Here is a 246,747-nt window from a genome sequence, read left to right as displayed (position 1 = left end):
TTATGGAACCCTTCTCAATGCGCGAGACAAACTCGCACTTGCCCAGTTTTTTTATGCCTCATTTACTATCACCCTAAGTACTTTGACCCCAGCCTAACTCCACCTAATTAAAACGAATTTCCCCAATTGACCAAATAAAAAGTAAATTTAACCCCACCCCTGTTGTTATCAAATTAGTGAAATGTTACTACTAACAATAAATCTTGTCCCCCGAAAAACAGTCAAGCGTGAAACGTTAATGAATAGTCCATTTAGTAATCGATAGCAGATGTTTGTGTAACCCTTCTGGTGGTCTTAATGGTGTAATAATTATAGTTCACTAATAGTTTGTAGTATCTAAGAGTGTGTTTTGGCTTAGTTGCCTGCAAACAGTAATGACCAATTTCATTTTGGAGCTGAAAAAAATGAGGCCATACCAGACCTATTTATCTATTTGCTAAGAATAAATTGTTGGTACAGAAATGTGATCGTGCCAAAAATAACATGATATAAGACAGTAACCCCTAGGGTTATTTTTTTAACACCAATAATGAACGATATAAATTGTATAATTTGCATTAAATCATACTCTTTATAAATTTTATATATTTACATATTATGTATATATTTACAAAAAAAATCTGTATTTGAACTTATGTAAATTTAATTTTCATCTTATAGAAAGTCCCCCATCTACACATAGTTGCACGAGACACATAAAAATGGAGACCCTTGAAAATTACAACTTAAACAACTTTTACTTAAAACTAGAAATAATTACGATAAGCTAATTAGAAAATCCTTTCACAGTATCATACCGCCTTTGGTTATTGTCAATTAAGTGGCTTCCCATTATTACTTTCTAAAATGAGGACTGAGAAATAGCATGCCATAATGTTATTTTATTAATAAAATAAATATTTGATTATTGAGCATTTCACCTACGCTATATATGGTGATACTAAAGCAGTGGTGGTGTAATGGTTAAGACGCCTGTGGACTGAAAGGTCCCAGTTTCGAATCCTACTGGTGCGGTGCCACGTGAGTTTGTATCCCAATCTGACTCCGTTTTCATCGACCAAGAAATTCGTTATGTCTGCTTCATTCTACTTAATGACCGACCCTCAGACATGAGGAGTACGACTAAAGGAGGGACATATACGCATAATTTGATAGTAGGTAGTTAGATCAAATTTAGCTAACAAAATTGGACCCAGAATAAAAAATTTTAAAAATATCACCGACGCTAATAAAACATAAGGCTAGCATCATGTCGGCTGTATACTATCACCGACGCGAATGAATAAACATTGCGTAGTTTGTACGAGAGATGTCTTATTTACCGCGACACAGTTTGCCGAACTTTCGGTATACATTGCTAGTGTTTTATTGTGGTAAATAAAAGAGAATTCGGCGATAGTAGCCATCATTAGACATTTGGTAATGTTGCTCGGGCACAGCAATCGACTGGCACCCTTAGTTATAGCCTGCAGCTTCTAATGTGAAATCGAACGATTAAATAACTAAAATCACTTACAAAGGAACAACTAACTTTATGACTCTCAATTATAGTGATAAAACGGAATTGCTATCTCTCTAGCTAGGTAATAAAATTGAGCTAGATTGGACCGATACAGAAAATATTGGGAATTATTTTTATTAACACTTACACCTGTTAAAAATGTTATGTAACGGCGAAATTACATTCAGTGTCTAGCAAAAATAAATACAAATAAAGTTGAAGTGAGAATATTTATCATCCAAAGCTGCTTATTTTCACCATAGATATGACAGGACAGACAGACACACAGACAGCCAGAACGACTTTGTTTTAAACTATGTATGTAATTATAATGATATATGTTAAGGCAATACTATGTAATGATACTATATAGTTAATACTTTTTACTGCCTCTAAAATTCTATAACTAGTGTGACATAATTAATCTATTAAATTATTTAATTTATTTTTGCTAAGAAATAAAATAAATTACGATACAAATTCTTGAGGCATGTTCTTTACTTGCCCTAGATAGAATATGATTTTGTTCAGTTCCAATTTAGTTCCGTGGATATCGTAGAAGACGAATGAAGAATTAAAAACCTCAGTTATCAACTGATAGGTATAACAGTATTCCCAAAAAGAATTGACGTCGATCAGCCACGGCCAAAAGGTAAACGACAGCCTATTCTTATTTATATAGACTTCGGATATCGGGGTACCACAGGCGAAATGCAATCTGGGACACTCGAGGATGACAGAATGAACGAAAGAACAAGTAGGAACTCTCTGTTGTAAGTAGTAACAAACAAAACGTTCCTTTACCATGCTCCCGTGTATCCTCACGATTAAACATTCACGGGCGCACCTTAACGGGAAATGGTATAGGACTACGCCAGCCAGTAAATCAGCGGATGTCGGCGACAACAAATGCAGTGTAACTCGTAAACTAGGTGTCGTGGGCTACGGCCAGCAGTCGTGTACACTCGCCTGAGGGCCTCGGATTCGTTGTTCAAAATAATTTTTTTTTATATGAATGAGGAGGATTCATAAAAAGTAAAATCATACTAAGCTTATGTATGTTTTGTGTCGTACTGACAATTACAAATATTGTAAAGTACCACAGTGACATATCATGCTTTAATTTCTTTACGAATTAGAGGGATAGAATTTTGATCTTCATTTGCACTTTACAAGTTATTAGAATAAGTATATATTTTTAATTGCAGACTAATTTAACAAAACACTATGAATACTGAGAAGAAAGAAGTTCTCTTTATTTCAACATTTCATGAGAAATTATAACACAAGCTTATTATCAGCCATTTCATACACTATTCAGTAATTCCGAAATCTGTATACTTTTCTACAACACAAACAAAAAATGTCTTCACCTTTTCCCATTTGTCGTCGATTTAAATGCAACATGACATTTTGTTTTGTTTTAATTCTATGAGAACTGTACTCAAACAAGTATCATATAAGTTGGTATCTAGTAGATAAATCGCAATTGCAACGATGCAGTGGGCGAGACACAGACCTTTGCATCCGACCCAGTCAGTTGGGCCCACACTTCAAGGCTAACCTCAAATATTCACTTCGTTCACGAATTTTAAACAATACTAAGTATATTCAGTCGGTAGGTAGGTGCTATAGATGGTATATAATTCGTAGTAAACTTAAAAACTGCAGTTTTTCTTTTCATTGTTTAATGGGGTTAATCATGTAATGAGGAGAGTTTTGGTGATAAATCTTTTTGGCGAGCCATTTCTCCATATTCTTTTCTTTTTCAGCCAATTTGGGGCCGAAAACTATTATGCTGGTGATAAAGTTAGGTATACGAGCAATGTCGCAATCAAAAGTAAATAAATAAAACTTATGAACTCTATTAGTCATTCTTATTCCAATACATACCATACCATTATACCTGGGTATAAAGAAAAAAGAAAGATTATTTTTACGTGATTTTTTTGTTGTGACCTGTTAAATGGTCCTAAAGAGCGATTGAAATAGTTCCATATAGGGTAAGAAATTTACCTACATTTTACTGATATTATTGAATCTTAACCTTTCTACTGTCGAATATTTAAGTATAATACCTAAAAGCATGCGATTTTCCAATCGAATGCAAATTCGATCGAACATACAGGTCATACAGGTCAACGGCCCACTAACCATAACCATGCCAGTTTAAAGTAGTAATTAGAAAATTGCAATATAACATTTGAATCATACGATCTGCGTCTACGTCACAGATATGAGCTTTTTTGAGTTGTACATTCGTATCGCATGTTTAAATTTAATCGCAATTTTAGTCGCAATTTTAGCACGTCATATTTTGTTTCTTATCTGATCCCGATGATATATGGATGATATCTGGGCTCCGGCGTTCTATGACTGAGGAAGAAATTAGGAAGTCGCTCAAATGAAAAAGAAATCATTTTCTATAATGCTGGCTACACACTATCGTCGAACTCAAATGCCGACGCGAACGCATAAGCATTGCGTAGTTTGTTTGTTTACCGCAAGTAAAAAACAGCAATAAGCGTCGAACAGCGAAAATGTTTGCTGATAGTGTGGAGCCGGCATAAAAATAGAAGGTTCAGATTTATTTTAAAAGTAACAGTTTTAAAAAATTAGAAACAGAGACTGTTTCTAATTTTTAAAAACTGTATTTTTGTACAATCAAGAGTTAGTAATAACTGGACATATTAAAAATATATTTTTCCAATGGAAAGTAACCGGTTTGATTCTCATTTTTCTTTATAATATATTTAAATAATATATGCAATTGACATGAAAGTGGTGACATTACAGAAAGTACTAAAGCCGGTGCCATACAGCTGCTAATTGGCACCGCTTTCTCTGAACCTCTATGGGAATAATTATTTTCAATTTAAAATGGTATATGCAAGTGTCGGATTGCTGGAATTTTATTACGCCTAAATGATTAAGAGAAGGTATAATAAATGTAAAATGACTGTCTATTGCCTGCAGCTTCACCCGCGTCAAATAGTTGCCTATAGAACTCCCCAGCTTTTCCATTTTTCTACACCAAAAATCATCCCAATCCAATGCTCCAGTTTGACGCGAAAGAAGAACAAATAAACACACATTAATATGTTACTTTGGATGGACGTTAAGAACTTAAACAAAAAATATTATTGAATATCTATTATTTATATTACAAATTGAATTAGTTAACAGGATAATAAATAAGCGAAAAAAACCTTATTATTTTACAATGATGACTCTATTTGATTACCTTGATCTCATTTCCGAGCAGGTAAATATTTTTGCTCACTAAAAACTGACATTAGAACTGAACTGACTCGACAAGAAGAAGTGATCATATATATAGATCATACCTTACCTACACCAATTGCAAGTAAATAAAATAATATAATTACCTTACTTAAATATGGAAGGAGTTAACATACTGCCGACACCATGCACATGATTGGGAAAAAGGTCAAGAAGAAGAATTGCTTTACTTTATCCCACAACATAATACTATTCTGAGGTTTTATGTCACATTGTGAGTAATTTATAGTTGCTCATCCTTTGTCCGTTCTCCTGAGGAAACCTCCACAGGAACGAAGGTGGAATAAGGACGTCCTGACCTGGCTTCTTGCAGTGCATCGGTTGACTTGTTTGTACAAAATAAAAGGGTGGCCGTGATCAATCTTCATACTCATACCGAAATAAACGGACGTCGGCAGCTGTACCGTCAGAACAAACAGATTGGTCAAAGCAACTTTCGTAATATATCTATAGGATAGTTCGTTAAGCAACTTTCACAATGTATAGTGAATAATCTTCATCTACTTATTTTCAGACTTCCAAATAATTACGTTTTATTCGTAACTACGTAACCAAGTAGAGTATTAGGAAAAAAACCTATTCCTACGTAACTGGTATCGTACAAAGATAATTTATGTTCTGTTCGTAACTGGTTGTGAACCGTCGGTTACCTACGCGGCCGAAGGGGTTTTTGGCACTAACGCCAAGTTAGAATCATATTGCTGCCCTTTTTGACCATCGAATTTGTAATCTTTTCATTTTCTTCTGGACGTTTTTTGCCCCATGCCCACTTCAATGCAGATAGGTGAACAAAAATGTATTATTGCAAGGTTATACTTAACGTAACTTAAGCCATTGTTCAAAGCTGAATTTGCAGTCATCAAACTACTCTATGTGGAGCTCTACTTAATATACATATTGCCTCAGCTGGAGAGATATGATCGTTGATAACGTCAAAAATATTTTTTTCTTTTGCGTCTCCGAAAACATACCGTACCAACACTAAAACTGTGCCGTTAGTGTTCCAAGACTCAAACAGTAGTCTAAATAGAAGTGAAATCGGTTCCAAATAAACAAAAAATAAAATTGTGTTCTTTTCTGCGAACGCTCGTGCGCTTCCACGACAATCTTCGCATTGATACAGTTAGCGACGACCTTGTACCAGGACTCCAGGACTCAATTAGAAGTGTTCCGCCACTGGCGGCGCAGGAACACGTGCGCAATGACATGACATGTCATATCCTCAGTAGGATCTACGCATCTACAGTCTACGCCACAATTTGTACATATTATACATCATCATTTGGCCACTTGATATCCTCTCCTATAGATATATTATTTACTAGTCTATCACCTTCTTCCCCATTATCAAAACGCTCCTTAAATCGATATACCTAATTTGTTTTTATGTTATTAGTCATTAATCAAACATTTGATTTAATTGCCATTAACAGTATTAAAACATATCCAAGCTAAATTCTTATTACTAATTCACTTGAAGTTTTTCAATTTTGAGAAATTTTTTTAGGAGAAGTCTGTATTCAGCAGTGAAAGTATTATGATTGAGATAATGATGACGATATTAAACCTACTACAGGACTTTTAATGTATATCATTAGATACCTTTAATAAATATAAGTATGCCTTACATCTGCTCTACTGCACTAATATTTAAATGTCGTCAATCATTTTAAAAAGGTTAATCAAAGTGAAAGTCCAACCACTTAAGATTAAGGGTATCCGATAACGCACTCACCATTTTGATAAACATTTACAAATTTCACATAACACTAGCCAGCCAAACCTGTTGGCTCGTTGATTAAACAAAAGAATGTTAAATATAGTCAGAGAGACACACCTGAAAAAGAAATCGAAGCCACATATTGTACAAATTAATTGATTTTATCTACTCAATTTTTTGTATTCATCATGGCTGAAGCACTGAGGGTCGTGGTCATTATGTACATGTACAAGTATCATGTATTTAACACGTCCATTCATTTGTCATTCTTGGCATATTAATGAAGTGGTTTGCCATTACCTTCTCCATTTCACACAATAACTGAAAAGTATAAACTACTACTCATGTGGAACGCTCGAGTAATATTGGAACCTTTCGATCACAGAACCAGTATGGCTTCGACATCTACACATTGAAATAACAAGCTCGTCTCACCGATTTTTTACAAGTAAAACATTTCAAAAATAAATGTCACAGCTCTTTTGTTTAGTTAACTTCTTGCTGCGCCTCGGGCTTCGCTGCCGTGGGAATTTTAGGTTAAAAAGTACCCTATGTGTCATTCCAGATTATATTCAACCCTTGTACCAAATTTCATAACGATCCGTCTAGTAGATTTTGCGTGAAAAGTAACAAACATATATACACACATACATTCTCATAAACTTTCACATTCATAATATAAGTAGGATTGTCATCTAGTAACCGAGGTGATAACCTGGTGCGGTTGACATCTAGGATAAGATGCACCTAGTTGGTAGAACGAGTTGATAAGACAAGTTTCTGTATCAGTTATAAGTAAATATATAGACATAGATAAAGTACCCGTAAATTACAAGTTTTAATAGAAACGCGTCTTGTAATAGGAAATTGCATCGTAAATATCATTATAAGGCAAATTGACTCACGTTGGCTTGAGTCCTGCTACATAATCCGGTAATTTGAGGAGTTGGGAAAAATTTGCTTAGCCTGATTAGCGGTTTAGACTTACGCAGTGCCGTGGTCGCTAATTTGTGAATTAAGGTTTCTGGCGATCACATAGTGGCGGTTAAAAGAATACCTGCTACTTAGGATTTGATAACATCAAAATAATACATTTTATTTGACATCCCACCATAAATAAAAATCTTTTGTGTGTATTTCTTACTTCCCATTGAGCTACTTAAGAACTTCGCATGTTATGCGCCTACTAGTTCGATGAGATACGAACATGACAGAAGTAAAAAAAATGAGAAGTTTCAAGAACAAATTATCAAAAACAAACTGATTTTAAATTATTTCAGTATTTACCTGCTTAAAGACCCAGACGAATTGGTCAAGGCGACAGATTTGACGTCTGTGTCCAATCTGTGCTGTGACCAATGGTAATCTTGTATTAGTCATGAAATAATTAATTACTCAAGAGTTGCTGAACCCAACTAACTGAGGAGCTTGAGTGATCAGTGACTCCTGCGCAGTTAAGATCAATATGATTACGAAATTTAATGCCAGTGAGATGTGTATTGAGTATTGCAGTAACTATTTCTAAATGGCTATAACGTGCCTTTCATGACTTAATTAAAGAAATTATCTAAATTTTATAGTTCCATTAAGTAGATGAGAGATAATTATAAAGATACAATATTTGTGATCGAAACGGTGCGGTTACAATTTTTAATCGCAGATATATAAATCACTCTAAAAAAACTGTCGGAACTTAAGACCACACATCAACAAAATTAGAGCACGATTTTAGAATATAATTAACCTACAGCGGAAATAATGACAGTGTCTATTCCATAACAATAGCTAAGGCGGTTATAGAACAAATGAAAAAAAATCTCAGTGTGATTGACTGAGAAAGTGGGCCTGAGACACCGACTAGACCGCCGCCAGACAGACTTTTTACATCATACAATTAATCTACAGCACACCATACTATTGCTTCAATATCCAATTCACTTTTACAATTGAAATCTACAACGGTTACCACCATTCCCGCAGCATTGGACTTTGTACAACGCGAACTAATTGACTAAGACAAAATTATGCAACCTCATGATAGACGTGGTACACTTTTGTGGTAACAAAAAGCAAATGGTATGTTACGATTTACAAGGCATGAAGCGTAACTATTAATTACAATGATTATTTCGATTGAAGTTTGTAAAACAATAATTTGAAATTGTTCGTAGATTCAGCTTAATTATAAATTATAATTGAGTTTACGGAGTCGCACTCACAAGATTGACAAGAAAAATTAAATGTAATATCTCCCTAAGCATTGCGCAAAATAAAATATTTTAATAACACATCGATGGAGTAGCAGTGGAACTAAGAATACTAATAAACGGATATATGAGTATTTACTACAACTGTGGGAATTGTAAAATAATCAGGACTCGTTAACTATTTGCTTAATATTATTGCTCGTAATAACGGCAACTTTGTAAAGTACTTCTTCATAATTCAGTTAAACTAAAATTATGTTGTATTTATACATAACTTCCGTTCTCGATTGTGAAATAAAAGTTGCATATGATCAGGCGCTTGCAATTGAAATAATGAAGAACAAAATGTTGAAAAATAAAGATTTGTATTTTGATTTGACAGACCAAAATATTTGTAGCAATTTATTATCTAAGGTCAAACAACAGAGCCTGAAGAAGAGGTCTCACAGGTTGTTACAAAAAATAAGGAAATTACGGTTGCAATTGCTACTGAGACTGAACCAATGAACAAATCGATTAACCGTGAAAGTCATGTCATAATCGATTATAACATAAAATAATTATTTGACACTCAGATACTAGATATTTAAATAGTTTCAAGTACCTTGATAGGTAGAATGAAGATAAAAGATAGAAAGGTAATTTGAAAGATTTGAGGCCAAGACTTTGGCTCGCATCACCTACATCTAATTTAAAAGTGATTCTCTTATCCGTGAAGTTCCTTCCATTGCTCTTTCTTCATAGCTGATTGTTTCACTTCTTGAAACGACACGACGCTCTTGGCTCAAATAGAACTTATAAGTACGTTTTAAGTGTTTTTTATTTCATAATAATACCAAAGGATACTAACCATCTAAGATATTCATCCCAGCATATTGAATTCTTCATGAATATCTATCTATATGACATCTACTATCACTCTAATGATGTAACCGGTAATTCTAGGAACAGTAATGACGCACTTGACAATTGTTTCGTTTAAGTAAACTCAGGTTTCTAGCGTCCGACTCTCTATTTCCAATTGTATGTTCCTTATAGAGCACAACTTTGTAGATTGTCATTTGTTTGCAACAGCGATCTTACAATCGTTGTTATAAGGTTATGAATCGATTCGAAATAGTTTATCGAACGGCAAATCGTAAATTTATACGACAAGTGACAAATTGACTCTGGTAATAAGAGCGTGGGTGGTCTCTTGGACGTTATTCATCAAAGTTTCACTCTATCCCGATAGAAACTTTGTAATAGTTCCACTTCGACCATGGATAAATGAATTTCTCCAATCGTTTTAAACCATAATATGGAAGAACAAAGCGCAATCATATAAAATTTAGTGAAGGAGCATTTTTTAAATTAATATCAAAAGTATTTGACATTTTAAACCACTAGAGACAAAGTATTTCTTGATTAAACCACAGACTATATAATACATCAAATATAAACGAACATGACGTGCTAAGATTATATATGAGCAAATTTACCCCAAGCAAAAATCAGCAACGTACGTTGAAATTGCAAAATTTAACGGTATTGATTGCCACGAAAGTCTATTTTTTGGATCTAGACAGATGCACCAAAATCATGATAAATATAGGCTATTCTAGAACCTCTTTTTAATAATGCTATAACAATTTCCAACATGCGAATTCGTGACTGTAAATATGTAAAGTCTGTAAGCAATTGTTAGAAAGGTCTCAGTACATTAACCTTTTCTGAGAATTTTCATGAGGCTCCAAATGTCGAGCTGGTATGAACATCGAGTGTGCTTTCACTCACGAAAATGCATATAACATTACATACTTACAGCTGAACGATCTTACAATGAGTATCCTTTCTACAATACACTGGTCTTTATTATTTTAGCTCAATATTGGACAAATCCAAGTTCATTTCTTATATCGTTTGACTTTGACATCCCTTGATAAGATATGGATATAGATCTTGCTGATCTATCTAAGGTCTCAAATGGTGTGCAGCAGTGACAAATTTATATTCAAAACTAATCTAGTTACGTTGCAATCAGAAGGTTCGACTTGTCTGCGAAGCAGCCAGACTTACGTAAAATGAGACTTATCGATATGAGTGGATGTTTGATCAATGGTCTCTCCAGTGTATTTCCCAAAATCTAATTAATCTCATGTCTACTTTTACTACGTAACAGAATATATAGTATGTTAAAGTAAATGTAAGTAAGTACCTATAGGTACTTCTACCTATTAATTATAGGAAATCTCTACTCTCCATTTTTCAAAGACGTTAAATAACAATAAATCATGATCGTTTAAAAATCAACAACAAAAAATTAATCATCGTCATAATGCTTTAAAAAACCTACACACTTTTAGTTTTTGTAGTTTGTGTTAAGTAGACAATTTTTAAAATAGAAAAGGTATAACTATTTTTTTTATTTAGCAAACAAAACCTACAAGAAATGAGTAAAGGTTATTGTAATTTTTTTCTCCTGTTGCTATATTTAACCGAAATTTGTCGCTAGAATACATCTTTCAAATTATTAAACGCATTTCCACTGCGTCCTATAAGAACCTATTACATTTTCTCCGCTCTAGCCGCTACAAGGTAACATCAAAGGTACTCTTAGCACTAAAAGATTCAATGTTATTTTATTGTCAGTTATCGACTATTCGGTCAGATAATCTAGGCAAAATAGTTCTGGCGAGACGCCAGACGTGATCTTACAAATCTGCTACGTTAACTCTGCCAATGTCTTTATCTTCAACAACTCCTAAGTCACAGTGATAAGATTTGAATTTGTTTGTATTATTATTTTCGAGATGTAATTATATGTTTGTATGTATGTAACCTGATGATGGCGCGATCGACACCGTATCGAGTGTCGTTCCGCTTCGACGACCCACTCCGCGACCTGGCTATGCCTGTGGTGTGAATGCAACTAAGTCCTGGTTACTACTGGACAAAAACCATTGGCCAACACTAAGCACAAAGCTTGTATCGTGGATATGGACAGAAGCGGGAACAACACACTCGGAACCGTAGACAAATATTTGATATTTGCACGCGCTGGGAGTCAAACCTCCAAATAGTTGACGGATATGGTGAACACTACGCAACGAAGTTACTGTTAGTTACTGTCTTGTATTCGAAATTTTATTTCGTCCATTAAATCAGAAAAAAGATTCCAAAATTATTAATATACATAGAATTTAAAAAGTCCTTGAAAACCTTTAGACAACTATAGAGTTCAATGTTAAGGCATTGCGTGATTTGTGAAATTATAATTTTAGAGGTCAATCATCAGCATAACACCAATGTAGTACCGATGTAGTGTTCATCAATGGTCCTGAAAATTCTGAGTTTATAAGCAGGTACTTAAGTACAAGTATTACACATTCAAAATCAGAATCTATAAAATAAAACTCTTGCGTTACCGAGTGACTAACTGACAGACAAGGCACAACCGAAACTATTAGGCGTAGGACAGTGTAGGAAAGCACTAAGAAAGGATTTCCTGAAATTCTTATGGGAAACGCATTTTTACTCACATATGAAGTTGTGGGCAAAAGCTAGTTAAGTATACATAAATTAACAAATTTAAATTTATTTAAATTTAATATGCATACTAACGCATAATGTATTGATCAAAAATTCATAAAATTTATATGTCATCTCATGATCATACAATGTTATTGATTTACCCGAAGCTCTCGATGTTTAAGCATCTTTATTTCAAGTAGCGTATCACGCAATGCAAAATATGACAAAGACAGCATCATAATTCATCGGACCTTCAAGCACAAAATGTAAAGACACAGAAAGTCTCCTTATTTCATAGCAGGTACTGGTTGTATTTCTATCTATGAATGCGTCAGTGGGGTCAACTACTACAGAAAACCCAGCAATACCAAGGGTTCATGAAATCTGACAAATAATCTTAACACTGAATCTTTCTTCAAAGCTAACAGAAAAAGATCCTGCAAACAATTTTGTTGTCGACTGTCCTAAAAATGTGTTAACAAGTCAAGGGGGCCGAACGGAATATAAAATAATAAATAACGAAATAATAAGATATTAAAAAAATATATCCTTATGGAACAGACCGAATAACTCGTAGAATCTACTCAAAATGCAAGCCATGTCTACTGTGTAAGCACAATTTATCAATAGCACTGCGGATGCAACAGTCAAAGTGTGTAATCTTAGGATGAGTTGCACCTTCAAATCTGTCGTCGATTTTAAATTTTAGACAAAATGGCGTACTTTTCATTCTTTTGCGCACGTTACAGTTAATGTCAAAGTTGACGGTGACGGACCCACCCACTCTAAAGTAGGTTGGAACATGGCAACTTTGATGATGAAACTTTAACCTGAAAGAAAAACGCAAAGTACGCCATTTTGGACATTTTGTACATGGAGCAACCTTAGATTACAGAATTACTATATTTTATATTCTGTGTTTTTGCGATGTGTCCAATAATCCACTATTAAATTTAAACAATGTTTCCTAGACTTCATCAGTAGGTATATCTCTCTCATCTGAGCGTTATCCCAGTTGTTACTTCCGTCATGCTTCCACAGCCATTGAGCGTCGGGGTCACCGCTTCGCACGGTCGTCGGCATCCGTAGTTGTCAGACCATTGGCACGCATGTCATCATTGACGACATCAAGCCAGTATTTCTTGGGTTTGCCCCTTCTGTCAAGGCCAGGCGGGTCATCAGTAGATATATCGAAGATGGAAAAACATATCTCCGAATCTTCATATCAATCTAGACGAAGAAGGATTTCTTCAGAGGTAGAAGGATTTTTTCTATACTCTGTCTTTTTGCACTTTGCTTCTGTCTTTACATGTCGACATTCAGAATATTCAGTCCTTTATCAATGACATGATGACTCACAAGATTGACTATTCATGCTTGCCTTATAGGTTGTGACATGCAGCCGAAAACAAGATGATTCTGAGACGACCACAAGGTGACGACCTCACAGTTCATGCTCATTTCATCCGGAGCATTTTTTCATGGTCATTCCTCCATTCCAAATAACCTTTTCCTCGTCACAGAATATTCTTCTGTAGGTACCCTTTTACATTCTTCATCGCAATGTTATCACTCATACGCACATTATTCCATTTGAATATAATTGTATTACAAGAAATGCGCATGACTGCTAAGTGATCAACTGATAATAAATCAGTTAAACTTAGCTATTTAATTAAAAATAACCCAAAATGTGTTCAGATAACGTATCGTTTAATAATAAAAGGTTAAAAGGTGACCGGATTTTTTAATCAAAGCAATAATAATAAAAACTCTTTATGTATATCTTGTTGATAAGTGTTTAAAATAATTTGGTATTTGAAATTATTGCAAAATTTTATATTCATGCAACTCAAAATCGTAAGTTCACCAAATAGGTTGTATTTGGTTCCAAATAAACTTCGACACAAAATAATTTCCATTGTTAATTCTCATATCCTAATACATAACGACAATGATACCCGGCACAGTCAAATTTGGAATTATTTGGAAAAGTAATTATCTATTTAAATTTATTCAACAGTAGCGACACCCTCAATGTTATAAGTACGTTCCTTTAAAGATCAAAAATGGAACAACGGAGACATACCACATGTGCAAATGCAGCCAGTTTGCGACATGTGCGTCCAACATGCGACAAATGCACAAACAAAAGACAAACAGTTCAATATACAATAGGAAACTATTTAAACAATCAGATGTAAATACAAAAACTTGGAAACCGGATATAACATATCTTCAGTGATAAAAATATCTGACTACGCCGCTCCCGCTTGGTCCAAGCAGAAAGTGCAAACTCAATAAATGCTGGCTTGATGTCATCATGGATGATATACGTGTCAATGGTCAGACAACTAGGGATGAACTAGTCGAATCTGCGAAGTGGAGATGCAAAAGTAGGAAAGCGAACCCTGGGCTCCGACACTCACGGCTGCAACCAGAAAAAGCTAAGATTAGAGAGAGAGATAGTGATACATTCGTATGTGCAAATCTAAGCTATCAATAAAAAAATATATTTCGTATTGTTAATTTCAGCTTTGTATTTACTTATATCGATCATAATAATAATAAAATTGCGGCTCCTCTTCTAGCTCTTCTGGAAAACCTGTTTGTGAGATTAAAATTCCAATATCCAATGCGCAAAAAAAGAATTCTTTTAAAAACGTTATATGTTACATAATTTTGAACCTCTTGACAGATACCAATTTTAATAATCTTCTTATTAAAATTAAGAAGCTGTGAATAAGGCGTCAAAAGGGTATCAGTGCTGAGCCTGCTATTTAACTTTTCTGATTATAATAACTCTTCATATGAATCATTTGTAGATACTGTCATTTTTTTTAAAGCACTAATCACTGGTTGCATCTGTGTAGCTACATATACTTGAAATAAAAATTGATATAAATATTTATTTAAAAGATTTACTTGTTGATCGTAATGATTGTATAGGTACCACCAAAAGTGAATCAAGCTAACTGTGGTCCTCAACCTTTCTATTTTCTTAATTCACTTTCCATGCCTTTCGCTCACCAGGCCAGTCTAGGAGGCCATCAATCATGCTTTATTTATGAAAAAGCAGTCAGCAGCTTGTAAACGGACGACTTTCGCGGTTAATACTTGGCTAATAAAGGCTTTGGGATAAAAAAAATACCGCTTTAGGCCTCGTATGTGTACCGTTCACAAAAAACCTACGAAGGGAATTTCAAATAGTAAGTGACATTCGTAGTTCTGCCCGCCCAGGGATTACACTACAATATGACGCGATATGAAAATCATCGCGTTATAAAACTATATACAAGTGTGACCAAATACAAAAAGAAGGATATATGTGATAAGTTCCATTGTAACAATTTTAATCGCGCGTTAAATAAGCGCTTGTTCGGACGAGGCCTTAGAGGTCAATCGTTAAAGATAAGCCTATACGTCTCTCCTATAATTAATGATTAACATAAACTTTTTACTTTGTTAATTGCAAATATGTGGCTTTGTTTGAAATTATAATTTCGAATAAAAGGAAATCACATAATAATAATAAATTTAAAATAACGAATAGGTAAGTAATATTTCACAATAAAAAGTAAGATCCATTAATTTCAAGCCAGAATAAATCAAGTGGGTACATACTCGTATAAAATGAGAGTAAAACATTCGGGACAACGTTGTGCTAAGCTAACATTAAAAAGACAATGTTTATGGCCAGTACCATAACATTTTAAGTTATATTTTTTTATTAGATTTACGACCCTATTCCGAAGGAAGAAAAATATAAAATGCCTCTCTAACTTGTCGTTAAAAACTTTTAAAAATGAATATTTATCTGGAGGTAAGGGTTCCGCTTCGTGTGTCGGTGAAATCAATCTAACAAAGTAATGTAATAAATTATATTATTAATTAAAATAATTTGAAATCAATATTATTTCATATATTTTAATTTAGTTGCCAAAGCAGAGAAAATGAAATTTTAAATTAAATCTTACACGGGATGATGTGATGTTCTATCTTATCATATATTTACTTTAGGTACTTATATTACCTATACCTATGTAAGAATGTTTATATGATACATAGGGACAGATAGCATTGTACACTTAGTTAGCAAATAATATATTAATATGAACATATATAATCTGGAATACAACATTTGTACTTTTTTCCTGATCGTCACTTATATAAATGCGAAACTTTGAATGGGTGTTTATGTTTACAACTCAGTCTCACAAAATCTACTGGACAGATTTTGATGAAATTTAGTACAAGGGTAGGGTAAAATCGGGAATATCTGACGGATCGTGGCTGCTCCATATTATGAGACTTTTCATCCATGACTTGATCTTTTATAGTTTTCTAAGTTTACATTTTTAGGTCTAGGTAAACAATTTTAAATAAATTGCGCCCCGAGGCTTTACATTATTTAAGGAAACGGGAATAATGTAACGGGAATAACAAAATTCTTTCACCAGTTGGACCAGCTACCCCACTGGTGAAAGAATTTTGGAAATCGGTTGTGTAGTTCCGAAGTTACCCCTGATACAAACTTCTAAACACTACCTACTTATAATATTAGTGATATATTTTAATTGTTGTGTGGTGGCACCTTTTACCCCCATCCATAAAATAAAAAACTTTATTGAAATCCTCTTATAACAAATTTAGGGACTCTAATCCTAATAAAGAAGACAGATAGCCGTCGTCTACTAAACTACTAACACGTGGAATGTTAATGGTACGTCTACAAATAAAATAATACACGCATTTTTCATCCTGATTGTCTAAAAACATTAGAAATAAGGTTCAATATAAATGAATCAATTTTTAGACAAGACAATCGAACCTTTTTGGAGAATCGTACAACTTTTATGATAGTGAAATTAATTTTAATTTATGGTTTTATTTTGGAATTTTATTAAAAACTATCTATTTATCCTTGAAAACAAAACAAAACATGAAAGTCTATATGGGTACTTTTGGGACAACCATTTTATAAGTGAATCTATTAGATGTCGAAGCAATAATGTATCAAGAATAAGTACCATATTGTCTTAAGCAATATTAGATTTTGAAATATATATGTAGTTAAATTACACATATCAGTACTTATATAAATTATCTGGCTTCAAAATGCTAAATAATGATTAATAATTAATACAATATTCCTATATTGTTAAGGTGGTATTTCCAAAAGATATTAGTAATTTGTTATTTCCCAAGAGTCTAGAACTTCAATGTTCTTTAGAATGACATAAACTTTAAAAAATATTCCGCCTTCGTATTCTTTGTCATAAAATTACCTACCTTATGACGTACGCTCCTGAATTCTTGGGATGTTCCAGACTACGGAAAAGCCTGATTTCATTTCACGCTAAGAAAGACACGCATCATGTACAACTCATTCTGTGTGAATTCACCACTATTACCACCACATAGTTCAATGCAGGGTTACTTGTGGATGTGACTCACAATCGACTGTATATAAAGGTATATCCCGGGTCCTCGTTACTAATTACAATGTACTAAATTGTACGGTGATTTACTAAAAGTACTGAAAGTATTATATAATTTGTTATAGAAGTAAGCAACTGTGAAGTGTCCTATGCTTACCGTCCGCCTGTGATCTAAAGTTTGAATTGGAACCTACTCATACTGTCTCATACTATATGAGTTTGTATCAGTCTGACTGATGTACATAAATACTTATAGTAGTATTAATATATAATAGGTTTCATATTACCTCTTGCTTCCGGTGACAAAAAAAAATGTGAGGAATGTTCACTTGTGTTTATGTGAATACTTGCCACTTTATAGCAGTAGGTAGACAGAAAACTCTTGTCAAATGTCTTTAAGCGACATGAATAAAATCTGACACAGCGTTGACAACAATAAATATTGGTTATACTTCTAACCTTTTTCACGTTAAGAACAAGACTAGAATTAAAACCAGTAAAGGGGAGCTTGGGTTTTGCAAATGAGGAAGGAATTGATAAAGTGCTCAGGCGAGAGGTAGTGTAAGTAAAACCTAAACTTGACAAACAACTGTTAATTATTATCAAAAACACGTGGCCTACGCTAATGAAGGGACAATACAATATGAACAAAATAAATCAGTAAGTTGATATGTTCCTGTGTTTAGTCTTTGTCGGAATAAGTAGCCATTAAAAGGTATTATCGCCACGCTAATGTCTTATTGAAAAGTAGACACTATGGAACATGGTTCAAGTCATAGACGACTAACGTGTTTACCCTTTTTTATACTACCAGCAGGCATACAGGCACGCAGCTCACTTAATGGTAAGCAGTCACCACAGCCTATCAGTGCCTGCAACACTCGGGGCGCGCGCGCTTTGTACTTTGTGGCCTAGTATCTTTGCCACAGTACCCTGTTAATATTACACTGCCTCTCCTCTCTCACCCTTCAAACCGGAACACAACAATGTGAGCACTGCTGTTGGCAGCAGAAATAGATAGGTAAGAAATAGGTAGGACTTCATTGTCCGACTGTGAAGATTTCCGGATATATAGTATAATTAATAGATCCAATAAATTCTAGTTTCATTAAAAATTATCTTTTTCTTTTCACGCGCCTTTGATTTGGATTATTGGACATTTTTTAGAAACAAATTCAAGTTATTAAAATGTAATTAACAAACAACGGTTAAAAATAAATGCTTAGCTAGTAGCTAAGTATCTATATAATAATATTTATTTGAGGAACAATTTCTACAATAAAAACATTCAAATATAGTCTACTATTTTATGAATTGGGCCATATCCCATTCATCGTGTGAGTTGTGGTCATTGCACTTGAACCGTAGCAATTAGTATCAAAAGCTATTAAATAAATTGACCTCGATTCCTGGGCCTACTTACGTAGGTATAACAACCGTTTTCAGTTTTTGTTACGTCACAGTATGAATTTTCCTAAAGAAAACAATAAATGGTACCTTTAGTTTTTTACTCCTACTTGTCGTGTCGATTCTGACTAGTAATATAAATATATATGTATATATATATATATATATATATATATGTATATATATATATGTATTAAATAGTAATATATATATATTAATACATAGGTATATGTAAAAATATAAAACCCAAATTTGCTAATTGACGTCCTTGGTGAGAAGGCTGCGATGAATTTGATGCTCCGCCGCGCTGCTTATCTTCTTCACCTACGCTTTGGAAACCGGCGATAGACTCTAAGTTAATTTTTGACGTCTTTAATATAAATTAAATTATCTTATAAAATAACTTATAAATTCAAAATATTTATATGTAAAAAATAGCCACTAAATTGCAAAGTGAATATCATACGAAGTTAAATAAGTAATTTAAAAATTAGATTTTTTTTTTTAATTCGATTTGTCGCACACGAGCTTATATGCTTTCATCGACATTAAAAATATTTATATCTATACTTTAAATACATCCACATAACTACCTACTTATACGTGTGAAAGTTTTCTCAGGAAATCAATAAAAAAATATAATTTGCACGATATTTCTCGATGCAATTAATCGAATGAAAGCAAATTGCTGCACTGTTCAGAAGTTATAAGCAATAACCATTCATTTTTAAAGCTTCTCGGTCAATTAAACCTATAAAATATTTTAATCATCACAGATATACTATTTCCGTAAAAAAATCATTTCATTTGCAATTCAAAATATTTTTGTAATTTTTAAATTTAATTTTTTTATTAGAGCGGGATCAAAGTAACAACGAATGAATGTTTTTTTTTTAAATAGCGCGAACCTGGAGGAGCTTAATGGCGCAGTGGTTAGCTCGCTCGGGCTGTAATAGTGGCGGTTAAGACACTCTCATAATGGTCGGTCATTGGATGGGTGATCAAAATTATCTTGAGCTCCTCCGTGCTTCGCAAGGCACGTAAAACCGCTAGTCTCGGTTGTATATGCAGTCGTTAAAACCTGCCAATGCGCAATGGGCCGGGTCATGGCCCAAACTCCTTATCCACCCGTAAAGAAGGCCAATGCCCCAATAGTGGGGACGTTTAAATGGCTGTTTATGACCGTCAACTGGTCCCGTAGGATCAGTCGGGAATACTCACTATATTCGTACTACCTACCATGAGAATGCATCGTTATCGATACACTTACATACAAATGATCTCATTTGCATATTCAAGAGATTGTAACATCATAAACGGTCGTAAAATTGATAGTAAAAAAATAATTTGAACATTTATCACTTCATCGTCGCTTTGCGACGACAGTTAAAATTTGGGGAGTGTTTGAGAAGACACTCCCCAAATTTTAATTTTTACATTCACATTATTCAACAATTTAGTACTTACCTAATTGTACGCTGTATCGGTGGAGTCATGGATTCACTAATTTGATTTGACGACACGCTAATAAAAATTGATATATAGGTACATATAGATATATTACTTACTCAAAAGTCTGTGGATTCAATAAAGATATGATTTTAATCGCATGAAGTCCCAGCCGCCTTGCGTTTGCAGTTGCAGTTTTTTATATTTCCTACAGATAATGTAATCACTGACAATGACAGTGAGTCACGTGACATAGGACACGTCACATTCCAGTCTGATAAAGGGTCATTCTCCCCAAATTTTGAGAGTTGTAGATCCTGATAAAATTATTAATAGGTCTAAGGCATAATTGCTTCAAATAGCCGCCGTGTGGTTTGGTTTGGTTATCGAAAGCTCATAATCAACAGAAAGACTTCGAAAGAAAGAGTTATGTAAACACCATTATTCAACAAAAATATAAGAAAACGATATGAATTTGATTTTTAAATCGTAATAATTAGTGACTGTTTTTGAATTAATTTATTAAATGCATCATTTTCCTCATAGTAATGTACTACACTAACATAACACAGAATTCCCAGTGAATTCATCTAGAGCAAGGTTAGTTTGCGATACGGAATGTTTGGCTGCACATTTCCAGAGAAACTGTATGTAAACTTTCCATTCGTAAACTTCATACGTAAACTACAAATCATTATATTTCCTTGAAATAATTCCTATTGTTTATTGAAAAAAACACTCGAAATATTTCTATTCGCTAAGTACTATAGAGTAGGTTAACTTAGTAGGTATGTACAATGTTAGCTTCTCAAAAAAAATCGTTTAATAAAAAGTTCATTTGTTTACTAAATACTTTTCCTTTTAGATATAAACTAGCGGTCCGTCCCGGCTTCGCTCGGTTAAAATCATAATACATCATACATATAAACCTTCTTCAGCAATCACACTTTCTATAAAAAACCCCTTTCAAAATCCGTTGCGTAGTTTTCAAGATTTAAGCATAAATAGGGACGGATAGACAGCGGGAAGCGACTTGGTTTTAGACTATGTAAGGTAAATATATTATCCACAGGTAAATAAATGCATATAGAACATTTTAAAGAAATCCGAAAATCAATGCGATTCATTAAAAAATATATATATCTTGTTAGTGTCAAAACTCGATATCCCATTATAAATATCGTCTCGTCTATTCATAACCATAGAATTTCACAGTCATCCTACGCCTCACATGACATGCATTACCGCTGAATATATACGTATATGGTTCTAATTCAATCTATATTTGTGTGTTCTATTCCCCAAGAAGGACTCGGTAGTCCAAAAATTAAATGGTTAATTATCATACAAAAATGAGTCAACATTTCGTACAGAGACACGCTATCACACGGGAACAATAACTCCTATACACCACAGGAAAGGATGTTACTCACTGATACTGGAACTGTTATCAAACCATACGTTTAGGGGTTCGTTTATTGGCAAAGCAAGATACCAGCGCAAGATATAAACACTTCAGAAAATTGTTCGTATGTTTTGTAATTCCAAGAAGTAATGTATAAACTAAACAAAATCGAATCGTATATTCGTATCTGAATTCCTAAAATGTTAGCATAATAGGTATTACAAGAAAAAAATGGTTGGGATTTTTATTTGTAAAAAAATTGTTTCTATATTTACCTAAGCTAGCTAGTCTATTCTAAGCTAATAGTTTCTTACTTCTTAGTAATTTCAATTTTCTTAATTTATTCGCCTAAATTTCAATCAAAATCACTTTTACGTTTATTATTAAATAAACGTTAACCTAACTAATATTATGAATGTCATACCAAATCTTTGAAATCAGAATTACACACATTCTTTTTATTCTGAATTTCTCACATTTATTTTTATAGATTCGTATGACCGACAGCAAAATTACTCCACCGACAAGAGTTCCTAAATAAGAAATAGAAGAAGACAGCAAAATCACAAAATATCCCATATCTTTGGTTACACGACACTAAAAACAATCTCGATTAATTTCTTTGGGCAAACTATTATGTAATAGATGGATCGAAATGCATACCACTATGCGCGCACGCGCAGCACCGAGCAGATGTAAATCGAGCATCGCGTTTCCAGCGAATTGGAATGGAGACGAAACAGTACACAGTCTATGCAGTCGGGTATTGTACAGAGCTCATTTTACCAGCTCTGATCCGACACCGATTGACATTACTGCAAAGTACTAATTACGAGAATTCATAGCTAAAATAATTCGTGATTTTTTTCCGATATATTCTGCTGAATTTTCTCCAACCGATCCGTAGTCACACAACCTTGTGTGTGATAGTCTCAAATACCAATGTGATTTCATAAACAAAATTATAATAATAAGAAAAAAAACTTCATATGTTTGTTACCTCTTCACGTTTTGTATACTCAACCAATTTTCTTGAAATTTTGCATACATGTGGTTTGAAGAACGGTGACATAGGGTACCTTTCATTCTGATAATATACCTGACTGTTTCCATGGGAAACTCACGCGGGCGAGGCCGCGGGTAAAAACTAGTATTTAATAAATAAACATATTCTCTTATAAGGCTATATATAAAATTCACTTTTATACTCTATAAAATATGAAGAACGACAAACGCGGGTGGTCGACCCATGTTACGTATGACAGGAGTGACAAACAAACAGATAATCAGATTAACAATAAATACAAAGGCGTTCCTGGTAATTATCATAAAAGCTTTTATGGTCCTTGTCAGCCATTGTTCTTTATTTATCCATTTTTCGATAGCCAAAGGGATTTTAATTATCCATATTTGAATGGGTGACTGTGATTCAATACCTATGCCATATTAGCCCTTCTGCGACTTTGTTATTTTTATGTGTTTCGAGAAATTACTAAAAGTAATATTACAAACTACCATACTACAAAAACTACCATACTGATTTTTTGAAGAATAGTGTTTTTCCTGAGGAAGGTTTACATGTATAATTTATTATAGTTTTACTCGAGGGAAGCCGGGATTAATGGTGCTTATTATTCTTATCCCAAAATTCGACGGAAACGGATATATGTTTAATACTGGACGCAACTTTCTTTTCACAAACTGCCTACGTTTGTGAAAAAAAAGTTGGGGCAGGTTAAGTCACTTGCACATTTACTAGAACTAGACTGTCACTAGACATTATGATTCACTAGTTTTTGCCCACGTCTTCGTCCGCATTTATTTCTTCCCGAGAACCCATCTCGGGTTCATTGACATACTTATTATTGTCAATATCTCGGGTTCTAAACAACGTATCGCGATGAAACTTACATCAGATTTTAAATTACACCATCCGCTATACAACTGAGAATCGCATCAAATGCCATCCAGTAGCGTTTACGTGATGCGCGAACAAACATACAGACAGGTTAAAATTCTAAAAACAAATTGTTTTGGCCTCTATTCGTCCAGTAAAGATCCCTATAATTATTGTTCTTTAATATCTTCTATGTACAGACATAGCCCATTTACAGTTTATGTAGTTATATACATATAGAATATTATGTGTATAGTAATTTAGATGTATATAACTATTATGACTGGACACGTGGTGCGGGGTCGTGGGTTCAAGCGATATTTACTAAACTATCAATGGCAGGATGCGCGTGCGTCTAGTAATACTTGAATCGACTGTTTGTATGAGATGTTACGAGCTAGCGGGAAATAACAGCGAGAAGGAATACAAAAGTTAAAACATTTGTGAAAAATTAAACTTAAAATAGACACATACGCATAAGTCTCATTTTACATGCTTATATTTAACTTGCAATGTGTGTAAATATGCATGTTCGGGCAGAATCTTGTAATTGTAACTGAGTATTGGTTTTATATTTTTTTTTCAGACCTTTTACTAATTGGTGAATATCATATTTATTAAAATTAGAAGGTACTCGCACACGTCAATTTTAAAGCAGAAATTTTCAACCGATTGAGCTTGGTACACACGTTTACTTTGGATGAAAATGCATTATTATGCTCAATATGACCTGATGGTGCACCCAGGAGCAACTCACGATGAGGACTTCCCTCGTCATTTCATTATCGTTGGCTATACGACATTTCTATTTAACATTTTCATTTTTCACTACCACGGGCTTCATTCCTAGTTCTTAACGGGTTTCTGCGAATTCTTAATTGTAAATATATTCGCCTAAGTTGCATTGCTTAGCATATTTTAATTCTAGGCCTAAGGCATTTGTTAGATACTTTTTAAACTTAAGGAGCAAAAGTAAAATAATGCCTAAAACTACTTTTATGCCTTCCTCTATTTTTTATGCGTTCAAAGAGAAGCCAAGAATAAAATCAGACGCTCGCTATGGGTTCCGTACTTTCATCAATGTGTCTATATTATTATGTATTTTGAAAATATAACTAGCAGATACCAATCAGTGAAATTTAAAAGCTCTTCAACAAACACCTTAACTAAATATCTATATATAAACTACTGTGGACTGACAATTTCCTGGATTCCTCAACAAGTTGCTCAATAACTTTTGGCACTATAAGCGTGAGTTGCACCGTCAAATTTGACGTTTATTTTAATGTGCGCGCCGCTGACGTTTAGACAAAATAGTTGCTCATAGTTGACGATGCAGCTCAACCTAAAATCGAGGTAGATAAATAAGGTTTCTTCGTTTTAATAAGAGGCCCTAATTAATCCTATAGAAAACAATAGGTCGTTACAACCGGTGACACAGGAACGAGAGGCATCGCTGCAGACAGTGACAAAGACAGTTTTACTGTCGTAATTATATTCCAATATGTATCCAATGATAGGGCCATTTCCTGCCATTGCAAGACTTACATTGTTCACGTGATAAGTCACAGACATAAAGACAAGAACTTTTCTTATGTAAAGAGACACAGGTAGCATAGGCTATCTTTACTTACACTATTGTTTAAGTAGTACTTATAAAATCACCTCTACCAACACATCTCTCCCAATCCAAACCGGTCGACATCTATCAGTTTTTTTGGATCCTAAGCGCCTGAGGCGCACTATAAGTGCTTTTGTTGTTAGATATAAAAATATACCCACATATTGATTTTAAAAAATCATCTTAATCAACAATCTGATGCAATATTGATCTTGGAACTAGACCACGATTCATTAAAAACTATAAATAAATATACTGGGTTTTTCTAAACCATCAACATTCTTTTCGCAAACAGCGAATCCTGCCGCTATTTATCTTTTAAACGGATGTACTAAAATAACCTGATCAAATACCTAATGATCAGCTATTTAACTTTCTAGCCTCCAAATTCCATCTGGAGATGTTTACACAGCGTAATTATGATTCAAAAGTGAACACATTAAAATGCAATATTTATTACTTTAATTCTATAATAGACTCCATATATGATCCATATATGATATAATAGACTATAGAATAGTTCTCATCTAAAAAGGTGGGGAAATTCTAAAGCACTGGTAAAATGTGCTTTGTTAACAATATAATAAAGCCGATGTGTTCGTTTATTTAACATCACCTCGGAATATCTCTTTTAGTAAGTATAATAATATCCATAGACATGACAAAAAACACTTTTTTTTTAAATATATGATTTGTGAATTTAATAGTTGGTGGAAAAGGAAAGGACCGAGTAGAAAGTTTAGACAAATAAAGAAGTGTGTAAGTCACTTTTTATACGTATATAACTAGATGTTGCCCGAGGCTTCGCTCCCGTGGGATAATGATATTTCGAGATAAAATATAGCCTATAGCAAACTTGGATAATGTACCTTTCAAATGGTGAAAGAACTTTTGAAATCGGTTCGGTAGTTTCGGAGATTACCTGCCTCAAACATACAAACTCACAAAGTCACAAACTCACAAACGCTTACCTCTTTATAATAATAGTATAGAAGTATAGGTTTAAAAAGATTTTTACATCGATCAAATTTTTTTGCATCAATCAACAGTAGGTAATTTGCAAACATAATTCGTCCCATAAGTACTAGGTTAGAATACTCCACCAATTTCACAATCAGCTGCAAACGAGTCTTGAGACCATCTATGTCCTATCGAATAGTAATTTGGTCGTAGACTCAAATAGAAAAGGATTGAAAGGGTTTAGGATTAGATTCTATTTGTTTTTTTTAACAAAAATGTTTTACTCTTATACCGAAAATATTATTATTTGATTCTCTTCACGATCGCTAAATTCCGTTTTAAAATAAGTAGAACTAACAATAATTATCAGTATAATTCTATATTTGAATTAATTAAGTGTAATTAATTTTAATATGTGTTAATACGTTTCTTTGTGATAATATTTAATGGAATTAGTAGTAATTCCATGTAAAATTTTGTTTTTACATTAGAAAAAGGAATCTGATTTGACTAGTTAGAGAATAGCCAAATTTACTGTGTCCGTCCATGCGTATTGCGTAGTCTACTTAGCCAGTTGTCTATGAATTTGGCGAAAACTTTCGCGAGCATAGCGGTACATAATTAGACAGTCATGTAAATAAGTGAACATGTAATAGTCATTTGGAAGATTAATATTCAGTACATCGAGGCTAATCGATGCTAACGGATCAACAACGATAGGTAATAACAAAATACATGTCCAAATATCGTTTGGCAATATTCGCATTATCCGGAACTTTCTCTTTTCTAATATTATTATTATCTTGTCTATATTTTTAGAAGCGGTGGTGGTGTAATGGTAAAGACTCCCGCCTGTGGATCGAAAGGTCCCAGGTTCGAATCCTACTCGTGCCACATGAGTTTGTATACCAATCTGACTCATAGTTTTCATCGACCACCACTTGCTACCGGTGAAGAAAAACATCGTGAGGAAACCTACACACTCGTTGATTATAACCTTGTGTGTGAAATGGAGAAGGCAATGGCAAACCACTCCATTAATAATGCCAAGAAAGTTGTTACGCGTGTTTCATTCCATGTAATGACCACGACCCTTAGCCATGAAGAAGAATACGACTATGAAGAAGAATATTTTTAGAATAGTCTTTATTATATAATTGATTCATTTTTAATAACATTTTTTCTTTTTGTTTGATGACTCCTACTGATTCTATGTGGAGCAACAATGTTGGCATACCAGATTCAGATTTTTCGAATATTGTATTTGATTGATTATACTGTACTAATCACTGTACTAATTCCATGCATTATGTACTAAGCTAGATGAATATTAATTTATTAGCTTTTGCTCGCGACTTCGCCCGCGTTAATTACCCACGGGAAAAGTTAATTTTCCGGGATGAAAGGATGTCCTTATCCACACTTCAAACTAAAGGTATGCAAAATTTAAAGATGATTGGTTGAGTAGATATATAACGTGAAAAGGTAACAAACAGACTTACTTTCGCATTTATAATATTAGTTAGGATTAGGATGAATAACTATCAAATATATATTATCGTATGTAGATAAAAAAAAGCTACGATAAAAATCTTCAGAATCTCCTAAAATGTTACAAAGACAGTGAAAGTATCACTGTTTTTATAACATTTTAGGAGATTATAATTATAGGAATTATAATGTAATTCTAACGTAGCCGATGACAATCGTGTAAGCTCACTGTGAAGGTAAAAGCTTCGGCGAGCTTTGAAGATGTCATAGAGTTAAACCATTAAGAGTCGGCTTATTATCTTGTGTATCTTATTATTTTTTATGTGCGACAGACAGACTGTCGAAGTTTGTCTGTGTGTTTGAAATTATTTTATCATAATACATACAAAAAAGTACAGAAATTAAACAGTAATTACAACGACGAACTTATCCTATGCAGGGTGGATCTCTTCCAGGCAACCGGTAAACGAAAAATAAAACATAAAATAGGGGGGCAGCTGTCCAAACAGTAAAAATAACAAAAATATATGCATATATAAAAATACTAATTTCCATTAAAAATAACTAAATGAAAAGAAATAAAATTGGTTTTTACAGTAATTAAATAAATTACGATGTTCTATCCTGAATAATTATGTTTCTTTTAGCTTATTTAAGTATATTCCTTTTTTCGCCCCACATTTTATTCTGTTTATCCTAATGGTTATCTTGGAACAATTAAGTTTAATAAATTAATAAATATGGATTTTAAAAAATCCAAAATGCCGCCTCTATCCAATTCATTGCACCCGTTTGTTGGATAAGTTAATATTTCACAGCTGATTACAGTATGGCACGGCGGGCTACGTTGATGTATGGAATTGCCAGTTTCATACCAATTTATTGCCCCTTAAACTAATAGTACAACTTCTGTAAATTCGAAAGTAGCCGAAGAGTTAATAAGCTAGAGCGGACAAACGATTGATTACCGTAGTGACATTTCTAAACACTTAATTAGTGGACTTCAGAGCGAACAGTATAAAGTAGAGGTACCTGACTAAACACCTCTCCCTCATTCGAGAGTTTTCCCAGTTTTTTCCTCAGCCGTTGGGCATCGGAGCCCAAGTTCCGCTTTCATACTTTTTCGTCGTTGGCATCCCTAGTTGTCAGACCATTAACATGCATATCATCCTTCGCGACTGATTCACCCTTGCACTGTTACTAGTTTAGTAAATCAATTAATACGGGCATTTAAATTATGGATATTATAGTTTTTTAATAGAGGTGGACGTGCATTCCATAAGAACGAAAGCCCGCAAAATGGTTTCATATGATGATGAATGTTGGGAATATTTATTATTAAGATATATATATAAGGGAATTTCACCAAGCTATGGCGGATTCAGCCTATGCTGTTTTTCATTATGTCCGCTCCACACTGTGATCGAACAATTTGCCAAACTTTGGCGGATATTCGGTATACGTTGCTGGTTTTTCATTGTGATAAATAAATGCACTCATACTAACACGCAATGTTCACGCATTCGCGTCAGCATATGCCTGAGTTCGGCGATAGCTTGTAGCCAGCATTATACAAAGAAAAAGTAAATATAATTGCGTTTTTGTGCGACTTGGCCATCCTGAGTACCCCACTTCAACATTGCTAGCTTTGGACAAAAATGTCTGATTATGATGCCTGCGCCATCTATCTACAACAAACCAAAGCATTTACGTAATGTTAGTGCTTTTCAGAAGCAAAATAGTATTAGCACTTTTGGAAGCAAGGCCTTAACTATAACTAACTAAAATACATCAACTCTACCAGATGACTCTAGTGTTGTTAGTTTCCTGAACATTTTATTTTTAAGAGAAATTTCTAGTACTTAGTATTTTTTATTTGTTTTCAAATTTGGTTTAGTTCAACAAATTTTAGTAATGATTTCTTATTATATTCAAAAAAAACTTCAGAGTTTTTGATTCATGAGTCAATAAAAAATTAAATCAATTCAAACTCAAAAATTCGTATTATATAGAAAGAGTCATGCACGTAAGTAGAGGTGGGTAGAGCATTGTCATGTCATAATACTTCATGCTCTATGCAAAATCATGTAGAATATATTTGCCAGATGACATCATTGTTCGTAACTTGTAACCATATTGTATGTACCTATCGACGACCTGGCTTCAACCTACTTATTTATTATATGCGTACGATCGAATAGTATGCTGCATTTCTTTTAAGAGATGAAAAACTGTGAAAAACATGTCATGTGACTTGTTAGGTAGGTAGGTACCTATTCAGATTAGCTTCACTGCTTGTACAATATAAAATATTTTTTCGTGATTCATTTTCTTTACAGTCACATATTACCAAAAATAATAGTTATAATAACAATTTTGCATATTTTTTTTTGTAACGCAAGCAAATGAGACGTGACGACATTGTTCAACGCACCGGTGTGTAGATTGTAGGTTGCTTGCTGCACCACAGCACGGTACAGGTATAGTATATCTATAGAGTAGTTGAAATATGGTTGTTTCTGTCTCGCTAACGAGCGATTGTGCGACGTAGACAAGGACGAAAGAGTGGAGCCTCGCGTCACTGAGCAAACAAGCCTCGAGACAGGCAGCGAGCGACGAGTCGGACTGAACAAACCAGCGGGCGCCATTACTCTCCAAGTGTCTGTGAACGTGACTGTGTCTGCTATTCGCTCGTTTTTCCCTTCGTCGATCGTATTAGGACGTCGGTACTGCGCAGTGTGAGGTAAGAAACTTACTTTTTAAGTTGTTTGGAAGCAGTGATTTCCCGCGGAGTGAGTGTTAAAAAAGAAGATTCGTGCGATAAAGCTTTCTAGTTTATTTATGCAAGGAATTTATCGAGGGCGGTGTGACGGAGGCTCGCAGCGAGCGGCGCTGCCTCCGCCGCCTGCGCACCCTCCACATCTATACAAACTAACATCTTATATATCTAAAGTGTGATTTTTGGTAAAATCGTGCAGTGTGCTCTGTGAAACGTGATTGTGCTCTTTGTTTGTGAATTGTGTTGTTTATGTGACAACTACGACTTCTCGAAAACAAAGTTTCTGTTTCTTTGTGTTCTGGATGGCTCTGTTTGTCTTGTAATAGCGCACGATAAAACGGCTTAGGTAATACCTTCATTCGAGGCTCAGTGCCTTATCTCTCGCGACTGAATTCATATTTCATTACTTTACGTGTATTATCATACTCAACTAGGTACCTACTTACCTACCTACTCGTGTTTTATTGTCTCACATTGTATTCACTCAAACGCATCATCTCCTTAGTTGGCCTATTTATATTACACTCTTAAATGGTTGTGCTTTCATAATACCTAACCGTTTATGTTTTATAACGCAACCTTGAATGTTGTTTAAGGAATCCTTAACTGTTACAAAAATCTAAATATTTTATTAGACATTAATAAAATAGTAACAAATATTTTTGGTATTGTAATAAAGTACCTACCTAATAAAATCGTAAACGTATTGACACCAATAAGTCAGTTGATGATTTAGCTAATAATTATGCAGTTGTGAACAACGATGTCATTAAAATATCTGGTCCCTCGATTACGTAAGTTATAGGAATTACCCAAGCTTTCACAGTTGCCTGTATTCTACAGGCCCTTCTAGTTTAGTTGCAATCTCCGTCGGTGTGAAATTCAAATATGTTAGTTGTCCAGGTGTCATACAAACTTTTCTAACAAAAAGACTTGACATCATAACATCAATGCATTAATAAGATATTCTCCTGAAATTGAATGTCATCAAATACACATGTACAGAAAATACAGGGTTTTAAACCTTTCAAATATAAATGCTGAAATTATGTGGCTACAAATAGCGATCCATTCAAGAAGATATTTTGAATAAAATATATAAGGTTCATTTTACCAGTCACATAACTGTTCGATGCAAGCTGACCATGACATGATGACACATCATTACAATAGATGATGAAGAGTAAATTACACTTTCTATTAGTCCTGATATCCTGGTTAATTATGCTGAAATTAACTTAAACATATTTTTTCTACGTGGCCTGTATGTGGGTTTCTGTCAAATAATATTGCATGTATTTTTTCTCATTTTCTTCGTTATTTCTATAATTTCCTGTTACATATTTGACCATGTTGATCCGATAATCTTCTTAGATCATAATTGTATTAAGATTACATATTATTCTATAAAATAAAGTAAATAACTTATCCGTACCTCTAACTATAAACATTGATGATTGTATAACGCACACGTGTTCAGTAGCAGAAAATAAACACACCAGTTATTACACGAAGAACTATCTACAATCCTAACGTACCAGTTTTTGAGTAAGAATTTTAATTACATTTTATATAAGTTTTATTTAATATGACTTTTATCATCAATCATAAATATTTTGTCATTATGTCAATGTGATACAACCAGTAGAGCAGAAACATATGATAATAAAGATTTTTGTGGTCTGATTTAACATAAATTAAACAACTATTGTATTCTTTCCGGCAATGCATAAATACTCCTGTCAATAGCTTTGTCTGTTTGTTTGAATATCAATACAATATCAATCGCATAACGGCACATAGACATTCAGAACTAGGAGATTTAAATATTAAAAGGATTTGGATCCTTTACTTGCAAATATTAATAGAAATGAGGAAAAACTGCGTCAAGCTGAAATTTAAGGATGCTTCAGATAAATACTAAATATAAACTATGTAAGTAGGTACCTATTTGATTGACGGATCGTGAAGTATTGATCTAATTGCATGAAAGCTTGATAAATAAATCAATAGCTAAAATCGGACGGCTAGACGTGCGTGATTACATATATACATAAAGTTAAGTCTACTGTATAGAAAGCTATGGGGATAGTAAGTTCACGTTCATTTTTGTAAACACATAGTTACTTATTTGAAACTAAATAAATGGACAATACTTAACGGCCCATACTAAGCACTTAGCTTGTACACAACACACCCAGAACCGCAGACAAATATTTGTGAGCACAGGTATAAATATTTTCCCGCGCTGGGATTCGAACCCAGGAATTCCAGATAGGTGTGGTGTCCACTACTTACATATTATACTTTAGTTTTTAAGTTAACATCTATGTTTTTCATACTCATAAATCACACTATTGTAAAAATGTGAACTGTAATTAACGATCTCCACAAAATATTCCCTATTTCTTCGGTCTGAGGCTACCTGACCTTAATTGAATTTCCAAGAATACTTTTGTGAGAAAGTAATTTATGAATCATCTATTGTGAATCGTTTTCAACGGGAAAAGATTCCGCTTATTTATTGTTTTCACGAATCTTTATGAAAATAAAGAAATTATTTAATTAAATTTTTCAGATTAACTTTATTTGACTAAACTAAAAATTTCACCTCATTATAATAATTCAAAACCTTCAGAACGATTATTAAATTGCTGAATATGTCATGTAACCACATGGCATCTTCATAAATTCAAAGGCAACTACAGAAATGACGCAGCTCACCAAGAATATGTTTGTTATCACCGAGATACTAATTGCTTACTTCAAGCTAGGAAAAATATTAAATGCGCCGCAAAATTTGCAGATTCCTCAAAAATATGTGTTCCAAACCACATAACCCTAAATGTAACTCTAGTTAGAACCCATTTTTTGGCTCAAGTCTCCCAAGTCTAAAACTGATCTTCCATGATGGAGACACAGTAAATACCAAAATCTCATATCTATATAACGAAGTAAATGATACATTTAGAAGAAAAGCAATTTAAAGAAGTACGAGCTGTTGAAAATTTTTGAAATGTCGCTGAAACTGAAACAATGGCACATACAATAGGAGAAAAAGGTAACAAAGAAGAATTGCTGACTAAAATTAAAATCGCAGGAATGGACGTGCATCCCTTCCGAGAAACGCAATGTGCATTCCGAGGTAAAAGGAATGCAGCCTTGCAGATCTTTACACCGCGCCGCTCCATGTGAAGTCTTTCTTATAAGGAAGTTATTTGGAAAATTGTTGCCATGTGAAGCTAAAAGGAAATTCTTAGACGATTAATTAATTTAAAAGCTATTAACAATATTAGTTCAACTTTTTCTATGCTAATTGGCATTAGAAACTATTTTTTTCCAATGTTTAATTAAGGAGTTTGTAATGTGATCCTTCTAATTTTCAATCAAATCCACTTTAAGTCGTAATAGATCTTTGAAAGCTTGCACATCAATTTAGGTTATATAAACCGAAGATCTTATAATCCCCATCATACTGTTACGGGTTCTACAAACAATTCATATATTTAGCAAACATATTATTATGGTCATACTCTAGATATTAACCCCACTAGACAACCCTCACGAGAGATAAACAATCAGAGCTAACAGGCTGAAAATGTAATGCTGACACAGTATCCTGGTTTCTTTCATGCTTTCGCTTTATTTGTCTTTACGATTCATCTGATATAGATATCATTAACAACGATGATTCAAGTCCATTCCAAATTCGCCGCTATGACCGCTGTACCATGTCCATGTCGAGTAACATCATGTGCAGTTGACTGTACATGTTACTCATTGGAATCGCCTGCATCTTAGTGCATCGAAATCACTTTCATTTACCTTGCTTTGCCTTACATTGCCTTGGATTTTTACATCTGACTGTGACGTCAATGAAAGAAGCAGTTCCGGCCGTCTTACTCACAGTTCCGTTTCCGCTTGTCATTTCAATGCTATTGATCGGTACAAAAAATCTAGATGATATAACTCCCAGAATGGTTTACCTAAAATTTTTTCCTTGTTCATATTCTATATATATTTATTACAATGTGTTCAGAAAATTTATATGACACATTGTTAAACAGTCTTGGGTAAAGTACGTTGTAGCGTTGTAGTTAATCTATTGCAAAGTCGCTTATTCAAATAATAACTACTTGATGTAATCGTTGGAAAAACACATGCTAACATTCTAATATTGGGTATTCATATGCGGGTTCAGAGCGTTTTAAAAACCACATAGCACACACGTTTTAAAAATAAGTTTTAATCGTATACATATCGAAACGTTTAACACTAATAGTCAGATACTAAATAAATATACATATAAATAAAACATTGCAAGAAATATATAATATAAATATAAAATAAACTAATACGCAAGTACATAAGTATGTAGAGAAATTACTGAATTGTAAAACAAAGCAATTGACTTAGTTTAGTAATAGATATACGGGTGTATTTAACATAAATAAATAAATATATTAGGACAAATCACACAGATTGAGCTAGCCCCAAAGTAAGTTCGAGACTTGTGTTATGGGATACTAACTCAACGATACTATATTTTAAAACAAATGCATATATAGATAAACATCAAAGACCCGGATCAATCAGAAAGATCGAACCCAGTTCAACTTTACCACTGCGCCACCGAGGTCGTCAAAACCGTCCAAACATAATTCCCGCAGACCACATATTCAAAATACAAAATTATTAAAAATGAAATATAAGTACGAGTACTGTGTGAGACGCGGCACGTCTATCAGTTATTGAGTTCAGACAAACTGGTTATTAGCTGTCTATTTATGACCGAATATTCAAGTTTGAAATGTGTGACCGCGAAGCCAATGTTGATGACTAAATAATCAAGTGTCACGTGCCTCGACATCCAAATTTTAATAATAATGATACACACGTCTGCATTAAAAAAAAAATAACCTGCATTGAGCTTCGACGTTAGATCTGATAATAGATGTTGTCAAAATATAATCTCGAACTAAATATCTTGTTGAAAAACCTAACCTAACCTTCACGATGTTTTCCTTCACCGGAGAGATAAACTTTCCTGCTGTATAAATCTGCTTGATGTAATTGGCCAGTTAGCCAACACCTTCATCAACACCTTATCAAATACATTTTTAATACTATATGTTACATATGGACTATCAGATCAGATACTTTATCAGCAGCTTTACTTTTCCCAACTGATCAGCAGATCAGTTGGGTTTTCCGATCGCTTCGGTTTTTCATTTCGCCCATCGAAATTTTCTCCTTAAATTCTCTATATTTTTCTCTCCTGGTCAAATCTAGGTGCTGTATGCAGAAACTACAATTTAGACTAAGTATAACACTCAAGAATATAGACCGAACATATTTGTACGAGTTATACCTACATAATGTAAACCAATCCTCATCTAGCTGGACATCATATCCTCACAACTTATTTATTATTAAATATTGACTTATTATTTATTAATTTATGTACACAACATAACAATGTTGTACTTCTGTTGTTAAAATTATTAATGTATATTTGCATAGTTCTTATAAATATACTTATATCTAGCAGTATAAAGTACCTATTATTGTTTTTCTATGTTTGACTGATTGTGAACAAAAAATGCACTTAAGTGATTTCTAGTAATAGGTTATGCTAATGTTGGCAAGATTTTCCAGTTTTACAAGTAGACGTACTATCTTGATGGCTGATAACCTCAATTGCTTGTTTTCGTGGGATATTCATATATATAGAACCAACTACATTCACCTAATACCTACTCTGGTAGTAAGATTGGCAGTGACAAGGACAATAAAGAACAAGATAAAAATACTTCAGTAAAATCATATTTTACTCCGTTTTAGTTTTACTATCGACTAACAAAAGCCATTCCTACAGTCGATGTACAATAATGACAAACTGGAGAAACTTTTGTTAAGTTGAAGATCCGTTTAGAAAATTATTTGTGAAGTGTGAAGGTGCGACTATAAGCATCGCAAGTCCACATTCCTTATCTCGGAATATTCGGTTCAAACACTGAGGCTATACAAACAAGGTGTTTTGATCCTTAAGTACCTACTCTGCGATGATAAGGTGCAGACTAAAACAAACAGAAGGATTCAACAACCCCAAATTTCTTGGACGAAAAATAAGTATCATCCAAAATCCTCGTGAATTCGTGAAGTTATCAGACATATGAATAAAATTACTGCAAACATGCGTCATATCATTAGTGGCTATAAGTACATATATGTTTCGACAGACAGTAAATTTAGAATTATCTTGATTTAGAAGCTTCACTACAAAAAATTATAATTCTCAACTCTTAAATGGTCCATAATTTCAAACATTTACCTGCGTCGCTTCACACTGAGCCACCAAGTTTCCCAAGTTATTCGATCCAAAACAAAATCGTATTTAGACTACAATATTCGAAGGAAGTGTGCTGTATTATTTTTTGTGGCAGGTAAGTATAATACCGTGTCATACTTGGAACTTCACTGGCATCCCCTCGTCCCGGAAACCACAAAAAAGCAGCCATCTTTTCATTGCGTTGATTGATCTTACGTAAGATGATACCGCATTGATTTGCGATGAGCCGTTTCAAAGAATCGGCGAGACAATGGCGTGGTCATGCTTGATTTTCTTTAAAAAAACCTCATCCCAACAATCATTTGTATTGCCGAGATGCTAGTTGAAAAACAGGTGACATCTCATTAGACGGGCTATATCATTATATAGCCCGACATATTGAAGAATAACCATAATAATATGAAAAAGGTAACCAACTATGTCAACTAATTTTCTAAAGTACAGGACCTACATACACATTAGATACAGTTGTAGCTCTTATGGAAATTGCAGCGATAGAAACGCCTGCATGCATTGCATACACATTTCAATATAAAATGAAACCTACTACCTCTTACATGCCTGGAGGAAGGGAGGAAACAAAAGAAAGTTTAAATACAGTACGGCTCTTTGTACAGCATTGCTCGCAGCCTCTCTGTGAAATGTTAACGTTGATATCGTCTCGCTCTAAAGTAAAGATTGTGAAGAAGACGGCAAAACCACCATTCATAGTCAGCACGGATTAACCAAACCGCTTGCGGTCACACCAGTTGCACTTAGTAACACCACTGAATCGAATAACCATTGAAAGCTCGGTAACTAATGAAAATTGGGTATTCCTAACGTGGCTGTGTTATTGTGGGCGTATGTTTTTATTTCTGTACGCGTCGGCGGCAATAAGTAATAATGTAAACATTAAGCAAGTGATGGAGGCCACTCGACTCGTCTAAGCAAGATTCTTGAACTGCGGCAAATGAAATCTTCACTTCACGTCTAAATCATCGTATTTAATTTCATAGATGTAATGTAATGAGGAAGAATTCAGATAGCAAATTACAATTCCTTTATTATTTTCTTTCAAGCGCACATTGTTAATGTAATTTCAGAAAACGCAAATTTTCACAAAAGTCCCAATTTGAAACACAACAAAACTGTATAGATAATCAAATTCTACTTAAAACCAGAGATAATATAGATCGAATAAAATTGAGATAAGCATTAAAAATATCTGGAATGTATCTATTTCAATTCTATGATGCTATACAATAAATAAAATATCAATCACGTATTGGTATGCATGCCTGATTGGAGAGAAATCGACGTTGGGAATATTTTAAACGTCGTTCAATGAAGCCAAGAAGTATGTTAGCTTTCCGGTGTAGGTACGAAGGTTTTATCTTTTTTTTAAATGAATTATACTTAAAGATGTTCATTATTATTTAATATGAAGTTGAATATAATCATATAAAAACACTATTATTTGAATGTCATTAATTATATATTCAATCAATTTATGGAGTACTTCAGTATTTTGTTGGCTTTCATACATAGTACTAAAAAAAAAATATAATGCTATTACAGAGCAAATTACAATTCCCAATATAGAACACAAATGAACAGACGCAAATTCTAATCAGTCAAATCAATTAGAATACACAGCTGCAGAATTAATTGGTTTCATTTGATTAATGCCAGTTGGAGCATTCGTAGCGTCCCCAATACAGTGCATGCGCATGCGGTAAGATTTAATACTTAGCTCGTGACTTTAATGCTTGAGTACTTGGCCATAAATTTATTTTAATCGATGACGTTGTTGCCGTTTCTACCATGTCAACTCTGACAACTTGGCCGGACTATGACTCTACTAATGACAATTGTAAAGAAGGCTCACCGTATATCAGTTCTATTGTTTTATACTTATAAGTATGGGTATCTAACTAATATTATGAATGCGAAAGTAAGTTTGTTTGTTAACTTCGCATTATCAACTCAATCTTCTTGAAATTTTGCATACATGTAGTTTGAAGTATGGAGAAGGGACATAGGGTACCACCTACTTTTTATTCCGGAAATTAAGGCGGGCGAAGCCACGAGTAAAAGCTAGTTTCTTTTAATAAATAATGATTTGTAGCATTAGGTAAATCATATTTCAATTCGTTAAAATTTATGTTGATAAATATTTCTCGATTAGTTAAAATTACACAAGTTCCATTTTAGTAATAGCCTGTAGTATGTTTAAGCTTTTTCCTGGATAAAAAAGTGTGTTTATATTCTTTCCTATATTCCAAAAAAAATTCAATACTGATAATCAATAAACAAACTTTCCTATATTTTACTTAGCTTAGATCTCAAGAATATTATATAGAACGGCTTTTTTTTCCTTATTGCAATGAGACCACTTTGATTATCTAAATTATGTTTAGGTAGGTAGCCTAGCCAGGTAGTTAGACTTAGAACTAGTTTGGTCGCACCAAATAACAATAATAGAAGGTGTTTAGTTTCTGCTCGTTCGTCTCACACTCATGCGCACCATGACATTGAGTTAGTAGCGTGAACTGGCATGCATGAAACAATTTGAAAATCGTAACCTTTAATTAAATTGAAGTTTTGATAAACAGATGGTAAACACACAAGAACATTGTTCTAGTTCTGGGTAAATTTTTATCAAACATTTGAAAATTTAATCAAATCTATTCAAAATAAACGATAAATAAAGGGAAAATAAATGGAGAATTTATTTATAATAAGGTCTTCATAATTATTAATAAAGCATTATAATGTGGAACGTATTTAAAAACAGCAAAGTTCGAGACAAATTCCTTTATAATATTGAGACCATATTGTGACAAAATCAACACAATTTTCTTATAAGTATAGAAACTTTGTCACATACATATTATCGATCAGTTAAATTGATATAAGAAACCTCCAACACATAATATTGTACCGGGTTTAAAAGAAAAAAAAGGAAGAAGTGTTGCAAACAAAAGTACCTTCATTTTCTCAATCAGAATGGATTAATTTAATATTCTGTCATTGGTGCTAAGTGTTAATAGGTGGTTAGTACATTATAAACAGGAATAAATACATAATATTATAGAATCATTATATTTCCAGTAACCACTAATATTATTCTAAACATGTGCGAGGTCCCGAAACTCGTTTGCGGCGTTCAAATTAGTGGATATCATTTTGGCGCCTTCTGATTTACAGCCGTCTACCTGACGTCATCCCTAAAATGCTTTATTATTTCGACCTTGGAAGCTTTGAATTGGTTATCTCCTTTAATTAATCCAAACACTGAAATCTATCCGATGTTTAATAAAATTATGTCTATCTATGTTCATTTGAGACTGTGGAAGGACAGGCTCTCCTTTCAACTTTTTTTTTCTTTCTTCACTTCGTACTTACTTCGGCAACCTTAGTTTTTAGACTATAGGTTTATAATTATGTTTGCTATTCTATTTTTTAATTCAACCAGCAGTATCTATAGGTATATTAATAAAACCGAAGACTTCACGGTCAGTTGATTATATATATATATATAAATATATATAATCAACTGATATATATATATATATATATATATATATATATATATATATATATATATATATATATATATATATATATATATATATATATATATATATATATAACTATGTGTCCAGTCCAACCATTTTATACATATCGTAATTTAAAATTTTTATTAAATCACTTTTACAGTTTATTGTTAAAACACCAGTAAAAGGAATCCCGGCTGCTTTATAATTATTACACAAGTCATAATCACAAATGATATATCATGTCGGTGATGTCGGTCATGATATATCAATATTAAAATTAATACGCGCACTAATTTAAATATTATTATATTATGAACTGTCCATTACGTATTTACGAGTCTAATGCGACTACACTATATTTTTTGGATATTCGCCAAATTAAAACTTTTCACATAATGTATTTCTGAATTGTTTGCTTTTAGATTTTTTGTAAAGTTAGCAGCCACAATGTTGGTAAGAGTCATTGACAAAATACCCTTGAAAATCGTTGTCATGGTGATAAGCAAACGCATTTGTTTATAATAAAACAAAAACGGTTATTTTTTTATAGATGGAGATAATGACGATCATGATCATTTTTTAAGTCTGCTGCTTATTTAATGTTTTGTAAAATCACAAAAAGAAAATTTAAATTTAGACATTATGAGATAACAAAACGTTCCTGCCGAGATATTATCGTATTACGATAATATAGATAATATTAACAACAAAAAATAAAGTGAAGTAATTATATTTCATACATACATAGGTATTTATTACACCAAACAATATGTACTTAGCAATAATTATACAATCTCAAGTTTCAATTTCAATTGTTCAGTTTCAACCTAGGATTTGAATGTGTCCAAATTCAGCATTCTTTTTACATGTATCGCCTGCAAAACTACTTAAGACCTCACACTTCGCACCTCTTACACTAAACATGGTGACCGCGTCATCTTTCGTCTAATCAATAGGCATCCTTCACACCTCATCTCGTGGTGTCTCATGTACTGTATTCGTATATATGACTATTGCATACTTAAAAGGCATTACTATAATAGGATAGTTATTTTTCTACTTATTGGCATCTCTATGTTTGAGTTGAAGTTATGCCAAAATACCATCCCAAAACCAAAATGTTCCGCGAACCACAGCTACGGTTTACTTGTATTATTTGACGCAAATTTTATTTTTAAACAAACGTTTGCTTTAGGACATATAGGTACCTACATAACAGATATATTGTTGCAAACACTTCTAAATAGATAAGGAAACATTGAGTGTTGTGTTGAGCCAAAAGTAAGATGTTTTATCACTGCTGCAACAGGTTTAAAAAACGAATGGTGTGGATACATCGCCGGAAACTCTGATCAAACGCAATGAAGTTTGGCAAACAAATTTGTTATTGCCGCAGTTAATCTACGGCCTGACACACTCTGACCTACATTCACGAGTATAAAACACCAAAATTGTTTCTTTATACACCTATAACTTTGATGTTCACAACTATTCAAAAAATTGCGCAACATTGCTGAATACATTTAAAATTTCCTTATTTAGACTAGATTTACTTTTTGTATAGCTTAGTTATTGTATATCTTAATATTTTATATTTACACATCTCATCATCATCATCAGAATTTTTCGATTTCCCCTTCAATGTAAAGTTTTTATATCTGTGGATTTCCCTTACCAGTTGAAATATTTTCTATTCGAATATATGCATTTTACGGTTATGCTTCAAAACTTACGTATTGCACAATATTTGTTATCAAAATCCATGTAAAATTTGCGTGGATTTTTCATTTTGATTACGCGTATGTGACTCATTTTTTATCGCAACTTTTCTCATCATTTCGTGAGTTTTAGAACTGAAGAGAAAGTTGGTATAGTGGCTGTAACCTATCAGAATTAGGTCATTACTCTGATGCCTTTAGGGCTATAGATGCCTTAATAGTATCGGAACGTAACAATGTTGCTTCATGGGACACGATTTATGGTGTCATGGCATTTACAGGCATTAGACACAATGCCAGCGAGGCTCGCGCCAGTGAGGCCATCGTAAAATTCCAATTTGTGGGAAAAGATAAAACTTGGACTTTATCGTTCCATTTTGAGGTTCCTTGTAATGGTTGACTTGAAGAAGAATCTATTCCTGCGGCTGCACCTAATGATATAGTATTTTCATCTCGATAAGAAGAAAATTTGCCAAGTAATACATGTAATTGAAGTATTGTAGATTGTAGTGGATCACGGAATCGAAAAGCTGTAAACATTGTGTCTGTAGTTATCTTCTAAAATTAACGGTTTTATATCTCTCTCAACTTTTAGTTGTTAGAGCATTCGCACGCGTTCGCTTTAATATTAACCGTAAGTAAATTACATAATTTAAAAAATCTTTAGCCCACACCACAATGATCATACATTGAACCTAATTAATCTCAAAAAGCCTAATTAAACGTACTGTAGCTGCTATCATTCAATTCGATTGCACAGGAAATAATAAAAGGGATTGAATAGCAGACGCCTGACGACCTCAATACGCAACCGCCACGTTTCACCAAACAATGCCTGGAACAACTCAAAATTAGCACAAACAACTGGGTTTTGGGTTTTAACGTCGAAACAGGCTTTTGTTTGACGCAGTTAAAACAAACCAACATCCATAATAGTTAAACGCAGCGGCTGGCGACCGCTATGAGTCTATTTTTGTCACAGATAAATTATATACAGTACAACAAGAAATTTAAAAAGCAATAGATAAAAAAATAGAAATGAATATAAACTAGCATACAATTTTAAAGATAAAACAACATTTTTGGTCCTTCAAATAACCACAACAATAATGCTTCATCTAGCCTCATCTAACGTAGATAACAGGCTGATACATAAAATACTTAAGTTAAGTTTTTTATTAAGTAAATAGTAGGCAGAATAGTCGATCAATGATACATAGGCAGTTTGTGTTACTGTTTGTGCAAATTATATGTATGCAGTTGAAATTTGAGGTCAGACTGCAAGGTAACTTTTCAATTCAAATTATTGAACGTGATACAATATTAGATGTTGTTCATGTTATATGATACAAGGCATTAAAATAACTTCAATAAAGTCGACTAACTCAATGCTTAGTTCTTGTAAAGTATGGATTTAGATACATTATTCCAACATATATGAAATAATCTAGTACTTCTTGTAACTTTGCAAGTGATATAACGAGTTTGTGTGTGGATATATTAACAATACAACCCTGTCATTTAACAATAAAGATGTTAAAAATTGCCTCATCAATTAGGACAATGACTGGAAGGATTTTAATATGTTTAACTATTTTAATGGTTTTCGTCATTAGACCGCTATATTTAACTCAGAGTTTATCACATGCTGTGTAAACTGCACCTAATGTTGAATTGTTTACGAAAACCTTGAACCTTAAACACTAATCAATTCAACTCTTCGTTGAAAGACAAATCAATTCCAACCTTATTTTGTCCTCTACGCAATCTAATTTTGTTATTGACATTACAATAAATAACATGTGATCCGATATTCCTATAGTGTATTATAATGGGAAATAATGTAATCCTGATGGCAGAGCCATAACTTCCCTAAGGTCCTAAATAAATATTAAATACACACATACATCATTAAATTAGTAACGTATACGAAAAAATGCATATGGACAATATTCCTCATGATGACATGCTGCAGGAATAAGATCTTCAAACTTCTATATATTTTATTACTGATGGCAAAGAAAAACTACGTGAACATTGTCACGTCTGTTATATCTCTTAATCATAAATCTCCAGTCTCCAGTGAATAGACTTGATATATCAGGTAAATAATATGACATGATAAAATAATACCTATAACAAATTAATATGACGATGATCAACTAGATGATGATAAAGAAGAAGTTTATTATTCTGATGGTCTTCAAACAGCTAACGATTCTAGACAAAGACACAGAAACTCACTTATGGAACATATTTGAACCTTCAACCCTTTTAATTGGGTTATAAAGTTTACATAGAACAGCTGGTGATCGTGATCCGCGACACAACTGTCTCCGCAAATATTGTCCAAACTGGTTCCAGTTCCTTAGGCATTAAAACCACCTGCTTCGTTTTTATGCTAAACATCTCGCTATTCTTAAATTAAGTACAAGGACAACGATGTAGGTCATACAGTGGCTAAACCGCTAAAGTAAACTTCAGTATCATGTGTGTTTAAGATAATTTTCTATAAAATTTATCACTCGTTTGTCGCTGGATGGTAGTTTGATAGGAAGGAATTCACTTTACCATGGCTGTCCGGCGCATACATAAGAACAATTTACAGTTCGTCGATGTCGAAATCCATTACATTCGTTTTTAGCAAGACTGCTTCGTATCTTCGTTCTCGAGTAAATCTTCAATATTCACTGATCGAGGTGGTATTCCCAAGGCAACTATGACAGTGACATTAGATGACGCGTATAATTCAATCGACAAAAACCCAAGAGACGTTTCAATCAGATAACGAGACCTTTATTCATTTTGTGCTTTTGAGCACTTTGCTGTCTGATTCAATTATTTTGTTACTAGGTGTAAATTTTAACCGTTTTGATCATCAGAACTGGTGCTATACCACATTACAAGCTACCTTATAAAAGACCACAATTAAAAACGAGGTCTGCATAATCAGAGGAAATAAAAATACCAACTAAATTTTGCACATTTGGCTTGGTAGTAACTGCTGTGCTGTGGTCCACGAATCTAGAGTAGAATAGATTTAGAAACAAGAACATAGAAGAGTTTCAGGCAAACAAAGATATTTTGTAATTTTTTAACTGACTTCTTTAGCAATCAAGTGAGTTTCGCCATCCAAATCTGCTCGCATAAAATTTGTGCAGAAAAGAAATTTCTTGTAGGTATAGATAATACATATGTGGGTATACCTAGATAGAAAAAAATAAATTAAAATTAGCTCGTCTGTGTAACTACACAGACGAGCTATTTTTCTGTACTGTGTTTTTTCTTAATCTGACCAGGTGGTCGCCAGCGTAATTTAATATACTCCAAACGCGAATGTTTTGGGCTGCGCAAAAAATACGGCCATAACCGAAGCACTGGTATAATTGGCGATATAATTAGAACTGATGCGATGAATAAAGTTGACATCGGATATAGCAATCGTGTCCATTATAAATGGTGCCTTCAGAGAAATTAAAATAATTAATGAATATTTTTCGTAAATAGTGTCTTCTTTGTGATGCTACGATCAATTACAATAAATAGTGCAAATAAGTTTTTATTTTGACATTATAACTTTATGGGCAAACATTGACAAATACACTTATACCAACAGTTATTCATTGGCATAGTAATTCGTTACACCCAGTTCCGTGTTTCACAAAAACCCACCCTCATTGAGTTTTACAAAGTACTTGACAAAAGACAGACATAACAATACTTTCATTGTGAATGTTTAGAATCAGATAACATTTATTTTGGCGAGTAATTGTTCGGCTCGGATGCCCTTGATGTTTTTCAATGTGGAGGTAACATTTCTTTTGCTCTTGAGAATTGGTGCCTAACACCACAAAAAGTACTACTTTCCTACCAATTTTATACTTATCACAAAAAATCGAAATACACGATCATAGTTGAGATGACAACTTTATTCGCGTTGTCGAGTTTTTTATTTTTTCAGTGTAGTCAACTTTATAAGCTAAGTAGAGGCTAGTTTACAACGGTATCACAATGTGTAGTTACACTCTGTGAAATACAGACAATGATAAATGTATACCTATTTCATTTCAATGTAAGGTTGTTGCTCTACGTAAAGATATTTGTGTTCCAAGAATAATATAATGGAGAGAAATTGCTCTCTGTTTAATATCTTATCTACTTTGTTATCCTATTGTTTCAAACTATCATCTTGATATCTCATTTATCGGGCGTCTCGTTTGAATGTCATATGATTTATGATAAGTTGCAATTTCTAGATTGTTAACACCAGGTCTTTGTAGGAAAGTTGTTCAAAGTGCTAAAAGTCTGGTAAACGTGTGAAATGAAACCTAAATTTCACACGTCTGTTACGTCTTTCAACGCATTTGTTAGACGATGCATTTTACCGACCTCTTAAACCCCACCGAATTAATAATTGTGATCGTTTTATTCTAGTCATTAGTAGTCAGACAAAGGCATAATATTTACGAGTCTTTTATACATTCAAGGTCTTCCTTAGACGATAGAACAAGTTTACCAATGACACCTGGCGGCATCAGTGATTTACTTACGTCATTATAGGACCATTAATTAATTTTATTAAATTATTATCTGGAATTTATGTGTCTGTCTATTTGTAAATTATGGCTGATTTAAACCTTTAAGAAAATACATAAGTAGATGTCCTAATTTCAAATGGAGTACATAGAAGAGTTGTTAATTTGATTGATTGGACATTAATAATGGCGACGCACGATCGAGGTTATTTATATATTATGCTTTCAGCTTTATTTATTATGCGACTTTTTTCATTATAAAAATAACAGTATACAGAAAAGCCTACAAGGTAAGCATTGATATACATTTCTTAATGGAATACTGGTATTATATAATCTTGGAAAAGATTCTAACACTATACATTATAAGTACACTGTCATATCAATCACAGTTTTCATTCTGGAATTAGATTTAATACAGTATTTGATAAAACTTTATAGATAGGTCTTCATAAAGTAGGTAGTTAAGATTTAAAGTTTTTACAAAAATATTCATTTACCTTAGCTGCGAAAGGAAGTCAATAAAAACAAATACTTATACATTTTGTTGACCAAATATAGAAAGTAGCTATACGTATGCCATATAACGTAGACAAAGGAATCTAGAAACTACCACAGAGAGCCTAGTCTGAACAACCACGGATAGTTAAATGTGTGACTCACGGCTTCCTGCTACTTTTGGGTTTCTGGGCCGTGATTTTATAGCACATTGCATGTCTGCCCGGCTCCAACTCGTTTAGATTTGGGTAGAAAGCGTAATTGTAAAATAACTATGGCATTACCATTATTGTCATGTTGTCTTTTAGAAGTAATTCACGGGCCCATAGTCCTTTGAGAAGTTTATTTTAAAATGGCATGGAGCACGATCCAAAGCATAACCATAACAATATCATATTTATGATTAGGGACGCCAGCACAAGATTATCATTCCTCCCATTCTGGGACCATCCTCCAAAATCTCCGAATGTCTGAAATAATATTACCCTTACGAACGAAAACATGACTTTGTCAAAACTACGTATCGAGAAACAGGTCCCCCTTGCACTCTCGACCTCTTATTGCAAAATCTTGCGTCTCTTTTTATTTTCGGCTACCAATATCTATCTGTCCCTTTTGTCGTAGATGTATTTATTGATGTATAATCAGATTTCTCTCGAGGGTGCGGGAACAGTATACCAACATACTGTACTATGTTTTTCGTCTGTCTACCTATCTAATGTAGGTAGACATTTTTACCTATTCCATAAGGAATAGGATTAGGATAACCTAATTTGAATCCATTATCCTAATCTGAACACATTAAAAATGCTAAAGTAAGTTTATTTGTTCATTTGTCACCTCTTGACGCTCTATCTACTCAACTAGTCTTCTTGAAATTTTACATACACGTAGTTTGAACTATGGAAAAGGACATAGGTACCTTTTATCTCGAAAAAGCAACTGTTGCCGTGGAAAACATACGCGTGCGAAGCCGCGGGTAATAGCTAGTTGTTTCATAACTGTTGTAGACAATTTATTTCAATGTGAGTTAGATAATATTTTTTAAAACAGGTAGGTATAGTACAAATTTAAATTATATAAGTACATGTATTTATCTATAGATATATTATGTTACATACGACACGTAAATACAGACTTATCATTAATGAAAATACCTCTATTAGAAAGCTAAAGTAAGTATATTTACTTTAACTTATTTAAAGTCTTATACTAAAAGGTTATTTTCTCTTTGCCTGTAATAAAGTACGCATTAAAATTGAAAACTTTATTAAGCCTTAAAAGCAGCTGCAATCTTGTATGGTTGTAACATTATCTCTTACAGCAAAGGTTTAGATAACTTTACTGTTATAGCCAGTTTGTTTATGATCAACACGCTGCGCCCCGAGGCTCCGCTTCCACATGAATTTTGGGATAAAAAGTACTCTGATCCAGATTTAATTCTGCCCGTGTTCCAAATTTAATACAAATCCGTCCAGAAATTTTCGCGGGAAATAGTAACAAAACAAACTTTCATTTTCAGAATGTAATCTGAGTGAAAAGAAATTTAAATAAACTAATACCCTTCGATCCTGGAGATCATTAAACAATTGAATCGAGCCGTGCGCTAACTAAGAGGCAACAATTTATGTCAGAAATGAAACACCTTTAAATAAACAATAGTTAATGCTATAATTCTAGCGCAATTAGAAATTAGCACTGCTATACAAACTAATTGACCTGTGTGCAGTTAGTTTGGACTAGATCATGAAATTAACGTGAATTTGTGTCAATGGAAATCATTGATGGAATGCAATTAATGTTGGTTTTGTTTATTTTTTATTTCGTTATTCTTTATATTTCATTTAGACTATATAGTAGCAAAATTGATTTTATTTCTTTTCATAATGTACTACTGTTGGGTTGAAAAAAATATGATAGAACCAGTTAACCAGTTTACTAAATTCCTTAACCTATAGGATACAGGGGGACTATAATGAAACATAAAACACGTAGCATATCATTGCATCCACACGAATTCTCTTATTTTTACCCAATGCGTACTCGATATGGGAAAAAGAGACACCGTGTAAAGTACGTGTTTGTATGTTTCGTAGTAGATAGGCTTTCAGGAACTAGTGAGCACTTTCTGCAACAGGAACATCAATTCAATCTGCAAACATGTTCCATTTTATCGATACCATCGATTGTATCGATAATCGGATCGAGAACAAGAAACGTTTGTCAATTGGCTATTGACCCGTGCAATATGTTCCATTGAGGGTTTGCTGTTGAGAAACTACCGATTCCAGTGTATTTATAGATCAAATTGCCTTCTATTTCCCAGCCATCGCTCATGTTTTATTGTAACTGTATATTGAACATATTTTTGTTATTGAGATATTTTTGAAAAAAATGACTTCTAAATGTTCACATATTTATATCTGAAATAAACAGTTATCTTAAGACTAGTAGTTTGTTAATGAAATGCAATTTCATTCGGAGGCTTCTAATAATCAAATTACAAAAGTGACGATTTTTTTTCTTCTTTTATAAATTTTACAATCCCAGTTAAAATCAAAGTCTCAAAAAATTTTAACCTAAATGTATCGTGAGTTTTCTAAAAACTGGACAACTACAACACAGGACCGGACCAAATGAAAAGAATGGAGGGAGGCCTTTGTCCAGCAGTGGGAAACCTGATGGCTCTGAAAATTAAAATAAATTAAATGCTGGTTTACTTTTCGTCAATAGTTTAATTTTCATTTTACTTGTTTCAGGTTTCTATCAACAAGGAAATTAGTGACTGGAGCTGAACGAGTTCTTTGGTAAATACTATATATTTATCCTTTAATATCATACATTTATTTGTGAATAGATTAGTATTATTTCTAGTTTAGCATAGGCAGATATCAGTCTCACTCCAAGCAAGGATGAAGACTGCTTATTTTAGGTAGATTCAATTCATCATCTATTTTTTTCCGTTATGTCATGATTTTCCTCAAATCATAGGACGTAATAATTCAATTTTATTTGCTAGATTTTATTAAATATTCAGAGTATGAATTTGCATGGACAAATGTAGATATATTACCGGTATTATTCTAAAGCATATCCTCAACTAAACGTCAGGTTTACTGGCATCTGCCTGTAAGTATTCATAAATTACATATCTATCTAATATATTATGTTTTTGGCTTATACAGCCATTTAGCTTTTAATATCTACAACTTTAATAACATTCAATCATAAACCCATGGAGCATTAGAATTAACGGCCGACTTCACATTATTATCATCTATTGAACGTGTTACGATTAAAATTTTAATTGGCCATTTGATTCACGGTAAAAATAAAATCGCAATAATATATCGATCGTTCTAGTTTGATGTGCATTTTTGCACGCGCTCGGCGAAATTGCTTGCAGAAACAAATCGAGTTTTATATAACTGTTGGGTTGCTGCTTTACATGTACTTATATAGGAAATTTATTTATCATTATAAATTATAATCGAAATAAGTAATTGATAATACCTACCTAATTATTACTACAGCCAACAGCAAGGTATACTTATTACCTAAATTAAAAATATTACATTGTAATTTTAAAATTTAAATATGTAAAGACAGGAAATTTTGTCATACCAGGAAACCAGTGTAATAGTTAATTAGTGACAAACGACAATGTTGGTGCAGCTATGACTATGCCACGGCTGCGTTGTTTTTATCATCGTTCAACTTTATCATGTCTATCAAAATATACATAAGATAGGAATACCTAGAATACGTATATTTTAAGTAGGTACAACGAAAAATTGTGGATATTTACTTTTTTTTGGCATACTTTCGATAAATGTGATAATTTTACTCATTATGTCAACTTAGGAAACCATCATGTTAGGAAATTGTTTAAAAGCGGGTTAGTAGAAGCACGCAAGATATCTTTGGTCAGAAATAGGAAAAAGTAGACGACTCAAAATAGTAAAACAATTTCAAACTAGCTCTGAATCAAACTAAATATAAGGACCGTTAGACATTTAGTAACATTCTGAATTAAACAGATTTAACTGCACTTCAGATACTTAAGTAAAATTTAAATTTGTAAATTCGGAATTTTTGGATTTTATTTATTCATGTTTGTTGAGCTTTTTTAACGAAGCTTGTTGTGGATGTATTGCATAAGAAAGTTAAATTCATTTTGTGAACACATTGTAACACATTTATGTAAAAAAATCGGAAAATACGTGGGAACAAATTGTTTCCAAATCGTCACAACTCATTTATTTCTTTCTCCGACGCTACAACCTTATATGAGTCTTATGGCTTCTGCCACGAGCATTTTCCACTCAGTTCTGTCTTAAGTACATCCCCGGCCCCATCTTGTACTAATGCTTCTTGTTGTTTTTCGTGTTCTTGTGCTTTCTCGGTCGCGAAGAGTGTCTCCTGTGCTCCACTACTACAGGAGTAGGGAGTCAGAAGTAATCTGTGGCCCTACAAAAGAAACTTACTAAGTAGTTTGTTCGCTTTTACAATTTGCGCGTGAGGAAACGCAGCTGAGACATTCCATGTTTTGGTAAAGCGTAGTGAGCGAAGGCATATTTGTAAAATGGTATTTAATGAGTTTTAGTAGTAGTTGCGCTTCAATCTACTCAAATTCATTAAAAATTCACTTTTAAGCGCTACAAATAAGAATTATATATCCCTTCCGCATATATTTTTTAGTCAATTATGTATACCCTAACCTAATTGTGGACTCGCTCTATGGATCTCGTCATTCTCAGCCAGTCAACCGTAACCTAATCAGGAAGTCATTATGGAGATATCCGCTACCATGGAATCTATATAGGTACTCCACAGGGTATAGTATCCAAGTTTTATATACATAGATAAATCTGTAATTCTAAATGAGAAAGAAGAAATTAATTATTGGGGTAAAAATAAGTAATTTCCAAAGAAGGAAATCAAGGACTATCTTTTTTCATTAATGTTCAACGTTGCCTATATTTTTTTAGCTAGAACGTACAAAATATTACAATTTACAATTATTTTTAAAATAAACTTATTTTATTTTTAGTCATGGCAACCCAATAAATACAGCCAATTTTTTATCCGCTTGAGTTGACGAATGATGTAAACTTGTATGAAATTTTTATTGTAAAATTTTACACGATACAGTACAATCTATACCGAATTTACCTAGGTACATTCTATTAATCACACAACTAAATAGTAACAGTAACAACTATATACCTACTTCATTTCTTGATTGAAATCGATACCACGAATACAAAATCCAAACGATTTTACATCTCTGACATCGATGCACAGACTATACTTACATACCTATAGCAAAGTGATAAATTACCTATCACAAATATTTGCATTTATGAAGTAATCGAACATAACAAAATAACAAAAGGTCGTGTAATAAAATTATTTTGGTTCCATCATAAATACCTGTCTTCAAAATATTTGTGTTTATACACGACCTTTTCAATTTACCTACACAGGATATTTCGATATAAAGTTGGGTGAGTCCACATGGAATTGATGATTTTTCTAATATGCAATCTCCTAGATTTTCGTTTCCATTCGACTAATGTTATCATTTCCATATGTTTGCGTTAAATCCCTGCCTCTATTAGTAGAACGCAGTGTATATGCTGCGAACTATTTTGAAAATATATTTTCAAAATAGTTCCACAAATATGCCTTTGCTTACCAAACATGGAATGTGCCAGATGCTTCTCCTGCGCAGATTGTAACGCCGGCTCCACGCTGTCGTCGAACAGTTTGCCAAAATTTGGCGGACTCAGTGTACCTACATTGCAAATTTTCCATTGCGGTAAATAAAAACACTCGTACATACTACTCAATGTTCACGCATTCGTGTCGGCGTGTGTCTGAGTTCGGCGACAGTGTGGAGCTGCCATAGAAGTCAATTACCAATGTGAAATATATAGGAGGTAAATATAAATAGAAGATTCTTCTCATGACCAATGGGTCAGCCACTTACCACAGAAACTTTTTCCACCCGCTATCCAACTGAACGAGGCCTTCGTGTCTTTGGTTCTGACTACCCCGTAAAGGATGAAAACGTATTTTAACAAAAATACAGCGAAGTAGAAACTAGCTTCTTGAACTACAATTTTCCGCGTGTGACTCACAATACTTATCAAAGGCCACCGTTAGGATTAAATTCTTGTGACGTGACCGAGAATACATTAAATTCTGTTTAGTAGTATACTTGCTCAAGAAAATTGTATCTTAACAACTTTAAATTTTAGTAATATGTTTCTATTTAATTCAATATAATATATCAAGGTATTATATTATATTGAATTAAATAGAAACATATTACTAAAATTATAAACATATTACTAATATATATGTTCTACCTATTTGCGATTTCAACTAAAATTTAACTGAGTAAGTATCTATGCTATAATTAAGCTAGGCTAAATAACAAGACTGGCGTAGTATTTTTCGCTTGTAGACAGAAAAAACCGACAATTACTTTTTTTGTTGAGCGAAACAATACAGACCGGAATTAATGCGTGGCATTATAGTCTGAAATCTTCTGTCTGAAATCGTCTGAAAATGTTTTTCTGCATTTATAATAATTTCATTTTGATACACGTAAAACTTACAATTTATATATTATTTCTATGTCGACGTATTCCTCAACAGATATATGTTCGAGATATAATGTATTAATAATACAAACCTAAGTAATATACCAAATAGTCCAATGGCCACGCTCCAAAAATACTAAAATTGACTGTAAACATTTGTCTAAATACAAAAGCTGATACCTATTGCGTACCTCACCTTGACTAGGTGAGTGAGTGTCTATCTTATCGCCTGTCCCTTGATATGAAAGTATCACTGGTATCACCCCTCTCACTCTCACAATTCAAGTACATTAAGTACCGCTATATAGATGGCAATGCAATAAGCATATACAAACGGTCACCATAAGTAACTGAAGTGCAGTTTTGGACGAAATAAAGTAAGTAGGTTCAGTGTGTTTAGAGCTTAAAGTCTGTGATATACCTATTTAAAGTCCCGTAAGGTTAATTTCTCAGATAGGACAAAACAATTAACAATTTCAACTCCTGCGACGCTACATCTTGGTTAACATCTTTCTCCATAAATTATCAACTAAAGTTTCCTAACGATTTTTCTTTTAACGGTAGCAAGTGGTAGTCTATAAAAACTACTAAACATTAGTCAGAATGGTATACAAAGTCACGTGGCACGAGTACCTAGGATTCGAATCTGGGACCTTTCAATTGTAGACGGACCTTCTTAAAAGTGGACCACCACTGTTCCGTCCTTGCGCTCCTTTGTATTTGAATACCTAGTTATAACTAAAAAGATTTCATCTATCCACTAGATCTATCCAGACTGAATGAGAGTTTGATTGGCTATTTCTATAATGACAAACTATACATACATAAAATATACTTACCTACATATGAACATTAAAATTTAATAAATTCATGGTTTATTATAGAACCGATATGGCTTTTTAAAACAAAAACCATCAAATCGATTTATTTATCTTCTTGCATGGTTCGAGTCTAAGAAAAATAAAATGCTACAAGTATGTACTTAAAAACTTAGTAACAAATATGAATTTATAATAATATAAATATTTCATTTTAATACGAAATACTTTCTATGCAAAGCGAAAAAACAAGTTGAAAATTTCTCAAAGTTGTATAGAACCCAGATTTTGCAATCACTCGTTTCTTATAATGATTTAATAGATATAGAATACAAAAAAAGATTTAAGATCTATTGTTTTCCATTTCAATACACTTAAGTACATAGTACATACAGAATTATTTTAAATCCTAAGATTCTTATACAACACATAAACCTAAAGTTCCATGTAATGGACTTAAAAATGCGAAAGTCAGTCTGTTACAGATTGAGACTTGTCCGATTTTGATAAAATTTGGTATAAATATATCTAATGACCAGAGGTCAAACAAGCTATTGTTTATACCGCGGTCGGAGCCGCAGCCCACAGATAATATTACTAAATCCTTATAATATGGAGTCAAATATAAAACATCACTAACAATATAATATGATTACCTACATACTTATAAGTAGCTAATGTTAATTTTATCAATGTGTCCATGTTCCAATTCAGCTAGTCCAATGCCCTGCAATTACCAATTGGTTAGGTGACGTAGCTATGCCCTTCATGACCAACAAACATTTAATCGCCCAACAGCCCTTTGTGTGTTGTAGCCGGCGAAAGTTCCACTTTCTATCTAAATCTCCCAGTGGTTCCCAACCTTTTTTGCGTCTAAGCAGTGCAGTTCAATTTAGGAATCTGAAATGAATCCCATTAGTATTAAAAATTAATTTGATGGTACGAGTATGCGATGCAGATCAGTTTAAAATCTTAAATTTTATTTTTTGAGCTGACTACGGGCTTCGCAAAAATAATTCAATAATATAAAACTATAAAAAAATATTTAAATTTTATTTTTGCGCTGACTACGGTCTTCGCAAAGATTGTTACGTTACTATTAAACTAAGTAAGCTCTATCTTATTTTGCTTCTCCCAATAGATTAAAGCTACGAGCTTGAAATAATAAAAACTAACCATAGCTGCGCTGCTACTACTATACGACTGTTGCAATTTGGGAACCACTGGTCTAACAATGTCTAATCAGACGTGAATAAACTCGATATATTGTCACTTTGTAATGCGGCCTGCCTTTCGAGGAGACGAGTCATGGGAAATAGTAAATACATTCAAAAATATCTAATTGAATTTCGATGTTTACATCGATATTAAATAGTAGCGATAAACATATTTTGACTAAATTTCCACAATAATGTATCAAGTAAATAATATATTAAGTTATTGGATCTAATGGAGCAATAACAAATATTTACCGTCTGGTGTGCAAAATAAGATATTTAATAAATATGTCTACATAGCAAAATGTTTATTTGAAATAAAAAGGAACTCTTTGACTTCCGTCCCGAGCATGTTATTTAGATCAATATCTGTCATAGGATAAAATACATATGCGGTGGCTTCTTTACCTTATCCTATAAATTATCATGAGACATGTTTCCAAGTCTGACTCTACGCGACGAAGTTGTTTTTCAATAAAATTGCTAACGGTAAACACGTGATTGTTTGCTTGCAATACCAGTTGGGTGCAACATTTTCTGTTATTACCTATTGTAAGGGGCCGAGTTCATACAACGGAGTTTTGGAAATGTTTTTTTAGTTTTCCATTGTTTTTCCATTGACCTCGAAATTTCTGTATTCTATGCTCTATTGTATTTTTCTTCTATGTCAAAATATAGTCGATAAAACTATATTTGTTTGTAATTTCAGAGTTCGCCACGACATGGGGGCGAGGTCCCGGGAGTTGGTACTGCTGCTAGCAGTATGCGCGCTTGCACTCGGTGCCACTACAAAGTCTACGAAAAAAGTTAACGAGACTGATGAATTCCTTGACCAGTATTTAGACTACGATGCTGACCAAGAGGTACTCTTCAACGAAGACACACCCTGCCCAAGAGACTGCATTTGCACTTTATCCCAAGGATACAGAATGGCCAGATGCAACCGCTTGGAAATAGGAACTCAGAAGTTCGGCGCCGACATCACAGATCTGGTGGTCGAAAACTCTGACCCAGAGTTCCCTATTCAGCTCACCGAGAACATATTCATCACTCTCGGCCTCCACAAGGTCTCCACGATCAAAATCGTGAACAGTCCTATCGACTACATCGACCGCACTGCTTTCCATGGACTTAAGGACTTGTACTCTTTGACGTTAACCAACAATCAGCTGAAAGGAATACACCCGGAGACTTTCATTCATAACAGCAAACTCTTGATCCTCACTCTTTCTGAAAATCCGATAAAACTCCCCGCAGCGGGTTCTGAAGATATCTTCTTAAACGCGTCCTCTGTACAGGAGCTCAGCCTGTCCAACTGCAACCTGCAATATCTTGGCACCAACACCTTCAGACGCATGCCCACGCTGATGTACCTCGACCTATCCAAGAACGAAATAGTTGGATTGCATCCGGATATCTTCAAGAACCTCTTAGATCTAGAGGAGCTGGATCTCAGTGACAACAAGATCAAGAGTCTCCCAAGCGACATATTCGCTGAGAACACAGAACTGGCTACTCTTCATATTGACAGAAACCCTATCGACACAGTCTATGGATTGAACATGTCTTCGCTGTTGACGCTAACTGCAGCTAAAACTAATATAAGATTAGTTGGTCCATCCATATTCAACGGAGTCACCTTCATGGCTAATCTTAACCTCAGCGGAAACAATATTGAGAAAATCCATAACCAAGCCTTCCATAAACTGAATGACCTTAACTACTTAGACCTTTCTTATAACAACCTCACTTTCATATCCAATGAACTTATCAAAGAAAACATTGAGTTGGACGTTTTTAAAATCTCTAACAACCCTGAACTAAAACATTTGCCAGTAGAAGGATTCAACAGCTCTGTTGAAGTATTCAACATTTACACCTTCGACGCCTCTAACTGCGGACTTGAAGAAATTTTCGACAATTCGCTAAAAACATTCACTGCTTTGACATCAGTATATTTGTCTGGAAATAAAATTAAGTACATAAGTAACAAAGCTTTTGCAGAGTGCCCTAGACTAGTAGAAATCGACCTATCATACAATTTGATAACAGAATTGAACGGTAAAGTGTTCCGTAACAATGTTTTACTAAGCAAACTCTACCTGCAAGGCAACCCACTGAAAGTGCTGTCCGCTGAAATATTCACACACACACCAGACTTGACTTTCCTGGACATCAGCAACGGTGCGTTGACAACGCTGTGGAAAGAACAAAACAGCTTGCCAAAGACCTTATTGAATAATTTGACGTTCCTTAATGTATCCAGAAACCGCATTAGTGAAATTAAAGAAAAAGAAATCGCTACATTCAACAAACTGCGTACTTTCGATGTCAGATACAATCCCTTGACTTGCAGTCATGAGTTTGAAAACTTTATGATTTGGTTGAATAAGAAAAATGTATCACCTAACTCAGACACTGCGAGCATCGCCAATTTGGCGAAAGATAGCAAAGACGACTCTACAACATACAGCTGGGAATTCCTATCAAAGAAGGTGTGTGGAAACGTTAACTTTTTGCACCCTGTTGAACCATTGCCTGAAGTTTCCGATGAAGAAATTTGGGAAAGAATCGACAAAACTGCGGAGGGTGACTTCGATTTGAAAAACACTTTGGGTGACGCTTCAAATGCAAATGATGACGTGAATGACAATAAATTATCTTCAGGAAAGGTCTGGAAATCTGATGTTGATAAATTCGAAGATGATAATGATGCTGATGATGAAGCAGATGATGACGAGGATGAGGACGAAGACGATGAAGATGATGACATCGACGGAGAGGAAGAATACGATGACGACGATGCTGATGATGACGTCGACCTCAAGATCAAGGTAATCGAGAAATCTACAGTGAAACCAGAAGTACCGAAATTAGTATCAAAGATAGAAAAGGAAAAGATCCAGATCGGCGTCAAACTGTTAGAAAATGATAGTTTGTATGACGATATGGAGCCTGAAGTGTACATGAAGGCATCTGTAATGGAGGAAGAGGAGCACGGTCACTACGACTACTTGTGGCCGCTTTTGATCTCCATCCTGGGCGCGCTGCTGTTGCTCATCGTGATCGCCAAGGTCGTCATGGTGGTGTGCAGCAAGAGGAACCAGCAGATAAGATACAATAGTGCCATAATCGCTGCTATGAGCCAAAGCCAGGGCCGCACAAAGAAGGACTGCGGTCTGGTGTACCAGCAGCTGTCCGAAGACTTAACGGGCCCGGCGACCCCGAAGCTCAACCGCTACCAGCCGCTGCACACCGTCACCGTCAAGGCCGCCAACGTCCAGTCGTACGAAAGCAGTCCCTTCCATCACAGCAATATTGTGCCCGAAGCGGTGTGAACCACCACGGACAGTATTGTAAGTTAGAATTTACACGGAACTAACAACTGCCTTAACTTTTACATAAGCAGTAAGGTGATTGAAACGAGCGCTAGTCATAGAACAATACAAATCGAAAATAATAACAAGATCGATCAATTGAGTCTCATGTTGTTTCACCATAAGGGACCCGATTGCTGCGTCTTGTCATAGTACAGTGCCTTTATCAGCTTCTCTCGAACAATACGTTGACGTTTGCATCTAGCGCTTTTTGATTAAAAGTAACAAAAGTCAGATTACAACAAATTAATTTAAGATATACATATTATATATTATACAAATTAGTTGATAGGTTATTTTATGTACTTAAAATTATTAAAAATTAAACACTATTATCATTTGTTTTCCTTGAACTCATTACCCATACTTGTAGCTAAAGAAAAAGGAAACAACATATTGTAACAAAAAATATATTTATTAAAATCCCTGTAGTATATAACATAATTAACAAAATAACAAATATATAAATCTATGTATATAAAACAATAAGTCTTACTCTGTATGTTTAAACTTAAAATCTACGAAAAACAAAATGGCACAATGATATTCAAAATATTCAAATAAAATTTTAATATTTTTATATATATTTTCAGCACTTTACATATTTTTTTACAAGTTTGTTAGATTAAAGGGCCAGTCACCACTTCCTGATAAAGTATATTGTAATCTGACAAATAAGCTAACTAGATAAATCTACCTGAAGTCATTTGCCAGTTATGTTACTGATAGGCTATCTGCAGAGGTAAAACAAGCCCTAATATATATAAAGTAGCCAGTAATAAATTAGTAATTTTTAATCGAATTTTCTAAAATTTTGGATAGATCTTCTTCAGTCTGGGGTAGAGGCGAAATTTGCAGTAGACGTTGCTGGAACAAAAATTGTATGTATATTTGTCACTCTTTCTAAATAAATCTACTGGACCGATTGTTATGAAATTTGCTACACGAGTAAAATATAACCTGGAATAACACAATACTTTTTATCTAAAATTTCCCACAGGAGCGAAGAAGCGAAGTTAAATTATAAATACACAAATGCTTCTGAAATACATACAAATGAGTTTGTCACATAATATTAATTACTCAACCGAATGTTATGAAAATTATACATACAAATTGCTAAGTTGTACTATAAAACATTACACAGCATACTTGTAGCGTGTGCTTCCGCCCTAGAATATGACCACTCCATATCGTCTTGTGGATAATGCGACCGAGGGGCACGTAGCCTAGGTAGCTGATACGCAACAATAACATTCCCAAGGAGGTTAAACGTCATTCGGCCGATTGTAAAATGAGCGAACCGGCGTTCGCGGCGTCACAGCCCCGTACGAAGCCGTGAATGTTCACGGCTTCGTACGGGGCTGTGACGCCGTCGCGGAGATGACAGAGAGAGAAAAAGGGACACAGCATACCTGCGGCAATGCACCTTTCACCAAAACCGGAATATCGTCCCCGGAATAACCGAGCGCGCCCAACCCGCTTTCAATCTTCATAACATCCATATACTTCAGTATTGTGTCCGATAGTACTTTCCCGGCGTCCGCCTGCTTCTTCCCCGTGATGTCAGTGCCCAGAAGGCTGGCTGCCTCTAGATGCTTATCAGGGTCGCTGGGGGCGGTGAAACGGAACACTGCAGGCGCTGTCACCACCACGGAGAGACCATGGGGGATTATTGGATCGCTCCTGAAAATAAAACTCGAAATATAGATCCCCTAAAAAGTAAATGTGATATTTTAACTTACTTCTAAAATATCATATTATACATAATAAGACTTAACTGCTGGATGTTGCTGCTGCGGAAGGATGCTGAAGTTATTTGTCAGTTACATACATTCGTATGCTAGTCAGAATCAACACAAAGACAGACTTTTTGTTGATACAGTAGTTGACATTGCTTTACAAGGGAAAAATCAATAGAATAAAATATACATAAGGAAAACGTTTAAAAAAATGGGAATGCAAATTGTTTCAGTACGAGGAAAGTAAACCGCTTCCAGACGAATATACCTACTTTAGTAGGAAGTTCATCGTTCTTCTCAAGTTCTAGTGTATTTTTAACATACAAATGAAAAATAACTTATGAGTTGATGTGCTCTCTAGTAGCTATACAGGGTCACTGGGATCAAACGCGAAACCTCCTAAAGACTACTTGGGTACATCAAAACAAGCAACTTTTATTGTACAACTTTTCATGATTCGTAGTTTTTTTTTCATATAAATGAAAATACAGTCTAATTTGCGATTCTATACATCTTAACTGCATGTAATAAACCAATTAACACGAGACAGTACAGTAGCGTTATGTAGCGGAATCGAATATAGTATACCGAATGTAGTATCGAATTAACGTTTTATTGAAACGACATAAAATTAAGAAAGGACATTTTTTTTGTATTTATTACGTTTAGACAAAACTCGTAGAACAGAAGTTGTTAATCTCTATGTACCTTATGTATAAGGTTATGCGTTAGATACCAGTAACCCTGTATAATATTCTAACCCTAATTAGCTCGCGCATTCGCGGCAGTCTTCATGTCCGTGACATAACATATTCCAGGAGTGCCGCCTGCGCTGGTACGGCCACGTCTTGCGTAGACCGGCAAATAACGTAAGAAATTTAGCGTTCTTCCACTTTCTTACTCAGCCATTGAGCGTTGGAGTCCAAGATCCGCGTTCCTACATTTTAGTCTCCACTTCGCACGTTCGTTGGTATCTCTAGTTGTCGGACCATCCCTTCAGATCAGATTCTTGGATATGCAGCTTTTGGCAGTCCAATCCTTAAACATAAACCTTAGAAACGAAGTTCCTAGTTCCAGCGATGGTGAGAAAAATCTTCTTCAGGCCTTCAAAAGAGTACCAGAATGTAATGAAAAATGAAAAATGTTTATTACTAGCTACTTAGTGTCTGTGACCTTCTAGTAAGTGAAGAATCATTACAGCTTACATTCTGGTACAGTTTTGAAGGCCTGTCACTCACCCATAGTCCTTGGGGACGAATGTCTTGACGTTCCCAGCGATGGGGTAGGCGAGCCCGTGGCAGAGATGCACGCCAGCGTTCCCGATGCCGACCCCCGCCATAGTCCCGGCCAGGTGCATACTCGACCGCGCATCTAAATCGTCTGCGTTGTACACTGCACGCGCGAAGTGCTTTTGGATTATCTGTGTGATAAATTGACATAATTATAACCTCGTTCGCACTATAAATTTGTATGGTTAGTGGTCAGTAGATTTTAGACTAAATAGTTAGAGATAACCACTTAGCGACTAGCACCGATAAGTAGGAGGAATAAGATAAATAACCCTACCTCTTGTCTAAGCGTTATCCCGGTAACGTCCGCCGTCCGTTGCTCAGCCGTCAAAACCCAAGGTCTGCTTTCCTAATCTTCCTTAGAAGTCGTAGTCGTCCTGAGTTTTTAACCTTACTATCGTATTCTAATTCCAACATTATACATATAATATGAGAATTCGTTTGCCACGCCACAGATTACATATTACTTCCTCAGTAGCCACGCTTTCGCGTAAAAATTGCTAGAAGGATTTCGATGAAATTAAAATATTTATTTTAATTATTATTTTATTCCTCCAAATTCCCGTAGAAACCTAGGACTAAAAATATACGGATTTCCAATTGCCATGATCCTGACCAATCACACCCGCTTAATAACAAAAATACATATAACAAGATAGATACATTATAACCAAAACACACAGATACTGATATCAGTGTTTTTGTTTTTTGTTATATAACCAATATAAGTAAGTAGATAAAGATTCTGAAATGTTACTTGTAAACAAAATCTGGCCCACACGTCGGATATCGGGTTGCTGCCTTGGTAGGTGGGCCTCAGGGCCGGGTTTGCCGGCGCGGGGCCCCTCTCCGTGTACGGAATGGCCGTGAAACTCTCCAGCGCATGGCAGAAGATGTCCCAGCCAGAATAATTTGATACCTAATGATGATAGAATCCTTACTACGCATCAATAAATCTAAACTGAGTTTACTCTCATCTCCCAGCAATCTGGCGGTGACACAGACTCAAAAGCCAGCCGCAGTGAAGAAGTAACACGTAAAATACTAGTATTCAGGCATTTTATTACATATCCACATATCTATATGTTTTCACAAGGTTTCCAGTAATAATCGAGGAATAATAAGGAATAGCTGTGGTAAAATAAATAAAGGCGACTTTGGACAAAGACCAACTGTATAAGAATACAGTTGGTCTTTGTAGGATAAGAATCTATCCTAACTAATATTATAAATGCGAAAGTAAAATCTCAACCAATCTTCTTGAAAATGTAGTTTATAGTATGGAAAATGGGGTACTTTTCATCCCGGAAAAATAGCTATTCCCGTTGAAAATTTACGCGGGCGAAGCCGCGGGCAACAACTAGTTTATTATATCATTATAATGAAATAACTAACCTTCTCTGGTAAACTGAGGGTGTGAAGAGGGTCTATGATGGCAAGGATGGGCCGCAACGCAGCGTGGGAGATGCCAGTCTTGGCGTGAATCTCTTCGAAGTCGAATATACTAGCGCCAGTCGTCTCGCTGCCTGTCCCACTTGTAGTCGGTACTAAGAACAGGGTAAAAACACATGAAGTTGAAGTTGCATGAAAAAACAAAACCACTAAAGCAACTTCTTTCTAACATCCCTCAAGGACATTTTTCTGCAGGCTCCGATGCTCAACGGTACTGTGAAAGTAATCGGGAAAATGCTCAAATGAGAAAGGCATCTTGTCGATCGGATGTACCATTTAATCGGCCCAGAGGTTAACTATGCCGTGAAAGAATGACAGACAGATATTCGCACTTATAATAATGGTAAAAATTATAATTGTCATATTACATACCTACTTACTTCCACAACTGCCTTGACGTAGTAACATCTACTACCATTCAGATTTTTTTTATTCAATTATTATTAAAACAATACAAGAACATAAGAGTATACTATAGTTAAAGATAGTTTCGTTGTTAATTGTAATGCACATACTTGCAATCATAGGTTTAAGCTGCACTGTGACTGGTTTCCCTTTACCAACAGGTGCATTTACGTAGTCCAGGAAATCTGCCTTTGGGTCGCTGTAATACAGATTGGCAGCTTTACATGTGTCCATGACAGAGCCTCCGCCAACCGCCACAAAACTGTCAAAGTTCCCTTCTTGTGCGAATTTCACAGCATCTTTGAAACTGTAATCAAAAACAAAAGTCATAAGTAGAAATTGTGGACGATTGTATACAATACAAAAAAAAATAATATATTCATGAATAAAGGACAGAGCGATTGATGTCGATGTCGTACAGGGAGATCAAAACAATGGCTAAGGATAGAGAGATATAATATATAGATAGGAAGGAACTCCACAGACAAGAGCGACGTTATTAAACGATGAATGTAAATGAATAATGGTTGAAGCAGGTTTCAAAATCTACATGAATTTTATAGCTACTAACCTTGTTAAGTATGTCAACAAATTTTAATTTTTACTGTGAATAACAGGACAGCTCTTTAAAACAAATGCCATCTTTTATAAAGGTTAGTTAGTTAGAGTTAATAGGGATACTTATGTATAAACCATCAAAAGTCTGTCTGTTCCGGTTTCACGGCTAAACCGTTGGAACGATTTTGATGAGAATCCGTATGCATATAGTTTAAGGCCCCATAGGTTTTCTTTTATCAACCCACAATTGTCTATTATGAGGATGGAAAGTTTGTGTTCTGCTTTCGCAAAATGTGGGTGAAGTCGTGGACAAAAGCAAGTAAAAAAGATATTTAAATAAGCATACCTGGTATCAGTAGGTTCCACCTTGACTTTGTCATAGACCTTATAATGTATACCATTCTTTGTAAGTGAATCCAGCACTGCTTTCACTGGACTAAGGCTGACCAAGTTTGGATCTGTCATGACACAGACATTCTTAGCCCCAAGATTCACAAGATCTAAACCTACTTCTCTTGTCACCCCTATCCCATACCGCACAGTGGAACATTTTATCTGTGAATGAATAACTTTTTCTTTTCATAATTTATAATGGCATAGAATGATTTCTTGCCAGTTTGAGCCTTTATGCTGGCTCGGACTCTTTACTTTATGTGAACTTAATCAACAAGAAAAAAATACTGTATTTTACTCACTTCAGAAAAATTATTACATATATATTATTATATAGAATAGACAAATATATGTAGTTATAAATCAAAGGTGACTCATATTATGGAATTTTCCCAATGCGTAAAATGCTGTGTTAAGGAATGTAAAATCCATACTAATTATTATTACTATTATTTATTATATCCATACTGCCTGTCTGTTGCACTTTCAAAGCTAAATTGCTGAACAGATTAAGATGAAATTTGGCAATATTTTTTTTTATTTCTACCTCTAGCGATCACAAATAAAATGGTGCAATTTTGCTAGAGCAAGCAGAGCTGCACTAGCAAAATTGCAATTTGAAACCGCTAGTTATATCCTTTATACATCATCTTATATGTCAAGTACAGGGAAGTATCCACAAAGGCTAGAAGAGCTAATAAAAATGTTACTTACCTCAAATGCATAATCCTTAGTGGGTGTAGAGTTGGACACATGAATTTTGCCTCTATGACCATGAGCCGGACATTGACAACTGAAAATATTATGTATATGTGTAATGTATCTTTTCCGGTTTTCTTCTCATGACATGCATGTATATTTTCACAGAATGAATATTTTATACCTACTACTTTCACATAAGTATAGCAGTCTTTGAACGATGATTTTATGAACAAAATTGCTAGGTACTATTAATATTTAAGTTTAAATGAAGGGTTATTATTAATTCAGTATATTTATATATTCAAGAATGACATACCTAGCAACATCGATTGTTCTTAGTAGATCAAAAATCCTTTTACGTGAAGCCATTTCTGAAAACTTTAAATTAAACTATTTTGTTTGTATGACCCTTTCGACAGATGAAACTTATTATTTTTAGTTCCAGCGTTGAGAAAAGCTTATCTCGTGTTATTGTGATAGTAGAGTTATCAGGGGAAATTATCTGCTTTTTATCTTTGTACTTTGGCTTCAAATAAAAGATAAGAAAATTATAACTATGTGGCTTCTAAAAACCATACACACAAAATAAAAACACAACAAACACTATCTACTTAATACCTACGTCTGTCTGACACATTGAGTCTGACATGACGACTGTGTCAGCAATGACATTAACCTGTCATTTTTTTTTTCAAGAAGAGCTCGAGAAAAACACACGCAGCCATGTAATAATAAAAATAAAAAAGTGCTCTGATCCATGAGGCCTACTGAACCAATGACAGAGATAACAAAATACACCTTGTACCAAATTTATTGGGAGCACTGGCTCTAATTTTACCTTTAGCTTCACGGGCTAACTCCTTTAGCTATCGACTCATATTCTTTTTAAAGTATTTGAAACAAAAATATTCAACAGTTCTATTCTACAAGGGTACCTAGTTTTCACACATCGGGTGGAATACAAAAGGATAACCATGGGGCACTGCCTGTCATTGAATTTGAATAGTGCTTCATTACGTTCATGGATATAACCAATGTTTTTTATTCGTGGGTATAAGATCTAAATAAAATACGAAAGTAGACATCGAAGTGATGTATTAATAAATTCATACAGATTTCGTTCACATACATTACACATTAGAAAAAACTATATCAACTACAACTTCATAGAATAAAACATCTTACACTCTATTAGCATCATTTGGTTACATAACTGTTATATAAGTAACATACTGATAAGCTAAAATGGCATTAAAATACTTCATCACAATTAGATTTTCACAATATATTAAATAAATATGATCTATGTATATAGCTCCGACAAAGTATAAAACAAGTGAATTAATACTTGCTAGAATACTCAATTAATATATCCAAATTATAATAAATTAAGAAATCCTATGCAAATGCACTATGCTAATCTATTTACAGGTTTTTCTACAAGAATACAAACATAATACAAGCATGGCAATGGAATAATCACATTTTACAAAATATAAAATGATTACGCAACGAGAAGTGATCGTATTCTCCACCACGTGGGAATCAAATTATCTATTGATGCATTCGTAAATACCAAACAGTTTTTCAAACCAATATTTACATGATTTGTTGAAAGTTGAGTAAAATAAAAAAGAACAACACTTTTCTATACATATTCACTGCAAATTAATTACATTGCTATTTTTAATTGAATAATGAAATATAAAAAATATTGTGTGACAAAACACCGGCACAATATTCTGCTACTACTAAACATTATGGCAACGCGCTCAAATACGTAGGTAACTTTATGATATTCATTACGTTTTATTTAATTATAAAAACTAGGAATGGGATATGAATCATTGGTACAGCTCACGGCACGCCAATTTGGATGGACAGTTTGTAATAACTACATACTCGTACCAGCCAAAATATGACACTACTGCAGCATAGCAAAAGAAGATTGAGGAATTGTAACTATAAAAAATACCGAGAAAATATGTTTTTCTGGAGCAGCTGCATACTCATGCTCAAAATTATACTTGATCACTTTTGCGCTTTTTCGCTTGGTGTGCAAAGCCGAATTTATATGACGAAACATTATGCATTGTACAAATTTATTGTAGGTTTAAACGGCCCAGCTAATAAAACTACATGAGGCTATGAAGTCTGGAATGTGTTACTAAAGTTGAAGAACAATATACATACATTAGTTATTTTACATCTTGCTATACAAACACGTATGCTATACAACTACAAGTACTGACTGGTTAATCCATTGAATGTTAAACTTTAACATGTAATAACAACAAGTATCAAAGATCTGAATTTGAGAAATTCCATAGGGTGATTGGTTCATTTGTCTGAGTGAGAATTAACAATTCTGTGGTAAACTTCATAAGAAGTCATGTCAAATGCTATTACGCGACTGGAATAAAATCTGACATCAGTATTAGCAACCAACTCACTTGATAAGAAAAATAATCTAAATCCTTTAAATAAATACCTAATAGTAGGACCGTATTTAGTTAATGGTTTAGAACAATAATAAATATATTAAACATATTTTTTAAATTTCTTAAGTCCAGGATTCCACAGAGTGCCGTTTATCAGCTAAAAAGATCAACACTTTTGCTAGGAAACTTTAAGTTAGACGATCATTATTTGGCTATCAGACCCGTTGAATACAATCCACCTATGGCCTCTCACATAGAACATAACCTCTAGACAGCATGCACCAACAATCTAAGACACGTCAATATCTACGAGAACAAACTACAACAATCAAACAGTCACTGGTCCGATAGTTTGTTGATATATTTTTCACTACAGATCACATAGGTTTTTGGCAAATTGCTCTTACTGTACAAACATTTTGTGGGATATATTTCCTTAGCAACTATTTGTGAACAATTTACTTATATCTGGATTAACTTTTTGCCATCGATTCTTTTATTTTGCCACTTGAAAACCTTTTTAGCCACGAAGTACGAATAATATAAAACTTCTGCGTTACAATACAACATCAAAGTAAAGGTTGTATTAGCAAAGTATGTACTACAGACGGGACCAAAATACTGTAATAGTTATCTTTGAAAAACTATTAGGTCATGACCCAACGATGAGTGAAGTAGACAATGGTTTAGCAAATTTTCTCAAGAAACTATGAAAATACAGGGCGTGAGTAAACCCAACACTTCGCTTACATTTGGCTAATTCTACTTACACTGTGTAACACAGAAATTTATTCAATCATGACAATTAATATTAAAAATACGTATCTATGAAGCAAAATACATCTTAAATATATTACAAACGTATCAACTCATACAATAATAATACGTTACATTAAGTAGGTATAAAAAAAAACTTCAAGTCGAGTATAATCACTTTTCAAATTGGCGTTTTACGTAATTCCTACTATACTACATACTTCCAAAATTTACATTAAATTTTGTGAATTACATGTTTTTGAATTGAGCTGTATTTGTACAAACGCTTTTAAAGGCATACGCGAAGAACTAAGAGAAAATATCCATAATATTTAATTGGAGCAATCGTTTCAAACAAGTTTTGTCTTGAGCAATATCATTGAAATAAAGACGAAAATACTAAAAACCACTTCTTATTAGTTTAATAATACATTAATATTTTAGAGAACTCCAAAATAGAACATTTACTTACGCCAAAAGATTAAACATGTCAAAAAATTGTAATGCGTAAAATATTGATCAAAATAGAAATCAAACCCGCAACGGGACGGACTATCTACGTTGGTAGACATTATGTTGGTGTTATAAATTCCTATTCTCACTTCACTAACGATCAAATTGGAAAAGGAATAAAAGTGTAATATTTACAGCTAATTGAAAAATTGCAATGTAAAATTTACTTCCAAAATTGGAATGGTTTAAATGTGTGAGTATTAAAATTTTTATTCTAAAACAGATTCAACGTGAGTTAGTAGTTATATCACACTATTTAGTAATTATTGTAAATACATGATAACGATACCTTGTGAATAACATTGAAAATTGTTGCAAACCCATAAGATTTTATAATTCGGCTGCTTCAAAATGGACACCAGTGTAGACTGTCATGTCAACTGATTTTTCAGTGGCATTATACTGGCAACTGGTGGAGTAACAGCTGTGCATAACAAGTGAAGTCTTTTATAAATAAGCTCAAAATTCTCACAAGATTTTAGGCCAACGTAAATTGATACTGCTTGAACGAGAAATATAATAATGAACGCTCAAGGAATTCAGGACATGCGCTGTGTTAAGCAGTCTCATTCACAAATCTGGCGTGTGACAGAAATAGACAATCTGCCATGTATTCGTTCCCTCTTTGCGCACGAAAATTTGTTATTGAACGGGCAGAAACCTTTGCAAAATGTGCAATTTTATAATTTTTGCTGTCACGAAGCCACGTTTTTGGCCAGACGAATCGCCTCAGCTCCGAATCTTATTACGAAACTTATCACGTAATACCTTTTATCTTACATCCCGCGTGCAGTATTATCTTACACAAATAGATTTTAAAGAGATCGTTACTAATTCAGCTAAGCCGGTGGCTGGCGCTTGGCTTTTACAAAGATGAGCTGACTTGTATGAACACTGGACGATACTGACCTACATTCCTCACAGCCACTATCGCTGTCCTAGTCTGGCAGCATGTGTACGAAAGAGACTGGGAACATTCCTCTGCGGACGGTCCCTTCGACTTGTCCTTCCATCCAGTTGTCATCTTCGGTGCGTTCGTTGATGACAACGATGACTTCGCCTTCGCGGAAGGATAGCTCGTCTTCATTGTCCGCTGAACAATCGTATAGCGCCCGACACCTCCTTAACCCACCCATCTGAAAGACAAAAAAGGCTTTAGGACCACTTGTACCTAAACACAGAGATAAAATAGCAAATTAAATAAAAATATAAACATACCATAGTGATAGAAGCTGATGGCGATCGCGAATGCACGCTGGACGTATCGGAGACATCTAGCGAGCGACTGTCGCTGCGCCGCGAACGTTCGCGCGACACCGAACTTTCGCACGACAACGCTGAGTGGACGCGGCTGTCGTCCAGACAGGGGTCCGACATATCGCACAGTTCCAATGACGAGTCCTGACTAGAGCATTCCTGGAAAAGTGTATACGTTTTAGTCAGATTTAGTGTTTGCTACGGGTTTCTAGATTAGACACTAAGCTGTAAGGCAGGTACACAGCTATTGTGTAGAGCAGCGTTCGTTTTTTGCGTGAAATTGTACGCAGCTACCTACAAGTCCGTTAAAAAAGCGCACGCATTATGCATGCGCAGTCGGTGTGGACCAGCCTTTAGTTGTAGATTTAGCTAAATGATAAACAAAATAAACTAGTTTCTACTCTAGTACATTTACTTATATTTTAAAAACAGAAGTCGTGTTTTTGTTACATGGACATAATGATGATAATGACTTCCAAAACTATGGTAACATAATGTTTTAATTTGGTCAGATATAAGTCCTCTTAGAGACTTAGTCTACATTTTGCAAATAGTTGATTTGTGTTTTAAAATACATAATTCAGCATGCAATGTTATTTTCTCACAAAACTGTGCTATATCACAAAAAAATTACAATGGTGAATGAAGCTTTATTTAACAGCAAAGGGAGTATCAATCAACTTGTGATTATTAAAAAAAAACATTTGAACTTTGAATACTTTCTTAAGAAATCAACTTCCTATGCATTTTCTAATTGATAAATTGATTTCATTAATAATGATAAAAAACGACAAAGCCGAAAGCTGTTAAGACATGCATTTGAAAATAGCTTGTTTCTAGGACAGGTGGAAAATCAGGCCCTTATAGGACCTTGATATTACTCGTATGAAAATAAAATAGACAATAAATAGATACGAAAAAAGTAATACAAATGTCAAAATATTTCCTTACGAGTGGCAGAGAAAATTTACAATGAAAATGACAAATTTTACCATGAGCTATGTAACAAAGGACCGACATACCTTATGATATACGAGAGCGCAGAAACTGATTGTCAAGAGGTAAAAATAAAACAAAAACTTGCCAATTTGTAAAAGCAAATTTTAGTGATTAGTGAGCCGACGGAAAGAATAATTCGTATCGATTTAATGCGATAGCACTGATTTTGCGAGAAGGTGGGTAAACTAAAGTTGCCAGATTAAACATAAACTGAGTCAAATGCTTTTACTATACATAATATGTTCTTGCCATAGGAATTTATCCAAAGTATTGGATATGGCGTCTATAATTTCTAAAGTTATGATCATAGATTAAGAGTATCGGTCTCACTTATTAATATTTTTTTATACTCTAATACGGACTTATTGTTTTATTTTGTCCCTATCTCTTTTCAGTATTTGATATTGAAAGAAGAGAGACAAAACAATGAATAACTATGGCTTAATTAGAGTATATGTTTTATTATTAAGAGATGCGTCTTTGTGTTTACGAATTTTCTAGCAACTTCGATCCCACCTTATGTTTCAAGCATTATATGCCAACTTAATAGCGCTTTTTAGAATTTTGTCTGCAGTCTCTTGACAATAAAGTCGATATATTAAAACAAAGATTAAATCCAGGGCGTAACTCAAACAAGGGTAAAGCTAGTAGTACACTAATCTCTCGCAACGTTTACCCTTCTCAGTTTCGTTTTCACAGCCTTATCCAGGTGCAATCTATTTTTCTTCTGAAGCAAAAACAAATACAATCTGTACTATTTCTGTTAGTTGCTTTATATTTACATTTATTTAGGGTGTAATATGAACCCTTTATAGTTTGTTAATGTCACCTCTTGCAATTTTAATTTTTAAATTACTATATTTTGTATATAGTTCCGAAATTATGAAATTTCATAAATAGTCTGTAGGCTAGCAAATCGTCATTTAACTTTAATGAAAGAATATAAATATTATAAAACTCTCTACATATTTCATTTTTTCAATTTTAAAACATAAAGCGTTCCGAATCGAAAACGAGTATTTCTATTTCGGCAAAGAAAGAATCAAATAACAGATAAAATAAGAGGTTCATTTATTCACTGACTGTAAAAATATCATTTGTTCCATCTAGTTACATTGTAGATACACGTATAATATTTAGCTCGAATTCAAAGTCGAAGAAAGTCTCAGATTTTTACGTAAAATTTTTAATTACATAGTATTTATCAAAAAGCTACAAACTACTGGCGACGACCACGGCTGAGAAGAAATGTAAAAAGAAACTCATTAATAATTGTTCGCTCTCGAGCGCTCCACGCTAATGCAGGGGGCGAAATGTGGGTTTGAACTCCTTCTACTTCTCACTATCGAGTCGATTCGCAGTGAGACGCAGTTAACCAATCATATTGCGGTGTGTTTGTCGCCGCGTCACAATGGTCTCGTTGCGAATCGACTTCAAATTGAGGAGTGAAATGCAAACCACTTCACCATCTGATGCCGACTTCACAATATCCGCGAATAGTTCGCTGTCTTTGGTGTATTCTGCATACTTTGCTTGTTTTTAATTGTTGTAAATAATAGCACTCATACAAACTACGCAATGTTCATGTACTCGCATCGGCATCTGTCAGAGTTCGGCGACAGTGTGGAGCCGACATGAAAACACGTCGCGCGTTTTTATGGCGTTAGTATATGTATACTATTATTATAAAGAGAAAAGATTTGTATTTTCATTTATAATGAATAAACTCAAAAACTACTGGACAGATATTGATGAAATTTGGCAGAGATAGAAGAAACGTTCAGCAGTAACGTGGGCGACATTTTTTTTTCTGATTTTACTCGTGCGAAGCCGAGATTGGCCGCAAGTTATGTATGTATGGTGTGGTATTTACCTTCCGGGGCGGCGGCGTGGGCTCCTCGTGGTGGGCGCCGTTGTGCAGCGGCGGCGTCGGCGGCGGCGCCCCCGGCCGCTGCTTGCCCAGACCTGCAGCGGAATATGTTATTATCATATATACAGTGATATGAAGAGGAGATGACATTGTTAGAAAGCAGACCATTTTCGGCACTATGAATTGGATAAGAATATGTAGGAATGCGGACTTTGGGCTCCGACGCTGTAGACTGGGCTCGGCTGAGAGCTGAGAAAGTAAATCCATACTTCCAAACTATCCTTGCTAATAAATGTAAAAATGTATTTGTTTGTTCTTTCACATCAAAAAAAACTTTGCATTGAGATGATTAATAAGAACCAAAAATTGTAAATTACGTAATTAATAAAAGCGATCAAATAAAATACCAAGAAATTACATGTCAATATATTTATTTGGTTATTTAAATACCATTTTTATACAGCCTAAGATATCCTATGATATTGATATAATATTTCTATCTATTGCGAACTCTCGCCACCTATACCTATATGAATGTTATTTCCCACTTTGACCCTGTCAAAAGCCAGTATATTTAGTATATTGTTACCGTGTAGCGGATGTGGCGGTGGATGCGGCGCATGCGGCAGCGTGTGCATTGCGGCGGGCGGCAGCGGCGCCACTCGCTTCTTCAGGCTGCCGATGTTATCTACAATACCAATTACATAAGATTAGAGAAGAAAAAGCTGACTCTGGGCTCCGACACTCAACGGTTGGGGAAGTAACCGAGATCAGGCTAAGATGAGAGCGATGTATATATCTACACATACGATTAAATAAATAAATATTTATATTCATACAGTCAGGGTTGTCACCAAATATGAATGACGTGTATTTGTATTATGTTTTTCAAAGGTTAGACTTTATAGATAATAAACTCATAATAAAAAATATAATTTTCAACTGCAATTGTAATATAAAAACAAACCAGGCAGGTACTCACAAACATTCGGCTTCCTGATTTGCGCAGACGGCGCATGGTGTAAAGAATCACAGGTCGACGACCTCGAACGAAGCACAGGGGAATCCCCTCCACTATTAGTGGCGCTGGTAATCGTCCGGTCGCTGGCGGCGAGGATCCGGTCACTGGTTGTGATGGTGCCGGTCGCTCCGCCGGCATACGATGGCGGCCGCGACCGGGGACATTTCTTTTCCGGTGTCACGCTGCCATTTTGCTGAAAAAATTTAGATTAATCTAAAAAAAACAGCTTTCGCTAGTAGGATCGCATGGCCTGATTGTATCCTTAGTACATTTATAGGACAAATCAATTGGCAAAAATGTTAGTCAAGCAAATAATTCGCGTCATTAATATTGTACATGAGCGAATGGATGTATTCCAGTGCTCATTGAGTGAGTTCACAGAGGTCACCTTATTTGTAATTAGTTTTAGATTTAAGTCTAAACTGTCGCATATGTACCTGTAATGGTAGTTGTAAGTAATAAAATAAATAAATAAGTTTTAGACATTACATTCGGGCGGGATTGTTAATAAATCCGAGTAAATGTGTTATTTATTTATACAACAAAACAGCGCGGTCTCTATCTACAACTACCTGCATACTTTGATCCGTGGTACTTCAATAGAAAACTCTTTATATCTATTATTCTATAGTTTCATATTCTATAGTTTTTCAGGATTGCTTACCCTTTCATCAATAACGGTGTCATCATCAGAAAAGTCCGTAGAGCCATCGTCGTGAGACAGATTCCAGTCAATATTTATGTTCTCGAATATACTCTTCTCCCTCTTATCTACACTCTCCAACTGAAAACAAAAACAAAATTATGAGTTATAAGCTATTTAGACGCATCAGTCTGTTCACAATTAACTCAGTAACTAAGTGATGATTATAATTCGGTTTGTATGTAGTAATGAAGTTTTGATTGTATGTAGACAAACATTAAATTCTTCAAAACCGGAATACCAACAGAGTACTTACTTGGTTTTTTCACCTTAAAAATACTTAATAGGCGTTTTACGATACATATCGCACATTTCCCCATATATCTAAGTTTATTATCAAACTCACCAATTCCTGACACGCGTGGTGACCCATCTGCTTGGCGATCAGCAACGCGGTCCTTCCACTCCCATCTTTCAACGACCAATCAGCGCCGGCCTTCAACAGCAACTTCATAGGCTCTGTCCTGTCCGTAGCCGCGCAGAGATGTAAGGCAGTCATGCCCGACGAGGTGGTCTTGTCGAGAAGCTGGGAGCCACCGTTCTGGACTAGAAAATCGACAATGTGGAGGCAGGAGCCGTCGCCTAGTTCGCGGGATATGGCTAGGTGGAGCGCTGTTTCGCCGCAATCCTGAAAAATAAGCAACTTATAAAGACCTATATTTATTAATTCAAATTTCTTAAATTCTTCGAAGACGTCATCTTTGAAGAAAAGGCTGCGGTGAAGTTTGTTATGCCGTTTAAATTCTTCTGAATTGTGTGAAGAATCACTTGCATCTTGGAAGAAGACAGTAAATTTTGTCGTCAATGAGTGATGTATATTATGATAAGATTAACAAAGAATTTAAATGGAAGGAAATTATTTAAAAATCGAATGAAATGTTGAATTCTATTGCTCGGCATTGATGTTATTTCCTACTTATATTGTAAATATGAAAGCTTAGATGTTTATGAGGATATTTTTTACTCAATCTCGCAATCTTTTTGTGCGTTTTTTATTACACAGGTAGAATAAACTCTAGAATAACATAGGGTACTGTAAAAAAAAGCGAGATTTAATGAAAACCGAAAATCTTAAATCATATAAATAATAAAACTGATCAATTGAAATTACATTTAATTATTATAATTAGATATTTAAATACCTATCTATACTTTTTTTTGCGGTACCTAGTGTTAATTTATTAGCGATAAAATAGCTTTTTCTTTTTCAGCATTTATCTTTATTTCCAACACATTGTATAGGAGTAGTGGGCGAGCGGCCTCACCGAGCAGGGCAGCGGCGCCGCCAAGTCTGCGCCCTCGGCGTAGGCCTGCAGCAGGTTCTGCAGGTGGCCGTTGTTGACCGCGTGCTCCACCTCCGACTGCCGCTCCGCCGCGTCGCGGCACGTCTGTGCTGCGTACGCGCGGTACACGTACTTCTCTCTTATGAACCGCAGCCGTTCCTCCCTGAACATACATGTTCGATTGTAGAAGCTACCTTGATCGAACGCCGGCATGGAATTAATTTTATAGCTCGTGCATATTGAATATGAAAATTTGTATGAAATTTTAACGCACGAGCACACGGTACGATTTCATAAAACCGTGCAAAGTTTTGGACAGAAATTTGGTGTGCACTGGGGCAACAGTGTCATTAAAATTTGACAATTGACTAAAGTAATATCACACAATGTATACATTATATTTGGGCTAAATCTTTGAGAGCAGTTGAATTAATAGAATAATTATATATTAGAATAACTGAAACACATACACGCTCATAAGTACACAAATATATATGAATAAGCCGTTTCAACAATAAATAAGTTCCTCACATTGTACTCTCCGGCGTAAGCTTCTCCCTGTCATCGAGGGTATTCTCCATGATCTCGTTGAACATGTGGTTGCCCATGTGGCGGGCGACGAGCAGCTGCGAGGTGCTGAGGCGGTCCAGCGTCAGCGACTGGATGCGCGAGATGTGAACGCCCAGTTCGCGGTGACTGCCCGAGCACTCTATGCAGACTATGATGCCGAAGTTTGTCGACAGCCAAGTGGGGTCTGAAATAAAGATTTAAAATCCTTAGGTACCTGTTGACTGCGTGTAACAAATCGTTTTAGCGATTGGACCGCCGTCGCAATTCAACCTTTTTATGTATAAGATGCAATAATGATTTATTATTGTTAAATTACAATAAATAGAATCATAATCATAAACATTTATCGTAATTATGTGGAGGCATTAAATAGATTTATAGAGTTCTACATGTTTTTCCAAAAGCATATTTTTTGGCATGGATTTGTGATTAAAATCACTCAATCACTCATTATGTTCTTATCCAAGAACCTAATATAATCAAGCTTTGTTTTTTACTTGGAAAGTCTTTAACTGATTTGTCTATAGGCGTGTAATGATTATAATATTAATTTGGTGATAAGAACATTTTTACAGGCTTAGATCAGTCAAATACTCAAAACATATTCATGTATTTTTAAAATACTGCTTAAACATTATCTCTATAATATATACAGAGATATATTAGCACCACCTATTTAAACTACTTTATCAGCTCTGGAAAGGAAGTGGCATTCCTATGTTAGCCGAGGCTCGGAGTAGTGACCAATCAGGTGGTCAAGGTTAAACCGTCTATAGTAACTACGCTTTTAACATGAAGGTAAGTCAATGTAAACAATACCTACCGCTAGATTGGTTTATAATACATGAAATGAAATAAATATAATCAATTTTGTTGGAATTCGAAAAACAGTCGGCTTGCCTTTTGCAAGTAAAATAAACATGCTGATAGACAAAGCGCGAGAGGTTGGGCGTAAATAAGTATTCAAGGTTCACAAAGGAACGAATATTTTTGCAGCTACGCCGCGAGCACTATTAGGCCAAAGTCGTGGACAATAATTTTTAAAATTTAGAAGACCGCCTTCATTATAATGATACCTAAACTAAATAAAAACAAACGACTAACTTACCATTAGTCGAACTGAAATTGGCGCATACTTAGAATATAATATTTACGCGAAGAAAAATTTCCAGCACTTATTTTCAGCCGTTACCTAGTGGTGGTTACCGGTGGCGCCACGATAAATACACTTGGTTACCGGGCATGGCTCTCACTGCTCTAATGGCCAAAGTCGTTGCTTTCCCCCGCTTGGTGGCGAAACACCCACAAAAACAAAAACTATAATTCTACATCACTAACTCACCATTGGTCGAGCCGCAATCGGCGCACACTTGGTTGCCGGGCATGGCCCTCACTGCTCTAATGATAGACCGCTGAAGATCTAAAAGCGAATGGCCAGAGTCGTTGCTTTCGCCGGCTTGTTGGTGAAACGCCCTCATCAGAGCCCCTTCTTTACAGTTTATGAGGACTGAAGTCCACGCCCGCTGTTCATTTTCATCGTCAGCTTGGAAGTGATAAGTACGGTTATCTGAAATCACAAAATTTAAAGAATCAGAAGAAAATAGTTTTGGGCTGATTTAGAAATAGGTGAAGATCTAGTCGAGTCTAGCGGCTACCTAGATACATTGATCCACCAATGCCTAATATGATAACGAATGTATGAAATATGTTGAATAGGTATATATATTGACTAGCTTGTGTTCGCGGCTCATGTTAAATTTCACATATAGAGCAGTACAGGAGTACTGCTCTATATGTGAAATTTAACGTGAGGTACATTTTAGGAAAAATGTATGGGAAGATTGCTTGAATAGGTAGAAAGTGAAGACATAACAAACAACCGCGCACTTTCATTTATAATGAATTAGACTATTATGAGGCCAATAAATTGATACAGTTAACAATAAGAACATATGAAGTATTAAAACTCCGTCCATGTTACATAATAATATAAAGGTTATTATGCCCATATGCGAGTGTAATAAATACTTATATTCTCGAGAGAGTTGTCTCGAACTTCGCCAATTTATTTGTCGGGGCTCCGACACAATATCAATAATAAATGAAATGTCTAATAGGAAAACTTCCATATGCTGAACAGCATTTCAGATTTATTGTTTGTACATTATATATATTTTAGGCAATTCTTTACATACTTTTAACTTCCATACATTGCATGTGATTTTGATAACCTACCCTTGGATAAATTTTTTAAAATCATTTTTTCTTAAATAATGTGCGATGCTCTATAGAGAATCTTGCGGATATTCAAAAAGTGATAATGTAGACTTATCTGTACTTACATGAGACTAGATCGAACGCCCTCTTATCATCAGTCGCTACTTTAATCTGGCACGTGAGCAGGTTAACTCGCGCCGGTGGTTTATTCTCGTCTGCGTGGAAGATATCCAGGAACCCTTCAGCAGTGACCCTACACCGTCGCTTCTGCCACACCCTACGGACCTTCCCTTCGGATTTCTTTAAGAGGTAACCGCTTCGAGTGACACCATGCTGCTTGTCCCCTTGGAGCTGGTGGAGCGAGTACCCGCCTACTGACGATGCCACCTGAAATGTTAACATTTATTGTGATGTACAAATCAAAACAAAAGGCCGAGGCCGAGACATTTTATTTATCCAGTGTATATTAAGAAACATCCACACCACATCCACACTTCTTTCGATAATTATAAATACGAAAGTATTTATGTTACGCGTTCGTAATTCAACCGCTGAACATCATATTTATGAAATTAAATGAAGATAAAATGAAAGATCCGGGCTTTAAAAAAACTCTCAAGTCTGCCAGGTCTGCTAAAGTTTGTATAAAACATACAAAATACTGCAGATGACAGGTAATACATTTATCTATTTATTACTCTTTCAAAAGACGAATAAATATTTAAACATATTCAAGTAAATAAACGCAGTAGTATTACCTCCCTGTCTTGCGGTGCGGCTGCTCTCAACATGTTCCTCAGTTCGAGCAGCCGCCTTCTTTCGTCGTCCTGTTGCTGTCTTATCTTCTGCAGCTGCACACTCAAATCAGCCACATAAACACCAAAGTGTTCAATCGTCTTCAGTCCATCTTGGAAATAATTCGTCTGCGCGTGGTAATATTCCACCAAATGCTGCAGCAACTCAATCCCTTTCTTCGTTTTGATCTCATTAAACTTTATCAGGTACTAGAACAAAAAATATTCACTTGTAATCATAGACGAACACTCGAAAAATTGAATGGAGCAGGTCACGTGTAGGTAGCAATCAGACAGGGCGACGCCGAAAACGGCGCGTGGGCACGCCTCTTATTACTTCATCAGAACCAATGGAACGCCGGGCAGAAGCGTCCAGTTACGACTGAAGACGTACTGAATTATCGGTGCCCTTCCGCGAGTTAAAATTACGCTTCATGACGCACGAATACACTTCCACAACATAGTGGATCCAGATTTGTCTCAGTTGTGCAATAATAAGCCGGGATGCGCGACCTTGCTCAACTTTCTTGGCGTCCCGCCGGCGAAGCATCTGTTTAATCAGCTCATTTTGTTATTGTTTCAAAAATTATGGATACTCTTGTCTCAGGAGTGTGAATAAGGAAAAGTTTATTTATATCAATGTTTTATTATTGGATCGGTGCGATGCGTCGTGCAAACAAGTTGGGTGTGCGTGGGTTGTGGGTCTGAGGTGATTTGGGTTCGTGTTAGCACGGAGCCAGACTTGGAACAAAGCGAGGAGGGTCACAGCCGCTGCGGCCCTGCGCGGCGCAAGGCCGGTCGTCGACCTGACGCGCGCCACCGTGGTACCGCACTGGCCATAGGGCTTCTAGCTTTCCTTTTTATTTTTGTACCAATGGACAATGACCTCGGGAGATTTTTGCAGCTGACGACTGCTAGTATTATTTTGCAATTATTTTGAAACAGAACATGGATTTAATACCGAAATAGATGAAGACATTACTAAGGCGTATGGATGGAACTAACTCCGAGCCTTGTGTGATGATAGATCCACCATTAGTCAAGTCGGGTCAGCTTTCGAAACAATAGCACTAACATACATCAGAATTTTACTTAGCAAATAGCGATCGACTGAATAGAGCATTGTTAAGAAATATAGATATTTATCAACAGCTTTATAAAAAGACTTACTAATAATGTAAACATGTAGAACAAGTTATATCCGTCTATCTAGTCATTTTGTTATACTAATGAGTACCTGCCTACCACAATTAGGTACCTACCTAATCTACATAGATATTGTGTCAAGAGGACATGTAATAAAAAGAACAGATATAGGAGACGTTGAACTTTATGCCAGAATTTCACAAGTTTATACCTAATAGAACCCAAATAGGTTTCTGTTTGATGGAGCCGGTCGGGAACATTTCATTTTGGCCATCTGTACAGAGAAGAATTGAGTAATACGACCGTGAACCGATTGCCATTTGGCTAGTCACACCACATTACGTCCATAAAATATATAATAGCAAGTATTATTTGGCACCGTTTAGCTTGGATTGGACCATACTTGGATCCAAATGCGCAACTCTTGTAGCTGACTAAATTACTGAGAGTGGGGGATTTCTTTTTTTCTACCAATAATAGTAGTAGAGCCCTGGGCTTTTTCGAGAAAACAACTTTCACGTTAATCCAATTATCCAATACATATTTTACTGGAATCGATAGCGCAGATAGAAGAACGTTTTTCTGTGTTTAGTCATTCGTATAGAATATCCGCCAGCAAAAAAATATGCCCGATGATATTTCATTTATTTTCAAGCGTGTCCAAAAATAAATAGGTACGCATTGATTGAAGTATGAATATTTGTTTTTGATGAAATGAATACGAGTTCCACTTAGTATTGGATCTTTTGTCGAACAATAATATACATATGTCAATAATAAATGAAATTTTAGAATTTGTCGTATTGCGGTATTGTCTCGTCTATCTAGCACATGGAGCTCATTATCAAAAATAGCTAACAGTAAACCAGTGTCACTGCCAACGTACTTGCGACCTTTCGCATTGTTTAGTAGCGTGGATTGTGTGTAGTGCAAATAACGGCCTGTCGACCACATTACTGAAAAAGAGAATACGGAAGAACAATCTAGGTATGAAAAAGCTAAAATTGTATTTTTATTTAATTAATTCGAAATTCAAAAGTTCGGTCCATAATGTAATTTTATCGTAGTTTCCATCAATCCATTTTATATAGATAAAAGGCAAACCGGCGCTGCAACAATCTAATCAGGTACCTTCATGACAACCTCAAAAAAGCGTATTTTTAAAATCAAAAGTTGGTACTTTTTAAAATCACCATATTTTAGGAGTATTATCCTCTTTTGATTAGGTATTTGTCTACAGCTATCATATATAAAGTATCATATGTAAAGCTGTAGTAAAGCATATTTTCTCATTTTACGCATTTCTTCTGCACTGTCAGTATTTTGCGCCATCTGCCACAATGTCACTTGTGTGGACTGTTGCAACACAATGGATGTCACAGGAGAATATATTGTTATGTTGTTAATTGCATTTCACCACAGAAATGATCGCGAAGCCGACAACCGGCAAATTAGTTTGCACTTGTTTTTATCACGTGTTTGTGTTAACTTATCGTAAATGTCAAATTAAGATAAGGCACGAAAGTTATGGAGTGTTATCGTATCGATAATAGTGTGAAAATGCCAGTGAGCTATAACAATGAGAAAATATTTATTTATTACATAATACAGAGGACATGACCAGCGGATTAGTTCGCTGAAGTGACAGTGGGCGGGCATGTCTTACCTATACCACAGATTAATAAAGAGTACTACATGGTAGATACCCGAAAACGATTGGGCAGAAAGGTTCCTGGAATGGTAATCACGTCCAACAAAGAAACCAGGTGGTCTGACGACATGAATATATAGGGCGGTCCTGAGTGCTCGGCTCTGTATTCTTGCGATGGTGATAAAATAACAGTTTATACTGTAAGGATAGGTAATGAAAGTAAATCGTGTATTGATTTGCAACAAACATTTACAACTTGAACAAATAAATCCGATAATATGTAATGTTTGCATGGGGCAAATAATGCGACATGACAAATGCTGTACTTACAATACAGTCATACACACACATTGTATGAGGTGATGGTCATTCACACTGCGCACGCGACGTCACATGCAGTGAAGATAATCAGGTATGTGGTAATCACCTCTTTAACAATGCATGCATCAGCAGGAAGAGCTGGCTTGGCTTTTTGACAACGTAGATAATAAAGTAACTTGACACGATACCAAAATCACATCCTAAATTTTCTCTAAACAATCAAATTACGATATATCACCGCCGCAAAACAGCTGTAGCAACTTCCCATATGATGATGGCATATTATCCAAATTTATAAAGCGTCTTGGAATTTTATTATTTTTGGTTTAATACACCATGTACCATCATTTCTAGACTAGTCGATTTGCAATAATGCCAACAGGTCTTGCCCACGACCCGTGTAGACACAGCCGCAAAGTGCCCAAATCTGAATTAATAAACCTTTGGGCGCACTAAGAATCTCGGCATCGAGCCAAATGTGCAAAATTTTACATTTCCGAGTGTAAAGCGCTAAAGTCGCTTTAAAATAACAAGTAATATGTAATTGGGAAAATACTTAGGTCATTAGTATCGTTAACGTAGCAGCGGAATTACGCTGCGGAATTAATTTAGGTGATGATATCTGACAAGCTGGAGCACGATATAAATAATTTAGCTAAGAGTAAAGCCGCGGGCATCACATTACATATACAAGCATTTAATCATATTAATAACTGTTAATTGGGAACGGAACCTAAAAAGAAAGTAGTAAAGTATCAATTTTAATCTATGTCATGATGATATTCACATTCCAAGTCGTAGACCTCACGTTAGACTTAACATCTGATAATAATCATAAAATCGCAGTAGATTAACATCGCGGAACACTAAACCAGTTTACGACAGTCCACGTTACGACAAAATATCTATATATTGACTTGGCAATAAAATACCCTGATAGCTATAGTTTATTAAATAGCAAAATAAATCATGCTCAACATACTGGAATAGAATGTAAAACTATCAGTTTTCTGAGGAAATCCTTTAAAACTTTTCCATTGCATACAGACGCAGGAATTATGACAAGGCGCACTCGTGTTGTTGAAAGGTGAGTAAAATGGAAATCACTGAACGCGATAATAGTGTATCGGAATCAAAAGGTGTTCCTGTTTAGATTTCAGATAGACGAATTGCAATAAAATCATATAGATACATGTGTCTTTTGATGACCTTAGACTGCGGTATACTCCAAACATTACAACTTTCTCTAATACTCAAACTTCTGCTAATACCCATTACAAGTATAAATATAGTATTTATCAGCAAACACTGGCGCAATCTAAATCCACTTTATAAACTAGCTTTTTTATATCTCACTTAGCAACTGCACCGATATGAACACAGCTTGCATATGAACAATGGATAGCCGCAGGTACAACTTGAACGTTCCATTTCAATTTCCGCCTGTGACCCGGTTTTACACCAGCACCAGATTAAAGCTATTCTGTTCCAAGCCTTATTTGCACAAGTTATAACAAGTGACGTTTTGGCAACGTTCTCTACAACGCGATTCGCAGCTGGGACGCGGTGTGAATTGAATTTGAGAATTTCAGCGTTGTAATGCGGTAGAAAATAAGCGGCATCATACGATTATTTTATTAATTTAATCTAAATATATTGTCAGAATAGCGAAATTGTGATATCAAAAGACACACGTTGTTTTATAGCTGAAATTGGATCAGCAGCTTTTAATACGACGCGGTCAACCGTGTGCTTGCAAGAGATATCCACCACATTATACATTTACGTGTATGCAAAACAATTTACTTTCTACACTACATAGTACTTACCTCACACATTTGCAACTGAAATAATCTTCTCTCCTTTTCCATTTCGTCTGCTATCTCAGCTGACGTGACTTCACTGCGAATGAGGCCAGCCTCTTTGGCCTGGGATTTCTTCTCCTTCTCAATTTTCAGGTACTTGGACTCATAGTCTTTGGACGCTTTATCAAAAGGCCTTTTGAGATCGCCTTTCACTCCTCTAAGATCACCTTTGAGGAGGCTGTCTACAGGGAACATGACTATGTTGTTTATATTCTGCATCTGAGGACAAAATAAAAAATCTCATTTGTTATCTCGTTAAGGCGATAATACTGGTTTTATAATATTATTTTATACTAATCTAAATTATTTGTGGGTATATATTCATCGTAATGTTCCTCATCCAGAACTGCTGTTATTGAAAATTTTTATTTTCTATTTCAACATATGTAACTTTAATAAGAAAAGCTCTCCCACATACAAACAAATTGATGCTCATGGTTCAAAAGGTTCTCACTTCGTGTTGTCGATAAACTTTCGCTTTATGAGACATTTAATGTGTTCATAGATTTATTGAACAGGAATTTATGAGAACCATAGGTGGGTCCGGATTTCTATCTAGGCTTTAAAGACTTCCACATAGAGCATTCTTTGTAGGTTTGTGTTGAAGGGTATATCCGAATGAACAAACAATATAAATTGTTTGTTAATTCGGATATAAGTGTGGATATAAGTATGGAGAAACACGTTACAATCCCGTTATTAAATTTCATATTGCATTTAAGCTATCGATATCATTCTATAGCCTTCGTTAAGATTGCAAAAGTGCATTCCTAAACCGGCACGTTTGGCTGATCTCAAAATTGCTTCACATCTATTACTGATACTTGTTTGTATTACAAATGCACCTGTATAGGCGCCAAGCTTTATCGAATAATACCTTGAGCAATGTACTGACATGTTGTTTATTGGCTAAAGACTATAAATTGCCGACCATGACCTGAAACGAAAATGAACCACAGGAATAGTCTATACATGAATAACGTTCTTTCTTTCTTATTGGCTGTATAAAGCAGAGCTCGGATTTCATTTTTACTGACACTAGGCATCTAATCAGAGTTCAAGACAAATCTTGGCGGTTATTACGATGTTTTTTAAGCAGGTAATGGTCAAATTCGAATTCAAATCATTTATTCAGAAATTAGACCTTCACAGGCACTTTTTCTCGTCAATTTTTATATTTATAGTTATTTCTCACAAGCTACAAACTACCTTCTGATCTAAAAAATCAAGAAACATGAACTATCTTCTGATCTAAAAAAATATGAAGTACACATGTCGTGTATGGGATTAGAACAATCGAACCAAGTCACCCCTATCAACAAAGTTTTATTTCCAAACCACTTCAGAGTAACCATTATCATTTGGAATAAATAAATCAGAGTTAATGTTCGAAACAGATGCTTTCACGGTACTCTTTTGTTAAGTGGCTAATGGTACTGTAATTAAAAACTTCAAACCCTTTAAGTAAATGGAAGCTCCATTCACTGGCGTCGATTGTGAAATCAATGGAGCGGACGCGTCGGAGAGGTAGACAGTCTTGTAGGGCCGTCATCTACGGTACAAAGGGTTGGGGTAAACAATACAACCCTTCCTGAATATTATTGCCAACCACTGAACAAGAGCTAATTAAGCTATAATGAAACAAGAGACTATTATTAAGCTAATTGGATTAATATGTCCAAGCCATACATTGTTCGCATTTATAAATAGAGATACGTAATATCAATGAAGCTATAAATAAAGATAAGGTTTTCGACGCGTGTGCAAATGCACTTTATATTCCTTATCCTGAGACTCATTAGTCTTATAGATAAAGAAATATACAAAAAATAAAAGTAATAATTAAAATAAATTAATGCCTCTCAACCTTCACTAGTTGGAGAGGCACCCATAGAAGAAGAAGAATGCCTCTCAAAGTTATTGAGACTTTTTCTTTTATAGAAAGCCATACAAAGGAAAAGCAAGGAAGTCGTTAAATGAATGAACGAAGTCAATAATGCTCTGTCGTTTGTGTCTACTGATAGATATTGTCGAAGTACTTTAGATCAAGGAAATGGGCCTACAGAATATGTTCATAAAACCTGTAGCAATGAAATCGACATTATCAATTCGATAAATCGTAAATCGATTTGTCTGCATGGCCCACATGCGGGCGAGTTAAGTAATACAGCTATCTCGATGATACCGGGAGCTATACATACATACACAATGGTTTTCACGCGATATTCTCATAGTTATGTATAACCACGGTCGATTGACTGCAAATAGCGCATCCGAGGCAGAAAATTTAATTTCTGAATTTTCGCTTTCCGCATACTGGACGAGTGAATCGATTGTACTTATCTATAGATTGTAAATTCTGATACAGTAATATACTGTGGTAATACGCCACTCTCTTAGACACGAAATTGTTTTTCTCTACAAAGTTAACTTACGAATTATGAAGAGCTACGCTTCGTGTGCGATTGTTTTTGTGTGGGACTAAATCAATTTGACACGGTTCCTCCCATTCCCTGTTCGTCTAGTCGGTTGTAAACAATTTGTGAATTTCTGATGGAGTAATTGTTCTAACATCGTACTCAAAAGTACTTTAACTAAAGGGATAGGTTGGGATCAAGGAGTTTATTCTGCTGACCTTAATAACTGCTTGATTAAACTACACAGTAATCTAACTAAAGACATGATGACAAATCGTTCCAAGCCAAAATGTATAATATTATCTCAAGTACAACGAAAATGAATAATAAATGAACAATAGCAAATAAAAGCTAAAGAGGTACTAATAATATAATTGGGACTTTTTGCAGTGCATTAATGCAAGCTGTGAAATGTTAAGTAACAATGATCATTGTTGAACGCACGCGCGAGCTTTATGCTGGCTATACACGATCGGCAAACATTTCGCTAAACTTTGGCAGATTCGGCAGACATTGCTGGTGTTTTCTTGCAGTAAATAACGGCTCTCATACAAACTATGCAATCTTCGTGCATTCGCATCAGCATTTGTCTGAGTTCGGCGATGGTGTGTAGCCGGCGTTAAGCATCAGCCATTGTGTGTAAATTACTTGTCGCACGATAAAAACTCAAGTTGTATGGGCAAGTACGTGACGTATGCAGTGAAGCAAGTGCAAGTTACAGCGAGCTTATCTTGATCTCTTTGTATATATACTGTCTAATAAAAGAAAATGACGAAGGTATTTGAAAAATGTATTTCCTTTTTCCTGATGATGGCAACAGAAAATATAGTAAAATAACAAATATATCTTTTATCTCGCTTACAAAAATTGTTTCAAATCCTTAAGGTGCGAAAACACTCTCTTTTTATCAATTATAATTTTGTCAAATCGTAATTAACAACTTCACAAGTAGCCGAGTTAGAGTGACTTAATAATTCAGTAACAAGGTAAAGAGATAAAGGTCTCGGCCGGGACAGAGTTATGAATGAAAATTTAATGACGATTCCGACAGTCCATGCATTAAATATAAGAGACCTTTTACAGCAAAGCTGATGGTAAGTGATGAAGCCTTTTAATTCAAATTAACAAATTAATGATGATTTTAGACTTTACAAAAAAAAACAAATACTTCCACGCAAGTTTCAGGTATTTCATTATGCAATTGACATGACCCACACAATTATTTAAGTTGTACAAGCATAAATTCTTCAACAATTATTACATAAGTACGGCACGTATTTGATGAATATATGTACTCGTATTTTCATGCCAAAAGTGTTTATGATTACAAACAGTAACAATTTAGTGAGGGAAGCAGAGCGAGAAAGCCGGGTATTTCTCGCATTCATTATGCGAGACGGGACAACTCGTCGAGGTAGCAATCTTTACAGTGAACTCATTAAATAACGCGATAGCTTAGCCCTCATTTTATAGCCACAACCAGACAGACAAAGAGATAATAATATAAAAAAATTCAGTCAGATAAAATGAAAAAGTTCAGTTTGCGAAAATACGAGTAAGATTCACCAACATACTTCTTCTATATGTCAGGCCTTTATTCCATTTTTAATTGGGATCGGCTTTCCTAATCCTCTTTTTCCAGAGCATTCGGTTCTGGGTCGTGGTCTGGGTGATAGTATTACCAACATATGTCGATAAAATATTAAGTGCCACCAAGTAAACCACATTTCTAATTAAATTACAGAACAACCAATGGAAGACTGCAACAACCTTCAAAATGAATCATAAATTTGAACATGCTAAACAAATATTACCTTGCACTCGAGCTTTAGGCAAGGACAAAGGATTGCAGGCGTGTCAAGGGCAGGCCGGGGATTCTGCGCAGTAAAGGAACATGTTCTTAGTCCAAGGATGCCGGAAATGGAGCGAGGCTGGACAGGTGGTCCCGGGTAGGAATCAATGAATGGAACTTCCGTATCTTTGAGGATCAGTCATGCAAGTAATCAATAAGGCGAGCAAGATTAATATCTTGTTATCTTTCTTACTAACTAATATTACAAATGCGAAAGTTTGGATGAATGTATTTTTGACACTCTTAAACTATCTCAAATTCTACTGTACTGCCGAATTTTGAATAAATTCGGCAGACTGATAGAATATAATTCTACAGTAAATAAATTTATACAGAAGTGCAACCCAAGTTAAAAAGGCGAGCGCAAAGGTTTAAAGTCAATCAAAATGTCCTGTACATACAATTTTTATAATTATATAATTTCGGTCAAAATTATAAACTGAAGGATGTAGTATTCTTACTTGCTATCCTTAATGTATAACTCAGTGATAATCCTGGTAAATCTCGAGCAGATAACCCGATAGCAGGTACTGATATTACATTTGGTATTACTTGGTAACGTTATAACGCACGCCTCATCACCCTGACCCATATAGCGAATCTGTGGCTGCGCCCACGCAAGATTTCTACGTCAATCCATTTGCTGAGGCCGTTTTATACCTTCGCTTTTCTGAGAAGGACGATGATAATATGATACTCGAAGATCTATTTACAACTAAAACAATAATCGCTTGGGTACCGTTATTTAGTACCGTTCATTACTTAGACCTGTGGAGTGATCGAATTTATCATTATTCCATTTTCTGCATTGTTCTTACACTACACGCAAGAACGATACTAAATTTATGTCATTATCGTATATTTTACAACAAGCCTAATTAAAACTATTTGTTTTTGAAATGTGTCAAGTTGTCAATTGAGTAATCAGTCCGTGGTTAAATTAGACATTGTTTGGTTTGGACAAACAGTAGCGTCCGATTACATTGGAACCAAAGTGGTAATTAGTTAATCCATCAACAATGCGTACTATGATTGATGTAAGCACCAATAATTTCACAATAGCTAATGTATTGTATAGCTACAAAAACGGAATGTTATGACTGCTTTGTACCATAGAAAAGGAGTTGCAATGATATTGATCATGTTTATGATGTGACAAATGATCTAATGTAATGCTTCACTATTAGCAAACAATATAATTTAAACACAATAGGAAGTGAAGTGAACATACAACATAGTTTAAAAATCTCGACGAAAATAACAATGTACGAATACGGAACACTGGCAGGAAGATAAAAAGTAACAACTAAACTTTTCCATTTAAACAAAGAATATGGTTGGTCCAAGTCAAGTTTCTAACAAATAAGAAAGAAAGAGACGTTTATTAGATCGCAGACGAGACAAGACCGTATAATTCGGCTTATATTTCATGTGAGGTCGTTTGCTTCGTCTCGAGATATGGATGGAGCGTTCCCTGAGCGCTCCATGGCTTAATTTCCGCTTGCTATTTGCTACCGACGCCGATACCGGGGAGTGAAGCAAAATAAAGATCTTGCAGATTGAAGGTATCATAAACGCATGTCGCATTACACTAGCTTGTTAGTATTAAACTATGAATTTTGCTGCAATTGCGGGTGAGAATCTATGTGGAAATTGTTCAAAATTACAAGTGAATAGTTTTTTTACTTGTAATTTTGAATGATGACTTTTTTTTGATTGCGGCGTATGATACGTTGTTTCATTTCACACTTCGCAAACTCTGGGACTCGTTACTCAAGACATAAAATTAAGCATGGCAAAAGGATCCTCTGAATCAATTCATTTGTTTTGAAATTTGAAATATAATCTTGAGAAAATCTGGAGTTTTACTATCTATATAATCTTTTGTAATTTATTTTTGCAAGAATATTATCAGCAGCAACTATTGCTTATTTAGTAGTAGCAATATTGTGTGTCAGCTACAGCCTAAAGCCAAATTACATCTGCTATACAGCGGAACGTACGGTTGTTTATCATACAGGTTCGTATGTCGGCCAATGTCCGTATTAGTCGTTACCGTTTCGTGCAAACATACGCAAGCGACGCAAGTGGGACGCATTCTCGTTTTTTGGTCATAATAGCCTTTCATTCAGAAGTGGGCTCATTATACTATCCATTAAAGTTTATAGTCATATATATTCATTTGCACTATTAATACCAATATATATTTTTTCGAAAAGTCTTTCATCGGGACTAGTTTTATTTATTTGTATTGCACCACTTTAAAAGATTGCAATAGGTGGACCATTCTCTGCTAGTAAAACCATCGGAGTAGATAAGAAAAAGACAAAAAAGTTTATAAAGCTATTGAGGCATTTTTGACAAAAAAGATTGAGACGATGAAACTTCTCATCTGAGCGAATTTCCCGTTTCGCCCGTAGCCATAAAGTATCGCTTCGCAGCCAAAGGCCCATTCAGTTAGTTTTTCTTCTACCTAAACAATAATCTGCTACTCACCAGTGTCTTCATGAGAGCTGACAGTTCTTTGGTGACGACGGCAAACTTGAGGAACGCTGCAGCGATGTCGGGCTCCGAATCCTTGTTGAGAGCGTTCCCGCCGAGCCGCTCCAGTGCTCGGGCAAGGTACATCTCGTTGTCCACGTGAGCTGGAAGAAAAATACTTGAAAAACATGTCTATTGAAAGGAAAAGATTGAAAAGTTCTGAAATGATAAAAATAAAAAAATGCTGGCTAGATGTTCTCGTTTCGCCGAGAATGAATCCTGTTCACGCTAGTCTGAACTAAACGCAAATTTCTACAAATGCAACATTGCGGGGGCGTTTCCTAATATATTTGTGACTAATTCTTACTTACAGTCCAACAAGATCGCATATTAGAATATTACAATAATAACAATAACATATACAATAATAACGGCTTTCACTAAATTTGTAATTTTCTTTGTCTTTTGCTACATTATACCAATTACTTCTCTATAGTTTATTTTATTTACTTCCCGTAACAGCCCAGATAGGAAAGTCTCTTTGCTTTTATTTAGTGCATTTGATTTTAAGGTTATAGGTATTAGAAATATTGAGGTCGGTTTAATTTTTCTGAAAAATCACTTATTACAGTCGATAGGAAATCCTATTATATCTCCGGTTCTATGTTCGACCTAATAAATTGCTCGGAAAATGTTCATCCAAAACTCTAAAGAATGAAACTTCCCGCGTTCTATTAATTGATACGGGATGTTTGCCGGTTGCAGGCGGCCATTTAGTTAGTTACTGAGGATTAACTCTGATCGTTCTTGTAGAAAGGCGGATTAGAGTTGGAGCGTTAAACTTAATCTGCCGTAGATGCCTATTCTACGAAAGAATCTACCGCTGATAGAAAATATAATCTTCTTATCTTTGATTCATATATTTTTCAAGAAAATACGTGGAGCGCGAATAGATTCAAAACAGACAAAAAATACACAATACCATAACATTTTGACTTTGCCAAAATTGGTAAAAGTGACCTTCAATATGTAAATTAAACTTATATTTAAAGAAATCAAACTAAACTTGACCAAAAGCGTTAAAACGCCAGTCGCGTTGAAAGTGAAATTCTCAAACTGGTTATCCCAAGTCTCCAACTACCACGTCTAGAGAGAAATCGATAGGGCTTTGATTGTATACTTGAGAACCTCAGCAAACATCAAATCAAACTTCAATTCTCAGAAGCAAACGTGCATATTCATTTCAGTACGTGCATATTAATATTGTTTGTGTTCTAGGAAAAGTAATCAGTGATTCTCACAACTAAATAAAATATTAAAACTTGGAAACAAAATACAATAAAGGATATACAGTCACTAATATTATAAATACGAAAGTTTGTGATGAACATGTGTTGAAATTTGGTACAGGTATAGATTATAACCTGGAATAACACATAGGGTACTTAGTACTCCGAAATTTCCACGGGAGCGAAGCCCCGGCGCAGCTAGTCAATAATAAACAGTAAAAATATGTCTTTGTGTGTGTTCTGATTTTGTTCAAGTCGCATAAAGGCACCAAATACGTGACACAAAATCAATCGTATCTTTTGATAAAGATAGAAGACGAAGTCGCATAAAGAACTATATGCGACTTGAACAAAATCAGACACCAGTTTTAGCAACAACACACTCAAAAAGATTAAGATACAGGTGAGAATAACATTATTAGAGCTTCTACCCGAAGAATTAATACACGACACAGCCACTACGAGAACGACAAGATGATGCATACGGCCACCAACCTGCTTGATCAGAATGATAGGTAAATATTTAAAAAAAATCTTTAAACTTTTAGACAGTCTAATAACAAATAGTAGAAAATTTAAAGTGCTTTAAAATCCCGCTTTCAATTTAGGACTAGGCGATGAAAGACACAAAGATCCGTGACCGCGGCCTCATTTGCCTAGCTCAATCCCGCCGACGCACTTGGAATATTAAATGGCCAGCAATGCCTTTCAATTTCTCCGCGAGAACTGCTGTTTGAGCCCACTTTGTATGTGCTGAGCGAGCCCTGGGCCTTTCATCAAAACTGGATGCCGGATACCTAATAATAGAAAGAGGAAACAAGAAATTCGAAACACCCATGCTACTGAATATTTTATGCACCACATCAAATGCCAATGATGCTTAGCAAAATATTTTTGAGATGAGATATCTAGTGAATAATGTGCTAGCTGTCATTGATACGATACTTAAATTAGATATTATGTAGAAAGCTCATTATACTGATGGAAAGTATGTAAAGCATAGTGGGCTATTCAAACCCTGTCAAAGCGTTTCTCGAAATGCTGCCTCACAGATCAATCAATACCTTAGATGAATGCAATAATATATAACGGCTAAGCCGTAGGAATTAAGATATACGTCCAACTCATTATGTCATATGAATGGTGTATGTGAGGTTACATATTTATTTGCAAATAACTTTCGAGCTCATATACAACGCGACACGAGCTTTGGTGGACATGTGCCGGCATAATTTAAATTCTCGTGCCGTGTTAAAGTTGAAAAGCGTGTTTATGACGCTCGTGCGTGATGATAAAATGTTTGGTCATAATGAAGGAATAAATTAAAATGATCTATTCAAAATGCCTGAACTAAATTAATAATTTCATAAATTGTAATTATGTCAAAAAAATAAAATATTTGTAGGTGTACTCTTACTTGATCCAATAAATACAAAATTGACACCTGAATCAGTTATTTCTAAAACATGATATAGTAACTAATTATATTTTTTATGGTCGTAGTCAAAGCGCAAGAATAGTCAAAGAAATTGTATGGTTCACAGGCGCAAGTAAATCGGATTACGATCAGATTTTGAACAATTTTTTTATTCAAACCTAAATACAGACTAAAAATGACAACGTACACATCGCGCAGAAATAAATAATCAGAATCCTGAATACATCAACGTTACGATACCAACGGAGATATCTGATTGGTTGTTTGTCCACACGGCCTTGCCAAGGCGGGCTATGCAACTTGCAGAACCAGTATGGTTGCAATAAAGAATAACAAACTATGGCACGCGATGGAATTGCATTGCTAACTTGTCACCAATGTCTGTTCCTTTTGCTTGGAACTAAGTGATCGTTTATCAATATCCTCGCTTCATTTGGACTTGTCTACAATCTACAAGGTAATGTCTGTATCACAATCGTTGTTTTTATCGCATTATTTGTACAAGATTTGACGCATTGTTCTCTAAATCATTACCCAATTTCATTTGAATTTGAGAATATACATATTGGCGATATTACAATAATCTGATTTGCTATACCTATAGAATGGGCGAGTAAGTAGAGTGACAAGCAAGTTTACTCGACGAGCTTTGTCATATGAAAATAATTTTTTGCTCCTATGGGCTTCGGCATTATTGACATACGAAATTACGAAAACAGCGCAAAATTCTACAAAAGAATCATTCATTATTGGGGAAAATTTTAGTGAGAAGATGCAAAAACCAAGGGCAATGGATAAAATACTAGTAAAATACTAAAGTTTTTAATGACAATTAGACAGCGTTCCATGAAATCCAAGAACACATCTTTCATGCAAATGGGAGATAGAAATCTGCTGAGGGATATGAGTACTGGGCTAATTTACGCGACCAATGCACGTGCACTATACTGCATGAGCAGACATTTGACCCACTTTCCACGACAACGTACGACTTGAAGGGAAATCCATTTGCGACCGACAAGTATTCACTCGTAGCTCACAACTCTTCTCCAACAAACTTTATATTTAGAGAATTTTACACCGTTTTCATTATGTCCCCGCATTTCATGCATGTGACGGAACGATCTATAAAATAGACCCTTGGCTATTGTATTCAAATCGCACAATTCTGTATGGGTTTAGATCAGAATTGGTTTTACACTCGAACATAAGTCTTTTCTTTGGACAAGAGTTTCTCAATATGTATTTGTTATAAAATATAGTATCGTTGAGTTAGTATCCCATGACACAAGTCTCGAACTTACTTTGGGGCTAGCTCAACATGTATGATTCGTCCTAATATATTTATTTATAATATTTCCTCTACGTGGTACCCTCTACTCTAATTATTGGATTATTTATTTTATGTATACTGTTCTAATTTATTTTCATCGGTCAATGATTAGCCATTAGCTCCTCATTAGGATACCCTAATAGTCCGAAACACTTAAGAGTATTTAATAAATCATTCAACGTACTGTAATGAATGGATAGTGTAGTAAATAATGCATCAACGTCTGTTACAGGCAGTTTTGTTGCGATATTTAGGTCATTCTAGTTCAGTGGGTTTAACGACCTCTCGTCCTAGGAGCCCGTTCCTAACCACGAGTCTAATATGTATACTACAATTATCTATACTATACATATATTCATCTTAAACGTCCTTGAGGTTTATGATTACAGAACCTTCCATCCAGAAATTATAGTATATTGCAGAAACAACGTGAAAATAGTACGCGTGTAGAGAAAGTGCGTGGAACGTTTATGACTGAATTGAATATGGTTTTCAAAACCGAGATATAAATTATCTTCTTCTTTGCCCACCTCTTCTTCCTATTTGATTCCAAATAAATTGGGAGATGTCGAAAGAAGGGTCACCTCGTACACTTGCACCTGATGTGTCTACTCCGAGTTGTCTGGGGATTGAGATTGCCTTTCTGGATCTTTATTTCCATATGGAAATAAAGATAACTGAAAAGCAGAAGGGCAGACCACCAGTAACCAGTACATGGCTAAGTAACATTACTTAGCCATGTCGCTGGTGGTCTGCCCTTATGTTTTTAGGGAGATTAAGGACTTGCTTTATTAGCTGATTTTCATTGCGCTTCAAAACGTGCGAAACAAAAAAGTTTATCCTAAAATATTACAGGAGCAAATCATTTTGTGCTAACATTACAAAAGTACAACAGCTTTTCAACCTTCCCAAAATTAGTTGAGAATAAAAAATGTAGAACAATGGCATCGCATGCAAGCTGCCGCCTGAGGCACGTGGCAACTATGCACCGGCATGCAACAAAGGGAATCGATCGAGCTGAATAAAATATGTCAACCCTTACATTGCACTGCATTTTATCAACTGGTTGCTACTATAGTGCTTAGTCTGTTTCATTTAAATCTGTATATCATCGCGGAGGAACATGTTTCCTGCATTTTGAATTAGAAAAAGTGAAAAAAAAAATTGCAGACATTGAACCATGATCACTCTCACCACAGATTCTAGGCTCTACTACGATTCTAAGATCTAGTTTGTATTGATAATCTATCTAAGGATATTATATCAAATGCTATTTGTGTTAACCGGTGAAAGCCGAAATCTTTTTCTATGACAATCAAAGTAAATTAAAATCATATAATGTTTGCTTTAGTTACTTATTTTCCTACAAATAAAGGACGCAAACAACAACGCCTGCTCAGAAATGCTTCCTCATTTCAACTTCTTCATAACTATTTTCATCTTGCATACCTTTACTGCAGTGCTCGACAACGATGCACCGGGTATTTGGTCTATTCTAGTCTAATCTGTTCATACTACTTCCTCTCTCTCTATTTTTAGTACGGTCTCGTATTTCGTGTCGCCTGCATAACTAGAGACGAACTGTGAATACAAATACAATATCGATCAATATTTATAACGTAGAACGAGATGCTTCAGTAAATATTCACAGAAATTATATGTGTATACTCATGGTATTTCATTTCAAGCAAAGCTGTGAAAGATGTAATTATTGTGCAGTTGGCATACATGATCACATCATCACATCATGATCCCTTAGATCATTTGATTGGTGGGCACGTTGCATGAGACCACGATGAGACAACACTTGCGTACGGCAAGAAATAATTTGCATGAACTACACAAGTACAGCCTACAAAAATCTATACTGCTGCGTCAGATAATTTTTTACGGATATTATCACGAAAAGCCGGGCCGCTGTGCATTTACTGCGCGAAATTTCACACACGCCTTATCATCAACACGTGATATTTTCTCAAGTGTCAATTTCCACTACGTACCATTTCCAGAATTGTGTATCGCCTTGATCGCTTTCTTGAGTTTCGTGAGGCCATCTCGGTCGAAATCCAACGTCTGAAACAAGATACGGAGATGTTGAAACTTCCAATACGCTAACGGTTTTCGAATTTGTGAGAGCGCAAGTCAGCTTTTGTAAATATTGCGACAGACCCAATCCAACTTTTTTATCTATGGGCTTCAATACAGTGCAGTCATGAGTCTTTGAAAGTCGGGAGCGAACATCTGCCACCCCAGGCGATTTATCAATGACCCCTCGGAAACGACTAAGGCCGAAATAACCGGCATAATCGTATACGGCAGTTTCAAAACGCTAGTGAGCTTGATCATCTCAAGTAGCAATCTAATTTTAATTGTGATCGGTATTGGTACCCTTTTAGCCCTTTAAAAATTATGTTATATTCAATAGGATTACAATTCAACCATATAGTTGACCAAACTGAAGTGATCTTGAGAAACTGTTATTTGCAGTCAATTTGCATCAATAAACATTAAAATATTAACTGTAACATAAACTAGAATTAAGCAAGCTATTTCTCTAGTTAATTAGATGTATCGATTTTTTAATTAAGTAATTAAATATTAAATAATTAGAATGATCGCTACAGATTTTCCATTTGTTTTCATTGTGAATATTATATTTAAGAACGTTACGCAAATTAATACAATCATGGTTGATGTCATTGTGATACGATAAACAAAAAGAAACTAAATGTAATCGCTTCTAATGGATCGATATGCCACTTGCTCTAATTACTTACAAATCGCGTGACAAATCGAATGTCTACAGTAAAGACAACAAAACAACCAACTTGTTGAGAACAAAAGCTAATTTATGCGGTTAGCACAATTATGAATACGTATAGAAACAAAATGGGGACATAAGAACTCAAGTATCTATCAGCTATCCGGCCGATGTGATGTCGGAACATCGTTCCTGGTGTTCTCATACGATATTGGAAAAACTTTACATTCATTATGAAGATCGCACTTTATGCTTATGATCACTGAAATACCCGAACAGTTGATACTATTTCATATTAGTTTTAAGATTAGTGGTTTAATTCCAGCATCTGCGTGCCAAAATTGCAAATCTAAAGTTCACTTTCAGTGCATATTCCTAGTATATCCTTAGCAATTTCAACAGCAATGAATAACCCCAGCTTCAACACATGCACCCTAATTTAAACTGCAAACTAAACTTATTACGTAGATCTTATTTCAGTTCTCCGGAGGCAAATCTCGACTTTAATTTACGAAGATGCACGATTTTGTTAATAGAAAAAATATCGTTTAAATTTCAGCGGAAATTACATAACGATGTTGCAGCAATTAAGATGAAGATGAGCAATGTTAAATAGCTATTTCGCTTTCTTCGCCGTGACCAACGACGCATAACCAGTTTGCGTAAATCACGTCATCATGATGCAATTATGTCATATCACATAGCATTTGACGACCTCGGTGGCGCAGTGGTAAAGTTCTTGCCACTGGACCGAGAGGTCCCGGGTTCGATCCCCGGTCGGGTCATGATGGAAAATGATCTTTTTCTCATTGGCCCGGGTCTTGGATGTTTATCTATATATGTATTTGTTATAAAAGTATCGTAGAGTTAGTATCCCATAACACAAGTCTCGAACTTACTATGGGGCTAGCTCGATCTGTGTGATTTGTCCTAATATATTTATTTATTTATTATCTCCATTGCACACTGATGACAATCGCACATTGTCTTGTTTCCACGACGAAGCGATCTCCACTTTTTTAAATTAGGAATTTCCTAATGCGCGCGTTTTATCGATACATTTGACGGTTTTATGTTTCCTGCTTGACACAACTTTGTGTTTGTAAATTTGACCTGATAATATGTAGCTCAAAACCACCACGAGGATTGATTTGGATTATCGCACAGTCATGATGATATTAAAAAGAAATTGGATTATTAGGACAATGCAACACGAAAACAAATAAACAGAACCAACTCCAGCATAACCTCAACCTTCAATTTGAAGTAAGTTTGGCTGTGTGTTGTATACAGTGTGTATATGATGTAGATAATTGGATTACAGAATAGATTGACTGACCAATTATTGATACATTATAGCTATTATGACGTTTGCAGTGACTGTGAAGCTTTTTTAACTGGTTTTTATGTTAACCCTGCGGAAAAACAATGAAGTTGACCGCTCCTACCACGTACTCCAGGTTTGGAGGTTTTCTGACACACCGGCGAATTCTGGCATTTTCTTTAAACATTTTAACTTCAAATATTATCAATGCGCTAATTGGCGCCTAGGCACTTCCTAGGTTCTATTGAAAAATTATTTTCTGATTTCTGAAACAACATACCTAACATATAATCTAGATAAAGCGTGTAAAATGCAATGTAATTGTAAACTTTTATTTTTAAGGCTATACTGCAATTTTCCCAAATACAATAAATAACAACGCAAACAGAGCAGTGAATTAACCAAGTGTCGGATCGGTCTCAGTGCACGTAAACGCGAGCAAAAACATCGCAATTTATCGCAACCCATTATCGTACTGCATAGCATTGTTCCACTATTTATACATGGGCTATGACTATGATATTACAAAACTGTTTAACGTGGTTGCATAAAATTACGAGCTTTGATTTACTATTTTTATTTACTATTTACAGTGATCGCTCAGAGGCCTAGTAAAGTTAATAGTGATTTTTACTAGTTTTTAACAAGCTAATATAATTTTTTTGAAATATTTTGGGAACCTGGAGGTTGTAGTTTATTTCCCTAGTTTGGAAGCCGACGTAAACTGGCTGTGTAATATACATATAAACGCATTTTTATTTTATTTTTTTAATAAGCTATATTAAACAGGCTACTCTGATTTACTATTCCAAACATTACAAGGCAACAAATTAATTACAGTATTATTTTCATTTTATAGTCAACCCAATGACATAAAAGGCAAGTTGGTGCGCGTTTTACTATGACATAATTTATGTTCATTGAAGAAACAGCTGTTGAAAGCTGGGTTGTGGAGATACTGAATGTATTTAACACATTTTTGTGTCTTAAGGAGAATGGAGACACGTTCGCTAACAATAGGAGTAAATAAAAAAAGCAAATTAGGTAGTTGGGACATATTTTATTATTACACGTAATAATGTTATTCTAATGTAATGATATTGCTTCGAAACACGATATTGTGAATGAGTGTTTTTCTTCCATGGTATAATGGATTCTTGTTTTTCCTAGACAAAATAATGCTTAGTAAGCAGTGACTCAACTTAAATAATATAGCCTAACTTAACTTCCTCATGAATGACTATGCGTCACGTATGTATCATGGAGGAAGATACTTGATTTTGAGATTAATTATATATAGAGAATAATATTGTGATACCTGCAGGGCAGTAGCAAATGATTTATCATTTTTTTACAAGTCATAGCAAAGCTTAACTCTCTGATACAAAATTTGGAATCATTAACATAGGACACAATTCCGCGACGCTAAAATGGGCGAACTGGGCGGGACATGTTTGCCGCATGCAGCCGAAACGTTGGGCCCTTTGGTTGGGACATTTTAGCTAATAATATTGGACACCTAGGTGTCCATACCTACCTCGTACCGTTTCCGTATCTAGGTACGGAAAGAAAAAAATATGGCAAACCGAGGAAGCGTTGGAGTGATCATTTAAGAAAAGGTTGCCAAATGGCAACGGATAGAACGGCTTTGCCCAGAATGTTTAATATTCCCTATTAAGCTTGTTTTTAAACCTCTTTTTAGTCTCTTTCATTCTAATTGACACTTTTATATACAATTTGATATTTACTAGTTATAATCAGGAATGTAGAAGTCTAATTAAATAGTTATTAAATTATAAAACGTTGTTTTGTTAAATGTTGAAACGACGAGTTTAGTATGTAAACCAATGAATTGAGGTTCGAGGAAACCTGCTTGAGGGCAGCTTCGCAAAAACCTGTCCTAAAGTACCAGTCAGGGAAAGCGGTTGACCTTGCGGTCAGGCACATCGAAAGTTCCAACTTGTTCAATTGAAGAACCACAACACATGTGTTTACAGGATTAATTTTATTAAGTAGGCACTTTGACACTTTCATATTTAGGAGATTAATTACATTTTATGCTACTGATTACACCTTACATGGTGGCCAGAGTTTCTCTCTTTGTTTTCCGACCGAGCGCCTGCCTGACGTCAAACGATTTTGGTGGCCAAACATTAGCTAGTTTTGCGAAAAATTAAGAAATAAAACAATATTTACCCAAATGAAAAACTACAAATGCAAGCTAAAGAGTGAAAAGAGAACTGAGGATGGACGAGCGACGCGACGCGGCTTCACAAACAAGTCCCGTTTTTTGAACGAGCCTTTGCAAAGAACTTTCTCTCTAAAAACATGTCCGAGGGATTTGAAGCAAATCTCGCAGACTTTGCTGAACACCACTATTGTGAAAAGTAAAAGAAAAACAATGCGGTTTCGTTTTGACAATATTTTGAATGCACAATCTCCTTTTGCCCATGGTACAGGTATGCACATGATTCTTGGTTCATGTGAAATTATCAAAGTCAAAATGACTATTGACGGCTAGATGGTACCTATGTACCTATACATGTGAAGATTTGCCAGAAATATTTGACATAATTTCTGTAATTACACATGGTAAAGAAAATGACACTCCACAACCAATGTTTGACTCATTGTTCGGTTCGTTGAATAATAACTTAATTATAAACGTTGACCGTAAACATTTCAATGCAATGGTGCACCCAGAAATGAAAAGAGAAAGTAAGCATCGATATACGACTTCTTAATTTACTTAAAAGCTGTAACTGTTTTGTGCTGTACTTTCGCTTAACGATACATTTTCATTTATAATAGGAAATCCGTTATGTCCATTTAATAACTCAAAGTATTATCGTAAGTTATTTGTTATGAGTAAATGAAGAGAGTAAAGTCATTCAACATTTCTTTTTGTTGATTCTCACGCAACTCAATTAATTTTACCAATTTTCTCCAAACAATAGTCGTAAACATAATAAGGTAACTACTTGATCAATTACAAAATGTTTTAAACATGCTGGACGTTGTACAGCTACATCTGTTGACTGATAAGCTGCAATGCGTTCAGCTTTTTTATCTCGTTCATTACCTATCTACTTGTAATCGAATGTCCTTTGTAAAACGACTGTAAATCAACAGTACTCTATCTAGCAATGTTTATTTTTTCAGGTAGTCAAGCACCTAACGAAAGGTAATTAACGGTTTTAAAGAGTAGCAATAAACAAGACCTGTGACAAATCTTTTTTTAATGACTATTAGTCGCGCAAGAATACCAAACCGACAGACTGTGGAAATTTGTTCAAGCCTAACTAATATAATAATATAATATAATATAATATCTTTATTCATCTCACACAATTTTTACAAGAGGTATTATCCTTAAAACTAAGAACAGTTTCCTTAATGCTAGAAATTGTGAGAGAATGGTGTCCGAGATAAGTTTCAAAGAAACTTGTAATACAGATCACCAAGAAACACACAAAGTTCGAGTAGAAAACTAAAGTATGCTAGTTTGGATAATGATTGACTTGTTGATGTGCCAGAACATATGAGAATCAAAACTTACTTAAACAAAGAAAAATATTTTAAGTTACTTTGTTACAAACTCGGTTATATAAGAACGAGGAGTAGTGTTGTGTGTGTGTGTGTGTGTGAGTGTGAGTGTGCGGACGGGGTGTATTTCGTGGATGTAGTGGTAAAAATAATAATAATAATGTTGAGTGTAGTAAATAGCTGAATAAATAGATGAAATAAATGAATAAAATAAATTAATGTATAACTATATGTTCAAACTTTAGATCTTTGCAGTACAGAAAAACGAAAACATTGAGTTACAATTTGGAATTAAATTGAAGATCAGTCAGTATATTATTTTAATGGAGTAAGAAGCTTTTCAGTGTCATCATAATTAAGGGTTTTTAAATAGTTGGATACAGTACCCTTACAACTGTATTTTGGCAATGGGTAGATGGTTAGAGTTTTATTAAGATGGTTATATAGAAATGGGCCAAGAAAAGGAAAGAAGTTATGCATACGAATGGTACGGAAAGCTTGGTTTTGACACACAATGTCTGCTCTACGGCGGTTCAAAAGGTCTCGATTAAACACTAGTTGGGAGTGTTGCAGAAGAATAATTTGGAGAATGAAAGTTTGTCTAACGGTCAAAACATCCCACTTCCTGTAAAGTTCTACAGTAGGATACAGGTAGGGTAGACCGAGTCCAACCTTAAGAAGCAACCGTTGTGTTCTCTCTAATTCAAGGATATGACATTTAGCGGCACCACCCCATGATTTAATACAATATTCTATTATAGACTGGCAAAGAGCATAATAAACCATTCGAACTGTTTTGAAGGCAGCTACGCGTCGCAGATTCCTAAATATATAAACCAGTTTACGCAGCCTGCCAACAAGGATGTCTATATGCGGTTTAAAATTAAGTGTCCGATCAACGATAACGCCTAAGTATTTGATGCCACAAGCTCTCTCTATCGCCGGACAGCAACACGAAGGTGATATACCAGCACACGCATGGGCTTTGATGGTGTATGAATCGTGGGGGAGGAAATCAGTTCTAAGTGCATGGGTTAAGAGTTTGGTTTTACTGACGTTAATAGTCAACGAATTAGCCTGTAGCCACGAACATACAGCATCAAATCCATTTTGGGCTTTAGTAAAAACATCCTGCCACGAAGAACCACTAAAAAAGAGAGCTGTATCATCGGCGTACGTTAAAATTTGACAGCCAGGTAATTGCAAATCGCACAGACCATTAATATAAACTAGAAACAGCGTGGGGCCAAGGACGCTGCCCTGGGGGACCCCATAAGTTACAGGTAGTTCATCACTGATCCACTGGCCTATCTTAACACGCTGCTTTCTGTTTGTTAGGTAGCTAGAGAATAGTTTTAACGCTAGACCTCTAACTCCCATCTGTTCTAGTTTGGTCAACAGGAGGGGAATAGAAACTGTGTCGAAAGCTTTAGCTAGATCAATAAACATTGTAAGTGACTTTAAATTACTGTCAAGACTTTTTATTATTAAATTAACAAGGTCATGTACAGCGTTATCAGTAGATAACCCCGCTTGGAAGCCGTATTGCGATTTTGAAATTAGATTATGTTTTCGTAGGAAATGTAAAAGGCGTTTATTCATGACTTTTTCGAGTATTTTTGATAAAACGGTTAAAATAGAGATAGGTCTATAATTATCAACACAGTCTCTTTCCCCAGCCTTATGAATTGGTTTTATTAGTGCCACCTTGAATGCCTCAGGGAATGTCCCAGTTGAGAGTGCCAGATTACAGATATGGGTTATCAGGCTTGCAAAAACATCAATATACCTTTTGAGTATGTATCCAGAAATCTGGTCAATTCCTACAGCGCATGTGTCTTTTAGGTTTCTTATTATTTGTGTAACTTCATCCACGTCTGTAGGGAAAAAAACACATGAGTGAATGGGAGGTGGTGAAAAGGACATGTTATTTGCTCTGCTATTAGTGTTATGTAGTAATGGCACCTTCTCAGCTAGTTTCTTGCCAACGTTAGCGAAATGTTCATTAACTTGATTAAAATTACTTGACTTTAACCTTAAAAATTAACTTGACTAACTAATTATAGAAAAGGCGACTTTTTATGCTTTCGTCAAGTATATTGTAGCCTTTTATATTTCTGCGTCAAAGCGGCGTGTCTTTAGAACAAAGTCACTTTTTTCTGTACAAAACCCGAATTTAAAATGAAGTTTTCAATTACATAAAATAACGAATTTTGTTAGTCAACTATAATACCTTTTAGACTGCGTATTAACGGTCGAGTATATAATAAGAATCCTATTCGTGCCACATTTGTTTATTTTTTACCTATCAATCTGACTCATGTCTAATGGTTTTCATAGTCTAACTACCTCTTGCTTCCTTCTTCTTGAATGGCACTAGATGGCGTTTGTAATCCTTGTCAGATGCTCCTAACAAAATCTAACACCACTACTTATGTGTTTGAAACTGAATTTAATGGAGCAAAAACTATTTTAACGAAGAACGTCCTCTAGATAACAACCACTTTATAAATAAAACGTGTCTTATAATGATAAAAGATAATGAGATGAATCACAACCACCACAGCGGACGGAAAGAACTATCGTGTTGCGTTGTATGCAGTTGCTGTAAAGACCGCTTCATAACAAGAGGAAATATATTGAGCTATAACAATATGACTACATAAACAATGAAATAATTTGTCGAAAGCTTTTTCTAGACGAAAATCGTGGAAATGAGATACCATTTCCACGATTTTTGTATAGAAAAAGCTTGTATTAATTAAGCGTGTATTAAAATATAATTCTTTTAATACACGGGGCGATAATCCCGTGTATTGAAAGAATTACATTGTTGAATGAAGATAAGCGCCATTTGATCTTTTATACATAACTACCCTGAATAAAATTTACAATGGTTGTCGTAAAAAATAATAATTTCACTTGTGAATATCTTTACCAAATTATAAGAAAACGTATTATAATTGTCATTCTGTTGTAACGCGTTATCGCTTAGTTCTAATTGCTGAACGACCTTTAGGTGGGCCAAACTTCACTAGGCAACATGGTTGCATTCACAGAGATGAGTCACCGGTTGCCGACCTTTATGCCCAAACAGACAAATAGGCCTCAACCTACTATAGAAACATTTAAGCAGTGTAAGCTATTTCGGGCCCAAATAAAGCTTGAAGCGGGTTACACCAACTTTTTTCTTGCGCAAGTTTTAGTTACCTGCGTAGGTAGGTATACGAGAAATGACTGTCTTTTTCTTCACTATTGGATCTGTTGAATCAATATTTTTGAATTATAATAAGCATAGAGCAGAAGTGTCTATCATGCCGGAAAAAGTACTATTCCTGTGCTATTATTAAACGGGCGATAATGCACTGCGCATAGTTATTACGATGCTAAAAAGCGTAGGTTATCTTTACATAATATCAAATAAAACTGTTATTTCCTCTAGAATTTGAGGCATGAGTTCATTGCGAACATCAATGGTTCCATTTATCAGAAAATTAATAGGATGTTTATTTTGAGAAGTATCAGAATTTTTAGCATACCCATACGAAACTGGGCTTCTTTCCTAGTAGGTACCTAAGCTAAATGACAATCGCAAAGCGCTAACTATTCGTTTCATTTTGCAACCTCTATGGTTGGACCATTGCCAGATGTAATGGCAATTTCCAATTGCTAAGCAGTTCTAATGAAACTGTGTTTCCATTCCACTGGTACTATTTTCGCTTGATAATTTTTTGCAAGTTTATTATTTTGTGAGTTTTCTATTTCCGATATATTTGTCTAGATTGTACAATTCTCCTGCTATTATTATCGTCTGAATTCCGACATAATAGGTACCTATCTACTTATCGGTTTTGAAATATAAGATTTCACAGTTTATCGAACAAGCTAGGTAGGTATAATGTTAGTAGCCCAGTACCGAACGTACCTAACTGCCATTCAGTTTGTTCATTATCTGTGAGGCTAACACGAGTTCTTGCGAGTACAAAATCGGATCATCAATATATTTGGTGGCCATGATGAATTCCCTGATTTTTAATTATAATCAAAGAAAATGAACAGGTCCTAATTATTAATTTATAATTTTAAAAATTACGCTGTCGATACGATGTTCTCGCCAACAAACTATTATGGTACTCGCAAAAATAAACCCGTATAAATGCCCGCAAATATGTAATGTACATGAACATACCTATTGACCCAGTGACCGCCTCCACTTTGGCTTTCTATATTAGTTACAACGTATGTTTACTTTTTAGATGGTACAGTCAGGCAAAGGAATGAAATAAAATCCCATTTGACTGGCGACATGACGTTATATGATAAAGATATGATACAATAAAGATAGCTACGCTATGAGAATGAAGTATGACGACATAGAAAGAAAGAAAATAAATAAGGAAAACATCGGTTTTTTAGGCATATGTGCACTCTCGACCACAACTTCATCTAACAGGCCGAAAATAAACGTTTCATAAATAATATTTTTGCAGAGCAATAAAACATGTTATGTATACGTGACTGTACTCAGCCCCAATGCTGTATCAGTAATGCTTACAATTTTCCAAATTGCACCAACACCCATGTCATTTAATTTTCAGGGTCGAATTTAGCGGCGACCGTGACCGTCAGGTCAGGTTACATTGCGTGTTAGCACGAACACCTTTTTGATTGATTGGTCTGTAAATATGTAAGTCGGTTGGCATGTGGTCCCGCCCTATATGTCCATCCCATATCCTCCTTCATAACATGGTGACTATGACTATACATACAGCCTTAAGCAACAAAATCCCCAAGAATTAGACAACACAAGACTACGACGGCAGAATAAGTTTTTTGACTTATACCTACTGTTACGATCGATTGACCAAGACCGAATAATTTCAGAATAGTTAATAAACCTATTGTGAGTAAAAAAGGTTACAGATTCTAGAGTGATTCTGGACAAAATGGGATGATGTCTTCACTATTATTGTACAAATATAATTAAATAGGTATGTTTGTGTTTGGATTGATTACTGGGCGCTAGGGGCGTTGCCAAGGTCGTCCCACGCTTATCCTGCCTAACCAAACCTACACGAAAATGCTTTGGATGTATACAGATACAGGTATTTTACACACATTAGGAGGATTTATTCGAGCATCTCTACTTGACTAGAGATTCAGGAATTCCAGGTAAGAGATATCAGGACCTGTACTTTATTATAATTTGGGGTAGATCACTCAAAGATATAATAAATATCTATACAAAGTTAATAGACTAAGAAACAATAAAGAGAAAAGATTTGTATTTTTGTTTGTAATGAATAAACTCAAAAATTACTGGACCGATTTTGATGAAATTTGGCACAAAGACAAACCTTCTGGTGTAATATCAATTTCAGACCTTAATCCATTGATTTACTTAGCACCAAGCTTTTTATATCAGCGACTGAAACCGCTATTATAAAGTTACAATAATTTTCTGTAACATCCATATTATCAACATTATTTTATAGTACCACTCACACCTTTTAACCAAGTCCTACAGGAATCACATAGTCATTTTTGGGATAAAAATTACCCTATGTGTTAATCCATGATACCTATCGGTTACATCAATACCAACATTCATAAAAATAGGCCCAGTCATTTGAGTGTGAAGACAAACATATTCACAAACTTTCACCTTTATAACATTAGTTGATGTTATAAAGGTGATGAGATTTCATGCATCTGTACTAACATGCAAGCCTGCCAGCTAATTTAATTTATATAGTAGGTAATTCATTTGTAATGGTATTAAATTATGTTATAACAAAAAAGTTGAGAAAAAGACATCAAGTGAGCCTTATGTTTGCATAGAAGGGTGGACCTTCTATTTGTTTATTATTGTCCCCAGGAATTAATTATTTCCTTTCAGTGTGTTTTGATTATGAGGAAAATGGAACAGAATCAATTCAAAAATAAGAAATTATATCAATAGCAACTAGGTACCTATACTATGTAAGCTTAAATTAAATTAATAAAGACAAAGCTAAAATAAATTTAGCCAGTGTATGTACTTCATAATAACTTTTTATGAATGTTTATTGACATTGGCAAGGTTTATTTCCAAAAGATAACAAGCCAAAATTTGACAAAATGATAGCAAATATTAATCTGGAAATAGCGATGTATAAGCATATTGTAAGGAAATAATTTGCAAAACATTGTTTTTCATAGGACATTGAAACCAATGTCAGACATCCATTGAAGTAAAACAAAGACAATTTTACCTCTTCCAAAGCGTTGATTGTTTGCCGGCATTGTGGCATACGCGAAACAAACGTAGACGTAGTTGGTGAACTGTAGTCATCTCGAGTTTCGTCAATGAATTCGCCGATACCAATTAGACCCGGCATTGTGAACACAATCACTCACGTATCACTTCAGTAAAAAATCTTACTCATTCGTTTATAATATCACACAATACAGTAAACGAACGATAAAATAGAAACCGGGCACATTGTCACCTTAAACACTTCTGCGCAAATAAAAACAATATCGCATCTAAACGCTGAGCTCAAATCAAAACCCACCCATTTCTCTTGTGGCAAATGAAGGTACTGAATTGATTGAATGAAATTATTTTGAATGACTGATTCGGCACCAGACGAACGATATGGAATGAGTTGACGAATGAGACGAATAAAATTGAACTCATTCAGCTCACCGGAAATGGCCCCATGAAACTGAAAAGAAAGTGAGCCAAACATTTTTTGTTCTTGGGAAATCTCTACTGTATTAAAATTTAATTTAAATATTATTAATAGGTTATTTTTAATTCATCATAATTAATGAATGATTTATTTAAATTTTACATAAATAATAAATTTTGCAAGTACATTTACTAGTTTCTGTTATTTGTAAAATGGCAACAAAATAGTGACAATGACGGAGCTGTCACGAGGTATGACCTATTTTTTTATTTTTTTAAGATTATATTTTTTGTCATTTTATTGATACTTATAAATGGTAATAATTACTAAATATCATTATTTATTGTGTTATTTATTAAGGTAGTATATGTTTGTTAATTCAGTCATTGTCAAACATAGTAGTAGGTACAATATTTATATATTTACTTGTCAACAAACCTTTTAAACACCCTCAGAAGATTTTTTTCTTTAAATATAATATAAATTGAAACATCAAATCACATGGAAATTTTAAATAAAGAACATAACATGTGATAAAATAAACAGTGTTAAAATTATTGGCCATAACTTTAGACCATTTACATCTAATTATGTCAATAATCTTTGCTTTACTATTCGCTTTACTTTCGTATTACACAAATACCTAGTTCTTCCATTTGCTTATTCTTGTTTTTGTCTGTCAAATGCGATGCTCAAAAATGTAATAAAAAATTTGATACAAAATACTACAACCATTACAACTAGTACTTTTATTGTTGTATTTCCTTTTAATGGCATAATTTAATACAATTTGAACACTATTTGTTCGATATGTTACATATAGGTAATCAGATATTTAACAGCAAGCAGTGATAGTTAGAAACATGAGAAATAATCACAAGTTACATTCTAATAAGATTTCCACATAATTTCAGAAATTGGAGAAGTTTGGTCAAGACTGTTTGACCATCGCCCATTTCTAAATGGTGAAATTAAGTTTATCCTAAAGGAATTTGAGGTAAGTTTTGTCAGATATTAAAGTGATCAAAATATTGATTTACAAAAATCCATTCACTTGGTTTTATTGTATCTTTAATATGGGTGAAATGGTCCCTGAATGGGAGGACCAATCACTCATTTGTTGCTTGCACTGGTGTCCCCAACCAGGAAATAATCTTTAATATTCTTTTATGTAATGAATGATATGAAATGATAGCATACAAAATAAAATGTTTTTTTTTAAGGAAAAGAGAGGTGATCGTGAGGTAGAGAATCTATTCTCTATTCTTGAGACGCTAACAGAAACTAAAGATAATCAAGCAGACAAAATAAAGAAAAGTGGTGAACCAGCCCTGCCATTATTGAGTGAAAAATTAGAACAGGCGTTGCATCTTTGTGAAGAAGTCGAAAAGGAATATATTGATATTCAGAAGGTAATAAACAAAATTACAAATATTTTATTTGTAACTTTGGTTGAGTGGTTTGAAATTTAAAATATGATTGCACAATGAAACAGTTGTATTTTTTATTATGTGTATTTATTATACTGTGATATGAAGGGCATTGCCATTTTCTTTCCATTACTGTACCATAGTTAACAGTAAAGCCCATTTTGAATGACTTTTTCTTGATAATTGGAAATTTATTATTTGCAGCGAAGTGAGCAAAAGAGATTGGAAAATCAAGAAAAGAGACAAAAAGAATGGGATCAGTTCATTGATGATATGAACTTTAAATGTAAAAGAATTGACAACGCTTTTGAAGAAAAAGAAGAAGAACTCAGAGATTTATATGCAGACTTGAACCACAAATTGAACATTGCAAATAAGTAGCAATGGATTTAAAAGGATCTCTCATTGATACCAATGTCCGAATCTACCCATCCAAGAAACTAAGGGACTTCATAAAAACTATTGCAGTTAATAGAGCAACACCTTATAACATTGCAAAAATAGCTAAAAGTGAAGAATTTACTGCACAAAACATAACTGAATCTGTCTTACAACCATCAGAATATGAATTGAACAATAAAGACATTGTCAAAATTAATAAAATCAAAAATATTGTGAAAAGTGATGAATCTTCTAACATTGAAGAGACAGAAGTTGAGCCGATGAAGGAAAATAATGTAAATCACAATAATAATCAAAACGAAAAAAGCAAAAACATAAGGGATGATCAAAATGTAAATATTGATTCTGATGGAGGAAAAGATAACAAGAAACCTGATGATGGAAATTCTCTTAATAGTAAAGAGAGTTTGGGTTCTGATAAATCGGATAGTTCAGAAAATTCAGAAATTTATAGAGATGAGCAATATTTAGTAACCAATGATATTGACTGGCTTTACAAATACCTTAAAGAGAAAAGAGGAAAGGGTGATAAAAATGTCCCATTCCTACATGTTTTACTTGAAGGTGTAGATGTTGTAATGCCTGGCAACACATTTATAAAGAGGAACCCAGTACTTGAAGAGAGATGTGTAAAATTACGAGCTCAGCAAGAAGCAAGGGAATATAGAAAGATGACTAAGAGTGTAGATAATGTCAGGATCAGGTTCCCTGAAGATACCATATCTTATCAAAGTAAGTAGTGTCATCAAGTGATTAATTACCTGTTTTGTTTAAAACTTTTTATACATTGGAACATTTTATTCTTGCATACTTATTTATTTTGGACATACAATTCACATATTTGATTTATCATAAGATTTAGATTTGTCATATTGTAGAAAATAATGATGAAATTCCTTGTATTCACAAAGAGTTTTACCATCTTTTAATAACCTTTCCCAAACTAGTTGAACAATGAATCATTTTCAATGAATTAATCAGTTGCCTTATTTTCAGTGAAACAACTAAACCGCCAACTCATTGCAATTGGTCAATTTGTGTTGTCAATTTTTGCTGGTTTTCTTTTTGGATTCAAAGGAGTGGAATGGATGATTGGTCCCATGGAATTTGGATTCCGTTTGCTTCTTGGAGTAATGTGTGCTTTAATAATTGCTCTTGCTGAAATTTACTTCCTTGCCAAAAAGTTGAATGAAGAATTAAATGTACCAGAAACAGTTCAGCTTGGAGGCCCAACAAAGTTTGCTGAAGAACCAACTTGTCATGGACATAAAATAAGTAAATTTGACAAAGAGCATATGGATTAATTAACTAATATGAAAGTTTCTAAGAGTTCTTTATTTTCTTTTTGTTATAATGTATTAAGTACTTAGTTTTTATAGTTATACATAAATATAATTATATAGCCTTGTATAATTTAGAAATTTAATTTGTATATGGCGCAGTCAGTAGAGGCTTTACGGTGATAATTTGATATGCAGCGCAAGCAGGCACACATACTTTTAATAATATTCTCAGTTCTGCTGACTGTACCCCAATATTATAATTATGTGTATATGGGAATAAAATTATCGCACATAACAACCACTTTTTATTACTCCCTATGGCGCAGGGCTCCGATCACGGCTGAAAATATAATTATGTTTTTCATACAAACTTTCACCTATCATTTTAGGGGACGAATTTTTAAAACAACATAGATATTTGACCTCAGTTCTTAGAGCATATTTATTTCAGTTTTCGTTAAATATTTTTCCTAATAAATAAAAATCAATCATCCTGGCTTATTGAGGGTTATTTATTACTAACAAAGAGAATACTATGACTGCTAACCAGGGATATTATGTACTCTGTGCTGCTAACAAACACTGGGACTTTCAACCACCCACCGCCATCTAGTAACAAGTAGTCTTATAGGTATACGACTACTTGCTACTACTAGCTTACTACCAGTCAGACACCTAATCGTAAACCGGTTTTTCACCAGTTAGGAAAAATAGTATACGAACGTCATAATGTGGCTGGAACCATTGGGATTCGAACCTGGGACCTTTCACTTGACAGGCAGGTGTCTAACAACTGGACCACCATCCCCGCATTGAATAAAATAATTATCGTATGTATCCGTATGGGTAGACCTACGTATATATGTATGGCCCGCCCCGCCATCTTCAGTAGAGTACCTAACTATTTCTCTTCCGTATTTTCTTTATTGAGAGCATTTAAATTCTACAAAATTAATCACATTTCTTTCATAGAATGAGTCTTTGCTGGTGGGCTGATTTTGATGAAATTTGGAATGTAAAATAGTCAAACATGTCTTGTTGTATATATTGTTACAAGGTAAGGCTACCACGGATGCAAGGAACAATATATACAACAAGCTATACTCTTTGACTACCTAGGTATATAGGTCTTTGACTACATAGGTAGTCAAAGAGTATAGCTAATATGATGTATAGCTAAGTGCAGTAGTAAAATATATGTAAAGGGAATTATTATTTTATATTTCTTTGCCATTTTCACATTTTTTAATAAGGATGCGTTATACCAACACATAATTTTCAGATGGGATTTTTTTATCAAGGTACATTTTCACTTCTACTATAATTAGAAAAAAAATATAAATTAACTAGTGAGTTATCAAGAATATATAGATAATAGTATTTTATTGTACCCAAATAAGTAAATTAGATACGTAGACAAGTAAATAATTGGGAGTGAACTGAACGCATACAAAACTGGAATGAACTTTTGATTTCGACTTTGACGTTTGAAGAGTCATTCATTCTTGTTTTGATTTGTCAACTCTTGAATTGATTGCACAATCTCTGCGATGTTTGTTTTCTTCTCCAAAGTTCTCTGTCGATGATTCATAATGTTTTGAAGCCATATTTATACTGTAGCTCTGCCGCGTAATAACATCATTTCGTGTTTACATCGGTGTGAACAAGACGAGTTGCATTTCTTTTTGTGTTTATAATAAGTGATTGATTATTTCCAATCTTCTAATAGTAAGTATTTTTTATGGAATATATAGAAATATTTGTGATTTTGTGTTGTGACATACTCAAACATAGGTACCTAATTCATATCATTTCATTAATCAAAATGAAATAGCATAGCAGCGAAATGGCTTCCCTTTGGATTCTGCCGACGAATCATTATTTACAAGGCTATTACTTTTACTAAATCCTATTTGCTAATTTCTAATAAAGGAAGTACCTAATATACTTGTACCATATGGTCAGATTGACTCTTTCGAAACAACACCCAATTTGTAATTTAGACCTCTGTAAATATACCAATATGGTTGACTTGTAGTTTTTGGTTATTGTGTAAAATTGTTGCACAATGTATTTCATATTGACATAAGCATTAATAGGTAACTTTGTTTTGAGAATACCTTCTAGATATAAGCCATGCTTAGCTCTAATTGAAAAAGCCAATCTTTACCAATTTAGTGCCAATACATAAAAATTGTAGGATTATAAACAAAGAAACATTTGAAAATCACTTTTCAGTGGTTTAGAAACCAGTTTTATTTTATGGGTCTTGTATCAGAGTAATAATATTTATCTAATCACACAATATAGATAAAATCTCACTATATCCGTTATAGGGTAGACATAGACAGAGCCTAGAGTCATGAAACTCAAAGACCATCATATGTCAGTGGGCTTATCTATAGAATCTCAATAACTTTTTGTATTAATAATGTTTTTTACAGCCATGGATGATCTAGTAGCATACAAGGTTTATACATTCTGGACAGAGGGTGAGAAGCCCGAAGTCCGGAGGTTCGGTATTGAGAAGAGTGTGGTCACCAGTTTCCAATACCTAAATGCTAAGCTGCAGGATGTATTCCCTGGACTAAAGACGAGGAGTTACACTGTGACTTGGAAAGGTATGTACCATTTTCTGTGCAGGAATCCAAAACAGAAGATATAATAAATAAATCTTAAAACCAAATGTTTTATGCCTTAGTAGATAGGTAAATAGCTATCTGTATTTTTACCAGGGAAATTGAGCACTGAATTATCTTTCAAACCCTTAAATTGTATAAAACTGCTGTTAAATCATGTGTCAAGTATTATTCATATACTCATATATTTGAAATATACTGACTAATAAATACTGTCTATGGCCATACTTACCAATGGTTGCTAAATGACTTGCCATTTTGCACAAAACACATCCATTTTATTTTATGTAGTTAATTAATTCACATTATCATTTTCAACACATATGTTAATGTGTTGTTTGAATAATTTATTAATAAACTATCTTAGGTTATTGTTATGATTAATTCATTAAATTATCTTGTAAAATTACTCTGTCTTGAGACTATTCTGATACCTAGACTAAATAAATATACCAATTCCAAGCCATCTGATAGGTATTATAATTATATTGTTGACCCTATTTGTACCATATTTTATGTAAATTAATCATTATACAATAAAATCCTATTCTGTTCTAAAGTTATATATTCATGTTTTATCCTATTTTCTTGAAATTTGGTATACATATAGTTAAGACTGGAGGAAGCCATACCCTATGCTCATCACATTTAATCTCAGAATTCCTATAGAGCAAAAGCTATATAAAGTAGATTGGAAAAGAAGTTCAGTTTTCTTTTTATTCACTAGATGAGGAGGACGATGAGATCACCATTTCATCTGATGAAGAAGTAATTGCAGCTCTGACTGCAATAACTCCAGTCTCGAACATCATCAAGCTGTTTGTCTACTGCAAGGATGATAAAAAAGATGATGATGATGTTGAAGTTTTGATTACCGCTCACACTGATGGATTAAATGGTAAGTTATTTTATTAGTTTTGTTATATACTGAAACTGGGTGAAATGGTCCAAGATTGGGAGATCCGATCACTTAACCAGGAATAATAATAAAATTGTGTTTTTATTATTTGCTATTTGTTGACACCAGTCCAGGCAATTTACAGGTGCCTTTCTCTCTTCAGAAATGCTGAGGGCCTTTTACACAACGTCATCAGACGAAAGATAAAAGTATTTTACATGTCATTTACCATGTCAGTGGTAGTGGTGACCCACTGAATCTACCTTTACCTGTGATTTTGCAGAATTTCAACACTTCCAATGTCATTTTATTAGTGTCAGTGTGATGCGTTTGTGTGTGCGGATGACGTGTTCGTATAATATCTGCATTATATTCCTAATTTGAATTCAGAACTTTCACAGCGTCTATGTTCAGTGTGTGTACACATTTATGTCGCTTACTTTTTTAAATATTAATTGATATAAGATGAATTATTTATTGCATCATTTACGGAATAAATATAAGTTTTAACTATATAGACATTTTAACATAAATGAGCGCAAAGTAACTAACTTCTTTTAGTTTCTTATAATTTACTGTAGACGATTTTTTTGTAGTAATTATGAGTATAAATATATCAGCGTCATATATAATTACATCGCATCATGCACTGGTAACTTTGCTACAACCAAGGTCGAATAGCTACTTTACCACTTTGCTGTTTTGAAGTGTACTTGTTTACCAACCACAGACCATGGACCATTGGTAGGTACCAACCAGTTTAATATTACTACGTTTAAACTTTCGCGTTGCATTATTGTATATTAAATGACAGGTATTAAACGCGCATACCTTTTTCATTAATATTACTTGTGTGTGTCTCTTTCTATTTTCATGTAGAAATGCGTGATATTTTAGCCTATGATGACTAACCAATAGAATCTTATCAAGATTGGGGCTTTCCCTAAATATTTAGTGAACCTCCTCCACACTATCGGCGATAGGCTCAGATGCATACTCGAATGAACTACATTGCGTAGTTTGTCTGTGAGATTATCTTTACCGCAAGGAAAAAACAACAACGCACGTCGAAACCGTTAAAGTTCGGCAAACTTTGCTGACAGTGTGGAACTGGCTGTAAAGATAAAGATTCCTATGACGTTTCTGAACATAGTCACAAGTGAAAACATTGGAAAACACCTGTGGCTGTGGCAAACACTACCGAATTTTATTCGGCATCGGCGCGTATGCGCGTTCGAGAGCGTGAAGTGGCAAATTTCAGATCCGCCATCTTATGTGATTTATTATTTACTAACTGCGCCCTTAGGTTTTGTCCCCCGTAGAAAATGCGAGACAAAAAGCATCCTATATTATGCCAAGTTATATTCTATTTTGAATTCGTGTCAGGTCACATGCCTATATGACTCTCATTCTTTTTCAGCTGCAATGGGGCCCGAGAACTTGGTCCATTATGGAGTGACATGTGACGGCTGCGATCATGAAGTGGTCGGGTTCCGATACAAGTGCATCTCGTGTGACGATTACGACTTGTGTGCTGCGTGCGAGTCAAATGGCTTGCACAAAGAGCACTGCATGCTGCGTATGCCCATGCCTACTCTCCCGGTGAGTGATTTATATCTTCAACTCCTCCTCCTGCTTTAGTGGTGTTCGTCATGACTGAGGGTCATTATGTGGAATTAAACACACATAACAACTTTCGTAAAACACCCAGTGTTGCCAGCCAACAGGAGACAGCACCTTCATTTATTTACTTCACTTTCTTGACAGACTAAGTACTTATGGTTTACCTTCGACCTTAGTTTCTGAATAAATAGTTTTAACGGCTATTCATCTTTCTATTTACGTATGTTGACAGCGCACCGTGATCAAAGCGGCTATCAAACGTTCGCGCCACTTCCTGAAGTCTGTGGTGGGGCCGGTCGGAGATGACTGCGGGTACAAGAGGCACCGCCGCGAGAGGAGCGGGGAGAGGAGGTTCCGCGGAAAGGGAGATGGGGGTCACGGAGGCCATGGGGGCCATGGGGAACACCGCGAACACAGGTACATTACTAATGCTGTCAAACTCAAAATCATTCAAACTCATATTCATTTATTCAGAAATTAGACCTTCATAGGAACATTTTCACGTCATAATTTTATTTATAAATTAAATTATATTTATCAAAGCTACAAAAGTTTCTGAACGACCACAGCTGAGAAGAAATGCCGTGAGAAATGCATTTAAAAAGTGTTGGTTTCTTTCCTTTCAGAACTTATCATGATTAATTATTTTTTATTATAATTATTTCCCAGTAAAATAAAGTAAGTACACAAACGTTTACGTATATAAAGTACATAGTCAGAAGGGTGCATGGCAGTAGTATGTATTTTTTTTTAGTTTATAATTTTATATTATTAAAATTTGACGTGAAAATGTTCCTATGAAGGTCTCATTTCTTGATACTTCGACTTAACGGGATATGAAAAAAAAATCAGAAAATATATAATGACACTTTCTTTCAGGGATCACCACCACCGACGCCCGCGCACCAGCTGGTTGGACACCTTCGCTACTTACATGAACGAGTTCGCCAATTTAGCTGGCGATGTGCCAATCGACCTGACCGGGGAACCCAAGAAGGACCAAGCTCAGGCTTCCAAAGAAGCAAGCACATCAACTGCTCCTCAGCCAGAAAATGCCCAAGCGGGAAATGCCCAGGCTGGAAATGCCCAGGCCGGAAATGCCCAGGCTGGAAATGCCCAGGCCGGAAATGCCCAAGAAAAAGCCCAACGTTCCACTACCAACCAAGGCCAGGCTCCAAACACTTGTCCGTTCTTCCTTCCCAATGTCAACATACAGAACATCCAGAAACTAGTGGATACGTTTATCAGCGGCGGATTCAATATCAACGATGTGAATGCCTTCTTGCGCGAGCAAGCCAAAGCTAATAATGCAGCTACCAATGCGAGTGCTTCAGCGAATGCTACCAATGAAGACGTGGAGATGGGTCAGGCCACTCGGAGCGTGCCTGAACCCGACAATGTGCCGGCGTCGGCTGAACCCCGCGCGACTGGTGAAGCTCACAATAGAGATGCCTCGCCTGATAAAGTCGAAGGCTGGACTGTGATTTCTAAGGAAAAAGGTAATGCATAGTTATTTTTCTTTTAAAATACATACATACAGCATCAGTCTTTATTCGGTGAGTAGACACATGCAAGTTGCGATAGTCTGAGGCTAGAGTTAGCTGTAGGATGGCTTGTAGATAGAATTGAGATTCTATGAGTGATAGTTGGATTTAGCCTATCAAAACTTTTGTTCAGTTTATAGCCCCTTTCCCTCGATTTTATAATGTTTTTTTAAATGTCTTGATTATTTTTCTGGGTTATTCTATTCCTAAGCAATATCAAGGGGCAGTCGTGTTTTAAAATAGATATCTAATCTACAAATATATGAGAGAAAATATTTTACACTCACCTGACCGTTTTCCTGTTGTTCCTTCCAGCCGTTGAGCGTCTGAGCCCAGGGTCCGCTTTTTTACTTTCTCAAATGTTTTTTACTATCATACAGTTTTTGAGCAGGATTTGGGAGATTAATAAGAAATTTTGTATTAGATTTAGAGGAAGCCTGTGCGCCCGCGCCGATCGGCTTCAACTTGCCGGAAGAGTTCCAGGAACGCGTGCAGATCTCACAGCGTCAGAGTTTGTACCCTCCGCTCAACACCGCCACTGCTGGTAATTATATCTTTCTTATCCTCAAGTGTTCTTAGTTACATTCGTGGCTGAGGCGCCCGGAATCTCATATTGCGCTAAAATTATTTAGATTTTTAAAATTTGTGAGTTTACGACCGGCCGCTTGTCTATCCTCCTTGAGAACATTGTTGTTGGCTTTATCTCGGCCATTTGTCAGTGTCCAAAATAAAAAATTGTTACAAAGATAACATGATTAGATAGTCTGATTTGTATGTAGACGTTGATAATTAAATAATACTTTATTTTTAATTATTATCCCATGATAATTATATTTGCTGGTAAAAGTAATATGTAATATCACTACAGACTATATTTTGAATATTCATACTCAGAAATGTTAATTGACTTCATATTTATACAGCTCAAAGTTTAGCCTGTATACTTAATCACCGCGGGTAATAGCTTCTCATTAATATGTATGTGCCGTACCATAAAATCATTCACACAGTCATATTAACGTTTAGTGTTGAATCCCAAAGAGCCAGAGCTCTCGAACGTCGCGCCTTCCGCCCCGCCAGCGCAGACCCCGCCGGCCCCGCAGCGGGTCCCACTGGTCCCGCAGCAGGCCCCACTGGTCCCGCAGCAGGTCCCATTGACCCCGCAGCAGGTCCCACAGGCCCAGAAAGTCCAGGCTGCGCCCCAATCGCAGCCGCAGCCACGTCAACGTCACCCTAGTAAGTAATCGACTCCCGAGTTTCTATTTTGCTTGGTTTATTGATCTCTTACTTTTAATAGACTAAAGAATAAGTATAAAATATTAATTGCCAGTTCTTATTTAACCCTAAAGTAGGCCAGAGACTCAGTTGTGATCATTATAAATAAATAAAAAACAACAAAAAAAACAACAACTAGCCTATTGTCATATAATATTCATTATATTATATGATAATAGGCTAGTTGTCAAAATTTGTTTTGATGATCATTTTGTTTTGCTCTTATTTAAAAAAATTACTATGATAATGACAATGCTTTCAAATATATTTTGTGACAAAAAAATCACACATTTTTAGACTCGTCCAAACGCTCAATATTAAATTACCCTGCACAGTACCCTGTGAATAAATCACAGGGTTCATTATTTTAAAGGACATGTAGTAAAAACAAATTATCTGACTGGACATTTTTTTAAGAACCTACTGCACACTAGAATAGCGTCTACATCACATTTTTGTCACAATTTCTTTTACTATGTGGTGCGTGTGTGCGTATGTATTTAGCCTCTTATATAGTGAATTAAAATGAAAATTAATATTTATATTTCAGAACCGCACATCGACGCCGCAATTCAGCAAATGCTGGCCATGGGCTTCACTAACGAAGGGGGTTGGTTGACCCACGTGGTGGAAAGCAAGGACGGGAACATATCCGCTGTTCTTGACCTTTTGACCCCGGTCCAGAAGATGTAAGTGGACATTTTGGCACATCCTCAATATTATAAACTACACACGTATATTTGTAACCTTTTAACATGTTTGTAGATAGTCGTGTTTCTCAACACTGGTTGATTCGAACTAGTAGTTATCACAGTTGCCTGTCAATAAAGAGAATGGACTTTGAATGAACTAAAATGTTTTTGCCATTGCAATATATGCCCAATTTCTAAGTTTGTTACCGTATTCATAACCCTAGATAGGTTAATAGTACTACTAGATAGGTTAATAGATAGGTTAATAGTACTAGCGACACTAACGAGGGTCAGTACATTCAGTGGTACTACTGATTTACGGGGATATAGAAATTATACATTGTGAGTGTTAAGTGTATTACCGCCCTAAATTGTTATGACTAGACTATCTACGAAGGTGTTGAAGATATTCTTTAATAATTTTAAAATAGAGGATGTGATATTTCGAAATACTGTATTTTATTTACGAATTTATTCTCCTATAGGATTACCTAAACTTACTCTATAATGGTTGTAGGTTTCATAGTACTTATAACAATAACTATATTAATCGCATTCTAACTACTAATAATGTTGAGAATTAGACATAGCTTTACGAATATAATTTTGCCTTCGGCATTTAAAAATATAATGTGCATGTATACATGTGTCTGTTATACTGTTTTTCTAAATATGTTTAATATTTTTTTATTTGTTAATTAATAACGATTGCGCAAATTGAACATAATTCAGAGATGTTATAAGAATTTTCCTATTACATAAATATTTGAAATATATCTTAATCTATTATTTTATGTTACATTGAAATTAAAATATTATACATTCCTTCGTCATTTATATGAACGATGCGAGTTGCTTTTTTTCTATTATTTGAATCACTGCAATCTGTATTTTTATTCACTTCTGATTGCTTTTATCTAAAATATTTATTCTCTTCTAGTATTCAGAGAATGAATGAATATGTGATATTGAAATGACTGAATGATTTTAGTTATAATGTAGAATTAGATGGTATATAAATAAAGGTTTTATTGGGATATTAGTCTTTTATTTGTAATTTATTTTAAGAAACCATATGAATGTTTCTTGAATTCTACTTGCTCTTGTCTTTCCCGTAATAGAGCGTGACCGAGGGATTCGTCTAGAGTTTTGGCGGCTATTCTGAAAACAAAAACAAGGCATAAAAATAACAACGCATTGGCGCGTACATATGAAACGCAATGAAGGTGATGGGTGAAAATACCGCACACACTATTGGTTTTTTTTTGTTTTCTATTGTAATGTGTTAGCAACATCTATATTGTGTGTGTGTATTCAATGCATCGAATTCTATTCTATGCACTGCATACCAATGCGTTTTACGAAAACGCAGAAACTTATCTTTCTATTCTGGGGCAGTAATCTTATCAGATACATCTGAGCTATCTCAAGAAATCGTGAAATTACACACGTAACAAACAGATAAAAATATTTTGGTTATTTCGTCAAAATAGAGAAGTGATTTAACGTGATTTTTTGTGTATGTACATAGAGATAGTCAGAAGGATAGTGTGGTTCCGCCAACGGGACCTCTTAATATTCTCCCGTGGGTGTCGTACGAAGCGACTAAGGAACACAGCCTAGGCTGTTAGGCAACAATAGACTGTAAAATCAAGGCCGAATCTTGAAATTAATTTCATACTAGTTTATGCCTTTTTACCTGCCTAGCTTTGTCTAGTAACTTGTTTTAACAAAAAGATAAAAAGATACTCACAATCCTTGGTTTATAGCATCTTTAAGAGTCTTAGGGGCCACACTTCCACACCCATTCATTCCAATTGTACTGCATTTACTGTCTATGTTTGGGAGTGTACTGGCTTCGTCTCCACTGCAGAAGAACTTGGGATTTCCTGTTACACCCACAACTAGGGATATGACGCTGCAACTTTCTTCCTCTGCTGACGGGTCGACGACGCATTTATCACCAATTTTACATAATGTTATCTATAATTATATATGTTCTACGTTATCTTATAATCTTATAAAGATTAAGTCGTAGGAGTTGGCCAAGGGTTCAAAAACATATTTAAACCATGGAACAGCTAAGTGCACTTTGGTGTTCCACGGGTCAGAAAGGAAATGATTTTAGAGAGGCTTGTACTCTTTTTTTTTTTTCTTTCACTGTAAAGTTATTTTGTATATTTGATAGATATTTCGATCTTGCCAATTTTTAAAAAATAACATTCCCAGAATCTTCAGAACATTTAATTTTTTACACTGACTTCGCGATCTTACAACCTCAACTGGGGAACATGAGGATGGGATAGTGTAAGATTTGATGTATTTTAAGACCCCTTTAAGTAGAACCATACTTCTCTTGTTTTATAACAAAAATAAGCATAAACAATAAATATTTACCAATAGAGGTGCAGATCCAACATCAAGCAGTTTACAATCATAAGGATCATCAGATAGCTGCAGGTCTACATTGCCACCATCCATGAGTGCCGCTTTGACAAATGGGATCCTTGTATTGAACAATGCTGCCTTGACGGCCAGTGACACTGCATCACATAGGTTTCCTCCACATTCTAAAATCTGAAGATTAAAAAAGTAACGATTAATTACTAATGAAGGTCTATACTTACAGATTATTAAAACATAAATTCCTCAATCAACTAGAATCAAAATTTTACTTTTTTTTTACATTATTGCAGACAATTTGGCTCAATAGAAAGGTTGTGGAAGATCGTGTGGAGTGGAGGAAAATAAATTAGGAAAGTGGACCTTATGTTAAGAAAGTAATGATTTGATACTCAAAAGACAAAAATAACTTTAAAATAATTAATTGTTTTTACTGCTATAGCAGTTATGTTACACAAAAATGTTTATAATCCAATATTTGTATGTCATTTAAATGGATTTGTTATACTTGTCACATATGCTTTTTAACTTATTTTTGAAAATAATAATGAGATGAAACAATTCTGAATTCTTTCATCTTATTATTATTTAATATAAAAATGTGTATGTCATATATTTATATACTTACCAAAATATCCACATAGAGCTTCCAGCACTGTTTCCCTTTGAATATACAAAGTTGTTTCAAATTAAAGGCTTGTGATGAGTGATATGCTTTTTGCATTGTATTTGATATACTGTTAGCGAGCTGCTCCCCTCCTCGACCCTCAAACTCTGGGGTAGCATTGGCTGAGCTGCAATGTATTAAAAAATATAAAATTCAAAAATGGATATAACATAGTTGGAACATACTTTTTACAAGAAGTGCGATTTCATGTATCATTTTTCTATTCATACTTCCTTTGTTTTAATCAATCTACCTTTTGAATGAAGTTAAAAAAGATGTGCTCTGTGACAGAGCCACCATTTTTAAAACATATACTGTATAAAAAATGTTTAAATGTAGGTATTCCCAAAAGATAGTTCATAGGTATACATACCAATCTACAAAGAACTCTATCTTCCCCAAACCAGGTTTATCAGGATTTGGTACATCTATTTCAGTCTTGACTCCAACAAGTATGTCTGTATTCGCTAGTCTGAGCCTCGCTGAGCCACTGGCATGGCTGACAACATCTGTTTCCAGCTCCATTGGCCTATAGTCAATGTTAGATCTTCCATCAGAGCGATAGTCATCCTGCAAAATTGCAAAGATTAAAAAATACGAACTATTGTTATTCATTTCTTTATAGTATTATTATAAATAGACACATATGATTAATTAATTGTTCTAGTATTCCAGACAGTTATAAGTTACAAAAGTAAATTTATAAACTGTTTACATGTTTATCATTTTTGTACCTGTACGCCATGAAGTATGTAAACCTTTTCTGATGGGCTTAGTAACAGCCCCGCCATAATGGAAAATAAAACCTTAGGCTAGTTGTTTGAATTAAACAATTGAAACGTTTTAATACGATTTCAAATTTCAATTTATAACCACAACTTCACAAATTAACAACCAAACACCAGTAGAACAAACAACATGAGAGGTGTTATTATATTTACGTTTTGACAGTTTCGACATAGCCACATGACATTGACAGCTACAAGCAAAGATATAAAGACATTGTAACGTCATGTAACGTTAAAGGTACTATAATTATATTTTAGCCTTTTTAATTTTTTTTACAGCTTTCCGTAAAAAATGCATCAAATTTGCACATATTTCGCTGTTCTTGATTGCTGTGTTTGAATTGCATAAACACAAATAAATTAACACTACGTAGTCACATATGGTTGTGCTTAATTATCTCGATCCTACTACTTACAAACCTACTTGTTTTTCATCCACAAAGTCAGTAGGTACTAGTCCTAATGACTTCTTTGAAAAGTAAGTTATGCACAGGTTATACGTTACAAATAGGTAGGAAACTAAAGTTCTCAACAATAAAACTACTTTAACTATAAGTAAACAATAAAACTACTTTAACTATAAGTTAAAGTAGTTATATTGCAGATACTGCAATAGATGCGTCAATAAATAAAATGTGCATAGATTGATTAGATGTAGTGTGTAGGTATGATCCTTGGAGGACAAAGGGAACGACAAAAACTTGAGTAGTACATAATAATTTCGTTTGAGAATAAGTACATCGTTTTATCTCGGACATAAGTTAAAGCGGAATTAGATTAATTAGCTCGTAGTTAAATGTAGTTATTAATTGTTAAAAGTAGTAGTTGTTACTATAAGCTTAGAACCACAATCAAGACATCTCGTAAAGCTGCCGCGCCGCCGCTTGAAACGCTGAGTAGTCTTCTGAACTGAAAGGTACCTGAATATCCCAGTAAAGGTCAGGAGGACAGTATGGAAATATGCACCAATTTCCAAGTGCTCAAGTATTAGTCAGTTCCCGATTTGTAACCATTGAGGGGGATCTCGCAACATCCTCTTTTAAATTGCGAGTTATCGTAATTGTTTCATTGTAAAATTGAGTTCACATTGGTCGAAGTCACATGTTCTGCTACAAGGCGATTTACAGTCACAGATAAATAAAATAACATGAGACCAAGTGTAAATATTGCCTAAATGGGAAGGCAATGGCCGGCCACTCCATTAATATTGCAAAGAATATAATTACGACGATATTACCTACCAAGAGAAATACAATGAGAGGAAGGTAGTACATTTCAGCATGGTTACAGGGATACTACCAGCATGAACAAAATCTTTCTTTTAGTTAGGACATCGCATTTAGCTTTTAACAAGGCCGTAAAAAATAAAATATCTACCTGCAAGTGAATGTATACTTCGTTCTATCCTGCTTTGATCAACCTTCACCACCACCGTGTTTGTGAGAGAAGTGAAGAAAGGCTTTTAATTATAGAATTATTGTAAAGAAGCATTGTTATGTAACTGAGAATAGCGTAGTACCTTGGAACCGAAATGCAATAATAGCACTAGTGCCTTTTACCAATATGAACATAGCTCGAGAGATTGTGCCAGTAAGTCATGACCATGTGCCATTCAAGTGGGTGCCTTGGGAGACTCTAGTTATGATATCGTATCAGTACTAAGACGACATGGAGATCGCGGAGGTCAACAGTATGGTGCATCAGATGCAGAAGTTTACCTGGGTGGACTATCTGGTGTTCGTGTTTATGTTGGCGATTAGTGCAGTGGTGGGCGTTTACTGGGGTTTCTTCAAGAAACAAAGCACGCAGAATGATTATCTCCTCGGAGGGAGGAATATGAAGGTGGTTCCAGTTGCTATGTCACTTGTAGCGAGGTATAAGCCATAGAATAATTATAATATAGAACAGAATGAGATCTTTCAAGAAGGTTGTCTTTCCAAATTGTTTTGGATTAGACGTGATGTGATTTTAAGACCTTATTTTAGCGAAATGAGCTAAACTAATTGAGATTTCAAGACAGATACCGTCTTCGTTGCTAGCTACTAAGGACATTCGTATCTAGTTACTATTAATTTATACAGGGGAACGGACTGCTCTTTGCCCAACGAAACGATATTATTTAGGTAATTACGGTTTTTTTTTAAGAATCAGGTCACTCTGTTTTTCTATTTATGGTCAAAATTTCGTTCTAGTTTCGTGTCTGGAATAACATTGCTGGGATCGCCCACGGAAGTTTACATGCACGGGACGCAATACGCGTTCATCATAGCAGGAATTTTCCTGATGTCAATTTTCATGACTCAAGTTTATCTACCAGTTTTCCATGAGCTCAAGATTACTTCTAATTATGAGGTAATTATTAATAATTCATTATACGTTCAGAACACGACAAAAGTTATGAAATAGAAAATGCAATAGCATGTCTACAAATACATCGATAGCCAAGATCCAGAAGATGTGATCATTCTTTCCATGAATACCTGACACTTAGTAGATGTGGACAGTGGTAGATCCCACACTTTAGTTACTATGTCCTTTATTTTGATGTATGTCTCTGAAATACTTCCCTCATCAGGACGTTTTTGATAATTTCAGTACTTATCACTAAGATTCGACAACAGGGTGCGACTATTCGGTTCAATTTTGTTCGCCTTTACTTTGGTAAGTTCCATAAATTCCATTGAACACAAATTATTTTTTATTCGATAAAAGATTTTTAATATTGATATGATAATAACTTACGTAATAACTTAAGACAGAGGTCCCTTAAGTATGTCACAACTTTTTACGGTAGAAAAACTAAGCTGCGAGTCTTCTTTTACAGCATGTTTTTGATGGTATTTTTTATTCGAAAATAATTTCCTAAACATTTGTGAAATGTCAAATTAAACTTTTCAGATAGGTTGGCTGCCAATTGTTATTTATGTTCCAGCCCTGGCTTTCAATCAAGGTAAATATTAGAGTCAGATGATGGTTGTTCATAATTATTATCAAATAATTTCAGAAATTTTAGTTAACTTATTATGGTTTTTGAATAGGTTTCCGAATTAACCATTCTTTCTATTTTCATATTGTGATATTATTAAAATTCGTTCAAGGTATATACTATTATTATTTTTAACATTTACCAACTTTCGTCGTTTCAGTTACTGGTGTCGATATACATGTCATTACTCCCATTGTTTGTGTGGTCTGCATTTTCTACACTTGTGCTGTAAGTATTTAGTTTGGTCAAAAATATTTTCTGTATGTATGGATGTAAAAAAGAAAGAATCTAGTTACATAGGTAATACTTTTTATTATTTTAATTAGTATTTCAATTATAGTTATTGGTGGACTTGAATTTGGTGTCTTCGACGTCTTTTTTTCATAAGTGCAATAATATTATATTATTAAGTAGGTCCTTACATATGAAATTGGCGTTTGGTATAGGAGGAATAAAAAGTCGAATATTTTTAAGTATAATATATGTATTTAATCAAAGTAAGAACTATTATTATCTATGCACTTTTGCCATCTCATAGGTAGTTCATTGATCCCTTTACTAAAAAAACCATTCGGACGGGAATCAATAAAATTTTTGAAGGCGGTTTGGACTGCCCTATCGGAGTTGAATTTTTTCCCTTAGAAGAAGTTATCCAAATTTCGAAAAAAGTGGTAATCTGTTGGAGCAAGGTCCGGAAAGTACGGTGGATGTCTTAGACATTCCAATTAAAGCTCTTCTCATTTGGTAGCCGTCTGTTGTGCAGTGTGTGGTCTAGCGTTGTCGTGAAGCAGCAGTGGCGTGGAGCGATTGACCAGCCTCGGTTGTTTAGCAGCTCCATCATAGTTTGCAATTGCTGATAATAGACGTATGCCGTAATCGTCTGACCAGATTTGAGAAAACTGTAATGAACGACACCGGCACTAGTCCACCAAACGCTTACAAGTAACTTTTTGGGCCAATTTTCGCCTTGGGGCAGGATTGGGCTGGCTGGCCAGGGTCCAGCCATTGCGATGAGCGTTTCCGATTATCGTAGAGAATCCAATTTTCATCATAGGTAATGATTTGATTTAAAAACCCTTCATTATTGTGCCGGTTAAGTAATGTAACGCAGCAGTCGACACGCGTTTGCCGGTTTGCTTCACTCCATTCGTGAGGTACCCACCATTCAAGTTTCTTAATCTTCCCAATTTGCTTCAATTGGATTAAAATAGTTTTATCACTACCACCGTAGCCTGAAGCTAACTCGGACGTGGTTTGCGATAGATCCGCTTCCCTTCAATTCTTCATTATCAACTAGGGTCTCCGGCCGTCCACGGGGCCTGTTCTACAGGTCGAAATTTTCAGAACGAAAACACACTGTTTTCTTTTGCGACACGACCGCCATACACTTCATTAACCCTTCGAGCCGTTTCCGCAGCACTGGTGACACGGTGGATTTCGTACTTGTAAATAACGCGATATTTCAAGTTTTCCATTTTGAGTGAAGCAAATAGAAAAATCAGAAGAAAAAAAAAACGAATGACGGTTAACGAAACACAAATACACGTGTAAATAGCTGTATAAATTTGAATTCCTGACCAAAGTGGAGAAATTTGTGATTAAAGTGGCCAGTACAATAAAACGCCAATTTCATATGTAAGGACCTATACTTAAAACATATCTTATGTTTCTGATCGTTTTATAGGGAGGCCTTCAAGCTGTAGTCTGGACAGACGTAATTCAAATAACTGCCATGTTTGGTGCTATGGCCCTGGTTGCTGTCAAGGGAACTATGGATGTAGGTGGTTTCGGTATTGTATGGCAACGCAACATGGACAGTGGCCGTATTGAATTACCTAAGTAAGAAGTATTTAATGGCACATTACTAAAATTACGAATCACGATCATTCCACACTCGAAATTACTTTTACTACAGGTATTCATAACAAAATACATATCTTATATATATTGGCTAGATTACAGACTACTATTATCCATTTAACCCCTATACATGCGTCGTTGACTAGACCTGCATTGCACCAATCACGTTGAAATGATTTTGTTGTCGAGGCCCATGGTCGAGGCTATTTCTACAGCAAGAGACTCTTAACTATATACATACTTTATGTTTGTAGTTGATAGCTTTTTGAGAATGAAGTAGGTATATATTTGACGCAAAAAAACGTATGTAAATGCCTAATTTCAAAAAACATGCTTCGAATTTGACTTTACTTTAAGGATCTCGTTTCTAACATGGACCACGTGACGTGGCACACGTTCAATCCTAAAAGTAAGGAACTTTTAACAGAAATATTTAACAGATTAAACATGTTTCTTTCTTGTTGAAGAATATTCTAAATGATCGAACTTGTTTCATATAGTTGGGATCCCAATCCCTTATCGCGGCATACTATTTGGTCTCTGGTGGTTGGTGGAGTGGTGTACTGGTTACAAGCGAATGCAGTCAACCAGACTATGGTACAGCGATATTTGGCCTTACCGACATTACGAGGAGCAAAATGGTCTGTATCTATTATCATTAGTGATGAATTTGCCTCAAGTTATACTGTTTGGGTTTTGTCTGCTGAGGTCATTGTTTTATTGTTTTTAATTCAACTTTCTTTAAATTTCCAGGGCAGTCTTCCTATTTTGTATTGGATTATCAATTCTTTATTGTTTCTGCATTTACTGCGGACTATTGATTTATGCTCGATTCTATAATTGTGATCCGTTGCAAACTAAGGTTGGTAAAGACGTAGAGATGTTATAAACTATTGCACCATTTACGGAAGATTCATAATTTATAACTAGGTATTCCAACATAAGTGTAGTAGTTAATTACATAATCTCGGACACCAGTAAGTCTTTGGTGCTTTAGTTTTTTAAAATAATTCCACCAAAGTAAAAAATAAATTCAACCAAAGATTCTCGATTTAAGTTCATTTAGGTAACTGCTTTCATGATTTAACAGTTTAAATCTTTGGAGTAGGCGAATTTTTATTTTACATATTGAATGAGAATACAACATCTAAACACGTGGTTGTGTTCCCAGCTAGCAAAAGCGAAGGACCAACTGTTACCGCTACTAGTAATGGACATTCTAAGCGATATCCCAGGATTGCCTGGAGTTTTTGTAGCTGGAATATTTAGTGCTGCACTGAGGTAAGAAAGAAAATATCTATCCTACTAATATTATAAATGCGAAAGTTTGTGAGGATGTATGCGTGTATGTTTGTTACTCTTTCACGCAAAATCTACTGGACGGATTGTTATGAAATTACAAATTTACAATACCAACACGGGTAGAATAAAACCTGGAATAATGTATATATACTATAATATATAAATAATGTATTTTATCCCGAAATTCCCACGGGAGCGAAGTGACGATTAGTGTATTAGTTTATTTCGTTGAGACGTTACAACACTCAGCACTAATCTATAGTGCTTACCTTAAAATAGTTAAAAATGTGTTGACACTATGTCAAATATTATATTAATTTGCAGTTCCTTGTCAACGAGTTTAAATTCAATGTCTGCCGTGGTTCTAGAAGACTTCTACAAGCCATTCAATAGAAAACCCCTGACTGATCGACAATCCAATTGGTTGATGAAAGGAGTTGTGGTGCTATTGGGCGTTTTATGTGTAGGTAAATAATATTCGTTGTAGTTCGATTTATCTGTCTACAAAAAGAGATCTGCCTTCAACTTCTAGATTCACATGAAGTTGTAGATTTATGTATATTGCTGCATTATAATCATTTTCTATAATTTTAGCCCTAGTGTTTATTGTCGAGAAAATGGGGACGATTCTGCAGTTGACTATGACTTTAGAAGCCATGACGATGGGGCCTCAATTTGGAGTATTTACCATGGGAATTCTCATGCCATGGGTGGATGCTACGGTAAGACACTTTAACACTTCAAAAGCCGCTTTTACATTAAAAAATTCAGGAAGTTTTTATCCTTTTATCTCCTGAATCTTGTTTGGCTTTATTTGAGTGGAATTTAGCATTAACACGTTAGCGCTAAATTCCACGTATTAACTGATGATCCGCCATGCGTACAGCATGGTGGTCATTGTAATCTCAAACCCACTAAAACACCTCGTCGTGCAAGGACACGAACAAGGACCCAAAAGCCTTATCATGTTCTTCTGCAGGATTCTTCTTCATTGCGTGACAACGATTTCAGAATTAAGTCGATTTTGTGGCCTCCATTAAATTTTCTCTAATGCCTGTGCACAGGGCGCAAGATAGTAGGTAGGACACTACTTGGCCTGGTCTAGCTCTATGCCAATTTCGGATTGTACCAACTGGTATACACTGGATGCGGTGTTTAGTTACCGTCAGGCAACCTGCATGTTCGTTTACCTATATAAAAAATATTGCTAAATCAACTTTCTGATTTCAGGGTGCGTTAGTAGGTGGTGCGACGGGGTTAGCAGCAATGACGTGGTGGTGCCTCAGCGCACAGATGGCGATCGCGCGCGGAGAGATCGTGCATACGCATAAGCCCCTCAGTACTGATGGCTGCACGTACAACTACACCTTGGAGGAGACTAGCAAAGCTACTGTTGATATTAGGTTAGTATATCTATGCTAACAACTTTGGATTCGCGTATGATAAACGCTCATAAACCTATCTAGAAATTGCCAATCCATAAGTGGAAGCCGCATCGGGAGAAATTAAAAGACAAATAATGATAGAAGTAAATATAAATAAATAAATATAAATATATTAGGACAAATCACAATGATAGAAGTGAAGAGTGACTTATTACTAATTAAATGATTTCAGATCAGAAAGGTGATGATCAATATAGCTAGTATTATAAATTACAATGAAATTACATGAATGAAAAGCAATTTCGTTCATTAAGGTACTTGACGTACGACAACTTGCAAATGACAATAATTTATGTTCCTGTCCACAGTGACGTAAACCCAATGTTGAGGGTGTCCTATATGTGGTACACATTAGCCGGGGCGTTGGTGACAATCTGTGTGGGGGCCATCGTGTCCCGCGTCAACCGGGCCAGGGGCAAGGCTCATGTGCCCTCAGCCCCTAAATTGCTGGCCCCGCAACTACGAAGGCTCTATAGAGAGCCCCCACATCCTACCGACGAGACGTATATACGAGCTTATGGGAATAACAAGGTATATTGCACAAGTTATGCACAGAGTTATTGTATGTTTTTGAAATAATGTAATTTATCTTGTATAATATAATTATGCGTAAATATCTAAATGCTTGTATCAGTCATCAGTCAAGCCACTATCAGTATTTCATGCGCGGATTTTTTTTCTTAGTATTTTCAAAGCAATGTTATGTAATTATAATTAAGACTTTACATTATGTTTATCACTTTTTATTGAAACTACATCTTTTTTTTTCTACACAGGAAGCCTGTCAAACAAATTCTACCTCAATAAACATGAAGCCAATCAACGAATGTGAAGAAGTTAGTTGAGGAGGTCGAAGCCAAAAATATTATCAGTTCTGTTCATGCCAAAGAGAATTTTAATAAATAAAAACCTTTGCAATAATACACTTTTTTATTTACTAACGCCATGGCCAAGTATTTTATTTACAAGCTTTTATTTAACTTGCAATGTATGTTGCTGTATGTACCTATGTCTCGGGTGGATACTTGCAACTCAAGTTTGAAGTAGATATCTACAACCTATTGAGTTCAATTTTTTTACACACGTTTAGTCTGGATGACAATGCATTATTATGATAAGTATGATCTAATGGGGCATCCAGGAAAGGCTCCAGACGTGGGAACTCCTCAACGGTTTACTGCATGGACATGATGTTCTTCATTTTTGTAAAAATCTTATTTAACTTGCAGTGTCAAAAAAATATCTATGGATATATTTTTAGAACTGCCGACGATTTAAGAAATCCATGTTACTACTAGTCCATGGAGAAAGGTGGTGACGCATTAGTCCAAACTAAATACACTCCAGAACTTCTGCAAAAATAATATAAGTTATGTATAAGAAGAATAATCCAATTGAAATATAATAAAATGTTGGAAAATCATAAACTTACCCAAACTTAGGCCTCAAGCCACCCATCTGAAGAGTGCCAGGTAGGACGTTACAAGTCTGAAGGACTGCAGCTAAGTAATTGACGCATTGTCTTCCAGTAAATCCTCCAGAAGTGATGGATTCAGCAAAGTAGAAGTAGCTCCTCGAATGGTCGCACGCGTGGGAGTCACATCCGGGCATGGATTCACCACCGTTAGGATAGAAGTCCACTTGGGCTAGATCTGCGATGTAACCATTGACTCCGCAATTAGTATGGATCACTTCAGTGTAGGAACCATCGTCTGGGCCAAAACGGTCGCTGTGGTTGATCCATCCGACAAGAGAGGGGTCCAGGCCTGTAAAATTAATACATTTAATAATACTAGTTTATAGATTGACGAAAGTAGTATCAAAAATAATATTAACCTGATTTAGTGGAGGGTGGACGCTTGCGTAGTTCTTAGTGTGGTTATTTTGATTATACGTATACGTAGACCTTTGTGATTAATACAAATTTCAAATTCGTCCAATAGATTTTGCGTAAAAGATAACAAACATACACACATACACACACATATATACATCTTCACAAGCTTTCGCATTTATAATATTAGCTAGTAGGATTATTAGGATAGAGTATGTAGAGTCCTAAAAATTTATGATAGAAGTATATTATGATGAAAGTATATGATTATGATAGAAGTATAGTAACTAAGTTTACAGTTGCCAAGTTATTACATAATTTTAAATTCAATAAATTTTAGAATTGCAACAGTTTCCAAAGTATTAGGTAATTAACTAACCAGTAACGTAAGCGACTTCTCCATTGACATTCCTAGCAGCAATACCAGCTTGGTGCCCTCCAAGGCCATGTCCGACGATGTGGTACTGCACAGCATTGCTGCCAGTGACCTGATTGACCCAGTTGATGAATTGGCCGACGGCTAGACCGGATGTAATGGTGTTGGAGAGTACCGCAGGGTAGTTGATTGAGTTAGATGCAGCAGTCCAGTCCACGACGAAGACATTGAGGTCCTCAGCAGCCAGGAATGCTTAAAGTAAAATAAGAAGACGACAGTATATATAATGGTTATCTTTACTAAATGATAAAGAAATGAATAGAAAAATCGTACTTTCATAATTGTTACAAACTGCAGAATGATCAGTGATAGATTGGTATTTTATAAAGCGACTTATATATTGCTTGATCTTAGATTACGTCAAGGTTGTGACAACAACGATGTTTATCAAAATAGATATTAACACGACAGATCAACATGGATTAATAAAGTTATCAATCGAAATGAAATTGCAACCACAAGAAATCTAATGGAACATCTGGAAACCAAAAATATCGATGAATGCCTCTCGTAGCAGTAGGTTGGTAAGTATGACATTTACCTGGGATTAAAGCGACCACAGAGTCTGAGATGGGCCCATCTCTCCAGCCGTGGATGATGACGATTGTCCGTCTTCCGTTGCTATAGTTACTGCCTTGGAGGAGACCGGCGCTGTTCACGTACATGGGCTGGCTTACGGTGGGGTTCTCCCTGAAGTAAGAAAAACGGTTATGACATAATATTTATTGTGCTGTGTAAGTTTTGTAGCCATGCCAGCCTATACCGAGTTTTTAAACCATTCATAGCGTCCAAGAAAACTGGAATACGTTTTTCTTACTATTGAGACAATAAGATAAAAGATTTGCCAGTAAGTGTTGCTACACTTACTGTGGTGTTACAAGCAAAACGAATTTCTATGAATTTGATGTTTAAGCAAGTAAAGCCGATAAATAGTTACAAGTGACACTTTTTAATCTTGTAATTTTCACTGGGCACCGCTTCGTGGGAACCCGTTTTGCTAGAGAAACAAATATATATTTCAGTGATGAATCCAAAATAAGTAAGAAATCATATGCATTGGATATTTAATCGCATGTTAATAATATTGGACTAGTTATTAATCTCGATGTACAAATAAAAAAAAAACCTGGTAAAAAGATGGTAAACATTGTCGGTGACAGGGTTGTATCTGGCTACTTCGGCGAGATCACTCAAGGTCATCCATGTGTCCACCAAGTGGTATTGCCCAATGGAGTCCCGTTCATGTTGATAACGAAGTGCAGGATCCAACTTGCGAAGGATCAGGTTGGCAGGCACTGCTAGAAATAATGACAACACAACAAGAATAAGAGATCTTTCGGAGTAGCCTGTATTCAACATACCTATTTGGATTTGACATTATATGAAAAATCTGATATTTGTTTGTATGTATGATTTTTTTTGTAACCGTTTCCTTTTCATCGTTTGATTACTAGATCAAGATTACTCGTTTAATGTACACTAGCGCCACCTCACAATTCCTTTTATTTCTAACCGAATTAAAAAAATATATATTTACCAGATTATGCAAGACTAGTAAAAGAATTTTAGTAGAAAATATTATAGTTTCCACTGCATAATGTAGTCACAGTTGTCTAAATAGAAAACGGTGGCCACTAAATTCCATTTTGGTAAAAATGTCAGTTGTGTGCGAGTGTACTAGGAAGTTTAAGCAACTGATGAAAATCATAATACTTAGTTGGCTCAATTTAAAAGGTTCATTTAGACTCAAAATAACTTCATTGTTTTGACGGTTGCAGCGTATGAGAATAAAATACATCTCTAAGGAACGATCATATCAAGTTTAGGACAAGATAATATTTATTATTGGCCAATTTTTTAAATTTTATTGTTGTATTGTTGTTTTAAATTTAAGTCATTTTGAAAGCAACTATCAAAAGGATTAATTTTATTTTCTAGATAAAAAAAGTGGGAAAACTGGGTGTGATTCAGGAGATCCACATACCTGAAGCAGCTGCAAACAGACAAACACAAAATACTGATATTATTCTAAGCATCTTTACCATACTAATGTAAGCGTTAGATTGGACTTGAAATCTTTTTGTATTATTTATTTTTACATAATCCATCCAATTTAGATAAGTAAATCCCAATTTATCATATAATTATCTCGATATTTTTTTGACGCTTTAAGTACATCGCTTAAACAATATTCATTAAATTAAACAACATTTATGAAGAAGATTATTATTTGGAATAATCCTACTAGGATTCCAATACCAATTTCCATATTATAAATGTGAAAGTTTTTGAGAATGTTTGTATTGTTACTCTTTCATGTAAAATCTTCAAATATGATTTTTATGATTAAGACTCAGTTTAGTGATGTTTGATGAATTTCTTCTGAGAAATCTTTGTATATAAATTATCAATATATTTTTAGATTTAATTGACTATTATTGTACCTATATCGACTATTATTAGATATTTTATAATTTATTGATAATACGTTAGAATTATAAAGTTGTCATGTGTTCATTCAATAAGCATATAATATTATAAAGAGAAAAGATCTGTATTTTTGTTTGTAATGAATAATCTCAAAAACTACTGCGCCGATTTTCATGAAATTCGGCACAGACATAGACGAAATCTTCATGAGTGACTTTGACTATTTTATATTACGATTTACTCGAGCGAAGGCGGGGCGGGCAGCTAATATATTATAATATCCATCGATGGTATAATATACCTATTACACGTACATACGATATGCTCCATAGGTTATCTATTTTATCTTTACAACTTTTTGAAATGGAAAATATTAGCTCAATATGGCTTCGTCGATATTTGACCGGCAAAAATTATTTGAATAAAAATGCAAATGGTAAATTTTTATAGTAGGTACCTAACGGTGTTACCCTTACATATTTCATCACATCTTTTTGTGATTGTACATTTTTCGACAATGTCTTCCGCCGCGTCTGTCGCGTCGTGTGTGTGAATTTTCATACTGTTTTCAACAATATATAGTGTATTACCTGACGAAGGTTTAGGTGTGTAATTTATTATGTTTTTACCCGAGCGAAGCAGGGACGGATCGCTAGTAAAATATAAAATAAAATACAAAATAATTTATTTATTTATTAAACTTGATTGTTCCAAGTAAAAACAAATGGCGAACTTACTGCTAAAAGTGTTCTCTCAGCTAACCATTAGGACAAACAGAAAAAAATGCGAGGCACAAAAAAGTAACACAAATTTAGGTACTTAATCATCAACTGATTAACATTGATATGTACTATCAGTTATTATTTAGTAGTTTCCGGTTTACCGTGCTATTTTCACATGTTATCCGTTTAATATACATTAACTACAACTTGATCGATAATAAAATAATAATAGAAATTTAAAATAACATTTTTATGGGGGTCTATTTTTTATCTCTATTGTATCAGAGCTGTTGCTATGTCCACAAAATTATTACAAGTCGTCACGGCCGAGTGATGATAATATAACTGTACTTTTCTGATAAGTAGCTAGGTATTTTAATGTTTTTTTTTTAATATTTACAAACAAAATTTAAAAATGTTTTATAATTTTAAACACAATACTATAATTAACCCTGGGGTATGTTTATAAGTTATAATGAGTATACATCTGTCCCGAATCTATACCTAATTAAGTACTATATGTTTTGGCACAATGATGAAGAGTATTTACTACTTTAGGAACAAAATAATTAATTTATTGGAAAAGTATTCTGTTAATGTATTTTGTATATTTTTAGATTATTGTTAGATTATTATGATAGGTGCTATTTTGTTTACCAATAATTACTGAAAGTAGACATAATTTGTGTGGTATTCCAAGACTTTATAATTTCACAAACCATTTGCTCATTTCCAAATCTCATTTTAATTAGGGTCAGCGCATAATGTCTTTTCCACTACCTGGAACTTTATAATTATAGAAACACAGTTGAGTATTGCAACTTCCATGTAATTAAAATTGATAATATTTTTCCATATGTTTTCGTATCATACAAACGGATATATAATTATCAAATTAATTTATGACATTTAACTACTGTGTCGTACTATCGGGCTGATTAAAGGTTTCTAAGAAGGAAGTATCAAATTGACGATAAATAAAGTTTATATAAATCACCTGGATTATAGTATGTATGGTTATTGAGGGAAAAATGAATGCTTTACTGAGTGTATTGGTTGTGTGCTCCCTAGGATGGGGTAAGTTATTGTGCAGATTAGTATTTACTAATCTGTGTATAAATGTGTGTAAATGTATTTACATTTGAAAACATCGTGACTCGACGTGAAGTGTTGGTTACTTGTAACAAAAAGTTTGCGAACCAAATAAATAAAAAAAAAGTGCCAAAATATTAAATGACAATGGTTTTAAACACCCCGAAACCTTTACGAAAAAAGGTATTAAAATATTATTTGGATATTCCTGTAGATTTGATTGAAAATCAACATTACACATAAAACTTGATTAGATTACAATTGAAAACTAATTTACTTTACTGTTCAAGAGATGTAATAGTTTTCGGAGCTGTGACGACGCGAAGCCCAGGGTAAGCAAAAATTACCTTCAAAATTTTGAAGATACGGCTATGATTTTACAATCGGCCGTCTACCTGACGTCAACCCACCTTGAGTTGGGAATGCTATTGTTGCCTACTAATGGTTAAGGCGATGTGTCCCTTGAATGTAATTTGAAATTTAATAAAGAGGACGTTTATCACAAAATTCTTCAAATTTTGAGCATATACAAAAATTTAGAAACAAATCAAAAATCATATTATGACAGATTATGATTGGGTTGTTTAATTGATTTATTATTATTTTCAGCCTCCGGGTACAACTTGGGTCCTACTGATGTAGTTTTCCACTTCTACAGCCAGTGAGTGCTTGTAATTCATATTTTTTTTTACTTTTTTTTAGTAGCCTGTTGATGTGTCCTATTGTTGGGCAAAGGCCACTGTCTTTTTCCATAATTATATTATGAAAATGTTTTCATTTGTTTTTTGTTTTTCTTTTACGTCAAAATTAATTTTGGATTGAGGTGATTTTTTTCGTGCGGAGAAACAGATACACAGGCACAGGCTATTTTTGCCAACAATAGCTAGTATAATGTATTTTTATTTCCTTTAACTGTCTATATTTGTTTTAGAATTAACCACTTTAGTAGGATTATGCATTAAAATTATCAATTTTGCATTGAAATTTTAATGCAAAATTGTACTAAATCATGCTAATACCTGTCTAATAAAGTGAAATTCTAAATCGTGCACGTGTATTTTAAACTGCTATGAATATATCTGATTAGTAGTTATTAAGATTAAAAATTGATATACTTACGACCATGTGTGATACACGACAAGTCGCGTCTATCATAAGACACTAATATCGCTTATCCCTACATCATGTCACGTAATATTTTATCTGTTTAGGTATAAATTTTTTTTAACATAACTTTGACTTTGTGTTTATCTCTAACCTCTCCGAAATTGCAGCCGACTATAAATTTGTAGCTGCAATTTCCAAAAATTTTGAGAGAATCGTAAACATTTATATAAAAAAAACTCCGAAGTTTTAAGTTGATATAAACACTTACAAAAATTAGTCATCAGTGTGTCCACTGAATACGAAAACCGACCTACAAGCACCTTTTATAAGTGTTAATAACTTCGCATAAAATATCTACCAGTGGGCGAAGTGCGGGTTTGCATTTCACTTTTCACCATCGAATCGATTCGAAGTGGGACGCAGCGAACCAATGACATTGCGCCATTTTGACGAACGACAACCACACTGCAATGTGATTGGTTCGTTGCGTCTCACCTCGAATCGATTCGATGGTAAGAAGTGAAATGCACATGTGCGTGTGGTCTGAGGGCCCACTAAACCCGCATTAACCCCTCTGAGGTACCGCATGTTACCACTTCGTTTATTTTTTGTTACAAGCTGTATAGATCCACAACAAAACTGTCATTTGGTATTTTTTGTTCAGTCTAGACATTCTTCATAATATTTTTAGGAGCAATCCAACCACGAGTCAGGTTCTCCTGCCGTCAGTGAGCTCCATCAGCGCGTCGTCCTTCTCCAACAACCGCCGTACCGTCTTCACCATCCATAACCATGGCGAGAGCGTCGCGGGCAACTTCAATGCCTTTGTCGTCCCTGGTACTGTATTAGAACGAAATTTTTATATTAGTTACTGTATGGCATCTACTGGGGTGATTCTCGTGCAATTAATGTTCATTTCACCAATTTTCTCCAATTTTTTTTTATAATTTAACACAGTTTCTGCTTTCACTGAAAAACAGTAACGAAAAAGTACAATCGTACATAAATGTTTCGATTGTGATCTTGCTTAAACCTTCAAGAAAATTGGTGACGTGATAACATGATTCGATTGCGTGAGATTCGGTGAAATAAAATATTAGCGTAATGTGCTATTATAACCTAAAATGCCAATATATAGTCCGAACAGATAATTTGGAACTGAAATAGATGACCAAGAGGCTGAAGAGGTTCAGCCTCTTGGTCGTTCAGTCTAACTGGGAACCAAGAATATCAATGGGAAAAGACTCAAGATATTTAGATTAACGACTTCCACGCTACACTGTTGGAATAGTAGACTCTGTAGCAAGACAGTGTGATGAATTTTGTTGCGTAATTAGGAACATGCGTTGGAAGTCCTATTTTTTGTAGGCGCGAATTGTAGTACCTATCTCTTAAGAATATTTCATCATGTTTCAGCCCATTTGTCCGTGGAAGACGTCAACTTGATTGCTGTGGACTGGAGTGTCGGCGCGTCCGCCTACGTCGAAGGTCTTGCTAACGCCCCTGAAGTTGGCGAAAGGGTTGCCACCTTCATCAACCTTCTGTTGACCAACTTCAATTCCAACGAGGAGACCTTCCGCATCGTTGGTGTGGGTTTGGGAGCCCAAATAGCTGGTATTGCTGCTAAGAATTCGGTGCGCCCACTGCCACATATCATCGGTTGGTTTATATTTTGACGTTTTATTAGAATTTAACCAGCGATATTGTAACAATACGCAATAAATATCTATTAAGCCTGAAGTAGGTTACAGATACCTACATTAGTAATTATAAGTACCTAGCTAAATATTTAAGTTTGTTCAATTTCTTTTGGTACCATTTTATTTCATTGGTAATCCCCGGAGTCAGAAAGTGTATAGTATATAATAGTTTAACGTGTCAGCAACCAAAAGGCTCAATCGATTTTGATCTAGATTTTTTTATTTTAAAGATAATTTAATCGAGAGTGTTCTTAGTTATGTTTGGAAAATGTGTGTTTAGATAACATATCAACAAATTCAAAGTCGGGGGGGTATCCACAAATTTTAATTTAGTTTTTATAACAACTCGACTTCTCCAAAATCAATAAACACAAATCACCAGAGTTGTAAATGAACAAGTATTTCTTCCTAATTTCAGGACTAGACCCCTCCCTCTTCGGCTGGACTCACCACCCCGACCTTCTCAACGCTGACGATGCCGGCGTAGTAGAAGTGCTCCACACAACCAGCGGCGTCTTGGGTTACGACTACCCCTTGGGTGACCTAGACTTTTACCCCAACGGTGGGGCTTACCAGAACGGTTGCTTCGTGGATGTTGCCTGCTCTCACATCTACTCCTATGCGTTCTACTCCGAATCCATCACCCGGGAAGTCAATGGTGGTAACGAGTTCATTGGTACGGAATGTGAGGATTACGAGTCTGCGAGGGCCCTTTCTTGCGAAGGCGAAAGAGACATCTCCTTTGGTGGAACAGAACCTAAAACTAAGTACGTATCTATTTTTACAAGCTTTTATTTAGTTTCACCCGTCCCGATATTTACTTTATTTATTTATGCCATCATGACGATATTTGTTTGTCTGTAAATAAATTTTGCACGCTTCAGTTTCCATGAAAATGCATTATTATGATAAGTATGACCTGATGGTGCATCCAGGATCGGCTCCCAATGAACTCCTCAAAGGTTTACGTGACGGATTTTTGTCAGCATATATTTCAGTAGTTTGAAGTACAGAGAAGGACATAGAGTTCTTTTCATCCAGGAATTATAACTGCACCCCTGGGAAATCAGGCGAGCGAAGCCGCGGGAGAAATTTAGTTTTTAATAAATAATTAGCTAATGCTTAGGTATTTATTGCTATATTTTTCGTTTCAGCGTATCCGGAATTTACACGTTCCTGACTAACCCCACTGTTCCATTCGCACAGGGATAAATTATCAAAATTTAATTTGTATTAAACGCTGGATTTATTGTTAAGTGTATTATTTATTAATAAAAAAGAATCTAATTTACTATGCATCTTTCTTTGAACATACATTTACACTTTCGACAATTAAACTTCTTTTGAGTCTCGTCGAGCGTCCTCGAAAGTGATAAATAGGATATAGCATCACAACTGACTAACGCAGCGTGTGGTTCCGTCCTAGAATAGGACCATTTCATAGCCTCCCGTGAATGTCGTACGAGGCGACTAAGGAACGTATAGCCTTAATAGCTGATAGGGGACGAGAGCATTCTCAAAGAGCGTTATTAAATAGAGCATTACATTTTTAAAATGTAATTGTTATTTTTTACGCGAATCCTGGGCTTTGGAGCGTCCCAGCTCCAAATGTAACAAGGAATATGCGAAGATGAAAGAGAAGGCATACTAACCGAAGCAAAATGTTATTCTTATTTAATTACGTTTAAGTTTTCGTATCGCGTATATTCAACGTGTGTCGTAGCATTGCTACGGTTTCCTTTGATCTACAATCAAAAAGTCGTAGCTCAGAGCTACGATGGTCTACGAAAGTTCTACGTCTATGCAGTAACTTACTTCATACCGTTGTTTATAAAATACCTAGCTCTAATAGTCCTAGCTAGCCCGCAGCTCGTTAGGTTCTATTCAAAATTTCAAAAAATCAAACAATATCCCAGAGGTTTGACCGTAAAAGCATAACAGACAGACATTCGCATTTATAATAGCAGTATGCCAGCAATATTAGTAGTATTTTAGTTAAAGAATAACATATGTAATGAATCCCAACTTATATTATAAATGCGAAAGTAAGTTTGTTTCCTCTTTAGGCATTATCTACAGGACCGATTGTTATGAAATTTGGTACACGGGTAGAAAATAACGTGGAATAACACATAGATTACTTTTTATCCCGAAATTCCTACGGGTGCGAAGCCCCGAGGCGCAGCTAGTAGTAGTATAAATTAGTAGTAGGTTTAATTACTTGAAAAATGTATCAAATATTTGCAGATAAATTACATGATAAGTAGGATTAACCGAAATAGCATGCATATGAGGTGACATTATAGCAACATGTCACGCATTAATCACACCAATAATAAATAAAAACGTTGTTCAGGGGTGAGGGGGGAAGGGGGATAACTTCCCAAACTGTCTGTGTACGTCACAATAAAAATATAATCTTGTAATTGTCTGGCGGTTTGATACATGTGTGATACTAGTTGTTCGCTACGAACATAGATCTCGCGAACACAATAAATTTTGATGAGTTTTTACAAAATTGTGTATATATATCAAAAACGACTTAACCAATTTCACGAACTTAAAATTTCTATTGACAGATCCTACATACCTTATAAATTTCATCAATATCAGACCAACGGTTCGAAAGTTATCGCGTTGCAATCATACATAGATACATACATACATACGTACATATATACATACATATAAAACCAATTTTTACTCGGTCAATTAAATGAGGACGGGAGGCTTCTGGCAAGCCCTGGTGACCTGAAGATCTATATATATCTATAGAACCTCATAATATATACTTTTAATATGTTATGTTGTATATGTTAGTGTCAAGGCCGCGCGCGTGGCCCTTCTAAATCTATGGTTAGAGGCACACCCTATTGCTGCGTTGCGCTCTGTCGTTCTCTGTGACTTGAAGACTATAGATCAACAAATAGAAAAAAAATCCGCACGTCGATGGATCAATGCAGCACAACGTAGACAATATATGGAGTTTCGACGCTCATGAACGAACGTCAATGTCACAACATTGATTTTTAACAATCATGGAATTAATCATAGCTTTAAAAAGGTGCCCCGCGCGCAGAAATCAATAAGTACTAGATTTAATTTGATTTGCTATGTAGTCCATTACGACAATGTATGGGACATTCCATTTATTTTACGCCATATGAGGTATCAGAAAGCCTTAAGAAACCGCTGTTCCTCAATTCCACTTTTTGTCCAATTTGCGGTCATTATATGCGTATCACACATACATTTGATAAGGATTTTAAAAATATATAACAATAATTTCAGTGTTAATCCAAAAATCTATCATTTTAATCTGATCGTACAAATACACGAGTACCTAATCTGAAAATAAATCAGCCAATGAAGTAATATGACAGATATTTAATTACATAGTTTAATGGACGCTGCGATACAAGCATCGCTTAGTGCAGAGTCCACAGTCCAACTAACTTATAAATTGTAAATCTACCTTCTAAAATGTTTCTGTCAAATATTATACTTATTTTATGGTGAATAAAGTTATTATTATTATAAAGTTTATTGCTATGGTCACTATACCATAGCAATAAACTTTATAATAGTACCATTTATGAACATCAGATGAGATGGTAGCAAAGTAACGTTCTTATTTCGATATTGCTAACAAACATTGCATTTATTAAAGTAACATTCTTATTTCGTTTCGCATTTATTAAGAAGTAGGATAGATATGCTACTTCTTAATAAATGCGAAAGTTTGTGTGGATGTATGTGTGTATGTTTGTTATTCTCTCACGGACGGATTGTTATGACATTTGATATACGGGTCGAATATAACCTGGAATAACAGTTAGGGTACTTTTTATTTCTAGGTATTCCGGGGCGCAGTTAGTAATATATAATTAGATAAGTCTTGACCACAGAAATCATTATTGTTATAAACGCTGTCGCTGCCCGCTGTCTGTCTGACCCTATGCACGAGTATGCTTAGATCTTTAAATCTATGAAACGGATTTTGATGCGCGTTTTTTATTAGACAGAGTGATTAAAGAGGTATTTCTGAACAATATTTTTTTGCATTTCATCGTCCGTTGTTAGTGGCATGGTAGTTTCTATTTGTGAAAAATAAAGAATAACATCGATAATGTCGAATTATCTTTAAGTTATTAATTACAGCTTGACGAATTGTCCATGTCACAAGATAATAATTAGAATATAAATAAGTCCTGTTTCCATGGACAAGTAGTCGCCGTTCACTATGAAGCTTCTTGTGGTGTTGATTTCCCTCGTTGCGTGTTAGTATATATAATATTATATATTTTTAATTGTATATAATATATTTTTAATTTGAATGTTAAAAATTAGAATTTAGTGTTGTTTTCAAGAATGAATTTTTCAGAAAATATTTCCGATTAAATGTTTAAAGATAAAAATTTAATCCCTAATGAGAAAAAAAAACGCAGTATTAATCAAGTGTAAGGGTTAATCAAATAGTGGTTCTTTTTTCAGTCTGCGCTGGCAGTGCAATCCCCACCATACCAGGGGACAATAGCCACTATGTAGAGGGAGAAAGCCGTTATATATGGATGCCGGATGGTGATGGCGTTCCTCACCTGGTGGACCTCGAAGCCCCTGTTGATCCAGAGGCAGCTGACCCTAGAAATGGCGCTAACAACGAATACTGGTTTTTTTCTAGGTACATTTTATAGCTATGATGATATTTATTTGCCAGGTCATCCATACTAATATTATAAAGACAAAGGATCTGTTTTTTGTTTATAATGAATAAACTCAAAAACTACTTGGGCGATTTTGATAATATTTGGCACAGAGATAGGCAAAATCATCGGGACTGATAGGCTACTTTTTTAATAACCGAGCGAGGCCAGGGCGGGCCGCTAGTTAGTAATTAAAACACGACGAAAAGATACAAGCGTTTGAAAAAGAAAAGGTTGAAACTTTTCTGCTTTTTCGTGATTACCACGAGTATACTCGCATAATTGATAAAAAGTGTATGACAATAAACTGGAACCTGGCAGTCATAGTTGCCTTCAAAATGAAATAAATATTATATTTTGCAGGAACAACCCTAACAACGCTCAAGTTATTGTTCACGGAAATGCTAACACCATATGGAACTCGAACTACGTGGCCGGCAGACCCTTAGTTGTCATCGTACACGGTTGGAACAGCAACGGAAACTCTGATATCAACTCTATGGTCAGGGAAGCCTACCTTGCAATCCAAGATGCTAATATAATTGTCGTGGATTGGCGTCAACACGCTAACGGCGCTTACAACTCTGCTGTCAGTGCTGTACCCAGTGTCGGGCAGTTCCTTGGTGATTTCCTTTCCTGGCTGATCGGAACTGCTGGAGGCAACTGGAATAATGTGCACTTAGTAGGATTCAGTTTGGGTGCACATATCGTCGGCAATGCTGGCCGACGCACCGGTAGTAGACCTGCCCGTGTCACTGGTAATTACTTATATTTTTTACTATAAAGAATTGCCGCTGGTTTTCTTTTTTTTCGAGTGTGTTATTGCTAACACTTGTGTCAGATTTTGGTTATCTATAAAAACTATACATGAGTCAGATTGGTATACAGACTCATATAGCAATGGCACGTATAGGAATTGAACCTAGGGCCTTTCGATCACAAGCGGATGGTCTTAATCACTGGACCACCACTGCTTAGCCCTTGGTTAATACTTTAGGACGCCATTCAACAAGACGGGTTTAAATAAAATAATCTTGCATTCAGGTTTGGACCCAGCTGGACCTTCTTGGAATGGAAATGCTAACGCACTCAACACCCAAGCTGGACAGTACGTTGAAGCTATCCACACCGATGGTGGTTTGCTCGGCATCTTCAACCGAATTGGTCACGGTGACTTCTACCCCAACGGTGGAAGGAACCCTCAGCCAGGGTGCTGGATCAGCACCTGCTCCCATAGCCGCGCTTATGAACTGTTCGCTGCTACAGTTCGATTCAACCACCTAGTCGGACGTCTTTGCAGCAATATCCAACAAGCTCAGAATGTACAATGCTCTGGCAGTAATTTCAATATGGGCAACGGCATTTTTACAAAGCGAGGGTAAAGTATTTTCGATGTAATTTTTTTATGAGAAAAGATTGTAGTATTTTTTTGAGAAATTATGTTTTTTAGCTTCGGTATTCTGCTATTGATAGTTAATTATCGATTTTTTATTGAGGACCATAAATAAACTTCTGTATAGATATATAATTGTTTTTTCCTCTCCAGAAATGGCATCTACGGATTGACGACCGGCAACAACTGGCCTTACTGAATAAATATTTAAAGCAATTGCATTAATTATTCGTATTCTAAAAAGACTGAACATACTTAATAAAAATATATTTTCAACCATGTTTCAAAAATTATGTGAAGAAATATAATGCGGTGATATTAAAATGAGTTTTTTTTTATTTTCGTGGCGGGGCGGGAGTTATAAGTAATAACGTATGTCAGGTAATTTAGCATTAGTATCGTAAGATTACTAGTAATTTTATATAAAAATGTAATTATAAATCAAAATGTAAATACTTTAATTAATTGTAATAATTTTATGTTAGCAATTTAAGAAATATTTGGAGTAATATTTGGAGAGAGATATTCATTTACTCCAAATATTTCTTCAAACTCCAAATAGGTCTGGTTTGCAAGTATATTTATTTTATTGTTAGATTTTTCGTCAAATTACTTTATAGACGTTTTGAAAAAAATATAGTTTTGCACACAGCTATTTGGATAGAGCATAGATCTAAAATATCAGAAAAGAGACACAAGTTATTTCAAGCTGAAGCGATAGCGGTCCAGTAGAAAGGTCCTAAGTTCGAATTCTACTCATCCTATACAAGTTTAGTACCAATCTGACTCAAGTAGGATTCATAGACACCACTTGCGCTGAAGGAAAACAACAAACAAACTAGCACACCCGTAGACTGGTTCACTAGTGTGTATGTGCGTACTGACGGTATTCATAAAAGTAATATCAGTGGATAAATTTAATTAATAAAATATGACACCTGTGGTAACAATAACACACATGTATGATAAAAATAATGTACCTATATGAAAATCATTGTTCCATTAGTGGAGTCAGGTTGTTCATTCGTAGAGGAATTCAAACAAATATAATATTCTCAACTCAGTTTAGCCATGGTGTTCCTTAGATCTAAACATCGATATCTAATTGGCGTAGCCTATTACTTCCGTCAAGAGTGTTTCGTAGTATATTAATTTTCACATTCTTATAGTAAAATTACATTTTAGCTGGTAATTATCTGTGTTCTATGTTGCCAATTACAACATACTACAATAATAACAAAACAGACAAAATATTCGAATGTCCTTTGAAAGCTCAGTAAAGATTTAGGACTCTAAGATTCGATGTATTCATTGATATTGGTCTAATTAATTAAACTGAGGGTAAAGAATTCAACTAACTTAACGGTAAAAAGATAAAACATATGTTTATGTGACTCAAAATCAGCCTAATTTAATTCTGAAACAAGTGGCATACACTCTGATCCATAGATAAAAGAAATATCTGATCAAACAACCGAAAAGAGACAGTGAGTTGGTGCAAGACTACAATAAAAACAAGCGGGCACAGCATACTCAAAATAAGTACGTCATAGTATTTGGCCGACTTGAATAAAATCTGAAGATAGCATTAGTAATAACATACTTGTAAGAAGAAGAACTAAAAAGTAAACACAGTTTTGGAATGTAATAAATAGAGAACCGCAAAGCAGATATTCTCGTCCAATCAATAGAAAAAAAATATTACAAAATTCTATCTAATCTTCATAAGTCGAAGGTCTGGTTGTGAAACTACGAGTATTTTATAGCTAGACGTTTAGTCATAAAACCTAATCTGAGAATTATAAGAAAGTATTTACGTTAAATATCGTGTAATAATACCTCTTTTATTAACGTCGAAAATATACTTAAATAAGAAGTAATTTTGAATTTTGCTCTAAAGATTTCTTAGCTCGCAGGTGAAGCCAGTAAGGGTGTTAACATCATAATAACACGCGTAATGTCATAGATATTATCATCTTTGGCTATCAATATGTCATCAATTTCAGTGTAATTAATTATGTCCATGAGATAATGACAAATATAAATAACACTAGATCCTACGTAGTGGCAGTCGTCACTCACCATGAAGCTCCTTGTCGCGTTGATTCCACTCGTGGCATGTTAGTATATGATTTATTTTATTTGATGTTATTTTTTTGATTAATAAATGATTTGGAATTCTGGTATGCAGTGAATCATGTGATTATACACATGTATTAATATTACAGTTGTTTAAAATGCTTAGAAGAAATCTGTTGTGACAAAAGCAAATTCGTTGCGTTCGATGATTTGATTGTATTGTATAAATAGGCTAATAGTGAATAGATACGTGATTGTAAAGAGTGAATAAGTAATTTTTTCCAGTATGCACTGGCAATGCTGTCCCTATGGTACCAGGGGACAATAGCCACTATGTAGAGGGAGAAAGCCGCTATATATGGATGCCTGATGGTGATGGCGTTCCTCACCTAGTAGATCTCGAAGCTCCTGTTCCTCCAGAAGCAGCTGACTCCAGAAATGGCGCGAATAACGCTTACTGGCTGTTCACTAGGTAAATTAGCTAGTATTACGATATTGATTATAAAAATGTATATTTTGTATTTTTTCATTTTGTATTATAATTATTTTACAGAAATAACCCTAACAATGCTCAAGTGATTGTACAAGGAGATGCTAACACGATCTGGAATTCTAACTACGTAGCAAGCAGACCTTTAATTGTCATCGTACACGGTTGGAACGGCAATGGAAATTCTGCAATCAACCCATTGGTTCGAGATGCTTACCTAGCTGTCCAAGATGCTAATGTCATCGTCGTCGATTGGCGTGGAAGCGCTGGTGGTCTCTACACGACTTCTGTCTGGGCCGTGCCCAGCGTAGGCCAGTTCCTTGGCGATTTCCTTACCTGGCTCATCGAGACTGCTGGTGGAAACTGGAATAATGTCCACTTAATTGGATTCAGTTTGGGTGCCCATGTTGTAGGCAATGCTGGTCGTCATACTGGTGGGAGGCCTGCCCGCGTTACTGGTAATTAACAAATTATTATTCCTACAATACAGACATTAAATTTGTTATTTTTTCTTCTACATAAACTCTTCTTATTATAACAGGTTTGGACCCAGCTGGACCTCAATGGGGAGGTAACTCTAATGCCCTCAATACCGAAGCTGGACAGTACGTTGAAGCTATCCACACCGACGGCGGTTTGCTCGGCATCTTCGACCGCATTGCCCACGCTGACTTCTACCCCAATGGTGGGAGGAACCCCCAGCCTGGTTGTTGGATCAGCACCTGCTCTCACAGCCGTGCCTATGAATTTTTCGCTGCCACAGTTCAATTCAACCACCTAGTCGGGCGTCTGTGCGGCACTCTCCAACAAGCGCAGAGCGTACAATGCACTGGAAGCAATTTAAATATGGGCAATGGAGTTCTTACTAAGCGAGGGTAAGGAATTTACGATACCAACTGTACTGAGACGTAGTATTAAAAATTATTTCAAATGATCTCATTTTTAATTTAGGATAGTTGAAATGAGTATTTTTATGTACATATGGTATGAAATATGTAGATAACATTTTCAAATTAAAATATTCAGATATTTTAATTTGAAAATGTCTATAATGTATTACAAAATGACAATTCTAGGTATATTGTAATTCATGGTAACTAAAATAATATGTGTGTTTCTTGTTGCAGAGATGGTATCTACGCATTGGCGACTGGCAACAGCTGGCCTTTTTAAATACATATTTAAAGCAGTTAAATGTGTTATCACTTTTTCTCAACGTCATGTCACCGAATAACGATAACTTTAGAAAAATAAAGTTTAAGTTGGCAATATCACGCGAAAATATAAGTAAATAATGAATTTGGTCAACTTTGTACATGTCTTTCAAAATCATCTGATCGGGGTTAGGCTACATTAGTTTTTGTTTTTGGGTGGGAAACTGATATATAGAAAATATAGGTACCTCAGTCAAAAGAAATTCTTGCCTTGATTAACAATTAGATTGCAATGGATAACAATTGGCTGCAAAATGATCTTTTATCAAATGCGTGAATACAGATACCGTATCATGTACCTATTTACAAAATATGAGATAAAAATCTTTTGTTGTTTTTCATAATATCTAATATTCTCTAATATATAATAATAATATTCAGACGACCTCGGTGGCGAAGTGGTAAAGTGCTTGGCTCTGAACTGGGTTCGATCCCCGGTCGGGTCATGATGGAAAATGATCTTTTTCTGATTGGCCCGGGTCTTGGATGTTTATCTATATATGCATTTGTTATGAAATATAGTATCGTTGAGTTAGTGTCCCATAACACAAGTTTCGAACTTACTTTGGGGCTAGCTCCTAGCTAGCTAGTGTGATTTGTCCTAATTATATTTGTTATTATTATTATTATCATTGTATCATATCTTCTAGTTGTAAGTAAAGTGGTCAATAACCAGTGTATGATATTTAGTACGTAAATATTTTTGTATCAATGACGTTTTTGACTATCAAAAAAATAATATGGTAATTATCGATCCAACGACATGGGTTTTCCACAAGATATAAAAGATAAATTAGGTACGTCATGTGTTATGTAATTAAAAATGATCTGATGTGCAATATAAAATCTAAATTCATCTAAAGCGTACTAAACAATACCTTATATTTTGGCTGTTTCGTCGTTCATCTCGATTCAAATTTTCTTTCTTAAATTCATAATTTTATTTTAGATTCATATTTCATCTTAAATTCATATTTTTATTTGCCTATAAGGCATGTTTTGAGCATCCAGTTACACGTAACTCAAGATCACATCTTTGCTTTCCATACGGCTAGATTGAGCTCAAACGCACGCAAATTATAAATTAAAAAAAACGGATTGGATGGTTCGTAGATAGAGAAAACTGTAGATATCGTCATGCCATCGTCATGTTTTGTCTGTTTACAAAGCCAATGTTGCGGACACGCACGAAATAAACGCGGGCGAAGCCGCGGGCAATAGCTGGTGTTATATAAAACAATAGTGAATAACAATACGGCATGTAGCCATTCAGTGATAGATGGTTATCTATAGATAGTTTAAGATAATCAGTGTTAATACATTTTATCTTTTAATTAATATCAGTTGTATTAATGTTACTTACGTGATGTTTTCGTGTTATATGTTTGCATTCTCGATAGCTAGCCCAATAACACTTGAATGGCTTAGTTAATATAGCTAACAAATATACCTATGGACCGTAAATACAGTATACCTATGGACCGTTGAAAGTTGACTAGCTATTTGTTAGTAACATATATTGTAAACCGTACCCCAAGAACTGATACAAGCTACTTATATTGCTATCTCTTTCTTCTGTGGCCCTATCTCTCTTTCTTGTGTATTGCGAGCAATATATATAGTTATAATGTATTGTATAACTATCTACTAAATCTAATGCTCATTTATGCGCCTTTGTGATGTTGTGTTCAGAAATCATCGGAATAATTATAGACTACGTTTTCTTTACACCATAAAACACATACATGCTAAAACGCCACTACTAGTAAAAGTATTGTATGTATGGCACCTAAAATTTATAACAAAATTCTACAACAATTTAGATAAGAATTAAAATTTATTTAAAAAGCACCTCAGGTCCTTACTGATTGATAAATGTTATTATAATTTGAACGATTTTTTTTAATGATACACTCAGATAAAAATTTAGTTAATTTAGTTACTTTTATTTATTCGATTATGTTTTGTGGGATGATAGCATTCTCTCCATTTAAATTTGCACACCCGTGGACGGTGAAACATGTAGGATTAAGCTTTTTTTTTAACATCACATTGTCAAAAAATAAACTAATGTTTTTGCAAATAAATAATCTTTGTCTTTGCCTTTTGTCTTTGCCGCTGGATCCTAGTGAATTTTTTCATCTCATTATTTAAATTTAGTTATTTAGTACTTGCGGGGCACGTGCACAGCGCAAAAAGAAGAGGTCGAGGAACAGATGAAAGAGATAGCAATATTATATACTTTGCATCAAAAAGTTCTTTGCAGTACGGGTTCCAGTATTATCGATAGTTTCATGGTTTATGATATCACAGTGTGTTAGTGCTTACCACACTTCATAAGATTTATAATTATTTATCTCGTCTCAATCGATCTCTTAAGCAGCGGTCGATTGAGACGAGAACAATTATGTTTGGATTAATGAAGTTCGTATTCGGCAAAGATCGCATTTATTTCCGCTGGGTTATAATTTATATTACTCCTAAAAGAATAATGGGATTTCATACAATTTTCTGACCGGATTTCAGTTCGACTTCTATTATGTACTTTTCTAAGTTTCAACATAATCACAAGAATTATATTCCAATATAATTCTTTTGGAGTAAGTGAATATCTAATTGTTTCTTTTTTATATATCACGCAATTGATTAATAACAGAGATCGATTAATCGTAATATTTATATTGTACCGAAACTGCTACTTGATTTGATAATCGTATAGGTATATAAGTTATCGCATACATTATAATTCGAGATTTGGTACGCCTTCATCAATGATGAACGTTTTTCTTGTTCTCGCCGCCATTGTTACAAGTAAATATTTCATTTCTTCTTTTCTAATTTACCTAATGATAATTCCTTTTAATGCCTTCAAAAAGTACGAATTTATTTTAAAGTTGATATTCTATAGCTTGCTTTCATAAAATATTTAATTTTTCTAAAATCTACTGTGAACGAACGTTTGTTAACGAAAAAAAAGTTTTTTTTTGATGACTGAGTGTAATTTTTTTTAAAGCTGATTGAGAGAAATAGTTTAAACACCCTTTTGTTCACAAGGCCGAATTTTCTCTGGCATATTTTTGAGCTTTATATGCATGAGTACAAAGTTTGCATTCTTAAACGCGGAATTATAATGTGACGTTAAATTAGCGCCACATTTTTTACATTATTTTAAAATAATTTATGACTAATAATAATATAATGTTTACTTGTGGTTTTCTGAGCAAAATTGTTAAAAAATGTGTTTGTATATTTTCAGTATGTGTTGGCAATACTATTCCTTCGGTGCCGCGGGATAATAGCCATTATGTGGAGGGCGAAAGCCGCTACATTTGGATGTCGGAAGACGAAGGCGTACCAATATTGGTAGACCTGAATGCGACAGTCGACGAAGCTGCTCTTGCATCTAGATCTGGCGCCAATAATGAATATTGGCTGTATACAAGGTGAATTTTCAAAGTTAGTAAAGTATTCAAGACCAACCATGTGGAATAACCAATGCTTTTAATCCTTAGGGGGATTGAAGAAGTACCGATGAAATACTGAAAACGATTTGGCACCATATTTCTTTTTCATACGGATTATTGATTGATGTAGTGTTTTTTTTTATTCTTTATTTTCAACAAAGGAATCATTATATGTATAATATTACCACTACAGTCAAGTTTCTTATTTTATTCAAATATTAACATTTCAGGTACAATCCTACTGTTCCCCAAATAATCACGCACAACAATGCCGCCTCCATCTGGAGCTCCAATTACGTAGCTTCCAGACCCTTGAAGGTGATAGCCCACGGGTGGACTAACAGCGGAAACCATCAAATCAATTCTATGCTAGCAGAGGCATTTTTGACAGTACAAGATGCTAATATACTTGTAGTTGATTGGAGGACGGTTGCTGGGTTGAACTATGTATCAGCAGTTGTAGGAGTGCCAGATGTTGGCCAGCATATTGGGGATTTCTTGACCTGGTTGATAAACACGGCCGGTGGAAATTGGAATAATGTGCATTTGATTGGATATAGTCTGGGAGCTCACGTGGTTGGTAATGCCGGAAGGGCTACTGGTGGCTTACCAGCGAGAGTCACTGGTGTGTAAAATTTTAATAATGGCATTTTTTTTATTTTATTTAATATACTCTTAAAAAATTTTGTTCTACAGGGTTACTGGTATCTAACGTATAATCTTCCAAAGGTGCATAAGGTACATAGAGACTAACATGTTTTGTTCTACGACTTTTGTCCAAACGTAATAAATACAAAAAAAATATTTTTTTTAGTTTTAATAAAAGGTTAACTCTATGTTCGATTACGTTACATAACGCTACTGTTACTGCCTCGTGTTGCTTGGCTACTACATAGAGTTAAGATGTGTAGAATCGCAAATTAGATAGATTTTTTTAATATAAAAAAAAACTATGAAAAGTCGTAACATAAAAGTTGCTTGTTTTGACGTACCCAACCTTTAGGAGGTTTTACGTTTGATACCAGTAACCCTGTATAAGTAAGAATGTTTTTTTAGGTCTGGACCCAGCTGGGCCTTTATGGCAAACTAACCGAAACACCCTATCGGCCGGAGACGGTCAATACGTAGAAATAATACATACGGATGGGCTGTACCAGGGGATTTACAGGCCAATAGGTGACGCAGACTTCTACCCCAACGGAGGTGTTAGCCCCATGCCTGGGTGTTCCGATAGCCAATGCTCCCACGCCAGAGCATATCAATATTTTGCGGCCAGCATCTATTATAACCATTTTGTGGGGAGATCCTGCCAGAGTGTTATTGAGGCTGCGAAAAATCAATGTCAAGGGAGTGTTTTGAACATGGGCAATGGAATTTTGACTAAAAGGGGGTATGTATGATGTAATTTATGGATAGTTAGCACTAAATAGTGTATGTTAAAACTCATCAAGCAGAGAAAAATTAATGAAACAGATTTCATGATCATTCCGATGACAATTCACAAAATGCTTTACATAGGCATAATTACCTAATAAAATCACAATATGTTTGCCTTTTTCAGATCCGGTTTATATGGGTTAAGCACTGGTGAATCATGGCCGTTCTGAAAATCTATAGCATGTAAAAGAGATGTAGAAAAGCTTAAATAAATATGTTTAAATTAAGTATATTCTTTTTTTTTCCGTATCTAAATTTTTACTATTTCTAATTTTTATTACATTAAGTATTTTCTTATTTAGTAGGGATATGTGTTGTTTGCTGTCTATGATTAGCTATTCCAGGTTTTCCAGGTTTGTCTAATATTAGAAAGTAAAATTAATTAAGAAAATATTCTAAATATTTCGTAACTAAAATTTGGTCGCGCGTGGCTTCGCCCGCGTAAATTTCACTCGGAAACAGTAATTAGGCCTTCACAGATACTTTTTCACATCATATTCTAAACTAAATAATATTTAAAAGCCAAAGCTACAATTTGCTAGCTTCCGGGATGAAAGTCTATGTCCTTCTGCATACTTCAAACTATAAGTGTGCAAAATTTCAAGAAGATTGGTTCAGTAGATAAAGTATGAAGAGTTAACAAACAAACTAACTTTCGCATTTATAATATTGATAATAGTATATTATTAGGAATCATTTCATTCATTAGGTGTTTGATGGTGACCTGAAAGGTCTTATCAGGTATTTATGAAATAGTCTATTTGGCTCATACATGTTTTATAAAAACGAAATCCTTATTAATCAATGATGTAATTGTGATAATTATAAAGATATCCCTAAACGGAACTAGACAAATATACAGGTTGATTTGTGTTATCTATATTCCGTACATAATATTATAATATGCGTTTCTCATCTTTAAGATGCTTTAACGAATCTGGATTCTTAGCTTATACAGACCAAAGTCTACAAAAAGCTACCAATTAATCATTTACTGGTTAAAAGTTAGCGTCCAATTGAAAGTGTTTTTTGATGAATGAGATAAGTGAATTTTGATAAACCTACCTATAAATTCCAACAAAACTATAGGAAATATAGGTTTTCTGTCTGATGAGCATCTTCTATATGTATTAGGTATTATTACGCTCTGTCTGTAAGCACAATTAAATTTCTCTAATAATTTTGACACCTTACCAGAAATTGTTCTGCCACGCGAACGAAGTCACGAAGTTTATGAAGATTGATGTATGCTTGTGAGCATTTCCCCAAAATATACTTGACATGAAAATTACACGGGTGGAATATAATATAATAACATAGAATTAGTTGCACACAACTCCAGGGTTGCGCTTAATTTGCTTTCATTATTCGTTACTAAACTTCTTTAAATTTATTTTGCACATCCTTATAGAGTGTTTAAAATATTTGCTTGTTCATTAATTTACAATACAATGGAATAATTTGATAAAATTTGTATAATATATGCTATATGTAAGTTTTATTATCGATCACGTATTGTGTCTGTGTCTGTTTTGGTGTTTGCCGCTGTAGTTGGAATCACAAGTTGTTTTATAAATATCAATATTATAACAAAGACGTTATGAATATAGATCTTTTGAAGTTTGCGTGATTAACAATGTTCGCACATCTTTTTTATCGAAATTGTGCGTGCGCGATCTTGTAAAAAGATGCGGGTGAGATGCGTATGCATTGCTATATTAATTGCGATTCAATTCGTTGGCTTAATACAAAGACAAAGAGACAAATAGAATGACAAAAAAGATGGCAGTTTTAACCTAAATACAAGCTTTTATTTGACTCGCAAATGTACCAAAGTTCAGTTGGAATTTTGCAACCCAATTTTGAGGCAGATATCAACAATCGTATAGTTTGGATAACAATGCATTATTATGATACCCAAGATTGCCTGACATGATTTTTTGTCACGTATTAAATGCAACAAAATCAAATGACAATAAAAGCTTGTGTAAATATAGACACTTTTGTATCAAAGATATTTTCATATTTATTTGCAACTGTACCAGTTTCTTTGTTTCTGACCATTTTTTAAATGGTTACAGCTATCCTAATGCTGGGCAAAAGCCTGGAGAGGAGTTTGAATAGTGGAGACTCTTTATTCTTGTACTTGTATCTTGTGTCCCTGGTCTTTTCCATTAATTTCTGATGTTATTATATCTTACCATAGATCAATAAAAAAAGCCCGCGTATTTAGTAGTTCTTAACATTGTTTGTGTTTTGTTTTAGCATGTGTTGGTAATCCTGTAGTTCCAACAGATAATATGTGGAAGGGGAAAGCCATTTGGATGACCAACAACGATGATGCACCACAACTAGTAGACCTTTTTTTTTTTAACGTGTGGAAAAACCCTCGTCCCGTCCATCCGGCCACGGGAAGCCGGACAGGTGTGTGGGACTTGAACCCACTAAAACCACACGATGCCAACGCCAACCGCATTTGTGCCGGGACCATGTGCGGTCTTCGTCCCAGGCTGGGCAGTCCTCCAAAGTGTGCTGGGCGTCCTCGTCAGCACATCCGTCGCAATGGTGGCAAACGGCAGACGGCTCACGCCCCGCTATTCGACACAGATACCCCCCGAAGCAACCATGCCCTGAAAGCATCTGCGTCAAGCGGTACGAAAGCGAACCGTGCTGCTTCGCCAACCACTGGGCCAAAACTGGACGAATAGCCTCGACGGTTCTACGCCCAGCAGAGGGCCGCTCCAACCTGTGGCTCCACTCCTGAATGCTGCGCTGACACAGCTCGTTGCGGCGTCCCGCAATCTCCCTAGGTGCTGGCCGGTGGCCCCGGGCTAGTGCCTCCTCACGCCATTTGAACAGAGACGCGAGGGTCCTGGCTTCTAAGTCCCAAGGAATACTACCGGCCAGCATGCACGCTGCCTCACAGGAGATCGTGCGATAATCTCTGGAACAACTAGTAGACCTGCAGCAACCCGTCGATGAAGACGCTGTAGCCAAAAATACTGGTGCTAATAACGAGAAAACGAGTACTGGCTCTTCACAAGGTATTACGATATAGTTCGTGCATTTACAGTTATACAAATCGGTTTTATAACAATGTAAAACAAACAAAGTCTAAATTTGAATGCAGTTGTTTACGAATATTAATGTTCGTGGCCGTATATGTGACCCAGGTATCCCCATCATTTTATTGTCACATATGAATGTCATCTATTCTGATGAGTATATTTCAACCTTCTCAAGTTTTAAAACAATTTATCAGTTGGTATTTATTTATCAGTCGTAACAAAACTTTTATTGTAATCGTTGCAGAAACAACCCGTCTACTCCTCAAATAATTACTCACAACAATGTCGCCTCCATCACGAATTCTAACTACCTGGCTTCTAGACTTTTAAAGGAAATGGGTGGACTAACAAGGCAACCATTTACTCAATACCTTGACCACTGCTGCCTTCTTAGACGTCCAGGACGCCAATGTCATAGTTTTGGACTGGAAAAATGTCACTGGCATGGACTATATATCAGCCGTTTCTCGTGTGCCGGACGTTGGTCAATATCTTGGTGCCTTTTTGACCTGGCTCATCAATAGTGCTGGTAGGAATTGGAATAATGTCCACTTAGTTAGGTATAGCCTGGGAGCTCACGTCGCTGGTAGCGCTGGGAGGGCTGCTGGTGGATCCCCTTCGAGGATTACTGGTGCGTATAGGATAACTATCACTTTTATCCATCATTATTTATTTAACTTTATTTGTTAAGCCCTTCATAATCATACGTCCTTATACTCAGTCATTTAAAAGATCCATGTTGTGTAAGTTTTTATATTCCTAAGATCTAAATATATTATGTGACCTAAGTGTATTAGGTGTATCATGATTCAGGATGTGAAAAGTGTGTTCCTTAGAATGAAACTCAATATTTCTAGACTGAATTAATGTCATTTATCTCTATCCAGTGTTGATGTCGCATTTATCCACATAAATACAAATAAATTATATTTCGTTCCAAGGTTTGGGCCCCGCTGGACCTCTATGGCAAACCAACCAAAACACGTTAAATGCCAACGACGGGCGTTGAGGCCATACACACAGATCGGACTTTTATCCCAACGGAGGCCAAAACTCCATGCCCGGCTGCTCCAGTAGTGGCTGTTCCCATGCTCGGTCTTGCGAATACTTTGCCGCGTCCGGTATAACCACTTTGTTGGGAGGTCTGGGAGGTCTTGTCAGAACCTCAACGAAGCTGGCGCCAATCAATACACAGGCGCTGCTTTCAATATGGGCAATGGAATTTTGTCTAAACGCTACCCGCGTTTACATGTATATTTAGAATGTATGTTATTTACACTATTTATAATAAAAAAAATCATAATATATTTTGGTGATAGTTCTAATTTATATACATTTGTTTAAAACCAATAATGTATTTACACAATTTGTCGATTATATCAAATCAACTGTTAATTTGGTTGATTTTATATACCATCGTGACAATCTGCCTTCAAACGAAACATGCCTGGCGCTACTCGATTATTTACAATGAATTGGTATAAAGTGATGTGCTGTCGATAATACATGATAATATTTGATATAACTTATATTTTTACTTATTTCATCTGATCTGGTTTGTTTGGATTGAGCACTGGCGCTTCATGGCCATACTGATATCTACTGCACTGACATAACTAATCCATTATATAAAATACATGATAATAAATACATTTTTTTATATTAAAAAATTTTTCTTCATTTCAGTTTACTGAAATTCAACGTATTTATAAGTGCACGTATGCACTTATAAATACGTTGAATTTCAGTATTAACAAAGTATGTAATTAAACTCTTATCTATTATTACGCAATAGTTAATAGCCATAGAGTTATTATTAAACATTAATTGACAAATGTTATCTAATAAGAAAAAACCTTTTATTTACTTATTAATTATATTTTAAAATTTGATTGTTGGTCAAATCGAATTGCAGTGTGAAGTATTTAAGTATATAATAAAAATATTAATCCATGTCTAATATTATAGATGTGATAGTGTGTCTGTTCCTCTTTCACGGCTAAATCGCAGGACCGATTTTGATGACATTAGGCGTATATCTATCTATATGCATACCAATGAACTATTTCAAGATCCCCGTTCAAAAATAGGTTATTTTTTTCTAAATCAAACTCCCTAATTACAATAATGGAGGGTAAAGTTTGTATGTTTGAAAATCATGTCTGTTTCGCTTTCGCAAAGATTCACGCGCGCGAAGCCGCGGGCAAAAGCTAATAACTAATAATATAAAAAAAACGATTGTTTGATTTAATTTCTCTGTTCCTATATGAGTGGATTTCACCAGACAGCTTTGACGATAACTTTATATTGAGCGCCGCAGTCGCGTTGTCGTTTGAAAATAACGGCATACTTTGCATTTTCCTATGCAGGTTAAAGTTAACGTCAAAGTTAGCTGGTGGAACCGACTGATTTGTGCAAGCCGGCCGCGCTATGCAATTTTCACATTTCGTCGTAATTGCTTTATATTTTATTTTCTTTTGCTTAAAAGTAAATACTGCAAATAACATAATATCCATAAAATACAGTTTATTTATTGTCCTACTTAAAAGAGTACTTTTATCATAGAATGAAATAACTATAATAAAATGAAATATTTTATGTTGAGAACGGTAACATATAAATATTTTTTAACTGTAGGCGTTTTTAACTGTCGTTACAATATATAAGGCAATTCCACGTAAACACATGTTTTCATGTGATTGAAAAATATAAAACAAACCCAAAATATATAAGTAGTTATTAAATGCCGACGATATCTCGAGTGCAATCAAAATATAATAAAACTTATAAAGTTTTTAGTGTTCAGTACGCGAAAGTGGTTGTCATTGTGAAGAGTTCTTCAGTTTTATAATAATGAAATATTTTTGTGCCATAGCTTTGGTTTCAGCAGGTAATTAATATTGTAAATACGTACCTTAAGTGACTCAAATATAATATTAAAATTATCGGCCCGTTCCGGCTTTGTTCGAACAATAATAAATGATCTACCTAAATCTTCCTCTTGAATCACTATAGGACAGACAGAGACATGTGAATGTGAAGCCTAATTAATGTGTACTGACTCAAAGTATTTTATTTCGGTATAAGATTAAAATAATCGGGCTTGCAGTCAAAAACTTTTTTGCTCACATTTTAGTAAATATAAGCACAGAGTCTACCCAGACGTCAGGCAAGCGACCAGTTATAGAATTACAGCGGGAACTTCACAGTTTTGAGGTTTAATGAGGGTTTTCTGGGGTCTAAACTGAGGATTATCAACTTGAATTTTAGTTTGCTCTGCATATATACTTGAAGAACCATTCGTAAACAAGACTGAGAAAGTTTTCTTTTTCGTCGGTGATGACGACCAAGAATTGACCTTGATCGACTCCGCTGAAGAAGTCGATGAAGTGTTTGCTGACAACTATGTAAGGGATCCAGATAATAATGGTTACTGGCTGTATACAAGGTATTGTTGTAGTTATTTGATATTTAAAAGAACTCCTGTTCCTCTTTCAAGGCATCTATCTATATGCATACCATTGAACTATTTCACTTCACACTTAAAAACAGAATATTATTTTATTTTTCTGGCGGAGTCGAGTGTATATACGTCTGCACCACTGGGGGAGCCGAGCCTAAACGTCTGCAATGCTGGGGGCGCGAGTCTATAAACGTCGGCAACACTGGGGACAAGCAATTTGCCGACTTTGTGGGCCAGGGTCTTTTGCATCGCTTGTAAATACACAACAATTCAAGCACTGCTGTTTGGCGTAGATGAGAGTGTGGTGACGACCATTGCAATGTGCTAAAATATTTTCAGAGGCAATCCAGTAACTCCACAAATTTTAAGCTTCAATAACAATAGTACAGTTATAAATTCCTATTTTAAGAAGGATAAGGATACAGTGATCTTGGTGCACGGCTGGAGAGGCAATTGCAACAGTCAGGTCAACACGATGCTCAGGGAAGGTACCTGTCATTGTATTCAATTTTATCATAGTCATCATCTGATCATCTTAGCGTGACTTTATAATTTGAATCAGACCGTCGGGACTTTCCAAAGTGTGTCCGCGATGTGAATGGTAAGCTGTGTTTCACTGCAAAAAGTTTTATTTGCATACCGAAAATTGTTTCTATAGTGTCCTGAGAGTTTTCTTTTCTAGTACACACCATCCTTAATCTATATAATTTTAAATCACACCGATATTAACTTTTGCATTTGTTAACTTAACACTATTGTAAATGCGAAGTGAGGTGTGGGTGAAGGTGAGTTTGTTACTTCTTCAAAAGAATGACATCAAAAGTATAGTCGCCGCGGTAAATTCACTTGGACAATTCTACGAGCATAACCGTAGCATGTGATATTATTACAATTACAAAGTAAATTAACAATAATGTTAAGTACATAAAATAGTTTTCTACTATTATTGAAGTGTGAATAGATAACGGTTGCAGTAAATTGGTTTATTTATATAAATACAATAGAAACACGATTAGAAAATATTTCACCCTTGAGATTATCAGAGATACTACTTTATAAGTTCTAAGTAAACAAAATGGAAAGAGGGTAAACGTAGACAATACTAGTGTAGTGACTCCTCAGGACGTAAAAAGTACCTTGTGTAATAGTTGTGTACTATTTACACAAGGTACTAGTATGGGGAATATAGTCTGGAATAGTTCAGATTATATTCTACCCTTGCAACAAATTTCGTTCACTTAATTTTGCGTGACATTATCATTCCAAAACCAGCCTTTTGCATCTATAAATATATTGTACGATTAGTAGGAACTAACATTATATGTGATACACACATAATGACACAATACTTCGCCATGAAATAATATGATTATCACAATAATAAGGAAGTAAAATAAAATTGAGAGATTTTCTTATGGCTTTGAACAGTCAAAAACTTTTTTGCTCACATTTTAGTAAATATAAGCACAGAGTCTACCCAGACGTCAGGCAAGCGACCAGTTATAGAATTACAGCGGGAACTTCACAGTTTTGAGGTTTAGGACATCAAAAGTATAGTCGCCGCGGTAAATTCACTTGGACAATTCTACGAGCATAACCGTAGCATGTGATATTATTACAATTACAAAGTAAATTAACAATAATGTTAAGTACATAAAATAGTTTTCTACTATTATTGAAGTGTGAATAGATAACGGTTGCAGTAAATTGGTTTATTTATATAAATACAATAGAAACACGATTAGAAAATATTTCACCCTTGAGATTATCAGAGATACTACTTTATAAGTTCTAAGTAACCAAAATGGAAAGAGGGTAAACGTAGACAATACTAGTGTAGTGACTCCTCAGGACGTAAAAAGTACCTTGTGTAATAGTTGTGTACTATTTACACAAGGTACTAGTATGGGGAATATAGTCTGGAATAGTTCAGATTATATTCTACCCTTGCAACAAATTTCGTTCACTTAATTTTGCGTGACATTATCATTCCAAAACCAGCCTTTTGCATCTATAAATATATTGTACGATTAGTAGGAACTAACATTATATGTGATACACACATAATGACACAATACTTCGCCATGAAATAATATGATTATCACAATAATAAGGAAGTAAAATAAAATTGAGAGATTTTCTTATGGCTTTGAAAATTATGGACGTCCCGACGTTATGTCCATAATTTTTTGTATACAGTGCAATAAAAAAATATAAATAGATATATGAATAAAACCTGTTATTTTAGCCTTTCTTCAAGCTCTGGATGTAAACGTTATAGTATTTGACTGGAGTGCGCTAGCTGGTCAGAATTACTTGACGGCCAAGAGAGGAGTACCAGGTGTAGGCCAATGCTTAGGCCAGTTCATCAAATGGCTGGTCACCCTGGGTGCTTCATATGAGAGGATGCATCTAGTAGGGTTTAGTCTTGGAGGACATCTGGTAGGCAATGCTGGGAGAGATATCGGTGGTTATGTAAAGAGAATAACAGGTAATTATCATTTAAATAAACTGTTTTTAATTTAGTGGAATAGAATTATAAAATTATGCTGTTTCTAAGTTATGGATCAAATAAAGAGAACATTGGGTACTACAATTTATAAATAACAATGAAGGGTATATGTAGGTATAACTACAATGAATAAACGTCATGTAAAAGGGTGGGTCTTAATTTGTTTTCCATTTGGTGAACGGAGAACCTCGGTGGAACCACTTCCCCACTCGTCTGCCTCAGCCCCGCGTATCGTCAAATATATTTTGTTAGAGAAATGGTTCTTCTGATACGTAGTGTGGGGACCAGAGCTCCACAACGACAATCTTTACCATTACTTTGTTTTTTAAGACCATTTTGTTGTAAAGTAAGTAAAAACGTATCACAGACATTCGATGATATGTATTTAAATTTTACAAAAATTTAGATTTAGATTTTAGCCTTTTTAGAAGTAAAAAGTAGCAATAAAAACATTGATTTTGTTTCTCAAACTCTTTGTTTGTTTGTACAACTCGAAAGTGCATCACTGAGGAATAAAAGCGTAGTTTTTGCAAATGTCTCTACGGGGATAGTGATAAAATATTTAATATTACAGCTTTAGATCCAGCTGGACCTCTTTGGCTGTTAAATCCATACAGACTTAACAAGACAGACGCGCAATACGTCGAAGTGATTCATACTACACTAATTGTTGGCCATTTTCCACCTTGTGGCGACGCAGATTTTTATCCAAACGGAGGGGTGTTCCAACCTGGTTGCTTTTTGGACTCGTGCTCTCATAGACGGGCCTATGAGCTAATGGCAGCTACTGTGAAGTTTAACCATCTTAAAGCAATGGCTTGCAACGACATGATAGAACTAGATTTGAATAAATGCTATGGCAATATAGAGTTTATGGGTAACGCAGATTTGATGCCAAAAAGGTATGAGATAAATAATATATTCTTTGTCGTCTTCCTCTATTCCGGGGATTTCCATAAGGCCTTTGTAGAATGATGGTAATTTTATTCTACAAAAGCCTAATGGAAATTATGGAAATGTAGTAGTCTGCTATTGTTTTTATCGTAGTATGATTTACATATATCTGAATAACAAATATACTCATACGAGTATATGTTATTTAGACTTGGATACCCAGACTGCAATTCTATAAATATATAAATGTGAAAATGAATTTCTTTTGTTCGATTGTTCTTTATTCACGTCGAAACGGAGGGTCAACCCAGTTTTGTTGTGCTACTTGCAGTAGGCGATTATCAGCTAGTTTTACTGCAAATACAAATATTATACGTAAATACTGTAAGCGTGCCTTTAATTGAAATAAATAAACAAATGCCCTTTTTCATTTTCAGTCCCGGAATTTATAGAGTAAACACTGAAAAGCATTACCCGTTTGACGTTCAAGGTAATCGGAAATATGCGTTTCAAGATTTGGAGTACGACTTCGAGTCAAATTTTTAATAACTGGAAGGAATGCGCCAAATAAATTTATTTTAGAATTAGATTATTTCTTACAATTCTCCTGTTAAGTTTTGTGGTAGAATATTATATAGAATTTTCTTTGGCTCGGTTTCTGAGTATAAAGGTCAGTTTATTCATTCAATGGCGTGATTTGAATATTTATGCAATGTTTTAAACTTTAATTAACTACAGGTTTTGGAGTTTTATAGGAGACAAATTAAACTTTTTAAGTTATGTCTTATTAATTAAGCATAAGAATTGGCATCGTGCAAATGAAGATTATTTTCCTGAAACAAAAATATATCATTTTATTCATTCAATGGCGTGATTTGAATATTTATGCAATGTTTTAAACTTTAATTAACTACAGGTTTTGGAGTTTTATAGGAGACAAATTAAACTTTTTAAGTTATGTCTTATTAATTAAGCATAAGAATTGGCATCGTGCAAATGAAGATTATTTTCCTGAAACAAAAATATATCATTATTTATTTAGGTCAACCTACAAACTAATGGTTAACCAAGAGTTAGGTAGGTAACTTACTCTCTTCTTTCTTCTCAGCCATTTTCTTACGATAGGCGCAAAAAGTCGTTCATCGTCATGTGAAGGTCTACTACTCAAAATACTTCCAACACACGCTACGACTATGGTAACAATACAACCAAACGCAGTAACCCACAAGTACGAGATGCGATACAAGTATGGTATTTCACTGAAAGTAATAAAAGTTAAAGATTTTAAAAAGCCTCTGCTCCCAAAAAGAAAATAATATGTATAAACAAAAAACAATTAAAAATTTCAATTAAATTTCAATTGTAATAATTTCAATTGTAATTCGAAGCTATCAGAAAAAGTGATTTCTGAAGTTTTTGAAAATAATAATCCAGTGAGCAATGTTGTATTCTCTAAAGAGTTACAATTTAGTTATAATTTCGATGTTATTCATAAAAAGTACAGTATAGTCGACAGCGTATCAAGCTAACCAAATTCATTGCTATTCCGGTTTTATGCAGGGCAACTTGACGTGCGGTCGACAGACATATACCAAAATAAAAAATAAAACTATATCTAAGACACTCATGGGTACCACATACCTATTAGCGTAATCTGTATTCGTAACAAGCTGGTCAAAGTCATAAGTGCAATTGTGAGTGAATCTGTCCTTTTCACTGAAGCGAAGAGATCCCCTGGCCTGGGCCAGCTGAGATTGAGCCACGAGCCACCACGCTGATACCAACCCAGTTACCCCACCTCCTAGAGCACACTGCAATAAGTAAATATAACTTGTAAGTGTCTGGTATATAGGAAAATTTATTAGGAATCATTGTACTATGTGTACAAAATATTTCTAGAACTCTAGAGCGTTAATTGTAAAAGTGAGGTAGCCAGTAGCTTGATAACGTCAAAGATGATACGCATACCTATGGATTATGACCACTAAGTATGCCGAGGGCCCCTGCATATATAAGAGGAAAAGTAGGAAAGCAGCTCTGGGTTTAGTTCAGCTTTGTATTTATGGAGGCAACCGAGAAAGCGCTCACATCTGCATGTGAAAGAAGTATATCATTAAACCTAGAAATAATGTTTCCAAATGTTCGCCAAATAAGTTCCAAGAGCCGGACTCGACCGAATTTGTGTCATAACGTTATTGACACAGCTAAGTCTTCTTTGTTCGAGTCCCGCCCGAGCCCAATCACAAAAGTACTAACCGTTGAGTTCATGAAAGGTAAAAATATTCCCATTATAAATATCCCAGCTAGGGGTCCCATTGACGCAGAAGAAAGACTCATGGTTAGCTGTAGTACTGAACCCAATCTCTCAACCACGAATACTAAAGCTGGAAAAAAAATATGAAAATACAATCTTTCCACATTCCTAGATCTGTTATCAAAAAATCCCAGACACATATATTAGTCAGTTATTAGTTAGTCATTAATATAAAAACTTATTAATAAATATCAAGCACCAACCTACACAAACCGCTCCTAGAATAACCACGACGGCTCTCACAAGTATTAGTGTCTGCTTATGGGTCAGCGGCTTGAAGAAAGGCTTCCAGAAATCTTCCAACACCACCGCTGACATTGAGTTAAGTCCAGTAGACAAGGAGCTAAGTGTTAAAAATAATATTTTTAAGGGAAAGTTGTCGTTGATGAAATGAATCTATCGATTATTCCAATTTCCGTAGTCCTTACAAAAATCTGGTTAAACCGCTTCCAACCACGGATATTCTCAATTATGTATACGATATACGCATATATTAGCGTTTATGTGTTTCCTTAGGTACAGATTAAATATCTCCAAAAGTTAGGACATTGAAATGGGTGATGATGAACAGTTTCTCGTATTCAACTTCTAATAACAGTAAATAAGTATGAATCCACAGGTTTGTGTGTTTTACTTATGGCAATAGTATAGATGATTAATCTAAGTAAAAGGCGGCCTCCTATCGAGGATCTAATTTAAAGTATACCTCAAAGCAGCGCTAAATACTCCAGCTACAAAGATCCCAGGCATTCCTTTCCACTCCGACAGGACATCCATGACCAGCAAAGGTAGGATCTGGTCCTTGGCCAGCGCCAGCTTGGAATTTAACGGGTCACAGTCGTAGTACCTCGCGAACGCTACTAAACCGCTGAATGCGCATATCAACACTATCACTGTTATACCACCGAGGAAGCCCCATACAGCTCTGAAAATGAAGAAACTGATGTAATTGAAGTTTACAATACTATGAATGATGAAATTATTTTTGAAGCAGTACATATGAGGATTTTGATTTAATAAACTGTACTTTTACATGCATATTAGTATAGAAGAGATTAAATTTCAAATAGATTAAAGATGTCAATGAATTGAAACTCGATTTCGGATTTCTTCAGCTAATCAAATTTTGACAATCTAAGAAATCGCTTTTCGTTCATATTTCGTCGTAAAATCAAGAGCGCTTTACCTTCTGGACTGTTTTAAGTCTGGCAAAGATAAGAACCTCTGCATCATTGCCTGATTGACGGCAATATTTCCAATCCAGTAGAACATTGACCCGATGGACACTGACCAAATAGAATGTCTCTCAGTCAAGTCAAACGAGACCCTAGAATTAAAATTAAATAATACAAGAATTTATTTGAACATTACCGTGCATCTCATATATTAGACTAAACTAATTTTAATAAATTAGATTCTTATGTATGTCTAGTGTAAAATCAAAATAATAAAAAAATAAGACGTGGTAGTCGCGTTGGTCATAAATTTTAACAATCAGTTTTTTAAGGCCTTTAAATAAAAACTTCGAAATATTTTGACTTTTCTAACTACAACAAAGCATTTTGGGATACTAATAACATACAACTTATACTAAGAATTTTGACATACGTAGGTAATTCAATACGACTTGTATTCCAACTTTTCATAACAACTTCATCGAATCCACCAACGATGATTGAACCTTTTATATTGACGAGTATCATGGCTCCCACCATAACTATTGTCTGAATTACGTCTGTCCATACAACAGCTTTGAGACCACCCTGAAAAGTTTACAATATAAAGAAATATGACGTCCTAATCTACGCTAATGTAATGGAAATGTTCATTTTTGTGAGGGTTACTTAATCTTCAGATCTATTCAATTGATTTCGAAAATTATTTCAGCAGTATGAAGCTCATTTATTTCTGAATAATATAGGGAGATATTTGTCTCAATACTCCAACGGGATGCAACTAATATCAAATAATTAACAAATATGATAAACGTAAAAAAAGTTTTTCAGAAATTATATTTGGAAACAACAACAAAAATTAATGAAAACGATGACTTACCAAACAAGTATAAAATATGCATACAAAACACACTATCGGTGTTACAATGTGTATATTTACACCAGTTACTGTAAAAAAAATATGAATTAAAATTGAAAAAAAGCAATCTTCTTTACAGTCCTATTTTTATATTTTTATTGATTTACCTTGATTGAAGGCCAAAGCTGGAACATAAATGACTATAGGTAGCCATGCTATCTGCAAAATGAAGTTATGTTATATTCTGATATAATTAAAAATATATAACAAATTAAGCCAATACTTACCAAATACACGCTAAATATAACAGATCCAAAAACTCTGAGTCGTTTATCATATCGGAGTTCTAAATACTGAAAAGTATACAATCTTCTTGTTAACAACAGAAATATAATAATAAGAAATCGAAACAAAATTATTCAAAACTGGAACAAATTACATTGCCATAGTTACAAAAAATTAACAGATAAATTTAAAACTAACTATAGATAATTGCTTCAGATGAATGAAAACATCGTGAAGAAACCTGAACTTTTGTTGATTATTTATCATCTGTGTAAAATGGAGAAGGCAATGGCAAGTTTTCAGCCGTGAGGAATACGACTGTAAGGTGATAGATAATAATACATTTAGTAATAGGTTTTTTATCAAATCTTTTGATCATAGAATATTAGAAATTTTGGTAAATTACATTGTAAATGGATAAATTGATATTATTACCTCGTAAGCTGAAGTCAACTTTAATTCATGCAGCACTGGGAGGAAGGTATGAAATATGATCACAGACATCAGAACAGCTCCAATAAGGAAGAATAAGTACGCGGTTCCGTAGACATACATCTCCGTCGGAGTACCAAGTAAAGATATTCCTGATATGAAACTGTAAAATAACATTTATATACGTTAATATTAAGACGAATCACACAGATTGAGCTAGCCCCAAAGTAAGTTCGAGACTTGTGTTATGAGATACTAACTCAACGATACTATATTTTATAACAAATACATATATAGATAAACATCCAAGACCCGGGCAAGATCCAAGAAAAAGATCATTTTCCTTCACGACCCGACCTGGGATCGAACTCGGGACCTCTCGGTTCAGTGGCAAGAACTTTACCACTGCGCCACCGAGGTCGTCAGATGAGTATAATAATGAGAATATCATTGATCTTTATTTATTTAAAATGATCGTCATTTGACAACGCAGATGAAACCATTAATATTTTAAACTGATCATAAGGAATTGCTATTAAAATATTATTTTAAAGCAATACATTATTTTAATTGAACTAGAACTATACCTGGCCACCAATGAGAAGCAGACAGGAACCAGCTTCATATTCCTCCCGCCCATCAGATAATCATGTGTCGACTTCTGTTTCTTCACAAATCCGAAATAAATGCCGATTCCTCCACATATTGTTAACATTACTACGAACACTGAATAATCTATCCATGAGAAATGTTGAAAGGATTTTCTTACGATGGAAACATCGACTCTTTCTTCGTGCATCTTTTATACTTTTTATGAAGTTTCAAATATTTAACATGGCAGATATAGCAGACGGTGTCTGTCTTTTGTTAAGAGTGTGGGTCTTGACTACTACTTACGTACGAGGACCCTGATAGCAATTTTTCAATTGACAAGATTTTCCTACGCAACCGTTAGAGCTATTTTTGTCTTAATTGTTTGTTTCCTAGTGACTTAAAATAGCTCTTTAATATATTGAGGAATTTGTAGCATTCGTGCCTGTATCACCGCTTTCTAATAAAATATTATAAACAAATAACTAATAATATATACCTATATACAAATAAAATAACTGCTCGATAAAATTACCTGATATTATTAGTTAGTTACTATCCAATACTTTTCATATACAATTTTATTTTTGCAAGTGTATGCTAATCTTTTAATCTTGATGAATGATTAATGATATGACCTGACTTAACGTCAATTTGGCATGTATATACAGTCCTACTTTAGATATGGCTATGTTAACTTCATTGACCTTCGCTTTGTTGATTGGTTTTACTGTTGGTATGTCTTTTTGTACATTATTATTAATATAATGTTAAGGGAGGGAGCAGCATAGGCAGCCGTTCACTTCCATAGAAAATTTTAAACTGTTTATGCTTATCAACTGGTTTGTGTACTTATTTTTGTTGGAGATAAAATATAACAAGTTTATGTTTGAGAGTCGATATTTGTCTAATAATTAATTTCAAGGTATAGCATAAAATATATTAGGTATTTTAAGGTAATAGAATACGTGATTTTAAAGTTCCGTTAATTTGAAACTGCTAGCGTGATTTATTTTGTTGTTAATTCTGTTTACCGAAAAGACAATACGTCGTCAGGTTAACACAATTGTTCTATTATTTCTTTTTAATACTTTTCAGGTCTCCCAACAGAAATCTTAACATTAACGAAACTTAATTCCACTGCTATAGATTCAATAGGAGCCAGCCATTTAGTAGATTTATGGGATCGCGTCGATGATATCTTTGAATCCCTGAGATTTGATCCTAGTGTCTCCAATGTCTACCATTTGTTCACCAGGTAAAAATTTAAAACGAAAATAATTTTTAACCAGCAACATAAATAAAATTTTGTTCGCTGAACAATTTGGCATCTTTTTCATTTATTTTTTACAGACAAAATCCAACAGTTAGTCAACCACTTATACAAAATGCTGCATTGATTCAGCAAACTAATTTCATCAGCAATAGGAGAACAATAGTCTTGATTCACGGCTGGCGAGAGGATGCTCTCGCTGACTTCAATACTGTAGTCATTCCAGGTATTATATTAATCAGCATTCGGAGAATATTAAAGAATGACTATCATTAGATAAGTTTCCCTTGAAAAAGATACGCATAATTTCCCCCCTTTCTTAGATTTTGTTAGTAATTAACTTTTTGAAATAATTAAGCGAAATGAATCTGGTAGCCAAAGTGATAAAACAAAATATATCATGTAATTGCAGCCCTTCTTGCTGCTGAAGACCTCAATATCATAGCTGTTGACTGGAGTGAAGGAGCAGCCAGCATTAACTATCGAACAGTAATCGCCAACACGATATCTTCTGGAGCAGCGGTCGCAGATTTCATCTCATGGTTGAATCAAGCCTCGGGAGCTAATCTCAGTCAGTACCATGTCATAGGCCACGGTTTTGGCGGACACCAGGCTGGGATTGTAGGAAGAAATTTACAAGGGGGCGTTGGATATATTACTGGTGAGTATCGTTACAAATTTCCATAAATAAATAAATATTAGGACAAATCACACAGATTGAGCTAGTCCCAAAGTAAGTTCGAGACTTGTGTTATGGGACTTCGAAACTTGTGTTAACTCAACGATACCGTATTTTATAACAAATACATATAATAAATAAACATCCAAGACCCGGACCAATCAGAAAAAGTTCATTTTCCATCATGACCCGACCGGGGTTCGAACCCAGGACCTCCCGGTTCAGGGGCAAGCACTTTACCACCGCGCCACGGAGGTCGTCAAAATAAAATACGTAATTTTTGGTTACAACCGCATGACATCAGAAAAATAGCGAAAGATTTGAACATATATTCAGATTTCGAACAACATATAGCTATGAGTTGCAGATTCGTTCTGTTTTACTTTTCGTTACAATCTCTGACGTAGGCCTATAGTTACTAGTAATAATGTTTTATTACTACCTACTTTACATGTTTATTTTCTTCAGGATTAGACCCTGCTCTCATCGGCTGGGTGAACAACATCCATCGCTTCCAGCCTTCAGATGCTATATACACAGAAGTTATCCACACAAATTACGGCGTCAACGGATATCTTGGAGATCTAGCACAAGTGGACTTCTACCCCAATGGCGGTATTTCCATGCCAGGCTGTGACTCCAATGCTTGCGATCATGCTAGGAGCTACTTCTACTTTGCTGAGTCAGTTACTAGTGGAGGCTTCACTGGACGACAGTGCTTGAATTATTATGCTGCTGTGCTCAATACTTGTAATACTCTGCCTGGAAGACTTCAGATGGAATCCTCCCATCCCAAGACTGGGTAAGTACTATTAGTTTTAGTATTGGCATAAGTCCAATAGGATTGTGTGTTCTTGTCCTAATTTTACAGTAATGGATTGAATTACCAGGAGACTTGTTGGTGTGACATGAAATCCTATGAGAAAATATTTATAATCATCGGCATTTGGTTTTAGTTATTTTTCACCATCCTCTTCTATACCCTGAATTACCTTACATTCTTAAATCTTAAAAAAAACTGTTTTAAAATGAGGCTTTGAAAATATTATGTTACTAATAAAACCAGGACTAGTTAAAAAATAAGTACGTTGAATAATTAGTGACGAAAACATATTTTTTTTATTTACAGACGTTCTGGTGTGTATCTCACGGAGACGAATGTTCAGCCACCTTTTTCTCAAGATTGAAACTACATCAGATAAAAAGCACATTACAATTTTATCACCAAAAATAAGTTTATTAAAATTAATTATATCTTTGAGAAACTTAAAGCAATAAATAGGATCAATCAGCATAAAAATGGAAAATTCTTTCACTCTGGCAAGCAAATTTACAATCTAAGAAATGCTGTTTTGTACTTAAATATATTAGGAATACGTTTCAGAATTGAATATCACAGTTGATTAGGATGTTTGATCTGTTTGGCTCTTCTTTGAGTATTTTCTGGTTCTGGAGTTTTGCTCGTGGTTTCTGTTTGCGTTGGTTTTGTCGCGTTGGATTTTATCGGTATGTCTAAAAGGCTTCCAAGTAGGGCAACTCCTTGTTCAGCAGTCTTGTAAATATTAAGTAAGAATGATTCTGCGTCAAATGGAGAAGTATCGTTGCCATTGCTGTCATCCTCTGCTTCTTCTTCGGTGGTTCTGGAAATTAAAATTGGTTTATTGCTAAATTTATGGATAAGCATAAGGCGTGGATTCGATTGCCGCATTAAGTCCTCACAAATTGCTAATCTCATTAAATTTTAAACTGGCAAATTATCTTCAGCATTGTTGTTTTATTTGTCAATATTTAGTTATAATAGTGCCTTTGAAATTTTTTAAATTAAGACTATTCGATATGTGAAATATTGACTTCGGTTGCTACCAAAAATGATGTCGTGTATAATTGCTATTGCTAGAACAAATGAATTGTAAAAAAGATCGAATCGAGAACCTACTTATTTTTTAAGTCTGTTATTAAAATAAATAATTTAATGGATCAAGTGGGTGATGAACTTTATAAGAATCTTACGTTTCTGGTTCTGCTGGAGGGTCTTCCATTTCCATCTGCCCTCCTTCCTTGGACTTGAAGCATCCTATAGGGAAATCTATTTGTCCTTCTCCTAAAAGTCTCGGCTCCAATTCAAGGCAACCTCGCAGACCTTCAGATGTAGGGGCAAGGTCACTGAACTTGGCGCAGAGTTGTGCGAATTTTCCAAAAACCTCTAGACAGATTGGAGCAGGGTTTGAACCTGAAATGAGCAAATAAATAATTATTTCGATAATACACAACACTTTCTTCTGGACAGTCAAGGTTGGCTTGAAAATGTTTTGTAAAATATATTTTATTTGTGTTATCGATTGAGTTAAGTTTACTTAAATTGTTATAGTGGAATAATTGATGCCAGAATTGGACTTGAATCTGGGTATGTCATACCTTGAATTTTGGAGCTATGCAGCAGACTCTTTCCATATGAAACCTTCACGGAGAATCCTTCATCTGGAGATAGATATTTCATGTGCACACACCCTGCAATTAGTTTAAACAAAAGTATATAGGAAATCTTTACTACTATGGGGTGATAATTATAACAAAACAAGTATGCTAAATAAATGACTTAGACGAGTTGCCCTGATCCCTACCATTTCTAGTTCAATATCACAATAAAAATATGTATCATATAATATCATTTTGATTTCTATTGCTGCAAAACTTTGTCATTTTATAATATTAAAACTAGATTTGGCTCGCGTCTCCGGCAGCATCTAGTGCTCTGTTTCGACATGAAAGAAGGACAAATAAATTTCACACAGGTATATAATATTAGTATAGAAGTATAGATTACCTGGCCCTCCAAGATCGACGACTGTTATGTTGAAGTCCACACAGCAGACGCACGCAGGCCCCTTGCAAAGACAGTTTCTGTTTGGCTGGTCATCACGAAGCTCTGGAACTTCTATCAGTTTCTTTGTTTCTTCCAGGTTTAAATAATCTGTCGAATAAAAAGACAATTTAGTTTATAGTAAAGCGTTCTAATTGATCCATTACGATCTAATAGTTTCATTACGACAAGCTATACAAATGTAATAGCTGCGCAGTTCGATATTGATGACATTTTTTTTTAGAAATATGAATAGATTAAGAATAATTCATGAGGAATAAATCACATGCACATTATAGTAGATATCTAGCGATGCCGCACTAGGCCAAGCCTGTATTGTAGGCATCAAGTACAAAGATACATTTTAGGTACAACAAAAATATGGCGAGACATTAAAAACTGAATCGGCGTGGTAAAAATTTCTTTCAGTGAAGGAAAACATCGTCTAGAAACCTGAACACTAGTTGAGTTGTTCAGTTATTAGTTTCTATACGGCTACCAGCCACTAGATATTGATGGTAGATAATCACTAACTTAAAAAGGTTAAAGAAGTAATAGACCTAGATACTGACCTAAATACTTTATAATACAGATTTACATACTTGGATCAAATAAATCTTGATGCAATTTTCATTTACATTGAAATAAATCTAGTTTGATTCAATTTTATTAGTATTTAATTTATTGAACGACTTTCGTTCCAAATTAAAGTCTTATATAAAGCAGATTGATTGACTCATTATTAACAAACTAAAATTTTTATAGGTACATTATAGTTAGTTGATTGGCTTTTTATGTTAGATAGATGTAGAAAAATAAAGTATTGTATAGTGTCTCTGAGATATAGAAATTTGCAAAATAAATATATTTTCATTACCACCAACAGAAAGCTACTTTCCCAACCATACAATACAATACATTCAAAACATAGGTAATCATAAGAGCATTATTTTCTTAGAACAATAAGTAAATACAATAACCATGTCATAACGAACGCTTTTGGGCATAACACGGCTTATTTCACGCTTTTACCTGAAGTCGTGCATTGTCACGCAAAAATGACCAAGTATAATCAGACATGGAGAGAGAACTTGCGTTATAGTCACTCTAGTGGCTACATTATATGCTGAATAAATCATTTTGCCAAGAGGAACCCACAGCACATCATTTGTGACAGCTCTGCTTAGTTTTACGTGAATTTTTGTTTCTGTACTTATATTTTTCCTGTTTGTCCCAGCACTATTTTGTTATTCTCATTTTGTTATATGTATGTTTTGTTTTTTATTTGTCTGTTTTGTGTTGTGCTGTTTTATATTTTGACAATAAAATATTTCTATTTTCTAAATGGGTTTACGACCAGTATTTGCCCAGTTTCTTCCCACACAGTATGATAGTAGGTATTTACTAGTTGAGTTTGCACTCGACTTTTATCCAAGAAACCGGGCGTAAATCCATCTATGAGTACAATACATTTTATGTAACTTGGCCGTAATGTCATACATGTTAATTTTTATAGCAGTATGAACTAGTTCAAAAGTTGTCGCTTTCTCGTTTCTTACTTTCACTGTGCTTCTCTCTGGGTCATTGACATCGAAAGAGATAATGGAATTGTGTGTTATTATGTAAAAGGCTATTTCGGCTATTACTATCTGAACAATGGTTGTTAGATAATAATTTTCATAGAAGAATAGAGTTACACTAACTCTTCACCACATAGTTTAAAACATAGTCCCCTCCCGCTGTCTGTTTATATATATCCCTATGTATACTTAGATCTTTAAAACTACTCAACTTATTTTGATGTGGGTTTTTTAATAGATAGAGATCAAGGGAAGTTTTCGTGGCTCCCGGTTTCTCTCGTATAAAACCATAATAAATTACACACCAAAACTTTCCTCATCAATTGGACAACAAATAACAAAATATATGCTATGGGTTTCTTTGAATTACGACAAGACACATATTCTATCCTATTGATTAGTTGTTACTTACTTGTTAAAGAGGAATTTTTCTAAACAAGATCTTAACAAAAATCTTAGAGACAAATAAAAATTGTTATTTTATATTAAAATTATAATTATAATATAAAAAGTGCCCATTTAGCAATATTTGAGTATCGTGCATATTACTTAAACATTATTTTCGTTTCAATTAATAATCGATTCGAATGTTGGCTAGATTATATATATCTAGATTAATCTAAAGTTTCTCCTATAAGACACTGATATAAATTGAGTATTCTATAATGTTTTATTTAACTAGTTCAAATGAAATTGATAGATCACCAAAACATTTTTTTTTTTTATTTCGCCTTTCAACTCATAAATATGTATCATTTACAGAAAATGTATTAATAGTCCACTTAAAAAAAAAAACTTTAGTTTTAAGTTTTACAAACTGATACAGAAACAAAAACATTTTTTGTTATTTGCAGATAATTAGTAATAAATATTGTGTGAAAGTATACAATTTAATTTTACAAAACTGTTTCAATGTGCCAAGTTATTATTTAACAAAAACTTTATTCAACACGCATAGGTACTTACGTAGTCTAAATATGCGTACTGAATGAATCGGGTACATAAATCGATTACAAACTAACGTATTAACACTTTCTAATCAAGTACCAATAAGCTATTTGTAAGCAAAACTCACCTAAAATGCTTCCGGCGTGTGCCGTGGCCGTTAGTACGGCTAGCAGAGAAAGCGTCAACTTAAAATACATGGCGCACGATTCTTACAATTCTTCACAACTTGAGAACTAAAGGATTTCTTGTCTGAGAGAGGCGACCGTCTCAACAGCCGAGCGTGCACTGCAGTCCTTACCTCCAATCTGGTCTTACTAGTTTCGCCGCGTATAATAGAAGGTGAAATTTAAATAAAACATAACGCAGTTATAATGACATGCATCAGTGAGATGCACCGAGAAAGCGAAGACCGAATAGATCGAAGTTTCCCAAGTTACATAGGTTTGTATGCATTGTTGACTTGGTTACTATTGTTTATGTTGTATTTGTTTTGAATGTTCAATTTTATCTCCGTCTATTTCCAATTTCATGTACCGTTGGACCATTTCACTCGGTGAAATCTTGGGCAAGCGCTGGGAGAAAAGTTTATTGCCGAAATAAAGGATTTGCCGGGAGATCTGACAGCCATTTTGCACTGAAATTTACGGGCCATAAAATAACTGATTTATTTCAATAAAGATTTTCTTATTTGCTGTTTGGGGCGCAGGATACTCGTATGTATCCATATAAACAATAAATTTATAAATTTAATAGAATTTGATATTAATGTAATAGAAAAACAAAATAAAACATATAAATTTAATACAAAAACAAAATAGTCATAATAGAAAAGGGTAAAATGGTGTAGTTAGATTATTAGGATACATTTTATAATATAAAAAGTTTTGTGCAGTGCATCTTCTTCCCTTGTGCTATGAAGGCTTTCAACATGGAGTTTCTTTCCTTATATCCTGTTGTAACAACTTCTTCTTCTGTACGTATCGATGGCAAATCTATATCTACAACGATTCATCGGAGATTCGAATTTAGTCTGGTCCAATCCATGACCAGGTCAATATGGAAAATAAATTCGGGTGTGGGATATTTATCTATGTAATGATATACTTAATAAATAAAATAATAGTATCGTATAATACAGGTTACAAATTGAGTTAGCCCCAAAAGAAAGTCTCGAACTTTCTTTGGGGCTAACTCAATAACTAAACTACTTTATACCAATATGTTAATTGTGTATACTCATCATCATCATATCAAGGGTGTTATTGCTAACACTAGTGTCAGATATTATTCAAGTCGCCTAAAGGCATCTGACTTGACATTTACGACTACCTACCGCCGTCTAGTGGCAGGTAGCCGCATACACACTAGTGAACTAAACTGTCCACCGGTGTGCAGGTTTCCTCACGACGTTTTCCTTCACCGAAAGCAAGTGGTGGTCAAGTAGTTATGTTCTCATTATTTGTAACATTTTTGTATCTCAAATCGAGAAGTTAAAAGTTGTCCACGCCATCCGTATCCATTATTCCATAATAATATTATAAAGAGAAAATATTTCTTGAAAATATTTGTATTTTTAATGTTCAAAAACTACCGGGCCGATCTTGATAAATTCAGAGACGAAACGTTCCGGAGTATAGATGTTTTTATTGTGGTTTTACACGAGCGAAGCCGAGACGAGGACCTAGTTCTTTCATAAAGGTCGTAATTTTGATTCACCTTATAATTTTAACTGTAAGTTCTCATAAGTCTAGACATATAGAAAGTGGAGGTCCACTTTCTGCACGGAGGTGCATTACTGGGAGGGGCATACACCTGTATGCCCCTCCTAGTAATGATGTCTGAACGGTTGGATGCACAATAACGCTAACTGCAATGCAAGAAGTTCAATAAGCAATCATTTGTAAATATAATTAGAGCGTTTGTTATTCTGCAACGTTAGATTGATTAATGATGAATTAATTAAAAAATACTTCAAAAGTAACCGTTTGACAGTTAAAAACGACTGGTAGGTCAATACAAAATTAATTGTTATTGTATGATGTATCGTATGACAACAAAACGTGAATTTATAACGTTGTAATGTACGACTCGATAAATTCGTAATTTAGGTAATATATCAATGAAAGTGGTTTTATTAAATTAAAACACACGACTGACAGTGTTTTAATAATAATGAAACCGATTTAGAATCCGTACTACGAAAGTAGTCCCGCAGTCGTGGCGCTACTGTCGCTGCAGACAACGATGTGACCTATGTTTTATTGATAGTTCCTGATATTGTCACGCGCAGACTTATCTGGCGCGCACTATACTAGTATACACTAGTGTGTTTGGGAAATCGGCCATGTCAATTTCTGGGGCGCTGCCTTTCCTCAAATTTTTAATTTTGAAGAAATTTATAACATTACCTATATAACTAATTCTACAGCCCATTTAATGAAGTGAACTGATGTTTTCAACATAAATAACTTCCTTGTATCTATAAACCCTTATACCGTAATAACCCTGTTATTCATAAAAAAGTTAAAACATACTCTAAGCTAAAACATGTTTTGTCACTATCGGATTTATAATATTTGACATTGTTAGAAAGAGATAAAAAAATGAAAAAATACTTCTAGGCTTCTTATTGAAGAGCTCGGTGAATTTATTATACACTTTTCTATTCTCCGCTTTACATAATTAAAATCTTGATATAACTTCTGCCTTCTCTATCAGTTCGCATACTTCTATCCCCTTCGCACCTCTTCTCCGTATAAGTATTCTTATTTATATACCTTGACAGTATATAAAAGGATAAAAATGATTTAGTCTTTACATTTCTATTTATAGTAGTAAAATTATATGCCTAAGCTCATTACACAACATATATTAACTATATGATTATGATATATGACAAAACAAATAAACTGCGGCGGGACTTTCTCCAGTAGAAAGTGACCGTCCGAGCCGGCCCGAGATGACGGATCCGGCCATTGCCGCGACCTTCTTATACTCGGTTTACATTGAATTGGTATATTATTCTTGTTATTAATATATGTAAGCTTTAGTGCACGAACATACAACTTTACAAGGCGGGTTTAATGCTAAAAGCATTAAATTTATCTAACAGTGAAGCTTTGGGCCATACATACTGTACTATATTTTTGTATAAGATAATGTAATTTTAGATTTTAAGTAAGTATTAGGTATATGTAAAACACGTCACACATACAAATTACTCATTTACAACGAATGAATGATAAAGCTATATGACTTTTATGGCCGCTACCTACAGCTACATATGAACTATGTGGTTTCTTGTGTTGGTAAATAAATGTAGAACAAAACGTATGAGTGGATAGTGATTGTTAAGTTCTGGAGAGTTTATCTACCCATCCAGTCTTCTTATAATTTCTCATAAATATAATTGGTATAATAAGTGGAAAATTAACGCAATTATAAAAAGTATACTAAAAGTTAGAATAGATATATAAAGTTACTAGCGGCTCGACACGGCTTCGCTTGGGTAAAACCATAATAAATAGTAGCCTATGTCACTCCTGAAAGTTTCGCCTATCTCTGTACCAAATTTCATCAAAATCAGCCTAGTAGTTTTTGAGTTTAGCCATTACAAACAAAAAAACAAAAATGCTAATCTTTTCTCTTTATAATATTAGTATGTATATGGATTACGCGAACCAATACAAGCCAGCATCACTATATCCGAGTGCAATGCACTGTTAATGATGATTCTAGAATACGTATACGGGGAAAAAGAAACCATTCGAATCGTACCGAAGACCGATCGACACTTTTCAATCTCCGTGGTTGGAATTCCACTGTTTCGAATTATTATTGTTGTGACTTGTTCCCTGCGATAAGAGACGTTTGAACGAGGACTATTTCTAATTTATTTTTCATTTCTTAATATCGTAATGTTTCCCATTATGTTTCGATGTTAGCCGCCTAAAACTCGATTTTAAGCTCTAGATGTGCTTCGATTTAATTTACACAAGTGGAATATAACCTGAAATAATACATAAGATTATCGAGAAGCTTTCACAAAGCGAAGAATGTTTCTGCGCTAGGAAGATAAATAAATAAATATATTTACACAGATTGAGCTAGCCCCAAAGTAAGTTCTAGACTTGTGTTATGGGATACTATATTTTATAACATATACATTATACATAAACATCCAAGACCCGAGCCAATCAGAAAAATAGATCATTTTCCATCATGATCCAACCGGGGATCGAATCAGAGACCTCTCGGTTCAGAGACAAGCACTTTACCACTTCGCCACCGAGGTCGTCAAATAAATAGAGATAATTAAAGGATATATTCATCTCTGTATGGATGATATCCCGCGTTCGGGGTTGTGAAGCACCGATATGGGGTGATCCTATTCTAGGGCGTAACCACACGACACATAATTTTAACCCTTCCCATTTGATTAGAGTATTTATTAACACTCCCAAAATATAAAAAATATAATATACAAAATAAACTAAAATTATATTGATTTGATTGATGAATCATAAATATCATATTATCATTTGAAGAACGTTTAAATAGGACACACTGATATAAACTCTAGCAGTATCCATTTACCGGTTTTAAAAACAAAATAGTAACAATAATACAATTAGAGAATAAATTAAATTATTATTTAATGTTGCTATATGCAGTGAAAATCACGTCACTCAAAGGGCATTACAGATGGAAGTAAAGGGTTCCAGGAATAGAGGAAGACCTAAGAAGAAATGGATAGCGTGTGTCAAGGATAGTATGAACAGGATAGGAGTATTAATGGATATGGCAAATGACAGAACAAAATGGAAGGAACTTACATACTGTGCCGACCCCACATGAGTGGGATAAGGTCAAGAAGAAGAAGAAGTTGCTATATTAGTAGTAGTATTAGACCACTGTTAAAGTTATGTAACATTTTTATCACAAAGAGGTTAATAACGTTGAATTAACATTTTTTGTTTGAGTTGATGGACCTTTGATGGTATTTTCATCTTTCATATATTTGCAATATAAATACATATATTTTTTCTATTGAACCATAATTTCCTCATGGCACCGATATACCACTGTCATACATTCTTAATAAGCCGGCCTGACACTAAATTCTACTTAATCGACGAAGCGTCCTTCTCTGTCTCTCTCACGTCTACGTCGAGTGAGAGGGACACCAAAAAGTTTTCCTTTCTCGTTATACGTCACCGCACATTTCTCTGGGCGCTAGTTGGAGTCAAATCAGTGCTGTTGGTTCACCAGTGTTGTCCAGTATAAGGATTTGATTCAAATATTTGATTGGACGAAAACTCTTCGGTTACGTCGAAAGCGATTGTTACTTTAAGTGTTTGGTATCCAAAGTTTCACATATCAAGTCTTCTACAAAGGTTAGTTATTGTTATCAATATTTAAGTATTTATTTTTGCTTTGTGTTGCATTTGAAATTTCATGTGTGTTTTGATAACTTTATATTGCTTGTTTGAAAATAGTTCAACGAGTCTACTTTTTATTTTGTTGAAATTAGTCAACGATTTTATTTTGTTGAAATTAGTCAACGAATCATTTTAGAGTTACATAAAAATAATGTTTATAAAAAACAAACGCATCAAACTTTTTCACATTAGTTATATTTAAAAAATAATGCGTTTTAATTAGAATATTTGAAATATCTTACTTAATCATATGAATACCTTTTTTAAAGTTATATTGAATAGTTACATTTTAAATTGTTCAATAGTTGTACACTCACTTTGTACCTACCAATCCAATGTAATCTAGGATTTATAGTAATTTAAAAGAAATATATTTGATTTAATTTTATTAATGTTTATTTAATTAAAAATTAATAAAATTAAATCAAAAGTAGTTTTCATTCAGCATCCGGTTTTAAAATGTATTAAATGAATCATCATGTTACGAAAGTTTGTTAACCAGCGAACACAGTAAATTAGACACACAAGTCACAGTTCATTACATTAAAATATATTGTTAAAAATCACCAAGCGACATATTACCATATGTCTTTCAAACATCGATATGATTTCAAGTCACACTAGTATAGTTAATATGGTTATCATAAATAATCTTATCTTACTAATAGTTAAATGCAATATTTTGAATGACAGTGATAAGGATGTTCGTAACTCAACATGGCGGTTTTCGATGAAAAATATACGGGTAGAATATAACCTGGAATAGTATAAAAGCCACTTGATATATCGAAGTACTTACTGCGGTATAACAAGTGGTTTTGTTGGAGGGGAGCTCAATAATGAATTATAGTACCTAAAGGCTGAGAATGTTTTAGCATTAAGTCCGATTTGCACCATATTGTCTTTTGATGAATAAAATAATTGAACAAATAAATAAATATATTAGGACAAATCACACAGATTGAGCTAGCCCCAAAGTAAGTTCGAGGTAGATAAAATAAACATTTTTTTTTTCAGACAGGGACTGAGCTTTCGCAATGAAGCTCTCCCTGGTGTTTGAGCTTTTGCTCATTTTCATCCTATTGGCTTTCGCAGCTCAAGCTAAAAGCACAAGTGAGTAAAATTAGCATAATCTAATTAATAATACTTGAGTATGTTTTAGCGGTAATTTAGAAGCTTTAGTTCAGGCTCCACTCGCCCGTATAATTTAGTAGCTTTAAGAATAATTTTGAAATCGAATTCACATATTTTTGAAACGATCTATCGACGTGCATTTTATGTATGTGTAATCATATTTAATTTTGTGAATATTTTAAAGTAATCGTAAACAGTGGTATTTGTGCAGTACCCGTTTAAAAGAAAGAAAATATTATATTATATAATAATATAAGTTTAAAATATAATATTTTTTCATTCGCAATCATAATCATCATTGGATTGTAATGATTTTTGATGGGGTGTAATGAGAGTGACATAGGTTACATTTTACCGTGTGTGGAGCCGCGGGCAGCAACTAGTTTCGTATAGTTACAGCACCTGTCATATTATTTAACTTATGAATGCAACTGTTAATTTTTTCCAACCTGAAAGTGCGCTTACCGTAACACGCACGCTATTTTTAGCTGCTTAATCGTCCATGAAAGAATTTTGATCGTAACATCAGAATAAAGAAAATATTATGGTTTTTCCTGATAAAGAAGCAACCACAATAATTCCTTTCTCTTTTTCATCTGAACACATTTCTGTTTCTTTTTTAAGACCAGGAAAGTGTTCAGAATCGGAAAATTCATCTCAATTTAGGATCGATTTTCATTAAATTTCCGAGCTGTTTTCCGAGCTCATATTTTTATATGTATCATTTTAAAATAACGACTACACTGAATATTATTTTGAAGGCATTTTAGTTGATATATTTATTTAAAAAAAAAATATTCCGAGTAAAACACACCTGTTAATTAGGTATAGTTTTAAATCACTGTTGTCTTTGTTCCCGTTAATGACAACGGGATAACACTTTCAATCTAGATCAATATACAGCTTCTACCTAACGTTATGTTTCTCACGGACACCAATAATGTTATACACGTTTTTCTTTCTTTTTCAAGAGTGTTAGATTTTATTCAAGTCGCCTACAGGCATTTACTTTACTTTTACAACCTACCGATATCTAGTGGTAGGTAGTCGCATATACACGAGTGAAACTGCCATCCAGTATGCAGGTTTCCTCATGGTATTTTCCTCCACCTATTTAACCAGATTGGTATACAAACTCATGTGGAGGATTTGAACCTGGAACACTTCGGTCACAGGCGAACGATCTTAACCATTGGACCGAATCAAATAGCTTGTGATATACACATTATTATTTTCACGTTCAAGTCTTATCAGCGAAGGTGGCACATCTGGAGTAGGAAGGACTTATAAACCTATTTTTAACCCTAACCCGCATTTTAGGTCACAACCGATTTTATCGCCCGCTGATATCGATATTAATATCGACGTGTGGAGTCTATACTCTACACGTTCGAAGCTATTTACATAGAGCATAAATATATAAATTGGTGGTTGGTTACGTATTCCAATAAATAAATTGTTACTTATATATTTTCAGGGAAGCAAAAGAACAACCACAAGAAAGGCATTCAGAACAGAAATGACGCGGAGAAGCCTGAAGATAACACTATAAACAAATACTGCAAGTGTCAGGAGTCGTTTTGCAATTGCTGCCGAGACTTTGACCTCCCCGTCGTCAACTTGAACGGTCCAGGTACATACCTATAATAATGAATTGTCATGCCTATTTCTTAGGATAGGTAGATTCTACGATCATGAAGATCTATTTTGCTTCTTCTAAAGACATTTTCTCTTTTAGTCACAAACTCAAAATTTGGAAAAAAAATGTGCCACTTCCCTTATATTTTTCTTTTAGCAAATTAAATTGTGTAGTTCGAAGTGCAGGTTAGGCTAGCCTAAAGCATAATGGAAGTCACCTCGGAAACCACAAAATTGCGTAAAATGTTACAAATGTATTAATAAATGTTTGTCTATAATAAATTAAGTCTAATATATTAAAAAATATATTAATAAAGAAATAAAATGTTTATATTAATATAAATAGTGTTGTACTCAGGTTGTACTATTATTATCACTTTAAATGACATAATTAAAGATCAGAAACTGTAATGGGTTTCATAGATACCCCTAATTTTTACAAGCTTTTACCTTGCACTGTAGATCTCTCTCATAACAATAAAAGCTAGTGTGAAAATGTCACTTTTCTAAAAAAAAAATATAGTTATCATCTATATCCATTATTAAATTGGTTTACTAACATGCGAGCTAATAAGCATTTACGAGCGAAAGTATTATTGTCTTGATTGCAAATTGATTTATGAAACAGATTAGTTGATATACTGATATGACAATTTTTTTTATTAGAACCAATTTGCCGGATTTTTTAAAAGAATTACATGTTTAACCACTTGCGTTAAACTACCTATTAGCAATGAACAATATATTTTAATGTACTTAATTGTGTTTATTTCAGGATGTGCCTCGCTGACGTACCTGAGTGGAGACAAAATGGCGGTATCTTTGAGTTTCGGAAGGAAAGTCATCGCCAATCGAACCCTATCTAGTAAGTGAAATGTAAATAAAACTGTTTTATATTGACCGTCTAAACGCTTTCTAACGCAAAAAACACTTATGTGGAACCGTCGAAATTAAATACCTTGTTAATGACATTAGAAATAGTTTTTGTTAGGCATTCGTTTTGCCGGAGCAAAACAGATGTTAATATCTAAGACAATAATATAAAAAATATTAATCTATGGTATATTACTTATTTTCAGGCAAAAAGCCTAGTCCAGTGTGCATGCCTCTACCAGGAGGCATCTCAAAGTTCTGTGGACGAGTATACAACATCGCTCGGGCAGGAGAAGAATTCCGAGCCTGTCTCGGTTTAGAATTACAGTCCAAGAGTGCCGTAGAAGCGGCTGTAAGAGTGTCCTGTTTCAAATTCGGTCCGAGAGGAGTCACTTCGGAACAAGCTGACCCGCTGCCCTTAGTTCCTCAAAACGAAAGGGAAGATGATGACGACGACGATGATGATGATGTAGACTTCGATCTTGGTGATGATGATGATGATGACGACGATGATGGTAATATTTGTTTTTTGGGCTTACATTTACTTTTTAAGAGCACGAATTTATTTTGATTTGAATCTTGTATAGCTTTATCACGGCAACCCGAAATAGCGATTATTTAAATATCCATTATCAATTTAATTTCAGATGCTGCTAATGATGTCGAGAGTGCTGACTACACCGGCTTCAGTTTATTGTCTGAAGATTTATTAGGAGGCCTCTTCGGTACTTCTGGCAACAAAAAGCCAAATAAAAATAGAAAAAAACAGGCACCAGCACCTACTCCTTCAACTACAACCACCCTGTCAACGACAACCAGGCGCCCACGACCATCTCGTCGACCCAGCAGAAAACCTACCAAAACTACGACTCCGAGGACAGTTGCCACCAAACCCACAACAATACGAGTAAGACCGTCGGGAAATCGACGACCTATCAGAAAGCCATCAAGAAAACCCTCTAGAAAGCCAACAACGAATATTGTATCTGAAAGTACATTCTCATCTCCCCTGACTGTATCCTCGACAGAACCTATATCTGTAGAAACGTTTCCTAGTACTCAATCTCCCGTAAGGAATGATGTTATATCTACAGCTCAAGAACCTCTAACTTTTGAATCTATTACTTTTGTTACACAAAAACCTGCAATTACTTTGGCAGCAAGTACTGCTAAAACTATAACTAACTTTGAAGACCCTGGCTTGGAAATGTCACTAGCACATATAACAGGGCAATTATCAGTAATGCCTTCTGCTTCACAAGTCAGTCCAAATACAGGTAAAGAATCGGATTTGATCGTTGAAAAAGATCAAATGAATTACGAAAAAATTGAAACCATTACTAAAGTACCATCAACAGTGCCCTTGGTTACTCCAGTTCCTAACAGCGATGAAATGATTCAAATCGTAACAAGGTTGGATTCAGAAGAAAAGGATATCGATAAAGATCGATCTTCAGCTGATGAAAGCCGTGCTCATTTTATAAATACTGCAGTACCAAATGACTTTTACGGAGGATTAAGTTTGAAACAGAAAAAGAAAGGCCGCCACAACGATTATGATTTGGATGACTTGGACGTATTAAATTTTGACCAAATTGGCAAAACGGTAGGAGAAGAATTAGGAATTTTCGGAGGCAAAAAGCACAATAAAAATAACAACAGACATAATAACAAAAATAAGAAAGTGCGAGATGGCAAAAAAGATGATGATTATTCTGTAATTGGACTAGACTCTTTAGAATCTTTAATTGGAATAAATAATAACAAACAAAATAAGAAAAATAGGAGAAGACAAAATAAAATGATGCGTGGAGAGTGGTCTCAGCCTCAAGTATGACGCCGGAATAGTATTCTTAGCGTCCGACATAGTTAAATATTACTAAATTAAGACTTTATTTCTTAATATTTATTTATTGTCTGTAAATAGTACTTATAAATCGTTAAGTGTTTCCATGTTTATAGGCATTAAATGATTACAAATTTGTTGAAATGCGTTGTTCTCTTTATTTTGGTGGAAAAACATTATCTTGGGTACTGTAAAGGAGGAGATGGCGGGACGACCTCAATAGATTACCTTTGTCTAGCAGTTGTACAAATAACTAACAAATACTGGCTAGTAAAAGAGGGCTTTCCATTGTAATTTCTATTTCGCACACTAGATAATAAATGATATCAACTAAACTATGTTTTATGTTTCTTCACTGTATTTTTACAGACAGCTAAGTACCTAGTCTATCAAATTATGGTACAACCCGTACAGCTGTGATTTAGAGCTGGAAGCCGCTCATTCACGACCGAGATTGCTCTACCTGATGATCCATATGTTTGTTTTCGTACTAATATTAAATAATCAGTCAAGTGCGAGTTAGACTCGCCTCTGTAGGGTTCGGTATCACATATCATTTGTATAGTTTGTAAGTAAAGAGAAAGATATCACATATGTAACGAGTTCTAAATCTATAATTTATACATTTCAAGAAGTACATAATGTTTTTCTACTATGCAGGTCAGGCAAAATCCTTACATCTCAAAAAATAAGTCTTCCTGTCGCGTCTGTTTGTTTGTGTGAATGTGATAAACTTAAAAACTACGGGACGGATTCTGTATGGTTTTCACCAATAGATAGTGTGATATCGTAAAAGGTTTAGGTGCAAATTTATTACGGTTTTACCCGAGCGAAGCTGGGTCGGTCCGCTAGTAAAGTATAAAATTACTTAGGTATTTCTTATACGTTCTAATTGCGTTTACATTGTATATTATATGCTATATTATGAGACCAAGACCACATTGTTTAGGATAATCAAAATATTTACAATTGCTCCTAATAATATTTAGGACATATATAAAATAGTAAAAGGTAAATTAAAATCAGTTAAGCAGTAGATCAGTTACATTGTCAGTCTTTAATTTGATACCTGGCGATATAAGCTGTAGATAACATTGCTTAACTAAAATTTAGTACACGTAACGAAAGTCGGAATTGTTAATGTAAATTTGAGTCCCAACTTTCTCTTAGTGACATTAAAATTTAAAACTTGTTTACATTAAGTCTGAAGTTAAATAGGCATTGATACATTGCTGGTGGACAGTTAAATACTTCGTAGGTAACTTGTGTGCTAACAATTTGCTACCAGGCCTGGCGTAGCCGGTCCACTCCCTAGAAATAATAGCTTTAGTTCATTTTTATGAAAAAATAATAATGAAATTGCCAATACTATTTTTATTACAATTATCTTATTGTTACCTTATGTGCTCTGGACGCTCAAGTAAGTACAAAACTATATTATTTTCTTCATTTATAAAATGTAGCATAGTAAATTATACCATATAAAGGTTATTTTTTTAAACAAGATCAAACAAATTTTAAATTAGTCATATGGCTTACAGTTTGAAAATTTGTCCATTTAACGATAGTCCGTACATGGCTTTATATTTTATAATAAAATTGTGTTTTGTATTTATTTATAAGGTAACATAGTTACATCAAAAGACAGATCATACGCGCCCATTCGATTTCTTATACCTCAATCAATATGGCGAAAAGCGTTCAAATATCCTCCACTATTAAAATCGTCGGTAACAGTTGTAGTACCAATATATGTACCGATTAAAGATGACCCTGAAAATGATGAATTAGATGAAGCTACAATAGAGAATACAGTGGAACAAACGACCATTCCATATACAACTATCAACACTACCGACCAACTAACTGTGGCCAATGACACTGAGGCAGCTAATGATACAATTGTAAGTGAAGTAATCACTACAACTGAACCAGCAACAGTAGCAGGGCAGTTGTTTCGTTTCCCGTGTTCATGCTACAAAGGCGAATGTGGATGTTGTTCAGGAGCTATTCTACAGAGATTCAAAATGAAAACATGTGGTAATGTCACATTCATCCCTGAGGATTTTGTTTTTGATGTGAAGTTAAGTGTTAACAACAATACTGTTATCCACCGACGAGTATCAGGTATAATTATTTCGTTCTAAATTGTAATGTTCCTAATAATATTATAAATACGAAAGTTTGTGAGGATTGTTATGAAATTTGGTATACGGATAGAATACTTTTAACCTGAAATAACACATAGGGTACTTTTTATACCAAAATTACCACGGGAGCGAAGCCCTGGGGCACAATTATTTATTTAATGTATTGACAAAACTATAAGAGGTAACGGTGAAATGATGACGGCCTGCTGTAGTTGATCTCGGGATGGGTGACCAAAAATATATTATTATTTCTTGTTTGTATTTCAGAAGTTAGGTTGAGATGAAAAATTCTCTTTTTTATCTGTATACCTGTACATTATAAAATATCCTTCTATATCTTCTAATATCTCATTAACACAACTTATTTTGGGGTTAACTCAATCCATGAGACTTATATTTTTTTATATTTGCAGCTATATTACTTACTCAAACCTGTATTTTACAGCAAGTAACCCCCCGCCGATATGTTTCAACCCCGGCAGAGCTCCGTTGATCGAAATTTGTGCAGAACTGTCAAACATTCGGATACGAAACAGAAACGCTTACGCCTGTTTGGACATCGACGCCAATATCGGGGGATTTCCAATTTATACAGCTTCATTCAGATGTTTCGGGTAAGTGTGTATACACACCGAGACATTTTAAACACAGCGCGTGTTTTACTCTACAGAATCAACAGAATCATTCAACAAAATAATGAAAATAATGCGAAAAAAACTGCCGGCAAACCTACACAGTATTCTCACTACAAACTTACAAACACTATAATTTGGCGTAGATTTGTGTACATAGATCTATTCAAATAAATAGACTGATTACCAAATCCTAAACACTTGGCGTTTCTAGGTTTAGAATAAAAGCAAACCAGGTTAATCGACAACCAAAGCTAACTTCTGCGCCAGGACCAAGGATTTATGTCACTCTACGCGGTGCTACTGATGATGTTACTAATTTAAACAGGTATTCATATCACAGCACCGGTTTAAATCGCACTTTTTTCTATGGCACCATCAGTTTTACTTATATTCATATGACTAGCTTTTTCACGTAGAGCTAGATATATTTTACTTCCAACAAAATGTATTATTTTGTAAAATTTATTATGACGTGATTCAATATATGCTTTACTTGTAGGGTAAAAGCGTTATTAAAATCAATGGGTAAGAAAATCAAGGAGCTTGGAACAAGTCCTAAAGATGAAGATGATAAAGATGATGGTTCAAATGAAGATGCTCCAACTACCACCAGTAATACAATTAGGTATTCCTCTTAGAACACCGATTTCAATAGCACAGATATCGAAAGCACCAATGTTCAATTAGGCCTAGGTCAAAGATACCATGCGTCACTATTTTTCATGAACGAGACCGATCAACTAAATAACCATCCTTAAGTTTCTTGTCACCTATCACTGATTTGAATATCTTCGAAACCAATAACATTTAGCGATCAGGATGTTTATAATTATTATATAGAATACATGTAGTATACACAAAATATACACTCACATACCAATCACAATATAGATATAACGACCTCTGTGGTCCAATAGTCATCATGTTACATTGAAGGTTTAGGGTTCAGATCAGGTCAAGATGGAAAATGATTTTTTCAGATTGACCTGGTTCCTGGATATCCAATTGTATATGTATACTTATATGTTATAAAATATACTATCGTTATTGGTATCCCATAACACAAGCCACGAGCTTACTTTGGAGCTAACTCAATCAGTGTGATTTGTCCGTTTGTATTTATTAGTACAATTAAATAATTGATTAAATACATGCGAATACTTGTTTTTTAGCCTAGGAATCTTCTTAAAAAATCAGAATCAACTAGGGCCACTACCGAAACCAAGAGGGACGTCAAAAATAAAATCTACCAATATGAACGGAAAAAATGGCAATAGTGATAAGAGGTAACTTTTTGGACCACCGATTTGAATAGCACTGGGCATAGACTAGTACTTTTAGAAATATTTTATGTATTTTTTCTAGGTAATTGAACAACTCCTAACAAGATATTATGACGGGCTTTGTTATTATGCGTGCCTTTCATTTATTTCGTACCGATTTCAATAGCACAAGTTGAATAAAAAGGGGTGGGTACTTGAAGCTCTCTCAATCTTCTCTGAGTGTTTCGCCGTTTGCTTCCACAGCCATAAAGCATCAGAGCCCCTTCGTACATTTCTTTCTTCACTTCGCACAAACTTCGGTTAGAATACGGGTGTCAGTAGTCAAATCATTAGCCAACATTTACTCCTTAACAACATTAACCCAGCATTTTTCGGGTTTTCCCCTTCCAAGCCTGGATGGGAAAAAGTAGCACATACTTAGAGAACTGTTTAGTATTGTTTAGATTGTGTAACCTTTATCTAACTAAACTAAAAGAAATCGAAAAGCTCTGACTGCGACAGGATTTGATTTTCCATTGAGAGCACCGTGCCTACCAGATTTGTCTTCAATTTTCCTTTTTTGCGTTAAATAATCCCAATGAACAAGCGTCTAAATACTGTTTTACACACTAAATATGAACATCATGTAAACAATTTTTATTCACTTTTTGTGATATAAGCCGTATCATAACCCGATCTTGTCATTCACTATCCCTCTGAAAAAATATTCCATAGCAAAAATGCTCTTGAAGAACAACTTGGCTCAATTAAGGTACCACTGAGACAAGTTAAAATGGTATCTTGAATAAAAAATAAATCATAAAAAACTATCACTACTAAAATGTACTTTCTCTGTTTTTCTAGGCTAGGAACAAAAGGAATACAAACAGGTCTAAAACCTAAGCCAAACAAGACATCCGGACCAAAGCCTATCAGTCTTTATGGAGGAGGTAGTGATAAAGATGACGATGGTGGGGTCCTGGGTTCTATAGCTAGCAGTGTCTTTGGTAATGGGGAAGGAGGAGGTATTTTGGGAGGGGGAGATTCTGATGATGATGATGGGCCATTCGATGCAATAGGTGATTTCGTTGAAGACTTTGCATATCCAAGGAAAAGTGACTTAAAGAAGAAAAAGTCAAAAGATTGAAAGACATTGCAGTTTTTTTGATGTTGTTTTATGTGATGAAGCTAATTTATTGTTACCATTAGGTATTTATGTAATTTATTAAACTATTTTGTTGAATAAAACTTTAGTCTTTTTTCTCCTCACCATTGCAGTGCAAATTGGTAATGCTGCCAGCCTATTGGGCACTTTGCCGTAGGGTAAACGCTGATGGGCTATATTGGCAATTTATATTTTAATTTTGTTTTTAAGGTTTTATTTAATAATTATGTCACATTTCTTAGATGGTAAAATAAACTTTTGTCTTACTTATGTGTCAAAATATTTTCCACTGTCGTTGTGAAAGTTGTGAGTGTCGCTGTTCGTTGAACCGGTTCGAATCTCGGCAAGCGAATTGGAGTATCTGTTTCACTCACACAACCGGCGCACGTGCAGTTTTGCAGCTAAATAACAAGCATTATGAGCGAGTGCATAAAATACTTTATATACATGACTTTAATAACAATTGTGGCACGCGCAGAAGTTAAGAGCACCGGTGAGTCTTCATTGAAATCAATATTCAAGCACCGATCATAAACGAAAGGTGTTTTAGTTATAATATTGTGTTTGTATGTCGGTGTAAACATATCTCTCAATTGGATGAACTGATTAGACTGAACGTGTCGATATGGTAATTAGCTTTTCATTGAAAATTAATTTTTTTACTTGTTAATTAACTTAATATTTTTTAAGTTATAAGAGAAAAAAAACATACAATTCTGCACCTAATAGTGCAACTCAGCCATAATGATTAATTTAATACTTATTTTAGCTTACCACGAAGAACTAAATAGTACCATACAAGATAAGTTACAATCAATTGAGGTGCCGGACAGTTCGTTAATACTTTTTGATCGTTTGAAGTTGAGATCTCCCATGTCAGAATATGCAAGACATAGAAGAAAGCAATCGGAACAAACTCAGAATACCACATCGCCCACGAATTCCTCTTCTTCATCTCAATCTGAAGGTTTTGGACCATGTTCCTGTGCTATGGGTGTTTGTAAATGCTGTACTGGATATGTCCTAGATTTGTTCAACCAGAAAGCCTGTATGAAAGTAACGTATAGTCCTGGAGACTTCGCTTTTGACGTGGCTATGTCGCTCAACGACAGAGTGCTTTATGAAAACTCTATGTCAGGTAAATAGTTTTCATATAATAATAACCATTAAATTGCCCTACTAATAGTTTATTCATTCAAGTCTCCTTGAATAAACCAAGTGACAAAGTCAGGAGACTAACGAGCTCTAAGTGTCAAGCATTTTCTAGTTACCTCAAATATCCACAAGAAGGTAGGTAAGGTAAGTTTCCTCATGATGTTTCCTTAACTTAGAGCTTAGTATGTTGTCAAGTATATAATAGTTATTTGAACAACTAGTTAAAGAGTCAGCACACTAAAACTGTTGATCGATAGGTAGACAACTACCTAAAAGTCATGTAGATGCCTTTAGGCGACATGATTAAAATCTGACACCAGTGTTAGCAATAACACAATCGAAAAGAAGTGTCTGCGCACTTCAACTATTTATTCCTCGTGATGATTTATATTCCAGGACCCTAACTGTATTGTTTTCATTACATTACTAGGCGATAAATATCATATGGAAACTCGAACCGATGAAAGTTAATATTACTTGGTAAGTGTTCGTTGTGTAATTATACGGATGTTATTATTCTACTTTCAGGTAAAAACCCTAAACCAATATGCGTAAGTCCGCCAAGGCTGCCGAACTTGAAAGTGTGTGCGAAATTTTATGATGTTTACTTTCCTGGTAGGAACTTTCACTTTTGTTTGGCTATGAACGGATCATGGCGATCCTTGCAACTGTTTAATATGGCCTTCGATTGTTTGAGGTAGGTGTTGTGTAACTTACTTGTATGTAAGCATTCCATAATGACTAACGACTTAGGAATAGCAAGTATCTAAGACTTTCTTTTGTTTTGTTGCGAAAGATGTATTTGTTTTGATTACTACTTTCTTATCAATGTTTTTGTTGATGAATTGTACCTAATGGTAGCTTTTTCTTGCTCATGATGATAACAGTCATAGTCACAACTAGGTAAAATGTTCGCAATGAAAGCTATGTAGACTTCATTAAGTTGTAACAAAATTTAAGTTTTTTTTTTTTAATTGAGTTTATTTTTGCAATATTATTACTTTTTTAAATGGACTTTCCAACTTTGAATCTACGTATAACGATTCAACTGCATCGTTTAGTTTATGTATTATCATAATGATCAGATCTGATCTTATCACCCACTAATAAGTACGCGTATCATTAACACAAGGCAACTACAAGGCGTTTTATTTAAGTATTATTTAAGTACCATTGAAATATAATTTCAGGATGGGTTCAAACGGATTAGCCATGGTAAAGCCTGGAGAAAGCGACGGCCTGGTGGTTGTGAATCCACAAGGCGGCTACGATGCAGTCATCGATGCTGGGGAAGACGACCTTGAAGATTATGATGAAAATGTGGTCAAATCTTTGCTGAATTTGTTTGACAGATAGAAAGCATTCGTATAGTTCGTCCTAGTTAAAATATCTATTTATTGCACAAAAACATTAATAAAGAATAGAAAACTTAGGTAAGTATTCCATGAAGGGATCTCTTCAAGTCAATTCTAAAGAGAAAAAATCACAAACCATAAAGAAATAGTAATTTCTACGCATGATAATTTAATAATAATAGCCGATTTCTAATTGTCATGCATTATTATTATCAGCATATAACATGCAAGATTACATGACAAGAACAAATTAAATTTAATAGATAATTTGTTGTTAATAAGTTTATTTATGAAATATATTTATTTTCCAATTATTAATAGTGTTACTTTCACTACTGAAAATCACCCCTCCATGATGATAGCGTGTGGAAGTAGCATCCAGCGTGAAATTGAAGATGATTGCAGCGATGCGCCCGCGCACCCGTACCGAATGCGCTCAGGATTTCTCTGTAGAAAGTCCCGCACTACTAACGCGGCATTACGTGAATACAAATCATTTTTAAACCTTAACAGTTAGTGTTATAGTTAGTAAGTTAACGCACGGTCATTTGTATAGTCTCCCTAGAGACAATAGCTATTTAAAAATGAAAACAAATTCGGTTTTACTCGTCGCGTGTTGTGTTGCTTGTGTTATAGGTAAGCAAATTTTTAAAACTTGTGTCATTATAATTAAATTAATATTTTTTGGAAGTTTACTTTTATAATCTTATTATACGCACGTTACAGATTCTTCAGTAGCATACAAACAAAATAGACTTACAAGAAATAAAAATGCAGAGTTAACGAAACGAAGTAAGGCTGAAAATGTTATGGATGTAGCAGATTTTTCTATATACTATGATGTGAACACAAATGAGGTAAGTATATATATATTTATTTTAATACTATCTTTTACGTTCCTTCCACAAAATTTTAAATAATAGTAACTAAATATTAAGTGGTTTTTTTAATATCCTTAATATTTTTCTTTAGTTTAAAATTACTGGATTTGAAATATCGAGGCTCCAATCTCTATTTTATGTGATTAAATTCATAAGTCTTGTTGATTTGATTTGGTTTGATGGCGCTCAATGACGGATTTTCACGTAACGTTTTGTGCTATGCACTAATCTGTGGAATAAATTTACTTTGAGGTGTCCCCAAATAGAACGTCGTCTAGCCCTTCAGGATAAGTGCGTATTAATTTATAGTTAAAGTATGGTACTGCGGTGTCCCATACCGTTATACAGTCATTTATGTTTATATTTATTATGTAATTGTACATTAGATATCATCTAATTACCCGCATACAAGTTCGCAATCGAGGCTATTGTAATTGTAATGAGTAGAATTATAATTTTCAATGATGATCAGAAAAGTCCACAAATAAGATCGCTATACCGCTAAACTTGTGTAAACCGTTAACGAGTTTATACCTCATGGATCTGTCTACCCCGCCTGTCTGTATAGGGGATAAAGATGTGATACTGTATCTGCATGATTCCAGACCATTCGAAACTTGATGCCCCGTCCATGGTACAGGCCTGGGTGGCTGTTGAGACTTCCATTTACCGGCGGGAAGTGTAATTGTGATGGCTACCGGTGCTCATGCTGTACAGGCGTAAGAATCGAAACCTTCAACTTTGACAGAACAAGTAAGTAAAATGGACTTAAAGTATTAGGTCTTAAGTCTTAGCTAGTTTGTGCCCATTCCCATGCTATATATGTATAGCAAGGGCCTGACTAAAGTTTTATTATTATTTATTTAAAATTAAGAGGGCATAGTTAGTTTAGTTGACATAGTATTATTGGGTAGCAGAGTTGTAGTAAGTCGCAAAATATATATAAGGACTCACTCATCAATGATAATTTATCTAAGATTGTATGGGACTAACTTTTGTTAGTCCCATACAATATTGTATGGGACCTTAATACAATTTTCAAGATAAAAAGCTGAAAATTGATAAACACACTCTTTGTAGAAAATAATTTGAAATGTTTTGTAAGAGGAAGTAGAAGAAAATATAATAAGGTATTATAATTTTTTTGAAAATTGCTTTGTCTAGGGGAATGATGTAGGGGTGAACATTTAATACGAAACTTCATTATTTTTAAAGAGAGACCCGTAAAATATTTAATTTACGTTTCTGGTTTAATACACGGGACGTAATACGTCGTGGAAAATAGGACGGTGACGACGTTGCAGAAAGCGGGAGTGGGAGACGTAGCGGGAAATGGGACAGATTTTAATATAAGCCACAGATTGGACGCACAATTCAAGACCATAGCTTGATAGAGTTACCTATGTATGATTCAATTTGAAAAACATAAGATATAGCATATTTTTTTAACTAGCATAAGCAACATTTATAAGAAACATTTTTTTTCAGCATGTGCTATTTTTACATACGAGCCGATGGAGTCCGTATTGGATTTGGAAGTGAAAATGAACAATGATAGTGTGTATCGCAATTCTTTTTCCGGTAAGTTGTTAAAGTACCTACTTCAAGTTTGAGTAAATAAAATGTCCCTCATAAACTCAACTTTTAAAGTGCCTAACATTAAAATTCACATTCCTTCCTTTATGAATAGAAATTTCGGTCGAGGAGTCAAGAAACGACACATGAACTTAAAATTTTGTAGATTTGACAGGTGGGCAAGCGTTCGCTGTCACCTTAACAATGTTTAGAAATATCTCTAAAATATCCGTTGTAAATGATATTCAAAAATTGCCTAAACAATACTTGACACCGAGATCTCAAATTGTTTCCATATTTGTGTTGTTTTTTACCTTTCTTTACGAGTACATATCCATTTACGTAGCTATTGAGTAGACTTTTTTTTGTGCATTTTTTTATGTCACATGTAATTTTCCTGAAGCAGTATACCTAGGTAGGTATGTACTTACTGTTTAATAAATATTACAAACAATGAATTTATTACGTTGGCGACGATGGAATCTCTTTATTATTTATAATTATAATTTTTGTAATTATTCTTTTGTAGGTAGTTTTACCGACTTTATTTGTTGTTTGTGATTCCAGCTCGCAATCCACCACCATTCTGCGTGCCGATCCCGGTCCCCTACCTACCACCGGGGCTGGTCGACATGTGCGTGCGGCTGTATGACATCAACATTGTGGAGCAAATGCTACACATGTGTATGGACATGGACACCAGGGTTGATAAGGCTCCAGTCCTTGTAAGTACATAGTAAGGTAATTCATAGTAAGGTTCAAGTAAGGTTTGCTGCTGCAACCGAACTGTCATTGGCTTCATTGATTCTGATAGTCATATAGAAGAATTATTGCATTTAATCGATAACTTGTGAAATAATTTTTTGAAGCGTAAACTTCGGGATGGCCTGATAGAAAATTCGTAAGATGTCAAAAATGCATATTCAAGTCTTCACTTCGGCCGGCACTTCCGGAGTACAATACGTGTTTTTATATATGACCTATGTGATGCTGGGATAAGGTCTTTCCCCAACCTCTTCCCATAGCAACAGCGGACACAACTCGCTGGAATGGAAGGATACTTTGCGCCATTTCTTCCTTTAAAAATATATAAAATCTCCAAAATTTCAGGTTCTTCACTTCGATTGCATGGACATGGGTTTGAATGGAGTTAGCCTATCGAAGCCCAGCAACCAAACTAATGTCATGACAGAAGACGGCAACACGCAGACACAGCCGGGAGCCGACGTGTATGACCCGGTCACAGACACTATACAGACAACCACCTCTATGTTCAATGTTAGCGTTAAATATATTTAATTTTTATGTCGTGTTTCATTGCATTCAAACCTTTTAACTATTATCATTAAGTATATTATCGCCAAACTTTGTGGGTTTGGTATACTTATAACTAGCTGGGTTTTCATTGCGGTAAATAAAGCTCTCATACAAACTACACAATGTTCGACGATAGTGTGTGTAATTAAATGCCGGCGCATTACATATTCTAGTCGCCTACATTATTAGTTTGAGTAACAGGTGGGAATAAAAACTGAAAAAACAAAACAAAAAAACTTTATTATAGCAATGGACTCATAAATATTTTACTACTTTGTATGTGTCTACTTTTCCAAGTTGTCTTGGTCTTTGAACACGAATGAGTTTGATGAAATTTAATTTCCAGTTTCCGTTGCTTTCGTCCCATTCAGACGTTCAGACACATATGTCGATAAAATTTAGACAGTTAATAAACAAGCTGTTTTTGTAGATGTATGAATAAGAGGATTGTAACGGAACCACAAAAAGTTTAATCAATGAAAAAACAAAACGCACTTTTGTTTTTTACATTTACGGTTTGACATATTCTTTCAGTGTCACTGTCAGTCTTACTCAATGTTGTCATTGTGAATTTGAGAAAAAAGACGCAAGGTGAGTTCGTGAATTCGGTGCCGAATTTTACAAAATATAATTGAATTTTTATATTAATCTGATGGTAATTTTCATTATTTTACATCTATAGATCCAACAACATTTTTCAAATGGGTGATAGCGATGATTATTACGATGGTGACGGGTTAGTAAATTTGTGCATGAGACTTGGTTTTCTGGCCGTATTTTTCAATCTGTGTTTATTTTCATTTCATTTATTAGGTCATAGTTTTTTGTAATATATTATTTGTGAAAATTTTGACTGCCTATATAATATCAATTACGTACATAATTTTCTTATTTTCTAAAGTTAGTGTAAACCATTATCTAATATATTTTTTATATAGGTATTGTTAAATCATAATAATTTTATGTTTTTTTTGTTGTGTTGCTTTTACTAAGCTTTCTGTACCTGTAGATTTAAAAAAAAAATTCAAATGACTTTGGTCTGTGTTATTGAGTTAGTATCCCATAACATAAGTTACAAATTTACTTGGGTCTAATTCGATCTGTGTGATTTGCCCATATAATATTGATTTGGTTTATTATGATGGAGTAGTGTAGTGTATTTAACAAATTTTCCCATTCTGCAGTGTGTTTGCTTCTCAGGGTGCTTAGCTATTTTTTCACTAGATATGTTGGGTGTACTATGGTCATTGTAGTTATGTTTCTCTATATTTTCTCACTTCATCCTTTCTAAAGTTAGAAGAAAGCAGTAAGGAAGTTGAAATATTTTATTAGAAAAAGTATTGTTATGATGAACTATATTTTGGATTCTACAACTATTTCTATTAACTGAATTTTAGGACCATGGATTCCCTGGCAACATCACCAGAAGTCACCTATAATTGGGTTGACATAACATCAGATTTCTTCAAGAATATTCAAGGTAAATACCATATTTATTATTAGGTACCCTCTGTATTGTTCTATTTCATTCCATAAACATTAATTAGGTATTTTAATACAGGTTTTTTAACAGTAAATAATTATATTATTTACAGATCTTGAGCTTGGAGAATTGTTACACGATGGCCATTTATTTGGTCTGTTTGAAGCCATGTCTGCCATTGAGATGATGGACCCAAAAATGGATGCAGGCATGCTGTGTAATCGCGGGAGTCCTAAGCCACTCAACTTCCAGCAGGCTGTTGAGGTACACATAAACTATTACATTTTATAAGCTGTTATATTATTGGCAAAATAAAAGGATCAAACTCACTGTTTATTGAACTTAGTTTATCACACCAGGGGGCTCATCATCATCTCTTAATGTGATCCAGATACAGACCTAAATTGATTTGCATCACCACATATTCATACCATAAATATTTTTTTTAAATACCAATCCCAATTGAACTGTGCTGCATTTCAATAATTCATCTGCATTTTGATTTATTTATCTCTTTCATCATAGACAAACAGATGTAATTCAATTTTAACGTCTTACAAGTACATAATATGTAACAAACAATAAAAATAAAAAATTCTATGAAAATGTATATTTCCCATATTGTTTCTTGCTGCACATTATTGATAAATTTTATTGGCCATGTTATTTTATTCCAGTTAGATAGTTAAAAAAATATTTAAATCTATTATTTCAGGCTGGCAAACTCAAGATAGATGACTTGGAGCCAAGTGAACTGATTGGCATAATAGATGCTACCATGTCCTGCATAGTGTCATGGTTAGAAGGCCACTCCCTTGCGCAGACTGTTTTCACAAATCTTTACCTACATCAGCCGCATATGATTGTAAATAAGACATTGAAAGCATATTGCATTGCTATCTATAAGCTGCTGGATTGTATAAGAGAATGTATAAACAAGTAAGTGTATTTTTATCATCACTTCAAGAAATTGTGCTATGATTTATCACAGAGTACAAACATCTAAGATTTGACTTACTCAGCCATGTGTGAAATGATTTTTTTTTATTAATCTTTTATGTCCAACTGCTGGCATCCATCGTTGCTATCCATCCCTATCCGTTGGGTAACTCTTCCTATACTTATCCATTGTATCTAGATTGTCCGACAATCTTGTTGTGGCGGCCACTTTTTCGTCGTTCTCAGCTAGCAAGGATATTCTGTGGCTTTATAGCCCTTTTTTTAAATGATAAATGTTACATTTATCATTTAAAAAATTAAATCATTAAATTTATCATTTAAAAACATTTTGTCTGTATTTCCTAGACGAAATAAAGACAGTAACTATTATAATTTCCATTTTAGAGCACAAGTATTTGAAGAGGAAGATTTCCAACCAATGGGTTACGGTTATCGTTTGGGCTCGAACCCAATGTCAGGTAACACTTATGATGCAAGCTTGGAAGTGAGCGAACAGAAGTGCATCGCTTTGCTCCGGGAACAGGAGGAAGAGTTAAACAAAAGGGCTAGGAGTACAGATGATGAGGTACCTTTGTTGTAATTTCTTCATAGTTTTAATAGGAAACGTAAAGATCGACACAGATGGCGGCACCAACATAAACTAGTAATAAAAGTCGATGTCATTTAAATTATGATTAAAATTTTAAAGATTAGGTTGCAAATTTATAACTTGTCATCTGCCTGATTTCAATGCTCCTTGGAAGGAGTCTCAGTCGCCTCATGCTCCATCCACGGGAGGAATTAAATGGTCCTATTCTAAAGCACAACCACACACCACATTTGCTGGACGGTTTTTTATTAAATTTAAATACATATGGTTAATGACACAAGATCAGACATAGGCTACCGCGGGCTACAACGACATCTTTATATTTCCAGGCGAACAACATATGGACGGCCTTAGCAGCCAGAATCAGGTTCACCAGAATGTTCTATCAAGCGCTGCTGCTCATCACCAAGAAGGACTCCCAGTCTGGCGCGGACTGCGTCGCCTTGCTCAACGGCTGCTCAGAGATGATGAAGGTCATCATCAAGACCGCTTGGAAAGGAACACAGCCTGTGGAAAATTGTAAGTTGATACACGATTTTTGAACAACTTTTTTCTCATGCTGGGTTGGGAGCTAAGAAAAAAAAAAGAATGTGCGGTAGGAAGCATTCAGCTTTTTTTTTTTTTAATGTATTATTTAGTAGATAATAATCTGATTGCTGGTGGTACTTACTTTAACCCTGACGTCTGATTTTATTCAAGTCGCCTAAATTTATGGTGGTTTATCTTTTACATATAAATTTGATATAATTGATGATGCTTCTTATGATAGGCGCTTTCTGTTTAATTCATATCTGCAACATGCTTCGTCACTTAAATTCATACACAACATTGTAAATACGAATATCTTTCAGTCACGCTATTACTGCTAAACCTCTGGGCCGATTTTGATTAAATTTGGAATAGATATGATGAACGACCCGGGGTCAAACATAGGCTACTGCGGGCGAAGCGCGAGCAACAGCTAGATCTATAGGACTAGAAGATTCTCTTATTTCAGCTGACTCCCCAAACCCAATGGGCTTCGAGCCGATGATCAACCAACGCTTGTTACCGCCCACGTTCCCGCGGTACACCCGCATCAAGCCGCGAGCCGAGGCATTGCAGTATTTCGACGAGCAAATCGCGAGACTACGCCACGCGTGGAAGATCACTTCGTGTACCAACTTCCATACTGCGCTGGTAAGCCATTAAAAGACTCTGATTTGTTCCACATTGTATTGTCGTGTCCCGTTCATGCTTTGTATATTATTTGCTTGGTTGTTGTGTAAAAAGTATTATTGGTACCAAAGTCAGAGGAAAAGGGCAGACTGACAGGTTTGACAACTAAGGAATCCAAAGACCGTGCAAAGTGCAGGAGAAAACTAAGTAAACGGTACCTGGGCTCCGACGCTCTATGGCTCCGAAGAAACCGAGAAAGCGTTCAGATTCTAATCTTAGAGATTTAAAATTTTCTCTGCCCCTGTTTTCTAAAATATGCTCATTGTTAATTTGTTATTAAACAGCTATTTTTAGGCTTCAGCAATCCTACAGTCAACGAACCCTTATAATTTCGCCATGTGCGTCCGTCTGTCCGCGGTCTAGCTCAAAAACGATCAGTGCTATGATAATGTAATTTTCTATGGGTATACATTAAACCACGCCGACAAAGTGTGTGAGGGTGACTTTCACGAGCGTTTTGAACTCCGCCGCGGGCTGTCATTAGTGTTTATTAAATTGTACCATATACAGTAATCGATTTAATTATCCCATTTTTAGTAAAGTACTCGTACAATGTTAATTTTATATATGTTTGATTTTAAAAAATCATTATTTAAAAAAAAATTGCGACACTAATGAAACGCTACACGCCGCGTTCAAACGGTTTTGAAATTCACCAGTGATAGTATGTACTTACCATAATAGTCACCACATAGGTACGTACATAAATGCCAATCGCAGGACTTCTTCATGGAGTTCAGCCGCCTGCGCGCGTGCATACTGTCGCGCTCGGCGCTGCAGCTGCTGTACCTGAGCCCGCCGGCGGGCGCGGCCGCGGCCGGCTCCCCGCGCCCGCACCACGTGTTCGTCGACATCCTCCGGGAGTCCGTCAGGAGCTTCGTCAACCCGCCCGCGTTGACGCCCAAATCGCCCATGGTCTCTAATCCACAGGTATTAAATCTAATTCATAGCTATTCTATCTGATCCACAGGTATTTTATTATCCTTCTTTTTTATTTTTGGCATAAACAGTCATTACGCGATGTATTAGAGCCTTCATGTCCGTGACAAACTCCAGGAGTGCCGCCTGCGCTGGTACGGTCACGTCTCGCGTACACCGGAAGATGACGTAGGAAACATTTTGTTAATGTCAATTAAAATAGAACGTTATAGAAAAGTTTCAGATATTGCTTCCAGTGGGATAAATTTTATCCCTTTATTGTTTTACGTTTCTAACATTTATTTATATTTATATTTATAACATTATTTACATGTGTATTCTAATATCTCAGATGGTTTCTGAAAACCAATACCCAGCTCATTGTCTAATTAGTATATGCACAAATATTGGCCATTTCTATCACCGCGGCACATGATTTTATAGTTATGTACACTTTAATATTGTATTTTTATTTTTAATGATTTTTTATTTTGACTATACATATATTGTATATTGACGACCTGAATTGTCGGTGGCGCAGTGGTAAAGTGCTTGCCTCTGAACCGAGAGGTCCCGGGTTCGATCCCCGGTCGGGTCATGATGATGGAAAATGATCTTTTTCTGATTGGCCCGGGTCTTGGATGTTTATCTATATATTATATCGTTGAGTTAGTATCACATAGCACAAGTCTAGAACTTACTTTGGGGCTAGCTCAATCTGTGTGATTTGTCCTAATATATTTATTTATTTATTTATTTATTTATTTATTGTTTGTGTCTTTTGATATGGATAAATAGACATTTATCCATATCAAAAGACACAAACAATATATGTATAGTATGTACTTACAGGAAGACTATTTACCTATATACATGACAGTAGCTTGCACGTGACAAATGTAACCAAATTAAAGTAAGATTATGTACTACAAAAGGGCGCTGTTTTCTGTCAGTTTAACTTTTTTAAAATTGTGTATCTACGTTCTTGGTTTAAAGTCTAAATTTGAATGACGTTGAAATATTTCAAGACTCGCGAGTTTGTGGAGAACTTCCTGGCGCGTTGCGTGCGTCCGTTCGCGGTGCTGCTGCAGGTGTGCGGACACAACCGCGCGCGGCAGCGGGACAAGTTGGCGCTCTTGTTGGACGAGCTCGCCACTCTACAGGATGAGGTGATATTTATTTATTTACTACCTGCACCCCGCAGTTTATGATTCGTTGCAATTGTTTAAACGTTTACTTGTGTTTTTTTTTTATTTTAGGTGTGCCCAGTACATACATCTATTTTTAAAGTAACATTGAATATTAGACTTTTTGAACTAATCCTGGGGGAATCTGGTACTTTCGGGATAAAAAGTTAAAACTTACTGTTACTATATGTTAATGCATTTCGAGGACATCAAATTTCAACTTTCTGCGCTCAATAGTTTCGGCCGTGTGGTTGTCTGTCAAGTCAGTTACGGAACAGTTAAATACTATTTTATATATTGTTTTGTAATTGACTTGCGTCTACGCACCGTGCGATTTCTGCGTTGATCCGTCGACGCAGTGGAGGAAGACGGAGCAACGGGGCCGGGGTTTAAGACTCAGAATCACATTGTAGGCGGAGAGCGTAGACGCAGTAGTGAGCGGCGCGGCGGGGAGCGCCCCCCGCGCATACTTCGGCACGTGGATCCTCTACCACGTGTTGCGCGTCATGATCGCCTATCTGCTGTCCGGGCTCGAACTAGAGCTCTACAGCGTGCACGAGTACCATTACATCTTCTGGTGAGTCTCTATACAATACAAAATTCATTATGTTCAAGTCCAAAAGTTACACATTCTCATTTTATATTTTGAAAATTCGAGACAATACATAAATAAATATTATCCGGTAGCCGGCTACTGGTCGGCACGCGACGGGTAAATGTGCGACTGCTATTTTCAATTTTCAAAGAATTTATTTGCTACTAGCTCCGCCGTGGGGCTTCGCTCACGTGGGAATTTCGGGATAAAAAGTAGGTACCTTATGTGTTATTCCAGGTTATATTTTACCCGTGTACCAAATTTCGTAACAATCCGTCCAGTATTTTGCGTGAAAGTCTTCTTCAATCTTTTAATAACAAGATTTCAAAAAAAAACACGCCCAATACACAACAATAAAAAAGTATATCTGCCACTAGGTACCTATACGAGTTCCTATACGGCTGGCTAGTGTCTGCTCTCGGACGAGCGGAGACGCTCGCGAACGAAGGCACGAGACGAGCCGATTCGAAGCGGAGCGGCGCGCGGAAACAGAAGAAAAGGTCCAGGCCTTATGCCAGGGAAGGGTTAATGTGCCAAGTTATGCAGAATATGTGCGGGGGGTACTACAAGGTGAGAAATCTAATGGTAGTTAATGTTATGAAACGCTAGCGCAAAGCGTTGCGGAAACATAAGATGATCGTACGTTGCATTTAGTTTTTCTTTAAGTAAATATACCTGATTATGGACAAATCACAAACTATCGCCAAAATTCGAGTCTTGTGTTATGGATAATAATTCAACGATACTATATTTTATAACATTACCTACATACAGAACTTTGTATTTTTGCTTTATGCAAAGCTCATAATAACAAAGCAATATTCGTCGAAAGACGAACTTGGGCGATAACGTAGTGCACTATGACGTGCAGAATATGAACTCTTGCTCATTCATTGGTAGTTAGGCAACAATATCATTCAAAAAGAGGGTTGCCGTCAGGCGGGCGGCCGCTTCTATCACAACAGTATCTATAAATCTTCAAGGTTTATTTTTTTACGCTTACGCTAGCTTCGCGGTGTCACATCTCCGAATGCAACTAAAAAAAAAGCAAGAAAGAGAGAAAGCGTAGTGCTATACTACATTGCATTCTATATCAACAGGCGTTAGTAGCGTTCAAGTTGCAAGGCAAGATCCGGCAGCCGCAGTCCGCGTTCGACAACGAGGCGGTCCGGTACAAGCACCGCTTCGCCCCCCTCTCCGTGCTCACCCCCCCTCAGGTCCACTACCACGAGTTCTGCGAGATGACGCAGCCGCTGCAGTGAGTAATGTCCCAAAATACTACAATATCTCTTGACCAAGTTTCAAATAGTGCGTTAATGCTACAGATACAGATGTCTTATATTTATCTTTTACGGAAATTTGATTTGCTAATACTAGTTTCCATAAATGCCACAGCTTTTCACTAATGTCATAGTTTTTAAAAATTTCATAGCTTCTCACACAAATTTTGAAGTTGCTCACTCATTTTTGTGACAAGATTATTGATTTATTTTTGTTAAATAAGGTAAACTTATTTTTATATATTTTTATTAATAATGGCTACTTTTAATTCTAGCCGAACAAAATCAGTTTACATATTATTTTTATACTGGCCGCTGTAGTATAGAGTTATCATTGTTACAGATTTGAAAATCCTGTGATACTGTATCTCGGAGGCTGTAAGCACTTCCAGCAAGCGAGATCACTTTTAGAAACCATCACAACGCCAGATCAAGAGGTGAGAATCCATTTTGATATGAATAGATAAGCTCCTAAATAAATTATGTGTTTTGATTTTAGATTTCATAATTATATTTATTATTTCACTAGCCTTTGCCCGCGGCTTCGACCGTGTCAATTTTCTACTCATCATCATCACGATGATGATGAATTTTCTACTGGAACGGAATGAAAGATCCTTCTCAATACTCCTACAATATGTATGTAAAACTTTGTGGAGATAAAGTGTATCAGGTTTTGGTATCAAGTCCGAGTTTTAAGTACATTTTTGACGTCAATAAGTGATGTAAACCATTATATTGAAAGTCGAATAAAGAGTTTTAAATTTGAATTTGTTTTCTGGCAACTTATAACGTATCTCAAGTTAAGCCATTTTTATTTTCAGGTATCAGATCTCCTAAAAGTAGCGAAAACAAATTTTGTAGTGCTAAAATTACTAGCGGGTGGACACAAGAGGGACTCCACGGCGCCGCCGGAGTTTGATTTCTCCGTCCACCGACATTTTCCAATTATGAAACTTGTATAGATGTAATAATATAGAATTATAATCTTAGTCATTATTTGTATGAATTTATTATGATATAGCCAGATTAAATCACACTATTATAATAAAATGTATTTAAAGAATTTATGTCAAAATGAAACAAACCCGTTTTATTAAGTCATTTTGTGGAGTGTTATGAATATTTGTAATATGTATGATAGCCAAATTTGTATAAGCCTAACATTCCGTCGATGTTAGGATGTTTGTGCCGACTGTACATGAGAATACTGTAAATGAGAACACGATAATTCCTAGTCTGATTTAAGTTGCAAACTACTTATATCTTATTGTCTGTTGAAATTTTTTTTTCTTTCTTCATTATATCTGCTTTTCTTTTCACTAAACATCACATGCTAACCTTTTTTAAAAGGCAAATGTAAAAATTATTTACTTTTAAGTTTTCTATGAATGAAATTCGACCGAATTTTAAAATACTTATGTAATTGAGTGTGTACGTTCGTAAAATATATTGTAAATAGCTTGTCGTTGATGTGCAATAGAGCTTTGAAAATGTAAGAAAATGATTATGCCTTCCGTGTGACGTTTTTATTTTTAATCTAAGTACTTTTTGAATGAAGCAGTGGTGGTTCAGCATCAAATCCAACTCGTACCACATGTGTTATCTGTGTATATCAATCTGACTCATACTTAGTAGTTTTCATAGACCACTTGCTTTCGGTGAAGGAAAACATCTTGAGGAAACTTGCCCATCAGTTGATATTTTATCATCTAGCGTGTAGAATGAATGCAATGGCAAACCATAACAGAATCATTGTGTGTATTTCATTCGAATTAATTACCACGACCCCCAGTAATGAGGAATACGACTGTAAGGACTTTTTAATGTTTTAAAATGTAAATAGATTGTTGAAAACAAATTTTATAATTTAACTACAAGCAGTGTATCGAAGGCCTAACTGTCTACTGCCGCTTATTGATCGACAACTGTAAAATTTTAATCATGCCATTTTGAGTCGCAAAGAAGAATACAGTCATCATGTTGCCATGATGATTCATTATTCATTACAAGGGTCAGGAACTCTAAAGAGATTTTTTAAAATAAAATTCGTGATTGTTCTTTTATTTAGTCAACAAATAAATAGATTTCATATAAATACAGCTACGACTAGAACTAATATTAGGTAATATTATGCTTTAAATGCTTAATTAATATGATATTAAAAAATATCAAGAAAATTACTGGTATTCTAATATAGTTATTTGTATTGGCTATGCAAAATTTTGGTTATAATTTGAATTTTACGTTTAGTACACGATCCTGGCAATAATTTGGAAAAATATCAATATAGCTATTTTCAAATATATCCATAACATCTGCATATATATCATAATCATAACAACCCACAAAGACTAATAAATAAATTCCAATTTTACCAGTAATTTTAGTGATCCGAATATAATAATTTTATTTTACTGTTCTTCTTCTTCACTGTCAGCATCAGACACGTCCGTGTAGGCATCGTGTTCAATCGCTTTCACTTGCAAGAAATCTGACACCTGAGGTCCTGAAACATGCATTGCATATGTCAAATATCCTTAGTACCCCAGATATAACAATATAATGTTCTTAATATGATTAGCACACAATTTTAATAAGCATTAGGTATACATGCAGTGCCTAGAGCGTTAGAAACACAAATTTAAAAACATTATACATTATAACGTTGATGTAAATCTGTGGTTAAAAAGCAAGGTACCAACTAGATCTCGTTACCAAAGGAAAATTCCTTTTAAAAGTCCACAACAACTATATAAAAAATAAGTAGGTACGCCAAATAGAATTATCTCATAATCTTATTAGGCAGCATGTCGACGTCTGTCAACGAATAGTGGGTAAGTACGGTGTGCATGACTAATGTGGGTACCTATACCTACTATTCCATTATTACAACGATGTTAGCAGTAAAACGCACTGACAGATAAGGTCAAGTTTATTATATAGTACTCGTAGATTTTCTCTCTTGAAATGTATGTCTTACGGATTTTCTTTAGTTTTTTGTATAAAAAAAATACTACCTATAGGTTGGTATTTCAAAAAGTAAATATAACAAAAAAAAAAAACACTTGGTACATTTTTAAATGAGTGAAAAGTTTGGAAACTATGTTTAAAATAGGAACCTAGGTTACGTAATTTTGAAATATTTATGTTTCGAATAAGTATTATTTTTGGATTAGGTTTGTATGGGAAATCCATGTATCATTTAAATCTGTAGAGCAATTATCACTTTTTTATATTATTAGTAGGTCTTCATAAAAATGTGTGAAGGCAAAAGTGCAAGGAGTATGCAAATAGAAACATAATTCTTCACCTTCGACGTACACGACATTGGCTCCGAAGTCTTGTATAGGCGTAGGGGTCACGGGGCGGTCGGCGGTGGCGACTGCGTTGTCTTCTCCGTCATCATCACTGTCTATTATTATTTCTTCTTCTTCGCATTCTTCAACCTTATGTCAAAATTAACATTTATTTCAGACACATAATTGACAGAACCAATATTATAGTTGTAATAAAGCGAATGTGTGAGGAAAGATCTATCCATTTCACTTCGTTCTTTCAATTCGTTTAGTGATTTGTATTAACAAATCAATTTATTAAAAAATAATCAATTACTAGTAATTCAAGTCGCATTACATTCCATGGGTACCCATCTTATACTTGGGCTTTGCGCTGGGTTTTTGGGAATTAATTGATTGAAAATATTCGCCATAAATCCATCCTTGGCCACATATCTATATTTATAGAAATTAAAAATTACGTGTAAGTTTATTCTTGCAAAGTTTCAAGAAAATTAAGAGTTTCAACCGTTAACCGTACCTACGTTATTGGATCAATGGGTTTAATTATACGATAATGACCTTTAAATTCTTAAATTTAGGTATTAGACAACTTGTAATCTCACTTAATTTTATCAATAGAATTCGTTCAAGTATAACATGTTAAACTAGCTTATGTCACACGCCAGGCGCCCGTGCACTCTACCTATGTTACGTATCAAATCTTTAAAAAATCGGTAGGTACTTATTTTTAAATGACTTACTTAGGTATTAGTAAGTAGTACTGGAAGTGTTATATAATCTGTGGTAATAAGTATTATCTTTTAGGATTGAAGTAGGAGAAGATTTTACGAATTTTCAAAGTGACCAAGCTAGATCGATTTCTCCTTGCCCTCCATTATATCTATCTATTTTTTCCTGATTTCTTCCTCAGACGGCACAACCATAATACACGTAAACCTTCCTCAGGAATCATATTATACGTATTGGTTAAAACCGTACAAAAATCTGTCTGGTAGTTTAAAAGTTTATCGCGTTCGTACAGACACGACAAGGTAATGGATAAGGATAGTGTTATAAATGTGAAATGTGATGTGACAAATACCTGAATAATTTGTATATCAAAAGACTGCTGTTTATTCTTAAAGTCCCTCAACGCCTGCGAGGTCCGTCTGGTACTGGGCGGGCCCTTGTTGGGAGATGGTGTGCCCTGGCTTGGGCCTCCTTCATCTATCTGGTAACCCACGTCCAAGTTGAGGGGTAGATTGGGGTTCCCCGAGGAACGTCGGCGACGCAACTGGCATTCTGGCTGCGATTCCGCCATTTTAAACTGTCAATTTTAAAGTCTGCGAGTGCTATTATAGCAAAAGATTTACACGATATTATAGGTACTTACTTAAAATATTACAATGTTGGACTGTTGGTTCTAGGTATATTCTGATGTAGGTAATAATTTAAAAAATAAATACCATACACATGAAGTTGGCAATAAAATATAAATAATTTCTAGCCAAGGTTCGAAATAAATTAATTTCTAGGAGGAATTGATTTATATATACGGATCAAACACTACTTTCTGAGTATGAAAAATGTTTTTATTTATATTATTACTGCCAAACTGGTATTGCTTAAAAAATATATACTCGTATTTACTAAGAAGATTGTTTCTTTACCTACTGTTGCTACAAAATAGTAATAAAATTCCAATTTTATTAATTTTAATAATATCTACCTCCAGGTAGAGACGAAAAAATAGGAAAGCAGTCCCGGGGCTGAAACTGGGAATATGCTCTGATGAGAAGAGAGAATGAAGGCACTAGAACCTGCAGCATAAATTTGGTCATGATCTCGAATGAATTAAAAGTACGAATTTAGATAGGTACTCATCCTTTAATTAAGTAATTAATTACTCACATTTGATAGGTAAATTGTTTATCAAAAAATAATCGTATGACGTAACTTCGAACTAGTTTGAACAAATAAAAAACCTCAACGGACGGCTTGAATCAAAGTCACTTTTTTATCATCGTCGTAACGGACGTATCTATTTTTGTTTCATTAAATTATAACATCGTAATAGGATTTTATTTTGACAACAAGAATATTTTAATTTCGGCCGCGACCTTGCATTACTATTTTGTTTACAGCACAGGAAGTTCCCACATTCCAACAAAAAAACTTTTGACTGACCAAGTACCTATTCGGAAAGCAATACTTATGTATTTTATTTTATTTTCGCGTACTTATTTGTGGATTTGTTTCCGAAATTATCTAGGTAGTACCTACTAATTGAGATTTAATAGGTACAGAGAAAATCTCTCTCGTATCGGACAGTTTTCTGTTTCTTTTTCTTATCCTTCGGACGACGGAACCCAGGGCTCCTCCTTTTTTGTCCATTTCTCCAGCATAGGTGTTTCAAAATACAAAAGCAAATTGTAAGAAGACTGACAAGGACCGTAGGAAGAAGCGAAGAAATGCTTATAGCCAGCAGCGGCTGATATAGGTTGAAAAGTATATGAAATGATAAAATGAATGGTGGTAATATGTAGGATATAAATGCATATTATATAGTACTCACTTAAAAATAATGCACGCCAATCACTTTAAGAAATTAAATGCTTATTAATTATTTATACATTGGTTGTTAATTCTGATAGTAGCCTACACAAATATGAGGTGGGTACTGAAGCCGGTCGCCGCTCGAGGTTGGCGCTTCGGAAGAAGCCTTACAGTCTTAATCTGTGGTGTTTTTCAGGGTAAATCAACATTTTATCTAACATTTCTAAGAATTACCTTTCGAATTAATTTTTTGGTCAGATGTTTTGAATGAGTTTAACAAGGAGTGGAGAGAAATGACACCTGTACGTATACTTGGAAGAAATTCGTGGAGAATTTTGCTTAGCTGTGGAAAATAGTCAATAGCTAGAAAAATAACCTCCAAAGCAAACCTAAAAAAAACCTAATCCTCTAATAATATAATCATAGTAGTACAGATTACATAATACCCCAGTAATAGTAGGTTAGGTATCCTCGGTGATCGAGAAAAGCAGCTACAATATACTGAATATTAGCTCAACGGCTGCGGAAGAAATCGGGAAAGTGCTAGATGAAATAGAGATTTTCCATGACATAAATCTTGGAAAATATTTTGGTTAATTACTGATTTTTTCCACTGTTTTTTTAAAATCTGTTTCGTCCCACTGCTGGGCAAAGGTATTTTATTCTTTTCCCCAAGTATTTGATTCTGTAATTGTAAGGTGCTTTGAAGAGGCATCAAATATTTTTTTCACGGTTGCCTATTCACGGGATGATCTTTATCCCGTAAATAGGCAAGTAATTTTTTCAAGCTTACCCTTCTCCCAAGCTATAGTTGGCGATGTCTGCCACTTCTATGGATTCACTAACTCCTGTGCTAATTTTTGTACTACCTGACCTTTCGTTGATATTCTATTATTCATAGTAAGAAAATTAGGACATTGGAGGTGAGAAATCAATATTTAACTTAATGACCTACTCGTAGCGGAGCGCATTTTGGCTTCGCTCGGGTATAACCATAATTACCTATAAAAAGTAGCCTATGTAGCCTTCTGAACTTCTCCTGTCTCTGTACCAAATTTCATCAAAATCAGTCCAGTAGTTTTTGAGTTAACTAAATACAAATAAAAATACATTTTTTTTCTCTTCATAATATTAGTATGGATATGGATAGTATGGAAGTACACGGACAGAATAGTTTATTTGGCCGTTATTAGAAATGTAAAAGATGTGTTTGTTTGTCTTTTACGTTAAAGACAAGCAAACACATCTTTTACATTTGATATGAATATACAAAACAATGGATTGATATGAATATGGCAATCCCACGGTAATGGTAGTACTCTTAAAGTTGTAACTGTAAAATTTTGGTACGTATTCGATAAAGTGGCACTTATACCAAGAATTTGAAAATAGTTGGATGGCAGGAGAGTGTCAAAGGCTGCTTTAAAACGAGTATGGAGTTGCGGGCAACAGCTAGCAATTGATAAAAATATAATATTTTCAGAATCAACAACCTACAACCGTGCTTTTATAGTGTACTTGCTAAAATTCTATACTATAAGTGCTAATTTGATAATTCTTAATAATAAAATTAATCCCAGTGTATGAACAGACGAAGTAAGTGATACTTGCGTCAATCACATTGCGGGAAATTGAGATACGGAAATAATGTCTACGTCATTAGATAAATTATTATAATTTAATAAATTATTGATATTTTAATAACATCTGCGCACACGAATATATTGTACCATTTTACATAAGAAAATACGACGTTATAAGAGCATTTAAATTTCAAGAGATTTTATTAGGTTCATATAAATTGGCCAGCAGCAGATTTAAAAAATAAAAATGTTGATAAAATTTCTAACTTTAACCAAATGCCTAGTTAACTCCTCGAATTAAAGAAAATAATCAAAAAATGTGGTTTCTTCGCTAGCTCTATATAAACTTATTTATTTTTTGTTCAATACTTAAACTTTTATGATAGGTAGGTATGTAAATGTGTCCATTTTACTTACTTGTAAATTTTCCCTTTAGCTGTTTATTTCTGTGCAATGAGTATACTTGTTTACCTACCATTTGCCATACACACAGTAAGGCCAACTGGACTGAGAACTACGGGCATTCAGAGCAATTATGTCACTGGCATCTATATTGAGATTACTATAGATTATTCTACCTAAATACATAAGTAATTATAAATATTAATTTTGCATTAAATCTATGATGCATAAATCACAATACTAGCCGATTTTTAATCGGCTTAATAATACTCGAGTATTCTCGAGCAAAACACTGATTTAACAGAAAAAAGAAAACAACTGCATCAATACCAATTTACTTAACACGTTAATATTTTTTGAGTGTTGTGTTAAAAAGCGGTACAGATGTAAAAAACAGTGGCATACTTTTCGTACGTTTACAGTAGAGCTGATAATAAAATTTCGCATTATGCGTCAACATCAAACGTTGCGACGCTGCTATGTTATTAATATTACCTTACTTCTAATTAAATAATACTTATTAGCATCAAATAGGGCACTTCCTAAGTGGTTTCCTGTCTTGATATCCTTCAAAGGTCTGTATAAATGAGCTGCGTGCTAGATCAATATTATAACAATTTACTTCAGTTCAGCTGATCAACATGTATTTTATATATTTTTTGTGTCTTGTTGTGGCCGTGTCTGGCATCCAGGCTCATGTATGTACATGTACTTAAGTATTTATTATTATTATTAGGGTTTTTGCCCAGCAGTGGGATTTCAATGAAGCGGTGGTGTTGTAATTGACTGCTTGTGAACAACCTAGATTCGAATCCTACTCGTGACACGTGAGTTTGTGTACCAATCCGACTAATGTATCGTAGTAGCTTTCATAGACCACAACATGCTTGCGGTGAAGGAAAACATCGTGAGATAATCTGCACTCTAGTCGATAATTTATCCAGTGCGTGAAATGGAGAAGGCAATGGCAAACCACTCCATTGATATTGCTAAGAAAGTAGTTATGTGTGCTTCATTCGACTTAATGACCATGACCCTCAGCCATTAGGAATACGACTAAAGGAGGAGGGACATAAACAGCAAGAAAAAGCAATATATAATCTATAAAGTGTTTATCAATTTCAGAATGTACAACTGTCATCGACTCAAAAAGTCAAGGCGCACCTATATATTATGCAATGTATGAAAGAGACCGGAGTAAAACCTGACGTATTAAAAGACGCTAAAAAAGGGAACTTCAGAGACGATGACGCGTTAAAAAAATTCACATTGTGTTTCTTCCAAAAAGCTGGCATTGTGGACCAGGATGGCAAAGTAAATGTGGATGCTGCTCTCGCCAAATTACCTGAAGAAGTTGATAAGGCCGAAGCGGAGACTCTCTTAGATGGATGCAAGAAAAAAACTGGCATAGACGCAGCGGAAACAGCTTTCGAAGTGTTTAAGTGTTACTCTCGTGGATCTAAATCCCATATTTTTCTGTAAATTGTGAAGATACTACTTTCGGTAGCTTAATTTATACACTTAGATTTAGATTATTATTTATTTTCTCGCACTCTCTCTGAGTTGACCTAGTTACTTCCTTAATCGTTAAGCTTCGGAGCCCAAGGTCCTACATTTCTTACAGCATCCTTAGTAATCAGCATATTTTGAGTTTGTATCTTCCACTTTATTTATAATTTATTCAAGGGAAGAAATAAATACCGTATTAATATTTTTAAAAATAGAGCGACAAGCTAAGACTTTTTTCTATTTCTATATATTTTTACTTTTTGCCAGAAAAATGACTTTAATTATTTTTGCTTTTTTATATTATATTTACACTAACATAAAAGTGAATATAAAAAAATTATAGTTGTTGTTAAGATGTCAATGTAATAATATAATAAAAAGTAATGAGTTCAAAGTGTGTTTGAAGAATTATTAAAAGTGGACATTGTGTTTTCCTCAACTCCGGTTGCGAAGGATCAAACTGGTTTCATAAAACAAAGTACGTGATTCCATGTTTTTTTTAACAAAATTACATGCCGACTACAGGCTTGATAGGTGGCAAAGTACTAGAATTAATTTATATGTCTGACATCAACAATTCGTTCCCATGCATGTGACGTTTTCATCTCGGAGTATAAATGGAATCATAGGCTTAAGCATTAGCTCACTCGCTTTTTTGAGCCTTGGCAGTGTCTCACGATACCATCTTAGTTCTAGGTTTTTTTATTTTATTAGTATTTTGTGAACATGAAGTATGTTTTAGTTTTATTAATGTGTGTTTTGGCGGGAGTTGCTACTGCAGAGAAGGTATTTATGTGAGTTTTTTATTTTATTTGTGATTTTACACGTAGAAAGTAACTATATTTTAATTTATAAATTTCATATTACTCAAACATTATCCTCCAATTTCTACTACTTTATTTAATAGTATATTAGTAATATCTATATGCCAATATTTATAGGTAAACCATTATTTGAAAATGCCAAAAAACAAAATGCATTTATTTTTCAATAGTAATCATGCATTGTTCTTTTTTTAAAATATATAAGGTACAAATAGTTTTTTAGCTAGACTGAAAATTTTAATAAACATGGTCTAACCTTGGCCTAAAATCAATGGTTCACAAAAATTTGTCACCTTTTTGTAATTTCGAAATTACTTCGTCACTTACTTGCATAATATTTCAATTTGTTTAGGTATGTAAATTACCGTTTAACTTAACATATTTTTTGTCTATATAATTACCTAAATTTTTGAAATGAATACCTTCTCAAATAAATAAATAGATACATCCCCAAGACCCCTGGATAGTGATAGCCGTGTCTTTTCTCCGAAACTTTTTGATTTCTTGCGCTAAAATGCTGTCTCATCACATAAATTTATAGTCATGTTTATTGCTTACATTAACTAACACTACATATCTATTCCAGGATGTTATCAGAATACCACCGAATATACTCCAAACCGCTTTGAATTGCTTGGCCGAGACAGGCGTGAATCCAGAGGTACTGCCCCAATTTGGCAACCCGCACATGTACGACAAAAACAACGACAAAAGAGTACATAAGTTCATAAATTGCACTTTCACGAAAGTGGGATATGCGAAGAAGAATGGACACGTGAGAATCGACAGGGTTACCGAGGTTTTATCTAAGGATATCGACGCCAACAAACGAGCAGGACTTAAGAAGGTGATGGAAGAATGCAATAAAGAAAATGGTAGTGATGCGGCAGAGACCACGTTTAGGATATTCGGATGTTTCATCAAGAATTCGCCTGTCAAACTTTCTTTATCTTGAATAGGGAGTTAATTAGGACTGAAGATTTATCCCGTTATTAATAAAAAAGTTAAGCACACTTTAAGCAAAATTATGTTGTGTCACTAACGCACTTTATAATATTTGAAATTGACAGAAAGAGACTCAACTATTTTTATGAATAACAGAGTTATAAGTTTATAATTGCTAGCAAGTTAAAATGTTTAATTGTGACCAAATTTTAGATCTAAGAAATTATTCCGTGAACTAAGATTAGTAAGTAGTGTATTCTTTCAATGGATCGACAATAAAAATTATGTTTTATATTTGTCAAGCTTTGGATATCGATCAAAAGAATTTTTCATTTTTTTATTAATAATTTTGTATAGCTTCAGAAAATATAGCCTACCATTTTTATATTTTATGACATAAATAAACGGTGAAAAAAAAAATTGCTATATATATTTCAGTATTTTACAAGCTGAAGCTTGTATGCTTTATGAAAAGCTGGCTATAGCTGGCTTAATTAATTTAATTGAATAAAAAACCTAATCTTTCGTTTCTATATTTATTTTTATATCGGAATGTCTTTCACAAAATATTATAAACTTAACATTATAATTAACTGGTATTAAAACTAAACTTATAAACGTAACTTATTTACATTACTGTTTTTTTAGTCTATTACAATGAAAACTATTGTTAATAGGATCTGAAATGTTAATTTATTTGTACTAGGTATATGAAGGACAGTCTTATAAATGAGTTTCAATAGTTTCAGCGTATGTTGAATCACGTCTTATTTCATTAGAGCATATAGAAGAGACTGTATCAATAGGAGTTGCAGTTTCTCTAAAATTATAATCAGCTTCTCTTAAAAATCCGTTACGTGCTGAATACTGTGTCTGAGTTTCGAAGGTTTCTGATTCTGATGATGACACATCCCCATCATTATTCTCACGAGCGGTATAATATGGAAGATATTCTTTTTTAAAATAATCACTGCAGCGCTTCTTTTTGACTAGGTTGTAATTTTCATCTAATGGCACGAAGTATGTTTTGATGTAACCAGCCCCTTTGACAAATGTCTCACCTCTGTAACTAGTGAAGATTCCACATTCGTCTAATATTATGGCGGTGATTTCTGTCACCTGAAAATATTATTTAAATAAACCTCGAAACGTGTTTGGAACACTTTTTTAAAGGAGTCAAGATACATATTTCATATAAAAAGATACTACATTCGGAACCTACTTGTATTTTACCAGTCTCTCCAGTAGAATCCATTCTGGAAGCCATATTGACAGCATGACCCCATATATCATAAAGTGGCTTTGATGATCCAACTACACCGGCTGCTACTTCTCCATTTGATATTCCTTAAAGAATATATAAAATTACACTGATTAAAAAAGTATCCAATATAATTTGTTTTCAAAACTAGCGGTAATGTTATCTATTTGAAATATATAGTTTAGATACTTTGGTTCTCTTTAAGAATCTGTTGAAGTACAAAAACAGGGAAATGAGATTACTTACCAATTCTCAAATTCAATCCCTCAAAATTCTGAAACGAACTTCTATTAAAATCCTGCAGTTTCATCATCATTGCAGCAGCAAACTCCACCATTGTCATCACAAGCGCTCGATTGTAATTTGTATTTGGTCCCAATTTGGAATTAGTCGACGTTGAATCGAATGAATTCTTTCTGTTTGGGTCTAAGCCACAAGCTGCCATATAGGTCCATCCAGCCATCTTTATTTTCTCAACTTTATATGTTGAGGTCCCTGTCATTAATAACTGAAATGATACAAAACTTAAGCTTTATGATGAAATGGATACTGATGAATTTAATGCTGAAATAGAAAGTTAAATTTCTTATTTATGTATATTAACAAGACTAATGTAGTTTTACTTACTCGATCAAAGTCTGAAATGACGCTGTCTAATATGCCTACCACAGTTTTATCACTCAGATCAGCATCGTCCTCCATACCCAGCTTGTAGTCAGTCAAGGAAGCGAACATTACTGCTACGTTGTCATATTTCTCATAATATAATTCATCTAGAGACCTGTTCAGGTTCAAATAAACTTGCACTAAAATAAACAAACTGTTATAAAATTCAACATTGAGAACAGCGCTACCAGACTTTTTTTGGGCAAAGCGGGATTTCGAAATGTAAAAAGCGGAATTACTTCGTGAAACGTACATAATAGAAAAAAAATGAAAATGAAGGAGTTAAAAATCGGGACGTCCAGCAAAAATCTGGATGTCTGGCAACGCTAAAGCAGAAATAAATAAAAGTATTTTCTAATGAATACGATTGAATTCAGAACTTACCAACATGAGCAGGCAATATATTTTCTAACAACATGTTATTAACTTTTAACATAGTTTCAGCCTCATGTTGTTCTTCACTCAGTTGAGTTTGCCACAAATGATCCAATCGATTCCTATATTCCGTCGTTCTATCGATAAAATATAACGTCACTGTTATAAATACTACAGATAAAGTATGAGACACTCTCGGATCTAGACCCACATTCCAAGTGACATCGGAAGCAAAAAGAGAGGTTTTGATTTCCCATACAACCCACAAGTAGAAGACAGTCATGCCACCAGCTACAATCCACTTGAAGATAAAGAACACTCTGCTAAAAAGAAAATTTAGCAGCAATGCTAATCCCCAGCATTGAGTGACGTGCTGTAATAAGACATAAAAGTTAACAAAATCGCATTGAATTAAGATAATAAAAGAGATCGCGTTCATCATAGAACTTTAATATGTTTGAAATGAACATCGTACGTATTAATTGTAACATTTTCGATCTCCATATAAAAACTTGTGATTACCCATGAAGATACGCAGTTTGATAATACTGTATCCGTGATAGGGTCTGCTTCAACTTCCGAACATCCAATAACATTTACTATAGACGTCGCAGATAGTCCAAAACTTATAATTAAATACATTGCTGTCCTCAACTTTGCAGATTTTATTATTTTTATTGACGCATCATATATGTATCTCAGAAACTGATTTCTTGGTTCCTCTATACCTCTGAATGCAGTCCATACGAAGTGAAACCAGGTTAGCGGCTGCATAGCCAATAGTATAAATACAAACAATGCGAATAAGAACCATGTGTACCCATTAAAGGCTCTGTACCTAAAAGAGAAAGAATACCATATTTTTCTACACCTAAAGCCGATGTGGATATCGATGCATAGTCAAAATGAATGAATCAATTGACAAAGAATGAGAGAGAAAGAGTAGAAAGAGTCTATTGACAAGTAATCAAGAATTTTGTTAGTAATACTTATAAACTACATTAAACCGAAAAATGGCTTTATGAGAATTATGGTGTCTATAAGATTCTGATTTAAATATTTTTATGCTCATTAAAATAAAATGAAGTATGTATATATGTAGAATGAAAGACTTACCAATTAGTAGTGAGACCATTGATCAACAACAAGAGAAGTAAAATAATTAAACAACACGTGATATAATACTTGAACAGTGGGTCCGGCAGCCTCAGGAAGGCCTTCTCCATCTTGAAGTCTTTGTACATCAAAGTGAATCTGTTGAGTCTCGATTCTTTTTTGTATTGGTCCCTGAAAGTAAAGATTGGGATATTCTATTACTTTTGTATTTGGAAGGATATAACTCAAACCGCAAAACAGATTTCGATGGAATTTAGTTTCGAGCATAAACTGTCACTATTTGTTTTATACTTAAATGGGATTATACTTAGTTGCTTAATTCGTTATTAAGATTATCTTACTTTCCATTAGTCATATCCTCTATCTCACGTGTCATCTGAGCATCAGCCGCCTTCAGCATTTGCTGATACTCCACCAGATTCTCATCCATGAACGTCGTGGTGCGTCGAAAATTCGAGTTCCTCCTTTCCGATCGCTACTGAAATTAGAGAAAAGAATGAAGTATTACAATTTTACTTGAACGTTGTAAAATTTATCATAGAAAAAAATATTAGGCACTTACTCTAGCAGAAGTTTTGGTCAAAAGTTTGTTCAAGCCAACAGATGCTCTCCTAAAAGGTTTGTATTCTTGAGACTGAAAAATTATTAAATACCTTTATGATACAAAATCTCCACTTTGATGTTTTTATGAATGTGAATTCATATATGTTCCTATGATAATGGTATATTCGTTAGCAGAATTTAGGTACAATCCCACCCTATTCAGAACTATAGATTGCAGAAAAATCGATGTAGTAATCCTAAACTTCTAGATAGTTATAGACCACAAATAGCCATGTATTGTATAATATTATTGCTCTTATTTCTTTATTATATTAAATGTACCTGTCTGTGATCATAAACGCCTGCAGTTTTGGACTTAGCAAAAACCCGTGTACTTACTCGCATAGGTCTCGATAGGAGAAAGGTCTCCAATTTGTGTTTTGTTATAAATTCGTCGCTCTGAGAAGCGAAATTAGGTTCAATTATATATTCCCTGGCGACGTTCAGTAACTGCTCCAGTGTCTGCTTCGTCACGTGTACTTTACTGAAATAAAAGTTTTATTAAACTATTATAAAAATAACTAGACGTATTTACGAATATAATTTACTATGATTTTTCTTATTTTTCTTGTCTACTTACATCGATTTGGATGCCATAGAAATCACCAGTGGATCGACAAGGACGAAAAATAACTTCGATCCAAACGTCAAAGGAGAAGTCATATCTAACGCTGTTTTGGTTGAGTTCACTTCAACAATAGTTAAATTGAAAATATATTGGCATAATGAAGACCGCATTTATACAATGCTTTATTAATTATGATTAATTCTTACCCCGCTTGGCCTGTAGATTCCATTTTGCTAGCTATAGTGACATCTTTTGACCAGATATCGTATTGCCATTTCCTTATTCCAATAAGACCACTCAATATTCTGCCAGAATGCACTCCAATTCTCATGTCTATGTTCAATGACCGTTTTTCTCTAAAAATAAATAATATAATATTTATTATTAATCGATAAATTATCGATTATTTAAAATAAAAGTAGCTGTTCAGGAAAATGAAATGATTATGATCACCTCTCCATATCTTTCTAAACGTAAGTGCTATAAGCACGATGGATTATTTTCACACGATTCCTCATTCTATGCCTAATTTAAAATACTCTTGGTGTTTGTGAAAATGTATATAGACATTTGATTAGGTGAGTGTACCTTACGTCCTTGATGATGTAAATCATTTCCAAGCCCAAGTCGACACAGTTTTTGGCATGATGCACTGTAGGCTTGGGAATCCCGCTGACGCAGTAGTAGCAATCTCCCAAGAATTTGATCCTTAATACGTCGTGTTCCTGTAAATACATTTATATAAAAACTGATAAATTTGTTTGCACACGGGCAAATGTAAGACTGCTATAGCAATTAATAGTTCATTGGTCTCGTCTCGTCGAGTGTCTGCTAAATTACTAATCAAATGTATGACCTACATCTATTTTTAAGTTTTTTCACTAGAACCATACAAACAAATTCTAGAAAATTTTATTTGCCTTCGTACTCATTATCTATGTTATCAGTAATAAACACTGAAGGTGGATTTAAGGGATTAAGGTATTGATTGAGAAATCACATGAAAAGTGCAATTGATAATACACAAATGCTTGTCTAGTATTGTTACAATCATACAAATACTTATCTGGTACCTAATAATTACTTAGTATATTTATGAACACTACAGGCTAATAAATACATGTATACTTTTGACTACACTCAATGATTTTGCTTCCCACACTGTGTAAACAAGGTACTTTGCTGATAGTACAGTTCAGAAAGGTAACAAGGTACGATCTCATCATACGCTTAAGTTTAAAAAATATAACGAAGAAAAAATTACCTCAGAAGCTTCATCGAACCTCCCAAACAGTTCGTTGAGTAACTCCACCATTCGAAGCGGGGAGAGTGTGGTGGAAATCATTGTATAGTTAACCACATCTGCGTAGAGTATACTCACGTTGTCATGCTCTTCGACGTAACGTTCACTGAAAAAAATAATCTTAAATAAAATTATGACTAGGTATTATTATTGGATCTTGCCTCGTAACATTTTAAAACAAAAGTCTCACAGCTTCTACGTGTTCGATCTATGTAGGTACCTGTGCAAAGGACAGGGCCAAAAATCGTATCATGCATTATTCTCAGAAAAACATAATTGTTATTATATAAAACTTAAAACTCAGCAATTTCTTCCAGCCAACCAACAGATGGAGAAACCGCCGAAATTTACTATGAATGTTGACATGATTATCAACAACTTCATAATTTATAAAACCGGTAAGAATTTTAAAAGTTATAACTTTTATATCTTTAGTTTTAGGAGATCTTATATTGAATCACAGTCACACTCACGGCAATATGTATGCAACTATGTTCATGACAATATTATGCATGAATAAACGTGCGAATAATGTTCGTGCAGAAAGAGAAAGATAGAAAAGAGAAAGAATCACTTTGCGGATTACATCGATTCACATTTCAACGTGTTCCGTATTTCATATCAGATTTAGTAATCTCTTCAATGAAGGACTTGAACTTAGGACGATAATATTTTTCAATCCATTAGTGCGCGGGGAAGTCCTCATAGATATTATTTTTCATATAGATTTGTCACCTATATTAGCAGTTATCGGTCAAGCTAAACATAAAACGGAAGCTCAGCTTTCATAAAATCTTGAATATATATTCTTTAGTTCTTCAATACACAAAACAGAAAGTGGAAAATTCTTCGATCATATGATAACATAGCGTAGGTTGTAGAATGAACTGATTATGAAAAGATATTCCCTAGAGACTACCTACAACATGATTTTCATGTTTTTACAAGCAAAATCAGTGGTATAAAAAATGTACTTACTTGAAGGACTTAATGCTCTGAGTCAAATTATGAGATTGGAGCCTCAAGTAAATCGTCCTAATATCTTGTCTCACTCTGGAGACTATATGTTCTGGTAATATACTTAACATGAGACGTTCCTGAAACATGGTTCAGTTTCAAACATAAGTACAGTAGTAGGTACATGAGTCTAGATGAGAGATAAAAAATACTCTGTCCCCTTGTCGCGTACAGATAGAAAGAGTCGACAGGGAGATTCTTTTATAATATGTAAGGATAAGGTCTTTCTTACCTCTTGGTCTCTTACAAATTTTAATCTCAAAGTGCTCTCGACACAAGCTCGTCTGTCCAAAAAGGACCTTCGTGTCACGATCTCATTCATCAGTCGGAAGTAAGTGCCCATGAGGTTGACCCCTATCATGTATATTATGTCTGAGGAAATCTGAAAGTATAAGAACTTAATTAAGTACTAAGATTGAGGCAAATCTCATATGTTTTACTGGAATTTTGGAAATGATAAAAATTATTATATACATTAGTGTAAATTGTCTATTCGCCGGCGATATTTTTTTTATGATTTTTGGAGATTAAATTAGTATACTCGTAGTATAATCGCAATTTAAATATAAGTCCCCGCTGTATAAATTGTCCATAAAATTATTTCATTTGAGTGAATTTAATTTAAGATATTACAATACGAGAAAGAAATTCCTATCTTATCATGCAACAAAGAAATCTTTGAACACATGTTTTGTGAATTCACATACTTAAGGAAACTTAGATTATCGCAATATTGATTGATTGGAAAATAATAATAATAAAATAGGTATTTTTTTAATATATCATTATCAATCTACGTTAGACAATCAATTGGTATGTAATCCATCCCAAATTAATAATGAACGAATATAAATAAAACCAGAATTGTTTTCTTTATATGTATCACCTTTAGTACTGTTAGCAAAACATATTCGTAAAGTTATCAATTAAGTAGTAGCAGAAAGCAGTTAAGTATCCAGCAGTGACTAGCAGATTGAGGAAATTGAAGCTTAGAGCAGCTTATTTTAGAGTATACACCTCTTTTAGCAATCGGGTTAAAGTTGATGAGAAATACGCCAAAATTGAATGATTTGACGGAAATTTTGTAAGTCCACAACTGAGATTTTTTGGTTGCCTAATTTTTAATGGCTGATAATGATTTGAAATGAAAATTCAGACCACTAATAGACGGATAATACGATGACGCGTATGTTTGACTTTGACACTCTCTCCCATCAATGAGTAATGCATACTGATCGTATTCTTACCAATGACATCCTATATGCATGCTGTATGATTAAATAAATACCTAATACAGTATTTAGCATTCATTTAAATTGAAATTTACAAAATGTTTCTAACCCTTACCACGACCCCAATCTGAGGGTCTCCCGCGTACGTGTAGAGCCCTGTTATCAGGATGTAGACCAAGCTGACCAGGACGCCGAGAAGTAAGCACATGAAGTTATTCCTCATCGGAAGGAAGATATAGATAGACAGTAGCGCCATCGTGCCGTACGCTGGACGGAGTGCGAAGCCGTCCAGAGAGCTGTATATGGGAACCGCTACGTCTGGAAGAACATTTTTAATTTATTAATACTTTTTTGGATTAAAAAATATTATTATTCTTTTTTTTTTGGAAACTAGACCTTCACAAGCACTTTTTCAAGTCATATTCTAAATTAAATATTATGAACAAAGCTAGGTATAGGTAATAGTGTATGTATGGCATCGAAAATTTACAACAAAATTCCAAATCAATATAAAAACTTAAACTTAAATCTATTTAAAAAGCACCTCAAGTTTTTACTAACTGATAAATGATATTATACTTTAAATGATTTCTTTAATGATAGACTCGGATAGAAATTAGAGCTAGTATTTTTTTTTGTTATTTGTAGTGGAAGTATGCTCCTCTTTATTCATTTATATTTGCATATCTATATTCGGTATAACGTGTAGGTTTAATTCATTTTAACATCAATTTGTATATTTGTGAAAATATTTGCCAAACACATGAGGTGTTTGGCAAATATTTTCTTTTTTTCTTAGGTACTAGCATTTCGGGCGACCATTGCTGAGAAGAAATGCCGAAAGAAACTCATTTAAACAATGTTGGTCCCTATCATGCCGGAGGGCTTAGCATTTTTAGTATAAATATACTACCACCAAACATTTATAATTGATGTAGTATTCCCCTTATCTTCATTCCCCTTATCAGTTTATCATTTGCAAAGGAAGTTCTAAGTGCATCCAATATTTATGTAGTCGATATGCCAAATATTGTAATAGAAACTTATTCAAAGGAATAACTCAAATATAAAAAAATTAAATAAACTATTGTGTGTGGTTTACACCTTTGCTTCTGAAAACGCACGAACATATTTTGAAAACCTTAAAAACGAAAATCATAAAAAATGCCTCGCACATATCAAAATGAATTTCTAGACTATACAACTTTTTTTATATAACTAGCACGACGTAACAAATCAATCAGTTATTATACAAAAAGAACAAAACTACTTTTTCAACATTTACTATATTCTTATTTATCTATTTCCACATTTTTTAGCCTGGCAACTCACCTGTAAACACGAGGTCGAGGGTAATAACAAATGTGATCAGCATGGGCATCCAAAACCACTTTTTTCTCATGGGGTCGTAAAAACACTTCCAAACGGAGAGTATCGGTATCGATATCCTTAAAAGATACATGCCCATAGACATGTAGGTTGAATTCGATTGTGCTTCCTAAAAAATAAACTTTTTAGTGAGACAAAGAAAATGTATATCAATAAGAATTACAGTGGAATAAAGATACTCATAAACAAACACAAAACATGAAAATAAAACAGTCCCTATATAAAAAAATATTTTAACGACCTTAGAACTCTCTATTATCAACCAATAAAATGACTATGGAAATCATAGATCAATAATAGTTCACAATCAAATTACATTGTGATGTTGATAATAGTGTTATGACTTTTATAGATTATATTAGATCCGGCAACAAATACATTAGATCATTATGAAGGGCCCTCTCTTTCAGATCCATAAAAAAATTATACAATGACAAAAAATACATGAACATATTTTGTAAACCGATTAATTAGCTTACCTCTGCGTATGTAGAAACTATAACCGTAACTATATGAATTGTTGAGAACGTCACAAGTAATGTAATATAAACATAAATTAAAGTATCTCTTAATTTATCATCGTATTTTCTATACAGCCCTTCCAGATCTTTTTGATCAAATTGATCCTGTAACAAAGTAAATTTGGTTTTTCCTAAGTCACAAAACAGAGCATGATAATTTTATTTAGGGTTACACTGAGAAAGGTGCTAAAAAAGAATAAAAAACTGATATAACATTAAACGGAATAAGAAAGATTGAAAACTTCCACAATTAGATAAATGTGAAGGTTTTTTAAAACTCCGTAACTCCGTAACTTTTTAAAACTCTACTTGAATATTTTAAGCTAGAAATTGCCAGGAGAAAGGTATATTTCGTGTGTCCATTCCAGAAAATCTGACCAAAATGACATCGCGCGCAATTTACGCAACCAAATCAGAGTGGAGATACGAAAACATGGTAAATGCGTGTAATTTATGTGACTTTCGCAGTACGTTCGATTTCCTGTGAATTATCGCCACGTCGAGTGACACGTGGCGGCCAGCAGCCACACTGCCACATTGTTCCACGCGTATTAGGCTCATTTGGGAATCCTAATGCGTGCCGCAATTTTGAATGGGAATTTTGAAAATTTATGCTCACGAGTTTTCGGATAAATTCGGTATGATTGCGGCGGTCCTATTTGTCACTGATGTACTGGCGATAACACGCGATTTAAGGGACATTTTGGGTTTATTGTTGGGCGAAATGCAAAAAAAATGTACAAATAACAAATAAGAAACAAAAAATACTTTTGTTGCTGTAACAAATAAAATAACAAAGATGAACTATAAAACCTAGTTCATATTGTCAGTTTAAAATCAAAAACGGCCAAGTGTGAGTCGGGCCATAGCTAGAATACTCTCTCAACTACAGAGAGGCCCGCGCGGGCTGCAGCTCCATATAATCTTAATCTCGTACGTAGGATTAGCAATGAAAGTAAATAAATAAAACAAAACTTAGATTTGTATTTTTAATTTAAAGAGCGATAATAACAATCTTCTATCTACTCTCTTAGTAATTAATCAATAATTTTGAAAAAAAATTAATAAACAACACGTTCGTTGATATATTATAAAATACTATATCAATGAATGTTTTGTATATTAAACATTTTTTTTTGGTAAATCAGTCTTTAAAATATTTTGTAAAGTACCGTCCTATCTTCATAAGTATTTTGAATTATGTTATCATTAATCGCCAACATTTTTAATAAATGGCAAAATATGTGGTCGTGGTCACATCGCTCGAAATCTGTATGAGATTATGTGATTAGTGCGTTATTAGTGCATATGTCTATCTCCCGAGGATAACACGCAAAACCAATTTTTTCTGGCGCGCACGCTCTAATCGCACCATCTTCTACAGATTCCAAGGGATGAGGTGAGGGACACGTGACCACCACGTGTTGGCTTTTAGGCAACAATGAAATGTTAACGCGCTCTCTCACGATTTCGCCATTGCATTTCTTCGTATTTATCTGGATGATTCTCTTTGAGACGTTCTCTGTATAAACGTTGTCTGTCCGCTGGTGATAAGGGCATTTTCTACAACAAACAAACTGTTTAGTCAAGTTGTACTAAGTACCATTTCATATATGTCATACATATTACTCATCCGTCCTGATATATTATAAAATGAAGTCCCCCAACCGCATCTGTTTGTTTGTCTGCCTGCCTGTATAAAGATGTTCAAATGCATAAACCGCTGGCAAAGCTGCAGGCGAAAGCTTGTATTTTTATAAATATTTAAGTTAATATAGCCTTTAGCTAAATTAAGCAACTACAATTCTTCCATTGTAGTGACATTTAACCCCATGATTCTTGCCAGTTAACCAATTCGAGCTGCATGCAACTGTATAATGTTGACGTAACTCAGAAGATATAATTTCATTCACAAACAATTTAAATTAAACAAATACCACCATTTTGTTAAACTAGCGCCAAAGTAGCAAAGAAACATTACATTCAATGTAACAGCACTGTGTAATGTCTATGCTAGAAAAATTGAAAACAATATGTACGGAGAAACCATCCAAATTGTTTAATGTGCGGAAGAAAGGAGGGCTATTAAATGGAGGATTAGTTAAAAGAGTGTCCGGCTAAAACCGTTAACTAATGAAAACTATTCATCCTCACTTTTGTAGGGAGAGATTTGGCACCAGTATGAAACTTTTCAATACTAGCTATTGCCCGCAGCGGGTGCCACAGATAGATAGACACACATACATAGCGGTCAAACTTATACACCCCTCTTTTTGTGTCGAGGGTTCACTGCAATGCAAATTATAATTTCAATAAACAATACTAATTTAATATTACATAGTATACATGAAATAGTTAAGTTTATGACAACTCGGAGGATTCTACTTGGGATTTTGATAAAGGTATAACAGTGCCATTTTGTAAAAACAGAGGAAGTCACGGGATATAACCTATATTCCTCACTTTCCAAATGTGAATACGTCTTTACTTCATATTTGTTACAATTTGTTTGTTACGTCACAAATAAAAGTAACAAATCCGAAACAAATATGAAACAAAACACGATGTGTAAATAACCTAAAAATTTACCAAAACAAAATGACAATGTTTTTAAGCTAACAGTCACCATTTCGAAATAATTCGTTATCAAACCTTATGATATATACATAAACACAGCATAAATCACTTACCAAAGTGTTTGAAACTGAAGTCATCAAAATGAACTAATTTTTGTTGATTTTTCACTGCACAATTATAAGAGATGCACATTGTTGCTAAACTGAACACGAACAAAATGGCCATAACGCAAAGCATTTAAGACCTACTGATGTTGTCTATGGTTGTAATGATGCAAGAAATAAAATTCATTTTCTGCTCTTTTTTGTGTTCACAAAGATGAATAACAAATACGAAAGATTTTATAGACGGCGCCAAAACTATTATTTAAATTAGTTTTTACTAAAATAATTCATTATATTACTATAAAATATCGAAATATATGATATTCTTCATAAAGAAAAAATATTTACTGTATAATATAGCTTGTAATCTATTTTCCTCGTTTCACAATCAGTTGATTACGGTTGTATAGGACATTTTCAAATGTATGAAAAAAAAATTACTTCGAATTATAAATTATTTCTTTTTTAGTATTTATGCAAAAAATACATTTATTTATATAATGGGTTGTTACCTGTTTTAGTATATAAAAATTATAAATTCTTTTTAAATATAGATAAAATGTCTAAATATTTTTTTTTCTAGCTTAAGACGTTAAAGTTTTCTAAAATGTACAATTTTTTTGCATTTCGCCCTGTTATCTTAATTTGTTAGTCCGTAATATTAATGCTACTTGCAGTGTTCCTCTTGTTTACGATTATAAGTTTAAGCATTTGCTTATTTCATATGACAATCATTTAAAATTAAGTTTTAATTATATGATGTGGATCAATCTTTGTTGCACATTTTGCAACAGTACTTAAGTACAATAGGTTTCACAAAGAGGTTTGACATCATGTAGGCCGCTGTTCATAAAATTACAGCCAAATTTTCGCGGACCCCGCTCTTTTGTGCGTCACCTGACACAGAGTAATTATTAGAGTCGGTTAATTTGTATAACAAGTTAGTTTAGAGATTGTTACTAATAACTGATTACTACCTGACTGCGATACAGTGTTTTTACTAATACAACTGATAGTATCATATGAAGTAACTTTATGATAGATAAGTCTAACTTTTGTTGGACTCATCATCCTTACTTTTAGGTATAACTATATTCATCAAGGTAATAATAAAAGTGCATTGCGTAGTTTCTGAGTTTTTTTTACCGCACAGCAAACCGATAGTGAATAACCAGAATTATGATTTCCGTACCCTCAAATACTTCCAATTCCACTGCTTTCCGCCCGTCTGTTCGTTCTCCTGCGTCCTGAATTCGTGTAGCGATGACAGCACGCTGGTGGCTCGGGTCGTGTTCATGGAGTACCTGGTTAGCAGCTCCAAGCCCCCCACTTGCAGGGTCACCGACCCCATGGTGCTGGAGAAATCCTGGTCCTCCTGCGAAAGGAAATCCAGCTATCCAATGCAACTTCCTTCCGAGCCATCTCATAAAGTTTGTTAGTTACCTCTGCAAGTTATAGCTACTCAATATTCTGGACATTTCACGTACGAATGAGATGATTGGTTTTGCACATGTTTGCGAAATCTCGAGATGTGAGGAGCACATAAAAGGATACAGGTTATATTTCGTCCTCGATAAAGTTTCTGTTCATGTCAAAAAACGTACGGCCGAAGCCACAGGAAATAGTAAATTACAATAAGTTAAAAATTATAATTGTAGGAGATCCGTACACAGACAAATCAGCTCGAATTATTACACAGAGCGATTTTCAGGTTTCACGTGTCTTATATTTTTTTGATTTAATTCCAAATTTTCTGATTAAATAGATCATATCAGCATGAGGAGGAACACATTTTTAAATATTCTACGAAAAGAAACTGAATATTTTAGCTTGTGTTCCTATAGTTGCTATTGTAATTGGTGCGCAGAATGGCATACTTATTTTTTATGATGATTAATTGGCCAAATCGGCATTGTTACACGGGTCTGGGCATTTGTGGCGACATTATCACCTGTTATGTCAACGTCAGAGTAACCCATTGTTGTTTGGAAAATTATTGTTTTCTGTTCAGCTATTTGATGGTTTACTATTGTTTGAAGTAAAATAATTAGTTCTAGAGACCGAGAATAGAGACATTTTCCCTAACAATTGTCTCAAGAAATTTCGTGTGTTATTTGTAGTAAGTAATTAAAAGTAATTTAAAGTAAAATTGAAATACGCACTTTATTAAATTTAAAATAAAAACGTGCATGTCCGTGTAACATATTATAATAAAGACTTTCATACTTTCATATAACTTTCATTTTAATCAGCGAATTTATGCCGACAATCTTCAATTTGTTTTCAGTATTCCAAAACGGTAACAAATTAATTCGAAAATTTAAAAACACAAGCCGTGTTTGTAAAATCCATTAGTAAGTAAGAGTAGTAAGATTTAGTAAGTACCTACTTACGGAGTACCTACTAATTCCATGATAAAATCTTATTGTTATAAAATAACATTGTCACTGCCAGTGACTGATTACTGATATATTTTGACTGATTAACAGGCAAAAGATGGCAACGAAAAAACCAATATTTTGGTCACAGTAATGCCTTACGGCTAAGAACACGCTAATACCATTTAAATCATACATTTTCAGAAGTAAAAATACAAAATTTGTTTGTAATCATTCATAGTGAGTATGTTATTGTTAACACTGGTGTCAGATTTTTATCCAAGTCGCCTAAAGCCATCTAGTGGCAAATAGTCGCATATACACTAGTGAACTAAACTGTCCACCAATATGCAGGTATCCTCACATTTTCCTTCACCGGAAGCAAGTAGTGGTCGATGAAAACTACTATACATGTGTCAGAGTAGGATTCGAACCTGAGACCTTTCGATCATAGGACCGTCCAGGTCTTAACTACTGGGCCGTCACCGCTACAGTAGTGATAACTTTATTGCACGAAAATAAGTAGGTACATCAATTAAAATTAATTACATGTACAACATACTACCTATACAATTTTTTGTTAATATTAAAAGTTGCTATAGTTTTGAGTTTGAGTATCGATAAGAGACAACGCACTACACCGCATTCCAAATGAATTCCACAGATTAGGAATATCAGACATCTAAACTGATTAGCAACTGTGTATAGTTTTTATTCGTATTAATTTACCAACGTTTAAGAATTTAAGTAAAGGTAAGGTATGACATATCTTTTTATAGAAATGCACTTTAAGATTAAATAATAATTTAATAGTTATTAATTTAAGAATAGCTATAGTATCATATTATTCAACTTCTTTTAGACTGCGGCTCATCCCGGCTTTGCTCGGGTAAACACATTATAAATAAAACACCTAACCCTCTTGAATCACTCTATTTAAAAATCCCACAAAAAAAAATTAAAGATCTCACATAGCACACATAGGGACAGACAGCGATTTTGTTTTTAAACCCCGACGCAAAAAGTTAAGGGGTGTGTTATAAGTTTGACCGCTAATTGTGTCTGTCTGTCTGTGTACGTTTCACCGTAGCTCATTAACGGGTGATTTGAATGCCGTTTTGTTTATTTGATAGATAATTTTTATGCGGTGTTTCTTTGATATGTTTGATAAAAATCGGTTCAGTCGTTCATAAGTTGTAGCGAAATGAATATTGATAGTTGGGGGTTTTTAATTTGTATGACAAATTAACTTGTATACATTGTAGTGATATATACAACTTAATACACAATGGGGTTATAAAATTGTACCTTATCATTTGGTTGAAATTAACAAGTCTCTATAATAACAATGGATGGTATTTTAACGTCATTGATTAAATCGCTATTGATATTGGAAAATATATTTTTGTGAATGAAAAAACAGGTTGACTTTAAGAGATCCCTACAAAGAATCTGTATCTTTCTTGTATTATATTTAATTTAAATACCTAATTATTTTCGTGCAATAAAGTAAAAATAGAAAAGCGTGCACACAAACAAACAACACGCGTGTCTGGTAGTATTAGTACTAAAGGACCACCTAAAATAAATATCCTGCTTCTAATTCCGTACTGTACTTCTTATCTTAATTAATTCAGTGTACTAATCATAAAAAACAGAAACTTGTAGCTATACGTATCTATAATAATATTTATAGATTTTGTTCGTAAAATAATAAAGAAAAACTCACCATAATCGTCATAAGTATCTATGCATCACTAAAAGCAAAGTACCGAATTTAGGAGCAATCAAAATTATCCGCAATATAAATCCACTGACGCCGCCGACCACTGTCCAACGGTTACTAACACTGATATAAAACACTCGACGGAAAGATTTTAGTAGATAATGGTAATCGCACTTAATTCTTAATCAATTAAACGCACTGAATTATTTGATTTTAATTTACAATTGATAAAATTATTAGCGTTTCATCATTTTTTACGTGACCGTTCCTTACCAGTCGATGCGTGTATGACAAATTCGTGATTCACGTTGTCCTAACTTCATAACCCATAACCGTTGTGTACCGTTACGTGGAAATTTACAAAATAAACAAATTAGTTTTATTACGGTTTATATTTTTTGATTAAAGCCAGCTTGAAAAATCAGGCACATATTAAGGGAAGATGCGGATAGATAATTGGTTTAATAAATGTAAAATATTTTTACTTTTCGTTGGTATATTGGGAACTCTAAATTATTCAATAACCAAAAGTCCTTGTGATAAAATTTATTATCATTTAATAAAATTTTACAATTTCTATATGAGGATTAGCCTAGTAAGTTAAAAGATGTTTTGTATTCACATTCATGAAAAATTAGCTGTTGCCTCAACCCTAGCCTAGGTATGTTTGACATCATGTTATTGAGTCTGTTCCAAATTTTATCAAAATTGGTCTGGCGGTTTAGCCGTGAAAGCGTGACAAACACTTTCTTATTTATGGAATTTGTATGGATTTAATATTCTCTTTAAATTTCAAATTGAGAAAATCTAATCAAAATTAAGTAACTTTGACCTGTGTAAGCTAAGAATAAATGACAAACTATGTGTTCACCATAGTAGCGTGAGAACTCATACGCGTTTTACAAATTATGCCCCTCCTTCTAATTGACTGTGAAGCCCATTTGACTTGTTACGCCAACCGGCAGTTCATATGACCATAGTTCATTAAATTACTCAAATTAAGAGCCATAGAGTTGTACCAATATGGCTCACGTAAATTTCCTTACCCCGGAAGTGTCACAAATTAACGCCACTTTACTTTCCCTGAATGCGTCTCTGATAAACGTGTAAATTTGTTTCGTAAGATTTGGCGATTTCTGTCACTTAACAAAAGGAAAATGTTTATTTTGTAAATATTTTTTATGTACTACTACGTGTCACACACGTGTGAACAAAGAATGTTTGCTATATGCATGGTATAGCCAAATGAATGATGATCATTCCATATTTAAGTATATTTACGTTACTGTCAATTATATGTTGTCACAGATAGTACTGTATCGGTGGCGATTTATTAGTCTTCACTGACCTGATTCGTTGAGTCGCTGGAGAAGTTTGTCACTTGTCCTTCCTCACGGCTGAGGGTCGTGGTCATTAAGTGGAATAAAGAACACATAACGACTTTCTTGGCAATATTAATGCAGGTGTTTGCCATTGCCTTCTCCATTTTATATACACTAGATGAAAAATTATCGACTAAAGTGCGTTTCCTCACTATGATGTTTTCCTTCACCAGAACCATGTGGTGGTCGAAGAAAGCTAGCATTAGTTAGATTGGACACAAACTCACGTAGCACCAGTAAGGATTCGAACCTAGGATCTTCAATTTCGTAAGCGGGCCTTAACCATTAAAAATAGATACATGGAATTAAATAAAATTAATGCTAGCTGCGCCCCAGGGCTTCGCTCCCGTGGGTGCAATTTTAGGATAAAAAGTATATGTGTTATTCCAGGTTATTTTCTACCCATGTACCAAATTTCGTAACAAATCGGCCCAGTAGATAATACGTGAAGGGATAACACACAAACAAACTTACTTTCGCATTTATAATATTAGTTGGGATTGGGATCTATCTAAGCTGGTGTCAGATTTTTATTGTTGCCTAAAAATACGTTGTACGACTACCTACTGCATTAAGTAAACTATTATATTAATGAAGATTTGATTTTGACGTACATGTCATAATTTCTTTCCCAGAATTAATATATTATCTATGATGCCCTCTATTACATCAGGGAGAACCAATCTGGCCTACCTATTCAAATGGACGAGCTCTAGGTTGGCGACATGTTTTTTAGTTCCATAAAATTCCTTTAGAGGGCGGCACCAGCTACATTCAATAAAGTACACAATTTTCTCTCTATGTTTGTACACGTGATTCCACTATTTTAATTAGGTTTTAATTAATTTTACCTTATATTTTTATTTACATCTTTAAAAATATATTTGTATAATTGTATAGGTTGTATTTGATATAATAAATTTTAATGTATAACAAGGATTATGAGAAAATATGGTGTACCTATAAATACTAATTATACAATTCGAGCCATGCCCCCTTGCTCAGTAGTGCTTCGTTGCGTCGACGCAGTACGTTCCGGCTCCGTTGTTTTCTATAAGTTCAAAACTGATCGACCGATTTTGATGAAATTTGGTATACGTGTAGTTAGAATCCCGTTCAAACATAGCTTACATTAAATTCATTCAAATAGCTATAATGGGGGTTTGAAAGCCACGGGAAAAAGCTAGCTATATCTATATATATATATTTTGCAAGTAAAAACGGTATATAGTCTTACAAAAGAAACGAGGTCTCCAATATAGGCACGAATATTAATATCGATCTCATATAAATAACATCATTTCGTTTATGGAAATTAGCGAATTATATCTGGAAGTTAGTGGAACAAGCGCAATTTGCAAATAATGGTTGCATGATTCTATCAAGAAGTTAAATTGGAATCAAACTATAGAGGACTTTTCCTACAAAATTAAATATTTTAACGTGGTTCTATCTTATCTGTAGCATTAGAGGTTCTTTCTTCTCATTTCGAGTGTGTTATTAGAGTAGGATTTGAAGCTGGGAGCCCTTTTGATTTCAGGAGGACGATCTTTACCACTGGACCACCACCGTTTCAGAGGCTGTGAGGTCGCGAAGCCGGGGATCAGCGTAATAGATTCAACCGTGGTTATACAACCGACTGATTGACATCAACCCTCCGGAATGCTGTTGTTGTACGGCATGACATCCACGAAAGGATATTGATGGAGTGGTTCTATATTTTAGGGCGGAAGCACATACCAGTTTTGTATGTAACCTGTGTGTGTGTGTGTGTGTAATAGGGATTTTAATACTTAGTTTCAATTATACCTGTGTACAGAACAGATACGAGTAAGTTACGTCGTGGAGTGTAGTCCCATACAATCGTGCAATAACCACTCAATTTAAAAGAATAAATATACTTATGTAGGGCCGATGTCATCAGATGGTAGTAAAACTAACATTAATAGCTAATAATAGCTTATCTGACAGATATGGCATTTCTCGAGTCACTATCCAGAAGATAAGCTATTCCAAACTAGAGCGGTTTTATCAGATGGTTTCATTTGTCTGATTTTAATCAGAGGCATCAAGAAATTGAAGACAACGGTAACAGATATTGTCTCAAAGAATATCTATTCGATCTCTCATCAAAAACCTGGTACCAATTGGATTTTTAATATGTGGTCGTCCAAATCAAAAGGGACCTTATGGCGTCCGGCACTTACGCCATTATTGCCGTTGTTTCGTATTCGAACAACGGCAATAAAGACCTAAGTGCCAGCCACCATAAGGTCCCTTTTGATTTGGACGGCCACATATAATGTATATTAATAACTGAAATAGGGTTCAATCTTGAAGGTTTGTAGGTAGATACTAGACGAAGTCCAAAGAAGAGGTTCAATGGACATAAGTCCATTGAACCTTTTACTACTGGGTACTAGCTGCGAATTTTGGGATAAAAAAAGTACCCTGTGTGTTACTCCAGGTTATGTTCTACTCGTGTACCAAATTTCATAACAATCCGTCCAGTAGATTTTGAAGAAGAAGTAAAAAGATTGTTTTACATGACTCCCTATGAAATGGTAGGACTTATATTTTTTGCAAAATCAAGACTTTCAAGGTATAAAATAATAATCTAACCATAACATATACAATGCTGATTATGTTACAATTTGACAGAATTAATGTATTTATTTCACGTCTCCACATAAATAAATATAAAAGATAATATCTACTTAATAACTTATTATAAAATGAAAGAAGTAAATATAATATGTACAATGTACATACTTAAACATTCGACAGTAGATATGTTAAACATGACTTTAAATATGACAGTTCAAAAAGTAAGAAAGGAATGAGGCACGTGACACCCTCACTTAACAAGTTTAGTTCGCTGTACGACAACGTACAGTCTACAAATTCCTAAGTCAAGAAGTTCTCGACATTAATTATATTGGAATGATTAATGCAATTTTCAGATGTGTAACACTATCGTTGTTTTGAACTATTTAATGTCACGCATCAAATTAAATTGTGTTTAAACTATTTATTAATAAAACCACAGCGTTGACTACTTAATATTCTCATCACGGTAAATACCCCTTTGTTATAACTTTGCTTGGTAACTATGTTAGGGAGACAAAATTATACTGAGTATAATAAATTTGACCTTTCACAGAAAAAAACCCTTTAGTCCGTTTTCACAACTGGACACAAAAACGTTCCCAAAAGCCAGTAGTTTGTATCTTTTTGAGAAATTAATATATTTATAATATAAAATTTGACTTGAAAAAGTGCTTGTGAAGTTCTAATTTCTGAATAAATGATTTGATTAGAATTTTATGTTTTAGAAGTACCTTTTGAAATATATATTTTGAAGTGGTGTATTCCAACATTGTAATCTTGAAATAAGTATTTATAGCATTGCACCATGCTTACCCCTTTTTTATGATTTAACAAAGTTGAATCAAATATCTGTATGAAACCTTTGCCGTACAGAAAATCCATGCAGACAGATAGATACACGTGTATTATACCCTCTCAAAAATATATACTTATCTCCAAAGTACAAGCAGCTGAACTCTGCGGCTCATCCAAATTTTAAAAATATAACTGTTGACATTTCAAATAAATAACTTGATTAAAATTTATATTTTGCTTTTGAAACGATGTCATTTCAACGAAATAGACGTAACTTTTTGCGTGTGTAAAGCCTCCTTTTTGTTCACAATGCGTTATTTTGTAAAAGGCGTGTTACGACCTTTCTAAGAAATGTCACTACTGTGCTTGTTGTATTGTGGCTGATGCTCATTTCTCCATCACAAGCGACACGCTGAGAACACCTTTTGTCGCCACAGGGGTAGTTGAATTTAAAAACTAGTTTTTTTGATCTTTGACTTAATAATGTCGTTAATGTGTTTAGGGATAGAAGGGTCTCGCGGCTTTGTTGGCAAGCAGACTTTGAGCGCTTTTGTGTAATCTGTAGTTTTTATGATTCTTTTTGATTTATAGGCATTCTATTTTTAAATTTATGTAAGTATAATTTTGTAATGAAGTGAATTAAATAGAATTATCTTCATAAGAAATTAAAAACTGAATGGAATAAAATAATGAAAATATATTCCTGTAAATAAGTTTTATGAATAAATCGCAAAGCTGTATCTATTTTTTACAAACGTGTTTCGTCTATGCTAATGAATTTAAAATTCGAAATCTATTCCTAGTATGTACGTGTATGACAACATTGACCGGTACGTTATGTATGTTTAATCGAAATAAAATGTTCACTGGATACTCGAATTCGCAATTTTAACGTCCAGAAAAACACTATTTGCTGATAAACTATTTGTTTTGTCTACAGCAGAGATAATAAATGGTTCGTCAAACGATTGTATGTATCTGTATCTTTATTTATAACTTTCCAAGCGAATGAAACTATATTGATTTTCCAACCATACTAACATTGTTATGAATTTGGATTTATAAGTGTTTTAGATTTTTGTTCGTAACGAATGAACTTAAAAATTATTGGACCAATTTTGTGAAATTTAAAGACAGCACAGATAAACAGTAAATACCTTAGCGATTAAGCAAAAAAATCTAACTTCGTTTGGAATGCAAAGTAACAAAAGCCATGCACACTGCACCGCGGTCATGAGTGGCGCGCATAATTAACAAGTGCATAATTCTAAAATGTTTTATATATGCAGTATTTTAATTCTTATTCGTTTTAGTCACGGGAATAATACTTATAAAATTAATGGTCTGTAAACATACTTAATCGTTTCTTTTATTATTTTTTAAATCTTTTCATTAAGCTTCGTTGAGTAACTTTTTACATGACATCAAATAGCTCTTTGGTAAAAAATATTATTTGAAATAAAGGGGGCACCTATATACCTATAGGTGTAAGTAATATATAATGTAATAATCACAAGACTCGTATTTTAAGCTAAAATTAACAAATTAATTAATACATTATTATAGAAAAGCTTTAAATACACTAACTTTATATTATTTAAAAGCTTACCTATTTAATAAAAAACGTCAGTGAAAAATATGAAAATCGGAATGTTTTGAATAGGTATAATCTGTTCCTATAAATATGATATCATATTACATTTAATATTAAAGTAATATACTTATTGCATCTGAGCCCAAAAACATATCAGACTGTAAGTATTATTCGCCATTCTTTTACGTTTTAACAGTAAATATAGAATGTAATATTTTTTACCGATAAATTTAAGAATTGATGTCATGTAAAATGTTACAAAATTGAACCGTTCGCGAAATGCAAAATGTTACAACATTGAATCGAAATCGTAACGAATTTGTCGTAATCGAATCGTTAGTGGAGCTAAGACTCTACTAACGATTCGATTTTTGTCTACACATCAATTGTGAGACAAATTAAAAAATCCCTAACTTTCAATATTAGTTTCGCTACAACTTTTGAACGGCTGAACCGATTTTCAGTATATTCGGGATAAAATTATCTATGACACAAAAAAAAAAACTAAACGAAAATCGGTTCATCCGTTTGGAACCTACTTTATACTTATAACACCCCTCTTTTTGTGTCGGGGGTTAATAATGGCCGAATCGACCTGGGAATGGAAATGGACATTGGAAATGAGCCATTGTTTTCGCTAAGCCTCTAGCCCGTAACAACTTAGCAAGGATTCATGTGGAGCACAATCAATTACAAATAAGCCACTTAATTCAACTTGGTTCAGCACTATATAACGACAATGGCTAAGTCTGTCCGGCCTTAATCTTGGTCAGTCTTGGGTCTGCGTGGGACTTGGACTTGATATGTCTTACGAAGGAAATTAATCATTCCAAGAGCTTATGAATTATCAAGTATAAAGATAACTAGTAGGTAATAACAATAATGGATGTATTATCTTAAAAAAAAATTATTGTTTAGAATAAGCTTCAAAGAAATTATCTTGACTCAAAAGTTAGCAACTATAGGTAAAACAAATAAATTGACATTTAAAGTTCACGTACATAAATATGCAAAGAAAGGCAACGCCTTATCATTATTAAAAATAAAATAAAACATTACTTAGTTGCT

The 246,747-nt window shown here is 34.5% G+C and overlaps 25 protein-coding genes and 1 long non-coding RNA gene across 44 annotated transcripts; 17 read left to right on the top strand and 9 right to left on the bottom strand.

The window, feature by feature from the left end:
• Positions 1-30,343: 30,343 nt before the first annotated feature.
• On the top strand, positions 30,344-59,700 carry Gp150. The gene is made up of 3 exons (XM_053759790.1): positions 30,344-30,658; positions 50,102-50,149; positions 56,701-59,700. The coding sequence occupies exon 3, from the start codon at positions 56,714-56,716 to the stop codon at positions 59,327-59,329; it is 2,616 nt and encodes an 871-aa protein (XP_053615765.1). The 5' UTR covers positions 30,344-30,658; positions 50,102-50,149; positions 56,701-56,713; the 3' UTR covers positions 59,330-59,700.
• Positions 59,701-59,764: 64 nt separating this feature from the next.
• T3dh (Type III alcohol dehydrogenase) lies at positions 59,765-66,532 on the bottom strand. 2 transcript variants are annotated; one of them, XM_053759800.1, is made up of 9 exons: positions 66,226-66,531; positions 65,922-66,000; positions 65,161-65,369; positions 64,367-64,563; positions 63,795-63,946; positions 63,157-63,318; positions 62,349-62,530; positions 60,784-61,054; positions 59,765-60,235 (listed from the first exon to the last, which is right to left on the bottom strand). In XM_053759800.1, exons 1-9 carry the CDS (start codon positions 66,276-66,278, stop codon positions 60,152-60,154), a joined length of 1,389 nt encoding a protein of 462 aa, XP_053615775.1. In that variant the 5' UTR covers positions 66,279-66,531; the 3' UTR covers positions 59,765-60,151. The 2 variants fall into 2 exon arrangements, with proteins under 2 accessions (XP_053615775.1, XP_053615781.1); XM_053759806.2 differs by lacking the exon at positions 65,161-65,369 and having other exon boundaries at positions 66,226-66,532.
• A 455-nt stretch (positions 66,533-66,987) lies between these two features.
• Positions 66,988-110,349, bottom strand: Asap (ArfGAP with SH3 domain, ankyrin repeat and PH domain). Of its 2 annotated transcripts, XM_053759770.2 has the most exons (17): positions 110,012-110,349; positions 98,127-98,199; positions 92,082-92,230; positions 85,281-85,535; positions 80,298-80,543; positions 79,665-79,926; positions 78,665-78,889; positions 77,284-77,506; positions 76,735-76,915; positions 75,816-76,097; positions 75,431-75,550; positions 74,728-74,959; positions 74,335-74,433; positions 73,749-73,840; positions 72,552-72,602; positions 70,838-71,035; positions 66,988-70,755 (listed from the first exon to the last, which is right to left on the bottom strand). In XM_053759770.2, exons 1-17 carry the CDS (start codon positions 110,135-110,137, stop codon positions 70,558-70,560), a joined length of 3,012 nt encoding a protein of 1,003 aa, XP_053615745.1. In that variant the 5' UTR covers positions 110,138-110,349; the 3' UTR covers positions 66,988-70,557. The 2 variants fall into 2 exon arrangements, with proteins under 2 accessions (XP_053615745.1, XP_053615753.1); XM_053759778.2 differs by lacking the exon at positions 72,552-72,602.
• Positions 110,350-110,571: 222 nt separating this feature from the next.
• Positions 110,572-112,245, top strand: Muted (muted). Of its 3 annotated transcripts, none has more exons than XM_053759836.1 (4): positions 110,572-110,685; positions 111,349-111,431; positions 111,658-111,846; positions 112,069-112,245. In XM_053759836.1, the coding sequence occupies exons 1-4, from the start codon at positions 110,667-110,669 to the stop codon at positions 112,243-112,245; spliced, it is 468 nt and encodes a 155-aa protein (XP_053615811.1). In that variant the 5' UTR covers positions 110,572-110,666. The 3 variants fall into 3 exon arrangements, with proteins under 3 accessions (XP_053615811.1, XP_053615803.1, XP_053615818.1); XM_053759828.1 differs by lacking the exon at positions 110,572-110,685 and adding an exon at positions 110,787-110,835; XM_053759843.2 differs by lacking the exon at positions 110,572-110,685 and adding an exon at positions 110,950-111,257.
• A 2-nt stretch (positions 112,246-112,247) lies between these two features.
• On the top strand, positions 112,248-113,844 carry LOC128678345 (uncharacterized protein). The gene is made up of 2 exons (XM_053759815.1): positions 112,248-112,998; positions 113,263-113,844. The coding sequence occupies exons 1-2, from the start codon at positions 112,248-112,250 to the stop codon at positions 113,568-113,570; spliced, it is 1,059 nt and encodes a 352-aa protein (XP_053615790.1). The 3' UTR covers positions 113,571-113,844.
• A 1,175-nt stretch (positions 113,845-115,019) lies between these two features.
• LOC128675804 (sequestosome-1-like) lies at positions 115,020-123,257 on the top strand. Of its 2 annotated transcripts, none has more exons than XM_053755501.1 (9): positions 115,020-115,277; positions 115,994-116,170; positions 116,916-117,086; positions 118,507-118,688; positions 118,942-119,126; positions 119,589-120,208; positions 120,678-120,797; positions 121,295-121,489; positions 122,079-123,257. In XM_053755501.1, exons 2-9 carry the CDS (start codon positions 115,996-115,998, stop codon positions 122,219-122,221), a joined length of 1,791 nt encoding a protein of 596 aa, XP_053611476.1. In that variant the 5' UTR covers positions 115,020-115,277; positions 115,994-115,995; the 3' UTR covers positions 122,222-123,257. The 2 variants fall into 2 exon arrangements, with proteins under 2 accessions (XP_053611476.1, XP_053611465.1); XM_053755490.2 differs by having other exon boundaries at positions 115,086-115,277; positions 121,280-121,489.
• Positions 123,247-126,216, bottom strand: Rrp42. The gene is made up of 6 exons (XM_053755549.1): positions 126,025-126,216; positions 125,664-125,860; positions 125,252-125,417; positions 124,618-124,797; positions 123,974-124,203; positions 123,247-123,381 (listed from the first exon to the last, which is right to left on the bottom strand). The coding sequence occupies exons 1-6, from the start codon at positions 126,079-126,081 to the stop codon at positions 123,279-123,281; spliced, it is 933 nt and encodes a 310-aa protein (XP_053611524.1). The 5' UTR covers positions 126,082-126,216; the 3' UTR covers positions 123,247-123,278.
• Positions 126,217-127,676: 1,460 nt separating this feature from the next.
• Positions 127,677-134,589, top strand: LOC128675818 (sodium-coupled monocarboxylate transporter 1-like). Its single transcript, XM_053755514.2, has 14 exons — positions 127,677-127,952; positions 128,271-128,430; positions 128,674-128,739; positions 128,977-129,028; positions 129,225-129,292; positions 130,749-130,903; positions 131,425-131,565; positions 131,678-131,786; positions 132,096-132,205; positions 132,551-132,693; positions 132,821-132,948; positions 133,457-133,629; positions 133,980-134,202; positions 134,448-134,589. The coding sequence occupies exons 1-14, from the start codon at positions 127,747-127,749 to the stop codon at positions 134,514-134,516; spliced, it is 1,803 nt and encodes a 600-aa protein (XP_053611489.1). The 5' UTR covers positions 127,677-127,746; the 3' UTR covers positions 134,517-134,589.
• A 235-nt stretch (positions 134,590-134,824) lies between these two features.
• Positions 134,825-138,032, bottom strand: LOC128675829 (pancreatic triacylglycerol lipase-like). Of its 2 annotated transcripts, none has more exons than XM_053755527.2 (6): positions 137,926-138,032; positions 137,068-137,239; positions 136,483-136,631; positions 135,885-136,133; positions 135,104-135,437; positions 134,825-135,023 (listed from the first exon to the last, which is right to left on the bottom strand). In XM_053755527.2, the coding sequence occupies exons 1-6, from the start codon at positions 137,984-137,986 to the stop codon at positions 134,966-134,968; spliced, it is 1,023 nt and encodes a 340-aa protein (XP_053611502.1). In that variant the 5' UTR covers positions 137,987-138,032; the 3' UTR covers positions 134,825-134,965. The 2 variants fall into 2 exon arrangements, with proteins under 2 accessions (XP_053611502.1, XP_053611512.1); XM_053755537.2 differs by having other exon boundaries at positions 137,068-137,236; positions 137,926-138,022.
• A 2,002-nt stretch (positions 138,033-140,034) lies between these two features.
• On the top strand, positions 140,035-144,283 carry LOC128679908 (pancreatic triacylglycerol lipase-like). Its single transcript, XM_053762413.2, has 6 exons — positions 140,035-140,170; positions 140,795-140,846; positions 141,984-142,129; positions 142,709-142,951; positions 143,411-143,759; positions 144,147-144,283. The coding sequence occupies exons 1-6, from the start codon at positions 140,107-140,109 to the stop codon at positions 144,202-144,204; spliced, it is 912 nt and encodes a 303-aa protein (XP_053618388.1). The 5' UTR covers positions 140,035-140,106; the 3' UTR covers positions 144,205-144,283.
• Positions 144,284-147,168: 2,885 nt separating this feature from the next.
• Positions 147,169-149,412, top strand: LOC128676187 (pancreatic triacylglycerol lipase-like). Its single transcript, XM_053756190.1, has 5 exons — positions 147,169-147,272; positions 147,487-147,673; positions 148,059-148,453; positions 148,740-149,073; positions 149,242-149,412. Exons 1-5 carry the CDS (start codon positions 147,236-147,238, stop codon positions 149,285-149,287), a joined length of 999 nt encoding a protein of 332 aa, XP_053612165.1. The 5' UTR covers positions 147,169-147,235; the 3' UTR covers positions 149,288-149,412.
• Positions 149,413-151,088: 1,676 nt separating this feature from the next.
• On the top strand, positions 151,089-152,852 carry LOC128675954 (pancreatic triacylglycerol lipase-like). The gene is made up of 5 exons (XM_053755797.1): positions 151,089-151,208; positions 151,453-151,639; positions 151,721-152,115; positions 152,199-152,532; positions 152,785-152,852. Exons 1-5 carry the CDS (start codon positions 151,172-151,174, stop codon positions 152,828-152,830), a joined length of 999 nt encoding a protein of 332 aa, XP_053611772.1. The 5' UTR covers positions 151,089-151,171; the 3' UTR covers positions 152,831-152,852.
• A 2,721-nt stretch (positions 152,853-155,573) lies between these two features.
• Positions 155,574-157,999, top strand: LOC128675949 (pancreatic triacylglycerol lipase-like). The gene is made up of 5 exons (XM_053755784.1): positions 155,574-155,682; positions 156,128-156,314; positions 156,566-156,960; positions 157,392-157,725; positions 157,897-157,999. The coding sequence occupies exons 1-5, from the start codon at positions 155,643-155,645 to the stop codon at positions 157,940-157,942; spliced, it is 1,002 nt and encodes a 333-aa protein (XP_053611759.1). The 5' UTR covers positions 155,574-155,642; the 3' UTR covers positions 157,943-157,999.
• Positions 158,000-161,088: 3,089 nt separating this feature from the next.
• LOC128677808 (phospholipase A1 2-like) lies at positions 161,089-162,217 on the top strand. Its single transcript, XM_053758928.2, has 2 exons — positions 161,089-161,525; positions 161,851-162,217. The coding sequence occupies exons 1-2, from the start codon at positions 161,285-161,287 to the stop codon at positions 162,099-162,101; spliced, it is 492 nt and encodes a 163-aa protein (XP_053614903.1). The 5' UTR covers positions 161,089-161,284; the 3' UTR covers positions 162,102-162,217.
• Positions 162,218-163,463: 1,246 nt separating this feature from the next.
• On the top strand, positions 163,464-176,538 carry LOC128677802 (uncharacterized). The gene is made up of 11 exons (XM_053758917.1): positions 163,464-163,730; positions 164,111-164,288; positions 164,643-164,791; positions 166,552-166,794; positions 167,390-167,717; positions 174,037-174,101; positions 174,464-174,623; positions 174,719-174,864; positions 175,051-175,299; positions 175,786-176,119; positions 176,447-176,538. The coding sequence occupies exons 1-11, from the start codon at positions 163,694-163,696 to the stop codon at positions 176,502-176,504; spliced, it is 1,947 nt and encodes a 648-aa protein (XP_053614892.1). The 5' UTR covers positions 163,464-163,693; the 3' UTR covers positions 176,505-176,538.
• LOC128675942 (sodium-coupled monocarboxylate transporter 1-like) lies at positions 168,565-173,678 on the bottom strand. The gene is made up of 13 exons (XM_053755772.1): positions 173,362-173,678; positions 172,778-172,937; positions 172,345-172,410; positions 172,225-172,276; positions 172,079-172,146; positions 171,632-171,786; positions 171,210-171,350; positions 170,730-170,948; positions 170,227-170,366; positions 169,966-170,093; positions 169,351-169,520; positions 168,800-168,968; positions 168,565-168,720 (listed from the first exon to the last, which is right to left on the bottom strand). Exons 1-13 carry the CDS (start codon positions 173,571-173,573, stop codon positions 168,679-168,681), a joined length of 1,722 nt encoding a protein of 573 aa, XP_053611747.1. The 5' UTR covers positions 173,574-173,678; the 3' UTR covers positions 168,565-168,678.
• LOC128675959 (uncharacterized) lies at positions 176,411-181,017 on the bottom strand. The gene is made up of 5 exons (XM_053755813.2): positions 180,833-181,017; positions 178,142-178,288; positions 177,733-177,825; positions 177,328-177,547; positions 176,411-176,957 (listed from the first exon to the last, which is right to left on the bottom strand). The coding sequence occupies exons 1-5, from the start codon at positions 180,900-180,902 to the stop codon at positions 176,711-176,713; spliced, it is 777 nt and encodes a 258-aa protein (XP_053611788.1). The 5' UTR covers positions 180,903-181,017; the 3' UTR covers positions 176,411-176,710.
• A 4,921-nt stretch (positions 181,018-185,938) lies between these two features.
• On the top strand, positions 185,939-191,781 carry LOC128676084 (uncharacterized). Its single transcript, XM_053756026.2, has 6 exons — positions 185,939-186,101; positions 187,164-187,259; positions 188,758-188,913; positions 189,694-189,783; positions 189,998-190,306; positions 190,439-191,781. Exons 2-6 carry the CDS (start codon positions 187,184-187,186, stop codon positions 191,626-191,628), a joined length of 1,821 nt encoding a protein of 606 aa, XP_053612001.1. The 5' UTR covers positions 185,939-186,101; positions 187,164-187,183; the 3' UTR covers positions 191,629-191,781.
• Positions 191,782-192,663: 882 nt separating this feature from the next.
• LOC128676092 (uncharacterized) lies at positions 192,664-197,740 on the top strand. 4 transcript variants are annotated; one of them, XM_053756036.1, is made up of 8 exons: positions 192,664-193,057; positions 193,261-193,764; positions 194,233-194,401; positions 194,634-194,747; positions 194,922-195,047; positions 195,595-195,708; positions 196,549-197,342; positions 197,619-197,740. In XM_053756036.1, the coding sequence occupies exons 1-7, from the start codon at positions 192,991-192,993 to the stop codon at positions 196,829-196,831; spliced, it is 1,377 nt and encodes a 458-aa protein (XP_053612011.1). In that variant the 5' UTR covers positions 192,664-192,990; the 3' UTR covers positions 196,832-197,342; positions 197,619-197,740. The 4 variants fall into 4 exon arrangements, with proteins under 4 accessions (XP_053612011.1, XP_053612021.1, XP_053612018.1 ...); XM_053756046.1 differs by lacking the exon at positions 194,634-194,747; XM_053756043.1 differs by lacking the exon at positions 195,595-195,708.
• A 1,617-nt stretch (positions 197,741-199,357) lies between these two features.
• On the top strand, positions 199,358-203,120 carry LOC128676105 (uncharacterized). Its single transcript, XM_053756051.2, has 6 exons — positions 199,358-199,995; positions 200,086-200,216; positions 200,846-200,993; positions 201,729-201,821; positions 202,383-202,540; positions 202,926-203,120. The coding sequence occupies exons 1-6, from the start codon at positions 199,944-199,946 to the stop codon at positions 203,112-203,114; spliced, it is 771 nt and encodes a 256-aa protein (XP_053612026.1). The 5' UTR covers positions 199,358-199,943; the 3' UTR covers positions 203,115-203,120.
• Positions 203,121-203,661: 541 nt separating this feature from the next.
• Positions 203,662-212,879, top strand: Naa35 (N(alpha)-acetyltransferase 35). Of its 5 annotated transcripts, XM_053756016.2 has the most exons (15): positions 203,674-203,723; positions 203,815-203,868; positions 204,530-204,612; positions 204,728-204,879; positions 205,331-205,554; positions 205,960-206,140; positions 206,494-206,683; positions 207,147-207,343; positions 208,103-208,312; positions 209,329-209,469; positions 209,901-210,064; positions 210,460-210,652; positions 211,183-211,340; positions 211,706-211,799; positions 212,187-212,879. In XM_053756016.2, the coding sequence occupies exons 2-15, from the start codon at positions 203,834-203,836 to the stop codon at positions 212,325-212,327; spliced, it is 2,163 nt and encodes a 720-aa protein (XP_053611991.1). In that variant the 5' UTR covers positions 203,674-203,723; positions 203,815-203,833; the 3' UTR covers positions 212,328-212,879. The 5 variants fall into 5 exon arrangements, with proteins under 5 accessions (XP_053611977.1, XP_053611986.1, XP_053611991.1 ...); XM_053756002.2 differs by lacking the exon at positions 203,815-203,868 and having other exon boundaries at positions 203,662-203,723; XM_053756011.1 differs by lacking the exon at positions 203,815-203,868 and having other exon boundaries at positions 203,663-203,723; positions 207,162-207,343.
• Positions 212,880-213,410: 531 nt separating this feature from the next.
• On the bottom strand, positions 213,411-217,361 carry LOC128676114 (uncharacterized). Of its 5 annotated transcripts, none has more exons than XM_053756088.2 (5): positions 217,219-217,343; positions 216,373-216,463; positions 215,746-215,970; positions 214,676-214,811; positions 213,411-213,871 (listed from the first exon to the last, which is right to left on the bottom strand). In XM_053756088.2, exons 3-5 carry the CDS (start codon positions 215,962-215,964, stop codon positions 213,777-213,779), a joined length of 450 nt encoding a protein of 149 aa, XP_053612063.1. In that variant the 5' UTR covers positions 215,965-215,970; positions 216,373-216,463; positions 217,219-217,343; the 3' UTR covers positions 213,411-213,776. The 5 variants fall into 5 exon arrangements, with proteins under 5 accessions (XP_053612063.1, XP_053612072.1, XP_053612045.1 ...); XM_053756097.2 differs by having other exon boundaries at positions 216,373-216,418; positions 217,219-217,330; XM_053756070.1 differs by lacking the exon at positions 216,373-216,463 and having other exon boundaries at positions 215,746-215,986; positions 217,219-217,361.
• Positions 217,362-219,754: 2,393 nt separating this feature from the next.
• Positions 219,755-221,087, top strand: LOC128677281 (general odorant-binding protein 83a-like). Its single transcript, XM_053758007.1, has 2 exons — positions 219,755-219,882; positions 220,310-221,087. The coding sequence occupies exons 1-2, from the start codon at positions 219,826-219,828 to the stop codon at positions 220,664-220,666; spliced, it is 414 nt and encodes a 137-aa protein (XP_053613982.1). The 5' UTR covers positions 219,755-219,825; the 3' UTR covers positions 220,667-221,087.
• A 233-nt stretch (positions 221,088-221,320) lies between these two features.
• On the top strand, positions 221,321-222,995 carry LOC128677272 (uncharacterized). Its single transcript, XM_053757994.2, has 2 exons — positions 221,321-221,479; positions 222,104-222,995. The coding sequence occupies exons 1-2, from the start codon at positions 221,420-221,422 to the stop codon at positions 222,470-222,472; spliced, it is 429 nt and encodes a 142-aa protein (XP_053613969.1). The 5' UTR covers positions 221,321-221,419; the 3' UTR covers positions 222,473-222,995.
• Positions 222,992-239,441, bottom strand: LOC128677259 (adenylate cyclase type 2-like). Of its 2 annotated transcripts, none has more exons than XM_053757974.1 (20): positions 239,302-239,441; positions 236,387-236,569; positions 232,472-232,618; positions 231,936-232,101; positions 230,713-230,921; positions 229,604-229,753; positions 229,333-229,451; positions 228,316-228,460; positions 227,640-227,776; positions 227,258-227,407; positions 226,823-226,967; positions 226,443-226,514; positions 226,222-226,355; positions 225,881-226,051; positions 225,287-225,602; positions 224,774-225,137; positions 224,351-224,529; positions 223,970-224,231; positions 223,685-223,809; positions 222,992-223,581 (listed from the first exon to the last, which is right to left on the bottom strand). In XM_053757974.1, exons 1-20 carry the CDS (start codon positions 239,311-239,313, stop codon positions 223,186-223,188), a joined length of 3,582 nt encoding a protein of 1,193 aa, XP_053613949.1. In that variant the 5' UTR covers positions 239,314-239,441; the 3' UTR covers positions 222,992-223,185. The 2 variants fall into 2 exon arrangements, with proteins under 2 accessions (XP_053613949.1, XP_053613956.1); XM_053757981.1 differs by having other exon boundaries at positions 230,719-230,921.
• Positions 233,972-235,737, bottom strand: LOC135309903 (uncharacterized). The gene is made up of 2 exons (XR_010370161.1): positions 235,204-235,737; positions 233,972-234,076 (listed from the first exon to the last, which is right to left on the bottom strand). It is a non-coding gene; the product is annotated as an uncharacterized LOC135309903 (long non-coding RNA).
• Positions 239,442-246,747: the final 7,306 nt, after the last annotated feature.

This window comes from Plodia interpunctella, chromosome 2 (assembly GCF_027563975.2).
Source record: "Plodia interpunctella isolate USDA-ARS_2022_Savannah chromosome 2, ilPloInte3.2, whole genome shotgun sequence".
Classification (NCBI taxonomy): domain Eukaryota; kingdom Metazoa; phylum Arthropoda; class Insecta; order Lepidoptera; family Pyralidae; genus Plodia; species Plodia interpunctella.
This window is presented reverse-complemented; position numbering and strand designations above follow the sequence as displayed.

Excerpts from the sequence above, each read along its gene's own strand:
- LOC128679908 (XM_053762413.2), top strand. The coding sequence starts at position 140,107 with ATGGTTATTGAGGGAAAAATGAATGCTTTACTGAGTGTATTGGTTGTG. Across the intron at positions 140,171-140,794 it reads TGTGTGCTCCCTAGGATGGG|CCTCCGGGTACAACTTGGGT; the intron begins GTAAGTTATTGT and ends TATTATTTTCAG. Across the intron at positions 142,952-143,410 it reads CCCACTGCCACATATCATCG|GACTAGACCCCTCCCTCTTC; the intron begins GTTGGTTTATAT and ends TCCTAATTTCAG.
- LOC128676114 (XM_053756070.1), bottom strand. The coding sequence starts at position 215,964 with ATGGCGGAATCGCAGCCAGAATGCCAGTTGCGTCGCCGACGTTCCTCG. Across the intron at positions 214,812-215,745 it reads TTGATATACAAATTATTCAG|GTTGAAGAATGCGAAGAAGA; the intron begins GTATTTGTCACA and ends TTTTGACATAAG. Across the intron at positions 213,872-214,675 it reads CAATGTCGTGTACGTCGAAG|GACCTCAGGTGTCAGATTTC; the intron begins GTGAAGAATTAT and ends TGCATGTTTCAG.
- LOC128677272 (XM_053757994.2), top strand. The coding sequence starts at position 221,420 with ATGAAGTATGTTTTAGTTTTATTAATGTGTGTTTTGGCGGGAGTTGCT. Across the intron at positions 221,480-222,103 it reads GAGTTGCTACTGCAGAGAAG|GATGTTATCAGAATACCACC; the intron begins GTATTTATGTGA and ends TATCTATTCCAG.
- T3dh (XM_053759800.1), bottom strand. The coding sequence starts at position 66,278 with ATGGCTTCACGTAAAAGGATTTTTGATCTACTAAGAACAATCGATGTT. Across the intron at positions 66,001-66,225 it reads AGAACAATCGATGTTGCTAG|TTGTCAATGTCCGGCTCATG; the intron begins GTATGTCATTCT and ends TAATATTTTCAG. Across the intron at positions 61,055-62,348 it reads TTCGTCCCCAAGGACTATGG|GAGCGATCCAATAATCCCCC; the intron begins GTGAGTGACAGG and ends TTTTATTTTCAG.
- Asap (XM_053759770.2), bottom strand. The coding sequence starts at position 110,137 with ATGCCGGGTCTAATTGGTATCGGCGAATTCATTGACGAAACTCGAGAT. Across the intron at positions 75,551-75,815 it reads ACCACGCGTGTCAGGAATTG|TTGGAGAGTGTAGATAAGAG; the intron begins GTGAGTTTGATA and ends TTTTGTTTTCAG. Across the intron at positions 70,756-70,837 it reads CATCAGCTTCTATCACTATG|ATGGGTGGGTTAAGGAGGTG; the intron begins GTATGTTTATAT and ends TTTGTCTTTCAG.
- LOC128676092 (XM_053756036.1), top strand. The coding sequence starts at position 192,991 with ATGAAATTGCCAATACTATTTTTATTACAATTATCTTATTGTTACCTT. Across the intron at positions 194,402-194,633 it reads GCTTCATTCAGATGTTTCGG|GTTTAGAATAAAAGCAAACC; the intron begins GTAAGTGTGTAT and ends TGGCGTTTCTAG. Across the intron at positions 195,709-196,548 it reads AATGGCAATAGTGATAAGAG|GCTAGGAACAAAAGGAATAC; the intron begins GTAACTTTTTGG and ends CTGTTTTTCTAG.
- LOC128677808 (XM_053758928.2), top strand. The coding sequence starts at position 161,285 with ATGGACTATATATCAGCCGTTTCTCGTGTGCCGGACGTTGGTCAATAT. Across the intron at positions 161,526-161,850 it reads TTATTTATTTAACTTTATTT|GCCATACACACAGATCGGAC; the intron begins GTTAAGCCCTTC and ends ACGGGCGTTGAG.
- LOC128675804 (XM_053755490.2), top strand. The coding sequence starts at position 115,996 with ATGGATGATCTAGTAGCATACAAGGTTTATACATTCTGGACAGAGGGT. Across the intron at positions 116,171-116,915 it reads TTACACTGTGACTTGGAAAG|ATGAGGAGGACGATGAGATC; the intron begins GTATGTACCATT and ends TTTATTCACTAG. Across the intron at positions 121,490-122,078 it reads GCCACGTCAACGTCACCCTA|AACCGCACATCGACGCCGCA; the intron begins GTAAGTAATCGA and ends TTTATATTTCAG.
- Naa35 (XM_053756016.2), top strand. The coding sequence starts at position 203,834 with ATGGGTGATAGCGATGATTATTACGATGGTGACGG. Across the intron at positions 205,555-205,959 it reads ATAAGAGAATGTATAAACAA|AGCACAAGTATTTGAAGAGG; the intron begins GTAAGTGTATTT and ends TTTCCATTTTAG. Across the intron at positions 208,313-209,328 it reads CCATGGTCTCTAATCCACAG|ACTCGCGAGTTTGTGGAGAA; the intron begins GTATTAAATCTA and ends AAATATTTCAAG.
- LOC128675942 (XM_053755772.1), bottom strand. The coding sequence starts at position 173,573 with ATGCACGAAGAAAGAGTCGATGTTTCCATCGTAAGAAAATCCTTTCAA. Across the intron at positions 171,787-172,078 it reads GCATATTTTATACTTGTTTG|GGTGGTCTCAAAGCTGTTGT; the intron begins GTAAGTCATCGT and ends TAAACTTTTCAG. Across the intron at positions 171,351-171,631 it reads AGTCGTATTGAATTACCTAC|GGTCTCGTTTGACTTGACTG; the intron begins GTATGTCAAAAT and ends TTTTAATTCTAG.
- LOC128677281 (XM_053758007.1), top strand. The coding sequence starts at position 219,826 with ATGTATTTTATATATTTTTTGTGTCTTGTTGTGGCCGTGTCTGGCATC. Across the intron at positions 219,883-220,309 it reads TGTCTGGCATCCAGGCTCAT|AATGTACAACTGTCATCGAC; the intron begins GTATGTACATGT and ends TATCAATTTCAG.
- LOC128677259 (XM_053757974.1), bottom strand. Across the intron at positions 232,102-232,471 it reads TAGTTTCTACATACGCAGAG|GAAGCACAATCGAATTCAAC; the intron begins GTAAGCTAATTA and ends TTTATTTTTTAG. Across the intron at positions 229,452-229,603 it reads AATTTGTAAGAGACCAAGAG|GAACGTCTCATGTTAAGTAT; the intron begins GTAAGAAAGACC and ends ACCATGTTTCAG.
- LOC128676084 (XM_053756026.2), top strand. The coding sequence starts at position 187,184 with ATGAAGCTCTCCCTGGTGTTTGAGCTTTTGCTCATTTTCATCCTATTG. Across the intron at positions 187,260-188,757 it reads AGCTCAAGCTAAAAGCACAA|GGAAGCAAAAGAACAACCAC; the intron begins GTGAGTAAAATT and ends ATATATTTTCAG. Across the intron at positions 189,784-189,997 it reads CGCCAATCGAACCCTATCTA|GCAAAAAGCCTAGTCCAGTG; the intron begins GTAAGTGAAATG and ends ACTTATTTTCAG.
- Gp150 (XM_053759790.1), top strand. The coding sequence starts at position 56,714 with ATGGGGGCGAGGTCCCGGGAGTTGGTACTGCTGCTAGCAGTATGCGCG.
- Rrp42 (XM_053755549.1), bottom strand. The coding sequence starts at position 126,081 with ATGGCGGGGCTGTTACTAAGCCCATCAGAAAAGGTTTACATACTTCAT. Across the intron at positions 124,798-125,251 it reads AGCTCTATGTGGATATTTTG|ATTTTAGAATGTGGAGGAAA; the intron begins GTAAGTATATAA and ends TTTAATCTTCAG. Across the intron at positions 123,382-123,973 it reads GATGCTATAAACCAAGGATT|AATAGCCGCCAAAACTCTAG; the intron begins GTGAGTATCTTT and ends TTTTGTTTTCAG.
- LOC128676105 (XM_053756051.2), top strand. The coding sequence starts at position 199,944 with ATGAAAACAAATTCGGTTTTACTCGTCGCGTGTTGTGTTGCTTGTGTT. Across the intron at positions 200,994-201,728 it reads CTTCAACTTTGACAGAACAA|CATGTGCTATTTTTACATAC; the intron begins GTAAGTAAAATG and ends ATTTTTTTTCAG. Across the intron at positions 201,822-202,382 it reads GTATCGCAATTCTTTTTCCG|CTCGCAATCCACCACCATTC; the intron begins GTAAGTTGTTAA and ends TTGTGATTCCAG.
- LOC128675829 (XM_053755527.2), bottom strand. The coding sequence starts at position 137,986 with ATGGTAAAGATGCTTAGAATAATATCAGTATTTTGTGTTTGTCTGTTT. Across the intron at positions 136,134-136,482 it reads TGTGGTCGCTTTAATCCCAG|CATTCCTGGCTGCTGAGGAC; the intron begins GTAAATGTCATA and ends TTTTACTTTAAG. Across the intron at positions 135,024-135,103 it reads GGCTTGAGGCCTAAGTTTGG|AAGTTCTGGAGTGTATTTAG; the intron begins GTAAGTTTATGA and ends TTATTTTTGCAG.
- LOC128675949 (XM_053755784.1), top strand. The coding sequence starts at position 155,643 with ATGATGAACGTTTTTCTTGTTCTCGCCGCCATTGTTACAA. Across the intron at positions 156,961-157,391 it reads CTTACCAGCGAGAGTCACTG|GTCTGGACCCAGCTGGGCCT; the intron begins GTGTGTAAAATT and ends ATGTTTTTTTAG. Across the intron at positions 157,726-157,896 it reads GGAATTTTGACTAAAAGGGG|ATCCGGTTTATATGGGTTAA; the intron begins GTATGTATGATG and ends TGCCTTTTTCAG.
- LOC128677802 (XM_053758917.1), top strand. The coding sequence starts at position 163,694 with ATGAAATATTTTTGTGCCATAGCTTTGGTTTCAGCAG. Across the intron at positions 164,289-164,642 it reads GGTTACTGGCTGTATACAAG|AGGCAATCCAGTAACTCCAC; the intron begins GTATTGTTGTAG and ends AAATATTTTCAG. Across the intron at positions 174,102-174,463 it reads GTTGATTGGTTTTACTGTTG|GTCTCCCAACAGAAATCTTA; the intron begins GTATGTCTTTTT and ends AATACTTTTCAG.
- LOC128676187 (XM_053756190.1), top strand. The coding sequence starts at position 147,236 with ATGAAGCTTCTTGTGGTGTTGATTTCCCTCGTTGCGT. Across the intron at positions 147,273-147,486 it reads GTTGATTTCCCTCGTTGCGT|TCTGCGCTGGCAGTGCAATC; the intron begins GTTAGTATATAT and ends TTCTTTTTTCAG. Across the intron at positions 147,674-148,058 it reads GAATACTGGTTTTTTTCTAG|GAACAACCCTAACAACGCTC; the intron begins GTACATTTTATA and ends TATATTTTGCAG.
- Muted (XM_053759828.1), top strand. The coding sequence starts at position 110,802 with ATGTTTGTTAATTCAGTCATTGTCAAACATAGTA. Across the intron at positions 110,836-111,348 it reads AGTCATTGTCAAACATAGTA|AAATTGGAGAAGTTTGGTCA; the intron begins GTAGGTACAATA and ends ACATAATTTCAG. Across the intron at positions 111,847-112,068 it reads AATATATTGATATTCAGAAG|CGAAGTGAGCAAAAGAGATT; the intron begins GTAATAAACAAA and ends TATTATTTGCAG.
- LOC128675818 (XM_053755514.2), top strand. The coding sequence starts at position 127,747 with ATGGAGATCGCGGAGGTCAACAGTATGGTGCATCAGATGCAGAAGTTT. Across the intron at positions 128,431-128,673 it reads AGATTACTTCTAATTATGAG|TACTTATCACTAAGATTCGA; the intron begins GTAATTATTAAT and ends TGATAATTTCAG. Across the intron at positions 133,630-133,979 it reads AAAGCTACTGTTGATATTAG|TGACGTAAACCCAATGTTGA; the intron begins GTTAGTATATCT and ends TCCTGTCCACAG.
- LOC128675959 (XM_053755813.2), bottom strand. The coding sequence starts at position 180,902 with ATGTATTTTAAGTTGACGCTTTCTCTGCTAGCCGTACTAACGGCCACG. Across the intron at positions 177,826-178,141 it reads CGTCGATCTTGGAGGGCCAG|GGTGTGTGCACATGAAATAT; the intron begins GTAATCTATACT and ends AACTAATTGCAG. Across the intron at positions 177,548-177,732 it reads GCATAGCTCCAAAATTCAAG|GTTCAAACCCTGCTCCAATC; the intron begins GTATGACATACC and ends TGCTCATTTCAG.
- LOC128678345 (XM_053759815.1), top strand. The coding sequence starts at position 112,248 with ATGGATTTAAAAGGATCTCTCATTGATACCAATGTCCGAATCTACCCA. Across the intron at positions 112,999-113,262 it reads AGATACCATATCTTATCAAA|TGAAACAACTAAACCGCCAA; the intron begins GTAAGTAGTGTC and ends CCTTATTTTCAG.
- LOC128675954 (XM_053755797.1), top strand. The coding sequence starts at position 151,172 with ATGAAGCTCCTTGTCGCGTTGATTCCACTCGTGGCAT. Across the intron at positions 151,640-151,720 it reads GCTTACTGGCTGTTCACTAG|AAATAACCCTAACAATGCTC; the intron begins GTAAATTAGCTA and ends ATTATTTTACAG. Across the intron at positions 152,533-152,784 it reads GGAGTTCTTACTAAGCGAGG|AGATGGTATCTACGCATTGG; the intron begins GTAAGGAATTTA and ends TTCTTGTTGCAG.